The 288,358-nt window shown below is 40.0% G+C and overlaps 1 protein-coding gene across 1 annotated transcript; it reads left to right on the top strand.

Moving 5' to 3' along the window:
• The first annotated feature begins 59,609 nt into the window (after positions 1 to 59,609).
• LOC110968382 (cadherin-18-like) lies at positions 59,610 to 263,380 on the top strand. Its single transcript, XM_051952957.1, has 11 exons — positions 59,610 to 60,475; positions 125,112 to 125,406; positions 139,426 to 139,545; positions 182,550 to 182,717; positions 196,691 to 196,878; positions 199,585 to 199,838; positions 217,073 to 217,209; positions 233,228 to 233,349; positions 243,296 to 243,410; positions 259,407 to 259,676; positions 260,475 to 263,380. The coding sequence occupies exons 1-11, from the start codon at positions 59,807 to 59,809 to the stop codon at positions 261,125 to 261,127; spliced, it is 2,991 nt and encodes a 996-aa protein (XP_051808917.1). The 5' UTR covers positions 59,610 to 59,806; the 3' UTR covers positions 261,128 to 263,380.
• Positions 263,381 to 288,358: the final 24,978 nt, after the last annotated feature.

Below are 288,358 nucleotides of genomic sequence, written 5' to 3'. Positions count from 1 at the left end.
GAAGGATGAGTCAGTAAACTTCATAGTACAACGATCAGTTTGTGAAGTTTCTTCATCCATGGTTAGCTGTTTGGATAACTAGATCAGCTTCTAGTGAGGCCATTTACAATAAGTTCCTCACTGACATATTATCAAAGCCTCACTACTTTCAGGCAAACAAGACAGTAATGTGTAAAATGGCTGCCTGAGTTTGAAGACTGGCTTCTTCTTTTCAATCTTTCCCGGTGGTAAAACTTTCAAATGACATTCTTCAGTCCCTCACATTTTTTATTTTGATGTCTTTTGGATGGTCCACAAGGTTGTCGCACTCTAAATCAATGAAAAATGGTCTATGCCACAACTGAAACAGCAAAAAGACACCAAAAAAATATACATTTATTACATTAAAACTGCAGAGATATATGTGTTTCAGGGTAACAATGATACTCTTTCAGGAAAGATGTGCTGCTGAGAAGTTTTCAGCTTGAATTGAAGTATGTTTAAGAAAAAGATCACAATATTAGGAAGTCAGAAAATGTTTCAGTTGTGTGCAGATGTACTTTATTTATTTATTTATTTTGTGTTTTTGGAACTATAACTTTATAAAAGGCTCCAAATATAAAAACTTGTGTCCAAATACACTTTCTGGAATGCTTTGTGTGAAGCTGAAATTCTTGTCATGTCTGAAACAGACAACAGCATCTAAAGTAGCTTTTAGACTGAAGACAGTAGATTGTGATCATTTCAGTGCTTACACAATGCAAGATCATTTCATATACACACAAATAAAATTGCTTGTAAGCAGCAAGACTAAAAAACCTCATAATAATACACTTGATAGGACAGGAAAAAAAACGTGATATTTCAGCTGAAATAATATTTGGATTTCTGCTGAATGTAGAAATGTACAGATGTGGCATTGCTGGATTCATCCTGAGCATGACCGCTTTGGCCTTGGTTATTTCACCGTAGAAACTGTGAATCTGTACAGCAGCTCACAGAATGAGGATTCTTTCAAGATCAGAAAGCCACACCACAAGCTTAAATAATTCATGAAGCTATCAGTCCTGTGCCACATGTGCACATTATGCAGAGTCTGTCTCTCAATTTGGAGACACACGAATCAACCGTGCTGCTGTGTGAGGAGAAAGCCGTTTAACAAAGCCAAAGAAAGGAGTCGACGGCATGCGTTTGTGTGGCCAGCGTGAGTCTGAAAGCAAATTTCAGTAGTGTGAGAGTTGTTAAAGCTGGGATTCTGAAGGAGACTGAGCCGAGCTCCAGCTTGGAGTCTTTAGGATGCCGGGGAGCTCAGCTCAGCTCAGATGAGCTCCAACCCAATTAAACCCATGTAGCCACACTGCACTTCTAGATCTGTTACAACATGATACTATTTACAGTATTTTGAGAACTGCTGGACCACAGCATGCTTCACTTGCTTAGTTGTTCTGGAGAAGGCTGAAATGATGAAAAAAACGCCACCCAAGAACAAACTATGACACAAATGAGAGATCAGAAAAGCAAACCAATACCAGGTTCATTAGAGGGAGAGGAAGAGTTCCACAGACGCACACGGGGGTCTAAAGCACGTAACATACAGGCGAGTGGCAAAAAAAAACAAAAAACAGGATGTGTTTTTGTGAGGCATTGAGTCACTGCATGCCAGCAACAACAACAACAACAACAACAACAGCAGCAGCAGCTTCAGTTCACATTTGCATTTGATCTCCAAGTGTCTCGAGAGATGGAACACGATTGACTTGTTGGAGACATGTCAGCCCTAAATCTCCCAGCGGAGGTCTGTTGGGTTGAGATCTGATGACTGTCAAAGCTTATGATTCCCATTAGAAGACAGTACTGGGATTGTGATCTCATGGGACCCAGTGCAAATCTCACTGGAGCTGCTGGTCAAAAAATCAACTGCAGGTCCAGTCAGGATTATGGAGTCAACTAGTTAAAGAGAGGCTGTTTTACAAATGCAAAAGCAAAGCAAAAAAAATAAAATATGTTGATACTGACAGAGACAGAAAGAAACTGGACTTTGTTGTGACAAAGCCTTAATAAACAAAAGGTGCAGCTCTGTCACCTCTAGGTTGAGGTGATGCTTTCTCCATTCTCGCTGGTACGATAAAGCACTTCTTCCTGCACATAGTAAGCAAGATTCTATAGAAAAATATACAGCATGTGTACTCACTGCTGTAGAAAACAAATTCCTATGAATGTATTTGTGATTGTGCTATGTCTTTCACACCAGGCATGCATCTTTTAAGAAAATAACATGTTTTTCCTGTAGGACTGGATAAGAAACTAAATCACCTGGACTGCATGTCGTGCAGGTGCGAATGTTTGCAGAGTTGGGTGGGAGTGAACTTGAAAATTGCAGATGCGGGTGTCACTGCAAGACACACATTGCAGGAGCAAACAGTAATGGTCAGAAACCCAGCAGGAGCCGGCAGGAGTGGGCTTCTGAAAACAGTCCTGTGCTAGGCTCTAATTCACATCATTTTTCATATTCAAACCCGTTCTCTTGGTGTATGCCACACATACACTTACTCAGTGTGAAGGATGACTCATGATCATTACACTTTTTTCTTCCACTTCTCCTTTGAACAGCACCTGTGGTTTTGTACCTGAAATCTCAAACGTCCATTTATCCTTGTAATGAGGAGTTTATGGACTGAAACTCACTATAATATCCTTGTCTATAGAATAAGCGATGGACTTTTCTTGCTGACAGTCTGACAACGTCTTGCATTAACACTGTCAGTCACCTGAGGAAGAGCTGCTCTACTGTTTCCTCTCTGCCTGTAGAAATCTGTAAACCCTAAGGGGTGATTAAGTTGTTTGAGGGGTGGACGGTCTGGGCCGCTCAGTCACTGTTTTGACTTTTTCTGGGTCAACTTTCACTCGTCTTTCCTCAGTATTGTGGTCTAAAAATGTACAAAAGTTTACTGCAACTCGCACTTCTCAGCGAGACATGGTGGGTGGGATTTGGTCGTTTCTTGAAACAATCAGGATATTGTCAAGCTAAACAAACAGGAACCAGCTGAGAAAATCATGGAGTGCATATTTAACAAGAGCTGGGGATGCTGCAGGTGTGCCAGTGAGGCCAAAAGACAATAAAAGACAGAGTGTCCCAGGGATGTGCGGTGAACATCATCCTACATTTCCATTGATCCTGATGAGGTGATGTTTGGGATGTGCAACTGAAATGATGATGATTTTATTGTGGATGCTCCTCAATGAAGAGATGACACAGGTAGATCAAGTTAAAGGTACTTTAATACAGACGAGCTCGTGATCCAGACATCATGCGGTAAATGGACAATGGATGTTCTTCTGAGTCAGATTATATAGGTCTTGTGGACCCTCCTACATATGATTTACATTAAAGGCACACAAAGAAGGGGCTTCAAGTCTCTAGACTTGCTGGAGCCTTGCCAAGCTAGAATAAACATTGAACATATGGTTCACATTCTCCTTTACATTCCTAGAGGACAGAGAAAATGCATACCTCAGAAAAACACATACTATCAATACTCCCTTTTTTTTTAATGTTTTTTTTTTTTGTTAAGTCTAATCTATTCTACCATCAGCAACTTAGTAAAGATGGTGGCACTCTGCAAGGCCTCAAAAGCAGGATTAGGGTGTTTGGTCTGTGTGGTTTTGTTGTTTCAACCTTACTATACAGAGATTTAATCAGGAGTCTTTATTGTCACTATAAATAGATTCTGTGTCTCAGTGTTGCAGCTTGTATGAGAGAAAGTTCATCTTTCTCACAACAGTCTCAGAGAGTGAGAACTCTCCTCTGGATTGGGAATGGCAAAAATGAATTATAGATGAAGTAGAATTCACCAAAGAGATAAAATCCATCCATTATCTAAACACCGCTTAATCCTCATTAGGGTCATGGGGGCTGGAGTCTATCCCAGCTGACTGAGGGTGAAGGCAGGAGACACTTGGACAGGTAACAGTCTATCACAGGGCTACACATAGAAACTAACAATTGCACTCACATTCACACCTACAGACAATTTAGAATCACAGATTAACCTCAGCATGTTCTTGGACTGTGGGACGAAGCTGGAGAACCTGGAGAAAAGCCACACATGCACAGGGAGAACATGCAAACTCCATGCAGAAAGATGTTGGGAAGGCTGGGATGTGAACCAGGGATCTTCTAGCTGCAAGGCTAAAGTGCTAACCACTGTGCAGCCCTAAAGAGAAAATGTGCAAGATAATGTTCGTGATAATGTTTATGTTGGGACAATGTCTATTTTCATCGCTTCTAAAGTACTAAGAGCAGAACAGAAAACGTTGCCATGGATGCGTACTTTCATTTAAACCAGGATGCATCTATGAGGGTTAACCATCCCTACTAATGCACAAGCAGCACAGTCAACAGATGTGCACTGTTGACCAAGGTTTCAGGCCATATTTACCAGTGTTATCCTCACAGATCTAAATGTAAATGTCACTTTAGTTGCTGGGTGAAGATCATCTGGCTGAAGATCCTGCCATCTGCACCCCAACGACTGTTTGAAAGTCACAGATCTATTCCTCTTAACATCTTGATACAAAACCAAAATCATCTGGGTCTGTTTATCAATTTGATATGTGCAGATAATGATAGATATTCTCTTTTTCATATTTTTCCTTTAATTTATCACATACATGTGCAAACACAATGCCAACATACATGTCAGTCTTTGCTATGACTGCATTTCTTCCTCTGTCTCTGTTTTCACTCTACCTTCTTGTTTCCTTTGGTTTCTCTGTGTGTCTCTCTGTGTTTGTGTATTCGTGGGTGTGGCCTCTCCTTCCCACACACCTGCATGTCGTCTCCTCAGCATCAGCAGTATATCAACCTCAGCTTTTCTTCCAGCCGCTGCCAGATCGTTCTGTCACCCTCAGTGGTAGCTGCAACACTCTCAGGCCAAACTTTAGCTCTGGGCTCTGCTGCTTGTGGTGCTCGCTGTGCTTCAGATTCCCCCCTCACCTCTCAGCTCAGCTTGAGAGCCATCTGCCTGCGTGCCACACTCGCCTTCAGCCACGCTTTCTGCCTACTCGTCTGAAATCCTGTTCATCCACCAGCAACACTTTTCACCAAACTTTCAGCTGCCCTGTTCAGTCTCCATCACCTGGATCATCTCTCAGCTTCTTCTCAAGGCCTGAGCTCACAGACAGTGTTTCATTTCCTGTTTGTGTTGTTTAAAGCATGATCAAGCACAAAATGTTTTCAAAAACGTGCTTAAAAAAAGATAAAAGATAGAAGGGACAGCATCAATGGAGACTTTCTTTCTTTTATTTATTAAAGTTTTTTTTCTCACAGAACTACCATGTTTGTGACATCACTGCAACACTGACACACATCCATTCATCCATCCATTCATTAGCTACTTATCCTTGGAAAGCTGTGGGCGTCTGGAGCCAATTCCCAGCAGATAACTGGGTCAAAGTCAAGGTACAATTTAAACAGGTCACCGGTCAATCGTAGAGTTGACACACAGGGACAGACAATGCATACAAATGCTGACTTTCCGTGATCTGAAAAACCAAAACATAAATCACTCAGTTTATCAATAAAACTCATATGTCCCAGAACATGTACAGCACCGCTAACAGCCAATGCTAAGTGGTGAGCCCAGCAGACACAGGTTGTAAACCGGCCTGTAAACACAGAGAGTGAATAGAAACCAACAATCTAAAAAACAGGATTCTTCTTGTGTGTAACTGTGGTCAAGTTGGAGTTGAGGGATATGAAATGTATGTTTGCTTCAGAGCAGTTTTCTTCTTTCAATCAATGTTCCTCCTCCACTGACATTTTTTAGAAATATCTCAAGATGAGCTTATTTTTAGTGGATTATGGTTGGTCTAAGGCAGGGATGTCAAACATGAGGCCCGGGGGCTAAAACCGGCTCACCAGAGGTTTCAATAAAACCCGCTTTGTAAAATATAAAAAGCATGGAGAAAACGTTAACTGCAAATTGTAAATTTGAAAAACTATGAATTCAAATAATTTCTGTTTCAATCATAAATACTAGATTGTTCATTGTTGTTTTGTCATTTGACGAGTTGTTTTGTATAGCTCTGGCAATTTGAGCAGCTTCAAACTGATTGCACAGCCATAACTCTTATAAACATGAAGAAATGAAACGGTTACATTTCTTTTTTCTTGACACTTCTTTTACAAAAATGACGCCCCGCTTGGCCCTTTTTGTTCCTGGATTGCTGGTTGTTGATACAATGATTTACTGACTCCCATATTTCTGTTTCCAAACGTTTGAGAACAACTGGCTCTGGAACCATATATTAAGTGACAGCTAAACTAATTTCTAAGTCAAGCCTCACAGAGCACAGTGGCTACAATTAAACACTTTTTATAACATTTTTAACAGGGTATTTGAATGCAGCAGTGAGTGTAATCATCCATCCATCTGTGTCAAATAGTTAAATGAGAACATTTAAAACGAAGGCGTCTGTCTGGAGCATCGTGTTTCTCCAACTACTGATCTGGTTAAATCAGGCTGCATGAAGCCATATTTTAACATGAAATGGGAAAAATAACTCTTGAACTACTGGTTTGTGTGTACACTCAAAAATTAGATGAGAGAAGTTAGCAGCACCTGCAACTAAAAGTGTGCGTCAGGTTCTGGAGATGATGCGTTCTGGTTGTGTTGTTAATTATTCATGACAGTTTGGCAGAACTCCACGAGGCAGAACTACATTTAGCATTTCAGTATTTTAGGATCATCGAGTGTTCTCAGGTTTTTGCCTTCAAGTGTCAGCTTAATTCGAAAGAGTCCAACAGCTCAGTTCCTATCAGTGCATTGTGCTGTTGTGGATGTATGGTGTGCAACAACATTTTTAGCGCCAGTAACACAGCCTCACTACCAAACAATGAAAAATGGCGTGTCACTTTGTTGTTTTAAACCACACTGAGAACAAATGTAACATTCACACAGCTTGTGTTTAAATGCAATCTGCATCTCAGAGTGTGTTTAAGTGAAGTGATGATACGAGACTGCATTGTTTCTGTCCCGTAGCAGCGCAGAGCGTGCCCTTTGAGCATGTCTCGGCTACGGCTGTTGGCATTTATTTATTTATAAGTCTTTCTTTCCGTCTCGGGAGTCTCTCAGCCAATTTCTACGACAGTACACTCAGCATAAAATCTGAATCCGCGAGAGAAGTGCCTCTAAAGAGCCAACCGCTGATGCTTCAGCAACAAACGGCAAAAAAAAATGGTGTTTGGCATAATATTAGCAGCGATTTGGGAGGACGGGCAACAGCGGTTTGGATGGGAATGGTGTTCAGCACCGTTCACTGATTAGAAAAGAGACATTTGATTGTATTGTAGCACTCAGGGCTGAGCTGGATTGTGTCTTCTTGAGGATGAGCAAAGTCTGCTGCCAAGGGCACTTCTAGAAATTGGAGAACCGATGAAAACAGCACACTTAGGGCTCCGGGACACCAAATCTATCAACCCATTGCCAAGAAGAATGTTAATAAAAGACAGTTCTTGCAAAACCCCAAGTTCCATTCAGTGGGTGCATTCATTTAACTAGTTTGTTCTACAACGTCAGCACAGTAAGGTCAAGGTTAGACAGTACATCCTCACACAGCCATCCTCCATTCTTTACACTTTTACCGCAATAAAAGAATGTCGGCACTGGATTGGAATAGTGCAACGTTGAGTTTGTTCCCAGCAGGCTCTTAACACTCGGGACATTGCTGACCACATCTTCTCCCCTCTGAGACGTTTTAGAGAGCAATGAGTGGCAAAATGACCAGACACGAGAACAGTTTCTTTCCACCTGGTAACTAAGAGACAAGAGACTCAAGAAAAATGAGAAGTTCCAATCAAATATCGAAAAGAATATTGTGTCCGTGTTTAGTGTGGACTTCCTGAGCCGAACTTTCTCCTTACACATGCTCAGAGAAGCAGCTAAACTCTGTATCAATCCTGTATTTGCTGCTTTACTGGACAGTTTTTCTGATGTTTGTAGTTGCAGTCAGAAGAACTGAACATATAGACATTGCGTTCCAAGTTGCTTAACTCACTGTAACAAAAAATAAATCAATAAGAAATGTTGATTTTATGGTAAAATTGCTGCAACTGTATATTTTTGGCAATTGTATTTTCTATTATTAAAAACAAAAAACAAGTGGTTATTTGATTTTCAATTTAAAATACAAAAATTAAAATTGAAATACAAGGCATTTTTCCTTTTCATGATCACAAAGGGATGTATGAAATTTTCAAAATGCTTTGATTTTCATTTTATATTCAGAATAACCAAAAAATCAAATCAGTAAGAGGCAGAAACAAAAAAAGGTCTGTTTTTTGTTTCATTTTCTGAGATCGGAAGTGTATCATCAGCAAGTGTGGAGCCAAACAGAGCATGGTGCATAGACTGTCTATAAATGTTTTTTTTTCCTTAACATGCTTATCACTCCTTTTAACAAAATTTCCCCCAAAATTTTTGTCATGCCATTTTGTTTATGATATGTTTTTTGCATCATATATGACAAATTAGGCATTTTTGGCAACTTTTTGCTCACAACAATCTACAGTGAAACTCCATTTGCTCCAGTCTGCTAATAGCATTGAGTGAGCTGAAACATTTCATCACAAAAAATAATGTACTAATAAATAGATAAAAGAAAAATAGTTACAATTAAAAAAAACAAAAACAAGAACAGAACAACAAACTTCAGGAAGCTTCGTCTCCATCTCCCAGTAGATTCTCACATTGAACATAAGTACTTATCTCATGTATTTACATGCCGAGAACCTGCTCTGTCTCCTCCTCATCCTCATCTTCTGCTAACTGCTCCATTTCACTTGTGGTGCCATCCAGTATCTCTTTGATGACATTTTCAATGTATTTTATTTTTCTCTTTTCTTCCTCTAGTCGTTTTGAAATCTAAAAACTGGTCAATATAGCGAAGCAAATATTATTTCAGACAAATTGTTATTGTACAAATACTCAAAATGCATTTCAAGATGGCATTTTATTCATTAATTAAGTTAATTCAGTAATTAAAATAGTATGTGTTAATGTAGATCACATTACAAAAATGGTACATGACGATTCAGGGAAAAAAGTACGTTATAATCCTGCAGACATTTTAGCATTTTCTGCTGTAGTGTTGGAGTAGGCTGATATTTTGTCACAACTTTGCAAGATATAAATATAAAAATCACCTCAGATATCAAGGTAATTCTGGGTCTTCTGTTCTGGCTCATAGAATTGCTAAGCCTGCACTTAGGAACCTTCTCACGCTTCAGGTATTTCTTAGTCTAATTAATTTAACTAGATTTGTAGTTGGGTTTTTTCGGTTTCAACAGAACCAAAGAAGAAACGTGAAATTGCTTTTCTCCTACAGACATGAAGCATTAATAGTAGATTATTGTCTCATCACAACAAAGTAAAGTTTCAGAGCAACATCTTTGGGAGATGCTAACTCGTACTTTGCTTTTGATGCTCAGGACATCCGCCTCTTCTGGGATTTGGATTTGCTGTGACATGGAAATCACATTGCACTCGTCAGCGGATAAGCTTAGCAACAACATAAACATTTCAAAGATCGTCTTCACCTCACTGAACCCTGCAAAGGCTGCATCTTTCTAGATCCCGGCATGCGACTCTTTTCTCCGTCCTCACGCCGGATTTCTGACTCATTCCCACAGTTTGCGTGTCCGGACCCACTCACGTCTACAGACATCCACGCCTGTACAGAAAACAGAGCTCCACAGGGAAAACATTGTGCTGTATTATTCAAAAGATACATGCCTGTCTGCAATATAGGAGCAAAATTACAATTGCATTCAAGAATTTTCTATTCTTAGGTAATAAATACATATTTTATGCATCTCTGCTACGTTCAGAATGGAGTGAGTGTTTCACAGTTGTTACCACCACTGGGAAATCTCTCCAACTATCAGACTTGACTTGCTTTGCTTTCATACATTTGTAAACCCCCACTTTACTCTTCTTTTCAGCTTCATTTGTTGCCTCCATCATTCTGGCTGCAGTAAAACCTGCAGTTGATTTTTGGAAGATTTGCGTTGGGTTGCACAGATCCCACAGCATCGCAGACCCACTGCTGTCCTCCACACACATCTTCATTACTGCATCAGCTGCTGTGCTATTATTTTTACAATTGGAGAAGATGTTCAGCTGTAACTAAAGCTGCCTGGATCCTAAAAATCATTTCTACATCGTGTTAGTCCTCATTTTATACTCAAAAACCGTCAAGGTTCAGGCTGTTTCAAACACTTTCTTGGGGACACTTCATGTCCAGCAGTGACTTTATGTCCAAAGAGCAAAGATTACACCACCTATTCTATTGTACAGAACTATATTTTGCACAATATAGAGAAAAAAAATCAGTTTTGTGATATTTTATTGACATCGTCAGGAAAAGAGAAAAAAATCAGGTTAGTTTTGACTGTCTTATATCAATGCTTTCATCCACGAAGAAATATAGACCAATAAGACCTTGGAAAGCAGAACTAATTGCAGAACATATAAACTTTACAAATCCAACTTGCCTGATGAAATTCTGAAATGGTTTGAATTCTACTTTTCTCAACATGTAGGATACCTTTCTGGTAATTTGGATATGGCAACATTTTAAAGGATTTAATGGGGGGAAAGTGACTTTTGTGAAGCTCTGTAAAGTCTCACATGACAAAGCAGCATCCCCAAAACACAGGCCTGTTCCTTAAAACACTGCAAGGGCAGAGCGATTTTTTTAAATTGTATTTTTTTATCCGCATTTAATTGATAATTCAGGAAAAACACTTCAAAACAAACTTTGCACAAACCACACAGTAGTCACTGCTGCAGCTTTTCAACACTTACAGACTGTAATAAAATGTGTTTTTATTATTAGGTGGACCGTTGCCTCATTTTTTATTAGGTCTGGTAATAAAATAAGCTCCATTCTTGCAATAACTCTGCTTCTGTAAATATTATTGCAAGCAAAACTGAAAACAGTCTTCAAAATCCACTTTAAACCCCAGAAAATAATATTATCCTCCAGAGGAAGTGATATTTAGGCTTTTGCAGAGAATAGAAATGTAGCTACGGCCCCGATCGTGACTGCTTGAAACTTACTGATTTCACTGTGATTCCGAGCAGAACAGCTTCTTCACTGCGCATTAAAAGTGTTTATGTGAATTAAGGTATGGGCGATCACAGTGAAACATCACATTTAACAAACAAAAAAAGACTGCTGCTGTGTCACTGGACCCTCCTCCTGTACCCTGCTGCCATGTGATGCTGCAGTTGTTTAATGAAGTCAAACAGAAGAAGGTGACATTTTACATGTGTTTGCGCAACAGACTGTGAGAACAGCTTTCTAGAGATGAGCTGGTGACGCTGTGATACTGAAGATGCTACAGCAGGCTGTATTTTCAGATCATGCTGTTTGTCTGTTTTTGCCTTTCCGGATTTCTTCCAACACCAGCTTTAATGAGGCAAACAGGAATCCCACAAGGCTCTCTCCTGGGCCCACATATTGTCAATTTATGTTGAAACACGTCATCAGAATCACATCCTGCATCAGGTTTTCCAACATACGTGGAATATATGATGATATTCTGCAGCTTATGTCTTTTTCGACCCTGATCTTTGCACATGTGGGCTATTGTGTACCTTTTTGCTCACATTCACCAGTCTAACTTTTCACGATGATACATCCATCCATTCATCCATCCATCTTCTTCCTCTTATCCGGGGTCGGGTCGCGGAGGCAGCAGGCGAAGCAGGTCGTTCCAGACGTCCCTCCCCCCAGCAACGCTTTCCAGCTCTTCCTGGGGGATCCCGAGGCGTTCCCAGGCCAGACAAGATATATAATCCCTCCACCAAGTTCTGGGTGTACCCCGGGGTCTCCTCCCAGACAGACATGCTCGGAAAACCTCCAAAGGAAGTCTCCCTGGAGGCATCTGAATCAGATGGCCAAACCACCTCAACTGGCTACTTTAGATGCGAAGGAGCAGCGGCTCTACTCCGAGCTCCCTCCGGATGTCTGAGCTTTTCACCCTATCTCTAAGGCTGATCCCACCCACCCTACGGAGGTAACTCATTTCGGCCGCTTGTATCCCCGATCTTGTTCTTTCGGTCACTACCCAGAGCTCATGACCATAGGTGAGGGTTGGAACGTAGATGGATGGGAAATCGAGAGCTTCGCTTTACGGCTCAGCTCCCTCTTCACCACGACGGTTCGGTACAACGCCCGCATTACTGGTGACGCCGCACCAATCCGCCTGTCCATCTCTCGCTCCATTTTCCCATCACTCGTGAACAAGATCCCGAGATACTTGAACTCCTTCGCTTGGGGAAGAAATGATGGAATGATGATACATAAAAATATAACTAAAAACATTTAAAACTGGCCATGTAGTGTTCTCTTTCGTGATTTTCTTGGTTTTCTTTGTTATTGGGCATTGACAAATTAGCTTACACGTGGTGCGGCTCATCCTGTATATAGTCATACTACAACATTCTGACCGCTGGCAGGGGATGTGAACAGCATCCATCATCTTGTTCTAATGCATCATTCTGCTAGGAAACTCTCACTGGGATTTCACTGCAGCTTTTCTTTTTGTGTGAAACAGGAATTGGTGGAAAAAACCTTTTTGCCTGTTATTGACTATGGAAATGTGTTGTATCTGAAGGCTTCTGCTAATTGTTGGATAGTGTGAACCATGGGGAGCTGAGATTAATTATCAGCTGTGGTCCCCTTACTCACCACTGTGTTCTATTCTAAGGTTAGCTGGACATCTTTAAGTGTCGACGTCTCAGTTATTGGTGTTTATTTACAGGATCATTCTGGGTATTTTTCCTTCATATTTGTCTTGTCTTTTAACAAGGAAACATGGAAGTCACAGTCTCCCATCTACGGACATTCTGCAGTTTGTCGTCCCATACGTACGATCTGAACTGAGCAAGAAAGCATTTAGGTTCTCTGCACCTAATGCTTGGAATAAATTACAATGTAAACTTCAACATTTGTTCCACCGAATGGGTTTAAGCTCTGGTGAAATCATTACAGTCTACCTGGTCTGTGTGCAAGTTTTAATGCTAGTATTTTTATCTGTTTCTGTTTTTAATGCGACAATGCTGCTGCCCTCTTCACCAGGTCTCCCTTGTAAAGAGATCTCTGATCTCAGTGGGACTAACGTGGTTAAATTAATGCTAAATAAATAAACAGTCTCCTAGTTAAACTGTTATTCAGAATTGCTCACTTCTTCGAATGCAAAGCTGTTGCATCTGGTGCTTTAACTTGTTATTTTACGTTCCATTATTCAGTTCAGATGCTGCTGTCCCCCTGCGAACCCAGTCAACAACAATATGGAGGATAAATGTTGATGCTGATGCACGCTGACAGTTAGTGTCTCTTTCCACCACTTTATAAATGTCTGGTCGTCGGCTGTCAGCAGCAGTCAGATGTGATGTCTCAATAACAGACAGACTCTGCCTCAAATGGATTTTTGAGAGCCAGAAGAGTTTTGGACAGCAAGAATCAGCTGAAAGTTTTATAATGACAGACTGAATAATGAAATACAAAATGAAATAAAATAAAAATAGATCTACTTTTTTGTGTCACAGCATAAATTAATTTGAAAGACAGCTGTTTGTTTTTTTTCGTTTTCATGCAGTTGTCATGTTACTGAGTATTTACATTTGAAATGATTGCAGGAAGAACCCCCTTTTGTTTAATCCTTCCAGGAGAAAATGATGGTTATCTTGCCAGGAATTACCTGAAAATGATTGAAAAAGGGGAAAAACTTTCACTTTCATTCACGTGGAAAAGAGATTTATGTTTCATTCAAAACACTGCAAAATGTCACATCCAAATAAAGTGGAGAGCTGCAGTTATTCATAATTTTTAATCTATTTTTAGCAACGATGAGCAAAAAAATGTCTAATGATGTTAAATAATTTAGTCTATGTGTATACCGGGCTTTGCAAAAGTTCTGTTACACGGTTTCATGATCTTTAGCGACGTTTACATGTTGGAGTGAAAAATTCCATTCAACAAACTGAAAGTTCTACCTTATAGGCAGGTGTCATTAATACAATTTTTTTCTCCGGTGAAGTTGTATCAAGATGGAAGTCAAAAGAGTTGAGATATCTGCTCTCCTTCGTGCTGGCCACAACAAGTCTGACAGAGCCAAGCAGCTGAACATCAGCCGGATGACCGTCCACAGAGTCGCGGAGAGGCTGAAGAATGGTGAAGATCTTTCAGTGATCTTTCAAGAATGGTGAAGCCCTGAAAGATCTTCACCATTCTTTAGCCTCTCCGCAACTCTGTGGACGGTCATCCGGCTGATGTTCAGCATGAAGGAGAGCAGATATCTCAACTCTTTTGACTTCCATCTTGATACAACTTCACCGGAGAAAAAAATTTGTATTAAGGACACCTGTCTATAAGGTAGAACTTTCAGTTTGTTGAATGGAATTTTTCACTCCGACATGTAAACGTCTCTAAAGATCATGAAACCGAGTGTAACAGAACTTTTGCAAAGCCCGGTATGTATATATATATATATATATATATATATATATACATATATATATATATATAGCCACAGACTAGGCTGCCTTGGAAGATCTGCACAGAGAATGATAGAGGCTGCATTGTCGAGGTTTGGCAGCTTGTTAATGAGCCATGGAAGGTGTTTGCTCACCATTTGTTCATGTCACTAAGTTTTGTGTTTTAATTATGTATTTTCATGGTCTGCACAGTGGATGAGTGGTTAGCACTGTCACCTTGCAGCTAGAAGATCCCTGGACTATATCCCGGTCTGGGCCTGGGATCTTTCTGCATGGAGTTTCCATGTTCTCCCTGTGTAAGTGTGGGTTTTCTCCTGGTTCTCCAGCTTCCTCCCACAGTCCAAGGTGGATGGATGGATGGATGGATGGATGGATGGATGATTGGATGGATTGATGGATGGATGAATGGGTGGAGGAATGGATGGATGGATGGAGGAATGGATGCATGGATGGGGGGATGGATGGATGGATGGATGGATGGATGGATGATTGGATGGATGAATGGATGAATGGATGGATGGATGGATGTTTGGATGGATGGAAGGATGGATGAATGAATGGAGGAATGGATGGATGGATGGATGGATGGATGATGGATGGATGGATGATTGGATGGATGGATGGATGGAGGAATGGATGGATGGATGGATGCATGGATGGATGGACAGATGGATGGATGGATGCATGGCAGTTTCACGGGTGCAGTTAAGTGAAACTATCAAATATTCTACTGACTAATTTGTGTTTTGCTGTTGATGACGTGTCTATCACTGGTACATATTACTGCCAGGATTAATACAATAATCTGATGGCCTTTTCCTCTTTCTGTCTGAGTATGCAAGGGACCACTTGACATAAACTTTCCACAAGATTCTTCACACTACGGTCATCTGTGTGTAGCCCATGGTGTGTCCATTATAAGAGCTACATTATAAGAGCTCTGATGCACAAGCTTGTCAGTTGTATCTAGTGCAGTAGCTGTTTGTATAAATCCATCCACACAAAAATATTAATATAAATGAATCAAATGTAGAAAGATCATGCTTGAACCAAAGGGTGTTGAAATTACTGATACAACCATGTCTAGTAGCATCACTAAGACTTCTCAACCATGTGTGAAGGCGGGAACATCAAAAAGAGCATTCCAAGCTGTGAGACAGGGAGGTAATGAGACCAGAAAAATGCATTTCTTCCCAAAGCATTCAATAAAAGTAGCTAGATATTCAAGGTCAAACTGCGCTTTGGTTGAGTTTCTGTAACGAATATCATCTGTGCCAGTCAGAGTAAACAGGAGAGATGAATGAGGATGAGAATTAGAAGTTTTAACCTCCAGCTAGACAGCAGATGAAGCCACTGGGTAGCTTCACAGATCTATAAATGGAGGCTACAGTAACTAGGATATCCAGTTTTTACAGACTAGTTGAAAGTGTAAAGATAGTTTTGGGTGAAAACAGCATTCTGTAAACCACTGTGTCGGCACATCCTTGTTTTCTAGGGTTGTTCTGCCCAAGGAGAGCTTTGTGAGCTGCTACAGTGCAGGCCAAGAGGAAAGCATGGAGCCTTTCTATTTCAGCATTGATCTTTCCAACAACATTCAAACTAAAGTGATGAAACGTATCTATGCGTACATTTTATGGGTGGCAGCAAATACCTACAGATTTCCTGCATTGACGAAGTTGCCACAACTCTATTTACGGACACCTGTTCTGGCTGAGCAGCTGTTTCCAGCAGCTGGACTAACATCAGCTACAGTGAACAAGTCATGTATATCAGCGATGGGAATCATTTTGATATTTAGAGATTAGCAACATTACAGGTTGTTCACTATAGAAGACTGCAGCTCATTTGCTGTGTTCATTATTTACGATTTTTGGGGGTAAGTCATGAATTTAAAAACCAGCTCTATAGAGAGTTGGTAGGGCTTCATTTTTCAGACTTACAAGTGAAAAACTGAAGATCTGGCAGCTGGTTCTAGATGACCGACCACCACCTCATTAGAACCCAGAACTGCCTCATTTTGGTTCATATTTTCGCATAGGATTCTTCTTTTGTTCTGGAACCCACCAGAGACCTCCAAAAATCTTTAAGACATCAATTAATGAAGTTTACTTTATGTGTTCACTTTTCTGGAGCTGAGGAGCAGCCGTGCGACAAATCAAATGATCTCTATATAGGGCGCCTCCTCACTGACGACTGTTTTCGGTTTCAGCTGATCTTCATCTAAATGTTCTGTCCTACTGGATTAAAAAAGCAATCTGTTATTCACTTTCTTGCTCCTTCCTTCTCTGGTTGTCGTTGTCACAGTTTATCAGCAGCGTTCCTGATCAAACCGTTTTTAGGGCGGCGTCTGAATCATTTTAGAATTTCAGTACAATGACATTATAGTGGAACAGCAGAAGAATAGTGGGAATGAAAATGAAATGTGGAGAAGGGATGTCAAGTTAGTGTAAGAAGCTGGGCCTCAGTTGGTAATGTAACTGACATGTGCACACATTAAAAGCCCAGCAAGGGATGACAGGGAGTGAGAAAAGCTTTAGATAAGAAAAAGATTAAAGTAAAGAGTGACAGAGAGCAAGAGATATGTCCATGGGAGGAAGCGTTACCTGAGACGAAGTTATGTGGTTTTTAGACCTGGAGAGCCAACAACTCAGCAGGAAAATGTAATGGTGTTTGATGAACCCTTCAGATTTGTCATGTAGTTAAAATATTCAAATGGTTTTGTTTGTGTTTTTTCCACCAGAAGAAGCTGTGCCGCGCTTTCATTCTGTGCTGTCAGTGGAATGTTTGATTTAATGAGTAGCTGTCACGATCAGCAAACAAAGAACAACATATTCCCTCTGTGAGCAACACAATGAGCCAGCTTCTGAACATCCAGTTCATTCTGCCACGATCATCCATCAATCTGAATCTACCAAACTAAGTCTGCTAATTAAAATTTAAATGCATCATTCTCATCAACCTCCAAAATAATTTCATCTGTTGTCCCTATCGGCAGGACACGTCCAACAGGTTAATGGTACGGCAGAGAGTCAGGACAGAGCAAGCAGAGTGAGCTGTGAGGAGATTATTTTACCAATCTAATATGCAGATTGGCCAGCAGAGATGCACTTTCAAAATAAGGGCATCTGAAATGTCTTTGAAGCCCCTTTTCAGTGCTAGCAGTCGAGCTCACCTGTGCCTAAAAATAGCACTGACCCAATTTCACAGCCACTTAGTTACATGGATTTATACCTTTCAGGTCACTTCATCCAAATTCCAAACCCTTCCTTATCCATCTAACGCTGCAGATAGCACTAGAACTGTCTGTATCAATGTGACACATACAGAAGCTTTGTCTATCAAAATATTTGTGTTTAGTCATGGTCTTGACTCATGATGCTCCTCCTAGCACATAAAAACACCATCTGGATATTCTAGAAATTAAAAAAAAAAAGAATTTTAAAACTTATTCAGAGGGGATTTAACTTTAATGAGTGTCACTGTGTGAGGGATAGTAGTTCAGCTTAGGTTTTTTTTTACAAAAGGACTCTTGTGGCAATTATTAAAATTTCCTGGGTGTCAGTGAATATGTTAAAAGCTTAGAACCTGTGAACCTGTCAGTCATATCTGCTGCTTCTGAAAGGGATTCATGTGAGATAACATGCCTGGGACTGGCACAGTGAAAAGGCTCCATTGTGCTTCCTGCTAGTTGGGGGCTTGTTCACAAAGTAAATCCTGTGAGGAAAAAAAGCCCAGACCCCTCTGAACTCTACGTTTCCAACAGTTTTTACTCTACTTTGTTCCACACTAATCGTGTATTAACATAATCACTGAGGTTTGTATGTTACTAATGAGAACTAAAGTTTATATGGACGCTGTCATGGCTCGGGAAGAGAGGCCAATCTGGGATTCCAGTTTTGCAAAGGGAGCTTGAAGTCGGTTCTTGTTAGCGTCTTCTAGCATTTTGCATTAGCATTTAGTGTTCTGGTCTGTCACTATCTAACAAAACACACTTCTTCTTTTAAATCCCTCATATGTGTTTTGATGCGTTTTGGCATTGTCACTGCAAATCATCAGTTTGGGTTCAGCACCAGATCATTACATCATTTCATCCTGCATTTCTATTGGTTAGTCAGTTGTCGTAGGTCACAGCAGCAGTCACACTGTGAGGTGATCGCCCCAAATTTCTGACAGTCAGAATTTTATGGCAGCTTGTCTTTGGTCTCCATGGCAACGGCCATCCTTGAACCCGTCTCACGGCGCGACGTAGGACCACCGATTTAGAGCCAAGACCAAAGATATCGCCACAGTTCTCTCGTGATTGTTATCTTTCATCTGGGATAGTCAAAAATCGTACAATGTGTACTGTCTTAAGAGTCAGAAAGTGAGGGCAGACCTACCGGTTGCAGAGTCAAACATCAATGCTTCACTTGTTTAAGGTTTTGACTTTTTTTGAATGGTAGTTATAAATTTTGTGAGATTATATTGACAGTGAGAATGTGTTTCTCTTTAAAAATGTAATATGCAGTCAAATACTCTCCTACATTTAAGGGGGAGCTTCACCTTCAAATATGATAGATTTGGGTGAAAAAGTCAAATTTTAAAAAAGATGATTATCATATACCTAAACATGTATTCTTTCTCCTGATGATTTTTTTATTTGATTGCTTATATAATGAATCATTAATCATAAACTTTAAGTGGTGATTTCTCAAAACTTGATTTCCGGACACGCATAAACTGCCCCTTATTTTATCTTCTTACGCTTTTGACCAAAACTTCCCTTTTTTGGCATGCTGCTAGTACAGGCTATGTAGAATGCACCTATTAGCCATTTTGTTGATAACTTCATTCTATGCTGAGTTACATACAAAAATCTTTGTAGCAATTGTTTGGTTTTGTTACCACGGTAACCACAGTGAAATATGACAAAATGCCTAATAGATGCACAGGTTCATACTTAAAGTACTACGTGGTGCATTGGTATCATTTTATGTTAAATATTGCAGGAGATTTTGCTTGGGGCAAATACAAGATGCAATTTCGGGTTCCATAATTCAACAGTATTTAATTTCAATCCAGTTGTTCAAAATGAAAACAGTAAAGTTGGTGTTTAGAGGTCTCTAAAAATGTACAGGTTGCATACCTTATCTTAAGAAGTGTGTGCAGTATGAAACTTTCAAGATTGGTCATTTTTAGTACTCGGCCGGGTGAAGCTCCCTCTTAAGGGCACTACCAAATTCAGCAGTTAAACTAGGATGCACCCAGAGAGCAACAACAAAAGGCCTGGATCTTCTGGAGGTAAACCATTTAAATGTAAATCACAGTTTGACTCACTGCCATAAACTGGCATAGAACTTTTTGAATGTCACCCAATACTGTGATGTTTGGCATCTTGAGAGGGGTAATTACTATATTTTTGTAAATGTTGAATACAAAATGAAGCTTTAAAACATTCATAGTTGCGCATAGTTTTTACAAAGTCATATATCTCATCAGGTTTGACCAAAAAGTTGTAAAAACTGGCTATAAACAAGGAGTGTCTGGTTGTGTTCAAATGGTTGCCTGGTATAAAAAACTACATTGACCGGACAGCGATGTCTTCACAGTCTGGACCATGGAAGGTTGAAAAATGTTTGATGCCGGCCTCACTGACTGAACTGATCCCATCTTCCCCCAGTGTACTCTTAATGACAGAGCCTAGCAAGTGGTTTAAACCAGGTTTGTTTCAAGTATCAGAAGGTCAAGGACTAGGAGGACATGAATGTAAAATGAATAATAACATCTGTAACAGAAGAAAAACATTAGGCGCTGATACCGTTTCACCTTTGTCTGTCATTTCAGGTTCAATGACGTGGAATATGGAGTCACAGGAGTGCCGCATCAAAATATAAATAAATAAGTAAATAAATAAATAAATGTGGAAATATAGAGAAAAAATAAATAAATAAATGTGGAAATATAAAGAGAAATAAATAAATAAATAAATGGTGAAATATAAACAGAAATAAATAAATAAATAAAAAGAAAAAACGGAAAAGGTAAAAGCAATGACAAAATTTTCCTTTTTATTTACTTATTTATTTATTTCTCTTTATATTTCCACATTTATTTATTTATCTTTATATTTCCACATTTATTTAATTATTTATTTATTTGTATTTTGATGTGGCACTCCTGTGACTCCATAGTGGACAACATCAGTCATGACAACCAAACATGAACGTTAAAAGTCTTTCACAGTTCCATTAGCAGGAGCCATGAACGAGACTTACTGAAAAGTCAAATCTCAGAAAGAAAAAGGTTGGTCACTGGGCTGCTTCAATGTTGCCAACAAAACTTCTTGAACTGACTGTTGACTTGTTGCCTAAATTATCCCACCATTTGTCAGATTTGTCACAATTGTTATGGCTGCTTGGTTTATATCTTCTCATGTGTACAGTTCTATTTGATCTCAATGGGACTATTTGATTAAACAAAGAATTAACTGAAAACCAGTCTTCTGTCATCCAACACTGAAATACAAATTAAAACTTTTGTCAGTACATCAATGCAATCCTACCTCCAAGGATTAAAGAATTATCATTCCCAAGGGAGTGACTAAATGGAGTGACGGAACGGTAGTGTAGATACGTTTCTGAGTATTAAGAGCTTAGTTGTTGCACTTCTACATTGTGCCAAGGAAATTTGCAATTCAAACCTTGGTTCACTCAATATTAAGCTCACATTTCCCTTTGTGTTTGCATACCTAAAATAAAGGCCACTGTTTCCCAGCAGGCTTTAGGCTTTCCTCTGGTACAGGGTCTTAAGTTGAATCTCAAAGCACATTTCATTCCCGTCGCTGTTCGCCTTCACAGAGTTGACAGAATGACGGAGATCATGTCGTAGCACGCATGACAAAAGCCCACAAGGAGGGTTGACATTTGGATTAAGCCAAATTATACAAAGATATCAATACAAGGAGAAGTGAAAGGAAGGCTGTTTCCATTGCTTGCTTAATACATGCTGGAATAGACTCTTTACCTTCTCCAAGGACCCTGAAATAGAATCAGCAGTTATAGGAAATTAATTGCAGGGCTGAAGCCTTTTCACTACTGACATACCACCATATCCTGTATAGCTGACAATGCCTTTCTTCCTGTCTTCGTCCCCCTTAGATCCTGGATCATAAGCACACAGTTTTCCTTACGAGGACCTTGGACATCCCACCTTCTAGCTCTACTGTGCATACAGAAAACATCAGACATAATGCATCCAGAGAGATTGGCATACTTTTAAGGTTGTGACTGTTTTCATGTTTAAAGGCCAATATTTGGGATCTTTGAAATACAGATTGCATTATAGTATAGTATGCCACAATAAGATTTTCTGTCCCTGTGAGTATGATGGGTAAAGGTTCTTGGCCTCACCTTAAAACACGGGCGTCATATCCATTTTGGGACATAACTGTACCATGAAGCCTCCACAAAAACTCAAATGTTTGGCAGCACTTCTTTGCAAGGAGAGGAAAGCTCCAAGCTGGTATGCTGTTGCTCCATATGTTTGCCAAATGTAGTATTCCCAAAAAACCCGCATGTCCTTCTGCATCTTCTGGACCTTCTGCAAGCCAGCATGCTTTTCTGGTCATACTGACCCACAATCCTCAGCGTAGTAACGTCACATATGTCACCGTGTCTCTTGAAATTGGAACTGGCAGATGGCAGTCCACTCTCCACTAAAGACTGTGACGGTGATGTTTAAGGTGCAGTATTATGATGAAATAGTCTGTATCAATGGCCTGCAGTAGTTTGTGAGGGCATCTGTAGAACGTACTTAAAAAAAAGAGACAAAGTGTATGATTGCGAACGTAGCCACTGTGTTTTTAAAGTGTTAATAAAGACAACCAAGAGCACTGGAGAACATTAGCTTCTCACTGAACTGAGCCCTAAATTTTAGCAGTCTACTCTTTTAAAAGTCAGCTGAAAACACTATTATTTAGACAAGCGTTTGGTTGATGAAATGGTCGGTGACTACATTTTAGTATCACGTTGTTATATGCGTTTATGTGTTGTTTTAGGTTGTCATTTTGCATCATAATGTGAGGCACTTTGTGAATCTTTTCTGTGAGAAGTGCTATAGAAATAAAGTTTGCTTACTTACTTGTGCACACATGAACATTTTGCTCAACAAAGTGGGTATATACGGACTGGTATACAACTTTCCCTGATTTGACTACACACCATATGCTACACAGAGGTATTTAATGTTGTATTATGAATATATCTGGTATTTTGTATGGTTCAGATGAACTCAGATCAACTGCCATTGCTGTATCCTTTCTGACTGGATTCTAATTCACCTTTTAGGATACTTTTATTATCGAAAAAGATTGACAAAGCAGGGAAGAGCTTTCAAATAAACGGAAGAAAATCACACATAGCTGTTCAACACAGATTTCTCTTCAAATGTTTGTGTATATTTTGTATGAGGCCAGTTTCTTTTTTGAGCAACTGCGTGTGATGTTATTACTGCAATCATTGTAATAAAGAATGGACGAAGCTATAGCAGCAGTAAAATATATATAAGTATACATATATATAAAGACGGTGTTCTGCATATTAGGTACAATTCACCAGGTGACGTCTTAAATTTGCATTGTTGCCCAACAGAATCTTAAACACTCTGACAAGTGGCTGCTCACTCATTCACACTTGTGTTAATAAAATTCCTATTTCCAGCAGACGTGGTTGTAAAAAAACAGGTCCAGTGTGTTTAGATGGAGATAAATTACCCTGCACCCTTGAGTTATGTGTGTGTTTCTTGCACTTACATCCTTGTGAGGACCAATTTGTTTTTACTCCCAGAGGGGGAAACAATTAAATGGACACAAATGAACTCAAATGAGCACATTTTGCTGCATCGTAACTTTCTGGTTTCCACTCTGGTCGCTCCTGTAAAAATGGCCTGTTGAGTGCATGCTGTAAACATGCATATTGTGCTGCTCAACACTGCCACACTCTCAGCTGCCTTTGTAAAACACCTCAATTAAAGAGGAGGAATAAAGGAACAATCCCTCTAGTGGTTGGTCCAAACTAACTGAAATAACCCCAAAGAGGAACACAAGTGCTAAGGAAGACAAGTGATTTTCATAGGATTTCTACTGCATTTAGTCACTATATAAAGAAAACATAAGGCAATATAAAAATATACATGTATAGATTTTAAAAGGAGAAAAACACAACATAATTAAGCTGAAACTGGTCAAACTGTGGAATGAGGATATGAATAAACTGTTCCACATTTAAGTCAACTAAAAACAGCAGCAAACTGAAAAGTCTTAAGCTCTGATTTAAAAGAAAAAGCCCTGAGTTGGAGCGGACAGAAAGCTTTCAAGGAGTTTGTTCCAGATAGGCGAGGCATAAAAACCAAATGTTGCTTCTTCATGTTTAAATTTGACTCAGGGGACAGTAAGCAGAACTGAAACAGATCATCTGAGATCAGCCGATCAGAAATAAATCATAAACTGCTTTACTCAGTTCTTTGACAAACAGGAGAAATATAGCTTTCCCAATTCAATACTCTGTTTTTTCTCAGGTATCTGCCTAAATGAAGCATAACATCGGTTCAGACAGAGCCCTGGGGTTGTGCTTGAGTGGGCTGACTGCTATCAGCTGTTGGCAGTATATCTGACAATGACTGATTCATCAACAACTGTGTGGCAAGTAACATCCAATCAAATTCTTGCAGGTGCATGGAACAGATATTATGACTTGACACTTCTTATTCTTAATCTGCAGGTTACATTCACGCCAGCGGTGTTTGCTGCCACAGCTCCCTTCACCAGTCCAACCTTGTTGAATGATTTATAAGCCGCGATAAAGAAGTTTTGGAACTGCACCTACAAAAAGGCCCTACCTATTGTATTTGGCCACTATCCCCTTTGAAGTTGTCGTCTTGTGCAGCAATACACAATTCCCACTGCTCCTACCACATGTGGAACGAGGAAAGCACTCAGAGAGCGCAGCACTTCACCAAGCCTGCTCAGTGGTTGTATCATCTCCAACAGATGAAATCTTGAATAAAAAATGACCTTGTTCTGAGCACAGGCGTGTGTCATGCATGTGTACATTATGTATGGATACAATAATCGTGTTACCTAAATATGTAGCGGGCGGTGGGAATTGATGGGACTCAGAAACACCCCCACAATTTAATCAGTTGTTCCTTGGATCATTTCCAATGGATAAGTCCGCAGATTTTTAGTAGGGTTGCAATCATGTGATCATCAGCAGACAGCTGACGTAGCGTTCACCTGTTGTCATGGTTACAGTGACGCCGCGCCACTTTCTTGCAATGATACAGGAAATTTTTAACAAATCCGTGGGTCCAGACTATAAGCTGCATCACTGCCAAAATCTAATCACATTGTCCTTGTGTCATTTCTGAACTTCCCTGAAAATTTCATCGAAATCGAAATCCTGTTTTTGAGTAATGTTGCTGACAGGCAGACAGACATACATACGCTGATCGTCACATGACTCCACAGCATTTTCTGGCTGAGCAATAAAAGCTGCTCTCTGCTCCACTTTGAAATCCATGGTGAAATTGTATATGCAGACCTACAAATGACCAAACTTCCAGACATTAAATTCTTTGTCAAACTGACCCCTCCTTCATGTCGAGGATCGTCACTAGGGATTAGATTTGGTTCTATGGCAGTGAAGAGCCTGCAGCCTTCAAGACTTACCGAGCTGCATAGGTCAGCATCAACAACAAGATCATGCTTGTCGTTTTGACATCCACTAAGTTGTGCCACATAAATCTGTCCCCCAGAACCAGCCTATCTTTGACGAGCTTGACTGTAACTTTCTGATTCATCTGAGGAAGAACATTTGGTACAAACGACTCAAACTGTGCACATTTCACCATGCCAGCACATCCTCACCTAAAAAGTGTTGAAACACAATTATCACTTTCCGCTGACCATACTCGGCTTCTTCATATTTGCCAAAAGAACATTTGAGTTGGACTGTAGCTGTTTTAGCACAGTGCAGGAGATCCAACACATACTGCGAATACGGCTTAAATTGAGCACTGAAAAGGAGTGTAGCAGGAGCACTGGGAGAGGAGTAGACCTGCACAAGGAGTGATGCTTTGAAGGAAATAAGCAGCGAAGTTTGAATCAGGCCGGCAGTCTTAGAACATCTTGGTAACACCTTGCAGCATGATGGAGACTGTTGCATTTGACTTCTACTGCGATGATAAACATTTCCATTATTTTGTCTGCACCATTGATGAGTGAGACAGGTTAAACAGCAGAAACACCTCTCTGTTTAATGGAAGGCACAAACTACGCCCCTTAAAATGACCACGAATTTGATTCAGCACCTCACTAAAAATTTTCAACAAAAAACCTTCACAGTTGGAGGATTTCTGGCAAGTTTGTTGTATTTGACCAATAAGTGATCATTGACACTGAGTTGAAACCACATGCCATTTCAGATTTGTCCATTTGGATGAACATCCTTAACCCTCATCAGTACATGTGGCAAAACCTGCTTCATCCGTACACTTAGGGTCCAATTGGAACCCAGCAGTATTTCATCTGTTTCATGTTTCTGTACCTGTCCATATCCTCTCAGTGTATATTTTCCTAAAATGTGTCGTCTAGAGATACAAATATGAAAGAAACAATGAAATTACTATTGATGACTACTGATGTGTATTGCTTACAATATTCGTGTAAAAACTCCAGAACTGAGATGAAACACAATGCAACTGAATAAGTCGTCACAAGAGCAACATAACACAAACATAAATAAATAAAAGATGCATCGTCTGCATGGACCCCAAAGGATTTTTTTTAGATATGAAGAGTTCATTTGCAAAAACAGGTAACTCTGTTTTCAGAAAACTCATTTTTTTATTGTTTACTTGAGATAATAATAACACTAATAATTTATTTTTTCTCTATTTTGTCATGTATTTTTCTACTCAGCCAAATCCACTCAACTTCAGTTTGTTTGATATTATCTCAAATAAACAATAAAAAAAAGTTTTCTAAAAATTTATCAAAACGGAGTTATCTGCTTTTGCAAATGAACTCTTCATACACACCATCAACCTGGTTGGAATCAAATAAACTTTGATGTATGTGACCTAAAGTACCTAAAGGGACTAAAAAAATCCAACTTATAGATAAAAACAAATGACAACTTATATGCCCCCAAGGTGTACTGATGAGGGTTAAAAAAAAACCATCAGTTTAAAACAGCAGTAGATCTTTCTCAACTTTGACCTGTAAACTGTGTTCATCAGCATATCTGCACCATGGTTCCACATAGAACTTGTCAGAAGAATTAAAAAATCTAATAAGGAGACAAAACACATATTACAAAAGATACAGGAAGATTTGTGACCAACTAAACATCAGTCAAAGCAGCGACAACAACAATAAAGTGGTGCAGAACTAATCATAGCACCGCTGAGCATTTGACGGAGTGGATGTCATTCTGAAATGGTGACATTTGTTCAGTTCAGCAGCTGGAAACAGATGGGCAGGTGCTTCAGACTTGGCACAGGGATTATCAGTGAAAATCTGTGTTTCTGACAGCTCAGACAGCAGGTAGAGGGGCACTGCATAATGACAACTTCTATGGACAGCTCCAAAGAAAACAGCCCTGCTTGTAATTCTCTTCAAGACCATAGACTGTATATAAAGATGGACGTAGCATCTGGCTCCAGAATTGAAGCCAACCCGGAAGTGTCAAAAACTTGCAATATCACGCCGTCCGCTAGGGTTGGCTCCAAAAAGCTTTTTCTCCATAGACCCCAATTCATTTTTGGAAAAAATAAAATTTGATAGACTGATTTTCTACAGCTCAGGATTTTTTTCCTGTTAGTTTTCATGGTCAAAATGAGAGATCAGGTGGCCGATCTTAAAATAAATCAATACTGAATTTTAAATAAATCGTTAAAGTTGGCGGAGCCAGGGGGCGTGGCTATACTTGATAGACAGCAACAGAAGCCTCTGCGGTAAAATGTGGGCGGGATAAGAGAGTCCTCAGCCAATCCTGCCCCTAGTTGCTCTCCGGTCCAGTCTGTTTGATGACGCTTTTTACGTCACTGGCTCCAAAAAATCCAAAACGGCGACCAGGAAGTAGCAAAATCCGGGCTTCATTTTCTCGGTGTTGAAACCAACGGGTGACGTCACGGTTAGTTTACGCCTGTTCAAGACTGCAAGATTGAACTGTATTTAAAGACATGAAAATAGACCTGATGAGTAATGGGAGCAGGATAGATTTGTTGGGCTCAAAAGGGGTTCAGCATGTTTGGCATGGACGTGGTCAGGACAACCACAGTGAATGAATAGTCCTGACAGTGAAGCACAGAGGTAGAGGTGTGATTATATGAGATGACATTTCTAGATGGTGCCATGAATATCTGTGGGTATTCCAAAATACTGACTGATAAAGTGATCAACAGTCTGCAATAGAAGAAGAAAATACCAAAATGATAAAAATCCACAGCACTCTGCCAAAATCACACGAGTTTTTAAAGAAGAAAAAAGTAAAATTATGACCTGGCCAAGCATGCTGTCTGACTCAAATCTAAAAGAACACCTTTGAGGGATTTTAAAGAGAAAGAATAATACCATCCTTCCAGCAAGGAGCAGCTGAAAAGATTTGTCCCTGAAGGATGGAAACCTTTAGAAATGTCCATCTTTCATTTGTTAGGGACAAAGTACTGAGAAAACAAACTGAATGTGAGTAATGAAGGGGGCACATTTTGTTTGTCTCGTTGTCTTTGAGTTGTTACTGTGGGGCATGCATCTTTAATATAGCACATTTGAACTGCTGGTTTTTAATTTTGCATAAGGACAAATATTCTCCTGCTCAATGCTGAAGTAACGCATTTACTGGAAAGTGATAGAATTTTAGATCGGTGCCGTACATTTCTCCAGCAGAGGGATGCAGTGTTTATCCTAAAGAGACCCTGTATGCTTATAAATAACTGAATGCATCTAATTATATTCTCTGTGCTGGAAGCTGTCAGAGTATTGAATATTTAACACATTTTTTTTGCAGTTTGTACAGTTTACAGCACAAATCCCTGTCATATTCTAGCCAGAGGTTCTCTGGAATCCTATTTTCTGCCCCCTGTCTGCATATAGGTCTCAAAAAGACGTCACTCTTGTACGAAGCAGAGAAAAACAGAAACATTTACCAGGTATCTGCTGACTAACATCCTCCCAAAGCGCGCAAATCAAGGTAATACAATAAAAATAGTGTTTCTGTTACAATGAATGTTTTATAATGTCTTTTGTTCTTTAACTTGCAAAGAACAAAAGTCACTAACAATCACTCCAACAGAGGATGATATTCTTTAGACTATGTGCCAATACTTTCATCACACGTTGGTTAATGTGACAAAAAAGCAGCTCGATAGTTCATTGCACTACGATCTGGATCATTATGAGAGCCACACTGCTTCAGCTACAGTAGAATTCACTGAGATGATTTTATTTCATTTCTTTTAATGTTTTCATAAAAAGCACTTGTGGTTTGTTCAGTATATTTTATAATAAATTAATTGTATTTGTAACACAGACTTTTATTTACCATTTGTGGCCAGACCCTCGCAGCACGCTTTGGACATCATTCCTGTCTGTGCCTTTTAAACTGTACTCTGCAGGAAAAGATGTGTGCAGGGAGAGTAGATAAAAGTGGCACAGATGGACCAGCCAAGTGGATTTCTCTGCTGCCAACTGAGAAAGAAAACTTTTCTAAAGTCTTGATTGGTGGTCTGAGACTGTTAAAGCGACATAGGAGCTTACTGACTGAGCTAATCTGGAACTGCCTTGAAATAATGCTACCTTGACTGTCAGTTATTACTTTTAACCCAAGGTTGCAGTGTTGACATAAGAACAAAACAAATCCAGATGAAAACTTAAGTGCCTGCAAAGTATAAGCCACTTTGGGAACCTTTGTTTAGAGAATACTATTTTGCTGTATGTAGACTGTCCAAACATGAATCGGTGAGTAAAAATCCTCTTCAGTCCTGGGTATCTCATTTGCTACAACCTCTCTGGCACCAGCACACACTAGACAGAAAGCGATCTACTGCGTTCCACATGTAAACGAACCGGCATTAACCTAACCACCCTGCATTAGGTCAGCAGGCTTATTGATCTGCACAAGTTTTACATAATGCATTTGGAAGAATGGTCATTACAGCTCACTTCTGTGTTTAATTTCAGTCAGAATCAAAAACAAATATTAAGTGGGATCCATGTAACATATATGGTGCATAATTTGAGTCCATCACGACATTGGATGAGAGTTAAAAGTTACCTCGACTCGTAGCACCACAACGGACACCTGGTGGGAAAAAAAGGGAATTATCCATAAACTTACATTTGAATTTATAAAATCGACTCCTGTAACTCAGGCAAGGCCAAGATATTGGCTACGGGATCCAGCAGCTGTTCCGGTAAAACCTAACTCCTACTAACTCCCAACTAGTCCAAAAATTAGCAAAGTGGTGATGCATGAGTGGAGCTGAGATGGAGATGCAAACGTCTCTAAGCCATGGACTGTGCTGTGAAGGCACCCATCTATGACTTAAAGTGACAGCGCCTTTAATTATGCATATCTTGAAGCCTTAACACAGTTTAAATGTGTAGGTAATATTTAAATTCACCACTGGTGCAGTTGACATGAACAGGTAAATTAGCTTTAGCGACCGTAAGTGTTTTTTCCACCAGGGTGTGTTTATTTCTGCTGTAAAGATGGACATTTATAGCATGAGGTCCTATGGGGACTGACTCATTTCTGAGAATAGCCTCAAGTGGCCATGCAAGGAACTGCACTTTGTGGTGCTTTCAATGCTGGCTTAAATTTTTTTTTTAGCCCTAGAGGTTACCACTTGAATAAAAGTTGTTGTTGTTAATTCTTTAGCCTAGATTAATGGATCATATTATAACATGTCAAGGTGGAGTTCTAAGCCTGTTGTGGCCAAAAAATACGTAAAATGTGTGTGTATTTGATTGTGTACTTGTTTGATTCATGTTGTAGGGACATAAATCCATCCATTCATCACATTTCTTCCCTTACAGCAGCAAAAAGTAAGTGCTCATTAAATGTCAAGGCGAAGACGTGTTTAAGCTTAGAAGGTTGAAGTTGGGTTGAGGTCAGGCTTAGCCATGTAGTGGTTATGGTGCAGTATGGAAGTGAATGTAATGTCATCAGAAGTCATGGAGAGCTAGTTATGGCCTCGCTTTACAGGTCCACACATGTAGAGAGTGGAAGCTGGGAGAGAGTGGGAAGAAGCCATAAATATATATTTATATGAATATATTTATGTATATACATATATATATACAGACAGAAGAAAAACAGCTGCAGCAGTCAGACTGCATTTCTTCAGTGGTGAATCTGTGTGCAAATATATATCGTGAGAGAGAGAGAGACACGTTTAGAGAGACAGAATTTTTAATTTTTTTCTCTCCAGAGACAGAGATGCAAACAGATGAGATTAAACCAAGGAGCTGAATGGAAGTGAAAGAGAGAGAGACACTGATGAATACAGCACTAGAGGAGAGAGAGTGAAGAGAGAGAGAGGGAGGGAGAGGTGGGGACGGACTGAACAGAGGCAGTCTTTTTCATTCTCCTCAGTGCTACAGCCACAGAGAGAGAGAGTGGAGGAGAGAGAGGAATATAGAGATCTTGCTTGTCCACAGTGGCGGGTCAGGCAGATACAGAGGAAGCCGGCGGGATCAGGAGAGAGAGAAACAGATGAGAGTAACACGGCGTGAAGACGGGGACTCCAAACACATCCGTCTGCATGAGGTAAAGACCACCACTCCATCCATCTCCACCACTCTTCCTCTGCTTTCTCCTCTTCCTCTCTTTTTTTCTTTCCTCCTTCACCGCTCAGGAGATGCTGTCTGGCTGCTGCAGCTGTTTGTGTTTGGTGTGTGTGTGTGTGTGTGTGTGTGTGTGTGTGTGTGTGTGTGTGTGTGTGTGTGAGGGGAAAAAGTGTCTGCTTTCGGTACAGTGTGCTGACTAATTGTGTGTGTGTGCGTGAGAAGGAAGTAACACGTCCTGGATGGGTGTGTGTCATCTGAGAGCATGTGTTTAGGTGGATAAATATTAACATTACGCATGTGAAGCTGCTGCTTTTGGTTGCACATATGCTGGCTGTTAACACACACACACACACACACACAAACACACACTCCTGTAGCCTATCAGCCAGTGTATTGGTAGTGTTTGACTCCAGGCAGAGCAGAGCTTAAAGGAAATCATTCGCACAGTGGACTGTGATCAATTCTCTGCAGTCTTGCATACAAACCAGTCAGCTGGATGCAGATTCTTAAAACATCCACCTTTTTTTCTGGGGATTTTTTCCTTTTTTTGGAGAGCTTTTTCTAGCTTTTATCCCAGAGATGGCACTTTTTTTTTCTCTGTGATGTAAAACATGTAAATCCACTCAATTTGGACCTAGTTAAAAGTTTTCCAGAGCTGATCGGCGATGCCTGGTTGAACTCATTGATCTCCGTCGGTTGTTCGTTCGCCTCCCTCTCTGGCTCATGTCAGTCGTGTTTTTCTCGATTTGTCACTCATCATGGATTTCTCAAAATGTGCAGCCTTCGTGTGGTTTCTTGGATTTGGCAGTTGAGGGAATTTGAGCGTCTCTAGGTGGCACTGTTCTTTTTGTTTCTTCAGCCATGGAGTGCATCAGTGATTGTGATGTTTGCTCAGTTTTTCTTCTGTGAATTCTGCTGTCTGTCAATCACACACTGAACCTTTCCCTTTTAGTTGCCTTCATTTGCCTTGGAGCAGGTCCACATCAAACAGTTTTCACTAATCTAACAGATACATTCATGGTCTCCAGAGGATGAATCGCAGTTATTCAACAGTGTAGCTGCTATTTTATTTACTTTGTGACTCTGCTTCGGTTTTTGTGTGTCTGATCTTGGTAAAATGTGGTCCTAAAAGACACCTGCTGTAGCATGAAATACCAAAAAGGTGATTTTCAGCAGGTTTTTGTATGTCTCGATGTCTGTCGTCTGACTCACTGGATGCAGACTTCAGGTACAAGCCTGAAATTGGCACGTCTTTCTACTGGCAATCAACAACACCAGCCTCTCAGCAGCAGCCTACACGTGGAAAATGTTGAAAGTTTTGCTAAAAATTTGGATTGACAGTGAGGCAGCCTCGATTGTGTTTGTTTCCCTCATTGAGTTAGACATTCTAATGAGGAGTCTTTTTCTTTCTGTGCACAAGTGTTCAACAAAAACAATTCCAGTAGTGCTACTTTGCGCTGTCTCTGCCTCTTGGGCTTAGCGATTCCCAAAATGATTGTAATTGCTTTAAAGAAGCCCAAACAAGCTGCAGTTTTCCCCCTGTAGCCGAATGATAAAGAGGTGCAGTCGGACCATTCTCCAGAGTGAAACAGCGACACAAAATACAGTCATGAACTTTACAGGTGTGTAGTTGAAATGAAAATAGTGGAAGATGGGTCTGGTTGTGATCAGATTACAAGATACTCTCTAGTTACTTCTGTGGATAGAATACATCTACATTTAAATATATTCTGAACTAATAACAATAAATTAATACTTTACTTTAGGCATAGTGAAGGTTCTATGAATATGTGTGTTACAGTAAAAAGGGATTTTTGTCTAAACATACGTAACTATTGTCATATTTATTTTTGAAAATCCCATATTGGAATTTCCTTTAAGGTAGAATACTGCTTTGAAAAAAGACATAAGAAAACACAAGCAATAAATCTGATAAATTACTCTAAATAAAAACGGGAAAAGTAAAAGTAAGACTAGAACAGAAAAAAGACTTCTACTGCCAATGATAAAGTAGTGAAGTAATGAAATACTGCACATAACCTTGAAATACAACACTTAATCAAAAATACTGAAAAGTTATTATAATATTTTATATGTTAAAGAAATATCACAAATAAATAGAAGGATCCAGTTTGTGGTATAGCATGAAATGTTTCAACAACAACTGGATGGATTACAACAGCTGTTTGGTTCAGATGTTCTTATCCCACTCAGAAATATCTTTAACATGATGACCCCCTTAGTTTTCATTAAACTGTGTTTGCAATGTTCAGAGCTCATACACAAAGTAGATCTGACAGCTTAGGGCTGTTTACTGGGGACTTACTTCATGTTTACATCAGTCTGAAGCCCATCAGCTCGTACATTCCAAGTCCTATTTATCCATCCAAACCCTAAATGTAAAAATCAATACATCAGGCTAACGAGCGTTAGCGCTGATGGGAACATTAAACAGATTTTTATCATGTTGTCTAGAAGGTGGTTTAAATTAAGAATCTGAATACTGCAGGCACAATATGGAAAAATGTATTGAAAATATGCGAACACACAGTTTATGGGAGCTAAAACTGCAACATTGGTGGTATTTAATTGATACTTTTTGTTAAATGTGACGGGTTCTGCACCGGCGTTCTTTAACTGCTCCGCCTACTGAATCAGGCTGACCTGTTGCTCTGATTTAAGTGGGCATGTATTTATTCTCTAGCATTGCATTGATCTGTTTGAAAGAGACATTTTCTTGACATTCACACACCAGAGCAGGATTAAAATCCCCTCCAGCACAGTTTGGGTTTTTGATGATTACTTTTCAGTCACTCGTACATATTAAATGGCCTGTGAGTGACTCCAGTTAGGAGGAGGCGGTGCATGTTCTGGAACAATGTTTAGGTAGGTGTAGCATGTCAAAGTAGCGTTCACATGAATGTCAGGAGCACAGATTTCCTGGCAAGCCGTTGCATTCTAATGAGATAATCAATGATATTCCTTTGGTCTGTCAGTGGTTTTAATGCTGCGGTTAATCTGTGAGTCACACGTCGCTGAGTTTCCTTAATGGGACGTCAAATTATGTTCAACGCTGGATTGTGCGTGTCATTTTGCCGGATCACTTACAGCGAGGAACAGACACCGCATCTAATAATGGTTCACCAGTCAGTGGCTTTAATATTCTCTTTACATACCAGGACTGTGGGTCAGTCATCTGCAGGCATTTTCCGTCTTATCAATGAGTTTCCCTTCGCCCGCTGTGATTATAACTGCAACAGAACTACAGAAGAAGACATCTTGGCTGAGAGAGTAGTAGTAGCTTGGCTGTTTTCCAGTTGGTGCAGGGAAAATGGAACAATGGCATATCAAGATGTGGCAACTCGTGGCATCAGTCAGCAATTACCCCTGGTATGCAGGTTTACTTTGAAAACAGTGGGTGTGGATTTTTTTGCAGCTGCCTCAGTGTGCCAGTCCAGACTCTCTGAAGCTGTTCTTACATCCAGCAGCAATTTAGGCTAACCGCTAACATCAACAAATAAGAATACGCTCACAAGGGCAACGCTAAAAGGCAAGTCTGTAGCAGGTTTGGTGATCTAAACTTAAAACTTTAAACTTGGTCATCAGTTAGTTTGATCGGTACTGACCGTACATTTTGGCCTTATAGTGACACTAAATGTAGCCTTAGAGGACCATCAAAGTTAAAAAAAAAATTAACCACAATAGATGTTTCATTTCACTTGAGGCCGGTATGGAAGCCACAATGACAGTAACAGAGGGCACTGCTGGGAAATGTCACCATCATTTTACTGCCCAAGCCAGGGGTAAAACTTCTGGGAATTTGAATTTCTGTGACAGACTATGTGTAGAGGTACCTGGTAGATGTCTAGCTGGATAGGAGAGATATACTGGTAGGGTTAAAGAAAAGTAATCAACAAAGCCATGAAGCAATCAGTGTCCTTCATCAGAACTGCATATTGGATGCTTATAAAGCTAAGGCAGACCTGTCCGTTTTATAAGTTGGTATTTAGAGTCTAAAAAATTCTACAATGTTCTGAAACTCCATTTTTAATTTTTCAAAAACTCAAACTTCACCTCAGTTTCATTTGTCACACAAACTGACTGTAAATTCTTCTAGTACCTAAATGTGCAATATCAGCATATTTCATCACAACATTTCCCTACTGTCTTTAGGTTTTACAAACTTCTCCAATGAGCAGTTCCAACGTTTTCCGTATAATCTGAGTTCTCTTCAAGAATAACCTGGTCCTTAAAATTCATCCCCCCGGGCCGTGACTGGCTGTCCATTCAATATCTGTTGAGATATTGCAATTAGAATCAGCCAATGGCATATGGCGATGTGGCGACTCATGTTAACCCGCAGTGACACATGTCAGTTCAACACCTGTGCCGATGGTTGATGCATGAAGTGTCGGACCAGCCAAAGCCACCGCTGTAGCTGGAGCCATGCAGCCTGCATTAGGGGGAAAAAAAACTCAAATGAAACTACAGAGAAATAAAACATCGAGCCGTTGCCAAAGTGAAAAGCTTACTATACGAAAACAGGTGTCCCCGCATTTAAATGGATTATGACTCAGGTCTTTGTTCAGAGACTCTTTCAAGGTAAAGAGAAGACAAGCAATCCACAGCTGCTGCTACTTTTTTAAGTAATAAAAGGAAGAAAGCATGAAACTGCAAATTTCTAAGATCAGACCAAGATTTTGCAGACAGGCTTGTCTGTTTCCATCAGCTGACTTACAAATGTAAGAAAGAATACAATGACAAAAGCTGTCACGTGGCTCCCATTCGGCTCAGGCTTGGAGCCCTGTGGACACACTGAATGAACATGTCAGCCGTGATGCTTTAAGTCACAGCTGATGGGGTCGTAATGGCTCGTGTATGCATAAGATTTCTTTATTTTACACAGGTAGTTATATTTCTTAAATATATGGACAGACTCTCCAGAGCACACATCATAACCCAAGATGATTTTCAAATCGTATTGAAGTTATGTGACCAATTAGCAACATCAGCACCCACCATCAAAACCGTGGACATCATTGGAATAAATGCTCAAATTCAGTGGCATATGAGTTGTGAAGTTAAAGAAATTGCCCAGTATTGTCTGAAAGCATGTCTTTAGGTTTATACCCAACACAGCCACCGTATACTGGTGGCCATAAAACACCTGAAACATTGTCAGGAAGTGTTGACTTTAACTGACAGCTTAACAGCACACTAACAGAATCCTCATTTTTCCACACAAAGAGAAACAGATTTTCCCCAATGTGTCCAGGAAACCCACCTCAGACCAAAAATATGCATTAAGATGTATTCACATACTACCCTGGCTCTGCAGTGCCCCCTGGTGTCTACATTTTTTCCTAAGAAGTTACTCATTAGAAAAATTAAAAGCCACAACATGCCACAAAGTTAATCGCAAGTTTAATGCTAGAAACACGTGAAAGCGGAAGTTTCTAAATGGTGAAGATGTTTTGAAATGAATGAATACACCTTTCAGCTTCCCACTGAGGGACTGCTTTGAGCACCAAAGAACCATTTACTGGTCTGCCGTCTAGGGGGCAAAGAAAAAACGTTTTTAGCTTGAATACATGCTGATAAATTGTTTAATCAAATAATACTATGCTAGCCTCATATATACGTAATGGTACAAGTGCGTTCTTCCAAAACAGCTATTGCATAAAAATGCTAAATATACATAACTATAATAGAAAGTTAACTAGCTCACCAGAGTCTACTGCTTCGGTAGTGTTCAAAAATCCCAAAAGATACTCACCAAGACTCAAACACACACATTCTATTTTCATACCTTTCATTGTTTGATACGTTGACACCTCATTACTCTAAATATGTTTCCCCCACACTGTGTCTATCTCCTTTCCCTTCGCTAGATTTACTATTCATGCTGTTTTCGACAAAATATTTCATGATAGTAAATTGAATGTAAACAAAAAAAAAAACAGAAAATCATCACAACAAATAATGTGCATCTCAAACCGCTGTGAATTTTCCTCCACTGACAAGATTACTGACTGAAAATGAGTTCAGCGATGAGTCAGTGACCTGTGCCAAGGCTATGCATAATGATGTCACAACAATAAACACTTCTCCAGTTCCACTGTAGACTCTGAAATATAGTGAAAAAAAGAAAATCAGTGCAGTGTGGAGGTGTGCTCATTTAAATGAAGAGCGTCAAGCAGTTGTGTAACTACAGTTCTCTTTATTAGGGTTGACAGTGTGAGATGAGTTTGCAACCCTTTGAATTTCTGTGACTGTCTTTTGAAAGTAAACGACAGAATCAGATTGACAGAGTGATAATGACAAAAATGGTGAACTGACAGAGTCAGATTGAAGAAATCTTCCCAAGCAACATGTTTATGTTGAAGTGATGAAACCCTCTGGAGTAATTATGACTGCGGTCAAACGGGACCACAGGAGGAAGCAGTTTGATGTTTTAAACGGCTGGACGGCTCAACGGCATGTGGGATGTTTCCAGTTTCTAACCGATGTCAATGTTCTTAACCACAATTATGATTTTTGTGCGACTCTAACTGCCACGTCAACGATCCCTTAAGCTTAATGAACTTTTCTACTTTAATTGAAACCTTAACTAAGCACAAATTTGAAGCCAAATCTTAAATTATGTCTTTCAATTTGTTGTGGCTCTGCTTCATAAGTGGGCTAATGAGCAAGCAGAGGCATTGTTACTGTCAGTGTTTGTGTCATGATCTGATCTTGCACCGACCGTCCATCGGTTTGTAGGTGCCAAAGATTATAACTGGAAGTAATTTGCTGCCAACCTGTTGTACTCCTGGATAGATGCAGTCTGCCATGTGATGATGACCTCCCCCCAACAGTAAAAGTAGCTCTTTGGTTTATTATGTTTGGCTGAACCACATGAAAGAGTCTAACAAACATGGTGTGCAAACTTCTAAGCAAAACAGGATCAAGGATATGAAAAGCATCGCATACATCACTGCACTGCCACTCTTTTTGTGCTCTGTATGACCTACATACAGCGCTCCAAAAGAACATCCAGTTTGCTTTTCATCTATATGTGCAGTCAGAGAGCTTGTTTTGTGGAAGCGTTGCACTGTCTCTATTTTTGGCCTACATGTGTGTGGCGACATAAAGACACAGATTGTTATGGATAAGGCAACCAGGAATCCACCATGATCACATACACGCCGCTGACTGTAGTGGGCAGCTGGCCTCGCTTACACCAACCAAACTTTGTAATTGATAATTTGCAAACACATGTAAAAAGTTTCTGCGTTTTTTCAATCATTTGTTGAACCACACTGGGGTCTAATGATTGGATGTCTGTGTTGGAGTTTTCTTTTGGTTTTATTCCTTTTTAACAACACAAACAGACGGACAACCTGCCAAACCCCAACAAGAAGGAATTTAAGTCAGCACATGACCAGCGTTTCAGAAGGGCTTTGGAAACAGTACAAGAAAGTCAAAGTGTCAGCTATTGCAATCAGCCAAGACTCAACCTGAGTAAAACCTGGATTGAATACAGGAAAGCCTACAGCTCAGTGCCCCACATATGGATAGTAGAGTCCTCTGCATTATACATGACTACCAGGGCAATGTTAACCTTCATCAAGAACTCAATTGACTGTAGAAAACAGCATGAGAAGCCAACTCCACACGGGTCACTATTAAGCTCGGCATTTACCAAGGTGATGCACCGTCGTTGTTCTGCATGGGCCTGAATCCCCTCAGCCAGATCATCTCAAAAAGTAGATAGAGATTCAGAAGTATAGTGAGTGTCAACTACCTACTCTGCATGGATGAAATAAAGCTGTACATCAGGAATGAATGAAACGCCGGCTCACCAATTCATGTCTAAGGATCGCAGACATATAAGGCACATGGTAAGACATGTCATGTCATGAGAAACCAGGTCAATGGGAAGAATAAGATCTAAGCCATTAAGCCATGTGCACCCTACCAGTCATCAGATACCCAGCTGGAACAATAAAACCAGACAGATGGATGCCACTATTGTGAAGACATGAACTCTCCACCCAAAGTACAGCTCAGAAACCCAATGATAAACAAAGACAGGAGTGGTGAGCGTTAGAGCCACTACCCGGGATGTAAGAAGGAGCATCCATGAATAAATTAGGAAGATCTACCCTCAGGATGACCTCCCCAGAGAGGAAATCAGGGTGCAGAAGACAGAATGTGATGAGGAAGGAGAAAAAGTATCATGGAAGAACAAACCCCTCCATTTGATGAACCATCAGCAGAAAAACGAGGTGGCTGGCATCCAACAAGTGGCTAGAAAGCGCTGGACTGGTCAAACGTTCTGATCATGGCAGCACAAAAACACCATGGAGGCCGAGATCTGCCACAGCAGATAAGGCCTAAGGTGCAATCTGTGCAAAGATGCTCCTGAGATGACAGTCCAGCACTTAGTAGCAGAGTGGAGGATACAAGCTGGGACGACATATGCTGAGAGGCAGAACCAAGTGGCTGGATAGTGTACAGGAACATCTGTGCTGAGTATGGGGTAAGAGTAACCAAGTCCCAGTGGGACACACTACTGAAAGTGTTTTCAAAAAAATTCAGTTGTTCTCAACTAAATTCCAGAAACATCCAAGGAGTCTGCCTCAGACTCAATCCTAGGAACAGCAACTACACAAAACCCTCCAACCTTTAATAGAAGACCTGAGCTTGAGGAAGACAGTATTTTACTTCCATATCGTTACTTCAGGATGGAAGTAACATTCTGAATAGCAATACGTTTAGTTAAAATGATAAAAAAAAAGAGTATCAGCATGTTGAGTATGGCATGGCTGTTGTTGTTGCTTTTCAGATTGCACTTCTGTTCTAGCAAACATCATCAAAAGTAAATTAAAGAAAGGAGGCCTTTTAATTAAAAAAAAACATTTTTATAACATGAACTGAGGAAATCACATGTAAAAGCCATTTTCTGACATGGATATCAAATTGTGGTACCCCTGCAGTTACGGAAATTATCCTCTGGCCTCTACTAAAGGCCTTTATTAACATGGAATATTTAACACTGCTGGCTTCATCAATCTGTTACAGTGACGGTATTTAATTATTCAGCCTTGGGTCATTTATTCGGTAATGTTCCTCACAGCTTCGTTGACATATCCTTCAAAGTACAGAGGCACAGTATGCACACGATGTTTGTTTTTCACCCAAGATTCGACCAAACAACAAGTGCTGTGTAATACATAATAATGCAACAACTAACATACGACAAAAACTAAACTAACAGCAGTTTATCACAATGTAAACAACTAACAGCCCACGATATTTCTGATTTTATTACCTCTTTGATGCACAACGTGGGCCAAAAGTAACCTGTATTCAATGGAAAATAGGTAACTCTTGGCCCATGTTGTGGATCAAAGGGTTAACACTAAAACCTCTGTGTATTTGTGATGAGAATCTAACGCCTGCTTTACCAAGAGTAAAAGAACAGTGTGACTCTCTATTCATTCCTGGTCAGTCCCGTCCCCATGTTAGGGATAATTTATAATATTGACTAATTACCGAAGTTACTACCATTGCTCCATGCAAATATGTGCAACCTTCTGGTTCTGGAGATGCTCACATGGACTCTGCTGCTGGCTGATGCTGCAGTTATTTAATAAACTCAGAGTAAAGACTCACTGTATGGAGTCACAGGAGTGCCACATCAAAATATAAATAAATAAATGTGGAAATATAAAGATAAATAAACAAATAAATAAATGTGGAAATATAAAGAGAAATATAAAGAGAAATAAATAAATAGATAAAAGGAAAAAACAGAAAACAGACAAAATTTTTTCTTTTTATTTATTTATTTATTTATTTCTCTTTATATTTCCACATTTATTTATTTATTATTTTTATTTATATTATATTTTGATGTGGCACTCCTGTGACTCCATATCTCTGTGATGTTTCTGGATGGATATTGGTGCTGAAATATGAAAAAAAAAAAAAAAAAAAAAAAAGCCTTCCCTTAATCACCATTGCTGGAAGCAACAAACTGCGCTTTGACAGTGTGACAGCTCACCTGTCTGATGAGAAGAAAAGTACACAGTTCTGATGGATTCTGGCATGGACTGATCTGATCTCCATGCTGTGGATGATTTATAATTACAAGTAATACATTAAGTTAGTGACTTGGACTTTTTTCTCAGATGCACAAATGCAGCAGCTCCTCGGTTATGGAGACCCTGATGTGGATTCTGCTGCTGTCTGATGACGCGGGTGTTTAATAAACTAAACAGAATCCCTGTGAGGTTTTTTCATGAGCACTGGTGCTGAAGCCTTTTCTTAGCCACCATCGCTTGTGCAAGTCTCTCAGCTAAAGTGACTGGGTGCAAACAGAAATGCTACGGGGTTCGATATGGTTCATCTTTTACAGAAAAGTGACCAGAGTGCACATTTAGACATGAAGCTCACAGATTCAGTTGGCATCGGATTAACAGAAACAAGTAGATGTCTGAAATTATTTGTAAAGTACTAAAATGCCACTGCAATCTCACGTTTGTGGAAGCTGTGAAAAGTCACAGACAACAGAAGACAGAACATTACGTTAATATATTTAACAGGACGTTCATATTCCAGTGAGTATGAGTCAGTACTTATTAGATGATCTTTAGCCACATTAGGTCTGTCTGAGCCACATCCAGCATGCATTAGATGATAGCCAGAGCACACCACTCTGGACACAGCAGACAAACATATTCACACTCACATTCAGTCCTGCAGGCAATTTAGAGTCCTGCACGACTTTGGAAAGCCACAGAAACAGGACAACAACATAGAAGCTATCCACAGATATCCCCCCATCAGGTCTTTCTCTGTGGCGTCAGTTCTCACCATGCTGCAGAAAATATTCTGCTAATAGTGTACTTTCATGTGGATGATGCAGTGTGACGTCTGCGTTAGTGTTGTGAGGGAGGGTAGTTTAGACGAACAGAAAAGTGTTTGACTTCTGCTCAAATTCATATCTAATATCGAGGGACTTCTTAGCCGCCAACAGAGACGGTGGAATTGTTCCTCTAACAGTGGAGGTAGTGCATTAGTGGCCCCTGTAGGTTTGAGTCTCTGAAGTGTAGACTGCAGCAGCTTTTTGCTTAAATCACTGAGGTCATGACTGAAAGCTCGCTTAAGTGAGTGAGCGAGACCCACTGGCAGCGTGTGTCCTCCAACTTTAACAACTCGCAGTGATGTTCCCTTGAGCAAGGCATTTAACTCCTGACTGCGGCTGCAAAGATTTACCCCCGGCGCTGGGGTAATGAATGCTTTCATCAGCTTGTTTCTTTCACATGTTTGATTCTGTTGAGTAAATTAGTGCTGCTCGGTGTTTACAGCGCTCCAGTGGTTGTTTTGCTGCGGCGGGCAGCATCAGAATTTCAAATCTGTTTCCATGACCTAGTAGATGTCCTGTCAAACTCACCATCTGTTATTTTTCTCTGCTAGGAGAGTAGAACTACCATAGAAGGAGTTATTTTTTGAGTGAGAGGAAAACTACTACAAGAATATTCACATTTAAATGTCAACAAAGCACACGTCCTTCAGTTCACTATCATTCATCCGTTGTTGTATCTTTCCGTCAATCAGTCATCCTTGAGGTTTGCCTTGTGTGCTGATAGAGTAGAACAGTTCTGTACAATCCCCGGGAAACTGAAATAAAGTCCTCAAAACAGATGAAAATTTACCGTTGCTGCAGTCAAATGTACCCTGAAGACTTGACAGAGGTGAAAATGTACAGTAGGACAGGTTTTGGCCCATTGGCTGGGAATATCTGCAACTTAAAACTGCATGTGGACAGAAGGCCAAAGCGTACAGGAAAGCTAAGTTTTTTTTAAAAAAAAAAAAGCACCACTGCATATGTGGACACTGCCCTGAGATTAAGCAAGAAAGAATGGGTGTGAAGAGGAAGCTTTGCTGAAGAACTTCAGAGGATTCAAGACAGGGATTTTCCTGAACATCTTAAAATCTTTTTGCCCAGATAAACAAAAAGAAATGGCTTTTGTGTACATCGTTCTTCAGTTTAACGTTGTCCAGGTCCTGTTCACCTTCAGCCAACACAAAGACTGCAGTGGTGGTTTCTAGGAGCACTTATTCTTCTCATGCTGACAGAAGAATCCAGTCCAGTAAAGAGCTGCTCTGGTTATTGTAATCTGATTTATGAGAAGCTGCAGAGGTGCGCTGATCTCATCCATCTCTGTTTGTTTCAGATGCATTCTGGCTTTGGCACATTAGCATGACATTTCTGTTCATAATGATTGTGCCTACAAAGCTTTGATTGGTAATGTTGTTTATCATGAAGGGAAACCGACATTTATCGACACACATTCTGACCTATTTGCCTGAAAAAAAAGACGACTTGTGAAGCCTGTTTTGTGTCAGACAAGGTATTAACAGAGCACTCAACTTTGCTTTTCTTTTTACAAAACTCTGCATGTATCTTTCAACAAATAGCACCAGCAGATGTGGTTCTCATCTCAATGGTTTCCTCTTTTAGCTGGCTTTATCCTCCCACCCTGTGACTGAATAATTCACTGTCTTACAATGTGAAATTACAATACAGAGCCCGGGAATCATAAGGTACCTGAACTGGGCTGATGGTGGGACAGCAGTAAGCCTGCTGTGCAGCACAATATGTGCAGCGGAGGTGAAACTCTGCCACGGCACAGGGGACGGCGGCTTATCACTCAGACACAGACAAGGAGATAAAGGAAAAAGTATGAGGACTGAAACTTCCAAGCTAAGTGTTGTATCTTTAAAATGCATCAGCAGAGGGCTGAGACCCCCCCGACTGGCTCAAAGGACTGTAGATGGGCAGATAAACACAAAGAGGTATTGACAGGTTATCTGCTCAATGGAAAAACAGATGTAAATACAGAAGGGATGCCATTAGAGAGCAGCAAAAGGGGAAATATATGACATGAAAGTAGGGTCTCATAGTTCCTTGCAGACAGTTAAGTTATGCATGAATAGAGGTAAAGGATTGTTTTGAATCACAATCATATTGATACAAGCTGTGCCCCAAAAAGTAATAATATTTCATTACTGTTTAGAAAAAATACACAGTGAACTGAGCAGCCTTTTTAGACTGTGCCAGAAGTGCTTCAGAATCCCAGTGCATGTACACTCAGTGAACACTTCATTAGCAGCACCTGTGTACCTGATTATTCAGACATTTATCCAACGAGCTCAAAATTCTGTATAAAATGAAGCATCCGAATGGGGAAAAAAATCTGATCTTAGTGACCTCGACCTTGACAGGATTTTTGTTGCCAGACCGGTTGGTTTGAGCCAAAAAATAAGTCACTGGAGTTTACTCATGATGTAAGAACAACACAGCCTCCATTCCTGTGGACGTAAATACTAAGATAACCGTTCTTTACAACTGTGCTGAGCAGGAAAGCGGCTCAGACTCACATTGTCTTCCATCTTGAGGGCTGCAGCAGCAGAAAACCATATCAGGCACTTCTGCCAGCCAACAGCAGAAATATGAGGCCACAGTGGGTACCGGCTCACCAGAACTGGACAGACAGTTGATGATAGAAGAACAGATGAATCTCCGTCTCTGCTGAGGCCACAGACGACAGGCTCAGAATTTAGTGACAACAGCAGGAAACCATGGAGCGTCCAGGATGCTGCTGATGGTGTGGCCATGTTTTCTTTGACACTTTGGGCCTCTTAATACCGCTCAAACAAGAGTGTTGTCACTCATATTCATATTTTAATATTAGTTTACCATCTTCTAATGGCTAATCCCAGAAAGCAAAAGACATGACATGAACATGACTGATTTCAGTGGCCTTTCTATTTAGTAGATGGAAAACCTGTCGAACACCTTTGGGATGTGGCACAATGGAAGATTTTCAGCAAGACTGTGCTGCTGATCAATCTGCAGAAACGATTTGATGCAATCAAACGGAATCTCAAAAGACAGTTTTCAACTTCTCATCCAGAACTGAGGCTGTTTGAGAGCAAAGGGACACATAGATTTACCGCAACTCAATGCAAAACCAAATGACAAGGTGGCAAATAACACAGCGTTGGTATCGTACAGTGGCTTTTCAGTAATTTTAGTTTACATCGTGTACAGAAATCATATTTGTTGATCAGATTAAGACATACTGACTTGGTCGGGTTAATGTATGTGTACAACACGGTGAGATTTTTAAAAAAATAATGATGATATTTCAGTTTGTTTGATATTTAACACCACAGTCTTGAAGTAAAAAGCAAAAACGTCCATAATAATGTCTTCTTTTGAATTTTTTATGGCTTTGAGTTGATTTCACACAGATGCAATCGTTGGCAACACTGCGATCATTATCGATGATACATACATACTCCAAAATTTGGAAATGTACAATACAAAATTAGATAGACAGACAGACAGACAGACAGATAGATAGACAGATAGATAGATAGATAGATAGATAGATAGATAGATAGATAGATAGATAGATAGATAGATAGATAGATAGATACACCATCATTTAAAGACAGAGATGGAAGTCAGAAAGCTTGTCAGTATTCAAGTCACAGCCTCAGCCTTCCTTCACATGTCCACTGTGTATTTCCCTCCAATTAGCATCATAATTAGCAACATTGGATGCTAATCCATGTCTAATTGCTTTTGATAGATCTCTAGAAACCAAAAGAAATGGTAGTGCAGCCTCTGCCCTTGGACTGCAGCAGAAGGGCAGTTAGTTATCCTGTTTTCTTACTGGCTGTTTATCGTTACAACAAATCCTTTCAAATACCGTCCACACTTTAAATTTACAGCGAACTCCCAAAGGTCACAGTTGATTAAACATTTTTATCTTATTTCATTTGAACCCATTCAGCTTAAGAACACAGAGCTTTGTGAAAAGCACCGAAAGCTGCTGAAATCAACATATGTACAGCTCGGTTTTTTCTTCATTTGGAACAAGTCTATTTTCTCAGCATGACAGAACTTTCCTTTGTAACTGTGAAAATCCTCTGTTCTCTCACTCACAGCAGGAATCCACACAAAGATTTCCACTGCAAGGCTTTCCCCCTGTCTCGCAGTGGTACTGCAGGTCATGGTACATCCAGGCTTTTTGACTGTGACAATTATGTGTGCCCCTGAAGGCTGGGGAAAAGTCTTTTTCAGTGGAAGGTGATACAGTTTGTGGCATTGAAAACAGTTGAATCCTCTGAACCTCCTTGACAGCAAAGTGAGATTGTTTCTTCCTTGGTTCATACCTTGGAACAAAGGATGTTATAACTGGAATAGACTGATGTGAAAGTCTTGGGCGCTTTGACTTCAAAGATAGTTAGACCCTTTTATATGATTTCAACCTGAAAAACATCCCAGAATTCAGTCAGTGACAGCTCCATAACTGATACACAATGGGTTCTATGGATGAGAGAAGCTTGAAGCCATACAGAAATACAATAAGTCTTCTTGTCTCCAATATCAGGCCAGAGCAAGGTGTGAAAAACAATGAACTTCTGCTTAATCCAAACTGTAGATTAGCAAGTTTGGAAAAGCATCATACCAATGAGTCAGTGACACTGATGTAACTGAACGTGTTCTTGGAATTTTTACATGCAACTCTACCAAATTTTGATTGAACAGAAATGAAGCAGAGCAATGCTTTCTCTTTCTTTTTGTCAGAGTAGTACTAGCTGTCCTTGTTAATGAATGCGCCATGCTTAGCTAACCCGATAAAATGGCATTTTAACAAGAAACACGGTCTGGTCCTGGTGGAAAGGGTTCAGTGTGTCCAAGGACTTGCTGCAAACAAAAACTTAGTAAATATTTGAAAGTAAAACATTACATTTTGCTTTGGAAAGTGGTGAAGCTCCAAACCTGACTTGTTTTCATGCACTTACAAGCTGGGCGACAGGTTTTTGCTGTGATGCACATTTAGGTTTCACGCTGTTCCACTGATCCACAGGTGGTAATGAGGCAGTAAATTTAGCAGTTCACCTGTAAAAATAAACATGCAGAATGAGCCCGCTGGCAAGTAATCATGTGCTGTCTTTAAAGTGAAGTGATTGAAAATTGATTTCAGTTGGGTTTAAAAAAAAAAAAACAGTGTCAGAGTGAGCGCTCTTTGTTTTGGTTTGGTGCCAGAAATGATGGCGATGTGAGCGCTCTCACTGCTCAGACCTATCTTTGAAGTTGCTAGTGTCTCATGCTAGCTAAGTCTCTGGTAGCGTTTTGCTAATGTTTTATCACGCTTCTGCCTTGGAAATTATTTGTCTGTGAGTAAAATGTGTACATAAGCATCAAATAAGACTGCCATGTTAGAGGTTTCTGTTGTTATACTTCATTATGTCATGCAGTGCAGAGTTAGCAATCGTCTTCAGTACGTGTAATACGTGTGTGTTCATGAATATGTCAGCGCTTATACTGATTTATTTTTCTTTTCTCTGTTGTTGTCTGTTTCAGTTTTACAAAAGAGAAAACTGTTGATCAAAGTCAAGCTCAAGTAAAGCACAGAAAAGCAAGCCCTGTGTGGTTATTTGAAGACTTTGAAATGTTAGCTAGCTGTCTAGCTGAGCACGAGAACAGGCGATGGCAGCATAAATCATGACGATGATGTACATGAGGCCATATCCAGGGATGAGAATTTTCCGCGGATCCGCGGAATTCCGCGGATTTTATCATTCCCAGGGTCATTCTTGTGAATCGTCTAAATTCGAGGAGAAAATTTTTTGAGGGGTGAGGTATGTTTATGGTCGGCGAGTCGTAATATCGAACGGCTGCTAATATCCACCGCGCTGAATGCTAGCTGCCACTCAGTGAGAGCAGTCATGTACAGTACTGTAATCGAATCACCATGAAGTGTAGAGTCCAGGGATGGGAATTTTCCGCGGATCTGCCGATTTCATTTCAAGTTTGAACACTTTATTGTCGCTGATACTCCCGCGAGATGGTAACGATGTTAACGATAGCTTGTTAACGACAATTGTAAATGGCCCAGCGATTGGAAGTCGCTGCGCCGCCGCCGCCGCCGCCCCCGGTCAACAACTTTCCGCTGGAATCAGAACTTGCTGATCCCATCCCTGCATATCTGATGCTTTGGTTAAAGAAAGGAAATGTTTGTTAGACAAATGTAGAATGAAAATAAACACTATTAGTTTATGAGAAAACTCAAAAGACCACCTTAAGGTTAATGACAGACTGTGGTTATGGCAATTAAACTATGGTAAGGTGTTGTTGGGGAACAGTGCTTCCTCTCACAGCTGTGAGAATTGTCCAAAATGAACAGATCACTGAGTTGAACTGCCACAGAACCTGCTGAAACAACAAGGCTAAACCAATCCTCCTAGTCTGGAGTTACAAAATGTAACCTCACTAATTTTTAATGTTGTCCTTTCTCCTGTTAAATGAATAATCCGTGGAAATTAGGCACACGTGGCTTCTTCTCTTATTAGAGCTCATTAGATCCTTCAAGCTTCAAATGAAATTACATGTGCATTTAAGGCAGGCTCTGAACTGTCAAATTCATTCGTGTAACTGCAGGACTACAGCAGTTCTGTGCATTCACTAAGAATAGTAAGTTCAGACAGAAGAGCTGGCATTAAAGGCAAAAAAATGGAAAAACCTATTCAAAGTTGGATTGTCTTTGGTAATTAATGTGAGCAGTTCTACAGACAGGAAGCCATGTCTTTATATGTTATGTAGTTGTAATTAATTTATACATTGAGATTAAAACTATTCCATACAATGAGGATGTTTATGTCATAGCTGTAGCTCGTTTAGCTGTTTTTGTATCATTACAAGAGAAAATCAAGTATTATAATTGAAGGCGATGTATAATTTATACCACAGACGTTGGTTTTCTGAGCCTTGAAGTAGAATTAATAGAATATACAGCATAATGGCTCCAAGAATGAGCAAATTATCATCCATTCTAGTAACAAATTGTAGATCTAATTTTGTGCGTAGAGGGAAGTAAACAACCTGATCATTTCGAAATTAATTTCCTTAAGCACGAGGAGATTTATCTCATATATTACACATCTACATTAACTTGGTCTAAATTAGCTTCCCAGCTTAAATTAATGTATTCACACTCTGTTTTTATAATAATTTCATTCTACAGCAGTCGCTCTGATAAAAGGGAGAGCAGGACGAAGAAAAAGAAAAGCTTCCCGAGCCGTCGCTGATTAAACATTTATCACGTGTATGCTGTTTATGCTTTGCCTGCTTAGAGATGAGGCAGGAACAGCTTGGAGGTGAGGTAATCTGCACTGAAGGTAAAGCAAAAAAAATCCTGCAGAAGATCCAGTCAACACGAATGGAAAACAGAGAAGGAGACAAAGAACAGGCCTGCCGTGCGGCGCATTCGCTGCCGTCTGCAGCCGTCCAGCCTCTCTGAGATTTGAAGCTTTTGTTGGCTGCCGTTGTTGTCAAGTAGTCTTTTCTCCTTGAAATATGCTAATTTCTACAACAACAAGTTAGAAACACCACATTTAGTCGAAAGAGCGAGGATTCAGTAAATTGGTGCATGAATGTAATTCAGAAAAAAACCTAATGATTGAACGCCTTTTTCTGTGCTACAATACTGGTTTGGCAGCAGAATATAGTTCTGTTTGAATGTACAATGCTTCCTGCCAGCTAAAGGACATTTAGTAGATTACCTTAAAAAACAAATCATGCTGCGTTGCTCGCCACCCCAACAACTCCTGTTATCCTCCTTCATCCTCACTCTCACCCCGACCAGTCGAGGCAGATGCCCACCTTCCCGGAGCCTGGTTCTGTCAGAGGTTTGATTTTCTCTTACCCATGAACAGAGGGTGTTTTTTTGGTTCCTTTGCAGTCACCAACTGCTTCCTCATTGGGAATCCAAAGGGAACATTGGATTGTTGGGTTCTCTGTCTTCACCTTACTTGTTAAGTTCCGTGGGTGGACATATGTTGTGAATTGGTGCTGAAAACTGAATTGAATCGAATTAAAAATTAGAATAAATCAAATTTATATAAATAATAATTGTTTACCAGTCAGTGGTTACATGCAGAGATGCTGTGTGTATATACTAGTAAACTCAGACTTTAAAGTTACCAGTGAATCTACCTTCCAACCCTTATTTATAGTCTTGAGCTTTGGGAAAGAACTGAAAGAATGCAAAGAAAAGCCTACATGAGTTTGCTCCATAGGATGGGAGCTCAGCCTTAGAGACAGGGTGAGGAACTCCGACATCCATCGGATTTCAGAGTAAAGTCGCTGCCATTTTACATAGAAAGGAGTCAGCTGAGGTGGTTTAGGCATCTGACAAGGATGCCTCCGGGGCTCCTTCCTTTGGAGCTGCAGATGTTAGGGGACTCTGAGGTAGACCCAGAACTTGTGAAGGGGTTGCATATCTCATCTGACCTGGGGATGCCTTAGGATTCCCCCAGGAGGAGCTGGAAACACTGCTGGGCTGAGGAATGTTTGGAATACCCTAGCCTGAAATAAAATGAATTTATGGATTTGTTTTGCAGAGAAATTCACTCTACACCCACCTATTGTCAGGCAAAGATAGGCATCGGTGCACATTTTGCTCAGTGAGTCTCCAGTCCGTCATGTTACAGTCTTTCTGTAAGTCGAGCTGTTCACTACAAAGATTTTGATCACTGATGTCAGCCTTTAGGGCAAAAGTTCAGAGCCTCCCTCCAGGCATGAGAAGCATCCTGATAAAACTGCAGTGAAACTAGAGAGTAATGCTTCCTGAAGAGAAAACTTTCCATAACCCACAAGTTTTATAGGTCCCAGAAATACTAATATGAAGCCAACGCGTGGCTGTGGCTCAAGTGTAGAGCGGGTCGTCGATCGAAGGGTCGGCGGTTTGATTCCCACTCTGTCCTAGTCATGTGCTGTTGTGTCCTTGGGCACTTTACCCGCCTTGCCTCCAGTGCCGCTCTCACACTGGTGTATGAATGCGTGTGAATGTTGGTGGTGGTCAGAGGGGCCGTAGGCGTGGATTGATAGCCACGCTTCCATCAGTCTGCCCCAGGGCAGCTGTGGCTACAATGTAGCTTACCACCACCAGAGTGAGAATGTGTGAGCGAATGAATGATGGATTCATTGCGAAGCGCTTTGAGTGCCTAGAAAAGCGCTATATAAATCCAATCCATTATTATTATAACGTGTCTGTGTGCTTTTTGGCTTTGTCAACATGAAAGCAATCTCTGTCAGTGCACACTGTAAACTCAAATAAGTTACCAGAACTAAAAGAAACTGAGGCAATCAATTGCCACAAAATCTTTGAGTTAATGAATTAAAAGTTGAAAGAATTTAAAAGTTTGGATTACAGTTGCTTTTACCTTTTGATTACAGTTAAAGTGTTCATTAAGTCAACTCAAATGTTCTCATATGGTTCTAAGTTTTCAGTTATATTGACTCAAACATTTTGTATTATTAAGACAAAGTTTTCAAGTTCAGCTTAAACAAAATAAGTACACACAGCCCGATCTCACGAGGATTCGTGAAACTGTTACGTAAATTTTTGTTTCGGTTTCGTGCGCACCAACACGATTTCGTCATGTTTTTCGTGCCGCTCACCACGAAATGCGCACCAATGTATTTTAAACGGCGGACTTTTCGTGCCACCCAGAACGTATTTCAAACGAATGTGTGTATTATATTTTTAATGTAAAACCATGGCGAATCCAACGCTATATTTTGCATGACATCGTCCCTAACCATAACCCTAACCATAACCCTAACCATAACCTAACCATAACCCGGTGGTACACTTACCAATTTGCATAGGAATTTAAAGAATGTCCGGCGGCCGGCGGCCGCAAACGCGATCACACAAGCAGTATACGCCGATGGACAGCTTAGATCGTCATGAATCCGCCGGTATAAACCACTTTCAGCTGTGATTACCACAGCGGGTTTCGTTGTGAGCAACACGAAAAACATTTCGTGGTGAGCGGCACGAAAAACATGACGAAATCGTGTTGGTGCGCACGAAAAAGAAACAAAAAATTTACGTAACAGTTTCACGAATCCCCGTGAGACCGTGTTGGTACACAACCACACAATTTTACATTAACAAAACGCAATGCTTATTAGTTTCTGATTTAGTAATACTTAAAAACATATGACTCAAAACCTCAAAATTTTGTCGCAATTAAGTGTCTCAGTTACAACGAGCACAACTTACTTGGTAACTAAAAATGATAAAATATTCTATTGAACAGCATCCCATGTTAATAATGATTACAAATGATGCAAAAAAATATTAAAATGGAACAAAAACAACAAATTTAAAGCTGCAACAATTAGTTGACACTGACGGTTGTGAGCTAGTGGGAGGTGGACCTGCAGAAGGAGATGCAGATGCAGGAATGTAACGTCATGATGATGCTGCTTGGTTGACTAAATATTTGAAGCTACATTTCAGAAAAAGAAAGTAGCATCATGTTAATATAAAAATACTTCTAGAAGTATAAGTTGTGCATTAAAAATGTCTGCTAAATGTATTTGTTCAAAACATTTGGGCAGCACTAGAAAAATGCCCCTCTCAAAACAAGAAAAAAATAACTTATTTCAAGGAACTTTTACCTTGAAATAAGTGAAAAAATCTGCCAATGGCTTGGTAAGATTTCTTGAAGTAAGATATGATCTTCAGATCTTAAAATTAGCTGTTAAAACTTATTTTGAGCTGTATTTTTTATCAGGATTGACAAGCTTAGGTGTCTTATCCCTCCAGTTTTCCTAATTTATGGCACCAAAAAATGTTGTTTCCTTGTCTGAAAAAAATCCAAAAACTCAGCAAAAAATTCCCCAAATTCATAAAAAATTACAAAATCTTTAGTAAGAAGTTTCCCCTAAAAAATTATTTTTGAAAAAAAAATCCCCAAATTTGACAAGAAATAAAAATTTTTAAAAATATATATAAATTATAAATATTTCCAAAAAATGAATAAATCTTCCAAAAAAATCCTAAAATAAATCTAGTGATTACATATATATTAGTAAAACTTCTAATATTTTCTTTAAGAACATTCAGAAAAAATCAACCAAAATCCAGCCAATTTTGCTGGATTTTGGTTGATTTTTTTCCCCGAATGTTCTTAATCTATATTTCTTTATTTCCACCAAAAAAATGTTCCAAAATTTCTCCAAAGATTTTAGAAAATGTGGAAACATGACCGGAGGGTTAAGGCAAGATAATTTCAAGATCGTTTGACTTAACGAGATATTGTCTTTCAAAAGTAATGATCGTTTTCATGCAACAGTTTGAGCAGAAGTTATTTTTTTTAAATGTCTGTGGATAGAACATTTTGACATGGGTGCAGACAGTGAATGTGCCATGAAATGTGTCTTTTCGCTGTAAACACCTGAATGGCACATATTTATTTATGCACAACTTTGTGAAACTTCTCACCAAGTTTGTGTAAGATGGCCAAGTTACCAGACTACTGTGGAGTATGCAAAGAATAAGGCTACTCAGCAACCACCAGCTGGTATTGGCAAAATAAATGCCCAAACTGTGAGGAGAAGCTTTGTTGAATATGAAATAGCTGTTGACTCTATTTTGGCAGTGTGAATAAAAGAAATACGCATTTCTGTGTTAAAGAGCAGAACATGCCACATGGATTTTTTTTTTTTTATAAATTGAAAACTGACCTATTTTTACATTAGCAGAGCAGATTTCTGTGGTACATGTGGTGTAGTTGATTTCACTGATCAGAATAGAAATGTTATGTTTTATGTTCATTCTTTCTAAACATCTCTTTTATTGCTGCCACTACTCTCTAATTTGCATTCATCAGCTACCATTACTTTCTTCCTTAATTCAGACTGAAATGTTGGTGTGTCACTGACTTTGAGTTGTTGCATCCAGGCGTAAACTAACCGTGACGTCACCCGTTGGTTTCAACGTTGAGAAAATGAAGCCCGGATTTTGCTACTTCCTGGTCGCCGTTTTGGATTTTTTGGAGCCAGTGACGTAAAAAGCGTCATCAAACAGGCTGGACCAGAGAGCAACTAGGAGCAGGATTGGCTGAGGACTCTCTTATCTCGCCCACATTTTACCGCAGAGGCTTCTGTTGCTGTCTATCAAGTATAGCCACGCCCCCTGGCTCCGCCAACTTTAAGATTTATTTAAAATTCAGTATTGATTTATTTTAAGATCAGCCACCTGATCTCTCATTTTGACCATGAAAACTAACGGGAAAAAAATCCTGAGCTGTAGAACATCAGTCTATCAAATGTTATTTTTTCCCAAAAATAAATTGGGGTCTATGGAGAAAAAGCTTTCTGGAGCCAACCCTAGCGGACGGCGTGATATTGCAAGTTTTTGACACTTCCGGGTTGGTTTCAATTCTGGAGCCAGATGCTACGTCCATCTTTATATACAGTCTATGGTTGCATCCTGTTTTATTTTGAAATTCCCTGCCCTCATATGTCTCTGGTTTTTACTTCCTCTCCATTTCTGATCATCCTCATTGGCTCCTCATGTGCTTTGCTTCCTCTTCACTTCCTGTGTACATCTTACCTGTGTTCATGTACCTTGTTTGCTGTGCTCCTTTGGATGACTTTCTTCCATTAAGAACTTCTTTCTCCTGCATTTTGTTTGTTCACCTGTATGGCTCAGTCAAGTAAGTTTTTGCTGAAAGTTTTTATGCATCTGCAGCTGGGTCTCTTCCTGATCACTCCTGACAGAATGTTTTATTCCTCTCTGAGCATTTGTCCTCCTGAGAAGTGAAAATCACTCCTGGACAGGTTTCTTTTGACAGGACTTTTGCAGACTGGAGTCTTGTGTTCTTTATTTAGTAAATTCTGTATCTGTGATGAAGCTATTTTCTATCTCTCAGTGACCAAAGCTTGATGTCAGAATCTTCTGATGGTGTGTTCTGGTTTGGTTTGCCTGATCCTGCTTTGGATACAACTGATCCATTTCCCAGAAAGTGTTTCAGAGCTGCATTCATTGTACCTCAGAAACCTTCAGATTCAACATGATCTGACACCGAAGCTCCACTTTGATTAGAAGAACATTTTGACTTCTGAAACTTTCAGGTAGCCCTGATGCTGCATTTCCTACTATCATAGTGTTACTTAGGAAGCAAAGTTCTGCAGGAAACCTGAGGCTTATTTGTACCAGTGGAAAGATTGCTGCAGGTTGATCAAACCTCTGATGAGTCGATCAGATCCATCCAGTTTATTCAGCCTCAAATAACCAGCGGCCTTCTGTTTAACCTTTTCTGATTTAGCTTTTTTTAACTATTGATATTTAAAATGACGTCTGTGAGATTTCAGATTGATATATGAAGAATTATAGGCTTTGAGGCTGTATTTGAATGATAATCTCAGGAATTATTAAAGATAAAAGCCTGAAACGTTCCCTGTTGTTTCTCATCGTGACGTTGATCCACACAAGCAGATCAAAAAGTCTCTGATTATGGGTGAGGTGAAATATGAAATAGAAGAACACTGAAAAGTTCTGTGCTTAAACATACATTAGTAAAGAAATTGATAATGCAGACGTCAGTTAGTGATTTTTTTTCTCAACCATATGGAGTTTCATGTCCCAATATTTAATACAAAAACATATAGAATACTGTTTAATATGGAATACATGGTCACAAAACTGGAAAAGTTTCATGTCTGATTCAGTGGGCGTGACAGGTTGCACCAGAACATTTTCCAGAGTTTTCATTTTCAATTTAAGTTGAACAGAGTTCTTGAGTTTCTGAATATAACTAAGAAAAGCAACATTGTTTTCAGTCACTTTGGACATCATACATTCAGCTAACTGCATTGCTCTACTACTCATTAGAAGAGATGCTTGAAGGTTAGCTCTTAAGCAGTTCTACTATAAATATACAGTACATGTTCTCACACTTCAACTTCCTGCACAGAGTCCAGCCTGTGACTTTGGTCTTACAGTCCAAGCTTATTCCCAACTGAACACAAAGCGAGAATCTATTTTGATCATATCAGACAGTTTTTGAGAGTAAATTTATCACTACAGTCTTGATTACATAAGTACATCAGATTAAATAAATGCCAAGGCATGAAATTTTACTACTGTCCCAACAGATCTCTGGATTTGGTTGTCATGCTGGTGTCATTTTAAAGACTTAATGCATGGATAATTGCCAATGAAAAAACACCAAACTACTGCTCCAAACTAGAGTTTCTGTCTACAAAGTAGGCTCTGAGATTGACAGGTATGCCTATATTAGAAGGATCATATATATATATACATATATATATATATATATATGTATATATGTATATATATATGTATATATATATATATATATATATATATATGTATATATGTATATATATGTTAGCTGTATTCGGAGAACTGTTCTGCAACTCCAGAACTTTGCTCGAACTGGATTAGACTTTGTAGCTGTATGTTTGTGTCCATGGAACACCCTGTGATGCCTTCTCAGTCTGTAGGAAAGTTACATGGAAATGCATTTTAGTTTCTTTTTATGTGACCGGAAATTTCACACTAAAAAGCATTCTATGTGTTTAATATTATGGTGACATGGTTCAGAAAATATCATGAGTTGACTTCACCTATCATCAGAGATTATTCACTGTACTAATGAAATATTGCAGTTTCTGAATCAGTGGTATGAAAAACAACAATTAAAATGTCAGGCTTTTATCTTCAATAGCTTCTAAGGTAGTGTCATTCAAACATCAAAAATTCTCAGTTTTTTTTCTTATTAACCTGAACGTATTTGATATAATAAGTTAAAATCAAATATCTCATTAAAAAAAATCATGTTTATGCTTTAGGAATTTCAGGCAAACCTGAGATGGTTGAGCAGAAATGATTTTAAAAGTCAGATGATTTGAGATGAGTTAGAGTTTAACTGTTTGAGGAGATGCTGTCGTTGTTGCCACAAGAAAGGCTAAACTAACCCATGCAAAACACAGTAAGATACTCAGTGTTACATGCCCCCTATTGTAAGGACGGATAGAATGTTGGGAATTGTAAAATGAAAATAATATGCTTTAAAAAGTGCTGAAAACTATGAAACAGTCAGTGCATTGGAATTGTGGGTTCAAGCCACAATAGAACCTTCATGATGTTATTAAAGGAAACATCTTGAAGTGAGAGAAAATCTTTAGCAACGCGAGCAGCATGGGCTCTGAGTAGGGCTGGGTGATATGGCCAAAACATAAAATCTCAATTTTTTTAGTCATCTTGGACGATTACGATTTTAATGGATTTCTGTTGTTTCTTTGCGGTCTGTTAGCTATGGCTAGTGCTAGCCATGCCGCACTCCCGTAGCTGCAGCACTCTTCCCATTCTTTAGGATGCCTCTGTCCGAGGTGCTGAAAGAGGTTAGTTGTGCTACTACTCTTCGTTTTCACAGTACTTTTGCAAACCTTGCACATGACTGTAGTTTGCTCTGTGTCAGTCTTGTCAAAGCCGAACTATTTCCATATAATCGATGTAACATGAGGCCCTTTTCTCGCGACCAGCTCTTCGTCTGCTGTTCTGTCCGCTATGATGGGAGTGTGAGTGTTTTGGCTGAAGGAGATGAGAGGCGGAAGCAAACACCAGTGCACAAGTCGTGAAAGACAGAAGAAGAATCTGTTATATATTTAAGCTCGCCTCGATTTTATGATTTGGCAAATTTTCAAATCGTCAGGTTTTAAAAAGGCGAATTAATTGAATTAATTCGATTTATCCCCCAGCCCTAGCTCTGAGCACACTTAACTCATTTTCTTCTTTCAGCAGCCACAGTAGCCACTATCAGGTCACCTCATGAGCTATAGATTACAGGCGGCATGGCGAGAACACAACTCCATGACAACGACAACACGGCAAAATGAGGTTCTCTGGGCAGCTAATGGTCAAAGAATGAATGATAGAAAGTGGAAAAGATCAAAGAAATGCAGGGAAATGAGGAGGTGAAAAGCAGAAAGTAAACAATACTGAGGCAGAAATCTTGACATTGGGGAGAGATAGATTAGGACAGACAGTGAGAAGGATTATTTTATGTACTTTTCTCTTCTGTTTTGAGGCAGACAGAGGACATGTTGACACCGGCTGCCAAGCTGTCATCTGCTGGAATTTATTATATGACTGAATCAGTATCTCTTCTGAAAAAAATTTCCTGAAGCATATCTTCTAAAATTCCATCCTTAAATGGTAAAAATACAAAGAAAAGTATTATTATCCGTATCATTAAAAAGGCATGAGAAATTCAGCAGTCCGCCATAGATCCTCCTCAGCATTCTAATCACTTGTGGTGAATTCCTGATCACGATGTCACCGAGCAAAGCCACTGTCGACCATCTGCTAAAACTGCGCTTGAAAGTCTGTTTTCCCCCCATATATTCTTGTTTTTGTTAGTCGGTTGCAAAAATGGAATACACTTGGTAGAAAAACAACACATAAATGGAGTACACACTGCCATCTGTTAAATTTGGAAAGCAATTACAGAGATCTTTCATCCTGTGCAAATTGGCAATTAGCATTGTGCAAAAAATTAATGGGCTAAAGATAAATTGACAACATTGTCTTTAATCAGAGCTTAGTCTGATTTGACAAACAGTCAGGAAACTCCACTCTGAAAGGCATTTCTTTTTGTTGGTTGTTTATTTAAAGCGACATTTGCTGACTTGCTACAGTTAGTGTCTTGAAATTAGCCCTCTATGAATAATTTAATTTTTAAAGGTTGCCAAAAATGGAGCCCCTGTAAATTAGTGTGTCCTGGGTTTGTTTGTGTAAATTCTTCTCACTTTTTTGTACAAGGTTTAAAAAGAGAAACCACTTCTGATTCCATCTTCTCTCTTCTTCAGGAAGTGCAGACCTTTGATGAGCTTCTGATCCACCTATCAGCTGCTGACTTTCTGCTTTCAACATGAAGAACGAGGACTTCAGACTTTCCCCAGACGGTGTTCAAGAAAACGCTTGCTTCGGACTTCGGTGCTACGAATATGTGGATTGGTTGTCGCTGCTTGCATGTTGATTTGGTCCTCAGCTGTTGGGACAATGTTGGGAGGAAGAAAACTACCACACAGTGAGGAAAATCTATCATCCACACAAAGTTAAAGCCGTGAACCAGATTATGGAGTTCTTTGTGACTTTTCTTGGAAACCTATCCAGAATGATTGTTTGGACCACAGCGCGTGGATGCTCCAGGCTGCCCAGCACTGTGAACAGGACTGTAAGCCTCTGAGTGTGTTTGTGGGTGTGTATACCAGTGGTGGTATGACACAGCGGAGGTGAGAGGGGAAGACGTTTCCAGACCATTCTTTCTTTACAATGAGAGTTCCAGCCGGCGTGGCTGCAGTCTCCTGTCTTTGTCCTCTGGTAGTCCTCCTATGTGTCGTCTCCCAGAGCTGTTATGGGACCCAGGTCAATCTGAGCCCTCACACTAACCCCGCCCCAGCCTGCACCCAAACCCGAGGCTCAAGTCACCGTCCAAACCAACCCCGCTCCCAAGCGCCAGTCCTGACAGACTCATGTCCGCACTGAAGCCAAGCCAGCTCCTCCAGAGCAAGTCTCAGGTCAAACCTGGGCTTGACAATGTTCCAGACAACCATGGGCCCAACAAGAACTTTCCATCGGCTATCTCCCAGCCTGCATCAAACACTAGACTCAAGCCACAGCATGCACCTAAACAGAGTTCTAATCCAAGGCAAGGGTTGGCATACAAAGCAAATTCTTATCAGGTAGCAGCAAATACCATGAACAGTCCTAAGCAATCTGCAAAAACCAACTCAAAGCCAAGACCTGGATCACTGCAGCAGCCAAAGTTCAAGGCTGTGACCGGACCTGAGGGTGACACTGATTCTGCTCCCAAACCTAAATTACCTTCATCATCCAGTAATAATCAAAGGTCTAACTCAACTGGTACTATGAACCCCAGGAGCCACAACAGCCCAGCTTCCCTATCCAGTCATAAGTCCCCATCCAAAGCCCGGTCTTCTCCACAAACAAACACGAATGCCAAATCTAACTCCAAGATCTACAGCCCAAACTCCAGACCACCAATTACAACACAAAGAAACCAGACCAAGCTGCTGGACACAGACAAGGATTCCCACCACTGGCCCAAGAGAAGCTGGATCTGGAACCAGTTCTTTGTTCTGGAGGAGCACATTGGACCTGAACCTCAGTACATCGGAAAGGTAAGAAAGAAAGATTGTTTTCCTTCCCATTCAGTTAGTAGCGCTAAGATATCCACTTCCTGCACAGGTGTTAAACACGGAATGTTTAATGCAATGTTAATTTGTATTATTTCATAAGTTTGGGAGAAAAAAATGGAGAATATTGTTCCTTGTGCTGCTGTCATTTTCTCGTGCTTTATTCAGAACCCTTCAGTTAATGCTCATGTGTAGTTTTCTTCTCAGAATCCAACCTTTTCTGAATTGCTTTAATTGCAAAAGCGTCTTTGAAAACCACATGCAATGCCTGTTGTCATCGCACATTTTCAGAATCAGAAACTCACACTCCGTCATTCTCGTGCAAACCTGTTAAAATCTGTGCATTTTGCTGTTTCCGGTGAAACATTTGTTGAGCTGCCGTTGCGCTGCGCTGCTGTGTGCGTCTGTTTCAAATTTGGTAATTGTTCCGAGAGCAGCTGTTAAAACGAGACGACAGTTTACTTGATCTTTATTCAAAAATGAGGCTAGAAACCTGAAGACAGCCAGAGAAGGCAAGCAAATTGGAAAACAGGAGCAGGCAGTCAAACAAAACAAATAGGCAGAGATTAGTGCCGGGATAATCTAGCAAATGAGCGAGGCCGGGGGATCGGAGGCAGGTGCAGGCAGACTGTGGTGAAGTGAATAAGAAAATGGTAAATATAGCGGAAAGCCTGCTAGTATGCTCAGCACATACTTTCCTTTCTAGTGGAGATCTGAATTTTTCTCCATATTTATTTAAAATGTCTGACAAAGAAAGATTTTGGCCTCACAGCGAGGTGCTTTAAACCTCCTGGTCTGCTGGGGCCTTTCTCAGTGTGATTTGCATATTCTTCCTGAGCAGCATGCATATTAGGCTAACTGATGCTGCTAAATTGCCTGTAGGTGTGAGCGTGAGAGGTGGTCTTCCTCTCTGCGTTAGCTCTGTGACAGGCTGCTGACCCCGATGACCAGAATGGACCTCACCTCTCGCCTCTTGTCAGCTGTGATTTCTGCTCTTATTTGTCTGCTTACCGCACAATAAGGAGAAAATGAGCTCTCATAACCGATGCCTTTTTGTTTTCTTGTGTTATTCTTAAATTAGATGGGATAATTTGCCTTAGATTGATTTATTCTTTAGCTCGTTATTTCTCCAAAGGGACGGGGAGTTCAGTAATCCCTAAATAAGACGATGATTTATTTTTGATGAAGAAAAAGTAAAGACGACTGTGAGCAGGAACGTTTTCCTCTGAGTGGATGAGAGTTTAGCAGTGCTGTTCAGCAGAGAGAAGGAGGAGGGGAATAAATCATTTACATGCTGGTCAGGACTCAAAACTTGGCCCATAGAGACACCTAGATTAGGGTCGGGAAGGTTGAACAGAAGAAGATAAAGAGCCAAGGCTTTCCATCACCTTCAGCACTGCAAAAACTCCAAATCTCACCAAGCCTGTTTGTCTTATCTTTAGTCAAAATGTCTCATCCCACTTGATTTAAGATAAACTCACTTAACAGGTGACATTTCAGCAAGATGCAGGGACTTGTTTTAAGACAGCGCATCTTAAATATCTTGTTAACTCAAACGATCTTGAAATTATCTTGTTTTTTTTAACCCTCCTGTCGTCCCGCTGGTCAAGTTGACCCATTTTAAAGTTTAAAAATGTGGGGGGAAATATTTTCACAGTGAAGACTTCCACATTTTCTAAAATATTTGGGGAAATTTTTTGAACATTTTTTGGTGGAAATAAAGAAATATTTAAAAAAAATGTTTCTTTAAGAACATTCAGAAAAAAATCCAGCGAATTTCGCTGGATTTTGGTTGATTTTTTTCCGAATGTTCTGAAAGAAAATATTAGAAATTTTACTGATATATATGTAATCACTTTAGATATTTTTTAGGATTTTTGGGAAGATATTTTTCATTTTTTGGAAACATTTACAATTTTATATTTTTTAAAATTTTTTATTTCTTGTCAAATTTTTGGAAGATTTTTTTAAATATTTTTTTAGGGGAAAGTTCTTACTGAAGATTTTGCAATTTTTTTATGAATTTAGGGAATTTTTTGCTCAATTTTTTAAATTTTTCAGACCAGGAAACAATATTTTTTGGTGCCGTAAACGAGAACAACTGGAGGGATAAGACACCTAAGCTTGACAATCCTGATAAAAATACAGCTCAAAATAAGTTTTACCAGCTCATTTTAAGATCTCGAGATCATATCTTACTTCAAGAAATCTTACCAAGCCATTTTTCACTTGTTCTATTGGCAGATTTTTTCACTTATTTCAGGGTAAAAGTTCCTTGAATTAAGTTCTTTTTTTTTCTTGTTTTGAGAGGGGCATTTTTTCCAGTGAGGACACAGCTAGTTGGGGCAGAAGCAAGAACTTTGGTTTTGTCAGACTATAAGAAATCCCTTTCGAGTTAAGACCTAAATTCAAACCAGTAGTTTCGGTAGAAGCAGGGTTTTCAAACAGACATTAACATTTTTGCGTATTTTGTGCATTGCCCACATCACATTTGAACATTCAATAGACTGAAAAAGTAGAGTGCATCTCAGCTGTAGCAATCATTATTTTCGCAATAACAATATCTGTGTATCCTGCATGTATTATTCATTAGATATATACTGAAACAAAGTCCCACACTTTTTGGCATTTCTTCAAACAGATCAGTGCTTCACAGTATCTGCTGGCTTCCAGCACTTTAATTGCTGTTTTTTTCCGACTACTTTTTTTTATATAAAAAAAAAGGTCAAAACACATTTTCTGTGGAGAATGCAAATAAATGCAGAGCCGCAGTTTGAAGTGGGAAACGTTGAATATCCTTTAGGAGGAAAACTGTTGGAGAGCAACCTCAGAGGGACAATCAAGAAAGAAATGCCTAAGCCTATTATCCAGTACAAGCGACCAGGGGAAGTCTCTCTGTGTGTAGATCTGAGGGAGGGATTAATGTAATGAATGTAAAAAACAGAAGTGTGTGCGGTACTCAGATAGAATGGCTTATCCTTGCAAATGTCAGTGTTTTAACAGCCACTGCATTCTCTGGCAAGACATAAACCTCCACTGCAGCAAGTGTCATTACATTACCAGAATGCTAGCTTTCAGGCTGCACACAATTTCTACATTCATTTCCAGATATAATGGCTATATGTTCTTGAGTGGTGGAAGGCCCGGAAAGCGGTGGTAATCCAGTTAGTGGGAATAGCTTCATACTGTGCAATCCATTTGTCATCATGTAGCTGAAAGCATTTTACTGGAGAAACGCTAACATTTGTCTCCATACGCTTAAAAATTTCTGGCAATGTTTGAGTGTTTCTTTGATTCAAAGAAATGCTCTGCAGTGGCATCATTTTACAGTACAGACTTTAGACTCCATCATCTTGGATTTTGGTTTAAAAGATCCACTATCAGTTAGATGCAGCTTGCTGCTGTTCAGTGTGTTGGATAGACTGAGATGCACCACCACCTATACACTGAAGGTGAATGCATACTGTATGTACAAGCAGTTCTTTCAGTGCAGAGTATGCATGCATCTACACATCAAGTGATCTTTATGTAATCCCTCTACTCATGTACATTGTTTTCTTTTCTTTCTTTTTTTTGATGGAAGCAAACATTAGATTTTCATTAAAACAGTGCAGATCAATGTGATGTACTTGAATCGCACCATGAGAAAATGTACCTTTTTAATTACTTATTGTCCAAAAATAAAACTAGTTGTAATGTTTTTCTTTGGAAAAAGTAAGTACACTCTTGCCTGCAGAAGCTTGTATTCTCAACCACAGCAGAAAAAATGTTCTGGCAGGTTTTTACTAGATGGTCCGTAAAACTTTGACAAAAGCTTGGAAAAAATTTTAGACTATTTCTCCATGTAAAATTCCTTCAGCACATTAAATCTCGTAATTCATTAAATCTGAAAAAACTAATCTCTGCGGAGCAAACTTGTGTATTCAGAAGTTGTTTTTTTCTAATAAAATAATCCGTCTGTGCCTTCAGTGGCTTAGATGTACGCAGATCTACACTGTTGCTTCTGTTAGAATGTACACATCTATGAAGGATTAATTCAAACATGCATGTTCAAAACGATTCTGTAGAAGAAAAATTCTGCACAAAGTCCCACGCTGCAGGTTCATGCAATCAATCAAAGTGTATTTCTATAGCCCTTTACAACTACATGCACCGGGAGAACAACTATTGTGATGAAATATCGCAGTAAAAGGATGGAGAAGATTCTCCTGCCAGTCCAGTCCGGCACAACCCAGAGATTAGATAACTTGGCTTCTTCAAGAGAAAATGCAGTAATTTAACGTAAGATCATCCATAAACAAATATCTTCAGGTACATATCTCATTTGTTTGATGGAAGTTTTACAAAACAAACTAAATATTGTTTTTCCTCTGAATGTGGAAAATTTTAATTCTTTCCAAACAATATAAAACCATCCTATTTGCATTCTGTGGGTACATAAAAAAAGATAAAAAGACTGGCTAGATATCATAGAATTGCATGTGGACAGCATACCCATACACTATTGGTCAAAAGTTTTGAGACAGGTTCTTATTTATTTGAATGAGAAAGTGTCTCAAAACTTTTGACCAGTAGTGCACAGGTACACTTTGCATGTCATGTCTGTGCGTCGTCACCTTTTCATCTACGATGGCAAATGGTTACCGTTAGGGTTAAGGGCATCCAGGCCAAATAAAGGAAAAACACATGTAAAAAACAAAATGTGCTGCAACTCCTCATTGTCCTCGGTGTGTTAATCATACGGCACTTCATAAAACCAGGCTGAAGTGACATAATAAGACACAGCCGGACACCTGTGAGTTTCTTTGGTGTCGGCTCGTTATGACAGCTCAAGTGCATTCCATGTGTGATAATGGAGTGACTTTTTTTTTTTTAAATGCTGTTACAAAGGACAAACTATTAGCACTCCTTTATGGCTGCAAAAACTGGTCCTTTGTCTGTGCAGTTTTGTATTGAGCACCATCACTATCAAAAGGCTGCTCTCTGAATACCTCCAGCAGCATTAACTGAGCTCAGTTCTGCTGAAGATGAGTTTCTTGATGGTCACATACAGTCTGATAAATCCTCTCCAGTGGAGGGAATTGAATAAAATGAACTCCAGCAAGAACATTTCCATTCAGCACCTGTTCCTAACACGGAGCAGAACAAGTGAACAAACTGTCCTGATGTACATTTTTTGACGTCGCAGTCAGAAGAAGAGCTTTTGTGCCTTTTCTTCCACGTTTCCTCAGAACATGAGTGCGTGGCCTACTTACAGTCTTTCCATTGGTGCAGAACTTTTCACAGAAAGTTTATTTGTTTTGGCTTCCCAAGAAAGTCAGCGAGAGCACGAGAAGAGTTTCACTTGTTGTGGAGAGAACTTAGGCAGAGTTTCTCTTGACTCCCATTCGTTCTTCAGAGCTGTGCTATCTGAAGTCACCTAAAGTTGTTTTTCTTGCTGCATTCACACTGCACCAAGCAAACATAATGAAAAACTTATAAAAGCCTTGTTAGGGCAAATATTGAAACGTTAACTTTCTGCGCTCTATTGAGACATTGATTTCACTTTCAGTGGGTGAAAATGTCCACCAGGTTTTTGCCCACTGATCTACAATCAATAACTATTTTCTCTTTTAAGATAAAAGCTTTCACGAGACGGTATTTTAATCATGGGTTGTCTGCACCTCAATGTCAGTTCACTGACGTCTTGCAGAGCTGTGCGGTGAATTGTTCAGAGTTTCTACCCACCAACAGTCCCTTTTTCTCTGTTAATAGCTAGTGCGTTTGAAAGCAGAATACAAAACAGCTGTTTAGACCAACAGCAGCACATTTACATGCATCAAATTAACAGTCGGCTTTCTCAGGTAAGCTGATTTCTCTAGTGTCAGGTAAATCGGAAAATTCAGGGACTGGAGTAAAGCCGTGTGTCTGTCTTCTGGTAAATGTTTATTTCTTATTACTGCCGTTCAAATTCACATTTTTCTAGTATGTGATATATCATAGTCTGGATAAGTAAGAACAGAGCAAATGGTTGGAAAGGAAATGATAACATGGAGTTCAGCGTTTTTGTAGTAAAACTTGTTGCATCCAAATTTCCAGTAAAATCAAAACTACCACAAACCAGTCGGCTTCCATCACTGGATGTTTGTATTTGTTAAATCAGCTTTACAAAGTTAATTGAGAAGAAGATTGTTGCTGTTTGTCTGGCTGTGCTCCAGCCTGCCTCAGTTTACAGGAGTGAAACAAACTCACCAAAGGTCTTCAGTAAAAACAGTTAATACAAGAAGCTATGGTTCCAGAAATGTTGTCGTTTAGGGTGAAATCAGAAGACTAAAATGCTGAATGTATACCGGATTTACAGTAAACAGACGTCTACAGCCGCATCCTCACAAATATGTTCTCTGATTACCTGCTTAGCCCCCTAAGCGGATGTAAAGCACGCTGGCTGTCAGTTAGAATATCCTCATCTGTACCTGCTGGCTGCTGTCTGTTCACTGCGTGCTGTTAAACAGTTCACTCCAGTGCACGCTGTATGTTTGGAGTAGGTGTAGTACAGTTGGCAGCCTGCCATGCCACTGTTAATTTTTGTCTTGAAAAACGAAAAGCCTGCACAATAGCTGACTGCGTGCACACAGAGGTGCATATTGAGAATGGGACTAGAGCAGGGATGTGGTTAGAGTGAGTGCAGTGTTTACAGGTGACTGGGCGAGTGGCTCTGTAACATAAAACTGTCAGCTCCTTCCTACCAGTCCAGACTTCATTTGAAAACATTTCTATCTTTCATATTGCCTTGCCTATTACTGCAGATGTTGTGATTTGCAAACCAAACATCTATACGTCTACACAACATTACCACCACTGCAACATAAAGAGAATAATGTCGATTATGTGGTTTCAATGACAAAAGTCAAGGGATGACGTATTTTATAGGCAAGTGAACAGTTCGTTCTTATGATTGGAAAAATGGGCAACTTAAGACCTGACAGACTCTGACACGAGTCAAATTATGATGGCTAGATAACTGGATGACAGCGTTTCCAAAATGTATTTCCAGTATGCCAAGGTTAGTACCCACCAAATGTGGTTCAAGAAAGAAGAACTGGATCTTACGGAGCAACTGCTGTAGCACAGATTGTTGAAAACCTTGTCCGCCTTGTCTTGTGGCGGAGACGACTCGAATATTCGGATCCGTTCGTCTGGTCTCCCGGGTCCAAATTCTGCCTTCGTTTTGTCTTTAGTTAAACTGAAGAATTCCCAAACAGCGGAGGTCTTCAGCATCTTGTCTTGTGTTTATGCAACAAAGTGAAGCGTGACGTCAGAGTCGGCAGCAACCCGGTCATTCAGGTGGTGGTAAGAAACACGAATGGAGGAGCCGAGATGAGCCGAACACGACGAGATGAGCCGAAGTGGGCCGAAGGCGGAGGGAAGAGACGAGCTCCGAATATTTTTGTCTGGGGGGTGGAGGGGGTGATCACATAGACATATGTGTATATGTTTATGTGATCACAGGACGGGATGAGCCGATGTGAGCCGATGTGGGCCGAAGGCGGAGGGAAGACAGTAACGCCGAATATTCTTTCCGCCTGGTAAGGTCTGACCGAGGGGGCAAATATTCGGAAAAGAAAATTAATATCCGGATACCGCCGTAGTGAACGGATATTTGGGTCCAGCCCTACTAGGAACATATATTAGTGCTAATAAAACTACTGATCTAAACACCATTTAGACTCTGATTAAAAGGCCCTTAGAGATTAAAAAAAACAAGACAATATTTACTTTTCAGACTGATTTCATCCAGTTTTCACTTCAGCACCCAGACATCTTTTGTCCTAAAATATCCAAGAAAAACAAAGCTGGGTCATTTCCAGGACAAATCTCTGAGAAGCTGGATGCACACAAGCTGTGAAAGTATGTGATCATGGAAGCAGGAACTGTGATGACAGCATCTCCGCCTCTCTTCTACCTAATCCAGCACGGTGGACGCTTTGGAAAACATGCAAACAGAAGTGCCATTTAATATGACAGTTTTAAAATCTTTACCAGACGCTGTGTATTTAGGGAATAATGTGGGAGCTCTATAATAGCACAACTGTCCTGATCAGCCTCATAATAACCAACCTGAATGAAACAGAACTTATCAGTGCAGTCTACTAAAAAACTATTACCAAGACCTTCTCACTACCAGAACATCCAACACAGTCTCACGGGGATTCGTGAAACTGTTACGTAAATTTTTTGTTTCTTTTTCGTGCGCACCAACACGATTTCGTCATGTTTTTCGTGCCGCTCACCACGAAATGTTTTTCGTGTTGCTCACAACGAAACCCGCTGTGGTAATCACAGCTGAAAGTGGTTTATACCGGCGGATTCATGACGATCTAAGCTGTCCATCGGCGTATACTGCTTGTGTAATCGCGTTTGCGGCCGCCGGCCGCCGGACATTCTTTAAATTCCTATGCAAATTGGTAAGTGTACCACCGGGTTATGGTTAGGTTATGGTTAGGTTATGGTTAGGGTTATGGTTAGGGTTATGGTTAGGGTTATGGTTAGGGACGATGTCATGCAAAATATAGCGTTGGATTCGCCATGGTTTTACATTAAAAATATAATACACACATTCGTTTGAAATACGTTCTGGGTGGCACGAAAAGTCCGCCGTTTAAAATACATTGGTGCGCATTTCGTGGTGAGCGGCACGAAAAACATGACGAAATCGTGTTGGTGCGCACGAAACCGAAACAAAAATTTACGTAACAGTTTCACGAATCCTCGTGAGATCGGGCTGGAACATCAGTGCTGGTATAAAGGAAAGAGGGAGAATTTAGTGATTTATTTTTATTTATTTATCTCTTGAATCAGGTGGGGAGTAACACAAGGGACAGAACAAACCTTTTAATCTGAGTCCTAACAAGAATCTGTAGTAAAACTTTCAAGATTAAACCGTAAAAGCCTGCGCTCAGTTTAAGAAGTGGGATTGACCATGTCTACTTACTCGCCACTGGCTTTGTTCCAAAGTGCAGGTCTGCTAATGCTCTCCAGACTGCTGTCTGTCATACGCCACCGACCGCACTGGTAATCTGCTGACAGGAAAGAAAAACCAGCAGTAATTTGTTCCGTGGCAATTACCTGTTTTCTGGCAAGATACTGATAGTCTTAACACTCACTTGAGTGGGTAGAGCTCTGCACTCTGCCTTTCTCTGTGTTTTACCCACAGACTGTATATAAAAGACGGCTGGGACAATCGTCATGTTTTTTTTTTTTGGACAACTGTTTTGGAGCCTCCAGTTTGGAATTTGGCCATTCCCATTTTGCCCACTACACAAGGTGGTAGTAGCCCTGCCATAAAAGATATCCTACTTTATTTTCTGTTTAACTCTGAATAGAATTATGGGCTCCCTGTGGGCTCAGTTTTTACTGCAATGTAAAATCCTGTTCTATGGAAATGGCACAACGATGGCTAGAGGCAGAGAGAACTCAAAAATGTCTACTGTGCAGTACGACAGAGTTATAATACCATAAATGACAAGTGGAAAAGATGAACGATATAATAAATAATTAAGGGAATTCTTAGTTTTGTTTTTGCTTGTTTTTGAAGAAGAAAAAGAGGAATTAACAGGTAAAAAATATGTTTCCAGTGGCCTACAACTTTAACATGTGGGACTAAATATGACCAAGAACATGCATTTATAAAACCTATTAAACTATTGTACAAACTCCTGAGAGAAAGTATAAATAAAACCAATACCAGTCCAGTTCAGGAACAAATGTGACTCTCACTATTAATCTTTTTGCTCATTATTTACTTACCTGTTCACTCCAGGTGATCCCAGTCAGCCCTGTAGCCCTATAAGATTATAAACTTTCATCAAGACAATATTCTATATTTAAAAAAAATTATTATTATTTAAAGTACATCAACACTCAGCTATTTAGATATTCTCAACTCTTTGTCAAGAGATGCCCATTTTCCACTGGATATGAGACACTTTTGACCCATATTGTGCATCAAAGGGTTAAAAACATGTTTTTCTACAGGACATACTGCTATTTTTTTTTCAGAAGATCACCTCCAAAAGGAGACAGTCGTGCTACTGCTACTTGGAATGGCAGAGACTTGTTTGCTAACTAGCACTGAATCGCAGCATATGGAGTATAAATGTCCATATGGTGTAAGAGACAGGTCTTTCATTGAGGGTACTAGTTCTGGTAGCAGACAGTGTGGGTTTAGTTAACTTAGAGATTAAAATGGAGTCGAAATCAAACCTGGCAGTAGAAGCTGGTTTGTAGGAGGTGATCTATGCTCACAATGTCAAGAGCTCTGATAGGGAAGAAGCAGCAATGCCCTGAGTCTGGTTGGCCTTTTGCCACGCTACTGTCCCACAAATATGTGGGATTTAAACAAAGAAGCCAGCCCAGTAGAGTTATGGCAGCAGAAGCCTTTTAGGCATGTCCTCCAGCTCGTACCACAACCGGACAAAAAAGGACGAAGCATGGAAGGATGTGGCAGCGGAATTGCAGCGTCCATATTCTCCTCCTCTTCCTCCTTTTTTGGGATTTCTCTCCAAACACAATGTCAGCACTACAAGGGCTCTGTTCATGTTTGGCTAGTTTCCCTGTGATTGTAGGAGCTCCATTTATGCTTCGGTTGTTTATTTTTCATGGATGGACTGCGCACGCTGATGACGTTTTACTCTTATGCATTCACGCTGAATAGCGTACATCATAGGCTGAGATTCAGCTGCGCTTTCACTGTGCAATCTGCACAGAGCAAACTTCACGTCATGCCCAAAGATTATGTTGTAGCAAGCTGTGAACTTATAAGACTGTTAAAATCGCCTGAAGTCACTGTAATGTCCTCTGAGGTTTACAACTACATGTGTGTGTGGCGAGAAAGCGAGTGTCCAATGGTTGGCCTGTACAGTGTCCAGTTGGGATGCTTGGATGCACTGAGGCTGAGCTAATCTGCCCTGACAGTGACATTGCCTGACATTGACACTGTGCTCTTGATGAAGGTGAGGACTTGAGCTGGGTGTGACGCGCCCGGGGGAGTTTAACTCTGTTTGTGTGTCTGTGAGAGAGTTATGTTGGCCCACTAAAGGTGGAAATAGACGTGCTTAAAGTGCAAAAAATAAAGCACACGTAAAGACGGACTGGGACGTACATGTACTCTGAGCTACACAGGTGCACTGAGTCATTGTTTTGTAGGATGCCGTGACAGCTGAGCTACGGTTTTTCTCACTCAGATGACGCCTCGCTTTCTATTGATTGCTCTGAGCATAACAACAGGGAGGTTTGAAGCGCAGGCCTGGCACCCACTTTGAAAATATGTGGAGACACACACACACACACACATATACACACAGGCACCCAGAAACTCATATAGTGTGCACTGACGTTGACTGATGGAGAGAGCCATTGTGCTCAAGGGGAGGAGGCAGTAGAAAGGCACAGGTGAAGTAAGGCGAGTAAAAAGCAGTATAGAAGGAGATAGCGGAGCAAAAAGGAAAGCTGAGGCTAAAATAGGAAGTAGAAATGAGAACCGCAGCAAGTGTGGGAGCCAGTTGGAGGGAAGAGGATGAAATTACATCCACACCAAGGTGAAATATGAATGTTCACACGTGGCCTTTCCAGCCCTTTTTTCAACAGCAGGAAAGGCGTCGGCTGTCTTCTTCATCCCCTTATGGTTATGAACAAAAACTTTCTCATTCATTTCAACCAGACCAAAGTGTTTGTAAAGCAGGGGTGCTAATGCAGATGGCTCTGATGAAAGAAATGCAGGATCATTGACAAACTAATGTTCCTTCTGACTCAGCTGAGAGTAGAGCAAACCGCCCCAGCACTGAGTTGGTCAATGAAGCAGACGCATTAGCACATTCCCGGTGTAATTCAGAATTTTATTTATTGTAATGGAATATGAGATGATTCTCACTGTGATCATTTTAAAGAGCTGTGGCGTTCTGTTTGGGGTACTGAAGCCTTGGAGAAACTAAAGAATCCACATTCTGGTTTCTTTGTGTGACTCATTTAAAGGATGCACCTTCAGAATAGTGATGGGTATGACATCTGCATACAGGGGGATGAACATTGGGACTCATTAATATTTAACTGGAAGAAAATAACAAGGCTGCCTTAGTGCATTCAATTCCTTGGCAAAATTGGAATTTTTCAGTGTAATAGTTTGCTGATTGGAAACTGAGTCTAACTGCACTGTCAGTAGCTGCCTCAGATTATGCATCGTATTTCCTTACTAAGGTTTTGGTCAACTTATCTTTAGCATGGAGGAAATTTGGTCACTGTGAGGATTTAATGACTAAAACATCATGGACAAAGTGAATGCCAGCGATCAACAGTGTGCTAGATTCTATGGTTTTCTCATAGTCATGCCTATAATCCTAAACATCTGTCAAAGCAGTGTGCTAGTGTAAGAACTCTTTATACTTTTTAGCTGATAAGCCTCCTCAGCTTAGCCTTGTTCCCCACCATCATCGCCCTCTCCACGGTGCTGTTTTTAGCGTGAACATCAGCTTTTGTGGGTGTACTCCAAGAGGTCAAGCAAATGAAAGAAAGAGGAAAAATTGTGAGGAAAGAAGAAGTGACGACAAGTTGAGAAGAGGTGTGTTGGGAAGATGATGAGAGGCTGGTTGAGGGGGTGAAAGCAATGGAGGGAAGATGAAAGTCAAAGCGCAAGAAAAGAGAAGAGAGTCGAGGTGATGTGAGGTGAAGAGAAGAGGGTGGAGAAGTGATGATGAAAGGAAAGGTGTTGCAGTGAGGCAAGAGGTGGAAGGAGAGCGGGAAAGTAGAGATGAAAATGAAAAAAATAAGACTTGAAGGAAAGTTGTGTCTAAAGATTCCTTTAGGGCAGTAAATGTGAGACACTTTGCTTCTGAGTGCTGACACTCTGTGCTGAGCTTCACACCTTTCTGAAGTGTGCCTTATCACTCAGTCCTTCTCTCTGTGGCCCCTTTCAGACATGAGACATGTAACATTGCTGGCTTCATCAGTCTGTCAAAGTGACATAGGCCACTTGCACGTTAATGCTCCCAACGGCTTCATTTAGACAAACCCACCACAGTGATGGAAATGTGAGCAGGTCTGACCCAGTTAGAGTGGAAGCACCACTTTCATGGAGAATTGACCGGGGTGCTCATCGAGACATGAACCATGTTCCGACTCAGTCAGTTTAACAGAATGGAGTGCATGTCTGGAAGGGGATTATTTTATCTTTCACTCCTTTCCCCTCTTACACCAGACTCAGAAGTGGCAACATGTCAGTGGCCAAGCGATGAAGCAAAACCTATAAAGAGAAGTTTCCCAGGTATCTGTGAACCGATCCCTTCTTGTTATTCCCTCTCTAACCTCCTTGTTCTGTCAATCAAATTTCATGTTTCCCCTCACACTTGATTGAGTCTGGCTGCCCACCTGAAGAGATTTATTGGGAAAGTCTTCAGAGTGCCACTGGCTGCTTAGATTTCTTTGACATTCTTACATCCAGGCAGGTCTCCCTGAAAACACCATTGACACCATATTTTTCTCTTCATTCACTGAGCTGTCTTGATTTCACTGCCTTTGCAGGAGACTGCTATCATTTCTTTCAGCCTTTGAGGTATAATAAGAGGCAATAAGAAAGAGGTTACAGATTCTCTGTGATTCAGTATCCACTCCGACACACAGAGGATGCCAGAGGCAGGAAGCCACAGCACCAGATTGAACTAACTAACTAACTAAGTGGACTTGTGGTTGTTGTTTCTACCATTGCAACTGTCCAGGTGAAATATTTTTCCACACTGGACAAAGCTGTATGGAGCAGTCATCTCTCTTCAATGCATTATTCCCATTGTTGTCCATGAACTAGATGTCATGCTGCAGCAGCCCTCCTCTCTTCCATCCCACGGGCCTCACGGCCGGTCAGACAACCAGTGTCACATCGTTTCTCAGATCATGTTCTTTCAAGACACACACTATGCCAGGGTTATGGTGAAAAGCAAACACCTGCTCATCACGGCACTGGATTGGGTGTTTAAGTTTCTCCAGTTCAGCTTAACAACCAGTTTGGGGATGGTACAGGGATGGTGCCTGCCCTCACTGGCTCCAGTTGGCAGAGGTGTTGGCATGGGCATGCAGATCAATACTCTACTGGAAGGTTACTCCATCATCACACATGGTAGGTAAATGAAGAATGCTACTGTGAACGATTTGACTAATAAATCCCCCAGCCTTTTGGCAAACCACTCTAGAACAACCAAGCTTGTGATACACCTCCATCTTCAGCAGTCTGAGCGACTGAAATATGACTTACTGTCTTTAGTTGAAGTTGCTGAAAGGCCATCCTGTAAGAGGTTTCTTTTTCTCCACTCCAGCTCCTACTTCAGGCCAGAGGGTTGTCTGGTTTCCAGGTTTTTCAGCTTGCACTCATCACTTCACTCATACTTTCCTTGCAGAGAGAACTTTAATCTTTTCTGAGAATGCTCCTTAGGTTTTGGAAATAATGGTCTACACCTGGATTTAGGTTCACAGATGTCAACTGCAAGCAATTCCTTGTCTCTGTTTCTTTATGTAAATGACTGATCGCTCACCTGTGCCACAGTGAGCGCGGACGTGGTCCCCGTCCCTCTGCTCACAACGCAGTCAAGCTTCAACACCCTCTACAGATATGATTTGGTTCCCTCAGCAGCCCTAAAATATGACACAGATGTCCCTCACTAAATTTCAGCTGCTCCTCTCCCAAGAGTTTTTATTAACTATCCATCCATATCCATCCATATTCCACACGCTGCTTTCTCCTCTGTTGGGTTACAGGAGAGCTGGAGTCTGTCCCGGCTGACTTAGGGTGAAGGCAGGGTTCCCTCTGGACAGGTCGTTAGTCCGTCACAGTTTTTATCATAATTAATAATATTTGAGCAGAACATTTTGTAAAATTTGGAGACCATTTCATATGGAGACAAATGTACAGTTGGAGTGTGATTGCAAACCTGGCTTATCTAAGAAACACACCTTCCCCTTGTGGGATTAATAAGGGATATAATAATAATAATAATGGCTCTGTCATTATCAGTGTGATGTACATAAGAACAAAACATCCTGAAAGATGGGGAAAAAAAACGTTGATAGGCTAATAAAATTAAATATAAGAGTTATTTATTGAATCTTTCTATGTTAATGACATTATTACTGGCAATTACTGAGACTGAGACCTGGTTTGGTGTTGATGCATTAACAATTCTTGGATCATTTTGTCCCTAAAATCACTGTTCTCATTAAAAATTTGTACTGGCAGTGAAAAAGCTCTTACAAAACCAACATAAACTACCTTGGCAAACATGCTCAGTACTATTAATACCTTACAGTAGCATAAAAAAATCTTAGTGATGGTATTTAAAACCCTTGATAAAACCGTTTGACTGGCACAGCAGTCAGGTTGAGGGTCTATCTGTAAATGTGGACTTGTGTTCCCAGTAGGGCTGGGCGATAAATTGAATTAATTCCATTAATTCACCTTTTTAAAACCTGACGTTTTGAAAATTTGCCAAATCGTAAAATCGAGGCGAGCGTAAATATACAACAATACAGATTCTTCTTCTGCCTTTCACGACTTGTGCACTGGCATTTGCTTCCGCCTCTCATCTCCTTCCGCCAAAACACTCACACCCCCGTCATGGCGGACAGAACAGCAGACGAAGAGTTGTTCGCGAGAAAAGGGCCTCATGTTACATCGATTATATGGAAATAGTTCGGCTTTGACAAGACTGACACAGAGCAAACTACAGTCATGTGCAAGGTTTGCAAAAGTACTGTGAAATTGAAGAGTAGCAGCACAACTAACCTCTTTCAGCACCTCGGACAGAGGCATCTTAAAGAATGGGAAGAGTGCTGCAGCTACGGGAGTGCGGCATGGCCAGCACTAGCCATAGCAAACAGACCGCAAAGAAACAACAAAAATGGATTAAAATCATCCAAGATGACTAAAAAAATCGAGATTTTATTTTTTGGCCATATCGCCCAGCCCTAGTTCCCAGCCAGGCCAGTTATTTTAAATAGATCATGTGACCTAACACTACCACATCAGATGGCAACATAGAATGGCGCAGAGTTTATGTTTCCATTTATTATTTTCTTGTATATTGTTTATAGCATTTGGTTGTTTCTGTCATGAGCACTAATCCTTCGCTTACAGGTGTGACTGTGCAATAATGGTGCTATAAAATACCTTTGTAGTGATCCCTACCACATCACCACTGGCAGGCGCAGCAGCTGGCAAATCTTTACTTTCAGAAAGCGAGTTAAAACTAATAAATAACATCTAATACCACTGCAGACGTTAACAAGACAACACAAGCACTTGCAAACGCTTCTGTTTGGATTGCATCATCCAGCCTTCACAAACAGGCATATTAAGTTGCATATAAATTTATTTGAAGGTTATAAATAACTCCTGCCATTGAGAGAAATAACAGACAGTGAATGCTGTTATTAGCTCGTTTGTATGGTGCATATTCGAGGTGCGTTCTTGTAGCCGACATGTTTGTGGGAGGAATGAGCGAGTGCAAAACACTGAGGAAATCTGAGGGTCAAATAAAGTGGGTCAGAGCATCTCCAAGAAGGCAAGTCTTTAGAACCTACCAACAGGAATCCAAAGAGGAGAGGAACAATCTATAAAAAGGTGGCAGTTTGTTGGGAGATGTGCTGGAAAAATCTGCCCCTTTCCAACTTGCACATTCCAGGAGATATGTCAAGACCTTTCATGTGTGATAGCTGAGGTCTTAGAGTCTGCATTTTAGTGTGACTGAACAGTTCTGGCAGCATTTAAAAGACTGGCAGCAGGCATATAGAGGGTGTCTATATATGAACCAGGCATGTCCCACTATAACTATTACTCTGCAGTCCAAAAACATTCTTAAAAAGCACCACTAAAAGTAGGAAAAAAACACACATTATGTGAATAGTTTGAGAATACATCTGCTTTCTAATGGCTTGTAACAAATATCTACAGTTACTATACAATGATAAAAGGATGAGTAAAATACTAGGTGCTAAACTTAAACTGATCAAAAGATTTCAACACAAAAAAAGACAGAATTTCACAGTGCATATGTCGGTATATTTGCGATTTTACCCCAGAATGTCATCCTCTTCATTTAGGGAAATGCAGGTACACGTAGAAGCCCTCCTGACTCCTCTTGGCCTGGAGCAAGATTAGCTTTTTGTGGCAAGAACATGGTTAGTCAGTAATCCAGTTTTGGGCTGACACATGTAAACATCATAAATGGAAAAGAAAAACATGTCTAAGCTCATCCACTTTTCATGAGAATCTCGGTTAAGATTTTAGGTTCGCTCCAATATTAAACGAGGGTAACTTTGGCAGGAAAATTCCTTCCTGCTTTCTCTTTGGATAACCGTCTCGTTAAACTCTAAACGCTGCGGCAGTGTTCGCGATTGGATCGTAATTTCTGCCCTCCGTATTAAAAGCCAGCTGTAATTGCTCAGTGAAGAGGCAAAAATGTTCTATTAACTGGTTTATCCATGATAACAGAGCGAGTCAATTGCATTTCAGAGGTTCACGTGAACTAATTAATGTGAAAAATACTTTAAATGTGCATCACAGTCAGGGTTAGTTCATGCGAGGGAACACAGCCAATCCAAGCATCACTGCCATATTAATAAATAAAAAGTGGCATAAGCAGCTTCAGCTACACACACACACACACACACACACACACACACACACACACACACACACACACACACACACACACACACACACACACACACACGCACACACATGCTCTTACAAATCCTTCCTCTGGCTGACTAACTGGGAGCGATCTTGTCAGATGGCTGCAGTGCTGCTGTAAAATTGACCTTTCCATCAAGCAGTGCGCTGTAATTTGGGGTTAGTACAGTCAAAGAAACACGGGGAGTTCACTCTAATCAGGGTTTGCAGTTCACAGTGTTTGCAGTCGCTGGTTGTGGAGGAGGTGGAACGTAATTAGGTGCTGTTTACAAGCACATCTATTAGCAATTTTTTAATAGAAGCTGTCGAGAAAAATGTACCCCTTCTAACTGGAGACGAATGGTGCAAACACTCCTAATTACATCCTTTGCCATGCAGCTATTGGGTGGTAAGATAAGATTTTGGAAAGACTGTGAGCACAGACAATAAATGGTGGCCAAGGTGTAGTTATATTACGTGACTACTACATTAATTGCACATATTTTACAGAATGTGAACTATGGCCTCCTGTCTCATGTGTTACTCAGCCATCCCATCACGTACGCTCACTCATGATAAATGTTGGCACTGCATGTAAATTGTGCAGCTCGGATTCATGCAATTTGTATTTATTGTTTGAATTTGCATACTGAGGTGGCAAATTTTCAGACCGTTTTCCCAGAAAAATGACAGCAAGTACCTGACAAAAACATGTTAATGATGTGACCCAGCTTGTTACGAGAAGGAAAGCAGCGCTGAACCAGAGGGTTTTTGGGCATTTATTAACTAGCAGACGTGGCATTTGACAAAAATAAAACTGGATGGGGCAAACTACAAGAAGAGAAAGGTTTGCTGGTGCTGTACAAATCAAATAAATGGACTTGTGGAATAAGAGCAAGTCCTTTCTGATAAAAGTAAATAATTTAAACCAACTTTAAGAAATCCAAAGGGCAGTCAAACATACAAAGCAATCCTGAGCGGCTGAAGTTTTGTGACTTTGTTGAGGAAATTTCGGTGTTAGTCCTTCGAAGTCTGCTGTAGTGGGATGCTTACTGTTATTCCGGCATACAGCGGGCTGAACGACACAGAGCATGAGTTTTCAGCTGACCCAGAACATTTGGAGAGTCCACATTTTAAAGGGATGGTCAGGGAGTAGGGAGGGGCTGTATGTAAATACAAGGGAGAATAGTGGGTCATTTCCACATGGTTGCTAATCATTAACAGAGGGTAAAACCGGAAAGAGCAGAAGGTGGTTGAATCAGGGCATCTGGCAGACAACAAAAGGTAAGAGGGAGGTCTGACAGACAACAATAAATAGAAATAGATAAAAGAATTGTGGGTAACCGTGGGAAATGGAATGAAGGAGTGACACATGACACTAGAAGCCATCTGTCGCAAAAACTGTGCTATTTTCTTCATCAGCTTACAGTGACTACTTTGGAAATACTAAGATTGTCACCATGGTTACAATAATCATGTGGCTGAGGTTAGGAAATGAAATGGTCAGGAGACAACTCATACCTTTCTGTTTGACATCCAGTTTCTCTCCTGCCCACAGCCAAGTGGTTCTTACTGTAACTATGTTTTTAATTAGTTTTTTTGTAGTTTGAGAGGGACAGGTTTGGTCACCTGATTGACGTACAATGATAAATTGTTCTGGTACCAAATTACCTGAGAATTCATGTAAAATGCTGGTTAAACCAAGAACAGAGATAACAGATCCCCTGTATAGTATTTTAATATGCTTCACTGTCATAACTAAATACTACTGGAGGCTCTGAACAGACTTATATATATGCTACAGGCGAAATTAGAATCCAGGCAGATTTTAAATCCGCCTAGGCAGAATTAGAATTTTGATTTCGCCTCGGCTGGATTGAAATGTGAAGGGTTTTGAATATGATATGCTCTGTTAATGTAATTATTTGTTTTCCCTAACATTATGTACCTTGAAATTTGGTTTAAAATACAAGGTAAATAATTACTTTAGAAGAAATGTCAACTTTTGTCCTCAACACTTGGCAAAATAAATAGTGAAAAAATTATGTTGTCAAAGTAGTTTCTGGGTTGTTTTTCTCATATACTGTATACCAAAATCCTGTTAGAGGGTTAGGGTTATGCTTTCTAATATACAGGCTATTGATATGTCAAGATTGAAATCCGTACAACAACCATGGTAGGATTTGATTCGCCTCGGCTAAATCAAAATCCTAATTCTGCCGAGGCGGATTCTAAATCTGCCTGGATTCTAATTTGGCCTGTAACATATACATTAGAGAACATTTACTGAATGAAGAAACAGTTCATGTTGAATGATCCGCAGGGCAGTGTGGGTGTCTTTGAGTTCATCAATGTGAAAGTCAAATGTTAGAACTTGTCCTCAGATTTTCAGATACTTTCAGATTTCTACACCGGATGTAAGACAGGCTCATACCCTGCTCACCTGAAGGACCCGGCGAAGACACTATGTTAGATCTATACATTGGAACAAATGAAAATAGTCATTTGTTATCTTGCAGTGTGTCATTAAGGCGTCGTTTCATCACAAGACTTCAAAACACCTTCGTTGTTGCTTGTCAAAGGCTCTCCGTGTGTGAATCTCTACTAGATGTACGATCAGCGTTCTTTTGAAAGATATTTTCCTCATTTGGTGTTTTGAAGATGATGCTAGTGGAAAGTGCTGTCTAATGCATCGCCCCAAAAACACTCGCTTGAGCTCATTTGATCTGAGATGTTGTGACTGTGACGGCTGGAGCTTAGCACTCAGATCTTTTTCATGATCTTCAGACTATTTAGAGAACTTTCTTGTATTTGTTCTGTTTTAACCTTTTTCTGAGACAAGTTTTTAGTCTAATTTTATCACCAATAGTGGCCTGGAACACATTTAAATCATGCTATTTATGTGTAGTACGAAGTAACAATTCACAAACGCCAATTTCTGCAACGTTCTCTGACGGTAGACACCAGAAACCAGCTCATGGTCGACACCTTCCAGGCAACATGTGACCAAATCAGTGGATCTCATTGGTCTTGATTAGCAAACATGCTTCAAGCCTAAAATAGTCTGAATTATTACATGCTGTTTTAATTGCCCTCTAGTGAGAAATGTGCCTCTCAGCGTTCAGCAGTGTTTCACGTTTTCCCTTTTTTTGTGCTGTATTTCATACTGGGCATTTATGGTGTGCATTATTTACCAAACAGTATGGGCGAAGTATAAAGGGTAGAGCAATGTTCTGTTCGGAAAGGCATTATTAATCAAAACAGAGGAAGTGAGAACGGATAACTTTGAACCTTTTGTGTAAATCTGACAGCTTGCAACAAAGCCAGTCGTGAGTGGGTGTTTGTATTGTCTGAGCCATGGACGCGCCCATTAACGATGTGTTTAAAGCCTAGTAACCTAGAAAAAGCTCACAATAACTGGAGCTAACACTTGTGCTTGACTTTGTGGAACCAACTCAGTTCTAGTCCTGCAGTGTAAAAGCTTAACCTGACCTTGGGCATTAGTTTGCCGTCGTCTACTGGTGTGTGAGTCCATGTTTCTGCTGGTAAAAACAGCTCCTGACGCCCCGTTGACAGACGCTTTCAGGTTGGATATGCGCTAATATCCAGCTGTTTTTTCACATGCAAATAGCTGAGCCTTTGTGTTGTGTCATAAATTGGCATCCACGGGAAGTTAGTGGGTCTATGTTTCTCTTACTAAAACCAGGCCATTCTTGGATCCAACAAATGACATTGCAAGAAAACTGAACATTCACCCCACCATGAGGGCTGCATGCAAGGAAGTGACAAGCCAGATACATTTGCAGTTTGTTACATATTATATTTCCCTTTACTTAAATGCTGTTTTTGGCATCATAGGGTGTACAGCTCTGCCGTGTTTATGCCATACCTACGATGTACCTGTAGATTCAAAGCAGACGTTTATATCATTTTTGAATTTCTTTTATTTACTACGTTCAGGACTACATTTAAAGAAAAAAAATGACCCTTTTTAGGCTTTCAGATCACAAAGTTTAAGAAGAAGTAAACAGTCCCCAACAAAGCATCATTTTTAACACAACACATTAATTTGATGGACTGAGCAGAAACGTCATACATTATGTGGTGATTTGCTGCCATGGGGCTTTAAATCAGCCGCAACTACCCCTTCATTTCAATCATTCTTTTATTCTTTATTTCATTCATTTGTAAAATAAAAAAAAATGTTTTATGTAAATACAGTCTCCAGACTAGAATGAAAGGGAGCAGAAAGAAGACAAGTCAAAATGAGATTCTCTGAGTAGGAGAAGACACTGATGAGACACCGTGTGGAATTCATTTGCACCTGTTATTAACACTATGACGCATTTTGTTGTTAGCTTCCTGATAAAAACCAAGGTGTCAACTGGAATGTGTGTAAAGATTTACCAGCACTGTTCTTACACCAAACAAACACACATTTCCAACTTCTTGATTAACTAAAATGCTCTGCTCTGGGACTAAGTTGCAGTCATTGTCCCTTGTTTTGTTTGTCAGTTTTCTGATTTATTTCTAAGATAATCTTCCTTATATGTCATAATTCATTTTAGCTTTTGTATTTATCTAATTGTGTTCACCTGTGAGTGGTTACTCTGCCTTTTTTGTGCATTTAGTTTGTGTTTTCTCTATTTCCCTTGGCAGGTTTTCTGTGTACCTCCTTGCTTATTCTTCTTCTGTGATGCCCCTCTAAGTTTGTTGGATTTAACCTTGTCTTTATCCAACTTGTGTGCGTGTGCTGTGTTCTGCATTGAGGTCCTCCTTCCTTAACTACAAACCTCCCGTGAGAAATTTAAATGACGACTCACTGGAAAGCTGGTGGAACACTACAAGTCCCGCTTCTTAAATTATCTGTGCCATTGTTTGTATTTTTCATTAACGAGTTCAGTAAGTAAAAACTTGCGAATAATTCATTCTGAAATAAGGCCCGTGTTTCCCTGCTCTGTGTCTGGCAGCGCCATGTTTACCCATCTGCTGGGAGGAATCAACTGCAGTGTTTATTATTATAACAGAATGTGTCTCCAAATGCAACAGCGTGGCTCTGTTTCTGTGTTTTCACAGTTTTTTAGCAACAAACGAACAAATCCATGGAGGAATAAGACATATGATGCTTTGGGCACACACAGAATGCTGCTAGGATGCTTTCATTGTTGGACTAAAAGCTGTTTTCTTAGAGATTTTTATTCACTCTGCTGTGAGCCTTGACTATAGGGACCAACTCCAATTTATACTGTTATAGATATGTATAAGGACAAAGTGATAGCATTAATTATTTTTTAAAAATGTGGGTATTATTTGGCATCCCATTAGACAGGATTATTATGGAAATGACTCAGTGAAACAAGGGAAAATCTACATCTTATTAGATACTGTAGACAATCGATGAGCACGCTGAAACCTAAAACGGACAGTATTCTGTATTTTTCCCTTTTCTAATGAATCCCAAACCAACAATGAATACACGTGACTGACAAGTACAGAGTTGGCATCAAAGCCTGATGTATGTTATTCCGCTGTGCCACAGAGCTCTATTATATCTCAAAAGCTACTCAGAATCCCACTGTAGCGTCGGATGACATGTTCTGTCATTACCAGGACACACATGCTGCAGTTTGTTTTGACTCATACGCCATCCTGCTGCCACCAATATATCCTCTAGAGCTCCAGTGTAGATGATCACCACTGAAAATAGTCCCAGCACAGCTTCCTACTGTTTGAATAGGGCTCACTAAAGTAGCCGCTTGCTGTATACGGCTCTAAACCTGTGGCTTAGTGCCAAGTACACTGCAGGATAGTACTGAGAAACAGGCCTTACACAGTGTTGTTTAATTATTTCTTCCGAAAGTAACATTTGTGGTCTTGATCATCCAATGTGAAATTTCCAAATGCATCATGGCTCAGATTCAGACTTTTCTGTGCTTTTATGCATCTTATCTATGAGTCTTCATGTCTGCAGACTTTCCCAAGGAACTTAATTTCCATCATTCTGAGCAAAATTGGTAAAGTGGTTGTCGTGCCCACCACAAAATGTCCACAAATCCAGCATGGATGGTGAAGGAAGGGATTGGCTTGGAATGTTGGGGGGGGGGGGGGGGGGGGGGGGGGTTCTTCCCCAAGCGAAGGAGTTCAAGTATCTCGGGATCTTGTTCATGAGTGATGGGAAAATGGAGTGAGAGATGGACAGGAGGATTGGTGCGGTGTCAGCAGTAATGCGGGCGTTGTACCGAACCGTCGTGGTGAAGAAGGAGCTGAGCCGTAAAGTGAAGCTCTTGATTTACCAGTCCATCTACGTTCCAACCCTCACCTACGGTCATGAGCTTTGGGTAGTGACCGAGAGAACAAGATTGCGGATACAAGCGGCCGACATGAGCTTCCTCCGTAGGGTGGCTGGACTCAGCTTTAGAGATAGGGTGAGGAGCTCAGACATCCGGAGGGAGCTCGAAGTAGAGCCGCTGTTCCTTTGCATCGAAAGGCGCCAGTTGAGGTGGTTTGGCCATCTGATTTGGATGCCTCCAGGGAGACTTCCTTTGGAGGTTTTCTGAGCACATCCGTCTGGGAGGAGACCCCGGGGTAGACCCAGAACTCGCTGGAGCGATTATATATCTTGTCTGGCCTGGGGACGCCTCGGGATCCCCCAGGAAGAGCTGGAAAGCATTGCTGGGGGGAGGGACGTCTGGAACGACCTGCTTCGCCTGCTGCCTCCACGACCTGGCCCCGGATAAGAGGAAGAAGATGGATGGATGGATGGATGGATGGATGGATGTTGTCTGTAGGATGATGAGATTTTTTGTAGAGTTGGAAGTATTTTCTGTCAAACGTCCATGAAGGATCTGTAGACGTTCATGGTTTAACTGGACCTCTGAATTTTAGTTGAATAAACCTGCTGTAGAGCTTCGGCTTTAGGGTGAAGATTGGGGATGGGTCCATCACAAACTGAGCAAGTGAAGCTCTATAACTTTAAGGCCAAACGGAACAACAAAGGTTGTTCTGTGGGGTCGATTAGAAGAGCAGGTCGTCCATGTCAGCGTGTCCAACGCCAAGTTGTTCCCAATGGCACTCAACCACCTGGCAGCTCTGCCACCATTAGTATGTGTGAATGGATGTAGTGAAGAGCACTTTGAGTTCTGCTAGGGCAGAATAGTGACACATAAGTGCAGACAATTTACACTTGAAGTGCGATCTTAAAAAGAAATCTTTTCATTTCGTATTATATTTGTAAAATATGGATTAAACACCATCCTCATAATAATGAGCCAGCGACAAGGAGGATTTTTCTTTAAGTGCAACCTTCCAAGTTTGATGCAGCAGAAATGAAGCTCAACCATGCCGCATCTATTTTAGTCACAAGGCAGCCTCCTCAGTGAATGCACCACATGCAACAAGCTTCTTAAAATGTCAGCAGGTTGAGTTTTCCGATGCAGGGACCTCCGGGCTTTAAAGGACAAAAATGTGTAGTAGGTAGCAAAAAGTGGATCCTGCACTTCACCACAGCCTCCACAGAAATCCAGCTGCATGTGGTAGCCCGCTGTAGCAAAGTCAGCGATGAAATGCAGAACAGGAATATTATTTATTCATGTCCAAACACCATAAATTTAACATGGAGCTTCCACAGACGGGTTCTTTTAAGGCAAACTGTTAATATATAAATATATAAATTCCCAAATCTGTAATTCTATTTAATTTCTTTTTTTTTTTTGTTTTACCACAAGAGCCCAACAGATGCAATTGGTGTTGAAATTCACATCTTTTCTTCTTTGTTGAATTGCTCACAAATTGCTGTTTGCGGTGAGATGGAGAATGAAACCACCTGACCTTTCTAATGGTGCTCGTTGCTCATCGGAGTGATAAAGGGTCAGTGAGAGAAGGAAAGTTGAATTTACATTGAAGTGTAATCATAGCTCTGCATACAGCTCTTCAATTATCTCCACACTCATTACTCCTGTCTAAGTTACTCATGAACTTACTTGTCATTGCACAGATAAGGAACACATGACAAGAAAGAGCAGGAGCTTAAGGATTCCTGTTGCATGTACTTACTGAAATAATCACATTATGAAGACGGGTCAAATTTCTGAAAAGTCATATTCTAATTACTTTTATCAGACTCCTGATTCTTCTTTGTTTCACGAGACGCCACACATCAGACTGAACAGCAGAACTTACCTTTTTCTAATGACACTAATTGTTTCTCTGTGCTATAGTGTTACTGAATAATCTGCTTTGAAAATTACAGCTAGTTTCTAAATTGTCTTCAACATACAGCTGCCATTGCATCCCACTTGGTATGAAAAATACATTCCAAATAATTTATGTGCTTTTCATTGCATAGGTCAGAAAAGTGGTGCAGTGTGTGTGTAAGAAGGCTATTGTATGTGAACACTTAAATAAATAATTTATAATATTATTGTCACGTTTCGGTGAGGGCGGACTCGAACTGGGAGCACACCACCAAGGCAGGAGTAAATAGAAGTGTTTTATTGCTCGGGGAATGAATAATGGAAAGGAGTGAGAGGAGTGAGGGTTGCCTGGAATGCATGGAACGGAGTGGATCAGGGTCGGGGTTCCAGAGCCGGGGATCGGCGGTCACCGTGGGTCCTGGGGGGGACCAGAGGCGGCCGGAGATGGACGAGGACGGAGAGACGGGGAAGAGGTGGGTGCAGGGGGGACGTCAGACGCAGACAATCCGGGGGACCGTGATGATGGAGGGCCAGTCGATGGTCGACGTCTCGGGGTCCCGTGGGAGATGTTGGTGGGGGAAGCGCTGGAGGGGAGAGGAGCCGATGGGGACCAGAGGTGTTTCCAGCCAGAGGTTTTGGCTGAGGAATCCAGGATGCGAACCGAGGGGAACCGATGCAGAGCCTGAGGCGGGTCGAAGCCGGAGTGGCTGGAGAATCCGCAGGCAGAGCCGAGTGGGGAATCCAAGAGGGGGGGCAAACGGACCAAGCAGAGGGTCCAGGGGAGAAGGACAAGTGCCGAATCGTTTCCGAGGGGGTCTCAGGGAGGCAGGGCAGGAGAGAACCCGGACAGCTGGACTCGAGGCAGGGCAGAGACACAGAAACGTTAGAAACGTCAATTTTCGTAACGTACCTTGGAATGGCTAGAGGGTACTGACTAGTAAGTCGAGTTCAAGAATCTGGCAGGGTGTGGAAGGTTCAGCCAGTCTTTATTGCAGTTGTGTAATCACAGTGATGAGATGCAGCCGTCCAGGTCTCAGGGAGAGGCTAATTACCTGAGTGGAGGCAGCTGTGAGGCCACACTCCACTCAGGTGCAGCACTGAGGAGAGAACAGCGGGAGAGGAGAGCAAGAGAGGAAGAAGGAGAGTAAAAAGGGGGCAGACAGATAGGATGGGGTATTTGGGATGCCAGGTAGGAAGGGGTGAGGAGAGGGCCCTGACAGTTATATTGCCAGATTCCAAACTATCTCCTCTATACAGTTATAAAAATAAATGTCTAATGCCAGGAATTCATGGTGTGACACATCTAACGGCATAATTACACAATACATATTTCATTCTGTTCTTATAGAGGCTGCTGTTAAAGGGGTGATCAGAAGGTTCTGGGACCTTTTATAGTGCACATGTACAGAGTATGCCGTGCTTTCATGGTTGCAGAATGCACTTTCAGCAGTTAGACCAGTGTTAGAATCATTTTTGGTAGAACCACTGGTAATTGCACATTTATGATTTCTCCATGAACCAGAAAGTGGGGCATCGAAGAAAACATCACTTTCGGTGTCAGTCAGCAGCTGGGATGATCCAGCCTTCATGTTGAGGATCACCACTGGTGACAAGGAGGTGGGTCTGCAGCTACCACCAACAGGAGATGCAAAAGTTTTCACCAAGGAAGAGCCCCAGTTGGTGTTTTCTTCAACATTCGCATGGTGATTGACAGTGAAGTCTCCTGGCCCCAGGTGTCTAAGGAAGAGCCTTAGGCCAAAATGATTTAACTCTGATGTGGTAGCATGTGGTTTTCCATTGCGTTGTGCACCCAGTCATGGTGTTGTGATGAGGTGTGAGTTTTTTCAATTCAATTTTATTTATATAGCACCAATTACAGTTCAAATTGTGTCAAGACGCTTTACAGAACCCACACGTCTGAACCCCCAAAGCAGCCCTAAGGCCTAAAACTCCCTTTAACAGGAAGAAACCTTGAGGAGAACCCATCTCATATAGGGATACTTATCTTCTGCTGGTTGAGAAAGACAGAAGAGGTTGGATGGGGTGGGGAACATATAACACACAATTGGATACATGCATGGTAAGAGTAACATATATGACAGAAACAAAGTGAAAGTCAACACTGAACTGATACAAAGTTCTGTATGGTTCAAGGCTCTGGCATTAAATATACGACGTACATAGCTGGCAGGAATATGCAAACAGTGTGTGGATGAGCATATCAAGCATAGTGACGGCGATGCAGAGTGGACTGGTGGAAATGGACGGCTGGAAGCAGTGGGCTTTTTGGCAACAACAACACAACTGTGGCTCACAAACCCACCCCACCTGCTCGATTTTGATTTCTGTGGCTTCTTCCTCTTCCCCTACAATTAAATTCAAGCTGAAGGCACAGTTCAGAAGATGCTTGGCATAATCACATAACACAACTTCCAGGGAGTGTTTTTGAAGCGCTTGGAGCAGTATGTCTCTGCACAAGGAAACCACTTCAATGGGGAGGGTGGCCACATTGTTAGTATTTTTTTTTCATATAGGCACAGTCTCTGAAGTTTTTGATCAAGTCTCATTTTACCATAATAAAGATGGAGGGTGTGGATAGCCTGGAGAAAAAGGGTTCAGTAATGACCGAGATAAGAGCTTAAAAGCAATGGCGGTGAAATATGATGAAAACTGCGTCTCAGCTTCTTGATCTTGTTTTTTTAACTGTCACTTGACTCAATGCACAGTAACTGATTTTACTGTATCTGTATTTGCCTGTGGGCGGACAAACACTTAATGGTCCAAACAGGCACTCGGGCAGTTTTGCAGTTACTAGAAATAAATCGTTAATAGAAGAAGTGTGAGTGACCGAACTGACCCCTAATCTTCACAAAAATTCCGAGTAAGAATAAAAAAAGATTAGCACACCTGTGTGAAATATAAACCTGATAGAAGCTTACAGCCAGTATGAGAGCAAAGAAAAGAAAAAGCTACCTTCTCACCTTGGATATAAGCACTGTTCATTATATATGGACTTCACAGCTTCAATCCAGTCTGCTTTTATTTTCAAGGCTCCTTCTGTAGTTCATAGCAGAGCAGTGGCAAACGTCTATCCGGGCTTGATGAAAGCAAGATTTCCAGCGTAGAAGATGCCAGATCAAACCAGCGCTGAAATGCCAGTTAATATTAAACATTCCACAGTTGAGAAGGAAGACTACATCGGAAGGAACGTGTTGCTCTTTTTTCTGCTAAATCTAATTAACACCAGGAAAGTGTTAGCCAGAGGCTAATATAGTTTGTTAAAGCTTCTTGCTGTCACTTTGTTTGCTCATGAACTCACATAACTCTGCTACAGGATGACTATGTTTAGGAATCTTTAAGTTTATTTTTCTTTGTCACTGCTGTTGTAATCTGGGAAATCACAGCGTACTTTACAAGGGAGATGTACAAAGTGCTCTCTTCCAATTCAAAATAGTAGTCTATGTATTAAAAAAAAGTCACATTGTGTTGTTATATGTATAGTCTGGTGGTTTTACTTATTCCCTTTCTTTGGCAAAGACCACCAAAATCTAAAGACATTGCATCTTGAGATAAAGGAGAAATAATGAAATCATTGGCACACATGGCTGTATTTGACTTGTCAGAAATCTGAGTCAAGACAGAAGCCCCTACCATCTGTCTTAAAATGCAAGGTTAAGCAATTGCAAGGTGCTATCTTCTTCTGAAAACTATTACGCCTTCTGTAATCAATAGCATGGCTCTTCCTGTACTTCTTAACTTTGCTCCAGCTGCGTTTCAGTTCAAGTTCAGTGGCTTCTGATGGTTTTGTACCTTTGAGCATCTTTATTCACAGTTTGTGTCTTTTAGTTGTTCAAGCAGTTCCTTGCAGTGTGGAACTATGTTGTAGTCGACACAACCAGCACCAAACGTGAGTTGTAAAGTAGTTCCAGTGTTAGCGATATTGTTTATCTTGCTCATGCAAGTATCTTCACTTGTTGCAGTCGTCAAAGGTTGTTGCATTGAGGTTTTTTCAGTGCAGTCCAACTATCCGGTTTGTTTTTAGACATGAGATCAAACGCTTGACATTGTTGTCATGATACCAAACTTGTGACTTCAATGCAATACCTGCCTACATGCATACTGATTATGACAATGTAGTGATCCCACCGCAAACAGTTAAAACACTGGGGGGGGGAGTAATGGCATAATATACAACAGAACATCCAAAATTTCAATAAATACGCCAACGCAAGGCAGAGCAACGTGTGAAAACAAGCCATAAAACAACAGGATGGAAGTTATTGTACCCTGGTGGTTTCATACATGTTCATATCCAACAAAAACTGGTTTATCTTCATCAAGATAAACTCTTTCCACATTTACATGTCACACTGCTGCTGATAATGGTTCAGTCCTTGTGAACATGAATGGGAACTGTACTGTAAGTCACATTTTAATTATCCATTTTCTTGTTTCTCTTGTTGCAGGAATTCAGTTAATCATTTCTAGCAAGTGTTGCTGATTTACGTACTGAGAGTTTTTTTTAAATTAGCATTAGAGGTGTGAACGCTGAATTTGCATATGGCAATGCTTGTTACAGTTGTAGGTTACCTAAAAAGATACAGTGAAGTTCAACAGCTTTGCCATTAAAAGGTGAAAAAGAGGTGAAAATGAATCAGAGTTGTTTGACTTACATTTAAGGATACGATCTCAGTATCTCATCTATCTCATTCACTAACCTGTTGTGTTTTGAAACCTTTTTCTAGCTGAACTTTGTGGCGTCTGTAGGCTTCTCTTGTCTGTCAGAAGAAGCAAAAAAATAATAGCATGGTCGAACAGGAACACTTGTACTTGTAGCCGCCCATTTTGTCACCATGGAAGCTGTCGTGTGCTAATAAGAGATGAAGAAAGCTGTTGGAATGCCCATTATGCCAGCGGAGAGAGGAAGCAAAGAGCTGCACGGTTAAGAAACTGTCAAACGTCAAGGAAATCTACACAGAATATGGTTTCTGTGAAAATATTGCCATTTTTAATGTATAGATACCAAGAAAACCGTGAAAACTATCATTTTTAGTGGACATTCCAATCTCTTCTACTACCAGCAAACCAAGTGACAGACAGCAGGTCAGTCTGTACTTCAGTGTTTTTATTTTTACTTGCTCAATGATTTGGTGACAAAGAGGTCATGGAAAAATAACTCCATTACCAACATCATTATGCTTAATACTGTGCGCTGCAAATTAACTGCATGCGATGAATTATGACAATAATGACAAAAGCAAATTGAGGCCTCAAGTACAGAAATAATCTGGGATGATTACTGTAGGATCACGTCATCTTTAATGGACTAAATGAAGTGACAAAGACCACACAGCAGACCACAGTTTAAACTGATTCATCAAGGGAAAATCCTGAACATCCTGTGGTGACCTCGAATGGATACCAAATGATTTACGTTAGCGTTACTGACACAAGTCAGACCAAGACTCAGTCCTGAACCGAGAAGTCTGGTCCACTTTTAGACAATAAACGAATCAATCTGAGAGCCTTCTTAAAACCAGATCAAGACAATACTTTCAAAAGGTCTTGTTGTGATTGTTTGGGCTGCTGCAGGGTTTGACACTAACTGGGCATAATGACAAGAACAATTTAAATGCAGCTGAGTTTGGGGGCTGCCAGGATGCAACAGAGGTTTAGGTTTAAATGTTAAAGTGGAGTGCTGAAGACGCAACAACACCGAAAGTCAAAATTTACAGTTAAGTCATACCCTAAAGGAAGTAGAGGTTCACCATCTGAGAGTCTGTTTTTGTGGAGTTCAAGACAGAAGAACATTAATGGGTGTGACTTGTATGCAGAGCCAGAAGCAGAACCCTAATCCTAACCTTAACCAATGAATGTGCAGCATGTTGGAGTAGATGTGACTTGTTCTGAACGAAACCTGAGAAAGCCTCTTGGATAAAAGCTGAAACATCGCCAACAACCTAGAAGAAGTCTAACTGCTTTTTACTGATGCTCCTGGGAATACCATGGCCTGGATGACTGAGAATCTACAGACAGAAATGAGAAAGTCCCGTCGTCTTCCAAGCTGCAGATGGATACCAAAGCATTGTTTGTGTGAAAGTTCATTTCAGCACAACTCAACCGCTGAGCTGAGATTATCTATCCATGTCCACGGTGGCTGCAGTGCTGTGCTCATTGTGGAGCCTTTGTCCCACAGTTTATCTATGCTCTCTGCTTACTACAGAGTGCCATCCAGAGCTGTGGCTTCATGCAGTGAGACACTCATCCAGACTGAAGTGTTACTGAGAGGGATCGATTTGGGGAATGGCCTTTTTTGAAGCATTCTCTTCAGCTCATGCCACATTTTCTATAAAACATGTGGCCATGAGCTGAGCAGAGGTAGCCAAAGACAACAGCTTAAGCTTCATGGCTAAAGCTCGGAAAAGCTGCACTTGAAGTGAAAAACCTAAAATGGATTGAGAGCTGACTCCTTCAAGAGCTGCTTATCCATAAGAGTTTTCTCGTAAAGAGATGTAAGAAATATCGATTTGAAATAACTTGAAACTGTGTTTTGTCAATCCCAAGAACTTATTTTCATGCTGTGCGCCCCTTGAATGGCATTCCAGTTTATTCTATTCTATTCATTTGATAACAAAGTATCAGAAAACACATGCATTAAAGCTTGGACATAAAAAACCTTAGAAAAGTAACCCGAGAAAAGCAAGAAAACATAAGTTTCTGGGATTGAGCTGGTTAGTTGCACAATGCAGTACACAATTTACTGTGTTTTAAATATGTTATTAATTTAGGCAGTCAAAAATGCATCAAGTAATACATTACCAATAAGTAAGACTAATTTAATAAAAAATAATTTGTGATAATAAGATATTAAATAAGTAAATGATTACCAGATGAAAGGTACACTACAAATTTGGAATCCTCGAGGTGACTACATAAAAATTAAAACAAACTAATTTTTCAAATGTGGTATTTGCACAAAACAGTGAAATTAGGTTGCAGTAGTTCAACTTCCATCTTTATTTTCACATACTTTTATGACTATTGTATGACCACAATACAAAGAAGATTGAAAAGCAGTTATAAGCTAGCAGAGCACGGACAATTTTCCCATTTTGCAAGCAATATTTAGGCCAAAATGGAAATGCGGACAGACCTGCTCCACATAGGACAATATTCAGCTGCAATAAATTCTGTGTTTTATATTTAAATGTCACCGCTGTCTTTTGATGCCACAGTAAAATGAAAATGCAGCATGCAGCTCTTCAGTTTGGATGCCACTTTCTCGCTTCGCTCCACTCTTCACTGTGGAAACGGGAAATGAGACTCTCACGCAGTAACGATGTGACAGGTTGGATTAAACAGTATTTGTATCTAAAACAGTCCTGACTGTTTTCTGACTGTGTTCCGTTAGAACATCTCATGCTATCAGATTGTGTGCAAATCAAAATGGACTGCAGCTCCAGATGTGCGGCTGATGTCCAGACGGCGACAGGTGGAGGCTGCGTGGTGAAGATCAGCCTCAGAATGAGTCTGTGGATGCTAAGCTTTTAGAAAATTAACTCAATGATGCTTAAATGTGGCCTCATTTCTGCTACTTGATTTTTCAGTGAACCATAATTGGTGTGACTAAAGAATTTGCCTTTGTTATGTGCCAGATTTCTCTGTCCATTAGCTTACTACTTATCCCATTATGTTGCTTTAAATGGGTTATTTCTCACTTGGTTAACTGTAATATTCCAATAGCTGCATATATCTACACTGCTTGTGCTTCATATAATTTAAAATCAAAGTAAACATGGATGAAAACATGGATTAACGTTTAATTTAAGCTCTGTGACTGTATGGAAGCAGCTTTATATCTAAGAGTGAGGAACAGCCAGCAAGTTAAATGAGTTTTCTGCTTTGTTGTGCTGTGCTGTTTTTCCTTCTTCCTACCTTGCAAATGTGCTAACTGCTGCGTTTACATTAATAGCCTTGACGGCCCTATAGGGGCGCATCCATTACAGATATATACCGGGTTTGTGGTTTCTTGATGGTGTGTTTTTGACAGGCATTACCTCCCTGAATGGCTCTTGTTAATTATGACAGTGAAGCTGTAAGCCGGTGATTAAATATGCTTTTTAGAATGTCAGAAGTTGGATAGATCATCATCCAAACATATCCGTTTCTCGTGGTCTTCTTTAATAATTAATATCTTCCTCCGTGACTGTGTTGTCTCAGATATTTCACAAACACACTTTTGAACACTCGTTTTTCTCCTCAGTCCATCACACCGTTCCATAACAACTTAATTTAATCAATTCAAAACTGACCTTGGAGATCAAACGTACAACTATTATCTGATTCCATTTTCCTTGAGTTTATAGCTAATCAACCCGATCTCTTTCTTTGCCCAGATGCTATACTTGAACTACTTTTTCTGAATATTCTGAAAGTATGTCTTGGATGGCAATGAATTCCTTATGCGTCTTATCAAAGCATTCAGCAGTCTTAACAACTGTTCTTATTCATACGTCACATTTCTACAGACAATGTGCAGAAAGACGGTTTGTTAGTTCAAACAGAATTTGATAGTAGTTCCACTGTTAAAGCCGAACACATGCTTTTGAAGTCTGGACGTGTCTGTTATGAGTTCAGTGACAAACCCGGTCGACTTTTGGCTCAGTTGTCTGCATCCCGGCTAATTTCACAGATTAATGGACTCGTTTGTGACCCCACAGAAATGAGCGATGCGTTCAAACCATTTCACAAATCACTTTATTGCTCTGAAGAAACTCTTAGTGTTGTAGAAATCTGTGACTGTTTTACAACAATCTTTGAATCCCTAATATTTGGGAAGGTGGAAGCAGTGGACGGTCCACTGATGTAAAAAAGAAATTAATAAAGGAACTGCTAGAATTTAGAGTGGGAAAAGTGGTAAGGGAAATTGTAAGAATTAGTTCAGTTTAGTTTTTTAGTTTAGTTTATTTCAGTCAGCATCCAAAACAACAAACTGACAATAAACAATTACTGTTGGGCAACGACTGAAAAGGCATAGGCTGAAGCACAGCTTATATCGCCTACCCTTATCACAACTTACGCTTTCACGCTGAAAGGAAAAATGAAAACAAAAATCCAGAGAAGCATTTCACAGAAGCTTACATTTTTGCCTTACAATAAATTTCTTCAATAAGATTCCATTAACTTGGCTTTAAGCTTTCTCATAAATATAAATAATGAAGTGCAAGACTTCAGTTCATCCTCTAGAGCGTTCCACACATGAACACCTTGGAAAGAAAAACTTCTTAACTTTACATCAGTTCTTGCTTTAGGCTTAGCAAACATAAATAATCCTCTAAGTTCATATGAAGTACTTTTCATTTTGAACAAGTTCTGAACACAGTTTGGAGCTCTGTCATTTTTAATTTTAAACATTAAATTGGCAATTTTATAATCTACCAACTCATTGAATTTTAAAATTTTTGATTTGACAAAAAGGTTATGGGAATGCTGATTATACGTCGCTCTATTTATAAGACGAACCGCACATCTTTGCAGTATATTAATCAGCTGAACAATAGTTTTATATGTTTTTCCCCATATCTCCACACAATATGACATATATGGTAGTATTAGAGTATTATAAAGTAGATGCAGGGACTTGCAACTAAGTATAAATTTTGCTTTTTGGAGTAATCCCAATGTCTTATACAAGGTTTCACTGAGAAACATTAGATATTTTTTTACTCTCAGATGTAAGTCACTTTGGATAAAACCTCAATGAAACTGTAGAAGAGTAGGAATTTTAGGTAATATCACCTCTTCCTTAAAACTTTCGCTACCTGGTATTATATCTCCAGACGAGACGGGCTTTAGTAAAAAACAGACTATTTTTTCATTGGGAGATAGCTGTTCGGTGTTGTCAGATTTCTGTCCCAGTGGTATTGGTTTGTCTAGATGCAGAAAAGGCTTTTTATAGAGTTGAATGAAAATATTTATTTCATACCCTGGAGAGACTTCGGTTTGGCAGCACCTTCATTTGTTGTATTAAATTGTTATAGACAGCTGCAGTCTCTTCAGTTTGCACCAAAATGTTTATTCTAAACAGTCTAAAAGAGTTACAGGGACGAGGCATGGTTGTCTGCTTTCACCTCTTTTATTTGCAATTATCAGAAATAATAATAATAATAAGAAGAAGAAGCTCTATTTATACAGCAAGTTTCTTAATATTACAAAGCGCTTCAGGAAATGATTAAAAATGTCAATAAAACTAAAACAGCAATAATGGGAAATGGCATGAAATGAAAAAGAAATTAAAAATCTCAGACACGAAAGCTTTTCTAAAAAAGAGTGTTTTTGAAAACAATGATAGAATATTACAGATGTCATCTCAGCACAGGAGTCACTGCGGTTTGGAGGCCTTGACTGTAAAAGCACAACAGCACGAAAAGCACGATTAGTCACCAGTCGGGCTCGACGAATGACCGGAAGGCTCATGTGGGGTTAGCAGATCCATAGTATAAGTGGGATTTATGTAAGGTTTGCAAAGTCTACAGTAAACTATAGCTGAGTCTGAACATTAAACATAGAAGGGTTTATAGAAGCAAGTTGTGCTTGGTGTCAAAATTTAGGGAAATTCCTGTGATTTCACATGATGTCTTTTATTTTTTGATACCACCTATCCCACATGCTGATATTGACCTTTGAATCTGAAGGTCGGACAGATATTTTTGATTTTTAGCTGTTCATATTTCATGCATTACATACCATAGCACTTTCATTTTATACAGATCCAATCCTCAGATAGCCAAATTATACCACATAAAATCTCTAATGGATATGATGATTAGTTTTTGTGTAATGGGTGGCCAAATGTAGCAGTTTAGAAGTTCATGATGGATAAAATCGCAACTTTGTCATTCTCTGTAACATGCAATTATAAATATAAAGTAAATATTTTCACATTTCTGAGGACTATAGGTCACTTTGAAATGATTCTGAAAATGTCAGATCTCTACCTTTTGCTGTTCAGAAGTTATAGAAGTCTGAAAATGGTCGAAAATTTCAAGTCTTAATTTTGGCTGCAATAATAGGGTACCCCCTACCTACTTCAAATGGCCATAACTTTGAAACTAATGACAATAAAGCATTCACATTCAAAGATTTTCCTATCATATATAATGTACTAAATGTATGTAAAAACTTAGCAAAATCTGAGCGGGTCAGGTGGGGACCACTGGTTGAAATGATATGGGATGACCCTGCAGTTAAAGTTTTCACAACCTGACGACATGTGTTAGTGGTGGCTGTAACGTTTCATTTCTGTGGACGTTTCAGTTTGTAAGAGACGTGAAAATGTAGAGCAAAGTGAAAGAAGCAACAAAACATGAAATATGTTTCGAATAAACTCATGAGCTGCATCTTTTGCTCTCTTTCTGCCTGTTGTCACGCCGTGAAATGTTATTCTGCTTGCACTTGGACACCGTAGCGGCATTCAAAGACAGTTGGACAACTGAGTTTCCATGCGTGAAGTGCTTTTATAGGGACTGCTGTTATACGCTGATGATAAACTTCTATATATATTAAATCACTCTTTCTCTTCGCTTCTTTCCCACGTGTCTCTGAATAGATATGAAAAACATTCAGACTGCGGAGTGTAATTATAGAGAAATGAATTATTCCCAGTCAGTGATGCAGCTTGTGTGTATATCCTGTTGGTGTATGTAGGCGTCAATTCAGTTATTCACACTGCAGCATCCGTTTAAAATTCAGACGTGACGGCTGCCCCAGACAGTTTGATCTAATATTCCAACGTACGCCGGCTCCATGAGGATCCACGAGCAGATGCACCGTCTTGGTATAAGCTTGAATCTTCTGCCAGCTTACATTTTCTCTCCAACTGCTTCACCCCCAGCAGACTACATTAGGAAGCTAAATGTAGAATCAACTGTCAAAATTTGGATGCTGATAAGACATTACGTTGACTGGACTTACCGATACATTCATTGACTTAAATCCCTTGTGCTGGACTAAACCTTTGCTAATGGGCCTCAGCTCATTTGCTGATTTCTACTACAGTTGACTCATTTAGTGATGCATGTGTCACTTTAAAAATGAATTAAAACATCAGTACCCCAGATAGTCTCAGGTGTTCCGGTCTTTAAATTAAGAAAGAAAAGAAAAAGGAAATCCATTTACCTGCAGCCCCGTGAACTGTCATTTCTATTCTTTGTCCTTCATGGCATAAAAGACTTGCTAACTGTTTGGATCATACAATAAGGCAGCCCCGCTTGGTTGTTTTGGGTGAAAGAGACGTTTTAATGCTCGTCTCCGTGCATGCAAACGCTAGACCCAAACATTTCTAATTTCATTATTTTGCATCCTGGACTTAGATCCACCTCAGACAACTGTAATTGGTTTAAAGAAATATAAACAATTAAGAAAGCTTTTTCCTTCTATTGCAGGGTGATAATGAGGTGCAGCCGAGCCGGTCTGCAGAGCTCTGAGAGTTCTGTGGGGATCCAGCTATGTCAGAATCCATTTCAATCTGCTGTGAACCTACATTCGGAGGGCATTGTGTTTGATTGCTTGGAGCAGCTGCACATTGCACGACAACAATGTCCATTTTTATTGACAACAGATTCATTCTTATGCTGTAGAAGTTCTGTAGGAGCGGTGCAGCTGGTCCAGGCTGGACTTGCATTGTTTATGAATAGATAACAATGCAGGTTTGACTGGTTATTCTGACTCCCATCCATGCATCACTCACTGTTATTTCACTCGTAGATGTAGTTGTTTTTTGTAATTCATCTTCAGCTCTAGTTATCTTTCTATCATCTGGCTGTCCTTGCAACCATCAGTGATTTATCTCCTTATTCCTTCACACAGCTCAGTCCTCATGTTGAGCAAATACACCATCGTTCTCTTGCTTCCTTGTCCTGCTCTCCCTTATGTTGGGTAATAATGGCTCTGTGTGTGTGTGTGTGTGTGTGTGTGTGTGTCGCCCTGTGGCAAACATCAGTCAAAGCTATCCTTGGCCATTACGCTGTCAAAGAATCAAAAGAGCCACATCCAGCACTCCATGCATCACATCTCTTTCTTTGGTTCTTTGCAGTACCCTGAGTGTCAGCTAATGATGCCGCCCGTTCATGTGTCTGAATGCCGGTGTTTTAACTCTGTCCCTCTTTCTCCCTCTGTTTGGTGTCGTAGCTGATTGACATCTGAATATGTTTTTTTGAGCAGAAAGGGATTGGACCACCACTGATGTGCCGGTGACATTAAAGATGCATGATTCATTCTTTACACACGCATAAAACTCTCAGTCACTCTTCTGTTAATAATAAAAATGTTAAATGCTTTCAAAAATATGTTCTGGATCTGACTATTCCCATCGCAAATCCTCCTGGCTGGGCTTTGGTTGGCGATTGTGGAGGACAGGTCATCTAACGCGGCTCTCCATCACTCTGCTTCTTGGTCAAACAGCAGACCCTGGAGGTGCTTTGGCTCTTTCCTACTAAGACATAAATGATGGTTCGAGTCAGCTCAAACCAGATTAGATGGTGTTTGGCTCCAGGATGTTGTGGTGGCCATGCTGGTTAAGTGTTGCCTTAAATTCTGAATACAGCCCTCCCGACCACCCACCAGTACAGCTCCTACTCTGTGCTTAGCGGTGAGAAGCACACACGCAGATAGCATCCTTTCACCTTCTCTGCAACACAAAAATCTCATATCATGAGCCCAAAAACCAGATTTGCACTACTCTGATGTCCATTCATCCTGTTTCTTGCTCCAAGCAGTTCTCTTCTTGTTATTAGTCTCCCTTGGTTTCTCAGCAAGCGGGCTCTTGACATTTATTTTCATTAGGCACTAAGTACATATTTTTTCCTTGATTTAAAGGCAAATATAAAACGTGTGCAAGTAAAAGTAAATCAAATGATGAAAGCTCGAGATAGGCTGAACTGTTCTGAAAAAAACTTGATATGACGCGTATGGCTGGCTCTTATAATGACCAAGATAAGAACTTAAAAGTAAAGGTTGTGAAATTACCCTGAAGATAGCCCAGGACTCATGGGGTTAATTGGTAATTTCCAAGGCTGCTAACTCTTAGTGGTTTTATTTGCACTTACCGGAACTCAAGTTCACCCCCTACAAAGACTAGTTCTCCTCTGTTCTGCCTGTAACGTCAGACATGTGACTTAAAAGCTGGTTGCCTCATTAGCTGAGGCCAGTGAGACCCGGTGGGCCATTTCACCCATCGCTAGGAGCTCTAATGAACTTCTCTGTTGCTAAGAGATTTCCTGGTGTTCGTTTGTGGGGTGGCCTTCACAAAAGTCTTTGGTTTTTGAGTGCACACTTAAAGAAACTTGCAAAGAAATACCTTCTTGTTTTGAAATAATGACCACCCTTTTGACATAATATGGACCAGTACGAGCTGATTAGGGTCATTTGCTGTATAACAGCAGCAACAACACAACATTAATGATGCTCTGAAAATCAATAAGAATGCAGGAAATTCCACCAGTTACCATTTGACCATACTACCTGTTGTCAGTGGATAAGATTTATAGTTTATAAAACAACAGCTGTTCTTTTGAAACTTCAGTGTGAATAGATCTGTGTTGGACAGAGGAACAACGAAAAGAACCAGAGCGCTACACCGAACCAGGACAGGCCTTTTGTTAAAAAGTGGCCACTAAATGTCAAAGGCATGAAATGAATAGAGGAGTTTCTGTGTTTGACTTGTAGTGTCTGGACCAGACAGTGAGTGACACCTTCAGGACAGGACGGCTGCCGGTCATATACTGTCTGACTGTCAGCAGTCCCTTGTCTATGACTATGTTCAGACTGCAGACTCAAGTGACCCAAATCCGATTTTTTGCCCCTATGTGACCTGTATCTGATCTTTTCATGACAGTCTGAACGACACAGATCCGATTTTTTCAAATGCGAACCAGGCCACTTGGACATGTGGTCCTAATTCCGATACGTATCGGATCTTTTGCCATGCGACTTCAGTCTGAACGACCAGGTCACATTTATCCGACCTATACGTCATTGGTACACGACAAACGTCACTATTCTGCGTTCAAGCAAAACACGTCTTCGGGCTTCTGAAGATGTGTTTTCTGCCGTGAGAGCGTTAAAAAGAGGCGCTCATATATGTACGTAAAGGTCGCCCTTATCATTCTAAAATTCTGAATGAAGTCTGCATCTGTGAAGCCTCTCACATCACTATCCACCACTCCTGGCTGCGACTCTGCACCCACACAGTTCTCTGGACAGATGTTGCTGCCACTGCCCCACAAAACACCAGGGCCAAAATCCTGGCTCTCTTCCTTCTTGACCTTCTCCTTAAAACGATTAAGTTATAAATTTGCTGGCTCTGGCTGGACAACAACTTTAAAATGTCCAGACATGCTCTACTGTCAGCGTCCATGTTTACTTCCGTAAACACTGAACACGCTCTCTGCGTGTCGTTGTTGTGTCCTCTTCTGCACATGCGGGAACCTTTTGGGTCATGTGAGGTTCACACAACAGATCACATACAAGCCGCATTTAATTGGAAATGTGAACGAACTCACAAAAAAATCGGATTTCACAAAAACAATCGGAATTGAGCATTAAGCCCTGCAGTCTGAACGTAGCCTAAGTCACCACAACAGGATAGATTTTCTCTGGAAAATTCATTCTTCCACTTCAGTTTTTTTAAGCTGAATTACAAGAAACTGGTCGCTCTCACAGCGCTTATATACTGAAACTCTAACTTTTAGCTATCAGCCAGCTGAGCATTGAGGATGGGACCTAACAAAGTGTTGCAGTTGACATTAATACTGCCATAAAGACTGGAACAGAGGGAGCTGTCTTACCATGTTTTTGTTTTTCTGGGCAGAAGCGTTCATCACTTTAACTCCACAGACTGAACACAAAAACTAAAACATAAATAAGGAGCAGAGAAATCTCAGTCTTGGTGCTTTCGCTTACAGTTTATGATGTGAACACTGTAATTTGAGGAAATTGGAACCAATTCAGGGTAACTATCACATGTCAGATGATTCTTTTTGGGGTGCTACAGGTGTCTAGTAACTGGTTTATGTTTTAATATTTCTGTTATTAAAACCCAAACAGCTGGGGGTCCATTGCCACCAGTGTAGCGAGTCTGTCGCCCCCAGAATAATGGCAGCATTAGATTTTGTCAGTAGATGCCCTGAAACCATTTACGGTTCATGTGAAGCCCTCTAGCAGCTGTAAGGATGATGCTTATTGTTCACTGGGAACAAAGCTGGAAGTCAGATGGTGTCATGGATCACATGGAAGAGTCGACAAAACGTTGTACTTCAACTCTGCTCCGTTAGTAATTTATACGTCAAGTTAATATTACTTTTTGTGATCATGATGACTATTACTTTAACCATGATGACAAAATTGGCAGTCTAACCTATGATCCCTCCATAAACATAATCAAACCACAGCATTGTCACAACATAAAATATCTTGCAAAGTTTTTTTTTTTTTTTGCAGTTTTAACACAGAAGCAGGATTTTATAATGCCAACATGAGATCAGCCAAAGAGCACAACGGAACAGCATATTCTGTCATTTAATCTGGAGGATTTGTTGGCCAAGCCCTCATCAAAATCCCTTTAGCTCCTTCAATAGGTTGTTTACAGTGTTAATGTCGAATGCAAGAAGGGAAAAAATTCTTCCTCAGTGAAAACTCTGTTTAGATTGTTGAACACTGAGGTCAAGGATTTCCCAAAACACTGATGTTCATCCTCTGCAGTCATTAACAGAGTAAATTTAAAGGAGGTGGTGCTATTGGCTTCAGTCATTTATTAAATTTACCCATTATTTTGTTTATGACCAAATACCTGCAGAACTGACATCGCATTAGTGATCATTAGCAAATGTTAGCATGGCAACACTCTGCATGGGTCAGTCTGTAATTGGGGGACTTTTAAAGTCCATATCATGTCTTTACAAAATTCCATCATTATTTATGATGGAAACAATCACTTATTTTAAAAAAATGACTGGATATCACGAAAATGTCAACTAAATAACTGTCTGAATTTAACACCAAACACCTTCTAATGAGCTAAACAATAATAAAATGAGCTGATTCACAAATAGTTTTTATTGTGTTCTTTTATTAAGTTGAGATAATCATGGCAGATATTTATTTTTTGGCAATATAACAAATTGTATATGGAAAATAACAAATTAAATCCCTTTCCACTAAGTTCCCCGTTCCAAAAACTCCTCTCCAGGAAGAAGTGTGTTAATTCCAGATCACATGACCTGCTCCACATGATGTCATTTCTTCCTGAAGAAAAGACTGGCCAGACTACTACAAGATCTTTAGAAAGAATTTCAGTTTCAATTTTACTCAACATTTAGGAGAATCTTTCTCTAAAATGCCATGTGGTGTTCGGTTATAGGCAATCATGTTGATTTTAGGCCTGAAAATGGCAAAAATGTCGACTATGATCCCTGTTAACTATGACACAAAAAGTCCTGCTGTTATATATTGACCCACATAATGATGGTTCCAACATAGATCTGTCGTTGTGCTTTCAGAAGGTTTCTAGGTCTTTGCCACGTGCCCAATTCTTACATATGACTCTGTTTACACCATTCTACACTGTTCTGTTTAGATTCTGGAGGCACATAAAGAACCCAGAGATTAGACATGACACACTGTAAACAAATGCTAAATCCAATTTATTAACGCTACAAAACAATGCAAATGATCACCATTATGTCTGAGTCAATCTGTGCCAAACTACTGTGACTGAAATTATTTGAAAGCATAATTCAGTGTATTGAGTGAGCAGAGCAGATGAGAGATGAGTGTAAAACGCTGCATATGTTTGTGTATTAGGAAGTAGCCAAGCGAGGCGCTGCTGACGTGTAGTGTGGGCACATTCTGAAAGAATCCATAAAGAGATAAATAGCACGGCCGACTGAGCCTCCGTTTCACCTTCAGGATGAGAAGCGCCAAGTAATTTAGTATTGCAAAACACAAAGAACATTCATTACTATCTGATCACCAGTGAAGCAAAGCAAAGCCCAGACATGGAGGTGCTTTCCATCCCTGTTTAATACCTTTAGTGCAGGTGATAAATAGCTCATATCGAAGAAAAAACGTGGATTTATTCAGAGATGGTATTTAATTAAAAATATGTATTTCAGTTCATACTGGGATTTCCCCTTTGATCAAAGGGGAACTCAACTGGCTGCAATGGTTTGGTGTTGCAATGTGTGGTACCATTGGTTTCCATTCATTCTGCAAGTTTTGCATTATTATTGCAGTGAAATATCATTGAAATGCAAAATGATTTGTCAAGTCAGCTTTGTCAATATTTGCAGTCTGTTTGTCTTCAATACAAAAAGACACTCTCTGTTCCACATCGATCAAATGAACCCCCAGAGAATTGGATATATACGATACTGCAGCTCTGCAGAGCAGTTTACCATCTTTTACCTTCAGGTTTGTTTCCAGCAGAAGCAGGCGACCGTTTTGTTTGCAGCGTTTCGTTTAGCAGCCGAAGATAAAGGTGTTTTTCACGAGTTTGAGACCAAAACAGAGCTAAAAGAGAGTGAAGAAACTGACACAAACAAAATTCTGAGTGAATAATTTACACTGAAAATATTAGATGTGATTGAAATCCATGTCGGTCTGCAGCTCGTTATGGAGGTTTTCTCTATTCTAGTGCCCACAAATCACTTTGTCCAGTTCCTGTCCCCCTCAGCCCGTTCATTTATGTCCTCTGTACTGGACATTTGTTTTTAATCTCAACCTTTTGACTCATTTGAGGCACTAAACTGGGATGAGGGGAATTTTGTTTTCATGCTGAGACAAAATAGAGACTGCAGCAAAATGAGCCTGCCAGGATAATAAAAAAGTTAAATCAATTATATTTAAGATATCATAGTTTTACAGATGGCTATTGGATTTTTCTTGTTCGTGAACATATCAGGATTTGTAAATCAGGTCAGAGTTCAGTTAAACCTTTTGTCAGCAAAAATAATCTCCCCTTTATGAATGTCAGCTGTAGTGGACACGAGAGCTAATAGCTAACTAGCATGCTAGTTCTTTGCTTACATTCAAATTTCTGCCCCCCAAAAAACTTTTTTTTGTGGGGTAATAAACATGTTGATTGTATTTTCTACGTAAAGTAATTAATATAATAAATAAATAGCTGTAAATAGCTATGCTTCATGCAACCTCTTAAATTTTACACAGTTGTTAATTTAGTTTCTTAAAGTTTCGTTAGCTAATGGAGTGAAATTCTTGTTTTTCTTGATTTCAGAGAGTCACGAAAATTATTCTGTTCTCTACTATAGTGGGCATGTTGTAAATTCTAAATTGTGAGTTGTTGTTTTAGCTCCAAAAAGGCAGGAAATCACAAAAAAGTTGAATTGAAAGAGACTTTTTTTCCCCTCGGTTGTCGGGAGGCTATAGAGGATTTGTATTTGCGAGAGCCACCGCTAACAGGTGAAGAGAACTGACTTTATTTTCTCCTGGGACAGACATTTACCCACCTGCAGTTCATACTGTGTTCTGTCACTGAAGGATTAACACAGCTCAGGTCTTATTTCCTAAGAAGACTCAAATGAATGCTAATGTAGCTGCATGAGCAGGCAGCCGCTTGTTTGTCAGCTTATAGAGCGACAGCATGTGAGCGCTGGGCTTGTTTTGCTGCCCACAAGTGGTCATGAAAAAATGAATTAATGTCGTTTTGATCTTCGATAAGTGGGCACGAAACTCACGTTTAAAGATTCAGCTGTTTGCTTTTCTCAACATAACAGGTAAATAAACACATGAGTTTGTAATGCAGAGCAGAAAGTTGAGCTTAAGAGTTCAACGTCAGCTCAAAGAAAAGCTTCCAACTGAACCTGTCTAATGATATGCACATGCAAAAAATACTGCAAGGGTCTTTGAAAAATCATAAGTTCTTTTAAAATTTAAAGCACTGGTGAGACCAAGTGGCAGAGAATTGAGCAAAGTAAACCAACAGAATGGAGGAATTGTTGAAGCATGCAACAACAGACTCCTTCTATTATTTGTGTGATAAACAGTTACCAGGATGATTCTCTGTCCTTACAATGTTGTGCAAAATTGAAGAAAGTGTTTAGAGGATCAAAAAACAGCTGCTCAGTGGCTTTAAAAGAGGAGAGGGAACAGGACAATTAGATGGTATAACTGAAAGGTAATGATAAACTTCAACCGATTAAAGAAAATGTAGAAGAACGTGCTGGAGATCTTTGAGGGAGGTTATGGTTTTTCTAATCACAGCAGAAGCTTCAGTGGATGTTGAGGTCATGCTTTTTTTTATTAGTACGCTTATGATTATTTCTATTTTTATGCTCTGCTTAGACTTTTAAGAACTCTTTTTTGCACCTTCATTGTAAATACTTGCAATTTTTTGCACCTTATTTCTTAGACCAGCACAGTTTGCATGGAAAATGTTTCGTACAGTGGTTTACATGTGTGAGCTACTGGATACCTCGGATTTCCCAAAGAGGATGAAAACATTATCCATCCATCCATCCATCCATCCATCCCTCCATTCGTCCATCGGTCCATCCGTCCGTCCATCCGTCCATCCATCCGTCCATCCATCCATTCGTCCATCGGTCCATCCGTCCGTCCATCCGTCCATCCATCCGTCCATCCATCCATTCGTCCATCGGTCCATCCGTCCGTCCATCCTTCCATCCATCCGTCCATCCCTCCGTCCGTCTGTCCATCATCCATCCGTCCCTCCATCCATCCATCCATCCATCCATCCATCTGTCCCTCCATCCGTCCGTCCATCCATCCGTCCGTCCTTCCATCCATCCGTCCGTCCATCTGTCCAGCCGTCCATCCCTCCGTCCATCTGTCCATCCATCCGTCCATCCATCCATGCATCCATCCATCCATCCGTCCATCCATCCATTCATCCATCCATCCAGCCATCCCTCCGTCCGTCCATCCATCCATCCATCATCCGTCCATCCATCCCTCCATCCGTCCATCCATCCATCCGTCCGTCCATCCATCCATCCATCCATCCATCCATCATCCATCCGTCCGTCCGTTCAGCCATCCATCCGTCCATCCATCTGTCCATCCATCCATTAAATTAAAAATGCACAGGTACAAGTTTTAAACAGATTTCAGTGAGGAGTTCATCTGAATACTGTTTAAACAGCACAGAGGTGATTAAATGTCGGTGTGGCTTCTTCAGCTCCTAATGTGATCCATTCTGTCAGAGGGGAATAATTGCCTGTCTTTAGGTTGGTGTGCAGTCTAACTGTGTGTGCATGGACTTACTGTGTGTATGAGAATCTCTGTGTGTGTGTGTGCGTGTGTAGATCAGTTAACTAATCGCACCCTGTTCGGGGAATACATTTGCTGCCAAGAATCAAGGAGAGCTGCTGCGAGCATGTGTGAGTGTGCATCTGTCTGTGTATGCTTGATGTCTTGCCAGATGTATGTATGTGAGTGTGTGTGTGTGGTGTGTGTTTTTGCGTGTGTGCGCGCTCAGGTTTCTTGGTGAACGAGGCGCTGCAGACAAACACGGCACCATCAGCCTGACGCTCTGTATCTGACAAGCTGCTGAAAGCTGATATCCGTTTGACGTATGATTCATTTAGCTCCTCGTATTCACAGAAATTCATACTCTGCGTTTCGAACCCAACTCTCTCCGTCTCTCAGAAATACAACAACAGCGTGTTCCAGATTTCTCAGCACTGATAAGATGATCAGACAGGAGCGACGCTCACCGATGCATGTCCGTGATACGAGCATGAAAAAGGCTTTTTTATAGTCGGCTGACATTTTCACTTGCTTATTTGTATCTTATCACTGGTGGCACAGTCATCAGTTCGCAGGTTGTGCAGCAAAAGAAGGATTTCTGCAGTTTTGCCTTTGTATTCTTTGTGAAGATAAAAACTGATTTTAGTTTCTTATCCTCAGACCTGTAGGCAGGTCAGAGGTGAAGAATAACAACCGCTCCATATAAATGATTGAATGTAAAAGAGGAAACCCTCTCTGTTGTTCTGATGGTTATTTTTTAATTTCTCTCCAAATTGAACTGGTCCAATGACAAATCCAACTGCACTGGAAATACTTCAGCGAGTTCATATTTCTCATGTCATGCAAGACAAAGCAGCGTAATTAAAAACAAGAAATGCACAAGACGACGTAATTCTGGCTGGAAAACTTTTCAGAACTTCCTCTGTAAACTATCTGGACTACATAGCTGGGCTGTGTTTGGTGAAGCAGGGGTGAAGATTGATGCTGGATCAGCATGAACCTGACTGGTCCTGGAGGTGGAGGCGGGTTCCATCCCGCCTGGCACTGAAATGACAGCTGACATGAGCAAGGAAACAAACATCCTGCTTTTCTCTGTGTACTTTTTCCTTCCAGAACGCACTCCAGCTGCCCTTACAGAGTCTGCACCATTGCATGCAGCATCCACACAAGCAGGACTCATAATAATGCGCCTTAAGCTTTGACCCTGTTGCTCATGTAGCCGTCACAGAAATCACCTGACTGTGCAGCAACAAGCTAACTGGAGTGAGACGCATCCTCAGGTGTGCAGAGGATTGTTGGTCAGGGAAGCTTGCTGGCTTGCAAACTGCAGAATGCAACCAGATGCAGTGAGGCATCCTGGTGTTTTTGGCCAAATCCTCTTCCTGGTGTATTGTATAGGAGAGTAGTTTGGGTACTGGAACACACCCAAAGCAGCGAAATGAGTGGCTCAGAGATGGAAGTTGTAGCAAAATCTAATGGGAAAGAAAATCCTCAATCAGCCGATGTGATGAGTTCAACATGGAAACAAAAGGGAAATAGGTATTTGTGGGAGTTTTCACATTTGTCTCAGCATACAGATTCATTTTGCTGACTTCATTTCATATGAGCTGCCGGAGCACTCAGGATCTCCACTCGAGGGTGTAAAATTGTTTTCACTTGCTGTCCTCCAGGATAAAACAAAGTCATGCTACTCTCTGTAAAATTAAAAAACATTTGCAAAAGGGGGACATAAAGGAGTCCTTTCCCTTCAGATCGCACCAGTACAGCTGTTTAAATCACACTTTTGGTTAAGATTAGATCAAACCCTGGGCGTCACTGATAAAGATCCGTGTCTCTGTGCTATTTATATACCCTCAGTGGATTATTACATTTTTAAAGCCTCCCATTCAGAAATTGTCTACTTCCAGCCGAGGGAAGTGTAAATGTGAGAACAGGAAACAGAACCTGATATCATCGACCTACGAGGCAACAACAACGTGTTTGGTCGGTCTCTAATGGTGATTACACAAACATCAGCCCCCGAAGCAACCTCCACACTGGAATAAATCAAAGCAACGAGGGGAGGAGGTGCATCTGTTGGGATTTAGACCTGTACATAATTACCGGTGGGTTCAGAGGGGACTGTTCTGGGGGATTTTCGTCCTCCTCAGCTCTCGAGTCCAGAGTAGAACAACTGTGCAGCGCACTGACATTGACTGTTCAATTATCAGTGCATTTGCTGTCAGGCAGTAATCCTCCCTTCAAGAAAATGGCTAAATAAAGCCCTTCTTTATGCTCTTAGGTCAAATGGCAAAAAAAAAGGGAATCTAATGAGCTGTATAAGTACCATAGTTTCCAACAATTTTTAATGGATGGTTTTGTTTTTTTAACAACTTACTATTATTTCCATTTTGTCACATTAATCCTGTAAGACACAAATATAGAACAAAAATTAGCAAATAGATTAAATAAAACAAAAAATAAAACTAACTATATAACACAGTAAAGTCACTGAAAAAATAACAATATAATTATTCAGAATTGTAAATATTGTCAGCATCTAAATCCGTATCTTTAAAAATGGTAATTCATTCTTTTAAAAGCTTTGACTGTAAAAACACAATTTTTTTTTCCTGTTTCTCAATCTGTGTTTTACCAATAGTTACTGGTATTTGAAAAAAAATATTGTGTACGTTGAATAGAAAAATGGTAAAGAAGCAAATCATGTGTGACTTTAAACCCAGCTGATCTGGTAAATAAGCTTCAATATAAAAGCAGGATCAGTTTGTCCCGACCAGAGATGATGTGAACAAGGCCACTGATGAAATTAATTTGAAATTTAATGAAGCAACTATTAACACTGACCTCATCAAATAAAACCTGGAACCTGTTTGAAAGGAGAAACACCAGCAGCTGCTTTGATCAAGAATGCAAAACCGTCAGACAAACCTGACAAAAGCATCAAAGACATTAAAAGCAAAACAGTCCAACCTTGAAACAAATATAAATATTGAAGCCCATTACCCAAAATGTGACATCTGGAGAACACATTGTAAAGATATACCAATAAATGTAAAGAATTCTCATCATTGTGTTTGAAAGAAAACCTCCAAACATTAGAACCGACTTTTGTCAAGCCAAGAAGTCGTCAATATGGTGTAACAGTCTCGGTATTTTCCTTATATTTGGTGCAAAGTGCTCATTTTCTCCATATATATGAGTGAAAACTAATCCGACTCTAGTATCCACTGTGGCGTCTGACTCAGCAGTTGTCTCGGTAAATTTATTCTGTCATATTCTAAATAAGAGAAGACAAAACTCCTTTGATGAACACTCAATCTTGACTAAAAATCATGCTGGCTTCCTGCCAAAACACTCCTCCACTGACCCCGTATATCACACTTTAATTAACAAACATGCACACCAAACAGAAAATGAGAAGGCATTTGCATGTTTTATTGATTTCAAGGAAGCTTGTGACTCTATTTGGCATGAATGGCTCTATTACGGACTTATAAATGGAGGTATAAAGGGAAAAATCTAAGTTTTTGATTAAATAGTTGTGCTGGAAAATAGCTGTGCTGTTGGAATTGGAGATCCACAAACTGAATTTTTCATCCAGAGAATTGGTGAGATTTTTATTTAAATAAATAAAAAATGAACTTAGTTGAGTCAGACCAATGAGCTGCTTCTTTTCTGTTCCTTTTAAATAGAGAGGTGAAGTCTGGTTGAAACTGCTGACTGTTCTACATCCTGAACATTATCTCCAGCAGCAGATGGACGAACCAATCCCTGGTAGTAAATATGGACAAAACTTACAGTATACCTTTTGAGTTCACTTAGAAATGTCCTTATTTTTGAAAGAAAAGCAGTGTTTTTCAATAAAGATCGCATTAAATGAATGATAAATCCAGTGTAGACATAGTTAATGTGGTAAATGACTATTCTAGCTGGAAACAGCTGATTTTTAATGGAATATCTCCATAGGGGTACAGAGGAACATTTCCAGCAACCATCACTCCTGTGTTCTAATGCTACATTGTGTTAGCTAATGGTGTTGAAAGGCTCATTGATAGTTAGAAAACCTTTGTGCAGTTATGTTAGCACATGGATAAAAGTGGGAGTTTTAGTGGAAAACATGGAATTGTCTGAGTGACCCCAAACTTTTCAACAGTAGTGTAGGTGTTAGGTTCAAACCTGAAGAATTCACAACCAGCACAGGAAGAAAGGACAGCACTCACGAGCTCCGGTCTTTTACTTGCGCACAAGGAGAGAGATAGAGACTACAGCTCTGATCGCTACAGCCTCACAAACTCTGGAGAGCCTGCCTCTGTCCTTGTCCTTTTATTTCCTTCTCACACAATCATACGGTACAGAGGAGTCATCATACGTTAGTCATAAGATATCAGAGCAGTACAAGAACAGAACATGTGTTACTTGCATGATCTTATCATAAGAGTGAGTCAGCTCACTACAGGAACAAGTCAGCTTTGTTCTTTAGTTGTTACTTCAGAGAACATGCAGGTCACAAATTAGAATGCTGATAGTAGTCCTCGTTTCTTCACAGTCACTCAATGATAACCTCGAATCAACATAAGTGTAATCATTCTAATATAAGTGTAATTCTTCTAACAGTAGGTCACCATTTTTTAAAAAAATCATCAGCAGAACAAATATCAGTTCAACATAAATAAGCAGATCAACACATCGGTTACCTACGTTGATATAATGGCATGTAAAGCCTTTGGGAGCACACTAAAAGAAATGGTTCACTGAGCTCTACATGCATTAAAGAGAACCTGGTTTTTAAATTCAAACTGAATGTGGTTTAAAGCCATTGCAGGATACAGTAGTGAAGTCTGGTGTCCATTCTGGCAAACATCCAACAGAATCTTTACATGCAGAACTCTGCAGACACATTTCACACGTGCAGAGGAGAACAGCGACAGATGCAGAAACTCACCGATAATTTTTTTTTTTGTAATTCAGATCTTTATTTAAGCACAACTCACCGATAATTAGCATTCAAAAGAGCACTCATGTTTTTTAATTACCTTAAACAGCCCCAAAGCTCCAAAGCTCTCAAGACCAAAGAGCTGAGCCCAGAATGGAGTCCCTTATGTCAACTGGTGCAGAGATGAACTGGCCTCTCTCAGAGGGAAACGCACTGAACAGTTCCACAGCAACACCAATCAGAATAAAGCAAATTATAATTAAATGGACCTGTTTGGAGAAGAGGAGAAACTAGAAGCCAGATAGGAATCTGACACTAAAATAAGATTGTAAATTGGCAAGATATCTCTACTATCAGAGATAATAGATACACCCCCTGTCAAACGTTTTGAGACGAGTTCTAATTTATTTGAATGAGAAAGTGCCTCAAAACTTTTGACAGGGGGTGTACATAAAGCACAGAAAGATCCTTATAAAGCTGAGTGACTACAAACTGTCAAGAAAGACATAAAATGACAACAACCACAGCAAACAGCAAAGCAGAATATGTGTTTTGGATGCTGAATCAGCTTCACTGCATCAAAACAGCAACCCTTCAACTTATATTTTGTTTTGAGGAGGAAGTCATAAAGGGAGAAACCTTGCGAGCGGGATGAATGGTGAGCAACAATTGTGTTGTTTTATCCCAAAATGTTTCCTCTCAGACACCTGAGATGTTACAGCAGAACTCTGTGTTGACAGTCTGACCCTGGTGGACGAATTTGTGGTGCACATAGGGCTGGACAATAAATCAAATTAATTCGATTAATTCGCCTTTTTAAAACCTGACGATTTGAAAATTTGCCAAAGCGTAAAATCGAGGCGGGCTTAAATATATAACAATAGAGATTCTTCTTCTGCCTTTCACGACTTGTGCACTGGTGTTTGCTTCCGCCTCTCATCTCCTTCCACCAAAACACTCACACCCCCGTCATGGCGGACAGAACAGCAGATGAAGAGTTGGTCGCGAGAAAAGGGCCTCATGTTACATCGATTATATGGAAGTGGTTCGGCTTTGACAAGACTGACACAGAGCAAACTACAGTCATGTGCAAGGTTTGCAAAAGTACTGTGAAAACGAAGAGTAGTAGCACAACTAACCTCTTTCAGCACCTCGGACAGAGGCATCCTAAAGAATGGGAAGAGTGCAGCATGGCTAGCACTAGCCATAGCAAACAGACCGCAAAGAAACAACAAAAATCCATTAAAATCGTAATCGTCCAAGATGACTAATAAAATCACGATTTTATTTTTTGCCATATCGCCCAGCCCACAAACACATGAACGTCAGAAACAGCTACAATGCTCTTAGTGCTCTTCTGACCTGATGTAACTCCTGATAAACTGTTCCACTGCAGATTGTTGTTTTGTTGTTTGGTCTGTGGGTCACAGCTGTCGACCCGCTCTCATCACCAGTGATGATCCGCAACATGACGGCTGCCTCTTTGTAGGAGTTTTTCCAACACAGAACATGAGATTGGAATGGAATGAGATTTTCCAATTTGAGCTCCATAGTAAAAACTCACCTGTCCACCTGTCAGTGGTCACCAGAATAGAGACCATGATGTGTGTGTGGTATCATGTGAAACCCTGAGTCATGACACTGGCATACGCCTGGTCATCCCATCTTCTGTGTACCTGCAGCAGGAACAGTGCCACAAATTTTTTATTGCACCTCGTATACAGTTTATATATAATTAGTACATTTTAGCCTTCAGCCTGTATTATATTGTATTATCCCGTATAAATGTATCCTGTCTACAAACTTGGATGATTATGTTTGATATCTTCTTTTAAAGATTTTTTTTGTGGCATTATTGTCATTTTTGCTCTTATTAGATTAGTTGAGATAGACAGAAAATATGGGGAAAGAGAGGAGGGGAATGACAAGCAGAAGACGTCAGGAATCGAACCAGTGACTCACTACTGGGAGGTATTTTCACCCATATATTGGAAGCCTTAATCACTCAGCTATTGGTCGACTGGATTTGAATTTGCAAGAAAGACAGAAAGTCTGAGGAACAGATAAAACAAAATAAATCTGTGAATATGATAAGCCAGAGATGGTCTCTGTGATTGAAGTTTCACTCAGTTTCATCAAAAGATATTAAAGCACCTCCAGCTTGCAATTTTCACTGCTTGAAGTGTTATTAAGAAACGGAAGTTGGGAGAACTGTGGGAGTCCAGACAAGATCTGGAAGAACAGTAAGACTTTTAGATTAAAGGGCACATCAACAGGACAGAAAGATAAAGTGAAACCCCCGTTACTGCTGAGGTGCTGCTCCACGCTTCAGTTGACACAGGACTGGCTGAGCATCATTCGCTTCAAGCAGTGACGCCTACATGGAAAACTCACTTCAAACTTCATCACAAAGGTCAACATCTGCAAAGTAACATCTGGATCATCCTCTGGACTGTTTTGGAAAGAAGCACAGTGGACAGATGAAGTTCAAACTGCGCACTTTGACCACAATGATTTTTTAATTGTGACACTTTCAGGGGATTTCTAAGCAGAAATTGAACTGATAAAGTGATATCTCCACCTATTTCATTCTTCACTCCTGCTGGCAAGCTGATTGCAAGGTTACAAATGAGAGAGGTCAGGATGAGCTGGCCAGTTAATGCATGCTAACATCATTAGGTAGCTTCAATTGATATTGTCCACAGTGTTCAGTGTGGTTCTGTCCTGGAAAGTGGTAGATTGTACCCTCAGAGTTAGAGGGGAGTTGGTTGACTAAGCAAAAGACTTGAAGCATCTCAGGATCGCAATGGAGCGTAAGACTGACAGGAAGATTGATGCAGCATCAGCAGTAATTTGGACATTGTACTGGACCGTCATGGTGAAGAGGAAGCTGTCGATCTACATTCTAACCCTCTACTGTGGGTAGTGACTGAAAGAATGAGGCCGTGGATACACGTGGCTGATAATTTCCTCCGTAGGGTGCTTAGACTTCGGCTGAGTGATAAAGTGAGGAGTGTGGACATCCAGCGGGATCTCAGTGTAGAGTTGTTGCTTCTTGTGCGCCTTTCTTTGGAGGTTTTCCAGGTACGTCCAGCTGGAATAAACCCAGAACTCACTACAGGGATTACGTATCTCATCGGGCCTGGGAATGCCTCTGGATTTCCCAGGAGGAAATGAAAAACATTGGAAAGGTCTGGAATGCCCTGCTCAGCCTTCTGTGACTCTGACTAACTCCAGACAAGTTGCAGTACATCCATGGATGGATTTTTTCAGGAATTTTGCGAGCTCAAGACTGAACACAGCCACAAACGTAATACATACAGCAGCATGTTGACTGAGGGACAAAGTGACTTTTCTTAAGGTAAGAGGCTGCTCAGAAAGTGGTCCTTGGGGAAAAAAACAAAAGTCTCCCAAAGGGAGTCTTCAGCACCAAATTGGCCAGCTCTAGGAAGAAAATCAGTGAGTCATCCTCCATCTTCAAAGATGGAGGATGTGCATTGCTGTGCATTGTTCTTCAATGCACAGCCACATTCAGAAACCATACAGAAGCAGACTTCCATGGACTTCCACCTATTTCAATTCAAGTCATTTCCCTACACTGAGACACAACATCCCACTGCACTGATCCATTTTCCACATTCTTCTTCTACAGCTGACCCCCCACAACAATTCAAGATTTGTGTGCTGCCACAGCTCAAAGCCTGAGGGACCGAGTCCAGTTCTGAGGTCCGCACTGCTCAAAGGCGAAGACAGAAGAACACCCCACACAGCCTGAAAACTCCACACTCAGACGCCTCAACGCACGGCTTCATTTGTTGTCAACAGAATTACGCACCGATGCTATATAAAGGGAAGGAGGCAAATGAATTCCAAGTGAAACGTCCTTATCATGTCTGCGCTCATGGTTAGTGATAGAGCTTAGTGTAGCATGTCCTGTAAATCCCACCAGAAGGGAATTAACCTGTTTAAATTAATAACCGTCGCTTCCTGCCCGCCCACGCGCTTTTTGATTCATATTTCACACCCTCACAAGCCTTTGTTCTTGAAGCTGGAGAGACGTGCACAAGGGGAAATACTTCAGCCTCAAAATGTCAGTCGCTGCTGCTTCCTCGCCAGCTGCTGCTTAGAAACACTGTTGTTTCCATGCTGCTGTATTTTTACCCCGCTCCCCTCTCGTCTTTGTCTTCTGCTGTCGCCTATTTTTTTCGTCTGTTTTAAATGTTTTATTTTGTGCCAGGGAGATGGATTTCCTTTGTCTTTGCGCTGCAGTGTTGTGTGAGCTTATAGTGGCGGTGTGTTTCTGTTCTTTTCTCTCTCTCCGGCTCTTTGCGTCACGTCTCAAGTCTCTGTTTTTGTTTTATGGTGCCGGCTGTGTCAAGATTTGCCTCCTTTTCGCTCTTTGTTCTCTCCAATAATATTTTGGAGAACAGGGCGTGAGGAGGAAGGCAGGGTGTTTACGTATGCACCGTGTTCCTCGTGGCTTGAATAATATTTCCACCTTCTGCAAATCAAATCAACGCTTGCAGACTGTGGAGTTTCTGTCCTTCGAAGTTTTATTCTTTCTTGAAATGCTAAATATTACTGTGGTATAAGAGACCCTCAGCAGTTGGAAATGAAGAAACCTAAGCTAAAGTTCAATTAACTGCTTTGATTGTTGGATCTTCCACCAAAACATCTGCAGCTGATGAAGCGTAATCTAAGCCACAAATCATGGGTCAGAGACTAAGACTCCACCATGTTCAAATGTAAAAAAAAGTTGGCCTTCAAAGGCAGCGGGATTTATTGTCGACAAAAAAAACCCAGGAGTAGTTCTTCACAGTGATTCACACCCAAAGAAAAACTAAAGCTACTGAGCTGTGTTTGTGTCATTTCTCCACGCTCATAGGGCATATGATGACACTGTACTTTTCTAAATCTGTTGGAGGACATGCACAGTAGGTTATCAGCAGGTCATGTTTCACAGAGAACATGCCCAGACGAGTTCAAACTTTGTCCTGTTATTTTGAGGCAGATTTTATGCATACTATACCTTTATGTAAGACTATGTTTCTGATGCATCTCTTTTAAAAATGATATCCTTTACACTATTTTTGTATGTTGTGAGTACTCCACATGTCATTTTCTACAAAGCATTTATCTTCACACCAAAGTTACAGGTTATACTTTGTGATCTTCCAGCTGTGTGTGTGTGTGTGTGTGTGTGTGTATGTGTCCTGCACAGACACACAGCGTACCATCAGAGCATCAGTCATTACCAGAACCTTCATCATTATGTAGCTCATACACGCCTCCTCACTCTATTCTTCAGTTTAACATCATTTGCTGTAATTATGTCATCTTTAACTTTTAGCACATTGTACCCAAAAAAGCATAATAAAATTAATGTTTGTCTGCTACTATCTGTAAAAACCGCATGGACGTGTTAAACACCAGTCGACTAAGCATGTATATTATAGGAAACTGCAGACACCAAACAAAGATGTGTGGAAACGAGACATTGGTCCTCAAAGCCCAACGGACACACTTTGCATCCAAATCAAATCTCTTCTTCTGAATTGAACTTCTCTTCTAATAAAGTATTTATAGCAGTCAGGTGTAGCACATATCAAATAAAACCGCGTGACATTTCCAACAAGGCAAGCTGCTTGTCTTTGTGTGTTGATGGTGTCGGGGATCATTTACATCCCCCAAGTTTTACCCTTGACTAAGAAAACAAGCACACTGCTGGGTTGTCCATAATTTTAATTTTGTTAACAATAAGAGGATTTCAGTGGGGACAGACCTTACTCAGCATGGGGGAAAGATTTCACTGCTCTTTCCCCCAAAGAGGAAGAATAAATGTAAAAGCTTTAATAGTGAACACAGCCTCTTTTCCTATTGGCTCGTTGTAAATAAGTTTTAAGTTTAAACCTGATAGTATAGTTTTCTACCCTAGCCATGCTACACCCATGTTTCTGATGGCACAAGGGTCTAGGGAAGCTCAACAGGGAGGGAGGCGGGCTCAAAGGTTGTCTATCAAATCCCTCTGCAGCAATTGGGTAGGTATACAACCAGTCAACGCAACAAATAGGCTGACGGAGTTCCGAGAGCGCCGGCGGATTGTGGCTAAGTCCCATTAGCTTCCCAACCAGCGGAGCCAACTGGTATATTAAGGATTTGCCATATCCCGTCGGCATAAGTCCAAATACGTCTTTCTTCTCAATGAAACACTTCAGTGCCGTCCTTTGTTTATCTTTCAAGTTGAATTTTAGCTTCAAATCTTTACGGGCTGTGGCCAAAGTCGAGTCGAAAGATAACTGTTTATTGTGCGCCGGTTGTTTCTGTCAGAATCGTCACGCCTCTGTCGTCACTTAGTTACGCCCGCCTTCTGACTCTACACTTCATGGTGATTGGTCCGGCCAGTTTTAGGAGAATCCAGCCTCGAGCCTTATGGAGGGTAACTAGACCCACCCTGGCAGAGAATTAAATTCGTTGCCGTGGGTTGTCTAGCGCGGCTAGGCTAATAGTTTTCCATTCCATGTTAGAAATGCCTAAAAACCTTTAACCCTAAACATATCTATCTCAGCCTTTTGACTCCTCTTCCAAATTTTAAGCAGAGCTACATGAAAGTTGCTCACAGGAAATAGTTCACTAAAAATCAAGATACATGTACATAAAATAAATGAGACCTTCATGATGGATTTTACTTTCACAATGGTAAAAAGATCTTGAATTTACATCAGATGTAATCATATTTACAGCCTGTATCCATCCTCTCACACAGTACTGTGTTAATATCTGCACATGTTCACACTACAATCGTCATTTCATTGTGTTGAATTAATAATCAGACAGGGGAGAGTCCTTTGACTTTTATTGGACGCACAAGTGGATCCAGTCAGTCACCGAGTCACTCTCATTCTCCCACAAACGTCTTAATACAAGTTAAAAAGAAATAATTGCACAACTAAGTCAGCTATTTTGCTCCTCATCTGTCCTTTCTGATCCTCTGAAGAATGCCAGCTTTATGCGCGTTTGCCCTTCTCCGGTGCATTCACCGGGGTCAAACGCTGGTCATCTTGCAGCGAAAAGGTCAGTTTATGCCATGATTACTGCCCAATAAATAATCTCTTCTTCTGCCGACACGAGGTCTTATGACGGTGTGTTTGTAAATTAACTCATGTGAACACATTCATGTCTTTGTGCAGAACAGGTGGAGGGTCAACACACTCATCTGTCAAACAAAGACGTCGCTTGTTCGTGTACATCATCGAGGCTGGCAACCACGTTAATAAGAACATTCACGCATGTCCAAGCAGTTGATGTCTTACACTGGTAGATGATGAACTATGGAGGTGAAACGTGGAGCATATAATTATACTGCAAAGACCAATATAAACAGCACTTAAAGCTTGGGTATAATGTTGCCAATTGAGTTCACACCTCTATGTGTAATTGTTAAGATTTTGGGGGTATTTAAGGAAAGTAATTTATATTTTATGAGTCTTTCAAAATGCTAACTTCTCCCCTAAGTAAAGCTGAGAACTTATTTTACTTTATGCATCAGATCTTTTCTCTCATTTTTAAAATACGAACACCAACTCAGCATGTAAAGGGCAGCCAGTATCACTGTATTAACTAGGACTGCGTACTGGACTCAAACATGGCAAAACTCACTTGAATGAGTGGCACATAATCCAAAAAAAAAAAGCTTCCGGGTTTGTTGCCACTGCAAATGCTCATTAGCGTTTTCCCCACTGGACCTGTTCCCATTTGGCTCATCGATTTCACAACATGCTGATGTTACAGAAATAAAACTTACTGTTCGAGGCACTGGGGGACTTCTACAAATATGAAACCTCCATGGATTCAAAATACATAACAGGAAGAGTAAAACAAGCCGAGGTGTGCTGTCAACAGTTTTACAGATGTTTTACTTTCTAATGGGGGTCTGTGGGGAAAAGGTAGGGGGATTTCTTTCATTGCAAAATCATGAGCATCCTCTGGGAAAACGGGGAGTAAGGCTGACTGGCAGGTCAGCTGACAGTTTACTGAGCAAAGACAGCAGAACCAACCGACTGCTGTTACATGCTGCTCATGATTTCAAGCTGCTTTCACAAGGCGATGAATTCACTGAAACTTGGACATTAGAGTTTCAATGAACAAACTCGATGTATACTAATCGGTTCTGGGTTGGCCAGTGACATTTCAGCGGTGCTATGGCCTCTCCTTGCCGTTGTTTGGTGGCGCTGTTTGAGTTATTGTAGTGGCGAACAGTCTCAGATGTGTACTTATAGGACTAAAGCAGCCCCCCAAGTGGAAAACATCTCAAAGAGTCACCACTCACCTTAACTAAAGCACATTTTTGTCAGTTTTAATGGTACCAGGTTATGGTGTCACAACATCTAAAGCTGTGAGGCTTCGGTTTGGATTGATCACAAGACTTGTAGTTTGCCTTTTTAGTATATACGCGGATTAAACCACATGTTGAATATTGTGTAGGTCCCCCTTGTGCTGTCAAAACCAAAATGTTGGGTGTGGTGTGGTCCGAATGGTGGCGTTAAATCTTTTGGGTCGTGTAGGTTGCAGGTTGGGGTGTCTGTGGATCAGGTTTGTTCTGATGCATTACACAGATGTTAGTTTAGATTGAGATCTGGGGATCTTGGAGATAGAATCGATGCTTTGGACTCCTGGTCGCGGTCCTCAAGCTGTTTCTGACAGTGCCGTTTAGGTGGTACAGGCTAAAGTGACATCCACATGAACACCAGGACCCAAGGTTTGACAGCAGTGTATTGCATTGAAACCTATATGATAAATATTATTCACTTCACCTGTTGGTGGTTTTAATGTTATGGCTGAGCGGTGTATTTATTCTAACTAAAGCCATCTATGCAGTACAAGTTCAGAGGCTTTGTTAGTGTCAGACTTGCTGTGAGACTGTAGCTATTTGAATCATCAGTAATGTATAACTTTCACTCCCCATTTACATCTAGCACAAAGCTGCTTTTCTGGATAAGTAAGCATGCTTCTTAATAAAGGGTGTAAATGAAGGTGATCCACTGGGATCAGAAGCCAATCAGATCAGCCAGACTGAGGAATACATTCTAGTATAAGGTGTAACTCCATAGTTCCCATGGACCAGATCCTATCCGGCAGCTATAAACGGGACATGAGGATGAACAAGCGTTTCTTTCTGTGTTTCTGAGTTAGAAAAAGAACAGATGGTGTTTGTAGATTCTCATGAATTCCCCAGTCAGTCCAGCCTCGTATGGAATGACAAGGTTGGTTTTCTCTGCTCAGCCTGTCATTGTGTCATTCACGTCCTATTGGCCATTATTGGATAGATAGGAGGGGGGTGATTATAGATCCCATCATGTGCAGCGTGTTAAACAGCAGCCGCAGTATCTGACTGTACGGAATCAGAAAGATAACGTAAAGTGAGTCACTGTCACAGATAATTTGAGATAAGACTCAGCGTTTATGCCTATAACCTGGGAGGGTTTTATTTCATGAAGCCCAAAGCACACAAAGAGCTGCACTGTGCTGCAAAGGTGAAAGCGTAGGAACGACACGTAGAGGCTGCTTCAAGACCAGAATCTGACATTTAGATGCCTTTCTTTATTGGAACAGAAATGAAGCTGGTTACATGAGTTCAGCCTTAAAACTTTTATGCAATAAAGAATCCACAGATGTAGTCACTTAAATGAATTTTCATTCACCTCAGGTGGAAAAGATGTCCTCAGATTAAGCCTTATTTATGAGAATACACGTACTGTTTATGCCATTCAGAATAAAGCTGGTTTCAAATCACTATTCATGAGTTGATGTGGCTTCTCAGATTAACTAAAGGATACGAATAACAAATTATAAACTCAGGCTACATCACACATTTGTTGAATAACAAAGCAATCACACTGAACCGGTATCAGCATCAGATCTGTATTAAAGTGAAGTTAGAAGGCTAAGTTCTTCAGTTCTAATGGGTGTAAATCTGCATACTGTGAATAAAGTATTTAGCATTTTAGATCAGGTAACAAAGGCATCAACAGCAGCAGCATTTCTCTGACTTCTGAAGTGAAACTCTTCGTCTCAGGGGCGCAAAGGATCTCTCAGTCCATGAGAGTCTCTGAAGGAGAGAAATCCATCAAGAGTTTGTTGCGGGAAGAAAAAAAGACAAAAGATATGCAGCAAGTGAAGCACAAGGATCCACTTGTGATGTTCTGAGCTGTCAGGGACACACTCTGACTGCAGCAGAGGATGTAGCCAGACAGCTGCAGTTAGTGGTGTTCTTCTCTGACTGACCCAGGCCTTAATTGGTAGTTAACACCACAAGACCACAGGCAGGAGGGAGATCTAACTGTATTTGTCCACATGATAGTGCTCAGGATTATTCAAAGACCACATTGTTGACCATAAAACTAATAACAGAGGAGCTGACAATTAAGGAACAACTAAAAAACACATTAACCACAAAGCAGAGGTAAAACGAACTGCAGTGGCTCAGTGCTAGTTGCATGGTGAGAGAGGTTTAACTAAACCCAGGTGACTTGTTTGTCCATTTTTATTAACTCTCTGAACTCCAACTGGGCTTTTAGGTCACTTATCTCATTCTTACATAGAGTTTTCATGACAATATAAAGTCTGGCATTGCTAAAGAAAGAACACAAACATGGAGAAAACTCAGAAATATCTCTTCTGAGGGATAATTAAGTTATATATATACACATTACCGTTCAAAAGTTTGGGTTCACCCAGGCCATTAAATGTGTTCCATGAAAACTCCCACTTTTATTCATGTGCTAACATAACTGCACAAGGGTTTTCTAACCATCAATGAGCCTTTCAACAGCATTAGTTAACACAATGTAGCATTAGAACACAGGAGTGATGGTTGCTGGAAATGTTCCTCTGTACCCCTATGGAGATATTCCACTAAAGATCAGCCGTATCCAGCTACAATAGTCATTTACCACATTAACAATGTCTGCACTGGATTTATCTTTCAGTTAATGTTATCTTCACTGACAAAAAATCAAACAAGAGCATTTCTAAGTGACCCTAAACTTTTGAACGGCGGTGGAAAAATCCTTTATTAAATTAATTTTTAAAATTAATCAAATCAAATTATCTTTTTTTTTTTTTTTTTACAAAATTGAAAAAACATGTACAACATTTTTTAAGGCATTCACATTTGTTATTTTACTAATTACCTTTCTCCTAGTCTTAACATTACTCTGTACATCGAGCAGAGGAAGACATTTCACCAGCCTGAATATATCTAAAAAAGAATTTGCTGACAACTTGCTCCTGTTTTTGAGCCATGCTGCATTTATTTTATTGATCAAGGAGGGCTTTTTTCTCCAAAACTCTCTTGCTGTCAGCCTGCAGTTCACCTGAAAAGTCTTTGTTGTGGCCGTTTCTATCTATCACTGCTCCTCAGTTGTAAAGTCAAGTGCATAATTTTTGTTTTATTTAAAACAAATAAACCGATGAAATAAATTTGGTGATGCATCTCGGTTTTAATTTTGGATTTGGTTATTTTTCCTGAATGAACTGTGGGTAGTTCAAGCACCGTCAGAAATGTGAAAACCTTGATTTTTTTTCTGTTTTTACAGTTTCTGGGTCTGATAAATAGTGTAATTTTGGTGCAGACAGATAAAATTAATGCCAGCAGGTTTGGGGGTTTCAGAGGATTAAATTTAAAAATACGTTTTGATATCTTTTGATGTCTAAATAACTAAGAATGGTGGATCACAAAATTGAGACAAATTTAGATTTTAAATTATACCACAAAAAGAAAATCAACAAAACCAGTCCTGCTCATAACGAGCAAACAGCTAGCTAGCTAAAAGCTAACTGGCAACGTTTAGTTTGACTTTAGTGGATTTCACATTGTTTTATATGATTAAGCTGCCTCTAATTAATGTATTTCTGATTAAGAAAGCTGAAGAAACAAGAACATGTTTTATTAGGAGATTATGCATCCTTTACATGCTCCAAGTGGAGTCCTTTATATTTTAAGGAAAGTTAATGTTGTACAACACGCGTGCCTTTTACAGCACATTACTCAGAGCCTTCAAACTTCAAACTCTTTTGAAGTCAGCACGAGTTCACTGCGGCACAACAGACTGTCTCAGATACTTTCCAGTCATACAGGAATCCTATTTATCAGGCTGTCTCATTGTCGCTTCCCCTGCTACTTATCTGTCTTTCTGTCCTGGTCCTTAATTTCCTCGGTGACACCTCCAGCTCAGGGCAGACTGTGTCGTACAACGTGTTCTGTCACACTTGCCTTTTTCTCCCCATTTACTGTGACAGCAACTTGTTTCAGATACTGAACCTTTTATACAACCTGTCACACTCCAAATCCTCCAGTAGCATCCTCCTGCCTCTCCCGTCCTGATTGGATAGCTGCGCCTCTCATTGCCCGCTCCTCACCATTAACTGACCACTCATCTTGACACGCGGCTATTACTCTGCATTACATACTTGTCAGCCACTTTGGCGCTCCCTCCCTCACTCGTTTTCCTCCTTTTCTCTCCACAGCTCCACTCCAACTCCGACAAGGGCGACGGCTCCGTGCGCTACATCCTGTCTGGCGAGGGGGCCGGGTCTATCTTCATCATTGACGAGACGACGGGTGACATCCACGCCGCCAAGAGCCTGGACCGCGAGAGCAAGTCTCATTATGTCCTACATGCGAGGGCCATCGACCGCTGGACCAACCGCTCGCTGGAGGCAGAGTCAGAGTTCATCATCAAGGTCCAGGACATCAACGACAACGCTCCAACGTTCCCCACCGGACCGTCCTCAGCCACAGTGCCTGAGATGTCCGACATTGGTAAGACAGAAGGCTCAGACAGCTTTTTCTGATTGGTTTAACCAGGAACATTAGTGATGACTCGGTTAGGTGTCGTAGTAAACCATGTTGGTTCACCTACACAGAGTACTTTTATTTTAGTGATATTAGCTGCATCTTGTGCTTTTCATGTCAACATCTATACAGACCTTGACATGTTGGGATGGAAGAATGGGATGATCAACGTTGTTTGCTTGATCTGTGGGTGGTTTTCTGTCTACACTCAAAATGAAGGATTCTCAAAGACTGGAAGGTACTGGAACAATCAGTGTTGCGAGATTTGAGCAGTGAAGGCCTCATGATTTGGAATTGAGATTAAATTCAACTTAATTAGCATTCTGTTGTCATTGGACATTGCTTGGACGGCACTGAAGTGTTGCTGGATTGCTCTGTGGCTAGCACACCTGATTTTGGCACGGGAGATCAGACGTTCAAATCCCAGTCAATTGTCCAGTGAGGATCCTTAGGCAAGAGTTAGGGTTAGGCCAACCTCTTGTATCTACTCTCAGGCATGTACGTTGCTTTGAATAAAAGCGTCTGATAAAGTAAATTGTAAATTTACCTTTGTAGGAAGTTCTGAGGAAGGAAGAACCATGACAGGGCCTCGCTCCAGAACCCAACAGTGGCAGGTTGGTGGTGCTGGGGCTCCAACCCCCAAACTTCTGATCTGACCCAGTTCAATCCCAAAACCGAAACCTTTGAGCAACAATTACCACCTGGGCCAATATAATTGTGGGACTTTTAGTAACATAGCTGACATTTTTGCTGTTTTCTGGCTTAAAATCAACATGGCCGCCCATAACCAAACACCACATGGCATTTTAGAGAAAGATTCTAAAAATTATATATGCATCTGAGTAAAATGTAAAGTTCTTTCTAAAGATATCATAGTAAACCTGTTGACTACTTTATATGAAATAAGTCAGAAAGCCTTGGAGTCTGGCCAGTCTTTTCTTCAGGAGGAAATGACATCATGTGGAGCAGGTCATGTGATCTGGAATTAACACACTTCCTGGAGAGGAGTTTTTGGAACAGGGAACTTAGTGGAAAGGGATTTAATTTGTTATTTTCCATATAAAATTTGATACATTGCAAAAAAAATAAATATCTGCCATGATTATCTCACCTTAATAAAAGAACACAATCCAAACTATTTGTGAATCAGCTCATTTTATTATTGTTTAGCTCATTAGAAGGTGGTTGGTGTTAAATTCAGACGGTTATTTAGTTGACATTTTAGTGATATCCAGTCATTTTTAATTAATAAGTGATTGTTTCCATAATAAGTAATTATGGAATTTGTTAAGACATGATCATAATGAACATAAAAAAAACAGTAGTTTTTAAATTTTTTTACTTTTAATGAAAATGTATGCAGGATATATCCCATGGACAAAGTCCCTTAGTTCTGTATTGATCCACCTAATGATGGTGCACTTCAGTGTGCCATTAGCAGCATTAATGTTGATTTAGATTTAGATTTTTGATTATCCGTTTTTGTTATGTGACTTTTCTCAGTTAAAGTCAACAAAAATAATCTTCATCTTCTTTTTGATTCATTTTTATACCACCTATGCACTTTAAGGCCACTGACACCATCGGTTACTATGGTTACCTGTGTTACTCCGGTCTGTGTTAAGGTTAGTGAAAAAAGACTCTGCTTTGATGCAGCAGACGACTCTCCTCAGTAAATGCAGTTAACGTTTCCAGACTCGGAGCTGCTCTCTCTCCGTCCATCTGGCTAACCTAGTATTAGTATCTCTGAAGCTGCGTGGTCTGTTCAGTGAAGAGTGGCTGCTCATTCCGTAGCTGATTCACTCACTAGTTCACTAAAGCCGTGTTTATAGTCTGGGTTCAGCCTAAGAAGATGGTACAAAAACATTAATGCAGGGGGAAGCTGCATCATTAATTTTGGAACTGACTCCCTCTTTCTGACAGACAAAAGAAACTATAACATTAACATTACATCCACTTCAACTGTGTTACATTAGCAGGGTTCAACTTACGGACATTTTCTTAGATGTGGGATGATGTCTTAATGTTCATAGTCTGTCTCAGCTGTTTTGTTGCTGCTTCTCTTTGTCATTGGTAAATGAGTTTAGTTTAGAAATCTGTCCACCCTTTGTTTCCCTTCACGTCACCACTGAGGTGTAGCACTGCCCTCCCTGGCTCTTAACAGGGAATTCTAATAAAGAGTGTCAGCTTAGCTTTCAGGGAGGGGTGGTGATGGTCACATGCATGCACTAAATAATAAAATATCTGGCTGCAAGACGAGAATATGCATTAATCTCATAAAGTGTTGACACCCCTTCTGTGGAGTTAAACAATGAGAATAAATGCAGACAAAAAAAAAAGAAGAAAGAAATCTGTTTACTTTCCAGAGCATCCAGATAACTTTAGTGCCTCAGACATGACTGAACGTAAGGAGCTTCTTAATCAGTGTCCCGCCCATGGGACGCTTTGAGATCTGCATAAGCATTTCCTTAAATGTCTGAAGCTGAAAACGCGATTATACAAACACTATACACCCATGGAAAGCTTAGATTCTCATGAATCCGCCGGTATAAACCACTTTCAGATGCGATTACCACAGCGGGTAATATAAACACATTTGTCCGACAAACAACGAATATCCATCCATCCGTTCTCTATACACGGCTTTAACGTACACAGCGTGACTCACATTTGCGGGTTCATTATTATACACAGATGAAAATATTCCACAAAAAACGGCCATAATCCAACTTTTTACATCCAGACGGAACAAGCCAGTAAACTGTTTTGTCCAAAACATGTCCTGAAGTTGGTATAAAATCCATGAATCGGTCGTTTTCAAGGAAATGCACCTCGCGATGCCCGTCCAATATTCCCTGTATTTCTCATCATATTTTTATTTACAAATAAAATATTAGCAATTTTTTGTATTGAAAATGGCTGGAATTGACTGCAGCTTAAAGGGCTACCTACCAGAAATACAACTGACAAATCTACTGAACAAGAGAAGTTCTGATCAGGAGCCGCAGCGTGTAGATCCACAGATGCTGCAGCTATTTGAAAAACACTTTGGCATAAAAAGGTAATTAGTTCTTTTGTCCGTCTTGAACACCGTTGTTTAGTTTCTATTCGTTGATGAAGCACGCAGTTTCCATCTTAAAAAATGAGTTTTTTGTTTAGGTTTGTTTCTGCCGTGGAAAATAGGTCATCAAGGAATATTTTTCATTTCAGTCTCCCAAGATGAAATTAACAACAGCATTCAGTTTATTGTCTGTTATCCTTTCTCTTCATCCTCCGTCTCCCCGCAGTGAAAACCTTATTGCATCTTACGTACATAAGTAAATTCAAAGACAAATTATTCGCTTGTTCTGATGCTGGTGACTCACACTGTGACAGAACAGTTGTGAACACGCGCCATTTGTTCTTTTACCTTTGAATTAACTTTAAGTTTTAGCTTGTCTGTCCCCACAGCTGTACTCGCTGCATAAATATGAGTTCGTTATTCAACATCAAAACAAGCATTATTTAGTTCAGCAGCTTCCGCTCCCGTCGGGCTTCCAGCTCGTTTAATAGCAGCTTCCTGGGACCTCTTTCTGTGTCACCTTTGTTGTTGGAATAATGACGTTTTAACATTTTACCACCTACCGTGATGGTTCACATCCATTTAGACTACCTGTGCTAATTAGAACTAAACAAAAAACAGCCTTTATTTAAACAGCAATAAGACATCTCAGCTACAGAGGGTGAAATAATAATGGAAACAATTTTTGTGAAAATATTTATTTCGAAATCCTGAGCTTTTTTAAAACACGCTTTTATACCAGACAGAAAATGAAGAAAAAAGAGCAGTGTGTTGCTGAGATGCTCATTAAATATGTGCTAATTTTGCACAGCACTGACATGCAAGGATGCACATCCCCCATCTGGGAACAGAGCGTGATTTTAGATTATGCAGAAGATGTTTGCACATGCATCTCCTTCACTGGTCGAGTTCATTAGCAAGAAACTGATGAAAGTCATTCTTGAGATGCAGAAACCAACATCAGTTTGGTTGCTATTCCTTTTCACATTAAAAAAAAAAGCACACATATTTGGGAAAAGTTTCAGAAAAGAGAGAGAGAGAGTGATTGTACTGAAACAGCCCAACAGCAGTTGTATTCCTCTTCCCTGGAGTGCATAATTGAAAAACATGGTTTGGAAAAATAAATCAAAATACAGACAACTGTTTTTGCAAATGAACCCTTCAGATGCACAAGAGCACTCAGTGGCACTTCAGAATAACACAAGTGCACATCTGCAAGATCAAAAAGACACAGAATAGTATGTATGTCATGTATTTTCCAACCAGATGGATGCAAATAACCACTTCTACACACATACTACATGAAAACAGAAGGGTCATCTCATGCCAACTCACCTCACCTTTCCGGTTCCTGTTAGGGATTTTCAGAGAAATAAATCATGTTCAAAAAGTCTGTGAAGTTCATGGGACCCTGCAAAATCCTAAAGCTTTGCTCTGAACATATTTCAATTCTAATTTTTTAAGTTTTTGCCATCAGATTCTCTCTAAACACTTTCATTCGCTGATTGGTCACTTAATTGGATCATACTTTGTTCTGAACATCCATGAAACCCTAAAGACAATCTGCAACTAAACCGCTGGTCCTGGTGGTTTCTCAGTAGTTAAATTAATAGCAATAAGTAATTTTCTACCTGAACTTAATAGTCAAAAGTTTTTACTTTGACTAGTTTTCATATTTTTTCAACCATTGTTTGATTCTGTGCAGTATCATATAGCTCTGTCACATCAATAAGTTATTTAAACCTGCATAATAAACTGAAAAAAGACATTTCTTTTTGAGGTATTTTTACTATATTTTTTTCCTTGACTGTGAGTATTAATTGCAGATATATAAAGACATCTGTGATTGATGTTTCATTACTTTTTTATCATTGAATTTCAATACTTTTTGTGAGAATTGCTCTATTTCTGTGCTTTCACCAGCTGCAGCATCACATTCAGTGGTTTTATTTCACATATTTAAACTGTGTTGACTTCAAGGTTTGCTATCTCTGAGTGACGCCTAAACTCAGCGGCCACTTTATTAGGTACACCTGCCATAAATCCTCCTCCTACTCGGCCTCTCCATTCTCAGTTTTTGTTGACTTTGTCAGCGTAGAAAATTGCTAAATAATGGACTAATTTAACATCCATCCCATCCGTCAACACTTCCTGGTTTATCCCACAGAAGGTCGCGGGGAGCCATAAAACATATTTCATTTTTATATATCTGCAATGAAATTTAACCAGCGTCTACTAAAACCTCAGTCATGAACATCAAACTGAATCATCTCCTTTTTGACAACGTCAACAAAAACTGAAAACGTAGAAGCTTCATAAAAGAAGAATTTATGGTGGAGCTGTTGTGTTGAACAGCATCAGAGTTCACAGCTTTATGAAATAAAGTGACCGGCGAGTGTAGGTGTCTCAGAGAGATGGGAAACCTTGAAGTCAGCTGAATGTGATGTTACAGCCAGTGAGAAGTGGGAAATTAGATATGTTCAGAGAAATATTACACAATGGAATAATGTAACATCTTTCAGTTTGAAGTGTGTGTGAGGGATGAACATTGACACTTTGCCATTAAAAATAAACTTTCAACGAGTTCATATAATCTTTCTTGGTTAAATAAGGAGGCAAAACACTTTAGAAAGTGGAATTTTCAGCTCTAAAGCTATATTTAGAAAGATCTGTGACAGTCAGTGTTTCATGCACTGTTGAATAAATTCTTGGTATGATACAAATATATTAATACTAGACAGAATCAAACATTTTCTAGAAGAAGCTCTTGTTGTCCTGGTTGTATTTCCAGAGGTGCAATGAATATAAAAACTTAAGAGGTAAGGGTGTATCACCAAGAACAACCTTAAAAACCAAACGTACATGATCATGTCTTTTAAATGTACCAACCCATGCTTATCCACTGTAGTATATGTCATGAATTAGTACTATAAAAATAAAATTAACTAGGAAATTGAAATTTAAATATTCAGCAAGAAGTGTTTAGTAGAAAATTATCTTTACGGTTTAGTGGATGCTCAGCACAAATTTGAACACAAACCAGTGAAAAATAAGCGATTGGTGAGAGTTGTGAGAAAAAATGATGATATTCAGAACTTCAAAAAGTCACGACTAAACCAGTATTTGGAGTGGTGCTTTAAGATTTTCAAGGTTCCCTCAACCTGATAGAAGTTTTTGCATGAATTTTTTAAAAGGAATATCCGTGGTGTTAACTGGGAGGGTCGGATGTGTTGGAACTGGGACAGACTGGGAACCAAAGCAGACTAGGAAAGGAAGTGGGAACAACATTTACTGTTTAAATGAACATCTCTCCTCATGTTTTGCACCTTCGGTCATCCATGTGTCTTGTGCTTTAGGTGCACTGTGCTAATCCTGAGTGTTTATTTAAAAATCTGTGTTTTTCCAGCCATAGAGGTCAGTAGGCTACACTGTACTGATCGCTGTCATCAATCAAAAATCTGACTGTAGGAACAGCCAACAGAGCACAAAGAGCAGCTGCAGCGTTTCTCTGTCTTTACTTGTTGCTTCTGAGCTGCTGCCTCTATTTCATCTCTCCGAAAGACTCTGTCTCTTTTTATTTGCTCTTTATCCCACCAACTCTGCTCTTCATCCCCTGAACCTCCCATATTTCCTTTCTGAACCCCCCGATGGATCAATCAAGCAGGAGGTCCACTAATCTTAAGGTTGGCAGATCATCTACTCTGTCCTCACTTCTTATCTCCCTCGCTTTCATTCATTCATTGTCCTCCTGACACTCACTTCTTTCACTATTTACTCTCTCTGATGTGTTTTTCTCACTAGTAACTCCCCAGTTGCCAATAGAAGTGTAGGTTGAGGTGAGCGTTAGACAGTGTAGGAATATATGCGCTTTCCAAACAGGCGGGCGTTTGCAGTGGTGGAGTGTTCTTTATCAGACTGCGATTGCTTTTTAATTAAGAGAACCAACTATTTCTCAGTCTAGACCTTTGAAATGATAGGCTTTGCATCAAGCTGTGTGTCAGAGTGAGAGGATTAACAGCTGAAGGGAATAACGGAGAACTGGAGCACGTTCAGAATCCTCCTGGAGTAAATATTATTAACCAAGAGTGCTTAAAGTGAAAGTATTAATAATGCAGAAGAGTGGATCTCAGTGGTGCTGGTATTATTACATACACGGGTTGTTGATATTTTAGATTCTATAAATGCATTTGATGTCTTATAAAATGTTCATGTGCTCAGGAGGATTTTCTTGGGGTGTGAGCAGAGAGAGTTAGTCGTAAATACTCTGCAGTAGCATCCCAAGATTTCTGAACATCGGTCGGCTATTGATGGAAAAGAGTAAAGGAGGTTTTGTGAGAAGGTATCGTGGCCTTGTAGAGTAGGTTCCAACACCAGCCACTGCCAAGAAATGGTCATCTGTAGGCAAGTAAACACAGCTACTGATAGGCTAAAAGTTTAGAGGAATGCAGCAGTGTTAAAGCAGCCATTTCTCCAAAATCATTAGTTTCAACCCCTAATAAATCTGCACAATCTAAGTACACTTTAAGATTGAAGTTGCATTCATTTATCAGGACACCACTTGCATTTTATTTTTTTACATTTTTAGCTCATCTGAACGAGTCTTATCTGGAATATTTCAGATCAAATTATCAGAAAATGTATTAAATCAAATTATATTAAACAGAAATAGTCACAGGTGATTAATTCTGATTTCACTGACTTCAGGTTCCCAAACAAAGCAACACACCAAGCATTTATTAACTATTGCTACGAACAAATATTAACACAACAGTGACACAGCAGACAGTGAATGAAGAAGTGCCGCTAACTAAACTCAATAACTGACTGCGATCGTCACTGGAAGCAGCTGGTAAAGCGGTGATAAGCTTTGACATTCAGAAGCCAATTGTAATTTTCAAATTTAGCAGAACTCAAATGAGATTTGCTTTGGAAATAGCTGCAGGATCAGAGTGCAACATTAGGAGAAGGTTGTGGTTCAGGAACACAGAGACAGAATGATCATTTTGCATAGCTGCATGAAAAAATTGTCCCAAAGCAGAAGTCATAGGTCATAGTTACAAAGCTTATGCTGTTACATTTTTACAGTATTTAATCAGATTTTGAAAACAGTACACTACAACTGAGTGCTGGGGTCCTTCCTCTGGCCCCTCATTCTCTTTTCAAACACAGAGGGTGAAGCCAGATGAAACTCTGATGGAGGCCTTCAGCGGTCCTGATGTGCAAATCGGTCGTCCGACCTGGTTATAGAGGCAAAAGACAAATTGAAGCGTCTAGTAGCTGGTTCCCTCCGAAGTTTCCCTCAGGACAGCTGGCACTCAGAGTCTCACAGTTTTATCTGGTAAAGGGAATGATTCGAGGTCTTGGGGCCGAAACGATCTCAACCTATTTTCAAACTCTAAATGGGTAAGAAGCCCGGCTCTCTGGCTTGGAGCCGGACGTGGAACGTGAGGCGCCTAGTGGGCCACTTTTGGTAAGTGGAACTGGTGCTGCAGGATGAACTATCATTTCTTTTCTTTTTTAATCTGTATATGAAGGTTGTATGTAGGAAATCATAATGCTGAGTTCCACAAACCTTGGAAATAAGGACAGTCTTATGATTTTGCTCCAATACCTGACCTAAAATTAAAATCCCAACAATCAGAAAGTTATTAGTAACTTCCAAAAAAAAAAAGAAGCTCAAAATCAGTGAGAAAATGCGTACAACATCTCCAGGAACCTGAATTTAACATGATCTTCACATTTGATGCTAGCTTTGCCATGAAAGCAAATGTGTTTCAGGTCTGCCGTGATGAATGAGATGGATAAAAGCTTTGGCTTCTCCTGCCTGCTGCTACATGCTCAGGCTAATGGGCTGTGGCTCTTTATAAGAGCACTGCTGACAGCACACACTGCGCTTTTGTGCAGCTCATAGAAGGCATTCAGGGGGAGGTTTAGCATCACATTTACATAGAGACAAGATGGTTTAACGCTGATAAGGAAAATAGATTGTGGCTGGTTTTCATTTCAGATTCTAATCAGAGGCATGTGCACGAGCAGTGACAGTAACATTATGTTTAGTTTTCACGCTTGATTCTGATCTAATGTGTTTGGGGAGAAGCATTTTCTGAGCTAGAAATTAAACATTAATACCAAATCTACAGTCGGTTGAATGAAAGATATATTATGTCCTAGAGTGACAACACAGACTTAGGTATGCAAGAAAGAATGACATTTTTTGTTTTCTCCACAAGTTCCCTGTGTCTCCTGTGTGTGTATATTTCATGCCCCTTTCCAGGTATTTTGATTGAACTACCTAATGTATCTTTGGTTTTTTGATCCCTTTGTGTGTTTTCCCGCCTTTTTCATTCCTGCCGCCTTCTGTCTTTCTTGGTTCATCTGATCACTATTGAATTCACTTCCCTTCCAATTCCCAGGATGTTCCTCATCACTTCTTTTAGTTTTCAGGATTCTTGTTCCTCATTTGTTTTGATCCCTCTGTGTATCTTCCCACCTTTTTGAGTTTTCCCGCCTTTTTGAGTTTTCCCACCTTTTTGTGTTTTCCCGCCTTTGGTGTCTTCCCACCTTTTTGTGTTTTCCCACCTTTTTCATGTCTGTCTCCTTCTGTCTTTGTCAGTTTATCTCATCACATCTGAATTCACTTCCCCTGCAGTTCCCAGGATGTTCCTTTTCCCTGTTTTTAGTCTTTGAATCCTTTTTCTCATCTGTACTTTGGATTAATTTTGTTGAACTTTTGTTTGGCCTCTCCTTTTATAACGGGATCTCCTGAGGCTTTATGTTTGTTGCCCTGCCAGCCTTTTTTCACTGCCTATACTTTTTTCTTGAAGCTCCTTTTGTGATTTTCAGCTGTCTGTTTGCTGCATATGTCTGCATTTGGGTTCTCATTTCAAATTGAATCACAACAAACTCAAGGTCGGCCATTTTCTGGCTCTTTTATTCATAAATCATGATCTTGATCAGCAGATGATGTTTGCTTCATTGTCATGGAAATGAGTCCTCACATATCACACTATGTGATTAAAAATGATTTTTCATTTCAAACATGTCGGTGTAATTAAATCGGCTCCCATAAACCAGTCTCATTATAAGATCAGGGCACCAAGTTCAGCTGAAGGAAAATGGACTGAATCAGGATATCAGACTCATAAAATATTCTAGACTATAAATTTGAAATTAATAATTAATAACTACAACCAAATGTCTGTAACAGTAGCTAGGTTTGATGGTTTTTGGAGTTCTTTTACTAGTTTTTCCAATATAAAGATTTGTTAGGTCCTATTTTTGGTGGTCACAGAAATGCATCTAGAATAAGTTTGTATTTTGCTTTTATATACTATTTTCTCACATTTAATTAACCACCTGTGAGCTCAGTCTGACATTTCTCTTGTGATAGACTAATACCACTTTGGCCAACATTTTCTGTTATTTATTTGCTTGGCATACATATGATAAAACACAACTCTTTCAAACTAAAACTACATTTTCACAGAAGTTAAACACCTGGGCACAGCATGAAAATTGGAAGACTGTTCATATGTCAAATGTGTGATCATGCGCACCCAAATAATAAACCATAAATCTGGATTATAGAAAGAGAGTGATGGATGGATTAAAACAACCAGCCGTGGCACTTTAATGTCTGAGTAAATGAGAGATTTTAGAGTCAGCTGGCAGAGTTCTGTGCACTGAAGTGTTGCCTTTCTGCACCAGCAGCGTTTTCTACAACCACCAACATATTAGCTCACAGCAAGTCATGCAGCTCATTCATCCCTTCTGTCTTCACCCACCCCCTGCCAGCTCTGGATGCATGATGTATGCTTCATTTCTATCCACTCATTTATTTCCAAAAGTATAGAAATTGTCCAGAAACTTTTTAACAACTGTTGGAGAGCTACAGCCTCTGGTGTGTGAGCTAGTTTCTCAGCTCTGTGCGGTATAGTGGATTCACATTATTGTTATTTATATCTTTTTTCCAACCTTTTCATGCTGTGGGAACTCAAAGAAGGTAAAAACTACCTTTTCTGGTGCCGTTTTATTTTAAGGGGATTAGTTGCAAGGCAGCAGAGTGTCAATAAAATGTTCTATGGAAGTGTAAATTGACAGTTTTTTATTTTCATCCTGTTTACTGGTGTTCATTCTAACTTACTACTGTGGAAAATAAAAGGTCAAGGAGAAACCAAAAAGGCTTCCCTCATAAACTAGCAGCAGCACTGTGTGAATGTCATATCCATTCCTAGTGTCACATGCTATGAAAAGCCATGTAAAGCTGAAGTACTTCATTCATTTAACTACGGTAAACACAGTGCAGGTTGCTAAATGGTGAACAAACCAACATAAAACATGATGCAATGGTTTTCCAAATCTTGTAAAGCCTGTAAGTGTTTGAAAACAGTCCAAAGACGACATATCAAATGGTGAAACTGAGAAATTTGGTGTCTAAAATATATTTGCTCCTTCAGAATTCAGTGCCTGCAACAGATTTAGAAAAAGTTGAGATGTTCTGACTGCTGTGTTGCATCAACTCCTCTTTGACCAACACTCTGGTTGCAGTGTTTTGGGAAATGAGGAGAGGGACTGCCGTTGTTCTGAAAAGCAAAAGTTTTAGGATTTGCAGCAATGCTCGAAAAGTTCAGGGCTTCCTTTGTTGTGTTTTTCTTTTCAATGTTTTCAGTGGGTGACAGGTCTGGACTGCAGAAAGGCCAGTTTAGCGGCCACAGAGCCACGCTGTAAGTATAATGTGGTTCAGCTGCATATTATTTCAAGATATTGTCTGGATGGCAGTATATATTCCTCTAAAACCTGTAAATATCATTCAGCATTATTTAGCGTCTTCACAGACGTGCAGGATACCCCCTGCTGCGTGCACTAATGCACCCTCATATCATCAATGTGTTATATATACTTCAGAAAGGAGGATCTCAAACACAGAACACACACAGAGACAAAACAGGTGGGCGGAATTTGAACTAAGACTAGCAGACAGACAGACAGACAGACGGCTGGTGGATCAAGGAGAATCAAAAGTTCTATCCAAAAGAAATTCAAGTAACAAAAAGGTATCCAAAATCTAAAATAAACCAAGAGGAGGGTGTAAGAAACCACAGAGGTGGTGAACAGATGAACTGACAAAGACAGAGGGAGAAACACAAGGCTGAGTACACCAGGGAGGCCGAGTAATTAGGAACAGGTGGAGACAATCAGGGAACCGCAGAGGTGGGAAATAAGACAAAGAAAGGAGGCAACATTGACCGAAAGGCAAGAAAATAACTCAACTAAAACCCGGAATGACCAAGCTGCATGCTCCCTGTCCGCTTCATCCCAGAGGATGCATTTATGATTTCCCAAATTTTGACTGGTCCGACCACAGGAAAGTTTTCCATCTCATTTCAGTCCATTTTAAATGAGCTCAGGTGCAGAAAAGGTGCTGGGATTTCAAAGTCTTGTTCATCTGTGGCGTCTTCTTTGCATGATGGAGTTTTAACTTGCAGTTGTGGGTGCAGAGACAAACTACGTTCCAGCCGATGGTTTTCAGAAATGTTTCTGAGCCCCTGCAGTGACTTCCATTCCAGAACCATTTCTCTTTTGTTACTGCAGTGCTAAAGATCACGACTTTTCAGTGATAGTTTTGTTCTTTGTCCTTTGCCCACAGAGATTTCTCCCAGCTCTGAGAACCTTTTATTATATTATGAAGTGTAGACTATGAAATCTACAATTTCTTTGCAAATTTATGTTATGAAATACTATTCTTTAATTGTCTAACTCTTTGTGTATTACAGAGTGATAAGCTGCTCATTATCTGTTCTGTCTAAAAGCCCCTTTGGGATGCTTGTTTTGTAGCATTCGTGTTACTGGCTTGCTGCCAATTAACTTAATTAGTTGTGACATGTTCAACTGTGTGTTCTTTTCAGCGTTACACAATTTTTTCCAGCCTGCTGTTGACCCTGTCCCAACTTGAACTTCCATCCATCCATCCATTCTCTATACACCGCTTTATCCTCACTAGGGTCATGGGGGGTGCTGGAGTCTATCCCAGCTGACTCAGGTGAAGGCAGGGGACACCCTGGACAGGTCACCAGTCTGTCACAGGGCTACATATACAGACACACAATCACACTCACATTCACACCTACGGACAATTTAGAGTAACCAATTAACCTCAGCATGTTTTTGGACTGTGGGAGGAAGCCGGAGTACCCAGAGAAAACCCACGCATGCACAGGGAGAACATGCAAACTCCATGCAGAAAGATCCCAGGCCGGGATTTGAACCAGGATCTTCTTGCTGCAAGGCGAAACTGCTAACCACTACGGCACTGTGCAGCCCCCAACTTGAACTTGAAACAATAAATATTCTCTGTTTCAACATTTCATATTTGTACCATTTTTGGTCAAATGACTCACAAACCACTGCATTCTGTTTTCAATTTCACATTTTACACGGTGTCCTAACATTTTAGACGCTGGACTCCAACAGATTACATTATGACTCTTTTTAAGTGAATGTATTCTATAATTTTCAGTGCAAAAGATTTTGAAAGTAAATTTCTTAACATTGTGCATGTAGTAGTGTTACTGCTCTGTAATCGTAGTACAACTAATAAGACTGTGACTACTGCTGATTTTAGTTCCACCGTCAAAGAGACATTAACAGTATCCACCATCTGACAAATGGATGCTGCCACAGCCACCAGGATGAAACTCTGTGATGGCCCAATATCCACTTGTGTTCCCAACGTATCTGCCGACACATGGACCAAATATGGGGCAGATTAAACAGATTTGCTGTGCTGAGCCATGCTGTCCCTCTAAATTCTAACTATAGGATGTAACCGTTCAGACTTTGTCAGCGTTCAACAAAACGTTTTGTGTCGGTGGTAAATGGTTTCATCTGATCACCAACTCATCACTGATTATATCTTCTCTGTGCAGGAACATCAGTGGCCCAGGTGACGGCCTCAGATGCAGATGATCCGACGTACGGCAACAGCGCCAAGATAGTTTACAGCATCCTGGAAGGACAGCCCTATTTCTCTGTTGACCCCAAGACAGGTAAGGCTGCCTCTGTGTTCAGTTTAAAGGCTTTTTACTGCCGCTAAAACAGGAAGGTAACCAGGAATCACCCGGCACAAACAGCACCGTATGCAAGCTAATGATGCAGAAAGCCAAGGAAAGCATGTGGCTTTTCTTTTGTTGTCTGAGTCCACTGAATGTTTAAGAAAACTATTAATTACAGGAGGATTCCAGATTGTGGTAACGATGCAGGTGGTGAGTCCTTGTGAACTGTTTCTCTGCAGATCTTTCAGAGGATGGCTGTCACAGGTGGAGGGAGGCAGTTCAAATGAAATCCTCCACCTGCTCCATTATATTTTAGTGAAAGAGCAGCTGCACTGCGGGTTGTTTACTTCATACAGCTCAAAGACATTCAAGAACCCTTGCAGGCATTTGTGCACGACTCATATTTTTTGTCAGGATACTTTTTGATTCCTTGTTTTTGTTTCTACCTCAGTGTTTGCAGGTGATCAGCAAAATACCCATACTTTTGCATTTTCACCACTTTCCATAGTTGGTTGTTCCGTTTACTCGGTTTCAGATTTTTACTTTTTTGGCAAAGTTGAACATACATGCATCATAACAAAGTTGTAATTTGAGTCGCCAAACACTTGACAAGTAATGAATTGTTTGTATATTCTCAAATCTAAATGAACAGACGCCTGCAGCAGTGATATGGTTCCACTGCAGATATCTACTTTTTATTTTTTAGAAATCTTCTATTTTTTTTCTTTTCTTTCTCTGTCAAAATTTGGACAAATATGCCTGAATTCTGCCTTTGCTAACTTCAGTCATTTCCAGTTTGTCTTTCTCACCTGATGTGGGGATTTGGCAGCAGAGAGTGTCGCATCCGTGTCCACTGTGAGTCTGTGGACTTTTCTCTCAGCATCTTAGTGCTCAATTATCCATCCAAACAAGTTGTTTATGCTTTTGACAGATTATCTAAATCATGCACACGGTTACACGAGCAATCTGGATTCCCAGGTTTGCTCATGTTTAAGAATAAAATTTGAAAAATCAGCAATCTGTCCACATTTCAAGAATCAGCTGTGCATTTTTCAGTGTAAATTTGACTGAGAATCTATGATGATTATTTCAGTTATCCTTTTTTTTTAATTGATACAAGTCTCTGCTCAGTACAGAATGTTGAATAAGAGATGGTGTAATACTGCTGGCTTGCTTACAGACTGAAGTGCTGTACAGCAGCAGAGTGCTCAGTGCAGCCTCAGGGCAGGTGGATGATAGCTACTGTAAATTCTCAGAGTGGCCGAGGCCTTTATTTGCATCAGTGGCAAAGAAAAAGAGGCTTTTGTGTGGGACAGGCCTTTATTTCTTTTATCCCCTGTTCAGCAGTTCATGCAAGCTCAAAACATCCTCCTCGTATAAAGTGGTAAGCAACAAATGAATCTTACCCACAGCAAGTTTGGACTTACAGTGAATTTTTATTTGGCCAGTGGGTTTCCTTTAGCTGTAAAAGACATAAACAACTGACAAAAGCAGGAAGATGATATGTTAGAAATGTCAGTGACAAATTTTAGCTATTTCTGTTTTTTTTGTTGTTGTTGTTGTTCTGTTTTTCCCCACATTTTTTCTTTCTAAAATTGCATGAGAGTTGCACACTGTGGCTGCTGACAAACCTTGGAAAAGATATAAAGCCAAATCCAAGTATTGTCGAGTGCCAGTGGCCACAGTGCAAAGCATCATGGAAAAGTACAGGCAGTTCTACAGTGTGAAAACTCTCAGAGTGCATGGTAGGAAGCCAGAAGTGACCCCAAGCACTGGCACAAATGTTAGAGGCAAAGAAGAATCCAAGGATCAGCACCGAGAGCATCCTGATGAAAGTTAGCAGTTCTGGTAACAGCATGTCAAGAAGTCACTCCAGCAGTTACTAGATAATGCTGGGCTCCATGGATACTGACCAAGAAGGACTCCACTCCCCAAGACAGATGCACAAAAACTCAACTGGACAAAGAAGAAAGCTTTTGGTCATCTTTTTTCAAAGCCAGATGAGACGAAAATGAAGTTGCTTGGCAACAAGGACATGGCTCTGTTGGTGAAACAAAGGAGATGCATTCCATCCCAAGGACACCATCCTCACCGTCAGGCATGGTGGGAATGTGGAGCTTTGGAGATGTTTATTGCACCATGGATCCAGCATCACGAGACACAAGGTCGACATTAGGATTCTGGAGGGAAACATCAGATAGTCTGCAGAAAAACTTGGCCTCGGATAGCGATGGATCCTTCAACTAGATGACGATGGTTAACAGAAAATGATATGAACATTTCTGAGTCCAGACCAGAATCTCATCCAGAATCTGCAGAGGTAAACTGAAGACCAGAGCGATGGCAAAGAAACCTTCCAACCTCAAAGACCTGGAGGTCATCGCAAAAGGGGAGTGGAACACAATCCCAGTGGAGACAGGAAGCAAACCTGTTAGCAATGAGGAGAACATGGTGGACTGTCTGATGTAGTACCAAATAAAGGTGTTACATTCATTCATTCAAAGGTGTGAATGTCAAGTAAGTCATTAACATCTTTAACATAATGTCTTTCCTTCTTTTGTCACATGTTTATATCATCTCGGGCCAGAATAGACCTATTTGTCAAAAAAACAACTCAAAATTGAATCTTCCAATGGAGAATTCTGGGTTGAGCTGTACGTGTTGTCTTAATATATTCAGTGTATCTGTTTCCAGAACACCTGAGCCCAGGATCTTTCTGCATGGAGTTTGCATGTTCTCCCTGTGCATGCATGGGTTTTCTCCGGGTACTCCGGCTTCCTCCCACAGTCCAAAAACATGCTGAGGTTAATTGGTTACTCTAAATTGTCCGTAGGTGTGACTGTGAGTGTGATTGTGTGTCTGTATATGTAGCCCTGTGACAGACTGGTGACCTGTCCAGGGTGTCCCCTGCCTTCACCCGAGTCAGCTGGGATAGACTCCAGCACCCCCCATGACCCTAGTGAGGATAAAGTGGTGTATAGAGGATGGATGGATGGATGGATGTTTCCAGAACAGTCACATCAGGCGTTTTGACCCTTTTCTCAAACAATATAAAGTTGCCATGAATGAAACTTCTTTTTTCTATTTCCTCCCAAACTTTTTTTTTTTACTTTAAAAGACACTGGATGTGCTGTGTCACTCCTCCTGCTCTGTCTCATCGGGGGACTTCAGGTTCCACTTCTCCGGTTCGGTTCAAATCTAATAATGTGCTGCACAGCCTCACAGGACACTGCGCTTTTTAATTCACTCAGTGGGGCATGCGAGGGGAGGGAAGTGTTGCAGATGTCTTGATAAAAGATGAAATTTTTATCTTTTCATGCTCTTATCAATAATGCTGTAACACAGCAGTGAACTAAGTGCATTGTAAATCAAACGGCTGCTGCTGTTGACGATGCGTCAGAGCGGACAGGATTCAGAAAAGAGGCCGCGGATGAAAAAAAAAGGCTCTTTTGTCGATGTGCCCCCATCGCCTCACTTCTTTGTGTTTTTCTTCCAAAACTTTCCCTGTCATGTTGCTCCGTCCACTAAAGGGAGGAAGAAGGCCTTGTAGAGACGGCATACAGAGAATATCAAAGCGTCTTCAGTGAGAGTTCTTTTCAAAGCGTATTCTCCTCAGTATGAATGGAAGCCAGAAATGGAGGTTTCGGTACACAAACCGCTCTGTCTGCTGTGTGTGTGGTTCTCCATGTAAATCGGGCTTCACAGTGAGACAGCCTCAGAGTAAATCTAGTTATTTTGAGCTTTGCATTATTTCACTGATATTCATGCAGCACTTACTGCATTCCCAGTTGAGTAGAAAAGACGATATGACTGTTTACTGCTTCTGGCAAAGTAGAACATGATGAATAATGTGCCACGTTCGCACTCAAATTACACACACTCAGCTCGGCACAGTAATTTTCTTAACCGTGGTTGTCAGGGAGCTGGGTGATACCACCGCTAAATTAGGCATGGTGAAATGGTTAATTTTAGTTAATATTGACAATTAATAGTAATTTAATGGACCAACAGAAAAAGGGCTTTAATCTGAATTTAACCACCTTACTTTGAATTTAACCAGTTTAGTCCATGCTTGTCAAGGTACAAGGGTAATAAATGTAATGCTAAGGCAGTAATGAAAGCCACATAGAAAGGAATTCATATACAGGAGGTCCTCGGTTTATGAAATCCTCGACTTATGTTGTTTCGCCGTTACGTCGGAAATGATTACATGCCGGTCCTCGGTTTAACGTACGGCGTTTCATCGTTACGTCGGAACTGATTCAGTGGAACTACCAACAAGCCCTCAAACTGAAATACGACCCATGAGAGCGTATTTAGGTTAGCGCCCCTACGGGAGACAGAAAGGCATTATGGGATTTAATTCACGAAACGGCTTTTCCCTCACTTTCGCAAGGCGGGTTTAGGGTTAGGGTTGGGTTAGGGTTAGGGTTAGGGTTAGGTCAAAGTTTGTTCATGGTGACGTTTCGGCTGAGACACCGGAGTGTCGATAATTACTCAACCGCTAGAGGTCGCATAAATTCAAAACGTAACACTCGGTCATAATAAGGGCGTGTACAGACGACCTATGTGGTCGTTTTTTCAAGGACAGTCTCGGAACTACTTGGTGAGTGGAGTGGATGAATACCTTATGTACAGTAGTCACGTGGCGCTATAAGTCGGCTTTGTTTACATTTGCCACCACATTGGATTCATTGCGTGAATAACCGTCCGCATTGCCAGCTAACGTCATTATGGCTCACAAGCATCATAGACTCTTCTGATGCTTTGAAGAAAAGGAAAGCCATCCGCATGGAAGTTAAACTGGATGTAATAAAACACTGGGAACAGGACGAAGCACAGACGGACATCGGCCGGCTGCTTGGACTAAGTTGCACGACGGTCTTGATGTTGACTCTTTAATGTTGACTATTAAATGTAATCTGTTAATTATGTGTAGTAAGGACAAGAAAGAGATAAATTCACGCAATAGTAACAAGCATAAGTGTGTTTGCTTATGGGGATTTTGTGAGAGCTTCTGTATTTATTAAAAAGGGGTCATTTAATTGAACAATGCTTTTTAAATCTTGTCATGTAACTACAAATGTAGCATGGATGGTCTGTCAGAACATCTAACCTGAGTCTTACAAAGAGTACAAATCGTTCTACACCTTAAGATCTCAGCTGGTGCGTCCTAAAGACAGGATCCCCCGCTGAGAGGGAGACTAGAACGGAGGACGACATCACATGAAGTCACTGTGGGGAGTAGAAACGGAACCAAAACCACTCACAACATCAACCAGGAATCATTGGACGGTTGGGGAAAGATCAAGGGAACCATTTGCTTTTGAACAATTTTAAATGGCACAAAACCATCAGTAATGTTCAATGTCAGACTTCCAACTGACTCTCCTGTAGCACAGTTCCCCTGTGTGATGGCAACTTCAGTACAAAAGAGACTTTACACACAAATAGAAAAAGACTAAAGCTTTATTATTATTATTATATTATTATCAGTTTATTCAAAAAGGGACCATGTACAATAGTAAACATAAATGTTTCCATTTGATGTGTTGTACCAGAGTTAGCTTTAAGCTCATTTCCATCTGCAGTCCCTTGGCAGGTCACAATAAAAACACAACTGACTATTTGAAGAAAGCCCAAGACTTCCAGATGGCAGTCAAACAGTAAATGAATTCCACGAGCTCAAAATGTGGTCGAATGAACACTTGCTCCACCTGTGCAACAAGTTACAGGAAGTCACCGACTTACATCAGAGTTTCTATGGATTGATGTAAGTCGATTTGCACCGTAAGTCGGAACTCTGGAGAAAATGTAAACAAAGCTGTTCCGTGCATCACGATATCCATCAGTTCTTCATAAAGTCATGAATACCAACGACTTTACGCACGTATGAATCATTTTACTAGAAGATAACCAAATATTGTAACGGACTGATATTGTTGTTGATGTTGAGGTTTCAGTGTTTATTGTTCAGTTCCAGATTTACCTAATGTCAGTGAATGTGCCATGTTTAGTTAGCTCACCTCTGATTGGCTGAGAGTCAGCAGTAGAGAGAGCTGGGAATGGCGGCTAATTCTGGAGCTAAGTTATGGGGTTTTTCTAGTTATTCTGGAGCTAAGTTATGGGGTTTTTCTAGTTATTCTGGAGCTAAGTTATGGGTTTTTCTAGTAATTCTGGAGCTAAGTTATGGGGTTTTTCTAGTTCTTCTGGCATTGGCTACGGCCCACAGTATCCTGTGTGAAGGTTCAATAAACCAGCAGAGAACCAGAAAAATTCTCACTCATTCATCACAGAGGGTCGCTACAATATGCTGACCTGTTTTTACATCTTGACCCATGTTGGTCGCTGTTTCTGTTCCCAGTGTTTTATTCTATCTAATTTCACTTCCATGGAGACAGCTTTCCTTTTCTTCCAAGCATCAGAAGAGTCTGACTTACGCTGGGAGCCATAATGAAGCACAATCCAAGGTGGAGTACAACCAGAGGATGGAAACAAAGCCGTCTGATAGCACCGTGTGACGACATATTCATCCGCTTATCAAGTAGTTCCATGTAACAACAAAACGCCGTAGGTTGATGACGTTGTAAACCAAGAACCCCCTTTACTGAAAGTCATTATTCAATATTTGTCACCTTAGCAATCTGGGATCAGGATCACTAAACTCCAGTTTATCAGTAGAAAATAGGAGTTCCACACAAAGGTTTGTATTGATCTTCATAAAAAGTGCAGTAAAGAGAAACTAACTAAATCAGTATTTGCTGCTAACACCCCTCATCCTCAGAAAACACCATTTCTCTCAGTTTTTTAAGCTCCATGTCAGGCTGGTTGTTCCAGCATCTTGGAGAACTCTGCACAGTTCTTGTGTGGATTGCGGCTGCCTGACTGCCTCTTCATGTAATCCCAGGCTGACTCCATGATGCTGAGATCAGGAGTCTGTGGGACGACGCCATCTGTGGAAGAACTCCTTGTTCTCCTTGCGAGTCTGAAGACGGTTCTGACTCCGGCTGGATGTTTGGGTTTGTTGTCATGCTGCCGAGCGAATGTGGGATGTTTCCCTGTTGGTTCTGTGTGATGGATAAGAATGAGGAAGTGTCTAAAACCTCTGCACGGTATAAACGCTCGCTGAATTCCAGATTTGTGTTTTGGTGTCGGTGTGGATGCTGGGCCGTTGTTAGCGTTGTGTCGTGCACTGAATCCTACTTTAATCTCTGTGTTTGTGTCTAAAAATTATGACAGCATGCAAATATCTGCTATGTTTCCTAGGAAGTACCTAGTCATCTACAAAGTGGATCTTCATTTATGTTTATTTATCATTATAATTTTTGCAAGAGGTTTCAAATTAGTTGTATCTGCTTTCTAGATGATATCCCTCTTATTTACCAAAAAAAAAAAAAGCAGCACTATGTTGGTATTGATAACATCTCAACAATACCCCTGATGGAGGTTAAAACCTGTGTAAACAAGAGCTGCAAACCCTGAAGCTTTACGTTCTGGTTTGCTGATGTTTCAGAGATCTGGAACATGTTCAGAATTTACAATCGCTGCTATGCTGAAAATGGCTCATCTATATTTCATCCGCAGAAATAAGAAAAATACGACACCAGACACCACGGTGCACCCATAAATACATGGTTCGCGTGTTTTTTTTGTGTGTTTTTATTGTAAGTGTTAAGCTATTTTTGGCTGGATATTTCCCCTGGTATGAGGTTAGATAATAAAAACCTCAGACTGAATGGGTCCAGCACCAGCTGTCCTCCCCCTCGCTCACCGCAAACATGCTTTGCCTCCTCTGCCTTTTTTCCCCCCTCTATACACCACTTCTCCGGTCTCCCATTGCTCATCCTCAAATTATTCTCTTTGCTCTCCTGTCTCCTTGCCCACAGAGGAGTGCGTCCCACCTAGAGGGATTTTGTGATTTGCTCTCTTTTGAAGAAGTGGTGCTATTTTAGAGAAGAAGAAAAAAAGCAACGTGTGATTTATAGAGAGGACCCATTAAGAGTCTAGAGCGAAGTCAGGCACAGTTAATGTCCTCATCTAGGTGGTCTGCAGAGACTCCCACCAGGCAAGGTCAGCACATGCTCACAAGCGTTCAGAAAGCCAGATAACCTCGTCCCTCACATGCTCTCTCACTGGTGAGCGGAGGTTTTATTCGCTGGGCTGCACCTTTACTTCCACTAATCTCTTCCTGTTAGGTTACAATCAGTAGAAACAAATGCATGTAATTTCTAAACCAACGTTTCCATGTTCTTGTGTGTGTTTGTTTTGTGCACTCTGGCAGCTCGCGGCTGAATGCTAACAGGCTGTTTAACATGGTGCAGACGGCTCCGACTGGCAGCTCAGTGAGACAGGTGCTTGGATTAATCAAATGTCAGCAGAGAACTTTAATGTCTGGTCAACTGACTTCACACAGTCGCTGAACACAGCAGCAAACAAATGAATCTACGGGTGTCTGCACCGCCATCTACTGTATGCATTACCTGTACAGTTAAGGTCAAGGCTTTGAAAGGGGCGTTCACGTACTGAGACTGGCTTTCATCTTTGGCTTTTATCTTTGCAGCGTTCGGAGGAAATTTGCATTTAAAGGTGTTTTTCCTTTGACTTTGTATGACTTGTGTGTGCACAGTGATAAATCCTGCAACTTTCTTTCCCAGTACCATCATCAGGTCAACGTTTCAGTTTGTACATGATAAAGCCCAGACAACTAAAAACCTGAAACTCGTAAAAGTTATCACCTTCCCAACTGTCTCAGCTGTACATTGTGTTTTAGTGTAAATTAGCATGCTAGCTTGGAGACATTAGCTCAAAGCACCACTGTGATGAAGCCTCACAAAGACCCACAAAGCTGGCTATAGGCCAACTGATGCTTTCTGTCTACACATCTGCATCCAGTGATGTAAATTTCATCAACCACTCAACTAAACTGTCTGTCTGCATTTCCAGCCAGCTGTACGTGAGCCAGGTAAACAAACGGTGCTCAAAGCATGTTTGATCTGAGGAGAGTCTTTGTGAGATGATTCTTCATCATCCACACCTGAAGAATTCATCATTAAAAGAGTTCGTACTCGTCCCTGCCAGACTTTGGAGAAGCTTGATTTGTAAATACTTTCCAGTGACGCGGCCCAAACACAGCAGGAAGTCGTAACCCTTACAAGGCCATGTTTCTGGAGAAGTACACATACTAAAACATATACTAAAAACCACCTAATCCATAAAAATATCAATCAAGTCTTGCGAGGTCACATTGTCATAGACGGTCGCCATTGTGAATTTCAGCCTACACGGGTGTGTTATTACAGTATGCGGCCCCGATAAAAGCCTCGTAATTGCGGCTCCGTTATAACGGCTCATATGGCTTTATCGTTTGAAATAAGCACATTTGGGGCCAATGTTTATATCTTACCATTGGTCGACTTAAACATACAGTTGTGTGCACATTTTGTGTTGATTAGCAATCATAATTCAATTCAATTCAATTTTATTTATATAGCGTCAATTACAGTCAAATCGTCTCAAGACGCTTTACAGAACCCATATGCCTGACCCATAAGTCACACGTGTTGAGCCGCGAATACTCGGTCCCGTCTTTTTAAGGGTTAATTCCTCCAGATATCCTGTGCTATGATTGGTCGCTGTGTTCAGCAGTCCTCACGAATCTTCGCTTTACCACGGAGCTACGGCATCATTTGCATGCTTTCCTTTCCATTCTGACCCCCAATCCCCTGCACAGCTACACCACATACGTCACAGTGTCTGACAGAATACACAAGCCTGAACATGCATATATATTACAACATTAGAAACATACACAATATTACAGTTTGCCATGGTGTAATGTAGAGCATCAGAATCCTAAAGTAAGATTTTAATCTCACTACTGACTGACTTTTGTTGCGATGACTTCCTACTGTAGGCCCTGTTTCCTTAATCTCGTGAAGCTAAGTTGTTAGGTTTTAGCTTTACTTAAGAGCAAATACTCCACAATTCACGTACTTTTGAATGTCATTAGGTAAGATGCTCCCCTCTGATTCACCAATGTTTTTTTTTTTTGGACGACGTGTTTTTTTCATGTTCAAAAACCTTTCCAGGGCTTTTTTATAATCTACAAACTTTTCATCTTGAGCAATATGATTAAACATCCCATTCTCATTCCCTGGGTGTATCATCAGCACGCTGTCATCTCACCGATACGCACACGGTGTCCTTTGATGTCACTGTGACCCACATCAATGTTTGATGCCTACAGACTTATAGGTGTTCAGTTTTTAAAAGTGACATCAGGAGGTTGGAGGGATGATGGTGGTGTAGGTCATAGGATGCTATAGGAGCTTCACTGAAAACATTAGGGTTCATGTCTTTTAGTATTTTGTAATTTAAGTTTTGTACTCCATCGTTTAGTTAGGTTTCAGCGCCACAACTTGGTTAAGTTCAGGGAAATGTCATTGTTTGGGTTGAAAGACACCCTTTTTAAACACTAAGGCAAACTTCTCAGGGCCTGGAAACTAGGTTACAGTCTAAAAATGGTCTATTTCTGACATCTAGGGAATGTTACAGGTAATCAGACTGCCTTGGTTACAAAAAAAAGGACCCATTGTGTTCAGATGTGATGCCAAGGGGACCTGACAAAGCCGCTGTATGTGACAAGTTGGGAATGAGACCGGGCTCGATTAGCATGACGGCCTCCCCTTTATCCTCCACATAGGAAATGAATTCCAGGCTTTGGCGATGCACTCTGCAGTCGGTGTGTCTCGGAGGCTCACAGATGAATGCTAAAGGCTTGTTTAACATGTGTTGGAGCATCTCAGTCGGCTGACAGATAAACTTAGTGGTGCAGGCAGGTGGGAGCCAAACACGGCATGTTGACTGGAATTCACCTGACATGGGCTGGAGAGGAGCGGAGACGAGGGAGGAAGGAAAATACAAAGAGAGAGGAAGAAGTGAAGAAAAAGTCGATAACACAAATACGAACAGGAACCTGCGATAGAGGAGGAGAGCCAGGATAGAAAGAAATAGATGTTTTGTTCATCACACATTTCCACTGCATGCAGACTTATCATCACCTAATGTGTGAAATCTTTTAATCATTTCAAATTTTGGTGAAAATGGTAGGCTTAGCTCAACTTATTTTTCCTACTTATAGCCTGTAGGCCTCACTGACCTGAAGTACACATTTGTTTGAATTCATGTCACATTTTTAAATAGTGAAAGAAATCTGTCAGTCTCTTAGTGCAACGACTTGTGTCCCAAACTACACACGAAAACCCCACCGTACAACAGAAATGTCACATTTACATCAGCATTATGAGTGTTACTAACACTGACAAAAACATTAGAATGTTCACAATTTCCCAAACCGTTTTTGCTGTCCTGCTCATGTTGGAGTAACCCTGTTTATGGCAAATCTAAAATGCCCACTAAGGATATAAATGCAGGCCAGTATCAGAACAATAAGAGGAGGCCAATTTTTAAGCTAAAGAGGCTTAAAAGAAAGGATGATTTTGTATAAATGTGAACTTTAATTGCAGCTCAGATAGTTACCATTCACACACAACACAAAATTACCCCTAAATAATCTTTTATCTACACTAAAACCATGAAAGATGCACATGAAACAGATGTTTATTATCCCCGGGGCCTTCCTTTAAATGTTAAATTGGTGGATCAGTGTTTTTGTCCGATCATGTGTTTGTGTTTCTTCATCTCATCACAAAGACAAGAGAAGACAGAAATAAAACAATTAATACAAAACATCTATTCAGGGAGAGATGTGTTAATTTTATTGCAAAGCCGGTAGGAAATGTTCCAACAGTCTTCGCTAACATTAGGCTGTTGTCCACTGTAGGAACCTGTGAGCTGACCCCAACACATAAATCACCTCTGTTGAATCACTTTGAAAGGTTTTGTGGGTAGAAAACAGTCCCTACTTCAGGAATAGCGAGTCCTGCACGTCCTGGAAACACTTCTGTTGGCGTCTTGATGCTGATTGGTTGGATTCTCAGACGACAAAAAGCATCTGTCCAAGTCCAGTTTTCAACTCTCAAACATTGCAATCAGCGTTGTAAAATTCACCATATATATAGGAAAACAAAACAAACCTCTGTTGTTGTATTTCCTACATACATGAACTGAAGATAGGTCCAGTAATTATTAGTATTTGTTTTTGCTTTAGCTTAATACTTGAAGTTGACATTCCAGTTGGAAAGGGCAGACTATGAAGTAATTTCTGCAAACATTTGCAACACCTCACATCTATTTTGGAAACCCACTTATTGCCTACAAGCTGTAATAACAGTTTAACCCTTTGGTCCACAACAAGGGTCAAGAGATTTTCTGTTGAATATGGGTCACCTTTGGCTCATGTTGTACATCAAAGGGTTAAAGAAGACTCTTTAATCTATTCAAAGTGTGTATCAGAAAACAAAGAAAATCGCCTCGAATCATTTTTGTAAAAATCCTACAGGGTTACAAGTTAACTAAATCACAACTTTAACCGTGCAACAATCAGAAGACGTTTGGAGGATGTTGTGAAGGCCATAGATCGCTGCACACTAACAAAGGAAGAACTTTCTTAAACAAACATTCGATGTTTTCAAGGCCTCAGATGTTTTCATGTGTGTAAATCATTCTTGTATTGTTACGTGTTAACAAAGGTGGAACATTTAGCCTGTAACAATCGGAGGCTTGGAGCAGATTGTAGAATGCTCCTTTGTAAAACATTTGCACAGTGTTACACGAACAACAAAGATGGGAATATTCTCAATGCAACATTCAGAAAATGTTTTCAAGCTATTATCGATGCCTGAGATGACACATTGTTTCTTAGAGTGCTTTTGAAAACAAATCAGGTTTGCGTCAAAGGGAAGCAGAATTCAAACCAACAGTTCATGGATATAAGTCCACACTGGAATCTATACACACCTACACACATGCAACATGAACGCATGCACGCACACAACACAGAGATTATTTCCTCAAACTCCTATACACTGCTGCAGACCCTTAAACAGTTCTTTAATTATATCAAACCTTATGCAAAACACAATACACAGTGAAGTTTAATGGCAGGTAAACACAGTTGCCACAACTGTATCCAAGATCAGGCTTTCTTATCGTGTAAAAATGAATAAAAAGTAACTTAGGCTGTTATTTCATTAACACTTTCTTCCTGTAACTCCCTATAATTTGGCATCAACCAGATTTCCATTAATCACTTAAAACTGGTACCAAATGACGTGTCCAGACTACAACGTAAAGACGAAACTAGAATTACCACCTTCCCACTATGTGCCGTAACCAACCAGTCAAGCTGTTGCCATCGGTTCCTCTGTTCCTGAGCTTTAAATAACGGTCAAGCTGATATTTGACTTTGTGGATATTGATGCGGTCACTTCACCATTTCATCATATTGGACATTTTTTCTAAGTTAGTCTTGAGTTATGGCCAAGAAAACATGTTTTGTGAGGTTATGTTTGACCACTCAGTCTAAGTGAACTTTTTGTGTGAAATTTTGGAGAAATTCCTTTGAGATGTTCCTCAGATATGGCGTTCAGGAGAAAGGAAGTGACAGCAGAGGTGTGAAAAGGGAAGCTCATTGAAACAACAAAGAAGTGACTGGTGGATTGCTGTAGTGGGACATTCTGGGAGAAGAGCACTGTGGCAATGGATGGCAAAAACTAGTGTAGCTGTCCTAATGCGGTGTCCAAGTCTTCGGGCAAAACTTTAAATTTCAGTGTGGTGGGCTGCTGCATAGAGGTCGTTGTTGCTGTTTTCTGGATAAAAATGGATTTCGAAAACGGTGACTTACAGTTAGTGGAAGGAGAGGAAAAAGCCAACTGACAGAACAGCCAATGACAAAGTACTCATTCTTCAACAAAACAACAGCACAATTAGCCTAGCCGCGCTAGACAACCCATGGCAACGAATTTAATTCTCTGCCAGGGTGGGTCTAGTTACCCTCCATTAAGGCTCGAGTCTGGATGCTCCTAAAACTGGCCGGACCAATCACCATGAAGTGTCGAGTCAGAAGGCGGGCGTAACTAAGTGACGACAGAGGCGCGACGATTCTGACAGAAACAACCGGCGCACAATAAACAGTTATCTTTCGACTCGGCTTTGGCCACAGCCCTTAAAGATTTGAAGCTAAAATTCAACTTGAAAGATAAACAAAGGACGGCACTGAAGTGTTTCATTGAGAAGAAAGACGTATTTGGACTTATGCCGACGGGATATGGCAAATCCTTAATATACCAGTTGGCTCCGCTGGTTGGGAAGCTAATGGGACTTAGCCACAATCCGCCGGTGCTCTAGGAACTACGTCAGCCTATTCGTTGCGCTGATTGGTTGTATACCTACCCAATTGCTGCAGAGGGATTTGAAAGACAACCTTTTAGCCCGCCTCCCTCCCTGTCGAGCGGCCCTAGACCCTTGCGTCTTCAGAAACATGGGTGTAGCACGGCTAGGCTACAGCACAATGGCATAGCAGTTTTTATTAATACACATTTATTGACTTTTAACTCTATTCTGTCCTCTGTACGAGTTTTACGCTTTCCATAACGGTGTGATTCTTTAAAACCAAAGGCGTAACGATTCCTGTCAGTGAAGGCTCTTTTTGATATCAGAACTGCAAAGGACACAAATTGCAAGCAGAAAGCAGAACATAATGAGCACATGAAGTGGGCATAATAGTAGAACGCACAACAGAAAAAACTATCAATGAACTCAGCTCTAGGGCTCCTTAACAAAACACGGCCTCTATGCTTATTGTCTGTAGCGAACAAAGTCGAAGGAATTAAATTCTTACAGACAAATACCATCCAAGGCCACAGTACTGAAATAAAAACAACAGGAGATGCAGCAGCAACAACCTCCGTTCAAGGTTTGACCGACACTGAAGCTGCTGCATAAAAATGCCCTGTATTAGCATTAGCAGCAGATTTAATAACAAGTGGAACATTTTGATGAACTGTGATGGTCTGAGCTCGTTTTGATCACTTTGCATTGATGCTCGATGCTGAAGATCGGCCTGTTGTAGCTTCTTTGTACTGGTTCCCCGTTTGGTTACAAGCTTTTATTGTTTGTTTCTCAACACTGAAACCTCCAACAACCTCCAACAGCATCGCCCACTAGAACCAGTAGAACCCGTTGGGGTCATTTTTAGCCCTGAGTGTCGGTCCACCGTGAAGATTCATGATGGATTCACGAGTCATTTCTTGAAGAAGGCAAGTTGTTCATTTTCAACTTGGAAATAATAATAATAAGTAAGACTTGCCAAATAACAAATTAGAGTTCCGTGTGTGGGTTTATTAATTTTCCTGTTGCTTCAGGTTGTTTCAGTACAGATGGAAAAGGTCATTGTTTTTAATTCATTAAAAATCTGAGCCTGTTGTAAACAACTAGGTAATTAAGAGACCTGTAGAAAGTAAGGTTGATAAAATAATGTGATTTTGAGCTTGGACTTAATTAATTTTAGGACTGTCAGAAAGTTGAAAATCTGCTTATTCTTTCTGTTTTTACATCCTCTGGTTCTGATAAATTATCTTATTTACGGTCGTTTCTTTCCTCTTCTTTTAAAGATACTGTGCCCACTTACAGATTTTCCGAGGATTAATATCCATCGGCATGTTGGTCCTGTATTTGATTATGACGGGGAAAATAAAGCTAGGATTATGTGGCCAAACACACTTTTCTGACCTGTGGTGCATGAAAGCTATCTCTGAGATTATTTAACAAGTTGCTGCTAGCGGCTGAACAGCTGCAGCGTTTCTCTCTGTGTACAAAACAAAATAAAAACACTGCATGAATGTTGTTGTCATAAGCTGAACCAAACAGCTATTCTTTCTCGGTCTTATCTGTGGCGTGCTGATATTATACAGTAATTTCCTCTCTGTGCGGCTCTCTGGTGGCCTTGGAGAGGAGGTGCCGGCTCCAAGCCTTCATGCTTGCATGAGCACATGAATTATCAGGAGAGTAAAGGATGGCTAACCTTGGACTCTCTGAAGTGGAGAGAATCACAGGATGAAAGCCAAACATTCAGACTGACAAAGTGTGTGTGTGTGTGTAGGGGTTCTTTTCAATCTAAAATCCCTCTTTTCTTCTCGCTTCCTGTCGCTGCTGGAGGAAACATCTTTTGTCATACGTATTGGTCCGTCCTCCTCCTCCTCCTCAGTAGATGCAACACAGGAGACATCAAAGATGAGATGAAACAAATTGCTAAAGTGATCCACTCAAAAAAAAATTGGGGTACACATGCATGCCTTTTTTTGCCTTTATTATATAGGACAGTGAAGAGAAGAAAATGGGGAGGACCTGCAGCAAAGGGCTAGATTCAAACCCGTGACCACTGCGTCGGGGACTATCGCCCTGTTTTTGGGTTGTCCACTCAACTGTTGAACTGCTGGGATTCCTGCATGCATTACATTTTATTGACTAATCCTGAGCTTTTTCCTCCAATGCAAAAAAGTTCTTAAGTTGATTTGAAAACAAAACCTTAAACTAAATACATCACTTTGGATTACATCATAAAACATTATATAGAATAGTTTCACATTTTTAACTACACATTAGTGAAATGTATACATCAATAAATAATCTGTGCTGTGTGCAAAGTACAGTAAGAAACCCACAGACAGTTCTTACTGGGGGTGTTATCAGGATTAAGCCCGATCAAGATCAACGTCTGCTGTCTTGTCAGAGTTCTAAATTTAATAAATGCAGCCATAACAATCAATAACAAGAAAAGCACTCAGAAAGCAGTACTCCTCCAAGGCTGTTCATTCCCCCACATGGCATGGTCAGAAATGCAGCATTTTATTTATACACACGTGGACAAAATTGTTGGTACCCCTCAGTTAAAGAAGGAAAAACCCACAATTCTCACTGAAATCACTTGAAACTCACAAAAGTAACAATAAATAAAAATGTATTGAAAATTAAATAATCAAAATCAGCCATCACTTTTGAATTGTTGATTAACATAATTATTTAAAAAAACAAACTAATGAAATAGGGCTGGACAAAAATGATGGTACCCATAACTTAATATTTTGTTGCACAACCTTTTGAGGCAATCACTGCAATTAAACGATTTCTGTATTTGTCAATGAGCGTTCTGCAGCTGTCAACAGGTATTTTGGCCCACTCCTCATGAGCAAACAGCTCCAGTTGTCTCAGGTTTGATGGGTGTCTTCTCCAAATGGCATGTTTCAGCTCCTTCCACATATGTTCAATGGGATTCAGATCTGGGCTCATAGAAGGCCACTTTAGAATAGTCCAACGCTTTTCTCTCAGCCATTCTTGGGTGTTTTTGGCTGTGTGTTTTGGATCGTTGTCCTGTTGGAAGACCCATGACCTGCGACTGAGACCAAGCTTTCTGACACTAGGCAGCACATTTCTCTCTAGAATGCCTTGATAGTCTTCAGATTTCATCGTACCTTGCACACTTTCAAGACACCCTGTGCCAGATGCAGCAAAGCAGCCCCAAAACATTACTGAGCCTCCTCCATGTTTCACCGTAGGGACAGTGTTCTTTTCTTCGTATGCTTGGTTTTTGAGTCTATGAACATAGAGTTGATGTGCCTTACCAAAAAGCTCCAGTTTGGTCTCATCTGTCCAAAGGACATTCTCCCAGAAGCTTTGTGGCTTGTCAACATGCATTTTTGCAAATTCCAGTCTGGCTTTTTTATGAGTTTTTTTCAGCAGTGGTGTCCTCCTTGGTCGTCTCCCATGAAGTCCACTTTGGCTCAAACAACGACGAATGGTGCGATCTGACACTGATGTACCTTGGCCTTGGAGTTCACCTTTAATTTCTTTGGAGGTTGCTCTGGGCTCTTTGGATACAATTCCAACGATCCGTCTCTTCAATTTGTCATCAATTTTCCTCTTGCGGCCACGTCCAGGGAGGTTGGCTACTGTCCCGTGGGTCTTGAACTTCTGAATAATATGAGCCACTGTTGTCACAGGAACTTCAAGCTGTTTAGAGATGGTCTTATAGCCTTTACCTTTAAGATGTTTGTCTATCATTTTTTTTCGGATGTCCTGGGACAATTCTCTCCTTCGCTTTCTGTTGTCCATGTTCAGTGTGGTACACACCTTTTCACCAAACAGCAGGGTGACTGCTTGTCTCCCTTTAAATAGGCAGACTGACTGATTATGAGTTTGGAAACACCTGTGATGTCAATTAAATGACACACCTGAGTTAATCATGTCACTCTGGTCAAATAGTTTTCAATCTTTTATAGAGGTACCATCATTTTTGTCCAGGCCTGTTTCACTAGTTTGTTTTTTTAAATAATTATGTTAATCAACAATTCAAAAGTGATGGCTGTTTTTGATTACTTAATTTTCAATAAATTTTTATTTATTGTTACTTTTGTGAGTTTCAAGTGATTTCAGTGAGAATTGTGGGTTTTTCCTTCTTTAACTGAGGGGTACCAACAATTTTGTCCACGTGTGTATAGTTATTGATGATCAGAACAACAACGACAACATAGAATGTGTCAATTTAATATAGATGCACCCACAAACAAAATGACCTTGCACTGATCACAGGCATGTGTTCTGCATGTGTACGTTATGTACGGATACCGGATCACGTGATCTAAACATGTAGCGGTGGCAGGAATTGATGGGACTCAGAAACACTCCCACAGTTTAATCAGCTGTTCCTTGGATCATTTCTGATGGATAAGTCCTGATAAGTCCTCAGAGGTGGATCTGTAGTAGGATCACAATCAGCTGATGTAGTGTTCTCTTGTTGTCATGGTTACAGTGACGCCGTGCTGCTATCTGGCAATGATACAGAAATCTTTAACCAATCCATGGATCCAGACTATAAGCTGCATCGCTGCCAAAATCTAATCACTTGGTCCTTGTGTCATTTCTGAACCTTCCTTGAAAATTTCATCCAAATCCGTTATTCCGGTTTTGATTAATGTTGCAAACAGACGGACAGACAGACAAGCAGACGGACAAATGTACCCCGATCATCACATAAGTCGTCCGCGTTCCTTGGTGGAATAATTTTTTTTTTAAAAAATAAATTTAAGAAACAGGTCATTTTGTACTGTGCTGATTTTAGGATATGGAATCTAAATGGATCCTGTGTCGATTCTATATGTGTGTAAAGGTCGGAGTTCGTTAAGTGTCCCCAAAGTCTTTGTCATGGTGCCCTGTTACTAGCTAATCAGCCATAATGCGCTCTGCTTGTCAACACAGACCTGCAGGTTGCTACAGTATTAAACAGTAAGAACAGTAAACACAGAGCTACTACGGCTACTCTGTAATATTTAAAGTGTGTATTATTAGGAAAATGGTACTAGATCAGACCAGGGGCAAAAAAAAGACTTAAAAATTCATTGCTTTGTTGTATAGCCTGCAGCATTCTGGGTTTGATTGACTCTCATTCATCCATATTATTTGTAGCAGCAGCAGGCAGACACTGTCAGTAAAAACCTCTGGGGTTTGCCAAAACTGAAAGCAGTGAGAGGCTGGAGGGGCCCATGTTTGGAAACTGGTGACTGATTGACTGTCAGGCTGGTGGGAGCTCTTCCCCATCGCTCATCAAGATGAGTCACCCAGTCATCCAGTTTGACTATTCATTGGTGAGCCAAGCAAAGCTGGGCTCTTACTACCACAATTTCAGACTGATTTACTCCATTTCACTCCTGCTGACAGCTGAAGGATGGAGTCTGGGTTCTTGATCTGAAACGATGTTGCTCTTAGATTATCTGGAGTTGTGAGGAGCTTACAGAACTCCTTGCAGACTTATTGGGATTGCCTCGCTATCATCAGACGATTTTGAAATTTGCCTGTTAAAACTGGGATGGATGTGGTTGTCATGGGAGCAGCACTAAATGTTTTAGCCCTTGATGCTAGTGTTAGCTACAGATATTAAAGCTGAAGTCTCACTTTCAGCTCTCGCAGCCATTTTCTCGTCCATGCTCTTTTATTTCCCCTTTTTAAGTTTTCTTCTCGCTGCTGAGTGTTTGAGTTTTACAGCATGTTGTTGCACCACACTCTCCATTTTATCTGCTCCCTCATGAGGTGGTGATCTGCTCTCTAACTGCTCCCTCTGGCACCATCATTTTAATAGCATCCCGTCGTGTGTGAAGCATCATTATTTTCCAATGTTGTGACGTTTGCATGGCTGAGATTAGTGAGAAGAACATAAAGTTTCTCTTCATGAGTGTCGTGCTACCAAATTTCAAACTCCATTAGTATTTTAAAAGTCCTGTAGCCTAATTAGCATGCCTGCTTCTGCAACCCACTGACTCTGAAACGTCCCTCCCATCCCTGGATTAGCAAACTGCATGCGTAAATATTAAATAATAATTACATATTTATTAATAGGTACTTTTTGCATGTTGTCAGTAAATGGGTGGGATGGCATTTAAGTTCAACTCAAGTCGAAGTTCACTGAAAGCTTCAAGTAAATGAGATAAAATGTTGAAAAAGTAAAACCTTCTTGAGTTTCTTATTTCAAATATTTACAGTAACCATAATTTATTGAGCTTGCTGGCTCTAAACTTGGTAGTGAGATTGGTTTGAAAAAAAAAACTGCAGTCTGTGTTTCTGTTAGTGAAGGAGCATTAGTGCAACAGGAAAACCCGCAATATGTTTTTTATATCTGTCACTCTGACTATCAAACATGGTCATTATTTCCATTTCACTGACATCCAGCACCCGTACCGAGTAAAAGTGATTTATTCTCTGTTCAGTATTTAAATCTGCTCTGGCATCGTAAACATCTTTGCTCCACAATCGTCAAATGTATAAACAACAGACATAAGAAGAAAACTGTGTGTTAAATTACATGTTTTCTTTCTCTTTGTTTTATCCACACCTCCACTGGGACAAATGTCCTGCCAGTTAACATCATTGTTTTTCAATCACTTACATTCAGTTGTTGAAAGTATGCAAACTTTGAGTGCAAACACACCCGAACTGATACAAGTCATTAGCTACAATTTACACATTTGATTTCAATAAAACTTGCATTAATTTAACATAATATCAAGATGCAATGATCTATTTAGTATTCAGAAATTTGTTTTTGTGAGAAAAAGAAAATCTAAGCTTTTAATTTTTACTTTCAAAACGCCACAATGATGCAGGTGAGTAAGTTTTCAGTCTTTAAAACTTACACAGTTTGTGTGATTTGTCGCAAATCAGGTATCCATGGCAACTGCTGGTGGAAGTAATGGAGATATACTGGTTTATTCAGAGTGGTGGTGAGTCTGTTCTGTCACTGTAAGGTTTTACAGAACAAGTTCACTCAGTCCTCAGTGTTACTCAGATTTAGCTGTAAAGAAAAATCCAGAGAGGAAAGTGCGTTTAATGTGAGTCAGTCACCTGTTTCACACCGCTAGACTTCCACTATGTCAGATGTTCATTCATTCATTCAGCCTCAGAGTACATTTATGTATGCAGAGCTCATTTCAATGCAGCTGAATAAGAAAATGAAAGATGCAGACACACAAATAAGAAAGCTTGACCAAGAATGACCCTGAAAATATTAGACGGCAAAGTACAAAAAGATGAAATTAGAAACCTGAGCTGACTTAATGTTGAAAATAAATCAGTCGTTGGATTGTGAAACCAGCAGACTTATCAAGTCATTTAGGTGAGTATGAAAGACAGCAGGGAAGAAATTTAAAGGGGTAAAAAACAAACAGTAAGAGCCTTTTTATTAAATATAACCCAGCGAGCATCACACCTTACAGAATGTGAGGTTCAGCGTTCAGCTCCCAGTAATGAGTATTAATAAGACGACATGGTCATCAATATCCCCCCCACATGTGATGTCTATGAGTCTATATCCAAAACAGTGATAAAGGGCCATAACTCTGTTAAATATTATCGCACAGGTCTCATTTTCGAACTTGATCAAGGTGTCCATGGTGTGAAGCTACACAGTAAATTTCGTAATCCTACCTGTAATAGTTTCCGAGAAAATCTGTCCCCTTCATCTCGGACGGACGCGCAGACGGACGGACGGAGGCCAAACCTATATCCCCCTTTCCACTTCGTGGTGGCGGGGGATAATAACCGGTAATAAATCTGAATGTAGAGCGATAAACAGCATCCACGGGATAAAGAGTCCCAGCTGAGTTATGGATAAGACGTCACCGTAATCCAACCCCGATGGAAAGGTTGCCTCCATCAGCGTTTTTCTAGAATGTTGTGAAAAATGTGATTTAATCCTGTAAAAGAACAATTTTTGAGCATAATTTCGTTTGGAAACGCTCCATGAGTGTGAATATTTGTGTTGCTCACAGCAGGAAGGATAACATTAGCATAATCAATATTTTAACACATCAGCATCAATAAAACAGCATCACCACCGGCTGGAAGATGTTTACAGGCAGCTTTTTTTAAAGGCATGAAGCGTAGCAGAAACCAAAGTCCAAAACCAGAGTCTCATCCATGATTTAGGCAACAAAACCACTGGTTAAGGCATGGTCAGAGTCTGTGGCTTCCAGTAACGGTCAATAAACACGTTGTTTCTCAAGTCACTGTGGACTTTTTCTGTATAATATAACACTATCTGTCTGTGTCTACACGTGGAGAATCTCAACAACGCTGTAGTCAGTGTTTATTCCACGTCAGTTCATTTTGAATTTGACAAATATGTTAACAAACAAAGTTTCTCCATTATGTTGTTGTTGCAATTAAGCTAAATGCAGCTTCTAAGAGACATGGTTGGCAGGGCACAGACGCAGAAGAAAAGCCAAATCTCCGGTTCTCAAACAGACGTGCACCAAATGTTTGTGCAGATTTACCGACAACAGGTTCTGGCTCAAAGCAGCTGCAGACGTGGAAGACGGGCGGGATGAATTATTGATGGGAGGAATCCAGAATCAGCAGTTGTAGTCGGGGCGAGGTTCAGTAATGACCAATCGCACAAGCTCTTCTACTCCCCTGTAAGAGCAGCAATGTGTGAAATGGAGGGAGACAGAATGAAAAGGTTCATCTTTATAAGGCGGCAGAAGTTCAAAATATTAAAGATACAACATGAAAATTATTCATATCCGTTATCCAAAGCTTGCTATCAAAAGCAGAATTAAGCTGTAGCATTGTTTGACTGTACAAACATTTAATGAAGTCACTTACAGTTCTTTTCCTTCTCTGCATATTTTTAAAAAATGTTGTAATAGTCCAATAAATTAAAACAATTCTGTCTGCCAAATGTTACTTATTTCTCCAGTGCACTGAGGCTGATTACTGTCACTTTTTCCTCTGCAGTGTTCTGCCTCACTGTGCACAGAAACAGTTCTCACGCCTTCCTGTTAATAAAATGTCACTTAAAGAAGCTTCCCCTGATAAAATGACTCCATGTATGTCACTAACATCAGCATCTCCTCCTCTGTGTGTTGCCATGGTAACACAAACGTCTCAGCTTCCTGTTGCTGCTTCAGTGGAAGTTTTATACAACTGAAGTAGGAAATTGCACTTTACACAATTCTCAGTTAGATTTAGGTCTGGGCTCAGACTCAGAGACTCCAGAAGTTTGACCTTGTTGTCTTCAAACCATTTCTGTGTAGCTTTGGCTCTATTCTAAAAGAAATATACCAAGAAGTAGGTTTCAGGTTGTCCTCAAGGATTTCTCTGTACAGGAGGTCTTAGATTTACATCAGAGTTCTGTTCCTACTGATCTACGGAAGTCGATTTTTACCATAAGTTGGAACTCTGGTGAAAAACAAAGCCGTCATGTACATCTGTATATCGATCAGTTCTTCATAAAGTCATGAATACCAATGTAGCTTAGTTAGCTAAATTACAAGCTGTCAGGTGGGCCCTGAGGGCTGATTTTAACAAAAGTCTGACTCACTGGATGCAGCAGGTAAAAGTCTGCCGTTAGCAGTGCATATTCCAGGTGTGATTCTCCTCATTTATCTGTGTTCCTGTTTTCAAAGCCCTCATCACAGGGAGCAGCAGTCCACATGCTGAAAATGGAAAGTTTTGCTGAGGATTTGTGTCCTGCAATAAGCCAGGCCTGTTTGATCCTTTGGGTGAATTCGTCATTTTAATGACAGCGCTCACCTCCTTGCATGCAAACTGTCAGTATTTCACAAGAACATTTCACTTTCAAGGTAGTTTCTCAACCTTTATTTTAACTATTTGTCATTAGAAGGACTACATGCTGGATGTTTGTCTTTTTTGTTCTTCAATCATTTGGGATGATAATATCTGCAGATTTTTTCATACTATCCAGTATTACACAAAAGTCATAAAATTGCTGTCATTTTACATGAAACTTAACATAAAATGCTGGCAGTAGAGATATCTTTTCATCATATTCATAGCCTTCTGGCATGCAGGTGCTGTGCTCCTGTTTTAACAATAACTTGAGAATCATTGCAATAAAAAGCAAATACATTATTTGGTTTTTATTTTCATGGAAAGTGTGATTTAGTGTCAGCCCTATGTTGGAGAGAATGCAGACTTTTACTGTACTCAGCAGCACTTTGTCCTACAGAGAAATAAGCAGTGTCATTGGAAAGGGTGCTGTTTATTTTGGTCTGCAGTACGCTGTGAAATGATCGGGGCTTCATGGGTTAATCAGCTGATAAGGAGGAGAGTGAAAGTAGGAGAAGGAATTACTAAAGACATTACTTTGCAGGAGAGTGTTTGGTCTTCATAGCATAGTTCTTATTGTATAGGATAAAAACATGACAAGCATCCATAAAGCTTTGGTTCTGCATCTGTGCAATAATGAGTTCATGAGTAATTCAAACAAGTCTAATGGGTGTGGAGATGGATGCTGAGCTGTTTGCAGAGCTGTGATTAAATCTGAATGTAAAGTCAAAATTATTACACTCGTCACCTCTTTGTTGCTCAGACAAACAGCTAGCGCTGTTTGAAAGGTCAAGTCGTGCACTTTCGTTTCATACGTGCTCCACCTCCCTGTATTGAATAATTTGTGAGCAGTTCAGCTGAGAAGAGTTTGGAAGATAAACTCTTCCTGCCTGGTTCAGGCTGTTGTTGGGTTCTCCTCTCTGTTCTCCTGACCATGACACATGCAGATACACCTACTGTAGATGCAAACTCTAAAAGTACATAAAGGGACAAAAGGAAAGGAAAGCCAAGTGGAGGTTTGTTGGGAGGCTTGCATGCACCGTGGGTTTTGTTGTTGTTGTTCTTGTTGCAGAGTTGTGTTAAGTAATAGGGATAAATCCTAATGAAGTACTGGAGAATCAGAATGCCGGAGTTGGATTGGGTATGGTGCAGGAGGGCTTCTCAAACGTTGGAGGATTTCCCTTCATATCAATTCAAATAAGAAACTTTTCAGATTTTTGGTCTGGCTGCCTTCTGGCCAGTCCCAGCCAATGCAGAGTTCTCGTGGGCAGAGTCAGGCTCTACTGTTACTACTAAATATAATACAAAAGTTTGACCAAACATGTATTTTTTGCAACACTACCTCATTTCTCCATGTTGTATTTCCAGCTGTAGATTCAGAATTTGATATTTAAACAAGCAGAATGGAACTAAATACAACATTTTCTTTAGTAAAACAAAACCAGAAACTATATTATCAACACATGACAGTGTGACATGTTATTTTATCGTGTTTTAAAACAAACATGTCTTACTTGTGTGTAGGATTTCAGCTGGATCATGTTGTGCTGAGTGTACATCCATGTACAGACACCACAAGTGTGCATATTCAGAAAAATGACAGCAAGAAGTAAGAAAAGTAAGAACCATCTCGACACAGCAAAATCTTTACATTCAGTTCCTTTTGGAAATCTGTCATATCTTCATGTAAACGTAAAGATAATCTAAGTCTGAGGATTGAGACACATTTGAAAAGACAAGATGTGGATACATTTTTAAAAACATTTCAAAAATACACACTGTTTCAACTTCAGCAGTCAAATTAAAGGAAATGTATGTCACAGACTACGGTAGCTTCTTTGTTAGAGGTCACATTTCTTTCAGCTTTATCTCTTCCAGGTAGGTATTGTTCAGTATGTCAATGCCTCTGGTTTCCTGCAGAACATTGCTCACTACAAAGCATTTTGAAAGTGGAAAACATGACATTTGTGCTAAGTGATAGTGTCAGAAGTCACATTGTTATTTTAAGCAAAGAAGGTCTTTCTGATGACTGAAGGCTGCTAAGGGGGCAGTGCATGGACCTCTAAACACTTCATGAAAACTGGATGAGTTGTATTGAAAACACAATCTGGCAGACCTAAAGTGAGCGCACCATCAGAAGATCAATACAGCAGGGTTTTTAGAAAAGCAGCAGCTTCACAGATGCAGAATATACTAAATAAAGAACACAAGACTCCAATCAGCAAAAGTCCTGTCAGGAGAAGTCTGTGTGGTAGCGTCTCAGAGGACGAGTAGCATCTCTAAACCACTCCTTAGGAGGGGACACAAGGACAAACGCTTGGTGTGGCTGTTTACTGATAAATCCCAGGTAGAGATTTGTGGCAGTATAACAGAAGGGTGAGTGTGAGGAGACAAACAGGGGAGAGGAGCTCACAGTGAAACATGGTGGTGGGAATATGGGAGTTGGACACCTGCCCCTGGCCAAGGTGAAGTAGCACTGCATCCTTCAGAGACTCGCTCCATCTTGTGGTTTGAATCCGTGTGAAGAGGGAATCAGAAAAGAAAAGCCATGTTTAGAATGTTCACAAAGGCAAAGAGCTGATATTATCATCTGGAATGAAACTGTTTGCATTGAAACCAAAATTATTTCAAAATAAAAGTATTTCCAATTTGCTCCCAGTCTTTTGGAACCATCACATTTATGCTGACTCTGAATTTGGATCTTTGCTTTTAATACAAATGTCTGTGAAAATAGCATTTCAAACTTTTGGAAAACACAAACAGTATTTATCTTTACAGGTTCCAAATCACACAATGACTCCTCCTTACATCAGAGGCTGTAGCTCACAACACAAAAATACTGTAATTCCTGCCTTTTTCTTTCATAACTACAGGTATTTAATTACCTGCAAGGAAAAAGCCATTCTTGAGGCTACTCATTTATCAAACACAGCTTGAGTAGTGATTTTTCTTTAGATTACAGTGGAAGAAATGGAAAAATGCCACACTTTACATGCAGTGCATGTAAAAGGAGGTTTTCTCCTTTCACTGATTCATCACTGAATCAGAAGAATTTACAAAAAAAACACTCTTTCATGCCAAGCAATGTCAATTAATGAAAAATATTGAATGTGAAATAGTTGATTGCATAAGTATTCAGTCACTATTTAAAGTGACGCATCTTATTCAACACAGGTGCAGCTGTGAGTGGACAGGTGAGCGAACACTGTGGAGAAATGGGACTTGTTGGGCAAGGACAGTCGGAAAGCAACTTGTTGAAGCTGGTCTGAAGTCCCACAGGGCAGGAAGAAGCCCTTCATCAAGGAAAGGCAGAGGAAAACCCGGTTACTCTCTGCTGGGATCACAAGGATTGGACTTTTGATGATTGGGCTAAGGTTCTCTTCAAGGATGGATCCAGTTTTCAGTTGATGTCCACTCCATCCAACTTACTGGTTAGGAGGAAGCCTGGAGAAGCTACAGACCAGACTGTCTGCCCCTACAGTAAAACATGGGGGTGGATCAGTGACCATCTGGGGGAGTTTCAGTCTGGGTGGAACAGGACCAATGAACCAGGTCATGTTTGGGGCTACTCTGGAAAACGGTCTTCTTCCATCAGCTGGAAAACTCTTTCCTGCCTCCAATGCCTGGATTTTCCAACAAGACAAGGTCAGTTAAAGCATGGATGGAGAACCAGAACACTGGAACCATACCTTGGCTGCTCAATCACCAGATCTAAATCCAACAGAAAACTTGTGGAAAGTTATCGAACACAAGACAAAAACAGAGGAAGCTAGTTTGAATTCATGCAACAGGAATGGGCTGCTGTGATCAGAAGCTGGTGGAGAGCATGAAGAGACATCAGAAACAATGGTTCTGAATCAGTACTAACTCCTGTGTGGATCATGAGACTAAAACAGACAGAAAAGAAAACATGGAATCCTAAAAGCTGTTTTTGGCAGAACAATGCCATAGTACCGATGGAAGAACTGAAGGGATTTTGGTTATTATCAAGAAAACCATGGAAAATGTCTGATATCAGCTCTGAAACTAAACTCTTATGAGCTGTTCTTGTTGTTATCATTATATTTGTCCAAACAAATGTACCTGTAGTTGTACCGGGCATTAAAATGAACAAGAGATTAGAGAAAACAAGGGTGGTCTGATCATTTTTTCCATGACTGTATAAACATGTCACATATCCGGTCAATTACATGCGACTGCAACATATTCATGGCCATATGTGGCACTCCATCATGCGCACAAAGTCCGCATTTACAAACCAGTCCTGCTCCTCGTGTGGCATATGGTTCCTGGGCTCAGGTGCATCCCGTACAGTAGAGGATCAAACTGCTCATTCTCATGTAACTGACCACTGCTGTCTCCCTCTCCAGCCTCTCATCGCTCCCACGGTTCAGATTGCGTAGGCAGACCGCAGCATGTGTAGGATATAAATGACCCACTTCCAGTAAGACGTGATGGCAGTGCTGTTGGTTGACATATTATTACATGACAGATTATAGTTTCATGCTGTTTTTATGAGGCAGACTCTCAACCTGAATTGATTATAAAAACGTTAAGCTTGGCCAGCCTCCCAGCGCCAGCATTTTTTTCCAGCAGATTCTAATAACCGACTGTCAAACGTGCGCAGCCAATCAGAGCTTTGCAGGCAGGATTCACAAAGGGGCAGACGGCCCGGGCAGTCATTTATTATTTACAAAGGCACAAATTTCTTCAAATCGCAGTAATTACCATCCTTTGCAGAAAATGAAAAATAATAAGTAGGTGAAGTCTTGGAAATTGAAATAAAAACAGCCCGTTATTGGAAAATTACACATTCATAATGTAATAATAGAAAATCCCAGACAGACAGGAAACCTTTGTCCCAGTGTTTTAAACTGCAGTTTTATGAGAGAAGCCCCAAAAAGGCAATATAATTATATAACTGTCTCACACTGAGTCTAAAGATTGATACAATTTTTTCAGCTTCTTTGGGGAAAGGCACTAAACTGGAAGCAATTTTCCACATTTCTCTGGAGGCTGCAGTGGGCACCAAACCTGGACAGTTAAAATTGGAAGGAAAAAAATGTAGTCAGGGCTAATGAATTTCCATTTCTGCTGAGGCTGCAGATGGCGTCTGTCGAAATCTGACGTCAACAGCATGAATCTGTCGACAAAACTTGCCTTGTGTTGACAGTCAGGTGGTGTGATTGTGTCTGTTTGGTCCCTTTAAACACCAGCAGTCGTGCTTTGAAAGCCAGAGTCTGTCTGAATCCTGTCGCTGATCATGTACAGTTGTGCTCATAAGTTTACATACCCTGGCAGAATTTGTAAAATGTGCTCCATTCTTTAATGAAAACATGAATGATCAGAGCAAATACAACTGCATGACAATAAATAGCTTTGTCTGAACACCAGCCCTAAATGAAAGAAAAATGTTTCCATTAACAAACACATTTGCTAAAAAATAAAGGACAATATTTCACAAATTTGGCCAGGGTATGTAAACTTATGAGCACAACTGTACATCCATTTTCGCGCCAGTGTGCCGTCTTCTAGTGACTACTTCCACCTGGGTAATGCACCATGTCATGAAACTAAAGTAATCTAAGATGCTATTTGTGAACAGGACGATGAGTTCAGGGGCCTCCAAACTCACCAGACCTGAATGTAATATTAGACCTTTGGTATTTGCTGGAAACGTTATGTAATGAACACTTGTTACGGCGATGGGCTCCTCCTCCTATGTCATGATTTGTATTATGAAAACCTGAGCGCCAGTTAAACACCGTCAGCTGCCCCGCCTTCGTGGTTTTGCCCCGCCTACAACCAAAGGAGCCGTCTGTTGGATTTTTAGATTTCTGTCAAATAGTTGTTTTAGATAAACGTTTAGTTTGGACTTTTCCTGGAACCCCAGTCATCTTTGTTTGCCCCCCTGGCACTTGTGATACCAAGAAGTGAGCCTGTTTGAGTAGCGATAATTATTAAAAGAGGACATAAGATTCATTACCAAAAATTCTCCAGGTCCAGGCACTCAGAAAGGATTGCTCCAAACATTATATGAGTGGGTTAGAGGCACATGTCTGATTGCTCTTTCTTCAGTGTTTGGCGACAAAGCTATTTTCTGTCTCCATACCCTGAAGTAGGTACAAGCATTTTTTGGGTCTAATTTTTCTGCTCTCCTTTGTCATTCCTCCCTTCACTGAGCTCTGGTGGTTTGAGGGACACCAGCAGGACTCCTGTCACTTTTCTCCTTCAATGATAATTACTACTTCTAATATTTCTTCTCTAATTGCTTGCAAAAGACAGATAAAGTCCAATATGTGCTGCTTCTTTTTTTAAATGTTCACAGCAGTAGTCACAGCAATTTTCCGTTGAACTTTTATTCAGGTGAAAAGGCTGAAAGGTTGCTTTGGTCAAATTTAAGGAAGCCAAATACTGGCATATACGATCCGCTGGGGTTGTGAATGCAAACACATCTGTTGAACCCTAATATGTATGCCTAGCTTGGCTTTCCTCCTCCTGCTTTCTGATTTCTGTCTGTCTCTAAGGCTGAAGCAGAGAAAAATATCCTCCTCTTATCCGCCTTCCTTTCCTCAGTCTCCCCTGTCTATGTGTGAGGGATTACAGTGAAAAATGAGACGAGGACATGCAAAGGAAAGCTGCATTCATAATGTCAATATTCACCATCGAATGTGTTTTCCTGCCTACAACCCTCCTATTATTTGGGCTGCTCTCATTTCTGGATCTGTGCTGGTGCAGGCCGGTTTTTCTGTCTAAATGGCTGGAGATGGGATTATACTGCAGTCTGGGATCCAAAGGACCCATCCAATCAAAGGAAGAATTGGTGCAAAAATGTTGGATTTGGTCTTTTTTTTAAAAAAAAAAAAAAAGAAAGAAAGAAAGAAAAAAACTATTTCCAGCAGTCTGAAAGTGTGCCAATTTTTCATCCCTGGCTGAGGAAAGTTAATCACTGCCTTCGTCCCTGTAACACAGAATTCCTCCACTCCCTCTAGCTTTTTTGCCTCTCACACCACTGCCTTCCACTCATTTTCAAACACTTTGTGCATCCCTTTGTTCTCTGCCTCGCTCTCATGAACAACCCTCTCTCTCTCTGCGTTTCTTTTTGCCAGTCTATAAATGTCTCTGTCCTGGTCACTCTGTGTGATACAGGTGCATAATGTGTGCTGCCTGTCCTGGCCAGCCTGCGCCGTGTCTCTCTTCTCCGTCTAAAGGGGCTGATAAGGGCAGATGGCTCTGTGCTTTGTAAGCCTGTGAAGCGAGTAATGCAGTGGAGCAGAGCCTTCAGGCTAAACGCTGTCTGCTTCTCATGTGGGAGAAGTGTGTGTACATCTGTGCATGTGCATTGTGCGTATGCGTGTCTGTGTTGTGGTAATTCTGTCCTTGTTAGAGCCAGTTTAGGTTTAAACCTTCTAAGTGTTGACATTTTGCAAAGTGAGGTCATTCTGACTGGTCTGCACTCCTTCAGGCTTCTGCTATTGGCTTTACTGTTGTACACATGACGTGAAAAAGTAACACTTTTCACTGTGAAGTGACACCAACAGGCAAAAACAGACCATCCTTATATATGTTGTTGTATACTTATTGCTATATAAATGAGTTTGTGTTTGCTTGCTGTATTCCAGTAATTGCCATCAGACGTATGTGAAACTCTCAGCATACTTGACACTTGAATAATGAGATCAACCGCTGATGCTCACAGCTGCACGGCTCAGTTTCTCCAGTTCAGATCAAGTTTTTGTTTTACTTTATTTACAAGTGAAATAAGCAGGTAAAGAACACACTGTCAGAAAAACAGAACTGAAAATGCAGAGTTTTGGGATCTCCAAGTAGAAAGTCTGAACAGATTTTTATGATCCATCTTTTACTACTTCCTGTCAGGTATATCGCATCACTTCCTGTTTCCTGTCTCCATCTCATCATGTGCTATAATATAATATTGCGGAACTTTTTGTATCATAGTCCACATTTTTGCTGTTTTCAGGCCTAAAATCAACATGGCCGCCTATAACCAAACACCACATGGCATTTTAGAGAAAAATTCTTCGAAATATTATATATAAAACTGAGTAAAACTGAAACTGAAAGTTATTTCTCAAGATATTGTTGTAAACCTGTTGACTGCTTTATATGAAATAAGTCAGAAAGCCTTGGAGTCTGGCCAGTCTTTTTTTCAGGAGGAAATGACATCATGTGGAGCAGGTCATGTGATCTGGAATTAACACACTTCCTGGAGAGGAGTTTTTGGAACGGGGAACTTAGTGGAAAGGGATTTAATTTGTTATTTTCCATATAAAATTTGATATACTGCCTATAAAGAAATATCTGTCCTGATTATCTCAACTTAATAAAAAGAACACAATCCAAACTATTTGTGAATCAGCTCATTTTATTATTGTTTAGCTCATTAGAAGGTGTTTGGTATTAAATTTAGACAATTATTTAGTTGACATTTTAATAATTTTAATAATAAAAATAATATAAATAAATAAAAATAAAAGATGGAATTTGTTAAAGACAGGATCAGAATGATGAATGAATCAATTAGTTTATTAGTATAAGCCTTTCCAACAGTCCAAAGGGTGACCAAAGTCCTTCACAGTAAAAAACAAAAAACAACTTAAAAACAATAAATGTCATAAAAATCATTTGTTTTTATATTTTTAATAAAAGTGTATTCAAGATATAGCCCATGGATTTCAAAAGTCTCTCAGATTTGTCTTGGCCCTGCTGGTGTTTGAGGTGATTTAGGTCCTAGCTTTGCAGCTAACTACTTCGCAAAGAGTTCTGCCCGTGCTGTGTTTAGCTATTCGCCTGCCTCTTTTAGCAGCAGTGGTACATGCTACAAAACTAATTTGTTCGTAAACCTACAAGCAACTTGGAAGTGCAGCTCTGTGCCATATTAAACAACCCATTAGCTGCAGTAGCTAATCAGGCTACACTAGCCGATACAGATCGACTTAGCAAAGCTCCGCTTAGTCGCCCCGTGGCAAATCACAAGCTGCCAGGAAGCCAGACCGGCTGGGTGGCTGTAAGTAAGAAGCATTGTGCCAAACAGAATCCTGTGGTTCACCCCCCGCCACAATTTCATGTTTCAGTACTTTTTCTCCACTCAGCAACACACCTGCTGACAAACACACTCTGCTAGTTGGCAGCTCCATAGTAAGAAATGTGAAGTTAGAGACTCCAGCCACCACAGTTAATTGCATTCTCAGGGCCCCAGTGGGTGAAACTGAATCTCACCTGAAACTGCTGGCGAAGAAGTGGTAACACCTGATTGAGGCATTTTGAGGCCACCAAAATGAAGTCATTATCTAACTTGCTGGACTTGTAATTTTCTCTGGACACCTGCCATATCTGATCAGCGATGACATGTACGGCCTCATGTCATCATTCAACCACTGGCTTGTTGAGATGATGTCCAGAAAACAATGTGGGCTACACAGATAACTGAAAAACTAACTGGCTCAAACCTGGTCTGATTAGGAGAAACAGTATTTTTTTGTCCTTCCTGGTGAAGAGGACTTTCTTTCATTCTGACTGTTGCCAAATGCTTTTTGGCACCATATATTAACACTACCGTTCAAAAGTTTGGGGTCATCTAGACAATTCCATGTTTTCCATGAAAACTCCCACTTTTATCCATGTGCTAACATAACTGCACAAGGGTTTTCTAATCATCAATGAGCCTTTCAGCACCATTAGCTAACACAATGTAGCATTAGAACACAGGAGTGATGGTTGCTGGAAATGTTCCTCTGTACCCCTATGGAGATATTCCATTAAAAATCAGCCGTTTACAGCTAGAACAGTCATTTACCACATTAACTATGACTACACTGGATTTATCATTCATTTAATGTTATCTGCATTGGAAAAAAAATGCTTTTCTTTCAAAGACATGGACATTTGTATGTGATCCCAAGATTTTGAACAGTAGTGTAGATAAATTTCAAGTAATGAGTGAGCCTTGTTAAATCTTACATGGTGGTATTTCTGCATCCTGTGTTGTGTTGCACACAGCTCTAATCAACTACTGTACTAATTCATATTACTACATATTCTTATTCATACTACATAGTACATATTACTGTAGATCATCTTCATGGCAAGAGCCAGGCAGGACAGTAGAGAGAAGCGACAGTTAATTGTTAGTTTGACATCAAACTCAGTCAATTCGAAAACTGTCTAGGAACTTTCATGTACAGTCAAACTGTTGGTGGTAGAGAGGATTGTCCAAAAGTGTCCTGATGGCAGATGAGCACCAGTCTGATAGCCAGCTCCTCCTCTTGCCTGAGGGTATTTGGGCAAGACTGACCCCCAAGTTGCACCTGTTGGCAGGTGAGCACCTGGCATGGTAGGTCTGGAGAAGGACACTGTAGAACTTGGCTAAAGTTAAAACATCAAACTCTGTGATGAAACTGGCTCAGATGAGGTGCACATCAGCAGAGGAAGACCTGACGTTCCTTCTGCGTCCTCAGAAATCAGCACTTAACAGATTAGAGCCTCCATCAGTTCTTCTTTGCAGCTCTTCACATCTCAGCTTTAAGTACTGGAAGAAGACTGCGATGGGAACCACTACTGAGGGAGTTGTGTGAGCTTCATGGGCTTTTATTGCACATTCAATCACCTGAATGTATATCAGCTTTATTATTACATCAGCTCTGATGCATTGTGGGTTGTCGAGTATGATAAATAAGCTGGAGTAAAATCTGGTTTTATATCGTAAATGTCATTCGGAGTGGTGTGTGTGGGCGGTTGGGAAGAAACGTACAGCGTGAAGTCAGAGGGAATAGCAGAGAACTAATCCTGTTTATTGTAACTTGAAACCGTTATCGACATTTTGCCATTCTTTCTGTCAGCTGCTTAGATCGAGAAACACAGTGAACCAAGAGCAATTAGGCCTGTTGTAAACAAGACAACTGTTTATCCAGATAATCTAACATGACATTTTACTCTTTTAGCTGCGTGGCGACGTTCCTAATTAACAAATGGTGTACAATGTCTTTATTACTGGCAGAAAGAATCTATGATACCATGCAAAAATAAACAGGAACCATCCTTTATGTGCCTTACCGTGGAAGGAAGAACAGTAAAATTAGCCACAAAACTCCAGTGGATGTCAACAAGGGCGTCAGTGACAAATGGTGGATCTGCTTGGATACGCACCAGCTGCACACCAGACCCTCTGGATCAAGCCAAGGTCCACAGGGCAATACCTGAGGCTTCACAAACAACCGAGTGAATGTGGAGCAGAGCTCAGCACAGTCTGTGCAGGCCTGCGACTGGCAGGAATCCAAGCGACGGAGAGGGGAAAAGCAGATTAGAAGAGTTTTTAATACATTCTCAACAATTAACCGGTGGGATCAGTGTTAAATTACAGCGTCTCTAGGCCTCCCTGCTATCCCAAATTACCAAAAAGCATAAAGTCTGCTCTTCTATTTCATGTTATATTATATTGCTATTTGAAAAGCCACCTTCATACTGACAATCAAGTGTGTTCTGGAGACTCAGGAGGCTGGTAGTAAAACTGAGACAGACTGCGGCGTTCAAGTCAGGATTGTTGGTATTTCAACGCCAAGAAAACGCTCCTCTCACCATGACGCCAGCTGCTTGAACAAGTCCATGAACCTATGATCCATTTGTCCATGTACTCATGCCGTTCATGCCAAATTTCTATCCCACCATCTGCAGCCTGAACAGAAACCCAGATTCATCAAACGAGGTGATGTTTTTCTGCTTTTCCACTGTCCAGTTTGGTGGTTCTTTGCCCGCTGCCGCCCCAGACTTCTGTTTTTGGCCAACAAGAGTGTTACCTGAGTTACTGTAGTCCTCCTGTCAGGTTCAACCAGTCAGGTCATCCTCTGCTCTCGTCAACAAGCAGCACAGAGAGCAGCAGTAACAGAAATACTTAAACCAGCCTGTCAGCCACGGTCAGAGTCACTGAGATCACAGTTTTCATTAACTGAAGCTCCACTCGTGTAAAAATAAAAGTGATGCTTTACTGAAGCTACTCCACTTACTTTAGTACATGTAATGGACTAAATGTAATATGCTATTACCCACTCTGCAGACTGCAGGGAGAAATACAAACAGAGCAAAGCAGTGCACGGTAAACCCACAGAAGCCGCACCTGGCCTTTGAAATAAATGCGACCAAAGCTGGTTGAAATAATTCAGACTGAAACATTCTTCTTTTTGCATTGGACGGACGTGTCCATCGGCGTCTGTTTGCCCAGCTGACAGCAGACATGTTGCACAAACAAAACTCTAAAATGGCTCCTTTAAAGGGCCTGTAAACAATGGCAAAAGGCATGTTTAAAACAGTAAATTGCACGTTGGTGGTAGCAGCTCATCGTGTCAGATCCTGTAGCGCTGCAGGCCTCACAACCAGCAGCATGTAAACAGGGGAATAATTGGTTTTCTCTCTTTAAAACTCAGGTTTTGCTGTTGCTCCAGCTTTACTGTGGACTGATAATCATAAGAAAACATTTTTACCTTTTGTAGCATTCTGCAGCCCGATGGGTTCACATTGAAACACTGTTGTTGAGTTTTTATGCAAAACCAACCAATGAATGTTTATAAATAAGAGTTAGACGATGAACATTGGTTTATAAAGACAAGGAGCAGTAACTGATGGCCTTGTGAAGAAGATTAATATCTGAATAAAGGCATTTAGTGAACGATTAAAGGTCGGAGTCGGGGTTCAAAGGACGAGGTTTGTTAAATGATTAGCACAACTGTATTGTCAAAGATTTAGCTCTTGCCTTAAGGTGGGAAAATTTGCTTTTGGAGTGCAGTTGATGCAGTTTTTTATTCTGTGAATTTCCTACGTGGAAACCATACATATTTATTGGTATGCTAATGTCTATGGATTATATTCTCTATGGATCCGATGTGTAGTTACTGAGGTGGAGCAGAGGTTAATGTCATCATTTCGGGGTTCTGTGTTGGACCTTGCTGGTCAGCTGAGGCTTTCTGTGTGGACTTTGCGTGTTCTTCCTGTGCCTGTGTGGGTTTTCACAGCCTAAAGAGATGCAGGAGGGTTATAAAAACGCAGCAATCTGGCAGCAAGGTTACCAGAATAAAATATATTTAAAAAACAATGAGTTAATGTAACTAAAAAAAAGTCAAATTAACAGCAAATATCTGTTGAATGATAATATTTGTAGCTGATTTAAATACACTGCAGTCACACAGTGTTAAAGAATAAATTACTATTTTCTAAAACACAGATTCTTGATGTGGACTCTTTTTTTAACTTTGTTTGATTACTTTGTTTCTGTGACTTTAATATACATTATTTGTAATTTAACAAAACAGGAATGTATTTGTAAAATCAATAATTAACCATTTTTCAATCCATAATTTACTTTTTTTTTTAACATAATGCCTCTAAAATAATTACATATTTTGCAGATTTAACTATGGTAAATAGCATTATTTTGAGGTCAAACGTTGTAAAATAATAAATAAAATAAAACTGAGAATCTGTTGACAAAATGTAGTGAACTATATATTTTAATTCTGTAAGACCCAAATATAGAAATTACAGTTAAAATATTCCTTTTTTTATTGTAGCTGTGCGCGGCGGCGGTTTGTGGCAGAGACGGCCCGAATATTCGGATCCGTTCGTCTGGTGTCCCGGGTCCAAATTTTGCCTTCGTTTTGTCTTCAGTTAAACTGAAGAATTCCCAAACAGCGGACATCTTCAGCATCTTGTCTTGTGTTTATGCAACGAAGTGAAGCGTGACGTCAGAGTCTGCAGCAACCCGGACATTCGGGTGGTGGTAAGAAATATGAATGGAGGAGCCGAGATGAGCCGAACACGACGGGATGAGCCGAAGTGGGCCGATGGCAAAGGGAAGAGACGAGCTCCGAATATTTTCGTCTGGGGGCAGGAGGGGTGATCACATAGACATATGTGTATATGTTTATGTGATCACAGGACGGGATGAGCCGATATGAGCCGAAGGTGGAGGGAAGACAGTAACGCCGCATATTCGCCCGGTAACGAATATTCGGATGCCAAAATTAATATCCAAATGCCGCCGTAGCGAACGGATATTCGGATATTCGGGTCCAGCCCTAATAGGGACCTGTCCAGGGTTTACTCTAACCCAGTGTCATGTAGCTAACAGATGGATGGATGTAGCTCCTGTGTTTTGGCTTCGTGTGGCAGAATAATACATTTATTTGACAATTTAAATGTGGGTTTGTGAAGGCGTTGTAACATGGAGCAGGAAGGAATGAGCCAACAGGAACCATCTCCGGTTGTTGTGATTGGAGGCTGATGTCCTTCATGCAGGAAAACCTGTTCCATGAACCCTAGAGCTCTTGCACTGCAATACTGTATTTATATGAGAAAATATAGAAATATATTAAATCAATTTGATTTTCACTTTGTGAGAGCGCAGAGATCCTCAGTTTCAGCAGCGTGCTCCAAAACAGGCAATCTGCACAACATGATTGGTTATTTCATTCCGTGTGTTTGCTGGTGTGTGTGCATGTGTTATATGGAGGAGCGTGTGTGTGTGTGTGTGTGCAGGTGTGTGTGAGCGAGTAGTTTACCATCTGGTGTAGAGTAGAAGCTATAAAAATGAGCTACAATTCCCTGTGGCCAAATCATATTATCATCTTTTTTCTTATTCTGCAGCCGATCACTCCGGCTTCTACATGTGTAATACACGCTTCACCCTTCATGCTTCAGCCAGAATGCTGACTGAGGAACTCCACCTCTTCATTTTTCCTTTGGGATTTTCAGCAGCAGTCGATGCAGGATTATTTCCTCGGGATAAAACCTCCCATTGTCTTTTGGATCACTGCTTTGGCGGCCGATTCTCATTTAAATATCCCAGAATTTGTGTGTAATACTTCATTTTGTGGCAGAAGAACTATGACATGTTAAGCACCCAACGAATGATAAGAAGCACAGACTGGTATATTAGCGTGTCAGTGCATGCGGGTAAATGATTGGAATGAGTAACGACACATGGGATAATTAAAATGCATTTGTAAAGTCACCATCCAGCCACACGCTGACCTCATTTAGAGTGTTTTATGCTGGTGGCAGCAGGTTCAACATGATGCAGCTTTTACTTTCAACTTAGCTGAGAAAATATGCCAGCTGAATGTTTTCTCTGTTCACATTAATAAAAATAACAAGGCTAAATGTGTTTGCACAGGGAATAGGTTAAGTAAAGGTGAGGCGGTAAAGAAAAAATGAGGCGCCGCTGGAGGGGACATAAAAAGAGTAATGTTAGACCAATCAATACTGAATAAGTGCGTGCTGTCGGAGTTTGGATCAGAGTTAATCACCAAGGAAAAAAAAGTGAGGAGTGTGATCAATAACTAATCATTACCTAATGATTTAGTAATATAGCATCTTCCAAAATAAAACTGGGATAAAGCAACACAGTTAACCAGAGAGTGTGAAAAATGCTGCTCCTCTTATCTCCAGAAGTAAAATAAGATGAAATTAAAGACCTGATTTGCCCCCAAAGACCAAACAAATCTTTAAAAAAACAACAGTGAAACGTCAGATTGTTCTGCATGTTACTCCAGGTTCCAGGTGCACAGAGTAAAGGGTCTTTTAGAAATGGAGTTGACAGGTATCATAGTTGACATTTCTGCTGTTTTCAGGCCTACAACCAACATGGCCGCCTATAACCAGACACCACATGGCATTTTAGAGAAAGATTCTTCTAAATATTATAAATGCAACTAAGTAAAATTGAAATCTAAAGTTCTTTCTAAAGATATTGTAGCAAACCTTATATGAACTAAGTCAGAAAGCCTTGGAGTCTGGCCAGTCTTTTCTTCAGGAGGAAATGACATCATGTGGAGCAGGTCATGTGATCTGGAATTAACACACTTCCTGGAGAGGTGTTTTTGGAACGGGGAACTTAGTGGAAAGGGATTTAATTTGTTATTTTCCATATAAAATTTGATATACTGCCTATAAAGAAATATCTCTCATGATCATATCAGCTTAATAAAAGAACACAATCCAAACTATTTCTGAGTCAGCTCATTTTATTATTGTTTAGCTCATTAGAAGGTGGTTGGTGTTAAATTGAGACGGTTATTTAGTTGACATTTTAGTGATATCCAGTCATTTTTTATTAATAAGTGACTGTTTCCATAAGAAATAATTAAGTAATTTGTAATGACATGATCTTAATAAACATAAAAAACATTTTTTTTTTAACTTTTAATAAAAAAATGTACGCGGGATATATCCCATAGACTTCAAAAGTCTCTCAGTTATAGATTGACACTAAAGCTGGATTTTCCAAGCTAGTAGCTGCAGTCCAAACCAATCATCCAATTATTTTAGCTTCTATAGTAAGGACCCATGTTAAAAGACGGAACACACTAAATGATAGCGTAAATAAATAACACCCAGTGTCAGTCACGCCTTGCAGACAGTGAGAATCACCTGACCTCAGCATGCAGCTCCCAGTAATGAGTGCTGTAATTATGTCCACTAATAAATCTTAAAGCAGAGGGATGAACAGTTCAACAGCTCAGGAGTCTCAGCTTGGATATAATGTCACCAGCACTGACTGAAAAGTCGCCTCATTAAGACTTTCTCTACAGTGCAGTGGGAGATGTAATTTAGTCTGTAAAAGAAGCTGATTCTGTGTCATAAATTGGTCATCAGATTTGGACAAATGATGTTAATAAATAAAAACACTGGAAACTGTGGATCAAAAAAAGGAAATTTAGACTTTAAGGCATTCACTCGCACCACCATGAAGTATAGATGTTTATCAGCTTGTTATGTGAGCTTAAAATGATCTCAAAATGAGTACAAACAATAAAACTTAAGAAAATGCACAAAAAAAAGACAGAAAATGTAATAATGTGGAACAGTGAAGGTGTTTTGGGGGTTTCTTATGTAAATAAGTGTGAAATCTGAAGCAAATAGGAAACGGTAAAACATGAGATGTACAGACATGTAGGAGGTTAAGACTTTAAACTTTATTCTACTTTCTTTTTGCGTGATTTCTTTTCCTTTTTGCCTTTATGGTGTTGTGACATGTCTGAAATGAAGCAATAAAATCAATAATTGATCCAGATACCAAGATATTCACGATGACAAGATTATCATAATCAATATTTTTGACTCTAGTGAAAAGTTGGAAATGAGAATTGACGCATTAAGAACTAATTTAAGGTTACTGAATTCCATTTTGTAACTGAGAAAAGGAGTGATTTAGCAGCACAATATACAGGACCCAGCCAGCAGAACAAAACTACATCATCGACATAAAGATGCACATTACACCTAGACACAGACAGTCGTATAAAGAATAAACTGCACAGGCCCCAGGATTGAGCCTTGTGGAACACCTTTTTCACATTTTCATAAACATTGAATTATCTGATGGTCACATGCTGCTGTCTGCCCAGTAGGTAACTCTGAAACCATTTAAAATCATCAAAACTAATTTAAAAACCAATCATAGACAGAATTGAATGCCTTGTAAAGATCCTTCTTCTTCCCTTTTTCTTTTAATTCAACAAAAGAAAGAACAATGACAATGCAGACAAGTAATGAAAAGTATGCTTCTATGTTTGCACAATGGCACAATAAATAAAATCAGACCACCAAACATATAGAGGACAAAAGAAACCCAACTATTTAAAAAATAAAGACATTTGAGACCAAAGCAAACTGGTGTTATTGATACCAGGCTATTGTAAAAACACAAGTTTTAAGAAGTACTTGAAAGATTTTAGTAACTGTTCAAGTCTAGAATCACCAGACAGGCAGACAGAGTTGAGGGGAGTGAAGAAGTATTGTCATCTTTCAAACAAGATCTCAGAAACAAGCAGTTATTATGGAAGTAGTTAAAACAATTAAGTCATTCCTCGTTCGCTGTTCACCTGGTAGTGCTTGCATTTCTGTGTCCTGTATTCAAATATGTTCCTCATTCGTTGGTGTCGGTTTTAATATCAATATAAAATGCTGCTGATATTTTGTTTATTGTGACTTGTCCCCTCCTTTTGTAATCACAATATCACTTAGTAATCTAGACATACTGTATATCGTGTTGTGGCTCCTCCTGCAGCAGTGAATGAATGATATATTTCTGAGTAGAATGCTATATTTAGTCTCAGAGGAGACATCTGTCTGGCAGCTGTCAGTTACAGGTACAGCTGCAGCTGTCAGAGCTGAATGAATTAAGCAGACAATCCATAAAACATCCACAACAACAACAACAACATGCAGCCCAGTGGTTTGTGCCACCGTCAGTCCACACACTGTCCTGGTGTTAACGTGCTGACCACCATGAAGCATATCTGATCATAATCAACCTGCATTTTCTTGTAGTTTTAAACCATGCTAGTGCTGTAACAATTTAAGTTTGTGTTGGAGGGTCTATATGTAATTACGAGAATTTTTGGCTGCAGTAACAAGCTTGCTGTGCCTGACTAACAATATGTTTGAACTGTTGTTTGACACTATTAAAACAAAAAAATCCTTTTTTCTGTAACTTCGGTTGAAGTAGTTTTCTTATTTTACTCAGACAATGTTTCCATCTGAAAGCGTCGTTGCATCTGAGAATGCATCCAATGGGGCATCACAGTAAAATGAGGCATGATGTGTTAATTCCACCACAGGAGATATGTGATGTTACCTAAAATTAGCTAAACAGCCCACAGATATCGGTATCGGTTGATATGGGAATCAGAAATTGAGAGTTGGACAATATCGGCATATCAGTTATCGGAAAAAAAAAACTATATCGGACATCCCTACTCATTGTTTCTTTTTTTGAACTAGAAGAAATAGGCTTCCATAGTTCTCTGTTCATCTGTTGTAAATCCACTGACTGCACTGAGTGTTTTTCACTTGTTGCTCTGTGCAGTTTTCTCCAACTCTGACATATTATTCTCTCCTAATCTCTGATTCAGGCATCATCCGCACAGCCATGTCCAACATGGACCGTGAGACCAGGGACCACTACGCTGTGGTGATCCAGGCCAAAGACATGGCCGGCTCTGTGGGAGGACTGTCAGGATCCACCACCGTCAACATCACCCTCACCGATGTCAACGACAACCCTCCCAAGTTTCCACAGAGTAAGTGATCCCTTCCAGACCGACAGCAGCAGGTCAACAATTGTTCCTCATCTTTATTCTTCAGCTCTTCCTTCACTTTTATTCTGCAGGTGAGCTCAGGCTTTATTTCTGTTAAAATCCCTCAGAGAAATAGGGGCATGTGTCTGGACTCTCGGGCGGCTTTTTCCATTAATCTCGGAAAATGGGCCTTTTATTTTCGAAAAGATCAAAGCTCCGTGAACAATTTCTACCTTCAACAGAACATAATCATTTGTAGAGATGTAGACAGACACTGTCTCATAGAGAGCACATCTCCTGGTGCTGAAACTACCTGAGAACACAGTTTTTGAGCTCAATTATTGTCATCTTTGGCCTGCGTGATCAGACACTCAAAGGAAGTAATGAAAGACAGAATACATCAGCTTTAAATGAAAACAAATTATTAGAGAAAAACCAAACTAGGACAGCATGTAAACGCTGCTCTGCATCGATTAAACTCCGCCTCAGTTTCCGTCACATTGAAATCACCGTTTACATTGACATTACAGACAAGAAAAGCTAATTTTGCTGAATGTATGGTTTGTAAAAACTGTAATTTCAACGAATTGTGAAGTTAATTTTCCACTTTAAGTTGTCCTTCCTAAAATTGGGCAAACCACGGTGCAGCACATTGGTTAGATTGGTGCTGATTGTCTCCAGCAGTTTTCAGAGCAGGAACATCCAATTAGTACAGCTCAGTTCAGTTTTATTAATATAGAGAGACCAGGAACAACCGTGTACATTATTAAACTGGCTGTTTTATTGACAATGACAATAATAATCCATTTTGAGTGTACCAATGTAGCTACTCATATTTGCTATCCAGTGCTAAGAGATGACAGAAATATTTCATTTATATAGATGTTTTATTTTGATGTTCTGATTATTTTACAGATCCTAATAAGTTTGTTTAAAAATCTTTTGGCTTTTCTTTTGACCATCCCCATATTAGAAATAGTCTTGGGAACATCCTCTAAGTACCTGGAGGATTGTCCTTTGAAAATTCCATCCATCCATTCTCTATACACCACTTTATCCTCACTAGGGTCATGGGGGGTGCTGGAGTCTATCCCAGCTGATTCGGGTGAAGGCAGGGGACACCCTGGACAGGTCACCAGTCTGTCACAGGGCTACATATACAGACACACAATCACACTCACATTCACACCTACGGACAATTTAGAGTAACCAATTAACCTCAGCATGTTTTTGGACTGTGGGAGGAAGCCGGAGTATCTGGAGAAAACCCACGCATGCACAGGGAGAACATGCAAACTCCATGCAGAAAGATCCCAGGCCCAGGCCGGGATTTGAACCGGGGATCTTCTTGTTGCAAGGCGAAATTCCTAACCACTACTCCACTGTGCAGACCCCTTTGAAAATTAATGCTTGAAAATAAAGAGAAGTGTAATGTTAGTACTAATAAGTAATTTCTCTCTCAAATATTTTTAGACGGATAAGAAAAAAGGAAAAACCAACATAAAGTGTCTTAGTAAGGTGTTAGTGTTGCCACCAGAACAGGTTCAATGCAACTCAGCATGAGGTCTCAAATGTGAAACATCATGAAGTGTTTAGTCAGTTCACTGCTCCAGTACTTCTGTGGACACTGAGGAGAGTAAGTCAGGTGAACCATGGACCACCATATACTTCCAGATGCACCTTTAATGCATTGATTCTCCGACTCTCTTGAACTCTACTTCTGGGATTAACACTATAATTAGAAAAGATATTCCTTCATTGTGTGTTTTGATGATGGTGGAGAGCCGCTGTCTGACACATCGGTCTACATTCTCCCATGTGAGTTCATTTGGGTTGAGATCTGGTGACTGTAAAGGCCGTAACATATGATTCACATCATTTTCATGAAACCGTTCAGCGACCCGTCACGCCCTATGGATGGTAGCTCAGTCATCCTGGAAGAGACCACTCTCATCAGGATAGGAATGTTTCATCATAGAATAAAGGCGGACAAACAGAACAACTTTGCATTGATTTGCAGTGACTCTTTCCTCTAAGGTCAGGCTCACACCACAGTAGTTTCTGCTCATTTTACATTGTTTCACCCCTCCAGACAAACTGAGGAGAATCTCCTCCAGAATCTTGGTAGAAACTGATGTTTTTAAGAAGAAGAAGAATGTCTTTATACAGAGTAGAACAAAATCGCTATCACATACTGATGGGGGAAGCTGCCATGTAAGGCGCTAACCACGGCTCATGAGGAGCAGTTAGGGGTTCGGCATCTTGCTCAGAGACACCTCGACATGAGCTCAACAGGCCAAGGATCAAACCAGCGACCCTTTGGTTGCAAGACGGCCGCTCTACCCACTGATCCCTGCCGCCCCCACTTACTAAAATATTTGATAATCTTAAGTATTTCCAGATCCTGAAACCTCCCAAACTTCTCACATCCTCATTAGGGCTACCCCGAACAAATTGTAAGTAATACTAAACATTGTAGCTATCCAGGCTAACATAACTGCACAAGGGTTTTCTAATCATCAATGAGCCTTTAACACCATTAGCTAACACAATGTAGCATTAGAACACAGGAGTGATGGTTGCTGGAAATGTTCCTCTGTACCCCTATGGAGATATTCCATTAAAAATCAGACGTTTACAGCTAGAACAGTCATTTACCACATTAACTATGTCTACACTGGATTTATCATTAATTTGATGTTATCTTCATTGGTTTAAAAAAAATGCTTTTCTTTCAAACATAAGGATTTTTCTAAGTGACACCAACTTTTGAACGGTAGTTTAAAAAACTTAAAGTAAAAATCTCAATCACAAAAATGACAAAAGAATAAACTACCCATGTTCAATGCACCTCCCAAACCATTTTCTCTTGCAGTCTCTCTTTGCTTTCATATTTTTAGCATTCCAACCGGTTTTTACACCACAACAGTCTCCATTTTATTTACATCTGTTTTCCCGTGAGGATGTGTTCTGCTCCTGGATTTCTCCCTTTGGCAAAATAATCGTCATGATAATAAGTAATGTGGGACGCATCATTAATTTCAAATCTTCTAATGAGTGTACATCTGAGATTAGAGAGAAAAATATCAGTGGCATTTCTCTTCTGACTGTCATGCAACCCAATTTCAAACTCCATTAGGATTTTTAAACTCTTGTAGCTCAGCCAAAGCAGACAAGTGGATCCAAAACATGGCAGTAAAATGCTCCCACAGTATAACAGAGCCACTGGGTCACCTTATTACAGGTCATAGATTCATGTTTTTCCTTTAATTTTTCCGCCCGTCTGTATGTTTACAGTCTCGTCAGAGTTGTTCTGACTGTTTTCAGCACTCTGGTCCCTCTGATGAATAGTGTGTGAGCCCACACACGATGATTAACAGCCTAAACACACATTAGCTCGCACACAGACACATCATGTTTCACAATTACAGCTTCGGGCCAGTATGAATATAGTATTATGCTAATGAGAGTAGTAAACATGTCAGGAAATGGCATAGCTACTCAGCCCATTTATTTAACATGCACACAATTAAAGGACAGGAAAACCCACTCAGACAGAAGCACACAGGGAATCTTTTTGTTCCATGAGCAAAAAACCCCCAAAAACATTCAATCAAGAACATCATTAATCTGCCCACCAGATTTTTCCTCGCTGAATCAAATTCATAAAACAGATAAAAAGGACAAAGAATGCATAGAAAGCAGAATTCCATGTTACAGTTTCCCTGAATGGACAAAATCATGCAAATATACAAAGCTCATGGTCAGAGGATTGCTCAGAGACCAAACCACTGCGTGATTTTAACATTCATTTGTCACCAAAATAATAAGAATAGACTCCTTGTTGGTTGAGGTTTAGGAAAACGTTTTGAAAGAGAACGCGGACCCCACATGATAAAAGAGTCATGAGATGGTGCCACATTTGCAGAGTGGACTTAAATGCTGTCATCTTTTGCTGTTCTGCCCCAGAAACAGGAACAGCACTGTGCAGCAATACGACAGAACCAGCAGTGGCATCGCTTCAGTTCTTTTTAATTGAATTCCAACACCCAGGAGATATTTTGTCTTCCACCAGGGGGCATCTGGGAGTCAGAAAGAGCCAATGAAAACAACATTAAGCTGTTGTACAATGGCAGTCCGACAGTCTACTTCACTTCACTGCAGGTTTTTGACTTGGGGTGAATGTCAGACAATGACAGTTAAATGACAATTAATCAGGGCCGGAGTGGGACTCCTTTTCAGCCCTGGACTTTCATACCTCAGATGGGCCCACTTTAGATCATGACCTATTACTATTAAATCATGTAATTCTAGCCTTGTCTTGTAATTCAGTGTGTTTTTCTAAAATATGTCCTATTTAGTGCAAGTAAGGGTTGCTTCACAATGAGGATTTATTCCAACATGAGTGCACATCTCCAACATTATTCTTTACAACAATATCTGAATCTATATTCTGTTCAAATGAGTGTTCAAGGATATCCAAACCTTAAAAATGAAATAAAAGAAGAAATAAATTTAAAAAACTAAAATAAAAGGTGTTGCACTTTCTAAGAACACTATCATCTTTTTTTTCTCTGCAAGGAAACAGTTCCATCACAACTTAAATTTCACAAATATGAGAACATCAGTTAAAGGGCTAATCTCCAACACTGTTCTTTACAACATCACAATGTCCTTTTTTGCAATATGAAATATCAAGCAAATTAGTGTTCACAGATTTGGATATCTAATCCTCATGAATAAAGAATAATTATTGACCTGTAGTCTGCAAGTTTGTTATTCACAGTATAACATAAATTGCTAATGACATTTTAAAAATGCTTCGATTTTCATTTTATATTTACAATAACAAGAAAATAAAATCAGTAAAAGACAGAAACGAAAAGAGGTCCGTTTTTTCTTTTTCTGAGACCGGAAATGGTCATCAGCAAGTGTGGCGCCAAACAGAGTACGGTGCATAGACTATATATTTTTTTCTTAGTTTTTAATGGTCAAAATGAGAGATCAGGTGGCCGATCTTAAAATAAATAAATATTGATTTTTTTTTATAGAGCGATAAAGTTTTGTGAAGCCAGGGGGCGGGGCTACTTTATTTACAGTCTGATCTGGAATGATTGACAGGTCCTATGGAGGAGGCAGCAGAGACTCTGTTCTTCTCATTTGGATTAACTCTGATATAATAACTGTTGGTTTATTTATCGGTGGAGCAGCAGAACCTCTTCCACAAACAGTTTTTCTGCCTGTGGGCTTGTTTTAACCAGTTTTCTACCTTCGACTGATTCTACCAGCAGACACTGAAAGGACTCTGATAGTTCGGTAAGTGTTTATTTTCTCATCGGTGCCGCTTTTAATGTACTTTATATGCAGCTGTAGTGTCAGATATAATGTGTGCCATACACTCCAGATGTTGATGGAGTTTATTTCAGTGTGTGCTGACCAGAGAAGAGACTTAGCATCCGGTAAATATTAGTTTTAATGTTAGTGACGCTAACCGAGCTAGCTGCTCAGTCGTAGCCTGATTAAAGCTAACGTAGCATTAAGCTAACGATGTTTGTGTTTCATGTAAACAGATGAAGTGTGTTGTCTTCCTGTAATGTGGTGCATTTAGTTAATAAAACTGTTCATGGAGACGCTGGTTCACATTAACGTAACGTTTAGAAAACCTAAATGTGATCAAAACCGTAAGGTTAAAGCTCTGTGTTGTCAGTAGTCCTAAATATCTGCTGAGTCTCTGAAGTTAAACTGGAGAAAACAGTAAATCTACTCTCTAATGATTAACACTGTTTAATTCACATGTTGTAGTACGTATCCCTGCAGTGTAGACTGGAAAAATAACCTCCCAGAATGTGTCCAAAGTAATGATGAACACTACAGTTATTAAATTTAAATTGTACCACAGATAAGATGGACAATAAAATCCTGTCCTCTAAAGCTAAAGTGACTGAAGGTCTTTCTGTCGTTCAGTGCTTGGAAAACTATTTGAAAAAGAAAATCTTTCCAGGGATACTTTAAAATGAACCTCTGCTGTTGATGCTGATGCTGTGACGTCTGGCTTCATCTCAGGTGTCTCATGTTCACTGTGAGGACCTTCTGAGTGAAGCAACCAAAGGAAAACCTCATCTGGTTGTGAAGAAGGAGACTGAATGGACGACATCCTCAGTGAACCACTTCCTATTTACCTTTCACTTCCAGAAGGACAGAACAACTGTTTCAGCATTTTATTATTCTCTGTTCAGCAGACAGGTGCTCTGCTTTAGAGTGTGACGATGTCGTCGGTGATGTGGAGACTGAAGTTTCTGTTTCACCCACAGCGAGCTTTAGGACACCCGGGTCAGACTGATGTTTGAAAAACTGACCGACAGCTCAGATTTAACTGTCTGTAGTTCCGTTTTGATGGATGTTAAATTTTCACTCAAAGCCTCCAGGAGCTGGGTCTTTAAAATAACCGCCGTCTGGTTACAGAGTGAAAGCAGCAGTTCCTCCTTAATGCAGCGTGGAGATCTTGGCAGCGTCTTTATTTATTTATTTACAAAATCAGACGGTCTCCAGACCCACCTCAGAGTGTGCCCTTCCGTGGCCTCCAGGAGATCAGATATTAATATCTTCGGTCCATACGTTGCTGTGGCATTTGATAATAATGCCGGGTGGGGACTGCATTGTGACTGTCACTCCTTTGTTTGAACCACCAGGCCCCCAGGGGGCATAATTGTCTCAGGTATCATTTTTTGCTGTATGATGGTGCTGCCTCAGCCAATGACAGGCTCGACAGGAGATTCATTAGCGCGAGAAAAGTTCAGCCCAGATAAAGCTGCAGCAGACGGAACCGCAGGCAGACAAGCAACAACAGCAACGATCTTTTCTGAGATAAACAAGAATCACAAGACACAACACAGTTCAAAGAAGACTGGAAACAGGAGTCTGGCTATGGCAGGAGGATGATTCTGCAGAAACTATTCATAAACTCAAAGGAGGAGACAGCCAGGATTAAATTAGCAAAAACAAAAAAGCAGCAGCTTTCATAGACACGCTATTTTCAGATGAGTCTACATGGATCTAATGATGGAAAATTTGCATCAAGAAAACCAGGAAGAAGAAGTTTGTGTATTTTTTCCTTCTAACGGTGAACTGTTATTTGAATCCTGAACTTTTGAGTGAATCGAAGCAAGCCGCTGAAAAACTGTGGAGAAAGTCAGAACCTTAGAATGACCCTCCCAGATGGCTGACCTAAATCTCATAAAGCACTTCTGGGGACGGAAAGCTTTACTGGCTGAGACATGGAACAAACTTTCATCACAGTTTTCACATGATCCCATGCCCAGACACTGCCGAGCAGTTTGCAAGCTAAGGGATGACAAACCTAACAGTAAAACACTGAAACTGCAGTTTCTATTGAAGCTTTTATACATTAGAGGCCAAAATCTTTAAATTTCCACTCCACATTTTGATTTATAGTCAGTTTTATTTGCCCAATAGCTTTCTTCTTGGTGGAAATGACATCAGTAAGTGACAAAAAATGGTGAAAAGATAATTCTGCTGTCAATGCTTTGCCTACATTTCTTCCTACCCCTTGAAATTGCTGCAAATCCTTGAGAAAATACAGATCTAATCCATTTCAAATGGTCCTGGTAATTTCCACCACATTCTGGAGCATCCTAATAAAATCTAAACTGAGGACAGCTGATGCACTGCTCCTCTATCAGCTGCTAGTCACAGCTGAAGCCAAAGTGCTTGTTATTACTGCACATCACTGAGAGAGTTGCACTTTGTGGCTGCTTACAGACAAATACATGTCTAAGCATATTTAAGTGTCAGTAGCCACAGTGGAAGACATCATCAGAACAGCGGGAGGCTTCAGGATCTCTATTTTTAATGCTATAAAACCATATTTTTCATCCTAAAATCTCTTCATTTCTCGATTAAGACAATCAAAGGAACGTATTGAGGTTTTTTTGTTTATTTTTCTGTTTGCAAATCAACCTGTGCCAGCCTGAATCGATAAAACAAATTAAACGTATCATTGTAGATGTGCAGCTTTGACGAACGCCAAACCTCCTGCTCAGACATTCAGTCTTATGTACTGTTCACATGGGATTCGTTCTACGTGCGGATCTCTGGTAGTTTCTGAATTACCTCCACGTCTGTGTTTGTTGCAGTGCATTCGTACGGGATAAGCAAAGTCTGTATTTTACTGGAATCTACTGACATGACAGCCTGGATATGATGTCGAATCTGTGCACGTCCACTGCTGTCACGGAATCCGGTGTGATACCTGCTCTGTCCAACACGCTGAACCCACAGCGTCGCCATGACAACATCATCTGTGCTTTCCAAAAGCAGATGTTAAAAGCCTATGTTGTTCACTGCAAAAACTCAAAACCTTACCAAGTCTATTTGTCTTATTTTTAGTCCGAATGTCTCATCCCACTTGACTTAAGATAAATTCAATTAACAAGTGACATTTCAGCAAGATAGAGGGACTTGTTTTAAGACAATGCATCTTAAATATCTTAAGTCAAAAAGTCTTGAAATTATCTTCTTTTAACCCTCGTGTCGTCCTGCAGGTCAAATTAACCTTTTTTAAAGTTTAAAAATGTGGAAAAAAAATATTTTCACAGTAAAAACTTCCACATTTTCAAATTTTGGGGGAAATTTTTGAACATTTTTTGGTGGAAAAAAAGAAATGTTAAAAAAGGTTTCTTTAACAACATTCAGAAAAAAAATCTAACAAAATCCAGTGAAATTTCCTGGATTTTGGTTGATTTTTTCTGAATATTCTTAAAGAAAATATTAGAGCTTTGGATATTTTTAGGATTTTTTTGGAAGATTTTTATTCATTTTTTTGAAAATATTTACAATTTTTATATATTTTTTCAAATTTTTTTAATTTCTTGCCAAATTTGGGGATTTTTTTATATCAAACTTTTAAGGTAAACTTTGAAGGAATTTTCGTCCTGAAGATTTTGCAATTTTTTTTAAATTTGGGGAATTGTTTTGCTGGATTTTTGAATTTTTTCAGACAAGGCAACAATATTTGTTGGTGCTGTAAACGAAGACAATAGGAGGGTTAAGCTTGACAATCCTGGTAAAATGCAGCTTAAAATAAGTTTTCCCAGCTAATTTTAAGATCTCACTGTTCTAAATATCACATCTCATTTCAAGAAATCTTACCAAGCTGTTTTTCACTTGTTCTATTGGCAGATTTTGTCACTTATTTCAAGGTAAAAATTCCTTGAAAAGTTTTTTTTTCTCTTGTTTAGAGAGGAGCATTTTTTCCGGTGTTCTAACGCTATTGGTCGGGTCTCGTTAGGTTTAGGCACAGAAACCACCTGGTTAGGTTCATGGTAAGCTTGTGGTTCTGGTTGAAATGATCACTTTTAACGTGGTATGCAGTCGTCATGGCAACAGTAAACAAGTCAAAGCAGCAGCGTGACACAAGAACAGCGGCAGCGTTGTCGGGATAATGGGCCGTCAGGGCGTTTGTATTCAGCCTGTTGAAAGACAGGCCTAGAAAGATGTTTCTTACCGCATGCTGCTATACATGCCATCCATCTTAGTATTCTCCCACATTTCCCTCTTCTGGTTGGTCTGATTTTGTCGTTTTTGTGAACGGTCAGTAGGCCTGTTGTGTATCGACCTGCTCCTACATTTGCACCTAAAATGCTGTCAGTAATTTGAACGGCCGCCTCCAGAACATTTCTTATGTGACGGTTGTCCTTCTTCCTGTTTTTTTATCTGTATTTTCCTTTTCTGTTTTTATTTCTATTCCTGTTTTTTATCTGTGCTGGGAGAGAGCACCCAAATGTCGTTGTTGAACATAACAATGACAAAGTGATTCATGATTGTGTGTTCTTATTCTTTATTCTTATTATTCTTATTGTTTCGGTCTGGAACAGGTGCACAATGCATTTCACTGCGTATTATACTCTGTATAATTGTGTTTGTGATCAATGAAGGTCTTGAATCTTGAACTAAAATACCCCCTAATCACTGAGATGCAGATTCGTACAGGACTAGTATTATCACAGGACGTCTGTGTTTGGCCACATATGGTAGATAATTTAAGGTGGAATTTTTACTTCACAAATGACAGACATGGAGCATTCCTATGGGATTAAGATCACAGACATCACCGTTGGTCCTGCGGTAATACTGATCCTGTGTGAATAGGGCTGACAAATGACAGCACAGATCTGGTCGGGGAACTTTTATTTTCAGTTCTACAACACAAACTGCCTGGTTCGGAAGCTGTTTGCTGCTCTTTTCTCAGTCTGATGATCAGTGACTGAAAATGTGTTTATCTGTGCGTACATGTGAATTTTTATCGTCTCAGGGTTGTGTGGGTGGCTTCCAGTGTTTATCATTCTTTTGCTGTCCTATGTGTTGCTATATGAACCTCCATGTAAAGCACATTACTTGTACGTATGAAACACTTTGGTTGAGGTCGTCCTGGAACAAGCCTTGACCTCTGACAGTGACTGACTGAATGAGTTCACTCAGAGTCATTTGCACACACGCTCTCTCAGGGTGTTATTTGCATTATTTGTGAGTTTGAAAAACAGCAGACAGTAGCTCAACTCCTGTTGCTGAATTATCTCGTATGTCCTTTTATGTTTATTATGCTTACTACACTTCACACTGAATGTGTTTGAAATTGTGCCCTGTGCCTTGAACTTGAAATACAGCACCGTATAAATCCTCCAACAGTGGCCTTTAATTACCTCAGCTGCAGAAAAGGCCCTTATTTGAAAAAGAGTCAGGCCTTTAATGCTATTTCCCTCTGTTTTAGTGTACTAATGAATTTCATTTGCTTTTATGTCTGAAATATAAAACCCTATATGTAAAACTTTCACATTAAAAGCTTTCCCTCTTTGAATTCTATCATCCCTGTAAGCTTCATTTTGATACGTGATTCTCAAATATGAATAATTTTTGCATAAAAAATGCATTTCTGTTGGATATCAGCTTCCATGTTGGTCATCATCCCAGCAAACATCTGGAGTAAATATTGAGAGAAGACTTTAAGCTGATCCCTGGTTCACATCCTGGCCTTCACGAGATCTGTCCACATGGAGTTATCATGTTCTTAGTGAGCATGTATGGGTTTTGTCCAGGTTCTCCAGCTTCCTCCCATAGTCCTAAAACATGCTGAGGTTAACTGGTGTCTCTGAAGTGTCTGTAGGTGTGAATGTGAGTGTGATTGTTGGTCTGTACAGGAGGTCCTCGGCTTACGTCAGAGTTCTGTTCCTAAGATAAGATCTACTTTATTCATCCCGGAATTTGCCAGAGTACAACCAACAATACACAAAGGTTAGTGGAATATACACAATTACACAGAGGTAAGAAAATATAGTATTAAAGGCTCACCAGGATACGCTGTTGGTGTTGGTCTTCCAGCCCAAATCCGTAACTAGAAGACCATTCAGAGAGCCCAGTACTCCGCCAAGGCCGCTCAGCTGATGTATCACTTCTGACGGATTAAATCTTTAATAAAAATGACCTTTTGCTGAGCACAGGCATGTCTTATCCATGTGCATGTTATGTAGGGATACCGGAAAATGCATGTAAATTCCTGTTATAAAGGTCTGTTGATCAGTTCATCACTTTTGGCAAACCTTTGTTTTGCTAGTGTTAAAATAACTGTTCCATCCGTGCTTTTATTTTGAAGACGTATTTTTTTTAATGTTATGGGCTTTTATTTTGTCACCGTTCCAGCAGCACAGGAAGTGTTCCTTTGAGAATAGGTTTGTTGACATGAAGTAGAAGTTGTCGAAAAGTCCGAAAATCCATGTAAAGGTGACAGAAAACGGTTCCAAAGGATGCGTCGAAACTTAGAAGCAGCTGGAATGGAGATAAGCTCTGATGGAGAAGAAAGGAGTGAAGGACAGAAAGGTGAATTTGTTCAAAATAAGGCTGACAGCTGAACTTAACGTGTCTGGCTGGGGTTTGCTACAATCCTTTTATTTCCATTTTCTAAACATATTGTCAGCGGTTGCTCTGAAATGACGGTTAGGACTGAACGTGTTTTTATTGTTTTCTGAGTGACTGGTTTTGATAACGTGGTCTGTTTATTCTGATGTATTTGATCAGATCCAGCTGATGTTCTGCTGCTGAGGCTCTGAGTGTTTCTGAGAACAAACCCGAATTAAAGCTGAACTTCTGCTCTGGATCTGTTCCACTGAACACAGACTAACACACAACACCACAGTGGACGTGCTTTCATGTTGTGGGTTTTGTTGGTGAGACAAGAATTAGTTTTTGACTCGTTATTAACCAGGCAGCCTGGGTTAAGCTGTGACTATCTCCAGTTGACATGGGCGTGTTTCCTGAACGATCACCAGGTGGTTAACACCTGACAGAATGACAAAGATCTATGTGGATGGACCGAAATGCTTGTCGAGCTGATCGGTAGCGCAATGAGTAAAACGGTGGTCTCATAATTTTATCGCTGGATAACGTGGTTCCGAATCCTCTCACCATACTTGAAAAATACGTATTCTTTTATTTCGACACATTTCTTTTTACCGTCTGTAGATAATATTTACAGGGATATAGACTTTATTAAGTAGTGATGCCGACGTTTTTCGGCGGGGTACTCTTTATCTGGTATCTTTATTTCACGTAAATCCAGGTCTGATCGTGACGAATCTGCGGATGAAATATCTGGAGACGGAAACTATCACCAGTTAAACTGATCACCAGTTAAAGTGGAACACCGGCCACTATATCTGGCAGTGGAAAATCTTTAACAAATCCGTGGATACAGACTATAAGCCGCCAAAATCTAATCACTTGCTCCTTGTGTCATTTCAGACCTTCCCTGAAAGTTTCATCCAAATCCGTTAGTCTGTTGCAAACAGACGGATATGTAGAAAACGGTTTTGGTACCTTGCCAGAGTAACAAAGTCGTCTTATAGCGCCGTGTAGCTGCTGTACATCCAGTATTCATCCGCTCCGCTCACCAGCTAGTTCCACTGAACCAGTTCCGATTTAACCAACCCCTAGTCAGTTCTGATGTAATGAGGTAAGAGCAAAATGATATAAGTCGAGGACATCGCAAACCGAAGACCTCCTGTATGTGTAGCCAGGTGTCCCCTGCCTTCATTCTAAGTCAGCTAATGAGGATTCAATGGTGTATAGATAAAGGATAGATGGACTTTAAGCTGCACGTGAAAAGCACTAAAACCAAGGTTCAGGACTAAAATGATGGCAAGTTGTGTGTCTGTAAAAGGAATCAGTTTATGGAGCAATGTGAGCAAAGAAACTAAAGAATCCAAGTCAAACATTGCATTTAAAAGAATAATTAAAGCCAGTATGTTAAAGAAATACAATGATATATAGGGTGTCCCAAAAACATGTATACAACTAACTAACCTCACACCACCAGACTTGTTTTTATGGGGATACCTAAAAGACAAAGTCTACGCAATGAGACCTGCAACAGTCACTGAACTGAGAGCAACCATTGAACGTGAATGCACGCAGATACCAAGGGAGCTGTTTCATGATGTGTGCTATTCCATCGCTTCACGTTGTCGGCAGTGTCTGGACCAGAACGGACATCAGTTTGAGAACAGGCGGTGACAAAACAATAGAACGTTTTTAAATTCTTTTACATGTTGAAAATTAAACGAATTATAATAAACACCTAGTTTACAATTATTTAGTGTGTATACATTTGTTGGGACACTGTGTGTGTGTGTGTGTGTGTGTGTGTGTGTGTGTGTGTGTGTGTGTGTGTGTGTGTGTGTGTGTATTTGTTGTTGTTTATATTGTTGTTTATGTTGTTTTTTTGAGTAGATTTTTGTAAATTGAATTCTGGGGATAAAGGGGCAGACAAAATAAAACTCGTCTTCTTTCTGCTCCCTTTCATTCTAGTTTGGAGAAGTTTGTATGTACATTCATTTTTTTATTTTTCACGAATGAAATAAAGACTAAACTGACTAACTATGCTGTGGTATGCTGTGTTTGTGCTGCAGAGAGCTACCAGCTGTACGTCCCAGAACTGGCTCCGGTAGGGAAGGCGGTGGGTCGGATCAGAGCCAACGACGAGGACGAAGGGCAGAACGCCGAGATGACCTACAGCATCACCAACGCAGACGCCGCTGCCATCTTCACCATCGGCACCGACACTGACCGCAGGGAGGGAATCATCTCCCTCAAGCAGGTATGAATCACAGATCACAACACCGACGCTCGTGTCAGAACATCCTGTTTTCTGAGTGTGAACCGCAGTTTGAAGTGCAGCTGTGAAGGCCAGAGCGGTGGAAAAGGAACAGAACGGAGCTCCTCTTCTCCGACTTCTGCTTTTATTTAGTCTTTGTGTGGTGGCAGCTTAGATTGACTCAGACTTTGACATAAATGCCGGTCATAAAATACAACAATAATGCAAAACAGTGCGTGTTTTTGTAGCTGGAATCAGTAAAGAAGATGAGAAAAAGTTGCACTTCATTTTCTATGCATCACCTGGACAGTGTCATCCTCGTGTCCGCGCCGTAGAGCGGGTTATCTTTTAGTATTTAACAACTGCTGCACACACACTATTAAAGGAGGCATTTTACAGGAACTTGAGCAACACACAGCTGCTGGTATCCTTCACTTATAGCTTACAGTGAGTACAATCTGAAGCCTGACGGGCAGGTGAAGCATTATCTGCTGAGTCCCTCGGTGCCAGTGTTCGGTGTCAGAATGGGATTTAATCCGCAGCACCAAAAGTGCTCACGGAGCCTTTTCACTGCGGATAATTTGGCTCATCGCCGAACAAAGGTGTAACTGATATCATTAAAAACAAATTAATTCCATTTAGGTAGCCCTGTTCCACAGTGCTGCTATTGTTCTCGCCGGCTTATGGAGATCCAGACATTCTAGCCAATTATTCAACCTGTGCTTCCCCTGCTGAGGCAAAGAAAAACCTCTCTGCAGTGAAAAATGGTCTATTTGGAGCCTCGTCTAGCTCAGGCACACGGTGTAAAGGGAAGGTTTGCTGCCGCAGAGGCTCGTCTTTTTCATAAACGTGTGAAGCCGGTCGGGTCAGAGGGGAAGGAGGAATATATGCAGAAAAATCTGTGCAGCAGCAAAGCCAGAAGAATGGAATGATTGTGTGCTCACAGCTTAATGAAGCCATTGCTAAAGTGGACATATGGTTAAGAAAAAATTTGGACAGAAAACTTCTAGAACTTGGAGTTGGCTTTCAGAATAAAAGTCTATAAATGTGATTGTTTAAAATGCAGTCGTAAATAAAGGATTGGGGACAGTCAGAGTCACTCATAGCATGTTAGCCAGCGTTTTGGACTGCACATTATCCTCATATGTGAATGAAGAATTCATGCTTCAGTAGAACTTGAACACTGTCTGAGAATTAGTCTGTTCCTGTTTGAACATCTGAAGAGGCTCGTTTTACAGAATTCTGCTCTTAATTGACTTTGGTCCAGTTAATTGGGAACCAGATTCCCTTTAATGGTCTGTAGTTCATTTCATCTAAAGGAAGAAATCAGCTTGTTATCTCCATAAGGTGTGTATTTTCTAACAACAGAATGAGTTTGCAAGTTATTTTGCCCTCTGGACTCTTTGATGTTTCCTAACGAAACACTGTTGTGATACTTATATTTTATATATTTTATTTTCTTAGTATTAAAGACTGCTAGTCGGTGTAGCAGTGAGGGAATAATTAGTCACCCAAAAACATTACAAACAATTTCTGCATTCAGATATCTATTTAAGCACCTTAGTTGTATAATTCAAGTTTAGAATTTCAATGTAAAAGCGCTAATATAGCGTAATGGCCAAAATATGAATGTTTAATGGCAGCATTAATATCTGAAAACTGTACTTTAGAATTGTACTGATACTGTCCCGTGTGTTTTTCTACCTCTTCTGTTATCAGATTTAGTACATTAATTGTATGTAATACTTGGAATGATGCTGTAACACAGTTTACTGCACATATATCTATTTAAGCTCATCCACGATTAGATTTTCAAAGTAAAAGCAGTAATTAGGGAGAATGACAAAGCTGAGAATGTTATAACTTCATATTTACTTTGGCACAGTACTAGAGGCTACTATTTGTTTTCTACCACTGCTGTTAGCTTGATTCCATTTTATCCTGAATTTCACTGTGAATTACCATGCTGTTATGTATATTATACTGTTTGCAATATAATGGAATGATGGTGCTTCACTCTACACTGCACACAATCAGTCTGCTCACGGGTGGTTCGACGTCTGTACATTTCCATTTGCGGCAGTAATCAGATTCTGAAAGCCGCAGTGGAGATTGGTGTCTTGTGTTGTGCAGCTTTATGTGATATCTCTAAAGAACATGCATATATATTCAAATAAACATGAGCTAATAAAGTGTAATTTCATACCCAAGTGTATTTTGCAGACATTCCGATCAGTTACAGCAAAAAGCACAAAACATTTTGCTCAATCAGCCAACCAGCTGTCACCAGCAGCACATTTATCAAGAGCAAGGTCACAGCTTGAAGAATGTTCTTCCTCTTTCAAAAATACCGAAGTGAACTGTACAGGAAATTAAATTGGATCAAATCCAGCATGCATGGCTGGTGCTGCCGGCTCCAGCCGAGTCCTTTGAGATCATCGAATGGGCCTGATTTGGCTCTGCAGCCTTTGAACTGTGACAGCAGGAATGCAGGTAAACTGAAGAGGCAGATGGGAGCAGAGGTATTGGTGCTATAATGTACTTTAGTATTTCAAGAAGAAGCACGTTAAGCTGCTCTTTAGCTACCATGTTGCATCACTCCAAAGTCGATTAATAGCAAGAAGTAACTTTTCATACAAGTGTTCTGACCTATGAGGGCCAGTTTGAAATCCATCCCTAACAGGAAGTGCTGTCCGTTCCCTTCCATAGCCGCTGAACTACGAGAAGAGAAAGGTTCACACGCTGAACATCGAAGGCTCCAACACTCACCCAGACTCCCGCTTCTCCCACCTGGGGCCATTTAAGGATTCCACATCGCTGCGAGTCATCGTGGGCGACGTGGACGAGCCGCCCGTCTTCTCCATGGACTACTACATCCTGGACGTGTACGAAAACTCACCTGCAGGCACCCAGGTTGGAACCGTGACCGCTGTGGACCCTGACAGCACAAACAGCGGCATCAGGTAAAGGGAACAGACGCTTATGCGATAAGTTTGTGCAGGCGTTTTCGTATGTGTATCTCACAAGGTGGCATGATTGGAGACACTTAGTTTTTTTGTGATTTACACTGCCGCTCAAGAGTTTGGGGTCACTTAGAAATGTCCTTATTTTAGAAAGATGAGCATTTTTTTTCACTGCAGACCATATTAAATGAATGATAAATCCAGTGTAGTCAGTAGCTGCGTTTCCATTACCCTTAGATATGCGCAAAATGTAAATAGCGCAATAAAAAACTGGTAATGGAAACACCTGAATTTTGAAAAAGGACTAAAATATCGCTAAAATTTTTTACGTTCAAAGTGCAAATGTACTTTGTCGAAATTTTAGAAATATCCCTTTTATTTTGCGAAAAACTGTAATGGAAACCCAACTAATGTTAATGTGGTAAATGACTGTTCTAGCTGGAAACGGCTGATTTTTAATGGAATATCTCCATAGGGGTACAGAGGAACATTTCCAGCAACCATCACTCCTGTGTTCTAATGCTACATTGTGTTAGCTAATGGTGCTGAAAGGCTCATTGATGATTAGAAAACCCTTGTGCAGTTATGTTAGCACATGGATAAAAGTGGGAGTTTTCATGGAAAACATGAAACAGTCTGGGCGACCCCGAACTTTTGAACGGTGATGTAACTTTCAACATTTTCCTCAGTCCCACTTTTTTGGCAGCAGCAGGATGTGTTTACAGCAAAAAATGTGACCGAGTTAGCACCAAATAGCATCTGGATACACAAGTCAGCAACGAGAAGAGTATTTAACAGCTGAAGAGTGAAATATTTGCTTCTGGAGATGGTGAAGACCAAAACAGAGCTACAAGATAATTTATATTTGGCTAACATTCATTAGCAGGGCACATTAATGCAAGTAAAAATCAATCTATAGCTGAATTTGTGAAGTTTTAAAGAATGTGACTTCATTTTAATGGCAAAGCTAATGCAACCATTGATGATTAGGAAACCCTTGTGCAGCTATGTTAGCACATGAATAAAAGTGGGAATTTTCATGGAGAACCCCAAACTTATGAACGGTAGTGTACACCCCCTGTCAAAAGTTTTAGGACACTTTCTCATTCAAATAAAGTAGAACCTGTCCTACAACTTCTGACAGGGGGTGTATCTACCAAATCTGGTACACATATGCAGCACATCAGGCTGAACAAAAAAGTCAGTGACAGCCACATTCCAAACCCAACAGGAAGTGAGCTATTTTGTGTTGAATGTCAGATTTTGCCCATTTTTCATTTTTTTCTAGAGCCAACTCCTCCTAGGGGGAAACTCCAATTCACCTCAAATTGGGCCAGTACATACAGGAGGCCTTAATGATCCAAAGTTATTAAAATCTTTTTCCAAAGTCAAAGGGCATGTCCGTGGCGGCCTCTGGAATTTTGATCCTTCGCCATGAAATTTCAAATGCTGTGTAAATGCCCTGAACATGCTCCAATCTGCCTGAAACTTTACATGTATGATCAGAGTCCTGCCCTGATCACATCCATATGATGAAATACACCCCCTGTCAGAAGTTGTAGGGCAGGTTCTACTTTATTTGAATGAGACAGTGTCCTAAAACTTTGACAGGGGGTGTATGTTGCGATATGTAGAACAGCTTTGTAAATGTAACATGGGGCATAACGTCTGGGGTCAAAGCGTTGAAGCCTTCAGCATGTGCACTGATCTGTCTGGGGTTATACAAAGTTGGCATCTCTCATTGAAGCCCCAAACAACCAATATCTCTCTCATCTCTGCTACAAAGTTCTCACTTGAGTGATCGTCTGGGGACAAATGCAAACAACGACTTTTCAGGTGGAAGTTCTCATTAATATGGTGGACAGTCAAACGTTTGTAGGATTTTGTCGTCTGGCTAGAGCAGTAGTCTGCTGCAGCTGCGTAATATTCCACTTGTGACAACTCTGTTTCAACTTTTTCGTACAGTTCTTTGCTAGACGCTTCAGAAAAACAGGTGTGTGATGGTGTTACACGCCTCTTTTCAAAGCAGAGGCATCTGAAATGCTTCTTTGCTTTGGATGTAGTGATGATCAGTCTGCAACAACCGCAGAAAAAATACCTGTTTTTGTTCAACATCATCCTTTCTGTAGCTGAAATATTCCCATGCAACCGATTTGTGTTTCTTTTGGTAACAAAGTTTTACATTTCTGTGTTTCTCCATCGGTTTGATGTGCACAAAACTCCAAAAACTCTACTCCAGAACCCGTAAATCAAAGTAAATTATCTTCTATCAGACTGCTCTTGTAGATTCGCTACAAAAAATAAGAAAGGTGCAAGTTTTCTTTTTGTGTGAAACAGCAAAAGAAGCTGTAGCATGATGTGTTTGAGGTGATTTGCCTGACTGGACATCATAAATTCTGGCGTGTGGAGTGATGCTTCATTCAACGCCTGTGTGTCGTGCAGCATTTTGACTTCAGGAAAAGAGGCTCTGCAGAGATCCAGCAGAGTGCAAATTCAGTGAAGGATTTTACCACTCTGCAAAAGCCTCACTTTCCTGAATCCTGCCTTTCCTTTATGAGCTGCTCATGTCTCCTGTGCAGCAGCAGGCCGGCTCCTCTCTCTTACCTTCCCTGGCAGCTAAAATGAAATGTGTTGTGATCATCGCTGGGGATCAGTCTGGGTGCGAACTCGCTGGTGAGCAGTGACCGAGGCCCAGCCAGAATCCTGGTGGCAGTTTTATGATCCTCTTTCCTGCCAAGCTGATGCTCTTGTGCATTCTGCCTTTTGTTATCCGGGCCTGTAGTCTGGGGTTTGGAGAGCTGTCATGACCAGCAGCCCCAGAAGTAAAGACAGCCAACTACATACTGCTGACAAATATAGAACAATTATACGTGCTGCATACTGCATGTAGGAACAGGATAGAACTGTTAAATGACTGGATTTTACAGTGTTCTAAGGCAGGATTGGCTGGTTTCTGGCTTCGGAAAGCAGAAGTATGCAATAGCACAGTTGATCTGAAGCATCCTCTTCTGTTTTAAAAGTCCAGGTTGACATAAAAATGTTACTGACTTTCTCAAAGAAGAACAACAGGAAGGAATGACATTCTCAGACCTCCAGAGACTCCCAGATGATGAAGCAGTGCTTTAGTTTAATTTTGATTATTTTAACTTCAGGTTTGACATCTTTTACTTTTTCCCTTCATGTGAAAGATTTAGACTTTAGATTTTGACTACAACACCCCTGAGCTGAAGCGAAATCAAATCACTTCATCACTGCAGCTGGAAACAAATCACACAGCGACAGATCTAGAGTCCGTGTGGAAGAGAGTTTTAAAAAACACGATTACAACGTCGCATTTTCTGCCGAAAGAAGAAGAGCTGAGCAGTACAAGAATAAAAAACTTGCAGTGCTGCCATCAGGTTCTTCTTCACACCGCTGTGGATTTGCAGGAACGGCTCAGACGTCCACTTTAATAAACAGATTCTGTAAGACAGAATTCACCTGCTCTGTTTGTTTTCCAGCTTCGATAGCTTTAACCATCAGTGGGACGGAGAGAAGCTCGGTCTGACATTAATTCATTTTTGTAAACACACAGTTTTGTCTTTCTGCACCCAAACTAGAGCACTTCGTTGGATCAGTATATTATTAAGGGACTTTTTGTATCATAGTTGACATTTTTGCTGTTTTCAGGCCTAAAACCAACATGGCCGCCGATAACCAAACACCACATGGCATTTTAGAGAAAGATTCTTTGAAATATTACATATATAACTGAGTAAAATTGAAAGTTATTCATAAAGATTTTGCAGTAAACCTGTTGATTACTTTATACTAAATAAGTCAGAAAGCCTTGGAGTCTTCCAGTCTTTTCTTCAGGAGGAAATGACATCATGTGGAGCAGGTCATGTGATCTGGAATTAACACACTTCCTGGAGAGGAGTTTTTGGAACGGGGAACTTAGTGGAAAGGGATTTAATTTGTTATTTTCCATCTAAACTTTGAGGTCGTAGAAAAAAAGAAATATCTGTCATGATCATCTTAACTTCATAAAAGAACACAATCCAAACTATTTGTGAATCAGCTCATTTTATTATTGTTTAGCTCATTAGGAGGTGGTTGGTGTTAAATTCAGACGGTTATTTAGCTGACATTTTAGTGTCATCCAGTCATTTTTTATTAATAAGTGATTGTTTCCATGATAAATAATGATGGAATTTGTAAAGACATGATCTTATTGAATATAAAAAACACTATTTTTCTTACTTTTAACAAAAAGTATATAGAATATATCCCATGGACTTCAAAAGTCCCTCAACTTTGCAAATTAGCAAAGTGTGTCACATATAATTAACTTAACCTGCTCTTGATGCATTCCTTTCCTCACTGCACAAATTATTGAGACTTTTATAGACTTTGAGAAATGCTATTAACCCAATACATCAAAGTTTTGTCTGAAAGAAGCCATTTAAAATGTGTCTTTATGTACAGAAGCACTTCTGTGTTTTTGCTATTACTGGAATTTGACTTCTTTGTTTACTAATTCCATCCATCCAGTGTTTCTTTCTCCTCCAAGCTGTAATGCTTGATCTTCAGAGCTTTTGACTTCAGTAATATTTGGATCTTGCGAAAAGTACAAGATGCTCTTAACCTAAAGGACTCTTCATGGGCTCTTGAGCGCCGCGGCAATTACCAGAAACACGTCACACATGAAAGCACTTGACAAACTGCTAATTCTGGATGAAGGTTGCAGATGAGTGCAGAGTCTGATCTGTTTATCTGTTTCATAGATTCTACCACTGTGATGTAGAAGAGGTCAGGACTGAACCTTGAGCTGTAAATGTTTGAACTGATCTGGATTTAGTGCAACCTAACAGCCTATGCAAAGAAAAAAAAGAATTCAAGCTAAACAAGATGAGCATGTACAGTACGTACACACAAGAGTAATAAACTTACTGTAGAAGGCTGGCAGGGAAGCTAATTACGTTGAAACTGAAAACAAATAAGAACTGTTGGACTGACTTAACTGAAAACTTCACCAGGTAACACACAACTGAATGAAGTTTATCCAAGAAGAGTTTAAAAAGTTCCATTAATTCCGCTAGTTTAAGTTAAATTTAAATTACTTCCTTCCTTAGAAATGGATCCAAAATGACTTTAAATGTCTTCAAATTATTAAAATTTTCTTTATAAAGTAGGAATTATTCATGATTACATAAATATTTGTGGTTCTCAGCAGTGGATTTGTAGTAGGATCAAAATCAGCTTATGTAGTGTTCACTTGTTGTCATGGTTACAGTGATGCCATGCTGCTATCTGACAATGATACAGAAATCTTTAGCTAATCTGTGGATCCAGACTATGAGCTGCATCACTACCAGAATCTAATCACTTGATCTTTTTGTCATTTCTGACCTTCAATGAAAGTTTAATCCAAATCCGTTAGCCTGTTTTTGAGTCATGCTGCTGACAGGCAGACAGACGTGTGTGATAAACAGTTTTGGTATCTACAGCTTATTTCTGGGTTCAGGACAACTGTTCAAGGTGGTGATTTTTATATTTTCACCCATTTAAATTGTAATCAGGCTTTTAAAAAAGTGTCCGTAGTGTAGGGCTGGGCGATATGGCCAAAAAAGAAAATCTCGTTCTTTTTTTTTTTTTAGTCATCTTGGACGATTACGGTTTTAATCCATTTCTGTTGTTTCTTTGTGGTCTGTTTGCTACGGCTAGTGCTAGCCATGCCGCACTCCTCCCATTCTTTAGGATGCCTCTGTCCGAGGTGCTGAAAGAGGTTAGTTGTGCTGCTACTCTTCGTTTTCACAGTACTTTTGCAAACCTTGCACATGACTGTAGTTTGCTCTGTGTCAGTCTTGTCAAAGCTGAACCACTTAAATATAATCGATGGAACATGAGGCCCTTTTCTCGCGACCAACTCTTCGTCTGCTGTTCTGTCCGCCATGATGGGGGTGTGAGTGTTTTGGCGGAAGGAGATGAGAGGCGGAAGCAAACGCCGGTGCACAAGTCATGAAAGGCAGAAGAAGAATTTGTATTATGTATTTAAGCTCACTTCGATTTTACGATTTGGCAAATTTTCAAATCGTCAGGTTTTAAAAAGGCAAATTAATTGAATTAATTTGATTTATTGCCCAGCCCTACCGTAGTGTCAGTCCAGTCCGTGTCTCCATCTCTTTGTCCTTATATAGATTAACTGGAAGTGAGGAGGAATCGGGGACGCCATTCCTGACGTCACAGGTCTTTAACATGCCCTGAACACCTGGTGTTTCCTCCTCAGGCTGTTTGGAGGACGGCTTGCTGAATAACACACTGTCAGATTCATGGTTTAGTGGAGACAGGGTGTGTTTGGAAACGGCTCAGTGACGGCTGTGACACTGAAACATTAAAAACGCCTTTTTATTCTGACCTTACACCGGTCGGTCTGCACTTCTGGAGCTGATCAGTGGCAAAGGCCAAAGAGGCAAACAGTAGCTTTTTATCCGGAGCCCAGCAGCTGCTCACACAGTGCATTTAAATGGACTGGATGGACCCAGCACTGAGACCGCGCTAAAGGTTACTGAGAACTGGAACAGATACAGAACACCAAGTCATTTAGAAGGTTGGACTCATGTGTGTTTTAACTTCCTTCAACACATCTGTCTCCAACGAAACTATGATTAAATACGTTTAAACGAAAATGGCAGCATCACTGTGTTTTTCAGCCGTTAGAAGCAGAGGATTACCAAGGAGCCATTTGCTCATTTGATGGTTTTATTGACCTATTTGACAGCCTCTTCCTCTGAAAGCGAGTGTGTTTACTGCTGGTTGAAAGCCAGAAAGTACAGAAATTGGCCATGTAATTGCACTAATGGTCATCAGTCTTACCCGCCATCATCATGCAAATTATGGTAATTTTCTGCTGCTGGGCTGCACATCATTTATTATGGAAATAGTCACTCAATCATTTTACTATTACAGATATTGGATCTGTCTGCCTGTTTGCTTTTGGAAATAAGAAACTGGCCATTTAGAAAATGATATGCAGAGACACATCCTGCTGTTGTTTTTGTTTTCATTACAACCTACAGTGTAGCTGAAGCCTCCATGCTTTACAGCGTTATGCTTCCACCTTTTTAGCTTCTTTCTCATTGTATTTGTACGATGTAAGCTCCAACAGAGGTGCTCTAGGTTATAAAAAGGAGTTTTTAGGCAACACTATATCAAATTGAAGCCAAATTCTACCAGTATTGTTTCATTTTTCTTTTCAAAATGTGTTTAAATATTGTAAAATTTGATGTTTTGGGATTATTTTCAGAGACAGAAGCAAGAATAATGATTAATCCTGCAAAGCCTGACCCATCAAACAATAGTCAGAACATTTTTTAAGAAGTTTATTGCCCCTTTTAACAAAACCCAAATGAAAAATTGTGCTGTATCATTTAATTTCTGATTGTTTTTTGGATCAAATTTGATCCATCGGGCGTTTTTGGCAACTTTCTGCTCACAACAATCTACAGCAAAACTCCACCTGTTCCAGTGTATTATTTAGCATTGAGTGAGCCGACCCATTTCATAACAAAAAATAATATAATGATAAATAAAATTAAAAGAAAGAATAAAACAAAGTGCCAGGAGCTTTGACTCTCACACTGAACATCTGGACTAATCCCTCTAATCTCCTCATCCTCGTCTTCTAACAGCTCCATGTCACTCGTGTTTCCATCCAGTATCTCGTTGAGGACATTTTCAGTGTACTTTCTTTTTCTCTCTTCTTCCTCTAGCCTTTTTGACAACTAAAAATGACTCGGTATGGTATAGCTATTATGGTTTCAGAGGAATTGTTATTGCAAAAATACTCAAAATGCATTTGAAGATGGCATTTCATTCATTTGTTATGTTAATTAAGTCATCAAAATAGTGTGTGTTTGTGTTTTCATAGGTATAATGTAGATTACATTACAAAAATAGTACTTGACGTTTGAGTAAAAAAGCACATTATAAGCCTGGAGTTTGATACAGACATTTTAATACGAGTTCACTGAAATATAAACAATAAATTACTCAGTAAATATACGTTCTGTCAATGCGGAAAATACTTAACTTTAAAAATGAGTAACAATTTAGATGTTTTTACTTCTTGAAAATTGGCAAGGATTTTCCTGAAAAACGTGTTTGAATGATTTTATTTTGAAAAGGGTGAAAGTAGGACTCCAGCTGCCTGTAATTCATGATGATCCACCAGGGGGCAGAATACATGGATCAGGTACACCCCCTGTTTTAGGACACTTTCTCATTCAAATAAATCAGAAAGTGTCCTAAAACTTTTGACAGGGGGTGTATTTAAGGAAACTATTTATGATGCAGATGAGATAAAGGCCTCAGAGACTCATGGAACAAATATGATACAGATAATTATAGACGGTTAACAGCTGGCTACTGTAAAGATGTTCTTTTGGGAAGCGACTTGATTTAAGCAGATAAGAATATTATTGATAACTTCACCCTGATGTCCTGCTACAGAACATTTTTACTTTTTTTTTCTTTCAGTAAGTCAAATGGTTTTTCTTTAGTTTCTAAAATATATTAAATAGACTCCCAATTTATCCCACATTTCTGCTAGTAAATAAATATTTAACAGAGTTCCTTCTGGATCATAAAGATGAAACACACTTTGTTAATTATGGGATGCATTTCTATTTCAAATGTATGTAATTTGAAAGATGAATCCGTTGTATTTTGCAGTTGCTGATTACAGTGTGTGTATAAATACAGAATATTACTGGAAAGTCTACTTACAGTGTTGAACAGTAATTCTCATATTCTACTGGTTTTTCATATCTTTTTTTTTTACCTCCAAACATCCTTGCCGATGTTCAGATTCTATTGAAATAAAAGTCCCCATTCCACCTAAAAATCCAACGATCCGGCTTCAATCTGTCTGATTATTTGAATTTACATTAAAATCACACATTAATTTACAGTTTATGTCCGGGGTGTGTAACTCATTCTAGTCCAGGTTCCACATTCAGCCCAGTTTGATCTCCAGTAAAATCACAGAATAACAACCGATAAATAACCGTAACTCCTTCACATATTTCCCTTGGTTTTAGTGCAAAAAAGTCCATTCTGAAAATGTACACATTTAAGGAATTATCTTTTTACAACACATCATAAACAACCTGAGATTTCTTAAGAAAAATACGTAAAATTTCGTCAATATTCATCCTCAGTTTATCGTTTCCACATTACAACTTCCAGATCACAGAGTGTCTACAAATGAACACAACATTTAGTCACCTGGAACTGAACCACAGAGGATTTAACTTTATGATCAACATCACAAAAAAGACCAAAAACTAGACAAAATATTACAAAAATGAGACACAAAAGGACAAAAGCAAGAAACAAAGCGACCAGAAAATGTACAAACACAAATGACCCAAAAAAACCACAAAACAAAGAAAAAGACAAAAATGAGAAACAAAATGACAAAAACATTAGACAAACAACAGACAAAACAAGACAAAAAATCAAGAAAAAGAGACAAAATATTACAAAAACGAGACACAAAAGAGCAATGAACAATCATGAATCATGGTTTAGAAATTATTTAAAATCTATAATTTTACTAATTTACAATCTGCAGTGGAATTTTTACACTTTGCTAAACCTGCTGCGTGTCTTACACCCTGGTTTATGTGCTTATGTTTGTGATTTGAAAGCAATTTAACCAACAGAAGTCAAAAAGTTAGCAGCCTTTAGTAGTTCTCTCCTCTTCTCTCCTCTTCAGTGAAATCGTCCTTAAGGGGATTTCTGTGTATTTACCTAACTTTGCTTTAAATTTAGCTAAACTAATGTATATTCTAATGACAAATAAAGAATGGTGAACCAACAGTAAGCACTGCGACGTTTCATGATCCTGGAGATCAGCTGCCTGCAGTGATGTTTGCAGCTGCATTATCTCATAAGCGGTTTTCTACAGCTCCAGTTATGACATTTAATGTGATGGAGCACATTTTTAAAGAACAATTTTCTCTGAGTTTGTACCAAAAGCAGCATTTCTCCAAAGAGGTTTATTAAAAGTTGAGGAAATAGTTTTCTTGTGTGATGCATCGACTGCACAGAAAAAGGTGACAAACCCGAGAAGGACATAATTTATTCATACTCACCGGTCTTATACATTAGTCTGCTGACATTTTTGACCACTCTTCTGTGCAGAGTTCCGTCAGCTACAGAGTGTTTGAGGCTCCTTTCAAATCCTCCCATTTCAATAGGATTCCGATTTGAGCTTTTTTTTTCTGTCAGGGCCATTCCATAAGCCTCCATTTGCTATTTTTGAGCCGTTCCCAGGTGAATTGCTGCTGCGCTTAGGATCATTATCCTGTTGAAACATCCACTTCTGGTTCAACTTCAGCTTTCAGACAGATGGCCTCGCATTATCTTCAAGCGCTCTGTGATATGATGCAGAATTTATGGTTGAATCAATGACTGCGACCTGCCGAGACCCCGAGGCAGCGAAGCGGTCCCGTTTCCACCGACGTCCCTCACCGTTTCTACGAGGTTCTTCTAATGGAAAGCCGTCTTTGATGTGCGTTTTTATTGTTGCTGTGGGACAACGTCTCTGTCTTTGAATTGCCTGTCCACAGCACATTATTCCAAAACACCTCGAGGAAAGTCCTTTAGCATCGATGCCACCGAAAAAATGTTCAGCAGACAGAGAGGAAGTTTTCCACTTTGAGAGATGTCGTTTTTCACTTAGATCCATTTTATTTTGTGAGTCTCATTTTCAATCTGTTTGGTTAAAGTTAGGCACCAAAACTGCTTGGTTAGTGTTTGAAAAAGATCATTGTGGGATTAAATGCAATATTTAGCTAAATCGTTTATGATACAACAGGAAAAGGAGTGACGGTGATGAAACCAGCAGGTGGCATCTATTTTTGGTGTTTACTGATTTTATGGAAAATTATGTTGAACAGCTTCCAGTCAGAACAATGTAAAGAGCAGGTTTCAACAAATTTCTACAAGCTAAAATTTATAAATTATTTCACAAATAAGATGAATCAACAGAAAAAAGACAAAGAAATTTGAAAAGAAACCTTGGTCCACACATATAAAACACCCCCTGTCAAAGGTTTTAGGACACTTTCACATTCAGTTAAAGTAGAACCTGTCCTACAACTTTTGACAGGGGGTGTATCTACCAAATTTGGTACACATATGCAGCACATCAGGCTGAACAAAAAAGTCAGTGACAGCCACATTCCAAACCCAACAGGAAGTGAGCTATTTTGCGTTGAATGTCAGATTTTGCCCATTTTTCATGTTTTTCTAGAGCCAACTCCTCCTAGGGGGAAACTCCAATTCACCTCAAATTGGGCCAGTACATACAGGAGGCCTTAATGATCCAAAGTTAGTAAAATCTTTTTCCAAAGTCAAAGGGCGTGTCCGTGGCGGCCTCTGGAATTTTGATCCTTCGCCATGAAATTTCAAATGCTGTGTAAATGCCCTGAACATGCTCCAATCTGCCTGAAACTTTACATGTATGATCAGAGTCCTGCCCTGATCACATCCATGTGATGAAATACACCCCCTGTCAGAAGTTGTAGGACAGGTTCTACTTTATTTGAATGAGACAGTGTCCTAAATATTTTGACGGGGGTGTAAACATAAAGCATATTTACCCTCTTGGACGTTTTCTCCTTTCAGTGCTTTTCAGCGCTGAATCACAGCAAATTTAATTCTCCTTTTATGGGCAAACATTTATTTCAAAAAGTCTCTTTCATGTCAAAGTGAAAAGAGATTTCTGCGAAGCAGTGTCAGTGACTGCACAAATATTCAAAGTGCTCAAAGTCACATAGTTAGTAAAAGGCAATAATCTGAGTGCTCTGAATGTGTCTCCAGTGATTGTAGCATAAAGACTCTTCTATCTGGAAGGTCTAGTCACTGGGGAGAATCTGTATAGAACTACAGCATGAAGACGGAAGAACATCCCCAGCAACTTTGTAAAGGTTTAAAGGTGTGCGGAAGTGATTTAAAGACAACAAAAGGGAACATAGTAGAGTGGCGGGGTTAAAGCCCAGACCTCCCATCAGTGGACAAAGTGCTGTTTACTTGGAATCCCTGAGTAACCTGAGCAAAGTTCAGCAGTTTCACCAAGAAGAATGGGGTAAAATTACAGTGTCCAGATGTGCATGGCTGACTGAGACCGATCCAGACGGGCTCAATTTAAAACTGAGAGAAGCTGGAAGGAGTACGTCCGGAGAAGCAGCATCCTCTCGAGTGCTGTTCTGGACCCTGCACGACCCAAATACAGAAGAAAAACGAGTAAAAATGACAAATGGAACAAAACAAAGCTTCCTTTAAGTCACTTTTAAAAACTCACTTTTATAGAATTGCTTTTATGTGATGCCGTCTTTTATCCTTTATCTTTTATGATTTTCTTTTATGTGAAGTTTACTTCTAGCTTTATTTAGTTTTAGTGTTTTATTCTGTATTTTCTCCTGTTTATCTTAGATGTTATCTCATTTTATTTTACTTTTAGCTGTCTGGTTCTTTGGTGTGATGTTGTCTCGCAAATTTTTTAATTCTCTAATTTTTTGACTTTTAGTTTTAATCCTCAATCTTATTCTTTAATTTTCAAACTGCCGAGTTCCCTTGTTTGAGTTGCGTGCTAATCTAGCAAATTGTTCATTTAATTTATTGTCATTGTTCCTGTTTATTTCCACTGACTGAGCTGACTTGTCTCCTATAGCTTGCTTGATTGTCTGTGTTTCATGTTTTATTTGTCTAAGCACTTTGTGAACACTGTTCTTAAGGGTGCTACATAAATAAAGTTATTATTATTATTAAAGCAAATATACATATGACATAATAATTTTTAACAAACTGAGGTTGCAGCAGTGGGTTTAAAGAGTTAATATGGCCTCAGCTTTGTATATCAGCATCATTCCCTCTGAGGAAAGTGAGGAGAAAAACTGAATATGTAAATGATTTGGAAGAGCGATCAGGAAGTGCTCACCCCACAGAAATGTGAAGGTGTATACCGGCCTTTATGCCTCCTGAGGGGAAGGTGTACTGGCTGAACTTTACAGGCCGCAGTAAACACTAAGAATGGCCTTGACTTCAAAGGAAGTCTGACAACTAATCAATTCTCTGAGTTAGCTGCAGTAATGGAGGGATCATTCTCTGCCTTTAATCCCTGTAGACCTGCTAGGTGGGGACGGTACTAAGTGTCTGAAATGATGGGATTTGCTCCTCAGGATCCGGACATCTCCTCATCCCAGGTGCTGCGACAGCAAAAAGAGATGTCCCTCAGCCTAATTACCAAGTCCTTAATGAACTCCAAGGGAAAGTTCCTGTGGGACGGTGTCCCCTAAACACTGCCCTGAGCTGCAGAAAAACCTGTTTTATCAGGATCACCAAAGCAGCAGCACAATCTCCAAGGGAAGTTAGAGAGGTGTGACTGAAGGTGGCACTGCAGAATTGATCTTGTTCCTGGCTATTCCTCGGCAACATTTTATTTTGGAATCGTCGTATCTTGAGTTTTTGGATCCATCTCAGTACAGCTAAAGTTTTTCATTGAATGACGGTAATATGATTAAGTAAACATGTACAGAAGGCAGTAGGCAGGGTAAGGTACCACAGGCACAAGGAAGGTCAACTGAGGAATCAAAGTGGAAGCCCTGTTTAATACTAAATATAGACACTTTATGACCCATTTTCTGTGCATAAAGGATGCAGAATATCAGAGAATTTAGGAACATCATGTTTGTAAAACTGCACAGTGGAGTAGTGGTTAGCACTTTGGCCTTGCAGCAAGAAGATCCCCGGTTCAAATCCCGGCCTGGGATCTTTCTGCATGGAGTTTGCATGTTCTCCCTCTGCATGCGTGGGTTTTCTCCGGGTACTCCGGCTTCCTCCCACAGTCCAAAAACATGCTGAGGTTAATTGGTTACTCTAAATTGTCCGTAGGTGTGAATGTGAGTGTGATTGTGTGTCTGTATATGTAGCCCTGTGACAGACTGGTGACCTGTCCAGGGTGTCCCCTGCCTTCACCCGAGTCAGCTGGGATAGACTCCAGCACCCCCCATGACCCTAGTGAGGATAAAGTGGTGTATAGAGAATGGATGGATGGGTGGATGTTTGTAAAACCTTCATTCTCTAAGGAAGAACAACCGGGAAGCAGAGTAGCATCGTGTTTGTTCTGGTGTGGTGCTCTAACGCAACTATTTTAATTCGTAGATGTGCTTATCTAAGCTGAACGAACTGCTCTGCCACCGGTATCCTGGAGCGAGTCATCCTTACCAAGTAGAGTCCAATTACAAAGTTGAGATCAGGACCTTGAGCTCCAAGAAATTGTGTTGATAGATTGGAGCCCTCATTACCTCAGCCCATCATCTTGAGTTTGAATGTCCACTCACCCTTACAGAACAGGCATGGAGGCCAGAAAACAACCTCCTTCCACCTTCCTAGACTCTACAAATTAGTTAAAAGCAAAAATACCCCTTTTTTTTTTAAAATGAGAGGCATAAACAAAACAACCAAAAACAATAAAGGTAGCATAAAGGAAAATCTAAAATCCAGCCTAAAAAGGACCTAAACAGGAAGTACCTCTTGATTTAAATCATAATGAAGTTAGCGAATGCAGCATGATCCAATGTGGTGGTGAACGTAAACAAAGCTGTCCTGTGGCGCAGCGTGACGATGTATTCATCCGCTCCACTCGCGAACTAGTTCCACTGAACCAGTAACGACAAAGTGGCGTAAGTCGAGGACGCCGTAAAGCGAGGACCTCCTGTATATTTAAGTTAAAGACTGAAAAAATCTAACAATTCAAAGAAAAACTGAACTCTTCTGCCCCTACAGGGTTGGGGACACTTTGCTGTAATGGTTTGGATCCATGTGACCCTCAGAGGAAATAATCACTGCACAGATCACCTTTATCCTACGATGAAGCATGGCGATAGGAGGATGGTGTGGATTCTATGCTGCAGTGTTTACAGTCACCAGATTTGAACTGTGAGGGATTTTGGATTGAGGTGTCCAACACATTTCCCTCCACCACCACCGTCAAGACACCAGACGAGGGCATATCTTTTATAAGAGCGATTCCAGTAGAGTTTTCAGACTTAGAGAATCAATGCCGAGGTGCACTGAAGCTGTTCTGGGGGCACACGGTGACCCAACACCTTCCTGAGACACTTCACGTTGGTTCTTCCTTTAATTTATCACCGTCTGTACATTACCTCAGGGTCTCTTCTAACCTCAGACCGGCTGCTGTTGACGGTTCCCCGATCGATGTTGGCGGAGATCGTGTCCAAAGCTTCCTCTTCATATTTTCAGGAAGAACCTCAAGACATATTTGTTTCTCAATAACTTTTGGCTGCTCCTTATGGTCTTCATAGTTTAAAATCTCATATTTATCTTATTAAATCTGTGACCCTGTTTTGCCTGTTTTAGTTCTTTGTGCCACTTTGTTTAGTTTTGCGAGTAATTGATTCCACAAGTCCTCTTCTTTCCGGATATCTGTACATCAGTTTGCTGCTGCCTGGAAGGATATCCTGCACAGCACTTTGGTCAAATGAGGTTGTTTTAAACCTGCTCTTAAAACAGATTTGGTTTGATTTCATTTAATTATTCTCAATAACTTTTCCGAACCTGCAGGAATATAGAAAGTATCCTTTTATGCTGCTGAACTGTACGAGGTACTCCTTAAAGAGCCGCAGGTTCAATAGAATGTGTCAGTACTTTTTAATTTATTTTATTTATACTTCTTCTCCTTATGTGCTTCATTGCTCCATCTGTAAGTAAGTTTTAGGTGTGCATTACCAAAAAGCTCTGTTTTTGTTTCGTCTGACCACCAAACATTTTCCCAGAAGGATTGTGGTTTGTCTCGGTACTCTTTGGCAAAGATGAGTTGGTCCTTTTTATGTCTTTTTCTTCAGCAATGGGGTCTTCCTTTAGCCTTCATCCATGAAGTCCTGCTTGGTTTAGTGTGCGGCATACGGCACAAGTTGAAACGGTTACCCCAGACTGTTCCAGGTCAGCTTTTTTTTAAGTAGGACAACATTCAAGTAATTTGGATGAACATTGTGTCATTTTGGACAAGCTTTGTTTCATTTTGAGGATTTTTTTTAAATACATTCTGAACAATTTTTGAGAAATTTCAGAGAATTTTTGAGGCATTTTCTAAAACTTTTTGTCATTTCATAGAAGTTTTGAACCACTTGGAGCAATTTTCAAGTCATTTTGAACAATTTTTGAGCCATCTTGTAAAAGTTTCAAGTTATCCTAGACAAGTTTTTAAGCCGTGTTCGACAGGTTTTTTTTGCCACTTTAGAGACATTTCAAGAAATTTTGGGCTGTTTACATAATTTTTAAAATCAATTTTTCTTATTTTAGACAGTAATTTTTTAAAAAGTTTCGGTCAATTTGGTCGAAATTTGGGTCAAACTGGACAGTTTTAAGTAGGTTTGGACAACATTCAAGTAATTTGGATGAATATTGTGTCATTTTGAGCAAGTTTTGCTTCATTTTGAGAACTTTTTTAATCCTTCTGAACAATTTTTGAGATATTTTGGACAATTTTTGAGTTATTTTTGAGTTATTTTTGACAAGTTTCAAGTTATCCTAGACAATTTTTGAATGTTATCAGGCAAGTTTTTTTTGATATTTTAAGACAATTTAAAAGAAAAAGTTATTTAGAGCACATTTTATAACCCTTTTAGATAAGTTTTTTCTGAGTCATTTTCAGGTCTTGGGATGTTTTTCGTGCTGGTTCTTGATAGGTCCATGCTTAGCAAACTTCTTAACAACACTGCGCACTGTTGAAACAGGGATACCAAGGTGCCTGGAGATGACCGTATGCCCTTTAGAAGTCTTGTTTGCTATTAATATCACTTCTAATGTCCTCAGACAGCTCATTTGTCTTCACCATTTTAGAAAGGAACGGGGAATAACGTGGCTTTTTTTTAAAAAACTTTGGAGTCATCATTTATTGGCTGAATTCACTTTGTCAGGAGATATTATATATTATACCAGGACTGCACATCAGCTCCTCACATAAAAAATATGTGATTCACACCAACATTAATATCATAGAATATAATATAATGGTGGTGACTACCAGCTGCAGATGTCTTTGCTCTCGGTAAATGCACAAGTATCATCAGTGCCTCTCTCAGTATATTAGCTTCTGAGCGGTGTTATGGAAATGTTTGGACGGCTGAGTCTCCTCTTAAAGTTCGTGTCATTCTGCCTCACAGGTACTTCATAGAGAACGAAGAGGAGAGGCCGTTGTATTTCACCATCGGGGTCAACAGCGGCATCATCAGGACGACTCAGGGTCTGGACCGGGAGGAGACGGCGTGGCACAACATCACTGTGATGGCTGCAGAGGTTGGTAAGTTCAGCACCAGCAGGCCGCTGCTTAAGATGGTATTGTTGTTTTTAAGGAAGCATCCCACTGACCGTGATCGCTTCAGTTTTCTCACGAAATCTGTCTCTTGCGCCAATAGGGGTCGAATGCGCTTACTTTAAATTCCTCGCTACAAAAGCGTCTTCCAAATAAATGCAAACTAAAGCAAACACTGCCTGAATAACTGAATATCAATTTCAGCATTTAATCTGCAAAGGTGTGTTTAAGCAGCTTTCAGAACGTATTCATGTCATCAGTGACAAAAGTGGGATTCCACTGACAGAAAAACAGTTCAACCTTGTCAGGAAATGTAATGGAGCTGCCAATTTCTTATTAGTTCTTAAAGTTACATGGCTTTATTTATCTTTAATTGCATTTTATTGGTAATCTTTTGGTGAACGCTGCATGGTCTTCAAGAATCAAACCAGAGAAATCAATGCATAAAAATACATATTTAACAAGTAAAGTGGCTATAATTTGTTTTCTTACAATATTAACACTGGAGAAAAGTGGCTTTTGCACAGCTAAAGATATTTTTCCAGATGGAGAAGACCAAACAGATAAAACCAGAGTTCAGTTCAACATTTGGCCGCAGAGACGGTGTCATGCTGCTGCTCTTTGCTGGATAAATAGGCTTCTTCTTTGTGCAAACATGCTACCCAATTACAAGATCATAAGTCCAACATATGCTAACTGTGTCTGATTTGGTTTAGTCCCCAGAGGAAGTCAGTACCCCAGATTTTCAGGCTTTCAAACTGAAGTTGTTTTTGAACAGTAATTAACATAATCGGTGTTAGATATCAAGTTTAAACGTGAATCTGGGCCTCTGTCTTCTCATCAAAGGAGAATTTTCCTCCAGCATTCACGTGATCATCGATCAGTTTTTTTTTAACATGGTGGTTTTATGATCATTTCTGTGTGGGACAATCAGCTGTAAACATTTTATCTAAATGATTTTTGTGCTTATTTACATCCCAGACTGGAGACATGAAGCTGTCTCACTTAAATTTTGTTTAAGATCATGTTTTTTTTTCCTTTTTAGAACAAAAGTTTCTGTTTTGTGAAGGTGCTTTACTTTGAGTTTATGAACAATCTTTCTAATCTCGCTGTTCATTAGTTGATTATTTGCCTTGTGTGTGAAAATGATGAAGCAACTGATGTCTGAAGATGTTTTATTTGGTAGAATGAGCCCAAAACGAAAAGATAGAGAGCTTATTTAGCTAGAAATGTCAAATAGAAAAAGCTGGAACCACTGAGCGATTGTCAGATAGTTGCTGAATCATTTCCTTTCAGCCGCCTGATTATTTATTAATTTAATCACTTTATCGCTGCAGCTCTAATCTCTTGACACATGTAGGTGCAAACCGTTTCAAATAAATGGGAAAGTAAAGAGTTTTAGACAAGTAATGTGCATTTTATTTCAAGAAAAAAGTGTCCTAACTGCAAGTTTAGCTTGCTGGCAACTGTTTTTACATAGATTTGAAGAAATATGCATTGACAAGATGTTTGAAATGAGCTAATCCCGGACAGCAGAATCACTGAAGTCTTGTGAGTTTACGCCAAGCGTCCCAGTCAGTGCAGTTGAATCACGTTGTGTGTTACATTTGCATGTGTCTTTGAAGCTTTGCTTGACCTTAAAGACGAATTGCATGAAAGATTAAAGAACGCTTTTGGAAGGCTGCTTAATTCTGTGAATTTCTGCGGAGCTCCTTCTGAGACACGTTGGCTGATGTGACGGAACATTACAGCGTTTGTGTCTGAGCTCAATGCGTCTGAGGAATCGCTTCTTTCTCCATGATCCGCCCCTTTCATTTCTCTCCAGCCAATACTTCTCTTGCCAATTACCCTTTCTGCTACCCTGTTCTGCACAATAATGTGAGTAATGGACTGAGCCGGGGCATCCATAAATGTCAGCCGGCTCAGTCACTGTGATGTTGAGTCTATGGGGATTAATCTGAGCCTCAGACCTCCTGCACATGAGGGACATCCACCACGCAATTGAAGAATTAAAGGCGTCACTCCGACGTGTCTCTTCTCATGTGAACCGGTTGGAGATTAGTCTTTGTTTCCAAGCTCTTGATGGGAGAACAGGTTAATTGTGGGGAGATTAAAAGCCATTCAGCTCTTCTGTTCAGTCAATATTCTTCTCTGATGACACGCTGATGCCAGATAGACTCTCTAATGAGGTTCTGGTTCAGATGGAGACGGCACGAGGAAGACATCTTACCTTCTAGAGCAGTTGTGTCAAACTCATCCTAGTTCAGGTTCCACATTCAGCCCAGTTTAATCTCAAGTGGACCACATCAGTAGAATCACAGCAGAATAACCGATAAATAACCACAAGTCCAAAATTTTACCTTTGGAGTTGGAGTTTAAGGAAGTGCTTTTATTACAAAACATCATGAACAACCTGAAGTTTCTTAAGTAAAATAAAGTCAATTTCAGCAACACTCAGCCTCAGTTTATCATTTCCACATTACAACTCTCAGATCACAGAGCTTCTACAAAGAAACACAACATTTAGTCACCTGGAACTGAACCAGAGGATTTTACTTTATGATCAAAACCACAAAAGTCATACAAAAAACAACAAAAACAAGACAAAATATTACAAAAATGAAACAAAAGTTACAAAATGACAAAAAATAGACAAAAGCAAGAAACAGAACAACAAAGAAGTAGACAAACAACACAAAACAAAAAAGAGACAAAAATTTGACAAAAAGTTTCAAAGCGACGTAAAAATGGACAAAAGATGAAAAAAACAAAACGACAAAAACAGGATACAAAGCAGCATATCAAGCAAATCACAAAATGACAAAAATAAGGCAAAAAACGCAAATGAGACACAAAGGAAACACAAAACGACAAAAATGAGAAACAAAATAATAAAAACATTAGACAAAAGTCCGAAAAAACAGCAAAAACAAGACAAAATATGACAAAAATGAGCCAAATGACACAAACAAAACAAAAAAGAGACAAAAAGTTATAAAAAATGGACACAAACGAGGCAAAAAATGGCAAAAAAAGGAACAAAACGACAAAAAATGTTTTATAAAAGACAAGCGAGACAAAAAGGAAACACAAAATGCCTTAAGAAAGACAAAAACAAGACAAAATTTTGCAAAAATGAAACGCAAAGCGACAAAAGAACAATCTAGTATTTTACTTTATGATCCAAACAACTTGTGATGGTCTAGAAATTATTTTAAATTTCTAGTTTTACTAATTTACAATCTGCAGTTAATGTCTTCTGTGTAATTTTTAAACTCTGGGGGACGGATTGGACCCTCTGGAGGACCACTTTTGGACCACGGGCCTCATGTTGGACACCCCTGGTCTAGAGGATAATCTGACGGCTGCAGTCTAAAGGACAGAAGGGATCCAGAAAGCACCATTGTGACTGAATCTTTCAAATCCTGCAAAGACACAATTCAGACAGTTTATAAAATAAATTAAATCTTCTGCTGGTGTCTTTGCATCGAACTGAAGATTTGTGTCTGTTTTTTAACTCAGCTAGCCTGTAGCCTGAATTCTCCTTTTGTGACTGACAGTTAATTCACTGTCAGAATCTTCTGGTTATAATAAACTCATCAACTCAATAAATCGATCAATAAGTCACATTTAGCAGCCAAATGTAATATTAGTGTTCGTTTGTTTGACTGTCTCTCTTTAAACTGAGAGCGTCTGACGCTGCTAACCTGCTCCAGAGGAGGTTCTGTGCAGAGTTTGGGATTTAAATCTCCTGTAAGAAGCGTCTCCTGCTCACAAGTTTGTTTCCTGACAGATTCTCAGTGGAGGGAATTTGCTGCATATGCAGAACTGTTGAGCCGTACGCTGCTAATCCCACCGATCAAAGCCGTGTGGTTACGGTGTCTCACGCTTTTATGAACATACGTGTATTCAGCCGGTGATGCAGAAACAGGTTTTTATCTTTGCTCGTCTGCTGGCACTGCAGCTAACAGAACACAGATTAGAAAATGGATTATTCGGTTGGTATTTATGAGAGAGAATATTCAGTCAAAGGCATTAATTTTACCTTGATTTGGCTAAAGGGAGAAGCTCTGAGAGTCGCTGGCTGTTTCTACTTGCACGTATTAACAGTTTTCTACTAGTATTTCTCTCTCGCCATCACTTTCAGTAGCACAATACATTTTAATAGCTCTCATAGTTCTGCATTACAACAACAGCTTCTTACTGACTGATGTCCATTTGGTCCATTTTATGCAGAAGAGTCACATGATGTCTGAACTTTTTATGTAACAAAAAAAGCTGATTTAGCGTAATTGCATCTCTTCTAAGTGGAACTGCAGGGTAGTCAGGCAGTTTAGATTGACTTTATTAATAATCCAGTGGGAATACACCTCGTTAGTGACAAGTCCATCATTATTTCAGTACTTTATTGTTATTGACAGATTCAGTTATTCTCAGCATGGAAGATACTGGCATTGCTCAAAAAAAGAAAAAAAATCTTGGCAGAGAGTTTTGGATCACTGTGTTGCTCGAATATTTCTTTTCTGCCAAGTTTCTGCAGACTGAGGGCCGCCTTGTGAGTCAGTGTTTTGGTTTTTCCACAGACATCGATAAAAGTCCTCTCCCCAACAATCACACAGCTTCGTATCAGCAGAATCCCGCCTCTATCGTCATCATGGCCAGGTTCACAGCAAACATGCCGGACCTTACTAGAGCCAAAGAAGTTTATCTTGGTCTCCTCTGACCAAAGAATGAGCTGCCAGCATCCATCAGGCTGACTTTCGTGTTTCATCTTGCTATTTTGTGCAAAAAAAAAAAAAGCAAGCAATGATTTTTTTTTCTTTCGTAAATGTCATCCATGGAGGTGGACATAATGCAATGTCTTTTGCGCTGTCTGAGCTGTCACAGACATTCAGATTTCCATCGATAATCCCATCTGAAGCAGCTGCTCGTCTGTTTTTAGAGCCGCATCGTGTGAGTAGTCGAGTGTCTGCAGCATCGTTTTAGGCAGCTCTGATTAGTGGCACTACGAGCCGTCCAAAACCTCCTGATTACTGCTGCAACTTTGGGACTTTTAGTAAGTCAGCAACATTCTTCTGTCTTTGTGAAGACATAAAATTAGATGTTTAAGTTCCTCTGGCAGTGGTTTTCCGTGTGAAGCCATGATGCAGAAAAGCAGACATACACAGCCCTTATTTACAAAACTGAGAAGGTTACACTAGTGTTAAAAAGTTTGGGGTCATCCAGACAATTCTATGTTTTCCATGAAAACTCCCACTTCTATCCATGTGCTAACATAACTACAAGGGTTTTCTGATCATCAATGAGCCTTTCAGCACCATTAGCTAACACAATGTAGCATTAGAACACAGGAGTGATGGTTGCTGGAAATGTTCCTCTGTACCCCTATGGAGATATTCCATTAAAAATCAGCCGTTTACAGCTACAATAGTCATTTACCACATTAACAATGTCTACACTGGATTTATCATTCATTTAATGGTATCTTCATTGAAAAAAAATGCTTTTCTTTTAAAAATAAGGACATTTCTAAGTGACACCAAACTTTTGAACGGTAGTGTAAATGAATTAAAGTTTCTCTATATAAGTTAAAGTTGCTTTTAATGAGTTAACGTTGCTCTAAATGAGTTAATGTTGCTCTATATTACTGTTCTGAATGCAAAACTTTAGAAAAATCGACCGTGATGCAAAAAAGTAAATGCCGCAAAATCGCTGAGCGAGAAAACTTTACCGATGTGAACGCGTGTATTGACAGGATACAGGTTCGAAAAAAAAAATTGACGTCCGAAAAAAACGCACGTAAAAAAACGCACCTGGTGTGCAAGGACCTTTAGTCAGATGAACTCAGTTGTGTTTCTAACTTGTGTGCCAGTGATCATAGTTGTGTTCACTTTTGTTGCGTTGAGTTTCTACTTTGAGGCCTGTCATTTTGTTTCGGTATTTCTAAAACATTCTCTGTGTGAGAACAGACCCAGTGTTGAATCCTTCGTTGCCACTGCTCAGAGATTTATTCACTTCTGCTGTGTTCTCTCGTTTAGAAAGCTAATTGGCTCTCTAGCAGGATAATTGAGGCTGTCTTGAAAGGTGGCCAGATTGGGCCTTTAAGAGATATTGAAAGTACATTCTCCTCACATTTTCAATGACAACTTTCGCTGGCATCGGAGTATTTGCATTGCGGTGCTGCTGCTTTCTGAGTCTGAATACGTCCTTCTCCGCTGTACAACACACGCCCCCATGTCTGGAGGTTCTATATTGTTATCTGTTATTATGTCTGTTACATCTTTTGTTGCTTTTGTCAGCGTTCGCAGACGGTTTCTCTTGTTGACACAGTTTAAAAGTGCACCGCTTTGTTTGCTTCTTATTCGTACTTATGTGAGCTATAAAGTGAAGACACGGTTGTTCTCCCAGTTTTTCCTTGAGGCAGCACTTCTTCCTCAGACTTGATACACTTCTAATGTGTACTTCTGTTTCTTTGGAGGAAGTGCTGCCCTAAAGGGGACACATTATGCTCAGTTTTATTGTGCGACTCCACAAGAGAAGTTTTAAATGATTCGTTCTTCAGAAAAATATTCTTTTGTGTCTCATGCTGCCTCTTAGTTGAGCCTGAAACCGACAATATCAGAACAAATCAGACCGCAGGAACATCCACAGCAACAGAGATGACAGCAGGTAGTCTCTGTTTGATAAATATTGTGCTCATTACCTGCTTTTTGTGTGACAAAACATTGGATTTAGTCTTTCAATTACCAGCCGTACATAATAAAATTCTGCCTCTGTTAATAGATGGGCATGTGGAAAATATGCTGCCAGTTGGAGTAAAATGAAAAGAACCTTGCACCGTTAATTATTTGTATGCTGGAGTGCTTTAAATTCCTAAAATGCTGTTCAAGGGGATGTTTTTGGGAGGAATACATTTTCCAAGTAAACTGTAGTTTGGCTTTGCATGAAGCATGTGACTATATAGAGAAATGTATTAATAGTTGGCATTAAAATAGATTTAAAAAAAACCTCTGAAGCCTGAGTTCTTTCTCACAGAAGTTGCCTTTACTTATATTTTTTAACTTTTGGACCTGTTCAACATGAACATCCATGCTCCATGGTGGGAACCATGCATGTAGAGACCATCATACCTCCTTCTCCATGCTCCACGGTGGAACCATGCATGTAGAGACCATCATACCTCCTCCTCCATGCTCCACGGTGGAACCATGCATGTAGAGACCATCATACCTCCTCCTCCATGCTCCACGGTGGAACCATGCATGGAGAGACCATCATACCTCCTCCTCCATGCTCCACGGTGGAACCATGCATGTAGAGACCATCATACCTCCTCCTCCATGCTCCACGGTGGAACCATGCATGTAGAGACCATCACACCTCCTCCTCCATGCTCCACAGTAGAACCATGCATGTAGAGACCATCACACCTCCTCCTCCATGCTCCACGGTGGGAACCATGCATGTAGAGACCATCACATCTCCTTCTCCATGCTCCACGGTAGAACCATGCATGTAGAGACCATCATACCTCCTTCTCCATGCTCCACGGTGGGAACCATGCATGTAGAGACCATCACACCTCCTTCTCCATGCTCCACGGTGGAACCATGCATGTAGAGACCATCACACCTCCTCCTCCATGCTCCACAGTAGAACCATGCATGTAGAGACCATCACACCTCCTCCTCCATGCTCCACGGTGGGAACCATGCATGTAGAGACCATCACATCTCCTTCTCCATGCTCCACAGTAGAACCATGCATGTAGAGACCATCATACCTCCTTCTCCATGCTCCACGGTGGGAACCATGCATGTAGAGACCATCACACCTCCTCCTCCATGCTCCACGGTAGAACCATGCATGTAGAGACCATCACACCTCCTCCTCCATGCTCCACGGTGGAACCATGCATGTAGAGACCATCACACCTCCTCCTCCATGCTCCACGGTGGGAACTATGCATGTAGAGACCATCACACCTCCTTCTCCATGCTCCACGGTGGGAACCATGCATGTAGAGACCATCACACCTCCTCCTCCATGCCCCACGGTGGGAACCATGCATGTAGAGACCATCACACCTCCTCCTCCATGCTCCACGGTGGAACCATGCATGTAGAGACCATCACACCTCCTCCTCCGTGCCCCACGGTGGGAACCATGCATGTAGAGACCATCACACCTCCTCCTCCATGCTTCACGGTGGGAACTATGCATGTAGAGACCATCACACCTCCTTCTCCGTGCTCCACAGTAGAACCATGCATGTAGAGACCATCATACCTCCTCCTCCATGCTCCACAGTGGGAACTATGCATGTAGAGACCATCACACCTCCTTCTCCATGCTCCACAGTAGAACCATGCATGTAGAGACCATCATACCTCCTTCTCCATGCTCCACAGTAGAACCATGCATGTAGAGACCATCACACCTCCTTCTCCATGCTCCACGGTAGAACCATGCATGTAGAGACCATCACACCTCCTCCTCCATGCTCCACGGTAGAACCATGCATATAGAGACCATCACACCTCCTCCTCCATGCTTCACGGTGGGAACTATGCATGTAGAGACCATCACACCTCCTTCTCCATGCTCCACAGTAGAACCATGCATGTAGAGACCATCATACCTCCTTCTCCATGCTCCACAGTAGAACCATGCATGTAGAGACCATCACACCTCCTTCTCCATGCTCCACGGTAGAACCATGCATGTAGAGACCATCACACCTCCTCCTCCATGCTCCACGGTAGAACCATGCATATAGAGACCATCACACCTCCTCTTCCATGCTCCACAGTGGAACCATGCATGTAGAGACCATCACACCTCCTCCTCCATGCTCCACGGTGGGAACCATGCATGTAGAGACCATCACACCTCCTCCTCCATGCTCCACGGTAGAACCATGCATGTAGAGACCATCACACCTCCTCTTCCATGCTCCACGGTGGAACCATGCATGTAGAGACCATCACACCTCCTCCTCCATGCTCCACGGTGGGAACCATGCATGTAGAGACCATCACACCTCCTCCTCCATGCTCCACGGTGGAACCATGCATGTAGAGACCATCACACCTCCTCCTCCATGCTTCATGGTAGGAACCATGCATGTAGAGACCATCACACCTCCTCCTCCATGCTCCACGGTGGGAACCATGCATGTAGAGACCAGCACACCTCCTTCTCCATGCTCCACAGTAGAACCATGCACATAGAGACCATCACACCTCCTCCTCCATGCTTCACGGTCGGAACCATGCATGTAGAAACCATCACACCTCCTCCTCCATGCTCCACGGTGGAACCATGCATGTAGAGACCATCACACCTCCTCCTCCGTGCCCCACGGTGGGAACCATGCATGTAGAGACCATCATACCTCCTCCTCCGTGCCCCACGGTGGGAACCATGCATGTAGAGACCATCACACCTCCTCCTCCATGCTCCACGGTGGAACCATGCTTGTAGAGACCATCACACCTCCTCCTCCGTGCCCCACGGTGGGAACCATGCATGTAGAGACCATCACACCTCCTCCTCCATGCTTCACGGTGGGAACTATGCATGTAGAGACCATCACACCTCCTCCTCCATGCTCCACGGTGGGAACCATGCATATAGAGACCATCTCTTCACCTTTTCTGGTCTCACAAAGACACTGCAGGTGGAACCAAAGATCTCCCATTTGGACTCATCAGACCAAAGCCCAGATCTCCACTGGTCTAGTGTCCATTCCTGGTGTTTCTGGGTCCAAACTAATCTCTTCTGCTTGTTGCTTTTCCTTAGTAGTGATTTCTGAGCAGCTGTTGGACCATAAAGGCCTGATTGGTCAGTCTGCTCTGAACAGTTGATGTAGAGATGTGTCTGCTACTACAAGATTTACGATGTAAAAAGTCATGAAAATAAAGAAAAACCAGTTCATGAGAAGGTGTGTCCAAACATTGGATTGGTAGGTATAGGAACTTCTTGTGCTTTTAAATCCTTATACTTTCTGATAATTTACCAGGTTTGCATTAAAATGTGAGACACACTGGACCCTGTACAGAATACACGTTGCAGAAAAACGTCAGCAACAGAAATAGTATCAAAAAATGAGTTGGATCTCATGAAAATATTGAGTAATCTGAGTTTGAGGTCAACATTTTAATTGGGATCCTGGTAGCATTCAGAAGTGAGCAGCAGCTTCCTCTGATATTCTGCCAAAGTAAATTAGAAAGTAGCCAAATGTTCATTAGATTCAGGTTCATTAGAGGGAATCTGGAAATGTGACAACTTCAACTTTTAGTCGGCAGACATGACGGCAGTTTGTGATGAATCAAAGAATCAACGTCAAAACATCATTTGGTAAATGTAATGATTCATTTTTATTATTTTAGTTTAGTTTTTTTTTCACAGTGAAGCTGCAAACCTGGATGTGAAGTTGAAAACAGTTCATGTCTCTGCATCCACCTGCTCTCTCATTATGAAAGTCAACACGTGGTTACGTTTCTGCTTTGCAGCCGTTTGTAGCAGAGAAGTCAGGAGCAAAGGTCATTTTTATTCTGCCTGCAGTCGAGAAGGGATAAAAAAAAGTTCTTCTCTCCAGTGAATTAAGCAGGGAGGCGAGAGAGATGTTTTTCAGATGTGGTATCTGACCTTCACCCCTGCCGATTACCTCGGGTCTGATCAGAAAGTGCCTCTCTTGCAGTGCAGGGCTGCTCCCCAGGTACACTCTATAAGCCCTCTTTAATGGGATGAGCTGAGAGGAACCCAGCAGAGCACAGCACAGAGGTGGAGAGAGGATTTGGACGAGGAGAGATGACAGGGAGTGAAGAGATGAGTGAGATAAGGAGTTATGAACCAAGACGTCAGGTCCACAGCCAAGTTTGCTGCACAAGAACAACTGTATGTTCAGCCCTGTTTGCATCAGACACAGCTTCTCCTGAACTCGGCACAGTTACACTCATGCTCACATGTTCATTCGTGATTGTGCGTCACTCAGTGGTTCATTGAAGATGTCTGGAACTTTCTTATATTAGAGATGGACAGAAAAATGCAAGCTCTTGAAGAATCGGCAAGAATCTTTCCTTTGTGTAAGTCTGGTGTGACACATGTTGCAAATTTGAAGAATTTACCTCACATAAGCAACAGTATCAGTCAGTAATTAAATTATTGATAACATAAATTCAATATATTTATTGATCACATGCTGATATTGCCATCAAAACCCCAGATGAGTGTCACTGAGAAGAAAAAATGGTGTTCTAATTGATTTAATACATGTGCGTTGGCTGGAGGTCATTAAGCCCAACAGAATGCTTTGTCATGGTGCTCCTTTACTCGCTAAACCCCCACAGTGCTCCCTCATTACCAACATGGTTCCATATTAAACAGTGAGAGGTACTACAGCTCATCTGCAATGCTTGAAGTGTGTTTTATAGAGAAAAACTAGTGTCAGGAATTGGCAGATGACTCAGATCAGATGGAGGGCAGGAAAACGAGGACATCCCTCGTTTATGTAACTAATTTGCACAAACTTTTACTTTTAATCGTTCTTTCATGGGGATTGAAGGGCGAAACAAGTGATCCAGGTCCTCAGTCATTAATGTTGGCAGATTTTTTACATCAGCCTTTATGTCAAAGTTTGTGCCAAACAGATATATATTTCATCATTTTATTCATTTAATTGTCACATATCGTAGCCTACCTGCAGAGAAGCATCCCCAGTGGAGCCAAACCGGGTACATTTGGTGTTATGGTTTGCAACAGTAAAACTTTCCCAGATAACATATTCCGTTTGTTTCCTGCAAGAACATCCAAATATCCAATATCTGCTCATAGAGTTCCACTAGCTACTGTGACTCAATGCAATCCCTGCTTTAACATTTATTTTACAGGATTTTATGAAGAAGTAAATATATTTCTATGGATTATAGTACAATATTTGTGTACAGTACACAACAATGATACACAAAAATAAGCAGATATAGAGCTGGTGCACACAAAATGGTTGTATTTATACAAGTTACCCAAATGCCTGTCGAAACAGGTGTCTTCAGCTGGCTTTTAAAAGAAACCCAGACTCAGCAGACTGTAAGGGCTAGAACATACAGAATAAATCCCCTTTGCATCCTACAAGTCGTCCTTTTCCACAGTGGAAGCTGATACGGTGTTTGGAATAGCATCCCCATCTTCCAGGCATGATGTCCCGGTGTTCCTAACTGGAATTATGAATGGATTCCTGGTTTTATTTCTTTGGGCATCAAGAAAAAGAAAGACCTGACCGGCTCTTCAGGCACTAAAAAAGGCTCCACAACTGGTCAATGTTGATGCCACATTTCTGCCCTCCGATTGGTTCCTTTATCTTGACCAGCTGTATCCTCCTCTACCTCCTCATAATCCTCTTCTTCATTATTGATCATGCCATTTCTATGATCTCCATCCTTTCTTGGTCCTTCCTGGTGTTGTAATTTAGATGCTAATATAAATCCTCCTCATACTTTTCTGCATCCTGCAAACCCACAAACACAAGGCTTCATTAAATCACTGGTCTTCACCAAGGACTACACGGGAGGCAACAGTGACCAAATTTCAACCCAGAGGCTCCAAAAACAGGTTTATCAATTAATTAGATTAATCAATTATCCAATGTCTACATCAGTTCCTTTACTGGGCTGTGGGCTCGCCAGGCTCCAATCCAAGTCTGTCTCTATTTAGAAATTCAACAGGCACGCCTACAGCCTCCAGGGGTTAGAATGGAATTAAATTTGTGCTTGCAGAATTCAATTATCCTAAAGTAAAGAGTTTCCAAGTATCGAATCATTTGATATCAAAGGCCCGTGGCACAGCTGCGGTCAAACGTATTACTCAGCCGAGTGTCATCTCCATCTGAATGTGACAGACGAATAAACAAACAAATGGAAGCTGCAGCCTCCATTCGCTTCCAGCTATGATTAGATATGAAAGAGAGCCAGAGAGCTGACGGATAGGATCTCCATGCCGAGGTCAATGCAGTGGGGAGAAATGACGGTTATTGTTATAATTTAATTAATCATGAGGTTTTAGCATATTTAGATATGTCATCTGCCTTCCTGATATCTGTTGTCCATCAGACTGACTTCATCCTGACACCTGCTGGACGTTTAGAGGTTCTCATGAAGATCTCACAGAGACGGAGACGAGTGCACTGCAAGTTTACTCTCTGATTAGTTCTGGGTTTGTGGACTTTTGCTGAACTTTACGGCTAATCTGAGCCGAAAGCAGGTTAATCCAGATTATGATGTGTGATAAGTAAACAGCTGAGACTTCACACAGCAATTAGACTGTACGTGGACTTGAGAAACTATGGGATGAGTAGAACAAAGCAGCCAGTAAAAAATCTGAAATTTGCTTATAGAAAATCTTAATAAAGTAACACAAGATCACAGTAAAGCTGCCTACATGAACTGCACACCGCTGCAAACCCAACCCTGCTCTTTCCTCCAGCTACCCTCGGACTGACTGGCTGCAGCAGCATCTTCTATAATACATTATCTGCTGCTGTATTTGCTGGAAAGACTTCAGCATTTTGTCATTTTAACGCAGACACAACTACGGTTACTTCTTTCTCATTTCACAACTTCAGCTCCCCCGGGGGCATGCAGAGCCCATATTTGTCAGGAGCGTGTGAAAGCTGGATCTTTAAAAAAAACATTGCTGTCAATACAGTGTGCATTACAATCTATCTGCTCCGGTAAAGTAGCATGTAGAGCCGATCCACTGCAACAGGAGCTCAACGGCGCGCTGAATGATGTCTTACTGAGATTACTCAGCACGCATGGCTACTGAATGATTTACGCTTCTTATAGGAGCAGTGTGGTGTCTATTGATTGGCCGGGGACGCAGCACAAATCAGCCTTGAGCATCGGCATATCAGCTGAGTTCCAATGGATTTTCACTTACACAAGAAACTAATGCTGTTTGGCAGACTTTCCGCTGGATAAAGTCCTCACACCTGCTACTTATTTAGGCATTTATTTATTACATAGGCTACCGCATGTCTGACTCATGTTGGGAAATGACAGACGAATATTGAAACAAACAGAAATATTCATTATTTGTAGTCAAGGTTTGATCTGTTTGATCCTTTGAATGGCTCAATCCCCTTTGAAAATTATGAAAATTCAGCCCCTGGACCATGTTTCACCTGCAGCTATGAAATTCGGTTCATATATGGAACTCACACAGAAAAGCCTCTTGCACTAACACCCAAAACCCAACAGGAAGTTGGCCGTTTTTGTTTTTGGACAGTTCTGTGTCATTTTTGGACACTTTTTAAGAGCTGTCCACTCAAACAGGCTAACCCAGAGAGAGCTGAAACTTGTCCAGGATGTACACCAGACATGGGTGATCAACAGTTACCAAAATGCTCCATGGTCATTTTGGATGTGTCACCATCAAACAGGAAATGCTGTCTAACTACCCTCTACAGCAGGGGTGTCCAACATGCGGCCCACGGGCCAAAAGCGGTCCTCCAGAGGGTCCAATCCGGCCCTCAAAGTGTAAAAATTCCAGAGAAGACATTAACTGCAGATTGTAAATTAGTAAAACTATAAATTTCAAATCATTTCTAGACTATGACAATTTGTTTAGATCATGAAGTAAAATACTAGATTGTTCTTTTGTCATTTTTGTAATATTTTGCCTTGTTTTTGTTGTTTGTTTTTTGTCTGACTTTTGTCATTTGTGTCATGTTTTTGTCATTTTGTTTCTTGTTTTTGTTGTTTTGCATTTCCTTTCCTCTCGCTTGTGTTTTTTTGTCATACTTCTGTCATTTTGTGTTTTTTGCTTTATTATTTGAGTCAGTAGTGGATGCGTGATATTATGAGAGCCTGGACCAGCTGTGAAAAGTCCCTACAGGCTTTTCACACCTGGATATGGAAAGTGTATCATATTCTTCCTGAAAGATCCCCTTCAAGCTCCCTGAGACTGGATGAGGAGTGTCCTTGAACTGCCATCCTTGTCTCTTTGCTTGCTAGAAAGAAGCAGCCTCCATGGCGTGATGCTGCCACCGCCAAGCTACACCACAGGGAAGCAATGAGCAGTGTGGACTCCATTTTATTTTCTCTTCATGCTTTAAATCCAAATAGCTTCTGTCTTTCTAATGACTAATGAATGCTGCTGGCCTTCCCGCAGGTTCTCCCATTTCTGCAGAGGATGTTTGAAACACTGTTAGAGGGACTGTTTGGCTCCCTGATCAGAGACCGTCTTCCTCAGTTACTCAGTTTGGTTAGGCAACTAATCCTAGGAAGAGTCATGGTGGTTCCAACTTTCTTCAGATTAGAGTTCAGACTTTTTGTGAATTTACAAACAAAATCCCATATTAACAAAATGCATGTTTCTGTTTCATTTTAATGTAAAATATCTTCAAGATAAAATGCAAAAGTGAAGGATTCCTTTGAAAACCACAATACAAAATTAACTGAGATGCTATTTTTAAAACCAGAAAATTATTACTTTGAAAATGAGCTTTATGGCATTGAGGATTTCTGTTTTTTGTATTTACAGACACCATTTACACTGATTATGTTACATACAGCTGATACTCTCAGCACTGCGTCTGAGCTACTTCTTCTTATGGGCATGTGTTTGTTCACAGCCTGTTAGCTGGTTTTTATTCATGGATCATTTGCAGGTTTGACTTTGACACAGAATTATTTGGAAACACTTGAAACAAACTGTAACAGGACGAATAAACAAGCTGCTGATCTGTTAACTTCTGGGCTCTAAGAGGACTCTGTGTTTACAGGATCCTTTGATATCATTAGAGGTTATAATGGAATGGACATTTCTGCAACAACAGACCACTCCTTTAGAACAAATGACGAAAACAACAATATAATACCTTTCTTCCGGTTGGAGGAAATCTGAAAATGGGATTGTTTTTGTCTTGCTGACAGACAGTGTTACGTTTCTCTGTAAATCAAAATGCGCTGCAGCCACTAAAACCTGTTGCTTGTGTTCATTCCAGATAACCCACGTATGGTGAGTCATGTTCCCGTCACAATCCAGGTCCTGGATGTCAACGACAACATCCCATCCATCTCCGGGGGCAACACTGTGACGGTCTGTGACAGCACCAAAAATGGACAGGTGGGTCACCTGAAAAAAGGAAAAATATCATCGTGGCTGTTTGGTTTGTGAGAGGACGATGATGCTACGCTACCATGCAGTTATAATCTATACAATTAGCAAATATAATGTGTGCTTTGTGTCTATGTTTTTATTCTGAGGAGGTATTAGAGTAACTTTTCATTGTTTCCAGATGAAAAAGCATCTTACTTTGGCCCTTTTCCTGCTCTCTGAGCTCTGAATCTTTAGTTTCTGGACTCCTGCTGCTCCGGAGGATACTGAAGCAAACATTAGAAGTTGGATTTTACTTGTTTTTCTGCACCGGTTTGAGGACAAACTGAGCAATGTGGCAACAGCCCGCTGAACAGCTTTAGCTACAACCTGAGCAACAAACACAACAGAACCGACAGCTGTTTGTGAAACTGTTTTATATCATTTCGATATACGTACAGTACGTAGCAGATGTAGCATGAGGTTAGCAGGAGCATTTGTTCGCTTCGTGTTTTCAAGCTTCGTTGTGTATAACTGAACTCTGACGTCACATCAGTGTATAAATGACAGAAATATTCAAAAACACACCCAAGGCAAAGTATCAGCAGACATCGAGCTCTGAAGCACACATCAGGCAGTCAAGGTGAATTTTTAGTGCGACCCTGGATTCATGAATCCTCTCCGAGTTTTTCAGCCTGAGGGATAATCATCAAAATTCTCATCTTTATAATGTTGAGTCTGTGGCTTGTAGGAGCTCAGATGATCTCTGTGGATCCACAAACTCTGGTTTGGTGCAGTTACTGAACAAGAGAAGTTCTGATACTGAAGTCTACATGAGTGTGGTCCTCCAAAGCTGCTCAGTCCTCCTCCAAGGCCGCTCAGTCCTCCTCCAAGGCTGCTCAGTCGTTGCATCATTTACGATGGATGAAATCTTGAAAAAATTGGCGGCAGAAATTAGGCAACATAAAATGTGTTAACTTAAGATAGACATGCCCACAAACAAAATGACCTTGCTCTGAGCACAGGCGTGTGTTCTGCATGTGTACATTATCTACAGAAACTGGATCATGTGACCTAAATTTATAGCCAGCGGTGGGAATTGATGGGACTCAGAAACACCCCCACAGTTTGATCAGTTGTTCCTTGGATCATTTCTGATGGATAAGTCCCGATAAGTCCTCAGAGGTGGATTTGTAGTAGGATCACAATCAGCTGATGTAGTGTTCACTGGTTGTCATGGTTACAGTGATGCTGTGCTGCTATCTCACAATGCTACGAAAATCTTTAACAAATCCATGGATCCAGACTATAAGCTGCATCACTGTGTCATTTCTGACCTTCCCTGAAAATTTTATCTAAATCCGTTTGTTTATTTTTGAGTAATGTTGCTGACAGACGGACGCCGATCATCACATAACTGCAGAGTAACAAAAAAAAACAAACTACTACCAAAATGGGTGTAAAACAACCACAAAGTAGCATAAAACCAAAATAAAAAGGAACAAAATTATCACAAATTGCCATAAAGTAATACAAAAGTGACCAAAAAAAATACAAAATGACACAAAATAACCACACAGGGATACAAACCGACCACGTTGCACAAAGATGCAAAATAACTCCACACCCACAAAACGGCCACTTAAAGAGAACAAATGACCACAATTTGATATAAAATAACCAAAAAGTGACCAAAATGGATGCAAAAAGACAAAAAGTACCGAAATTGGTACAAAAAAAAACACAAAGTAGCATAAAACCACAATAAAAAGGCGCAAAATGACTAGAAATTGATGTAAAACAACCGTACACTGATCGCTATGTGACGATCGGCGTACGTAAATTTTTCCGTCTGTTTGCAACATTACTCAAAAACGAACTAACAGATTTGAATGAGATTTTCAGGGAAGGTCAGAAATGACACGAGGACCACCTCATGAAATATAAAGATCAACTTTTCTTTGCTTTGTTGTGCCATTCTTTGACAGATATGTTTGTAAAAACCTGCATCAAATAATATCAATCACACGCTGCAAACTGAACCTGTGAATATTACCTCACATTCATCTTTCAAATGCAAGAACGTACAAACACAAATTCAAACACTGGCATAAAGACTCATTTTCCCTCCCTGAACCTTCCTCCCTTTCATTCACTCACACACACACACACACGCTTGAACACGCATGCATTCATGATCTGTAGCCTTTTTCTTGTTGTGCGTCTGACACCGTCACCGTGGGATTTATCAGCTGAGCTGCAGACTTTGCAGCTTCTCGAATCCATAAATTATTCAGACCACAGAGCTTCCGCTGCCGGTCCAGATAGCAGCAGAGATGATCATTTTAAACCCAAACACAGGCCAGCCTCTCTCCTCCAAATCAGGGATGATTAAACACCTTTTATTTAGTTTTCCAGCAAAGCGCAACAGCACAGATATGCAGCTTCACACACCCAGATGACACGCAACACACACACTCCCCCTGCTTCATCCTATGTGCTGCTTCCTCTCATTAACCCTCCACCAGCCGCTCTGCTGTTTATGCTAATTCAGACTCCAGAAGTGTTGTGTGTGCAGCAGTGAGAATATATTCATTCAGCCTGGCTTCAACAACACACGCTAACACAGTGTATGGGAAGAAATTTCCACGTGCGACACGTAACGATTCTTTTCTGTTGCACTCAGCTGTGCACAGCATTTACATAATTGATTGCAAAGTGATGAGTGTTTAGGTTGTGGGGCATACAGTTACATTTAATACTCATTTGCTGTTTGCTGTGTTAAGAGAACGGAGAACAGAGGCAAATACGAGCCTGAGGGGCAATAAATCAGTCTGAGGAACACTGGAGAGTTCACTTATTTAGTCTTCAGAAATGAACAGTGAGAATAATGTTTAAACTGGAACAGATTTCAATTTATTATCCCCCGCCTCCACGAAGTGGAAAAGGGGGATATTGATGACCATGTCGTCTTGTTATACCTGCCATACTTTTAGTAAACACCAGAAGACATTTTTATTCAGTGTAACTGCCACATTTTCATTTCCCTGTATTTTCTGTGTATTTTGATGTTGTTGTGTTGTGTTGTTGTGTTGTTGTAATGTTGTAATATGGTTTAATGCCACTAGAAGGCGCTGTGGCGCTAGAGTAAGCTTTTGTATGCTGAGTAAGGTTAATTTCACATGAAGAAGCGATCTCAGAAAGAAAAATAAGTATGAGAAAAACTCATAGACTGTATATATAGTGGATGTAGCATCTGGCTCCAGAATTGAAGCCAACCCGGAAGTGTCAAAAACTTGCAATATCACGCCGTCCACTAGGGTTGGCTCTAAAAAAGCTTTTTCTCCATAGACCCCAATTCATTTTTGGAAAAAATAAAATTTGACAGACTGATTTTCTACAGCTCAGGATTTTTTTCCCGTTAGTTTTCATGGTCAAAATGAGAGATCAGGTGGCCGATCTTAAAATAAATCAATACTGAATTTTAAATAAATCGTAAAATTTGGCGGAGCCAGGGGGCGTGGCTATACTTGATAGACAGCAACAGAAGCCTCTGCGGTAAAATGTGGGCGGGATAAGAGAGTCTTCAGCCAATCCTGCCCCTAGTTGCTCTCCGGTCCAGCCTGTTTGATGACGCTTTTTACGTCACTGGCTCCAAAAAATCCAAAACGGCGACCAGGAAGTAGCAAATCCGGGCTTCATTTTCTCATCATTGAAACCAACGGGTGACGTCACGGTTAGTTAACGCCTTGAAAAACTAAGACAAAAGGTCAAAAGTTTAAGAAAATTTAGGATAAACAAGAAGAATGAAGAAAACCCAGGCTAATTCCTCTCTCGGTACTCAGCCAACGAGGTATTTGTCTGTTTTATTATGTAGTAGTTTTATTTGTCAGTTGTCTTTGTTTTCTTTGAGCTAATTGTTGTCTCGTCTGTGTTTTTTAGTTTTCACGGTGCTGTTTATGAATCGGTGGATTCAATAAATTCATCAGTTTGAGAAAGCTACTTGTGTCTGTCGGTACCTGGAGGAATTATACTCAGGACTTACAATAACATACAAACATGAATAGTTTAAGAACTGTTGGAGAGTCCATAATCTGATTATTTCTACAAATCCACCGCTGAGGACTTATCAGGACTTATCCGTCAGAAATCATACAACGACTGAGCAGCTTTGGAGGAGGACTGCTCTCTCTGAGCTTTTCTTGTGTTACTGTGTGGTTGTTTTGCACCCATTTTGATCAGTTCTTGTCTTCATGTAGTCGTTTTGCAGGTCTGAAGTTAGTTTGCATCCATTTGCGGTGGTTTTGTATGTTTTTGTAGTCATTTTTTTGGTAATTTTACTTCAACTTCTAGTCATTTTGTGGTTCTTTTGTTCCAATTTTGGTATTTTTTTGTCTTTCCACCCATTTGGTCACTTTTTGGTTAATTTATGTGGTCATTTGCTCTCTTTATGTAGACATTTTACAGATCTAAAGTTAGTTTGCATCTTTTTGTGATGGTTTTGTATATTTATTGGTTATTTTACATCAATTTCTAGTGATTTTGAGCCTTTTTATTGTCGTTTTATGTTACTTTGCGGTTCTTTTGTGTCGATTTTGGTTGTTTTTTTAAATCTTTTTGCACCCATTTTGGCTAGCTTTGGTTATTTTATGCCAATCTGTGGTCATTTGCTCTTTTTTTGTGGGTCTGGAGCTATTTTGAATCCTTTCGTGATTGATTTGTGTGGTGGTTTTGCATCATTTTGTTGTTTTTCATGGCAATTTGTGATCATTTTGTTTCTTTTTATTGCACCCTGTGGAGGACCGCTTTTGGCCCACGGGCCTCATGTTGGACACCCCTGCTTTGGAGCACAGTGACTTTATGTCCAAATGCTTACGCTGTTTGTCTTCATTAAATCAACTGTAGCTCCAAAGTGCCGCTCTGACTCAGTATTCTGTCTCATCAGTCCTGTTTTCCAGCTTTTCTTGTTGTCTAAAGTGTCTTTTTCAGGCTCCTGTAATGGAGCAGAATGCTGTTTTGTCACATTTTACAATACGATGAGACCGTTTACGAGTTGAGATATGGTGGACATAAAGCTGCAAACATTGTGGACGGCTGCGTTCCATAAACATCGCTGTCGTACAAGTTAAATAAAGCCCACCATCTGCCTCCGGCTGCAGCTCACGTCGTGCATCATTCGCTGGCTAATATCATTTCCTGCAGAAGCCTCTTTCCATTTGTTGTCGCCGCCGCAGCCTTTTGTTCTTATTGCCGAATAAACATTGCAAATGCTTTTTAATAAGAACAGTTGGATTTTGAGCGATGAATGTAGACGTTTATCAGATGATTTTTTTTTTACTAATGGAAACTCACTGATGGTTTTGATGATGTTATTGTTGGTTGGAAGCAGAAAGTTCTCCACTAACAGAGTTAATTAAGCAGATGGGAGGTACAATAGGCCACATTAATTTCTGTTTTTAATCAGACGTGTACATATGGAGTCTTCTCTCTCAGCTGTCACCCACGACGCATCAGACAGACTCTTCTTACTGCAGTCTGTTGATGATGTTGGCGTGGGAGCTGCCTTCACTTTTTAATGTGACGTTATTTCTTCATTTATGATTATTCAGTGAGGGATGGACTGTAAAAGAAACTTTCAATCAGTACCGAGTGGACTGACAGCTTCTGCAGCTCCAGAACAAGCAGGCAACTGGATTCTGAGGTCGTTTTGTCAGTTCTGAAGCCTCACGCCCACCGGTGCAGCGTGGGGTCACCGTGACGACGGCCTGCTTCCAGGAAATTCACCTACGCGTTGTTTAAGAGCTTTACCTCGTTCCAGCGCAGGTATCAGGTTTTAAAACACAAACCGCTTCTTTTTGGAAAGTACGTTGAATAAAGAGGCTGCCTGCTCTGGAAAAATGAAAGTTTTATTGATTTCTAAGAGACTTTCCTTGTTTTTTTTAGTTATAACAATGTCCCTGATTTATGATTGTCTTTTATTTATGTTGGTTTTTAACAATACAGTGTATGGGTGGGTGGGTTCGGTGCTGGGTGGGGTAGATTTGGGTCATAATTTCTTTCATCTTAGTTTAATTATTTGTCTGTTTGTAAAACACTTTGTGCTACAACTGCTGTATGAAAAGTGCTATATAAATAAAGATCATTATTATTATTATAATCATGGATAATAAATAGTGAAGTCACAGAAAAAAATGATAATTTAAATGGTAAAAAATGCCATTTTTTTTAAAATTTACAACATTTGACCATTAAATAACATTTTTTAACCATATTTAAATTACCAAAGAAAAGATTAATTTGCCATTTAAAAAAAAAAATGTGTATATATACATACACACACTCTTTATAAAATCAATTTTACAGATTTTTCCTGGTTGGTTAAGCAAACACATCATATTTATGTGTTGAGATTTTGCCTAAATGAAAAGTGCATTACAAATAAAATGTATTATTATTATCTAGTAAAATCCCTATTAATTTTCATGTTGACCTTACTTTTTTACTTAGTTTTGCAATATGTTCTAATACAATAAATTGTTTTTTTTCTATATATTTTACTGTTTTTAAATGAGCTAAAATATAATTATTTGACAGATATTATCCATTATTTTTGACCTTTTTTTAAAAAAAAAATCTAACAGTGTTCCAGTATTTTTTCAGATATTTTTCTGGCATCTTGGTTTCCTGATTTTCTCCATTTTTTTTTTACTGTGTACGACGTTCGGGTTCATCAGCGTCACTGACTGCTGCCTGCTATTTACTTTTAAATGTACAGTTTGCGATGAGGCGGGAGTAAAAATGTCACATTGAGGGTTTTTCTGCTCTGGCTCTGACCGTGTGACATGAAGGAGGATTTTTATTGTATTTTCGATCCATAAAGTCCAGTGCTGTTGACATTTGTGGAGCCGTTCCTGACTGAATGTGGGGATGTTTTCAAGGTTGTGTCTTCCATTGAAAGGTGTAGAAGCTATTAGACACCGCTTATGGATTACCCCACATTTAGAAACGTTAATACCAAGATTTGTACCGCCGACATGAAGCCAAATCTCCTCTGAAGGGAAACATTTTCATAACTGAAGTCTCAGTCCCTTGCTGAGACAATATTTAGTTGGTTTAACGACATGCATATTTGGATTTAAATAACCATCCTTTGTACTTGTGTTGTAGATGCATAATATTTATTGTACATGTAAATTTACCTAAAGGACTCTGCAGGGAAACTAGAACAAGTTTTAAGTTCATGTATTTATGCACCACCTCATGGAATGGATCTGTAATGGCCGCTGCTGGGTTTGGTTTCTTCAAATGGAGCATCAAGGCTTGGAAATAGTGTCTCTTTTCTGAGCCACTGATGGATTTTTAACAAGTATCTCCCAGGTCTGGCTTTGGTCCCAAAACAGGGTGGAAGGAACTGTTGAAAGATGAGCAAGACATCCACCAACATCTGGTGCTTCTCTGTGTGTTTCTGAGGCTTTTTGTATGGAGGGAACTGAGTAAGCAATCTAACCATTAGTGCGTTTTTAATTTGATTTGGAAAACCAAATAAGATCATCTGGACATTTGCCAAACATTGTTATGTTATTCACTTTCTATTATATACAAAAGGAGAAAAAATAACAAGACAAAGGGAGATTTGAATGTGCAATAACTAAAGCTTATCTCAGCAGTCTGACGTTTTCAGTGAGTTATTTAACTCTTAGTTTTCTATGATGGAATCCTTGAAACATGTGGTTTGATGCAAAAAACATCAAGCATTTTGGTTATTTTATAAATTATTTATTGGTCTTCTAGTAATATGACAAAATCTACTGGGTCAAAAATGTACACACAGCATTTCCAATAGTTTGTTGGACATCCATTGGTCATTTTTACCTCAACAAGGTGCTTTTGGTGGCTGTTAACAAGCTTCACCTCCACTTGGTAAAACTGGTGAAGTTTGATTATTTGTTGTCTTTCTGACTCAGACTTGTTTCTTCATCGGGTTCTTGACTGAATTTACGTAAGTCTTTGGACTTTGGCAGGGTCAGTCTAGAACCTGAATGCTAGCCTGATTTAACCATTTCTTTCCAACTTTTGATGGGATATTTTGGGATGTTTTCTTGTTGAAACACCCAGCTGCGTCCAAGATCCAACCTTCTGGGTGAGGATTTTAGGCTGTCATTCTTCTTCATTATTAGACCCTCTTGAAACCCGTGAGTTTCTTCTTTTTATTTTTCCTTACGTTTTTTGAATCACAATTTTGAAAGTCTAAAAATACTTGAAAACGTTTTCACACGCATCAAGACTGGCAAAAAAATGGTATTTTTTAGAACCTGTATAGATGTGAGCTACAATGGCTCAATAGCGCTACCTACAAAATTTCAAACAGGCTCTATGACCAGGACCTGTCACCTACAGCTATGAAATTTGGTAGGCATGTGTAACTCGATGCACTAAAATGTAATTGACACCCATACTTTAAACACAACAGGAAGTTTGCCATTTGGAATTATGTGTCATATGTAGAACGATTCTGGACCAGATTTTGCACATTTTCACAAGCTATAAACTCAAACAGGGTAACCCCAACAGAGCTGAAATTTGGTCTGATGAATTTCGACAATTTGCCATGAAACAGGAAGTGCTCTGTAACCAGCCTGAACATGCTCCAATCTGCCTCAAACTTTACATGTGTGATCAGAGTCCGTCCCTGATAACATACTGAGGCCAATATACATTCTCAGTGATGACAGTTTTGATAAGTAGCCCTCAAAAAGGCCATAGGCCGAAATACACTCTGTCGCAGCACCATCTGGTGGACATGCTTGGTTTTGCTGACCAGTAAGGATAGGAGGGCCCGATCAACGCTGCTTTTACTTTACATAAAGCACCAAATATCTGCTGACAGCTAAGCAGAACCAGAGCATAATACTGCCGCCACCATGCTGGGCAGTAGGTTTAGTGCTCTCAAGCTTAAAGGCTTCACCTTCTCTTCTCCAAACACATTTCTGGTCATCCTATCCAAATAGCTCAGTTTTTGTTTCATCTGACAGCAGAATTTTCCTGCTTTGTTCGTGTGATCATCAGCCAAAACAAAGATGCATTTGTTTCCATTATTAAATCATAGAAAATAAAGAGTTGTAGGAAACTCATGACTGCCATGATATATATGATCTTTATAAAGTATGTAAACGTTTATTCAAGACCGTGTGATTTGAATAGAAGAAACGTTTATTGTTGGATCTTGCTGAAATCACATTATATTAAATTCAAATTACTGAAACATAAATGGAAATGTGTTGATTGGCAAATGTGGAAATTTCTCAGATAATTCTCAATCCAAATTTGAGCAATTCAAGACCATTAATGTACTCAATGCAGATCAAAGTGCTTTATGTTGTTAATTTGGGAGCACGCCTAATTATTAGTTTTCTTTCATCTGCTTGTTTGTGTAAATCCGTGTTCCTGCTGTAGTTGTTTACCAGCTCCACATAAAACCCCAAAGAAATATGACGTGGAATTCTGTGTGGGGGTGATCTGCTTGGTCTGTGTGTGTTTGTGCGTGGGCATGAGGGGAATGTTTCTTCTTTTACCTTAAATAATGTGCACATCACGGCTGTGGCAGGTACACTGAGCAGCAGCACTGACTCACTCGTTTGGCCTGCAGTCATCAGACCAGCAGCCTGTGAATGGGCACATCTAAAACAAACGTGGGCAGAGCCTCCGTTTACGGATAAATCACAACATATGTATGCTGTGAGTACCGTGTGTGTTTTCATAGAAATAATGCACATTAAGCCGTGTGATGTGGAATAGGTTGTGAGTTTGCTCGAGGTCTCTGGATTAATGTCAACTCAGACTGCTTTATTCACAGCTCTTATTTTTATTTCCCCATTAACTGCTGCCTTTCTTCTCCTCTTACATGTTTTTTTTTGTGTGTTTTCTAGTCACCTTTCTTTATTCCCTTCCCTCACGTCTTTTTCTTTCTGACCACCAGGTGATTCAGACCATCCGAGCTGCAGACCTGGACAACTTTGCAAATGGAAAATTCTCCTTCTTCGTGCCTCCTGAACATCAAGTTAAAACAAATTTTACTGTGAAGGACAACGGAGGTAAGACTTCAGACAGACTCAACCATGCAAGCAGACACAGTTCAGCGTATTATTAAAGAGCAAATAGAGATTAACCGAAAGGCAGGTGGGTGGAAAAAAAAAACAAGACAAATGGTAAATTTTAGACAATAGGAGCAGATAAATAACAGGAACCAAAATATCACAGGACCTTTGACAGGGCTGTTATTGTCAGGTCATCCCACATATGTTCAGCTGTTAAATATTCTTTTGTGTTCACCAGTTAGTTGCTGACTTCTGTGTCCAGATGTTATTTGGTGCTAACTAGCTGCAAACACATCCTGCTGCTTCCAAAAGAGTGAGCTGTGGATGTTACGCTACTGTTCAAAAGTTTGGGGTCACCCAGACTGTTTCATGTTTTCCATGAAAACTCCCACTTTTATCCATGTGCTAACATAACTGCACAAGGGTTTTCTAATCATCAATGAGCCTTTCAGCACCATTAGCTAACACAACGTAGCATTAGAACACAGGAGTGATGGTTGCTGGAAATGTTCCTCTGTACCCCTATGGAGATATTCCATTAAAAATCAGCCGTTTGCAGCTAGAATAGTCATTTACCACATTAACTATGTCTACACTGGATTTATCATTCATTTAATGGTATCTTCATTGGAAAAACAACAATGTCTCACAATATCTCAGAAACTTTTAAAGACAAAACTCTACAGTGAGGTCCAACAATGAAAAATATGGCCCCATTTTAAGAAAGTATTTTCTTCGTTATATTTGTAAAATCATTTTGAAACTCCAAGGCTCAGTTCTGCTTGGATTAAAATATCCACCAGCTGGTCATAGCTGCTCAACTAGTTATGGAAGATGAACAAAAATAAAAACTTTTTTGAGACCAAATATCTGTATTTTATTTGGTCTCACTTCCAAGTCACCCATCATCCAAATTATTTTATTTACTTGTGCAGCATTGCTGAGATCATCATCACAGAAAATATTTGATTTATCAATCTGAAAAATTCACAAATATTTAGAGCTGCAGTAACCTGATGTCTTCAGGTGGAAGAACACAGGACTTGGACGTGTCTCAGTGGGCTTTAAATGCAATTTAGCTGCATTTGGGCCTTTATTCTGTACTGATGTATCTAAATTACCGAAGCATTGATTGATTTTAGGATTGTTTTTCTTCTTACATTATGATTTTCACGCTGACATTCAGGAATTCAAATACTGTGTCACCACCTAGTGTTCACGTTGTTACGCTTTTAAACGCCTATGTTGGTGGTTAGTTTGAAAATGTGTGTCAAATTCACACTGAATGTCACTCACAAACAAATTAGAAATCACATATTTGCTTGTGATCATTCACAAGACTCACATTTTGCACATCTACAGCGTGTAGTCTGTCCTAACGAGCATTCAGTCACAGTTAAACCATTCTCTGCTGATGTTGTTGTCTTTGAAGAACAATTAAAACTTGCATTAATGTGTTAATTGCTTCATGTAAAATTGATGCTCAAGCTGGAAAACAACAAACATATGGCCGACTTATCAGATGCACCAATAAATGAAGTATTAATGAATTTTCTCATTATGTTAAATTATGTAGAAATGGAAGCTGTGCAGCAGTACTTTACATGCAATTTCCAGGAGAGAGACCTGCCTGCTGCTGATCAAAGTGAAACAGCAAAAAAAGAGAGTGAATATTAGACAAACAGGACTCTAAATGGAAGCTGTTTGGAGACAAGCATCGGTTTCAGAATGTTGTGTTCACGGTCTGGATGTGAAGATGTCGTTTCCGTGTGAAAAGAGTTTGCAGGTTGTTTTTGTTCGGTCGGCAGTGGAACACCTGAACATGGAAATCTCCTCCTCTTTGCCCTCTTTTCTCTCTGCAAACAACAAAAGCTGTCATAGCCAACATCTGCTGAGGAGTGAGACGGACAGCCCCGCAGACTCGATCACAGTTTATAGTCAGGACGTTGTCTGATAAAATCAGCATAAACACAGGTTGCCGGCAGCGTCTGCAGACTCAGTGGTGTCAGCCTGTTGGACCGGTCTGCTCCTGTCTCTGTGGTCGCCTACGTATGCTGGGTTTCAATGCAGCAAAACTCAGGATTTAGTTGGTCTAAAGATGCGTTTAACCAGATGAATGTGGATCCTCTCAAAAGTGCAGACGGGTCGATCTATAATGGAGGGACTTTGAGGTCCATGGGATATATCTGGAATATATTTTTATTAAAAATAGAAAACCCTGATGTCTTTATGTTCATTATGATCATGTCTTTAACAAATTACATAATTATTTATTATGAAAACAATCAGTTATGAATAAAAAATGACTGGATGTCACTAAAATATCATCTAAATAACCGTCTGAATTTAATAGCAACCACCTTCTAATGAGCTAAACAATAAGAAAATGAGCTGATTCAGAAATAGTTTGGATTGTGTTCTTTTATTAAGTTGAGATAATCATGACAGATAATTCTTTTGCCATAAAAAAATTAACAAGTGGCAAAAAAATACAAAATGTCACAAAACCAGCACACAGGGATGTAAAACCACCACAGCATGATGCAAAATAGCTCCAGACCCACAAAACGGCAGTGTATCTCACAATGATACAGAAATCTTAACAAATCCGTGGATCCAGACTATAAGCCGCCAAAATCTAGTCACTTGGTCGTTGTGTCATTTCTGACCTTCCCTGGAAATTTCATCCAAATCTGTTGGTCTGTCTTTGAGTGATGTTGAAGACAGACAGACAGACAGACAGACAGACAGACAGACAGACAGACAGACAGACAGACAGACAGACAGGGATGCAAAGCGACCACAAAAAATAACTCCAGACCCACAAAACGGCTACTTAAAGAGAGCAGATGACCACAGATTGGCATTAAGAAACCAAAAAGTGACCAAATTGGGTGCAAAATGACAAAATAAACGACCAAAATTGGCACAAAAGAACCACAAACTAACAAAAAAACACAACAAAAAGGCACAAAATGACGTCTAAACTGGTTCTTACACATCAGTCACATTCCAATCACTGATCCATAATAAAGACCGCTTAGACTGTTTGTAACTCCAGATTGGTTTCTGGGTAGTAAAAGTCCCTCTTCCTGTCATCCTGAGCCCACAGCGCTTCACCTGAGGTCAGGGAGGGTTTACAGCACTGGATGAGAGTGTTTTCAGGTGAGAAAATGTATTTGTACTAAAACTGTCTTTAGTGTCTCCAGAGGGAGCTGTGGGAAGTCTGAGAAAGTCTAAAGAAGTGAGGTTGTGTTCATTTCTGCTGCAGGTTCCAAGAAGCATTAGCTGCGTCTAGCCTAACAGATAACAGCAGATATCCTGTGCTGTGTCCACCCTTGTGTCTTTTTGCTGTCTACTTTGAGACACTGCTTTTCTTATATTTTTTTTTTCTGAGCAATATCTGGTACAAGAATTTCCTTTGGGATTCATCAACTTTTTTCTTATCCTATCTTATCTTGTAAACATCGAGTTTGACTACCAGACATCAGGGAATTTCTACCAGTCAGTTAGATCCTTGTCTCTTTGCTTCAGCTGGACCAGGTACCAGCCTCCCCACTTCTCCCCTCTGAGATCTGCTTTAACGTCCATGAGAAAACCTGCAGAGCTGTTGCCTTGGTTACTCAGCAGCTGGAGTTTTCTGTTTATATCCTCTCCTCATTTAGCTTTTTGATTCTATCTGTCCTGAATAAACGGACAGCAGGAAGGGTTTTTTTTGTTTTTTTTGTTTAGGTGTGTGTCGGGGAGGGGTCGATGTTTCTCCCAGCTTTTGGTCTCATGTCTTTTCGTGTGGTCTCACCCGTCTCTCCCCCTCGTGTCGTGTTATCTCCGTCTCGCTTTTACTCTGTCAAATTCCATTTGCTTTTCCATCTCGGAGCGTCTCCTCCGTCTCTCCCGGTGTCGTTGCAGTCGCTTTCTGAGGCTGACCTGAGACAGATTGAGGACTGAGGAGAGTTGACATCAATCTTAGTAATGAGACCCGGTGACAAGTTTGAGACAGGGAGGCTGGACGGCAGCCCGCCAGCCAAACGCTGCTGGCACTTTCTGTTGTTGTTGTTTGCTTGTGCTTCATCAGAACACAGAGCCTGGCTGGGTGGTTATACTGCAGGTAGCATGGCTGTTTGACAATTTCCACCACTGTCTTCAAAGTTCACCTTTGCGATGATTCTGTTGCATACAAATACAAATATTTGCACATATAGGGTAAGTAGAGTTTGTGAGAGGTCTCTAGTGATGGAAACACCAAACAGTTTATCTGTACAGCAGCTTTCTTTGACCCACAGTGAGGTTTTAGTTTGCATCTGTTATGGCGAAGCAAAGCCAGTAAATGGAGACTGTTGGGGTGGATGAAAGGGTCAACAATGGGAAGGGGTTTTTTATACACAGGCTATGGTTTTAACACATTAAGTCTATTATATACAAATACAAATATAAGGAAAGTAGACTGTGAGAGACTCCCCAGTGATACAAACCCAATAATTTATCTGTACAGCAGCTTTTTATGACTCACAGTTAGATTTCAGTTAGAATCTGTTATGGAGAAACAAAGCCATAACAGTAATAAATTCAGTTTCTTGTGTTTTTGCATCTTTTTTGGCTAATCTAACGCAGGCAACATTTTTAATGGTGAAAATAAAACTACATAAGCACTAGCGGAACAAATCAGATCCGGGATGGGGGCGGGGCAAATGACCGGGCCCTTTAAACCCAAATAATAAAGCTCATGATAACATCATTTTACAACATACACATGCCCGCAACAGTGGGGCTTACAAGCTTCAGCACCACGGAGAGCGACTGTCATTTAGAAGTCCATCAAATGGACATGAAGTCCAGCAAACCAAGAGAACAACAAAAACTTTAGGCCATATGGTCACTCTTAATAAAACAACACAAATTCAAAGCAGTTCAGCACCACGGATAGCGACCACATCATTTTGACACCCAACTAGCTATTTCAACTTAGAGCCTGTATCAGTAGCTATAAAGTTTAGTAAAACTGGCACAGCGGCCCACATGTTCACAAACACAATTTCAGTATGAAGTACTATGGGCCTACACACCACTACACACCACTATTTGAAGGGCATACGATGAGCCTGATGTTGCTGTCATACTTATGTAACATAAGTATGACAACAACAGCAGGTTTGCATTAAGGATGCCCTGCTTTAATGGAATTCACATATCTGATGCATCTTCAGTAGGTTTTCTAAAAATACTTTGTGAAGTTTGTGAAATTCAACTAATAGACACATTTTGGTCATGCTGAAGTTCTTGGAGAGACTGTCAGGGTGGATAGAGGATTCAGCAAAGCTCTGGGTTTTCTTATACAGGCTATATTTTTATCAGAACAATCTTATTATATATGAATACAAATATTTCTACATATAGGGTAAGTAGACTATATGAGGGACGCCCCAGTAATTAAGACCCAGTAGTTTATTTGTACAGCAGCATTCTATGACCCACAACTCGGTTTTAGTTATAATCTGTTATAGAGAAACAGAATCAGTAAATTGAGACTCTCGGGGTGGATAGAGGAGTCAATAAAGCTCTGGGTTTTCTTATACAGGCTGTGTTTTTAACATAACTTCAGTTACTGCTTGAGTCTCACTGTGTTGTTTTCTTCGTCCACGAACCTGTAAGTAAAGGTGGCAGCAACTACAGCTGTGATTGGGGAGATAGACACGGTTATTAAATGTTGCTTCCCGTCCAGTCCTTGTTATGAAAATTCTGACTTCTTCCCCTTTAACAGAAAAATAAACACTTTTGCTGGTTTGTAGGTAAATTTGACATTGTATGCAAGATGGAGAACAACAGTTGGTCAGGATTCTCAAAGGAGAGACACAAACAGAAACTCATGAATTCCTTTCATTGGTCACTATACATAGTTTTCTGAGTTTCTGTGCCACATAAGAAATGCTGATTCCAACGTTCCAGAAACAAAAATCCCTCCAGAGATGAAAACGTATCTCATTAGTTGGACCTCAAGCCTTTTTCCTTTGACCCCTTTTCTTATGCAACCTGCCAACAAACCTGCTGAGCTGGTTGAAAGTCACTGCAGGAACAGGAAACAGTTACCGAGAAACAAGAACACATGAAGATGGAATGAACAAATGGATAATCAACCTATAAAAACACAGAAAACAGTAGCACCAGCACTGCTACTGTTCTGCTAATGTTCTGCTAACGTTCTGGTAATGTTCTGCTAACGTTCTGGTAATGTTCTGGTAACGTTCTGGTAATGTTCTGCTACTGTTCTGGTAATGTTCTGCTAACGTTCTGGTAATGTTCTGCTAACGTTCTGCTAACGTTCTGGTAATGTTCTGCTAACGTTCTGGTACTGTTCTGGTAATGTTCTGCTACTGTTCTGGTAATGTTCTGCTACTGTTCTGGTAATGTTCTGGTAATGTTCTGCTACTGTTCTGGTAATGTTCTGCTAACGTTCTGGTAATGTTCTGCTAACGTTCTGCTAACGTTCTGGTAATGTTCTGCTAACGTTCTGGTACTGTTCTGGTAATGTTCTGCTACTGTTCTGGTAATGTTCTGCTACTGTTCTGGTAATGTTCTGCTAACGTTCTGCAAACGTTCTGGTAATGTTCTGCTAACGTTCTGCTACTGTTCTGGTAATGTTCTGCTACTGTTCTGGTAATGTTCTGGTAATGTTCTGCTACTGTTCTGGTAATGTTCTGCTACTGTTCTGGTAATGTTCTGCTAACGATCTGGTAATGTTCTGCTAACGTTCTGGTAATGTTCTGCTAACGTTCTGGTAATGTTCTGCTAACGTTCTGCTAACGTTCTGGTAATGTTCTGCTAACGTTCTGGTAATGTTCTGCTAACGTTCTGGTACTGTTCTGGTAATGTTCTGCTACTGTTCTGGTAATGTTCTGGTAATGTTCTGCTACTGTTCTGGTAATGTTCTGCTAACGTTCTGCAAACGTTCTGGTAATGTTCTGCTAACGTTCTGCTACTGTTCTGGTAATGTTCTGCTACTGTTCTGGTAATGTTCTGCTACTGTTCTGGTAATGTTCTGGTAATGTTCTGCTACTGTTCTGGTAATGTTCTGCTAATGTTCTGCTAATGTTCTGCTAACGTTCTAACATCCTGCTAGTCTTCTGGTACTATTCTACTAAATCGTCATTTGTTCTTTTAGTATGTTTTGTGATAAAATTACACATTTTTTCCTGCATTTAAAGCAGCCAAAAACAACCAGTTCTAAATGTTTTACAGATATTTGGAATTGAAAAAAAAATGCATATTGAGGATTTATTTTTTTTTAATGGTTAATCATTTTTAAATATTATTTTACAGGTTTTCACTATTTTGGTAAATTAGTAATAATATTTAGTAAAACTGCAGAAAATAAGTATTAATTAGAACAGCCAAAACTGTACAGAAGATACATAAATAAATAAAAGTAAATGCAGACAAAATTCTCAGACCACAGTGACGATTTGTGTGACAATCTTCTGATTTCATTGTGACCTGCAGTCTGTTAGATGCAGCAAAGCTTCCACGTATCAAAAATTAACCTTCAGCATCAATGTTTTTCAAGTTTCATTTTTTTCTCACCAAAAAGCTCCAATATTGTTTCATCGGTCAAAAAGTCTGTTTTCCCAGAAGAACCGTTACTTGTGAGCATTTTAGCACTTTAGCTTTCTTACGTTCTCCTTTCAACGTGGGGTCGTCCTGGGTCTTCTTCCATGGAGCCACTTTGATCCAGAAAGCGAAGTGTGACCAAACACTGTTGTACCTTCATCACAGAGGTCAGCTTGTATGCGTTTTGAAGGTTTTGCTGGTTCATTTTGTCCGACCGTTTGAACTATTCTTCTTTTCGGGCCGGGGTCAGTCTTTCTCTTGGAGCCTCATCTCTGGAGTTTGGCTTCAGCCCCTTGACCTCCTTAATAATTTTAGCAGCTGAGGTTGCAGAAACATCAGTCATAGGAGACGCTCTTACAGCCCGTACCTTCTGCTTGGTCAGAACAGAGACAGATTGGAATAGATAGAAGTAGTGTTGCACAGTATACTGATACTAGCACAACACCCAGCTCTTAAAAATGGTACTACACACCATTTTATTACTATCTGTGCTGCAGGAATGTCTGGATTGAAGCCATAATTCTTACAATTTGCCTTGATGACTGCTTCCATTTTCTGCAGAACCGCTTTTTCTTCTCTTATACGCACTACAGCAGCGTTCATGATGGAACAGGAGGCAATGCTGCAAAAAGAAGTGCTCTTGTAGACCGTCCACTGGTTGTCCATGAAGTAAACACACCAAGAAAATATGGAACTGATTCCTATAGAGCCGACTGTAAGAGTAGAGCCCACTATGAGGTCCTCATGTACCAGATGTTTTAAACTTAGGCTACGTTCAGACTGCAGGGCTTAATGCTCAATTCCGATTTTTTTGTGAAATCCGATTTCTTTGCGAGTTCGTTCACATTTCCAATTAAATGCGGCTTGTATGTGATCTCCTGTGTGAACCTCACACGACCCAAAAGGTTCCCACATGCGCAGAAGAGGACACAACAACGACACGCAGAGAGCGTGTTCAGTGTTTACGGAAGTAAACATGGACGCTAACAGCAGAGCATGTGTGGCCATTTTAAAGTTGTTGTCCAGCCGGAGCCAGCATGTTTATAACTTAATGGTTTTAAGGAGAAGGTCAAGAAGGAAGAGAGCCAGGATTTTGGCCCTGGTGTTTTGTGGGGCAGTGGCAGCAACGTCTGTCCAGAGACGGTACTGCTGCACGGACAGCAGTCTGTGGAACATGCGCAGGGCCTGCTCGGTGAAGTCCCTCCACTGCGACGGCACCGTGTTCATTCTCCTCCTTGCTTTCCCTCCATTGACTGGACTCCCCAGTATCATCCGCCATGGTTCTTGTTTTGCTTGAACGCAGATTAGTGACGTTTGTCGTGTACCAATGACGTATAGGTCGGATAAATGTGACCTGGCCGTTCAGACTGAAGTCGCATGGCAAAAGATCCGATACGTATCGGAATTAGGACCACATGTCCAAGTGGCCTGGGTCGCATTTGAAAAAATCTGATCAGTGTCGTTCAGACTGTCATGAAAAGATCAGATACAGGTCGCACAGGGGCAAAAAAATCGGATTTGGGTCACTTTAGCCTGCAGTCTGAACGTAGCCTTAGTCACATCCAATTGGCAAAGCGTCTCACTGACAGAGACAAAGGTCAGTTCAAATGATTCAACCAGCGACAGGTTAGCGAACGCAACAGACAACACATTTACATCAGGTCTGTGCTTTAATTTGTTCTTTTACAATGTTTGACTATAAGATTACACTGTCCTCACTGTATTCCAAGAGGCAAAATATTATCATTCATAATTATTTAAAATATTGACAGCACAGTTTTCACTCTTCACATGTTCTGTCGTATTTTATCACATTCCTTTTCCTGATGTTTTAGGTTTCTGCTGTGGTTTCCTTTCAGTGTTGGTACATTTAGGGTAATCAAAGTCATAATCTGGTAACACATCCAGAGGGCTGTGTGTTCTTATTTATTCAGGTGTTCAGTAAATGTAGTGCATCGAGCTTTACTACAGCTGTCTTCAGAGGCTCTCGGTACCGATTACTCCTTTAGGCAAAAAAAAACAAAGCAAAAAAACAGCTGCTACTGGAGGCACCTCAGATCATTTATTTCACTACCGTCTGCTTAAACATTAGGTGTTATGATCAGGGATGGTAAAATTATCCTTATTCCCCCATGCACTAATTAAATGCCTTCGGTGTGTTGTCGCATCCACGTGGCTTCAAAGGAAAATACACAAGTGAGGTCCTCGCTTTGCCTGAAAACGAGAATTATCTCATTTAAGCGAATGTAAGTTCTACCATTAGTGCAGTCCGTGTAAACCAGCTGCTGTCTTCTCATAATCAGAGCTCATCACATTCTACTGTAACCTTCAGAGGTGTTCCTAAACATTGGAGATGCAATGTACCCACACAAAATGTAAATAAAGATGTCCTTGCTGGAGTCCCATGGGCTTTTCTGCAGTATATCAGAGGATCTACATACTGGAGATAAATCCACACATATGTATCAGGAATCATGCACATATACACCCATGCTGCTAGCTGATATGTTTTATCATGAGTCGGGGCTGCTTGGGCACTTTGGAGGTCGAATGCTTTATAAAAACGCACTCTTCATGCAGTAATTATTCACCTGGTGTGTCTCTGTCAGTTCTCTATTCCTTTAAAGACCAGCTGCTCTTTGTTTGTAAAAGCTAGCCACATTGGGAAAACCACAATTGATTTCTTGAATATGATCATGAACGACATCATCTGAATTGGATCATAATCAAGAGGGACAGAATTAGAGAACTAAAGAGACCATGTGTGTGTCTGTTTGAAGGTTAGTTCCTGCTTTCCACATCCAATAGGGAACATTTAACCTAAATTTCATTGTCCACTTATATTTTGGAGGACGCCAAGGCTCCATCTGACCTCTCTGTATCCGATCAGCCACAGCATTATGACCACTGGTAGGCGAAGTTTATAGCATCGATTGTCTCGGTTCTATGTGGTGTTCTGCTGGAAAAGCCTTAGATTTTGGCATCCATGTTTATTAGACTTAGACACCCAAATAAACATCTCAGAACAAGCACACTTCTTCATGCAAATGGAAATCCTAAATGTCGCTGCAGGAAAACGCACCCTACCACATCACAAAAACATCAAACAATCAGAAACGTGTTGATGAATATGACGATCACCCAAGATGTTGATTTAACCTCCAAACTTCAGGTTTCAACAGGATGCAGTGGAACAAGTTTGATTCCCAAACGTTCCACTGCACATCTTAGAGCGCTGGTTCCAGACCCCACAGGACACCCTGACAGGTCCTCTGGTCCAGGCCCAATGGTTCAGAGCTTTTTTGACGACATAAGAAAGACCAACACCACATTAGGCTTCTTCTTCTGAAGTCATGTAGCATTAATAAATGCTGGTGTGCTTCCAATGAGAGAGCTCAATCATCTACGGTCAACAGCAGCTCTAGTAGCCTCCCCAGTTCCACTTCCTGTGATCTCTTTGATGTCGCTACAGGTCTATCTTTCTTTCTCTTTCCGTTAACCATCCCTTCACTGATTGGTTTCTCCATGTCTGCGAACATGACCAAAGTAGCTGGGTTTCCTTGTGATGATGTCATCCCGCAGTGTTGTTTTTTTCCACTCCTAGCTCCTTGAGTACAGATGTATTTGTTTTCTTACCTCTCCATTATATCCTCAGGATCCCGTGGTAGCTCCACATTTCAAAATGATCCAGTCTCATTTTATCTGCTGACTTCATAGTCCGGGATTCTGAGTCATATGATGCCACTGCAAAGGCTGCTGATCTCAGCAGTCTGACCTTAAGGGATGAAGGAAGTTTACTTTTCCGTAGCTTGGTCATGTTTTGCACTTTGCTTCGGGCCATTGCTAGTCTTCTTTTGGTTTCTTGGGTGCTGTTCCCTTTTGCGTTGATGACCGAACACAGAAGCTCAAAGCTTTCCACCACTTCTTTTACGTCACCGTTCAGAAAAAAGATTCTGTTTGCTCGTCAACAACCCTAAATATTAGACAGAAGGTCATAATGTTCTCCCTGATCAGTGCAGAGTGTCCACACTACAAGTCAAAGGTGCTTAAAAGAAATACTTCTTTAGATAAGAGACTATACAAGGGGACCCTCAGTCGTCCACATCTTTGTAATTTATAAAATAAAGAGTTATAACTAAAGCAGTCACTGCAGGACTTCAGAGGAGCTTTTATTTGTACATTTCTTCCGTTGGTGGAGCCCAAACACAGCAGAAGGTTCTAAATTCTGCAGATATCCTGTGCTACGTCCACCCGCTGTGCTCACACCTCAGGAAATTTAAACGACAAGCTGTTCTATCTTGTAGTAACTGCCTCAAGCTTTTTTCTGTGTTTGATATGAGGGGCAATGCGACCATCTCCACGACTGCATGATGTAAAAAACATGAATTTGCTCTAAGAAAGAATGCTGCCAACCTCCAGCATCCAGAAAATCCTTTAGCACAGTTACTAATATTTAGATTTTGGTTGTAGCTATTAATGTATTCACATGCGGGGCCTTATCTTACATCTATGTTGAACACAAAACAGTGTGTGAAGCAGAAGTTTGGGTTTCCTTTTCCAGTCTGTGTCTATGTTTAGCATCATTTCAGAGCATATGTGTGTGGTCTTGTGTAGGATGGTGCCGAGTAGCAGCACAATTAGCATCAACTTCACCGTGTCCTCGTGTTTTTCCTCCAGTGAAACTCAAAAGTAATGCTTGAAAACACCTCTGCTAACATAAAAATATCAGCATCACTTCCCAAAGTTTTTGCGATCAGCATCTCCTTCAACACATTTTAGCACATCGACGGACTGCTCTGCTCCCCCTGAAGCTGGAGGGCAAATAAAAGCCCTCGACTGAACCCTGTGAGGGTCAGAAATGAGCCAGACTTGGACTGAAGAAGGACAGAAGGTTGAGGTTTGGTTCAATCAAACAGCAGCTGTCTGTTTTACAGGAGTAAAAGACTAACTGGTTGGTTAACGCTCCACCTTTGTCCCAGCAGACAACAACCTGCCTGAGCTTTTCTATGAGAAAGTCTGGTTCAGCCTCCCACGCAGCCGAAAGAACGGTCTGGAGCTGAGCTGCTTTGTGGAGCATCACAGTAGGAACAGAGAATGGAAACAGAAATACCGTGACAATAACAGGGGTTGTTTGAGATAGCAGCTTGACTGTTGTCACATTTTTGTACATAACATTAATAGAGTTGAACATTTACACCAAATAGCAGTTATTTTTCATTTGTTATCCCTTAAAAAAAAGGCACAGTCAACCACTTGAAGCATGATTTACACGAAAACATTCAGAAAGCAGAGAATCGCTTGTTATAAAGCCCAGACCCAATCCGTTAACACAAAATATAGACTGTTACAGTACAAGTGGCTTATGCGGACTTATCTTACACCGAGTAGGCTTAGTCAGATGAGATGTTCCCCAATATTCCAGATCTTTGTGTGAAATGCAGGGTGGAAAAGGGTACTGTGATTCACTGTTTTTGGGAGTGTGAAAAATTACAACGATTCTGGAAATCGGGGGTTGATTGTATTAGACTTGTTGTCGGGAAAGAAGTTCCTTTCTGTGCCAAACTTTGTGTACTGGGCATGTACCCCGAGGACTTTACTGAAACCTTGCAGCAGTCACTTTGGACTTTTACAAGCCAGACAAATAATTTTCCTTTTGTGGAAAAGTGTGGACTCACCCTCTGTTGGATTGTGGATAAAAGAGCTAGCTGCTAATCTTGCCTTGGAACGACTCACATATATTATTAGAAAGAAGGACAATAAGTTTACCTATTTATGGGGTCCCTATATGGTCTTCTTGGAAAATCACTGCCCTGCATGATAAAAATGTTATTTTTTTTTATTTTTTTTCTTAAATATTTTATTTCATTTTTAACTTTCACTTAGTCTTTTTTTTTCTTTCCTCTCTTTGTGCTATGGCTGAACACCGTAAAGGTCTGTTTGTAATTTAAAATTGCATTGTCATCTCACTTTGTTTTATTCAGTAATTTGTTTATGTATTTCTTCTTTAGTATATAACTTATAGTTATTATCATGTATGTGATTTTTAGTATTCTTTCTGTCTTTATCTCTGCCAGGGGAAGGGGGATGTTTTGTTGTTGTTGTTTATTTGTTTGTTAAAAGATGAAATTGTTGCAGCTATAAACAGCACTGTATGTTATTCCTGTGTTGAAGTTTTAACTAGATGGTTGCTGGCACACAATTCTCGACGATATTACTAGATTTATTTTATTAAACATGATGTCAGTTTAAAAAAAAAACAGTTGTAAAATGAAACATACAGTGGGTCAAAGAAAACTCGACTTATGCTGCTGAAGAAAGGAATGTAAAACTTCAAATAGAGCTTTGCACATTAAAAATATGTATTTTTTAAATTTTCACATACTATTTAGGATCTGGATAGCCAGATACGCTTTACAAAAGTGACAAAAAATTGATGCAATATGCAAAACAGCAACAGTATGTTAAGGAATTGTTCTGTAAAAAGACTTTAAAGCTGCTTTTCAGACTGATTTTGCTCCTTTTAAACAGGATTTATTTAAAGCAAAACTGACTCTTTTTTTTCCAGCCTTGACTGTGAACCTTAGGATTAAAAAAAACCTTCAGACTAAATTAAAAAATAAAGAAATCAAATGCAGAAGAAATTAAATAACTTGATGACAGAGTTTTAAACAAACTGAAATAACAGTGAGTTATATTTTATGTTTCATCCATTGACCTCCCTCTGCAGGTGGAGATAGTCGTGGCTTTTTATTTGGGTTTGTGTGATCATATGTATGTGTGTGTGTGTGGATACCCAGAGGCTCTATGAAAGTCAACATGAACCAGCGTGTAAATAAAGATGTCCTTGTGTTCAGATTCCCAGAGGCGAAGCTGCAGTGCATCAGAGAATCTACGTCCATAAATCCATGTATAGACCACTGCTAGCTGATGTCTTTTATCATGACTACTCTGGGCTCCTCACGCACTTTGAAGGTCAAATGCTCTATGAAAACACACTCCTCGTGCACTATATGTTCACCTGCTTTAAGCCACAGCCTCCATATTTTATTTTTTGTACAAACTATCATCATTGTAACAACAGAATCAGTTTCTTGAATGACAGTGAACTGCGGATTTAAATCAGCAGAAACGTTGTTATTTTTAACATATTTGCCATTTTTGAGAGGAAAATGGATATTAAGAGTTGCCAAATGACAAATTTGAAGCTTTTCTATGCCCGAATTCACGATGGCTTTTCTAAAAAATTGCGATGTAGGTTGCAAAATTTTAAGCGTGGAAGATGGTGAAAGTTACATCACCGTTCAAAAGTTTGGGGTCATCCAGACAATTCCATGTTTTCCATGAAAACTCCCACTTTTATCCATGTGCTAACATAACTACACAATGGTTTTCTAATCATCAATGAGCCTTTCAGCACCATTAGCTAACACAATGTAGCATTAGAACACAGGAGTGATGGTTGCTGGAAATGTTCCTCTGTACCCCTATGGAGATATTCCATTAAAAATCAGCTGTTTGCAGCTAGAATAGTCATTTACCACATGAACAATGTCTACACTGGATTTATCATTAATTTAATGGTACCTTCATTGAAAAAAAAAATCTGCTTTTCTTTCAAAAGTTAGGACATTTCTGAGTGGCATTAAACCTTCGAACCATAGCCTATGATGATATTTCATGTCAATTATGTGTTCAGTTCCGTCATTAGGAACATCTACACCCTCTGTCAAAAGTTTTAGGACACTTTCTCATTCAAATAAAGTAGAACCTGTCCTACAACTTTTGACAGGGGGTGTATCTACCAAATTTGGTACACATATGCAGCACATCAGGCTGAACAAAAAAGTCAGTGACAGCCACATTCCAAACCCAACAGGACGTGAGCTATTTTGTGTTGAATGTCAGATTTTGCCCATTTTTCATTTTTTTCTAGAGCCAACTCCTCCTAGGGGGAAACTCCAATTCACCTCAAATTGGGCCAGTACATACAGGAGGCCTTAATGATCCAAAGTTATTAAAATCTTTTTCCAAAGTCAAAGGGCGTGTCCGTGGCGGCCTCTGGAATTTTGATCCTTCTCCATGAAATTTCAAATGCTGTGTAAATGCCCTGAACATGCTCCAATCTGCCTGAAACTTTACATGTATGATCAGAGTCCTGCCCTGATCACATCCATATGATGAAATACACCCCCTGTCAAAAGTTGTAGGACAGGTTCTACTTTATTTGAATGAGACAGTGTCCTAAAACTTTTGACAGGGGGTGTATTTAGACTGAGCTCATGATTCAACCAACACTCTGATTGCTTTCTGAATCGTTACACCTTTTCTTTCACTCTTTTGCCTTTCCTTCTTCATCTAACCAACCCCCTGTTCATCTTCCTCTTCCTCCAGATAACACGGCCAGCATCGTGTCTCGGCGGCGTGACGGCTTCAGCGTGGACAGAGACCAGGACCTGTTCAGCCTGGTGGTGGTGGTGTCCGACGGCGGCGAGCCTCCCCTCAGCAGCACCGTCACCCTGTCCCTCAGGGTGTGCGTCTGTCAGAGGAACACCAGGGGGCGCAGCAGCAACAACGTCTGCCAGGCTCAGGCCTTCCTGTCCTCAGCGGGCCTCAGCACCGGGGCCTTCGTGGCCATTCTGCTGTGCATCGTCATATTATTAGGTACGTACGTCTTCTGGCAGCCGAAGTGCAGCATGTCACACCCTGTCTGATTAAATAAGATTTATTCCATTGGAGGGTGAATGACAGGAGGTGAAAAACTAAAGTAACGCCCCCTGGATTCACTGGTTGTGACGTCACTGAGGAGTTATTCATAAATCATCAACATTTTTCTGCTCAAACATCTCTGATTTGCTTTGTCTGTTGCCTTTTTCCTTGCATATTTAAATTTGAGGCTATGTTAGGAGGGCAAAAGTCTGTAATTTTCTGTTATTTCTGATCGTGCCGTTGATTTTTAATCAATTTTGGGCAAATAGTTTCTGAGTCATGTTTCTGGGTTTTGTTCAGTTTATTTCCTGTTTTATTTTGTAAAGATCTCTGTCATGTCGATATGTTTTTAGTCTGCTACCCTGTGTTGTCTTCTGTTTGAGGGCCTGAAGGTATTAATTTTTCCATCTTTTCTTCTTAGTCATTGGTCTATTTGAGGTATTTGTGTTAGAAGCAGAAACGTTTTTTTGTCTCATTTCATTCTCAATAAAAGTACAGCATTTGTTTTTAGTCACTAAACATGGAAGCTGATTTAATATGTCCTAAAATCTCACCCTGAATGAGCTGTCTGTTTTATTAAATGTGAATAAAACTCTTCTAGTTTCTTTATGTTTTCAGATAATATAATCAGAAGAATCCAATCAGCAAATATCCAATCATTTCCTTCCCAAATTAAAAAGTATTGTGAATGTTCTTGGTCTTTTCTGGTCTTTTCTCTCTTCTCTTTCACTGACTTTGCTCTTTTCCCTTCAGCCATAGTGATGCTGTTCACTCAGCTACGAAACAAGAAAGCGAGCAAAGACCCTTTGATTCTGTCTGAGGAGGACATCAGGGAGAATGTGGTGACCTACGATGACGAGGGCGGCGGCGAGGAGGACACCGAGGCCTTCGACATCGCTGCGCTTCGGAACCCGAAGGCCTCGGAGCCTCGCAGGAAGTTCTACCTCGGCCGTGGACCGAGTCCGTACGGGGAGGAGGACGAGATCGAGGAGGACGAGGAGGAAGGGATCGTGGTGGTGAGGAGGAGGAAAACCAGGGAGGCAGATTACGGCTACTACAGCCCGGAGCCTAAACCCGCCTGGTTCGTCATTGACTGCGTTCCTCGAGAGATCAGTCAGTCGGCTCCGTCGCTTCTGCTCGATGGTCACGACATCATTCAGCAGATCATCCAGCAGAAGGTGGTCCAAGCAGACTCAGACACTCGAGGTCCACCTTATGACTCCCTTCAGACGTACGCCTATGAAGGCCGTGGATCTTTAGCCGGGTCTGTCAGCTCTCTGGGCCTCACTGAAGCTCTGCCTGAACTGAACTATGCCGACCTGGAGGACTGGGAGCCGGAGATGCAAACGCTGGAAAGAATTGTGGGAGAGGAGACGGCGACCAGTCCAGCTAACCCAGACTCCTAAAAACTCCCGTCTGGGGGTTGTTTTCTACTTTTGAGTTAATTTGCTGAAGCAAATTACTTTTTATTTATGCCATTTAAACCTGGCTGCAAAATTACTGCCGCAGAAAGCTGGCAATGAGGAACTGTGATATCGTGGGAAATCAGAGGATAAGAAAAGCCATTTATGTCCAGCAGAAGAAGAGGAAACTCACAGGCTGAAGGGAAACTTGTCCGCGCTTGTGTGCTTTTCTGAAATGATGAACTCCATGCAAACGGACCGACTAGCAGGGTGGACATGCCGATTTGCAAACTGTTTTCTCCCTGTGCTCTACTTGTTTGGTGTGTCGGTAGAAAAGTTACAGATGGTCCCGGGCCCAAAGGATTCTGGTCTTTATCTTCACTGCTAAACCTAAAAAAACAACACAGAGATGAATATCAATCCCCCTTGGAGCACTGTGAAAGAGGGTTGAAGATGCAGGTTCCTACATGGAGTTTTATTGATTTGTTATTGATAAAGTAAAGAAAATGAGGCTGACTGTGATGTAAGTTTTATCTACAGTATGAAGAAGAATCAAGAAGAAGCTGATGGCCCCACTGGAAAAAGCACAAGTTGCCGATGTTCTAAAGGCCAAAGAAAGCTGTGGAAAAGTGGTGGATTCTTATAGTTTACTGAGTCTGAACCCTAAATATGTTTGCATGCTCATCGTGGCAGCAGGGTCCTGAATCTTCAGGTTCTCAGGTGTAGATCAGTGAAGGTTTGTTGTGAATCCAAATTCCAGTTTTACGAACATAATCTGAGCCGAAGAGACCACAATGCCAAGAGCGTCAGGTGATCCCTCCCAACAACCCCAAACCCTTGTTAGAAATGGTAATTAACAGCGTTGCCCGTTCAAAATGTGCCTGTTTGGAACTTCACAGTCAACACATAGAGATTGGGGCAGCTTTTGGGAAAGAGTCCAAAACATCTTAACATCAGGCAGTGATACGTTTACGACGTCAAAGGAGGCAGCATGAGCTCGACTTTTAATAGTCGCTTGAACATGGAGGTTCTCCTGGGAGATTCATGCTTCACATACAGAGGAAACACACGAAACACACGTGCAGCTACCACCAGACCACATCTACATGTGATTTTGCACATATGAAATTTACTGTGTTAAAAACTGGGGAAATTTACTTTTCAAGCAGGAAATATGTGGTTTAGGAACATTTTCATGCTCTATATGTGTAAAACCCATGAGAAACCAACGGAAAAATGACATGTGGAACCAATGGAAAGAGTTCCAACAAGTGAAACACATTAACTCAGAATCCACAGAACTCAAACACGCAACCTTTGACACCGATGGCAAGTCATGAAACTAGTGAGCTTCCATTGATAGTTTGGAAAAAGGAGATATCATGCTGTGGCTGGACAACCAGCATGGTTGATCAGATGGACAGATTTCAGAACATTTTCAGAGTACAGTTTTAGGAATTTGCAGACTTTTTTCAGACAACACAGCCGTGGAGATCATGTCCGTCACAGACTCCAGTAAACAGCTTCACCTGAGCAGCCTGACATTTATTTGTCGTATGTCACAATTCCCACAATAAAGAACAAATATAATTTACACAAAATGAGCGTTTATTTGCAAAGATGCAATGCAAACATATGAAGCAAACTGTGCATAGTGAGCTGACAATTCCCCTAAAGAAGTTCAAACAAGTGATCCAAACTGAGTGTTGATTTCCAAATATGCAATGAAAATCTATAAAACAAAGCTGATATATAGGATCATAATGCCCCTAAAGATGATGGAACACAGCACAAGATATCTTCTGGGGGAAAAAAATCAATTCTTTGAGGATTTACACCAACTTGCCATTTTTCTGAGTGTGTGTCTGAAGGACAAAATCAAAGATTAGAAAAGCACAACCACCATTTCTATTCTGTCTCAGTAAAGTTTCATCTCTTTTGTATTTGGATTTCATGACTGACTCTGTTATTTTAACGTGATGGCTGGTCTTTGTGTTTATGGTTGTCAGATATAAAAAGATGTGCAGGCCCTCTGGAAACCATCCGAAACTGGAACCTGTGACTTATGCAGGTGCCAGTATCTTGGCATATACAGTATAAATAGTTTACCATGTTTCCCTTTCTGCTCGTCTCCTGGTGTCTTTTACTTTTTGTGCCATGCAGGCCTTGATCTCAGTGTCTCCGATGCCTCTGTGAACTTTTGACATGGTCTGTAAGAAATGAAATGATAATAAATTTACTTCAGTACTCACCAAATGCGCTTGGAGTCACGTTCCGAGGCCAAAATAATTCATAAAGTGTCCAGCAGGCGGCAACGGCTGATGCAACAGTGCAATGTTTTATTAATATTAGTTTAAAATCTCATCTGAACTGGTGATCGTAATGAAAACAACAACCTGACTAATATCCCGGCATGTTTAACGTTCACCGGGTTCACGTTGCTTTTCTGTCTTTTCTCCCTGACAATCCTCCCTTTTTTCTGTGACAGAGCACATCAGCATCTCTTCCACAGTGAAGATGGACTCCATCACAGCCCTGGTAAGTTCCTCACACCTTTCTGGATAATCGACTGGATTCATCGAGTCAGTGACAACCTTGTTCTGCAAAGATGAAGAAATTCATCTTCTTCTAGAGTCTCAATAAAAGGTCCAGTTGTCGAAACTGAAGTGTCAACAAGTTGTAGCTTTTCCAGCAGGAGCGATTCCCTTTGATTTACTGTGCTAATGGGAGTTTTTAGAATGCCTGAACATCACGAAGCAAAACCAACAGACAAGTGACAAATGAAGACATGGATTTGAAAGTCACAGTCAACAAACGCTCGGTGTGACCTTGAAAATTATGCGAAGGTCACCCAAATTGACTGGTGTCGGGGGATCATCCTAATACATGTTGACATCAAGTTTGACGAAGATCCGACAATTCCTTCCTGAGATATCTTGCAGACAAGGATGCAGGACGGACGGACGGACGGAGGCGAATACTCGGTCCCCTTCTTTGCGCGTTCGCACGGCGGGGGACAATTACAAAGGTTGGAAAGTGGAGATGGAGCAGTTTGTGGTAGATTTAAATAGATTTCTTGGTTTTTGATGAAGTTGATGGTTAGCCTCAAACTGGTTTGTAACTGGACTGGGATGGCAGTGCAGGTGGTAAACGATGATGATATTAAGCCTTTGATGCACAGCATGGGTTAAAAGTGACCCAAATCCACTGGAAAATGTGCATCTGCTGACCCACACCGTGCATCAAAGGGTAAGTATAGATTCTGATGACTGGACTCAAATTTCTAGTGGAAGAAGTTGAGGTAGGAAAACTGGTTGAAAACAGTTGTTCACAAAGCAATTGTCCGAGAAGAATTTAGAATAAACCTTCAATTCTGAGACGAAGGTGAACATGTCAGTCTTAGTCTGACAGCATTTTCTGGGAAATTGGGAAAGAAGGTGGAAGAGAAAATAAAACTTTTGGAAATATTTGAAAGGAAACAGTGAGTGACAGAAGGATTGTGGATGAAAGTAAAGTTGTGCAGGGAGTGATAACAGGCATTCTAGTAGACGGAGACTTGGAAAAACTTAAAACGGAGGCGAGTTAAGGAGAATAAAGAGATTTCTGAAAGCAAATAATGGAGATGCATTAACGGTCAGACTGTTATTCTCAAGTTTCAGGAATTTGTACTCCCAAAAAAGGTGAAAATCTAATGGAAGAGGTCATTCACCGTTAGGCCCTGGATGCCTTTCAGAGATTTGGATACATAAGAGCAGTTTGAAAAGGAAAGTAGAAATAGTGGGAAACAAAGCAGTCAGCATAAGCTATAGAGAAGCAATGAAGAAGGTACAAAAGGATGAACAAAAACACGTTTCAAATCAGACATCGATCAAAAAGAGGAAATAATTACAACACAATGACTGATTTAATTCATTGTCTGTGTGAAGAAATGTGTGCGTCAAGTTAAACGTGAAACAGAAAATTAAAATGATTGTAAGACAGCGGAGAACTTTTGGAGTAAAATGCGTCTTTGGAGCAAATCAACGGAGGACTGGAGGCGAAAACAGCTGGGGGAAGCAGGGGATACGAGAAACTAATTATTCTACAGAGGAATGAAATAAGTTTAATAGTAAACAGTCAAGAATTTATAGGAATCATTCAAAAATCTGAGAAACCATAAGTCATATATGCTCACCTGTTATTAAAGGTTATGATAGTATCTGCAGACATGGATCGGAAGAAGGTTTTGATGTTTGTAAAGCAAGAAATAAGACCAGAGTTGATTTATATATAGAGAGTGAAATATGTGAAAAAATCAGGAAATATAAAAAAGCTGCTTTTGTAATCCTGATGGATGAAGTCACTCTATATTGAGGAGAAAAAGCACAATGTAGTAAGTGTAATGATGACGGTGGAATAGTGATGGAAGAGTTCACGGAGATTGAAAATGTAATGTGCTTAAAATGATGGAAGAGGAACGAGATTTAATGTCACAGCAGGAACAGACATCGATGTGACCCTCCAGTGTAGAAACATATAGATTCACCAGCAGGCGTTTGCTCAAGGAAAGTGGTTATAGAGATGAAAGTAGGCTGAAGGAACATGCTAAAGGAAAGAATGTACACCCCCTGTCTAACGTTTTCGGACAGGTTCTAATTTATTTGAATGAAAGAATGTCCTAAAACTTTTGACAGGGGGTGTAAATGTATCAGTGCTCAAAAAGTAGAAAAACAGTTACATTATAGAAGATATTTATAATCTAAATGGTGAGTTTGTCGAACTTTTTTGAGGGAGGTAAGGACAAAAATAAGAATATTGTGCCATGTGAGCAAATAAAAACTACATATATAAATCTTTTAAAAAGTTTAAAGGTTTCAGAATTTTGTTGAATATAAAAGAATTTTGTAACACTGTCAAGGAAACACAACCTGCTAAAAAATCTGGACAATAAAAAAGTGGAATTAAAAGAGAATTTAAGTTTCCTGTCTTAAAAAGTGGAGGAGAAGGTCGATGTCGGCACAAACCTTTGAGAAAAATCACAGTTTAGTCAACATTAGTGAAGAAGGAAGAAAATGTGGAGAAACTACGTTAGGAGAGAATGAAGAACAGCGCTATTTTTAACACAAGGGAGACACCAATGACCTATTAAAGAAACCATTTACAAGGATAGAACTGAAGCGCTCACTCCAGGCAAGGACCAGATTTGTTATATAATGAAAACTCAACTTGGTGAGTCATCCAAGGATATTTTATTACAATTTTATAATAAAGTTTGGGAGATAGGAAATTACAGGTCTGCTTTAGCATCCAACACATACAAAATAATGGAGAAAATGATGAATGAACAGTGACCAAATAGTATAGAAAATAAAGAACAAGTAAAGCAATACACAGAATTCAAATGATGGGAAATGATGGGACTTGTGGAATGAAAAGAAAAGAAATTCAATCACCTTTATAGTCCACTTTTAAAAGTTCAGCAGACAGGTGCTCTGCTTTGGAGTGTGACGACGATGTCATCGGTGATGTGGAGACTGAAGTTTCTGTTTCACCCACAGCGTGCTTGAGGACACCCGGGTCAGACTGATGTTTGAAAAACTGACCGACAGCTCAGATTTAACTGTCTGTAGTTCCATTTTGATGGATGTTAAATTTTCAGTCAAAGCCTCCAGGAGCTGGGTCTTTAAAATAACCACCGTCTGGTTACAGAGTGAAAGTAGCAGTTCCTCCTTAAGGTAAGAGATTGCAGCATCTGAGGGCCTCTTCAGAAGAAGAAGTAGTTGATGAAGATGTTCTGGAGCAGAAAGACCACGACCAAGCAGCCTGGAGATCTTAGGCAGCGTCTCCCTCAGGTGGGTGTCAGTGGTGTTCACGGTCAGGTCTGTGGTAATCCTGTCAAAAAACAAAACAGAAAAAAATCTAGATTATAAATCAACATGTAACCAAAGCACTCTGAGTATAACGCCATGGTACAGGATGTAGTTCAGAAAATGTCAAAGTATAGTTTACTTTTCAAGAATAACACAGTATGGCCTGTAGTTCAGAGTATAGCACGTCGGCAAAAAAAAAAAACAGAAATCCCATGGATTATTATGTGGTTCAAAAAGCTCAAAATGATGGGATGTTGCCTGAAATTGTCATGTATGATATGTGATTCAAAAAATGTCATAGTGCAGTACATTGTCAAAATAGTATGTTATTCAAGAAAACATCAGAGTTTAATATGTGGTCTAAAAAATGCCATAGAAAAATAGTTCATTGCACAAGAAAAAGTAGAGTAATTTTTAAAACTGTTCAAATTTTTATATGTTGCCAAAAAAAACCAAAAAATACTAAAACAAAAAAACCCCAACATAGTAATATGTCAGTAAAAAAAGCCTATAGTATAGCAGGTCGCTCTAAAAACATCATAGTTTAGCCTTTGGTCCACAAAACGTTGTTCTGTCCCGGCTTTCTGAAGTAGATGAGGAGCAACACAAAAACTGTCCAAAAACTGGTTTTCAGAGGGTTAGAAGAGCATTTATTTGAAAGAGTAAGTTTACAACACCACGACATGTGAGGGGGTTAAAAGCAAATGGGTGTTAGTAAAATAAAAATAAATAAACAGAACTAAAAGTGAACTTCACGTTGACATTGATGGACATTCCAACCAGGAACAAAGTAAAAGATCATCAATACGAAAAAAAATCTTCCTGTTCACGACTTAAAACCCAAAAACACACCGCAGTACCACCCTAAACTAAAAGGCAGCTGGCATCGTGATTGGACGGTACTTTGGTCTGATCCAATCCAGCTTCAGCTCCAGAGACGGCAGACGGGACGAATCAGTGGAGGCCAGATGGACGAAGGCATGCAGCTGAGAACAATCCAGAAAACACCAGAGGAGACCACACTTAGTACAGTCTGCTTCCTGCTTCTATAAATCTGCTTGGAATCTTCCACTACCTGTTTGTCAAAGTGGCCTTCTACCTGGACAGGTTTTGTTGGAGCCCATGCAACAAACATTTTGGGTAAGTGCACTTTAATATTGATGGATGACACTGAATTAGAGTCTGTTGTAATGAGACTGAGTTCAGAGGTGTCGCTCTGTCATTAAATAGGAAACTATTTCTCAGAATTCACAGAGAAAAGTCTGAAATGTTTGCTAGGTTAGCGTCCCACATGTTCTGTGGCTCAGCTAAAGCTAACTCTCTCCAACTTCTGGATCTCTGGAGTTGCTTGTTGTTCAAATATCTTGCTGGAGGTGCTGAATTTCCGAAAGTCTGAGATGTTTGCTCAAAATCAGCTCATTCTCAAGTCTGATCTGAACTGTCCTCTATAGATTGAACTTTCCCTAAACTTAGGAGTTAATGACAGAGCAGCACATCCAGACTCAGTCTCATTTATGTAGAGATTAAACTTCAGTGTCATTCAATGATGTTAAAGTGCAGTTTTTCCACGTTTGTTGAACATTATCCCAACCAAACCAGTCCAGGTGGAAGACGATGTGAAGAGAACCTCCAGAGCGCCGCGACTATTATTGTAAACGTAATAACAGACTGACACTCACAGCACTGCAAATATGTCACGGCAACTACAAATGTACATTCCAACAATATCATCAGCATCTCTACTCCCTCATCTTGCCACTCAGAGGGCTACAAATGAACCGGCAGATGGTGAAAAGAGGCTCGCATTCTCGCGCTAATGACATCGTTAGCGCTTCCTGTCGAGCCAGTCATTGGCCGAAGCGGCGCCGTCATGCGGCCACTGACTGCAAAAGGCGATGCCTGAGACGATTATGCCCTCTAGGGGCCTGGTGGTTCAAACAAAGGAGTGACAGTCACAATACAGTCCCCGCCCGGCATGATTATGAAATGCCACAGTAACTTATGCACCGAAGATATTAATATCCGATCTCCTGGAGGCCGCGGAAGGGCGCGCGCTGAGGTGGGTGTGGGGACCGTCTGATTTTGTCTTTATTTATTTATTTATTTACAAAATCAGACGGTCCCCACACCCACCTCAGCGCGCGCCCTTCCTATGTCATCCAAAATGTGGTAAAAAAACGTCATAGTTTAGTATGTCGTCCAAAATGTGACCAAAAACATCATACTTTAGTATGCCATCCAAAATATCATAAAAACGTCATAGTTTAGTACGTTGTCTGTAAATGGACAAATAACAACACCGTTGGTGTTCCTGTATAGCTCAATGGGTTAAGCAGGTGAACTACGGACAGCAGCAGGTCTTAGATGCGGTGGCCTGGGTTCGATTCCAGATTATGGTCCTTTGCTGCATGTCTTGACCTGTTTTCTGTCACTCTCTGACACAGCCTGTCAAACACTGCCGAAAATGGCATAAAAATAAAATGTGACAAAAACATCATAGTTTAGTATGTCGTCCAAAATGTAACAAAAACGTCATAGTTTAGTACATCGTATGAAAATGGACAAATAACGTCTTTGATGGTGTGCCTGTATAGCTCAGTGGGTTAAGTGGGTGAACCATGTATAGCAGCGGGTCTTAGATGCGGTGGCCTGGGTTTGATTCCAGCTCAAGGTCCTTTGCTGCATGTCTTGACATGTTTTCACTCAGTCAGCCTGTCAAATACTGCCGAAAATGGCATAAAATAAAACCATGAAAAAAAAGTCGTAGTTTAGTGTGTCGTTAAAAAAAATCATAGTTTAGTATGTCGTCCAAAACGGACCGAAAACGTCATAGTTTAGTATGTCGTCCAAAATGTGACAAAAACGTCATAGTTGAGTATTTCATCCAAAATGTGGAAAAAAACGTCATAGTTTAGTATGTCGTCCAAAATGTAACAAAAACGTCAGTTTAGTATGTCGTCCAAAATGTGACCAAAAACGTCATAGTTTAGTATGTCGTCCAAAATGTGACAAAAACGTCATAGTTTACTATGTCGTCCAAAATGGACCAAAAACGTCATAGTTTAGTATGTCATCCAAAATGTCATAAAAACGTCATAGTTTAGTATGTCGTATGAAAATGGACAAATAACGTTTTTGCTGGTGTGCCTGTATAGCTCAATGGGTTAAGTGGGTGAACCATGTATAGCAGTGGGTCTTAGATGGGGTGTCCTGGGCTCGATTCCAGCTCAAGGTTCTCTGCTGCATGTTTTCTGTCACTCTCTCACTCACCCATTCAAAAATGACATAAAAATGAAATATGAAAAAAAAGTCATAGTTTACTGTGTCGTCCAAAATGGACAAAAAATGTCATAGTTTAGTATGTCGTCCAAAATGTGACCAAAAACGTCATAGTTTAGTATGTCGTCCAAAATGTGACCAGAAAAGTCATAGTTTAGTATGTCGTCCAAAATGTGACCAAAAACATCATAGTTTAGTATGTCGTCCAAAATGTAAAAAAAAAAACGTCATAGTTTAGTACGTCGTATGAAAATGGACAAATAACGTCTTTGCTGGTGTGCCTGTATAGCTCAATGGGTTAAGTGGGTGAACCATGTATAGCAGTGGGTCTAAGATGGGGTGGCCTGGGTTCGATTCCAGCTCAAGGTCCTCTGCTGCATGTCTTGACATGTTTTCTCTCACTCACCCATTCAAAATGACATAAAAATGAAATATGAAAAAAAGTCGTAGTTTAGTGTGTCGTCCAAAATGTGACCAGAAACGTCATAGTTTAGTGTGTCGTCAAAAATGTGACCAGAAATGTCATAGTTTAGTATGTCATCCAAAATGTTACCAGAAATGTCACAGTTTAGTATGTCGTACAACATGGACAAAAAACGTCATAGTTTAGTATGTCGTCCAAAATGTGACCAGAAACGTCATAGTTTAGTATGTCGTCCAAAATGTGACCAGAAACGTCATAGTTTAGTATGTCGTACAACATGGACAAAAAACGTCATAGTTTAGTATGTCGTCCAAAATGTCAAAAAAAGTCATCGTTTAGTGTGTCGTCCAAAATGTCATAAAAACGTCATAGTTTAGTGTGTCGTCCAAAATGTGACCAGAAATGTCATAGTTTAGTATGTCATCCAAAATGTTACCAGAAATGTGATAGTTTAGTATGTCGTCCAAAATGTGACCAGAAACGTCATAGTTTAGTATGTCGTCCAAAATGTGACCAAAAACGCCATAGTTTAGTATGTCGTCCAAAATGTGACCAAAAATGTCGTAGTTTAGTATGTCGTCCAAAATGTCATAAAAACGTCATAGTTTAGTATGTCGTCCAAAATGTGACCAAAAATATCATAGTTTAGTATGTCGTCCAAAATGTCAAAAAAACGTCATAGTTTAGTATGTCGTCCAAAATATCACAAAAACGGCAGTTTAGTATGTCGTCAAAAATGTGACCAAAAACGTCATACTTTAGTATGTCGTCCAAAATGTGACCAAAAACGTCATAGTTTAGTATGTCGTCCAAAATGTGACCAGAAAAGTCATAGTTTAGTATGTCGTCCAAAATGTGACCAAAAACATCATAGTTTAGTATGTCGTCCAAAATGTAAAAAAAAAACGTCATAGTTTAGTACGTCGTATGAAAATGGACAAATAACGGCTTTGCTGGTGTGCCTGTATAGCTCAATGGGTTAAGTGGGTGAACCATGTATAGCAGTGGGTCTAAGATGGGGTGGCCTGGGTTCAATTCCAGCTAAAGGTCCTCTGCTGCATGTCTTGACATGTTTTCTGTCACTCTCTCACTCACCCATTCAAAAATGACATAAAAATGAAATATGAAAAAAGTCGTAGTTTAGTGTGTAGTCCAAAATGTGACCAGAAACGTCATAGTTTAGTGTGTCGTCAAAAATGTGACCAGAAATGTCATAGTTTAGTATGTCGTACAACATGGACAAAAAACGTCATAGTTTAGTATGTCGTCCAAAATGTCAAAAAAAAGTCATAGTTTAGTATGTCGTCCAAAATGTGACCAGAAACGTCATAGTTTAGTGTGTCGTCAAAAATGTGACCAGAAATGTCATAGTTTAGTATGTCGTACAACATGGACAAAAAACGTCATAGTTTAGTATGTCGTCCAAAATGTCAAAAAAAAGTCATCGTTTAGTGTGTCGTCCAAAATGTCATAAAAACGTCATAGTTTAGTGTGTCGTCCAAAATGTGACCAGAAATGTCATAGTTTAGTATGTCATCCAAAATGTTACCAGAAATGTGATAGTTTAGTATGTCGTCCAAAATGTGACCAGAAACGTCATAGTTTAGTATGTCGTCCAAAATGTGACCAAAAACGCCATAGTTTAGTATGTCGTCCAAAATGTGACCAAAAATGTCGTAGTTTAGTATGTCGTCCAAAATGTCATAAAAACGTCATAGTTTAGTATGTCGTCCAAAATGTGACCAAAAATATCATAGTTTAGTATGTCGTCCAAAATGTCAAAAAAACGTCATAGTTTAGTATGTCATCCAAAATATCACAAAAACGGCAGTTTAGTATGTCGTCAAAAATGTGACCAAAAACGTCATAGTTTAGTATGTCGTCCAAAATGTGACCAAAAACATCATAGTTTAGTATGTCGTCCAAAATATGACAAAAACGGCAGTTTAGTATGTCGTCAAAAATGTGACCAAAAACGTCATAGTTTAGTGTGTCGTCAAAAATGTCAAAAAAAGTCATAGTTTAGTATGTCGTCCAAAGTGGCCAAAAAACGTCATACTTTAGTATGTCGTCCAAAATGTGACCAGAAATGTCATAGTTTAGTATGTCATCCAAAAATGTGACAATAAACGTCACAGTTTCGTATGTTGTCCAAAATGGACAATAAATGTCAGTTTACTACGTCGTCCAAAATGTTACCAAAACCGTCATAGTTTAGTATGTCGTCCAAAATGTCATAAAAAAGTCATAATTTAGTATGTCGTCCAAAATGGCCAAAAAACATCATAGTTTAGTATGTCGTCCAAAATGTCAAAAAAAGTCATAGTTTAGTGTGTCATCCAAAATGTGACAATAAACGTCATAGTTTAGTACGTCGTATGAAAATGGACAAATAACGTCTTTGCTGGTGTGCCTGTATAGCTCAATGGGTTAAGTGGGTGACCCATGTATAGCAGTGCGTCTTAGATGCGGTGGCCTGGGTTCGATTCCAGCTCAAGGTCCTTTGCTGCATGTGTTGACCTGTTTCTTGTCACTCTCTCACTCAGCCTGTCAAACACTGCCGAAAATGGCATAAAAATAAAATATAAATAAAGTCATAGTTTAGTGTGTCGTCCAAAATGGACAAAAAATGTCAGTTTACTACGTCGTCGAAAATGTTCGCAAAACCATCATACTTTAGTATGTCGTCCGAAATGTAAAAAAACGTCATAGTTTAGTATGTCGTCCAAAATGTCATAAAAACGTCATAGTTTACAATGTCGTCCAAAATGTGACCAAAAACGTCATACTTTAGTATGTCGTCCGAAATGTCAAAAAACGTCATAGTTTAGTATGTCGTCCAAAATGTCATAAAAACGTCATAGTTTACTATGTCGTCCAAAATGTGACAAATACGTCACAGTTTAGTATGTCGTCCAAAATGTCACAAAAACGTCATAGTTTAGTATGTCATCCAAAATGGCCAAAAAACGTCATAGTTTAGTATGTCGTCCAAAATGTGACCTAAAATGTCGTAGTTTAGTATGTCGTCCAAAATGTCATAAAAACGTCATAGTTTAGTGTGTCGTCCAAAATGTGACCAGAAATGTCATAGTTTAGTATGTCATCCAAAATGTTACCAGAAATGTCATAGTTTAGTATGTCGTCCAAAATGTCAAAAAAAAGTCATAGTTTAGTGTGTCGTCCAAAATGTGACCAGAAACGTCATAGTTTAGTATGTCGTCCAAAATGTGACCAAAAACGTCATAGTTTAGTATGTCGTCCAAAATGTGACCAAAAACGTCATAGTTTAGTATGTCATCCAAAATGGCCAAAAAACATCATAGTTTAGTATGTCGTCCAAAATATCACAAAAACGGCAGTTTAGTATGTCGTCAAAAATGTGACCAAAAACGTCATAGTTTAGTGTGTCGTCAAAAATGTCAAAAAAAGTCATAGTTTAGTATGTCGTCCAAAATGTGACCAAAAACGTCATACTTCAGTATGTCGTCCGAAATGTAAAAAAAAACGTCATATTTAGTATGTCGTCCAAAATGTCATAAAAACGTCATAGTTTACTGTGTCGTCCAAAATGTGACCAAAAACGTCATAGTTTAGTATGTCTTCCAAAATGTCAAAAAACGTCATAATTTAGTATGTCGTCCACAGTGGCCAAAAAACGTCATACTTTAGTATGTCATCCAAAATGTCATAAAAACGTCATAGTTTAGTATGTTGTCCAAAATGGCCAAAAAACATCATAGTTTTGTGCGTCGTCCAAAATGTGACCAGAAATGTCATAGTTTAGTATGTCATCCAAAATGCTACCAGAAATGTCATAGTTTAGTGTGTCGTCCAAAATGTGACCAGAAATGTCATAGTTTAGTATGTCGTCCAAAATGGGACCAAAAAAGTCATACTTTAGTATGTCGTCCGAAATGTCAAAAAACGTCATAATTTAGTATGTCGTCCAAAATGGACCAAAAACGTCATAGTTTAGTATGTCGTCCAAAATGTGACCAAAAACGTCATACTTTAGTATGTCGTCCGAAATGTAAAAAAAACGTGATAGTGTAGTATGTCGTCCAAAATGTCATAAAAACGTCATAGTTTACTATATCGTCCAAAATGTGACCAAAAACGTCATAGTTTAGTATGTCGTCCAAAATGTAAAAAAAAAACGTCATAGTTTAGTACGTCGTATGAAAATGGACAAATAACGTCTTTGCTGGTGTGCCTGTATAGCTCAATGGGTTAAGTGGGTGAACCATGTATAGCAGTGGGTCTAAGATGGGGTGGCCTGGGTTCGATTCCAGCTCAAGGTCCTCTGCTGCATGTCTTGACATGTTTTCTGTCACTCTCTCACTCACCCATTCAAAAATGACATAAAAATGAAATATGAAAAAAAGTCGTAGTTTAGTGTGTCGTCCAAAATGTGACCAGAAACGTCATAGTTTAGTGTGTCGTCAAAAATGTGACCAGAAATGTCATAGTTTAGTATGTCATCCAAAATGTTACCAGAAATGTCACAGTTTAGTATATCGTACAACATGGACAAAAAACGTCATAGTTTAGTATGTCGTCCAAAATGTGACCAGAAACGTCATAGTTTAGTATGTCGTCCAAAATGTGACCAAAAACGTCATAGTTTAGTATGTCGTCCAAAATGTGACCAAAAATGTCGTAGTTTAGTATGTCGTCCAAAATGTCATAAAAACGTCATAGTTTAGTATGTCGTCCAAAATGTGACCAGAAACGTCATAGTTTAGTATGTCGTACAAAATGGACAAAAAACGTCATAGTTTAGTATGTCGTCCAAAATGTCAAAAAAAGTCATCGTTTAGTGTGTCGTCCAAAATGTCATAAAAACGTCATAGTTTAGTGTGTCGACCAAAATGTGACCAGAAATGTCATAGTTTAGTATGTCATCCAAAATGTTACCAGAAATGTGATAGTTTAGTATGTCGTCCAAAATGTGACCAGAAACGTCATAGTTTAGTATGTCGTCCAAAATGTGAACAAAAATGTCGTAGTTTAGTATGTCGTCCAAAATGTCATAAAAACGTCATAGTTTAGTATGTCGTCCAAAATGTGACCAAAAATATCATAGTTTAGTATGTCGTCCAAAATGTCAAAAAAACGTCATAGTTTAGTATGTCGTCCAAAATATCACAAAAACGGCAGTTTAGTATGTCGTCAAAAATGTGACCAAAAACGTCATAGTTTAGTATGTCGTCCAAAATGTGACCAGAAAAGTCATAGTTTAGTATGTCGTCCAAAATGTGACCAAAAACATCATAGTTTAGTATGTCGTCCAAAATGTAAAAAAAAAACGTCATAGTTTAGTACGTCGTATGAAAATGGACAAATAACGTCTTTGCTGGTGTGCCTGTATAGCTCAATGGGTTAAGTGGGTGAACCATGTATAGCAGTGGGTCTAAGATGGGGTGGCCTGGGTTCAATTTCAGCTAAAGGTCCTCTGCTGCATGTCTTGACATGTTTTCTGTCACTCTCTCACTCACCCATTCAAAAATGACATAAAAATGAAATATGAAAAAAAAGTCGTAGTTTAGTGTGTAGTCCAAAATGTGACCAGAAACGTCATAGTTTAGTGTGTCGTCAAAAATGTGACCAGAAATGTCATAGTTTAGTATGTCGTACAACATGGACAAAAAACGTCATAGTTTAGTATGTCGTCCAAAATGTCAAAAAAAAGTCATAGTTTAGTATGTCGTCCAAAATGTGACCAGAAACGTCATAGTTTAGTATGTCGTCCAAAATGTGACCAAAAACGTCATAGTTTAGTATGTCATCCAAAATGGCCAAAAAACATCATAGTTTAGTATGTCGTCCAAAATATCACAAAAACGGCACTTTAGTATGTCGTCAAAAATGTGACCAAAAACGTCATAGTTTAGTGTGTCGTCAAAAATGTCAAAAAAAGTCATAGTTTAGTATGTCGTCCAAAATGTGACCAAAAACGTCATACTTCAGTATGTCGTCCGAAATGTAAAAAAAAACGTCATATTTAGTATGTCGTCCAAAATGTCATAAAAACGTCATAGTTTACTGTGTCGTCCAAAATGTGACCAAAAACGTCATAGTTTAGTATGTCTTCCAAAATGTCAAAAAACGTCATAATTTAGTATGTCGTCCACAGTGGCCAAAAAACGTCATACTTTAGTATGTCATCCAAAATGTCATAAAAACGTCATAGTTTAGTATGTTGTCCAAAATGGCCAAAAAACATCATAGTTTTGTGCGTCGTCCAAAATGTGACCAGAAATGTCATAGTTTAGTATGTCATCCAAAATGCTACCAGAAATGTCATAGTTTAGTGTGTCGTCCAAAATGTGACCAGAAATGTCATAGTTTAGTATGTCGTCCAAAATGGGACCAAAAAAGTCATACTTTAGTATGTCGTCCAAAATGTCAAAAAACGTCATAATTTAGGATGTCGTCCAAAATGGACCAAAAACGTCATAGTTTAGTATGTCGTCCAAAATGTGACCAAAAACGTCATACTTTAGTATGTCGTCCGAAATGTAAAAAAAACGTGATAGTGTAGTATGTCGTCCAAAATGTCATAAAAACGTCATAGTTTACTATATCGTCCAAAATGTGACCAAAAACGTCATAGTTTAGTATGTCGTCCAAAATGTAAAAAAAAAAGTCATAGTTTAGTACGTCGTATGAAAATGGACAAATAACGTCTTTGCTGGTGTGCCTGTATAGCTCAATGGGTTAAGTGGGTGAACCATGTATAGCAGTGGGTCTAAGATGGGGTGGCCTGGGTTCGATTCCACCTCAAGGTCCTCTGCTGCATGTCTTGACATGTTTTCTGTCACTCTCTCACTCACCCATTCAAAAATGACATAAAAATGAAATATGAAAAAAAGTCGTAGTTTAGTGTGTCGTCCAAAATGTGAACAGAAACGTCATAGTTTAGTGTGTCGTCAAAAATGTGACCAGAAATGTCATAGTTTAGTATGTCATCCAAAATGTTACCAGAAATGTCACAGTTTAGTATGTCGTACAACATGGACAAAAAACGTCATAGTTTAGTATGTCGTCCAAAATGTGACCAGAAACGTCATAGTTTAGTATGTCGTCCAAAATGTGACCAAAAACGTCATAGTTTAGTATGTCGTCCAAAATGTGACCAAAAATGTCGTAGTTTAGTATGTCGTCCAAAATGTCATAAAAACGTCATAGTTTAGTATGTCGTCCAAAATGTGACCAGAAACGTCATAGTTTAGTATGTCGTACAACATGGACAAAAAACGTCATAGTTTAGTATGTCGTCCAAAATGTCAAAAAAAGTCATCGTTTAGTGTGTCGTCCAAAATGTCATAAAAACGTCATAGTTTAGTGTGTCGACCAAAATGTGACCAGAAATGTCATAGTTTAGTATGTCATCCAAAATGTTACCAGAAATGTGATAGTTTAGTATGTCGTCCAAAATGTGACCAGAAACGTCATAGTTTAGTATGTCGTCCAAAATGTGACCAAAAACGCCATAGTTTAGTATGTCGTCCAAAATGTGACCAAAAATGTCGTAGTTTAGTATGTCGTCCAAAATGTCATAAAAACGTCATAGTTTAGTATGTCGTCCAAAATGTGACCAAAAATATCATAGTTTAGTATGTCGTCCAAAATGTCAAAAAAACGTCATAGTTTAGTATGTCGTCCAAAATATCACAAAAACGGCAGTTTAGTATGTCGTCAAAAATGTGACCAAAAACGTCATAGTTTAGTATGTCGTCCAAAATGTGACCAAAAACGTCATAGTTTAGTATGTCGTCCAAAATGTGACCAAAAACATCATAGTTTAGTATGTCGTCCAAAATGTAAAAAAAAACGTCATAGTTTAGTACGTCGTATGAAAATGGACAAATAACGTCTTTGCTGGTGTGCCTGTATAGCTCAATGGGTTAAGTGGGTGAACCATGTATAGCAGTGGGTCTAAGATGGGGTGGCCTGGGTTCAATTCCAGCTAAAGGTCCTCTGCTGCATGTCTTGACATGTTTTCTGTCACTCTCTCACTCACCCATTCAAAAATGACATAAAAATGAAATATGAAAAAAAGTCGTAGTTTAGTGTGTAGTCCAAAATGTGACCAGAAACGTCATAGTTTAGTGTGTCGTCAAAAATGTGACCAGAAATGTCATAGTTTAGTATGTCGTACAACATGGACAAAAAACGTCATAGTTTAGTATGTCGTCCAAAATGTCAAAAAAAAGTCATAGTTTAGTATGTCGTCCAAAATGTGACCAGAAACGTCATAGTTTAGTGTGTCGTCAAAAATGTGACCAGAAATGTCATAGTTTAGTATGTCGTACAACATGGACAAAAAACGTAATAGTTTAGTATGTCGTCCAAAATGTCAAAAAAAAGTCATCGTTTAGTGTGTCGTCCAAAATGTCATAAAAACGTCATAGTTTAGTGTGTCGTCCAAAATGTGACCAGAAATGTCATAGTTTAGTATGTCATCCAAAATGTTACCAGAAATGTGATAGTTTAGTATGTCGTCCAAAATGTGACCAGAAACGTCATAGTTTAGTATGTCGTCCAAAATGTGACCAAAAACGCCATAGTTTAGTATGTCGTCCAAAATGTGACCAAAAATGTCGTAGTTTAGTATGTCGTCCAAAATGTCATAAAAACGTCATAGTTTAGTATGTCGTCCAAAATGTGACCAAAAATGTCGTAGTTTAGTATGTCGTCCAAAATGTCATAAAAACGTCATAGTTTACTATGTCGTCCAAAATGTGACAAATACGTCACAGTTTAGTATGTCGTCCAAAATGTCACAAAAACGTCATAGTTTAGTATGTCATCCAAAATGGCCAAAAAACGTCATAGTTTAGTATGTCGTCCAAAATGTGACCTAAAATGTCGTAGTTTAGTATGTCGTCCAAAATGTCATAAAAACGTCATAGTTTAGTGTGTCGTCCAAAATGTGACCAGAAATGTCATAGTTTAGTATGTCATCCAAAATGTTACCAGAAATGTCATAGTTTAGTATGTCGTCCAAAATGTCAAAAAAAAGTCATAGTTTAGTGTGTCGTCCAAAATGTGACCAGAAACGTCATAGTTTAGTATGTCGTCCAAAATGTGACCAAAAACGTCATAGTTTAGTATGTCGTCCAAAATGTCATAAAAACGTCATAGTTTAGTATGTCGTCCAAAATGTGACCAAAAACGTCATAGTTTAGTATGTCATCCAAAATGGCCAAAAAACATCATAGTTTAGTATGTCGTCCAAAATATCACAAAAACGGCAGTTTAGTATGTCGTCAACAATGTGACCAAAAACGTCATAGTTTAGTGTGTCGTCAAAAATGTCAAAAAAAGTCATAGTTTAGTATGTCGTCCAAAATGTGACCAAAAACGTCATACTTCAGTATGTCATCCGAAATGTAAAAAAAAACGTCATATTTAGTATGTCGTCCAAAATGTCATAAAAACGTCATAGTTTACTGTGTCGTCCAAAATGTGACCAAAAACGTCATAGTTTAGTATGTCTTCCAAAATGTCAAAAAACGTCATAATTTAGTATGTCGTCCACAGTGGCCAAAAAACGTCATACTTTAGTATGTCATCCAAAATGTCATAAAAACGTCATAGTTTAGTATGTTGTCCAAAATGGCCAAAAAACATCATAGTTTTGTGCGTCGTCCAAAATGTGACCAGAAATGTCATAGTTTAGTATGTCATCCAAAATGCTACCAGAAATGTCATAGTTTAGTGTGTCGTCCAAAATGTGACCAGAAATGTCATAGTTTAGTATGTCGTAAAAAATGGGACCAAAAAAGTCATACTTTAGTATGTCGTCCAAAATGTCAAAAAACGTCATAATTTAGTATGTCGTCCAAAATGGACCAAAAACGTCATAGTTTAGTATGTCGTCCAAAATGTGACCAAAAACGTCATACTTTAGTATGTCGTCCGAAATGTAAAAAAAACGTGATAGTGTAGTATGTCGTCCAAAATGTCATAAAAACGTCATAGTTTACTATATCGTCCAAAATGTGACCAAAAACGTCATAGTTTAGTATGTCGTCCAAAATGTGACAAAAAACGTCATAGTTTAGTATTTCATCCAAAATGTGACCAAAAACGTCATAGTTTAGTATGTCTTCCAAAATGTCAAAAAACGTCATAATTTAGTATGTCGTCCAAAGTGGCCAAAAAACGTCATACTTTAGTATGTCATCCAAAATGTCATAAAAACGTCATAGTTTAGTATGTCGTCCAAAATGTCAAAAAAAGTCATAGTTTAGTGTGTCATCCAAAATGTGACCAGAAACATCATAGTTTAGTATGTTGTCCAAAATGTAACAAAAACATCATAGTTTAGTATGTTGTCCAAAATGTAACAAAAACGTCATAGTTTAGTATGTCGTATGAAAATGGACAAATAACGTTTTTGCTGGTGTGGCTGTGTAGCTCAATGGGTTAAGTGGGTGAACCATGTATAGCAGTGGGTCTAAGATGGGGTGTCCTGGGTTCGATTCCAGCTCAAGGTCCTCTGCTGCATGTCTTGACATGTTTTCTGTCACTCTCTCACACACCCATTCAAAAATGACATAAAAATGAAATATGAAAAAAAGTCATAGTTTAGTGTGTCGTCCAAAATGTGACCAGAAACGTCATAGTTTAGTGTGTCGTCAAAAATGTGACCAGAAATGTCATAGTTTAGTATGTCGTACAACATGGACAAAAAACGTCATAGTTTAGTATGTCGTCCAAAATGTCATAAAAACGTCATAGTTTAGTGTGTCGTCCAAAATGTGACCAGAAATGTCATAGTTTAGTATGTCATCCAAAATGTTACCAGAAATGTGATAGTTTAGTATGTCGTCCAAAATGTGACCAGAAACGTCATAGTTTAGTATGTCGTCCAAAATGTGACCAAAAACGTCATAGTTTAGTATGTCGTCCAAAATGTGACCAAAAATGTCGTAGTTTAGTATGTCGTCCAAAATGTCATAAAAACGTCATAGTTTAGTATGTCGTCCAAAATGTGACCAAAAATATCATAGTTTAGTATGTCGTCCAAAATGTCAAAAAAACGTCATAGTTTAGTATGTCGTCCAAAATATCACAAAAACGGCAGTTTAGTATGTCGTCAAAAATGTGACCAAAAACGTCATAGTTTAGTATGTCGTCCAAAATGTGACCAAAAACATCATAGTTTAGTATGTCGTCCAAAATATCACAAAAACGGCAGTTTAGTATGTCGTCAAAAATGTGACCAAAAACGTCATAGTTTAGTGTGTCGTCAAAAATGTCAAAAAAAGTCATAGTTTAGTATGTCGTCCAAAGTGGCCAAAAAACGTCATACTTTAGTATGTCGTCCAAAATGTGACCAGAAATGTCATAGTTTAGTATGTCATCCAAAAATGTGACAATAAACGTCACAGTTTAGTATGTCGTCCAAAATGGACAATAAATGTCAGTTTACTACGTCGTCCAAAATGTTACCAAAACCGTCATAGTTTAGTATGTCGTCCAAAATGTAATAAAAACGTCATAATTTAGTATGTCGTCCAAAACGGACCAAAAACGTCATAGTTTAGTATGTCGTCCAAAAATGTGACAAAAACGTCATAGTTTACTATGTCGTCCAAAATGTGACCAGAAACGTCATAGTTTACTATGTCGTCCAAAATGTGACCAGAAACGTCATAGTTTAGTATGTCGTCCAAAATGTGACCAAAAATGTCGTAGTTCAGTATGTCGTCCAAAATGTCAAAAAAACGTCATAGTTTATTATGTCATCCAAAATGGCCAAAAAACGTCATAGTTTAGTATGTCGTCCAAAATGTGACCAAAAAAGTCATAGTTTAGTATGTCGTCCAAAATGTGACCAAAAACGTCATAGTTTAGTACGTCGTATGAAAATGGACAAATAACGTCTTTGCTGGTGTGCCTGTATAGCTCAATGGGTTAAGTGGGTGACCCATGTATAGCAGTGGGTCTTAGATGCGGTGGCCTGGGTTCGATTCCAGCTCAAGGTCCTTTGCTGCATGTGTTGACCTGTTTCTTGTCACTCTCTCACTCAGCCTGTCAAACACTGCCGAAAATGGCATAAAAATAAAATATGAAATAAAGTCATAGTTTAGTGTGTCGTCCAAAATGGACAAAAAATGTCAGTTTACTACGTCGTCCAAAATGTTCGCAAAACCATCATACTTTAGTATGTCGTCCGAAATGTAAAAAAAACGCCATAGTTTAGTATGTCGTCCAAAATGTCATAAAAACGTCATAGTTTACTATGTCGTCCAAAATGTGACCAAAAACGTCATACTTTAGTATGTCGTCCGAAATGTCAAAAAACGTCATAGTTTAGTATGTCGTCCAAAATGTCATAAAAACGTCAAAGTTTACTATGTCGTCCAAAATGTGACAAATACGTCACAGTTTAGTATGTCGTCCAAAATGTCACAAAAACGTCATAGTTTAGTATGTCATCCAAAATGGCCAAAAAACGTCATAGTTTAGTATGTCGTCCAAAATGTGACCTAAAATGTCGTAGTTTAGTATGTCGTCCAAAATGTCATAAAAACGTCATAGTTTAGTGTGTCGTCCAAAATGTGACCAGAAATGTCATAGTTTAGTGTGTCGTCCAAAATGTGACCAGAAACGTCATAATTTAGTATGTCGTCCAAAATGTGACCAAAAATGTCGTAGTTTAGTATGTCGTCCAAAATGTCATAAAAACGTCATAGTTTAGTATGACGTCCAAAATGTGACCAAAAACGTCATAGTTTAGTATGTCATCCAAAATGGCCAAAAAACATCATAGTTTAGTATGTCGTCCAAAATATCACAAAAACGGCAGTTTAGTCTGTCGTCAAAAATGTGACCAAAAACGTCATAGTTTAGTGTGTCGTCAAAAATGTCAAAAAAAGTCATAGTTTAGTATGTCGTCCAAAATGTGAGCAAAAACGTCATACTTCAGTATGTCGTCCGAAATGTAAAAAAAAACGTCATATTTAGTATGTCGTCCAAAATGTCATAAAAACGTCATAGTTTACTGTGTCGTCCAAAATGTGACCAAAAACGTCATAGTTTAGTATGTCTTCCAAAATGTCAAAAAACGTCATAATTTAGTATGTCGTCCACAGTGGCCAAAAAACGTCATACTTTAGTATGTCATCCAAAATGTCATAAAAACGTCATAGTTTAGTATGTTGTCCAAAATGGCCAAAAAACATCATAGTTTTGTGCGTCGTCCAAAATGTGACCAGAAATGTCATAGTTTAGTATGTCATCCAAAATGCTACCAGAAATGTCATAGTTTAGTGTGTCGTCCAAAATGTGACCAGAAATGTCATAGTTTAGTATGTCGTCCAAAATGGGACCAAAAAAGTCATACTTTAGTATGTCGTCCAAAATGTCAAAAAACGTCATAATTTAGTATGTCGTCCAAAATGGACCAAAAACGTCATAGTTTAGTATGTCGTCCAAAATGTGACCAAAAACGTCATACTTTAGTATGTCGTCCGAAATGTAAAAAAAACGTGATAGTGTAGTATGTCGTCCAAAATGTCATAAAAATGTCATAGTTTACTATATCGTCCAAAATGTGACCAAAAACGTCATAGTTTAGTATGTCGTCCAAAAATGTGACAAAAAACGTCACAGTTTAGTATTTCATTCAAAATGTGACCAAAAACGTCATAGTTTAGTATGTCTTCCAAAATGTCAAAAAAACGTCATAATTTAGTATGTCGTCCAAAGTGGCCAAAAAACGTCATACTTTAGTATGTCATCCAAAATGTCATAAAAACGTCATAGTTTAGTATGTCGTCCAAAATGTCAAAAAAAGTCATAGTTTAGTGTGTCATCCAAAATGTGACCAGAAACATCATAGTTTAGTATGTTGTCCAAAATGTAACAAAAACGTCATAGTTTAGTATGTCGTATGAAAATGGACAAATAACGTTTTTGCTGGTGTCCCTGTGTAGCTCAATGGGTTAAGTGGGTGGACCATGTATAGCAGTGGGTCTAAGATGGGGTGTCCTGGGTTCGATTCCAGCTCAAGGTCCTCTGCTGCATGTCTTGACATGTTTTCTGTCACTCTCTCACTCACCCATTCAAAAATGACATAAAAATGAAATATGAAAAAAAGTCATAGTTTAGTGTGTCGTCCAAAATGTGACCAGAAACGTCATAGTTTAGTGTGTCGTCAAAAATGTGACCAGAAATGTCATAGTTGAGTATGTCGTACAACATGGACAAAAAACGTCATAGTTTAGTATGTCGTCCAGAATGTGACCTAAAATGTCGTAGTTTAGTATGTCGTCCAAAATGTCATAAAAACGTCATAGTTTAGTGTGTCGTCCAAAATGTGACCAGAAATGTCATAGTTTAGTATGTCATCCAAAATGTTACCAGAAATGTGATAGTTTCGTATGTCGTCCAAAATGTGACCAGAAACGTCATAGTTCAGTATGTCGTCCAAAATGTGACCAAAAATGTCGTAGTTTAGTATGTCGTCCAAAATGTCATAAAAACGTCATAGTTTAGTATGTCGTCCAAAATGTGACCAAAAATATCATAGTTTAGTATGTCGTCCAAAATGTCAAAAAAAACGTCATAGTTTAGTATGTCGTCCAAAATATCACAAAAACGGCAGTTTAGTATGTCGTCAAAAATGTGACCAAAAACGTCATAGTTTAGTATGTCGTCCAAAATGTGACCAAAAACATCATAGTTTAGTATGTCGTCCAAAATATCACAAAAACGGCAGTTTAGTATGTCGTCAAAAATGTGACCAAAAACGTCATAGTTTACTATGTCGTCCAAAATGTGACCAAAAACGTCATACTTTAGTATGTCGTCCGAAATGTCAAAAAACGTCATAGTTTACTATGTCGTCCAAAATGTGACCAAAAACGTCATACTTTAGTATGTCGTCCAAAATGTCATAAAAACGTCATAGTTTACTATGTCGTCCAAAATGTGACAAATACGTCACAGTTTAGTATGTCGTCCAAAATGTCACAAAAACGTCATAGTTTAGTATGTCATCCAAAATGGCCAAAAAACGTCATAGTTTAGTATGTCGTCCAAAATGTGACCTAAAATGTCGTAGTTTAGTATGTCGTCCAAAATGTCATAAAAACGTCATAGTTTAGTGTGTCGTCCAAAATGTGACCAGAAATGTCATAGTTTAGTATGTCATCCAAAATGTCATAAAAACGTCATAGTTTAGTATGTTGTCCAAAATGGCCAAAAAACATCATAGTTTTGTGCGTCGTCCAAAATGTGACCAGAAATGTCATAGTTTAGTATGTCATCCAAAATGCTACCAGAAATGTCATAGTTTAGTGTGTCGTCCAAAATGTGACCAGAAATGTCATAGTTTAGTATGTCATCCAAAATGCTACCAGAAATGTCATAGTTTAGTATGTCGTCCAAAATGGGACCAAAAAAGTCATACTTTAGTATGTCGTCCAAAATGTCAAAAAACGTCATAATTTAGTATGTCGTCCAAAATGGACCAAAAACGTCATAGTTTAGTATGTCGTCCAAAATGTGACCAAAAACGTCATACTTTAGTATGTCGTCCGAAATGTAAAAAAAACGTGATAGTGTAGTATGTCGTCCAAAATGTCATAAAAACGTCATAGTTTACTATATCGTCCAAAATGTGACCAAAAACGTCATAGTTTAGTATGTCGTCCAAAAATGTGACAAAAAACGTCACAGTTTAGTATTTCATTCAAAATGTGACCAAAAACGTCATAGTTTAGTATGTCTTCCAAAATGTCAAAAAAACGTCATAATTTAGTATGTCGTCCAAAGTGGCCAAAAAACGTCATACTTTAGTATGTCATCCAAAATGTCATAAAAACGTCATAGTTTAGTATGTCGTCCAAAATGTCAAAAAAAAGTCATAGTTTAGTGTGTCATCCAAAATGTGACCAGAAACATCATAGTTTAGTATGTTGTCCAAAATGTAACAAAAACGTCACAGTTTAGTATGTCGTATGAAAATGGACAAATAACGTTTTTGCTGGTGTGCCTGTGTAGCTCAATGGGTTAAGTGGGTGAACCATGTATAGCAGTGGGTCTAAGATGGGGTGTCCTGGGTTCGATTCCAGCTCAAGGTCCTCTGCTGCATGTCTTGACATGTTTTCTGTCACTCTCTCACTCACCCATTCAAAAATGACATAAAAATGAAATATGAAAAAAAGTCATAGTTTAGTGTGTCGTCCAAAATGTGACCAGAAACGTCATAGTTTAGTGTGTCGTCAAAAATGTGACCAGAAATGTCATAGTTTAGTATGTCGTACAACATGGACAAAAAACGTCATAGTTTAGTATGTCGTCCAAAATGTGACCTAAAATGTCGTAGTTTAGTATGTCGTCCAAAATGTCATAAAAACGTCATAGTTTAGTGTGTCATCCAAAATGTGACCAGAAATGTCATAGTTTAGTATGTCATCCAAAATGTTACCAGAAATGTGATAGTTTAGTATGTCGTCCAAAATGTGACCAGAAACGTCATAGTTTAGTATGTCGTCCAAAATGTGACCAAAAATGTCGTAGTTTAGTATGTCGTCCAAAATGTCATAAAAACGTCATAGTTTAGTATGTCGTCCAAAATGTGACCAAAAATATCATAGTTTAGTATGTCGTCCAAAATGTCAAAAAAACGTCATAGTTTAGTATGTCGTCCAAAATATCACAAAAACGGCAGTTTAGTATGTCGTCAAAAATGTGACCAAAAACGTCATAGTTTAGTATGTCGTCCAAAATGTGACCAAAAACATCATAGTTTAGTATGTCGTCCAAAATATCACAAAAACGGCAGTTTAGTATGTCGTCAAAAATGTGACCAAAAACGTCATAGTTTAGTGTGTCGTCAAAAATGTCAAAAAAAGTCATAGTTTAGTATGTCGTCCAAAGTGGCCAAAAAACGTCATACTTTAGTATGTCGTCCAAAATGTGACCAGAAATGTCATAGTTTAGTATGTCATCCAAAAATGTGACAATAAACGTCACAGTTTAGTATGTCGTCCAAAATGGACAATAAATGTCAGTTTACTACGTCGTCCAAAATGTTACCAAAACCGTCATAGTTTAGTATGTCGTCCAAAATGTAATAAAAACGTCATAATTTAGTATGTCGTCCAAAACGGACCAAAAACGTCATAGTTTAGTATGTCGTCCAAAAATGTGACAAAAACGTCATAGTTTACTATGTCGTCCAAAATGTGACCAGAAACATCATAGTTTACTATGTCGTCCAAAATGTGACCAGAAACGTCATAGTTTAGTATGTCGTCCAAAATGTGACCAAAAATGTCATAGTTCAGTATGTCGTCCAAAATGTCAAAAAAACGTCATAGTTTAGTATGTCATCCAAAAAACGTCATAGTTTAGTATGTCGTCCAAAATGTGACCAAAAAAGTCATAGTTTAGTATGTCGTCCAAAATGTGACAATAAATGTCATAGTTTAGTACGTCGTATGAAAATGGACAAATAACGTCTTTGCTTGTGTGCCTGTATAGCTCAATGGGTTAAGTGGGTGACCCATGTATAGCAGTGGGTCTTAGATGCGGTGGCCTGGGTTCGATTCCAGCTCAAGGTCCTTTGCTGCATGTGTTGACCTGTTTCTTGTCACTCTCTCACTCAGCCTGTCAAACACTGCCGAAAATGGCATAAAAATGAAATAAAGT

Source organism: Acanthochromis polyacanthus, chromosome 9 (genome assembly GCF_021347895.1).
Source record: "Acanthochromis polyacanthus isolate Apoly-LR-REF ecotype Palm Island chromosome 9, KAUST_Apoly_ChrSc, whole genome shotgun sequence".
Lineage (NCBI taxonomy): Eukaryota > Metazoa > Chordata > Actinopteri > Pomacentridae > Acanthochromis > Acanthochromis polyacanthus.
Note: the sequence above shows the minus strand (reverse complement) of the source record. Positions and strands in the feature narration are given on the sequence as shown.

Excerpts from the sequence above, each read along its gene's own strand:
- LOC110968382 (XM_051952957.1), top strand. The coding sequence starts at position 59,807 with ATGTCCGCACTGAAGCCAAGCCAGCTCCTCCAGAGCAAGTCTCAGGTC. Across the intron at positions 60,476-125,111 it reads AACCTCAGTACATCGGAAAG|CTCCACTCCAACTCCGACAA; the intron begins GTAAGAAAGAAA and ends TTCTCTCCACAG. Across the intron at positions 243,411-259,406 it reads TACTGTGAAGGACAACGGAG|ATAACACGGCCAGCATCGTG; the intron begins GTAAGACTTCAG and ends CTCTTCCTCCAG.